Source organism: Acinonyx jubatus, chromosome A2 (assembly GCF_027475565.1).
Source record: "Acinonyx jubatus isolate Ajub_Pintada_27869175 chromosome A2, VMU_Ajub_asm_v1.0, whole genome shotgun sequence".
Classification (NCBI taxonomy): domain Eukaryota; kingdom Metazoa; phylum Chordata; class Mammalia; order Carnivora; family Felidae; genus Acinonyx; species Acinonyx jubatus.
Genome location: NC_069383.1, coordinates 97,627,724 through 97,916,081, shown reverse-complemented (window position 1 = coordinate 97,916,081; position 288,358 = coordinate 97,627,724). Strand labels below are relative to the sequence as shown.

At 43.3% G+C, this 288,358-nt stretch overlaps 1 protein-coding gene across 2 annotated transcripts; it reads left to right on the top strand.

Moving 5' to 3' along the window:
• The first annotated feature begins 71,287 nt into the window (after positions 1 to 71,287).
• Positions 71,288 to 281,115, top strand: EGFR (epidermal growth factor receptor). Of its 2 annotated transcripts, none has more exons than XM_027045965.2 (28): positions 71,288 to 71,644; positions 214,564 to 214,715; positions 215,833 to 216,016; positions 219,145 to 219,279; positions 222,730 to 222,798; positions 223,651 to 223,769; positions 225,364 to 225,505; positions 227,554 to 227,670; positions 231,236 to 231,362; positions 231,462 to 231,535; positions 232,377 to 232,467; positions 235,314 to 235,513; positions 236,443 to 236,575; positions 238,556 to 238,646; positions 240,293 to 240,450; positions 242,509 to 242,547; positions 245,538 to 245,679; positions 246,551 to 246,673; positions 247,344 to 247,442; positions 254,224 to 254,409; positions 265,412 to 265,567; positions 266,483 to 266,558; positions 269,789 to 269,935; positions 271,387 to 271,484; positions 272,867 to 273,034; positions 273,442 to 273,489; positions 274,205 to 274,307; positions 274,969 to 281,115. In XM_027045965.2, the coding sequence occupies exons 1-28, from the start codon at positions 71,557 to 71,559 to the stop codon at positions 275,325 to 275,327; spliced, it is 3,624 nt and encodes a 1,207-aa protein (XP_026901766.1). In that variant the 5' UTR covers positions 71,288 to 71,556; the 3' UTR covers positions 275,328 to 281,115. The 2 variants fall into 2 exon arrangements, with proteins under 2 accessions (XP_026901766.1, XP_053074665.1); XM_053218690.1 differs by lacking the exon at positions 71,288 to 71,644 and adding an exon at positions 141,416 to 145,175.
• The last annotated feature ends 7,243 nt before the right edge of the window (positions 281,116 to 288,358 follow it).

The following is a 288,358-nucleotide window of genomic DNA, read 5'->3' as shown; positions in this document are numbered from 1 at the left end:
ACATTTAAATAAGTAAGAGTTAATACCAATTCTCCAAAATCTCTTCCAACAAACAGAAGCAACCAGGATTATCCTTATACCAAAACCAGGGAAAGGCTTCACAGATAAAAACTCCAGAACAAGATCATTTATGAATATGGACACAACAGTTTTCAACAAAATAGCAAACCAAATGCAGCAATAAACATTATACTCCATACCCAAGTGTGATTTATCTCAGGTATGCAAAGCTGGTTTCATATCTGGAAATCACCTAATGCAATGCACCATATCAATATTTTTTTAATGACAAGATGATCTGAACAGATGCAGAAGTAATAGTTGACAAAAATCCAACATCCTTTCATAATAATGTTGTAGAAGGTAATCCAGAATGTGTGGCTGCTGGGTGACTCCTGAGTTGGACCCGGCAATCAGATGCTCCTCACCATTTTCACTGTCCGTGAAGAAATGTATGCTATGCCAACCATTTCCATGGTGGGAGCTGTTTTAAGGACATAGTCTTGAGAAAGTAAGGTGTTGTTAAGACCATCTGGATGGTATATGTGACTAAACCCACTCAAAGCCTCTCTAGAAACTTTGAGATTCTGGCAGGCTGGTGCAGAGAGGTACTAGTCTTGCAGCTGCCTAAGACAATTTTCATAACTAAGTTCCCTTGCTCACTAAAACTTCCATGGGCCAATCTGGAGTGGTCGCCCTCTTTGTTAGGTTTTCCCCTGCCATCTGTGTATGGGACCAGTTTGTGAATCAGCAAATAAAAACACTCAACAAATTAAGAAGAGAACATTCTCATCCTCATAAAGGGCATCTGCAAAAACCTACAGCTAATATCATACTTCATGGTAAAGGATTGGATTTTTTTTTTCTTAATATCAGGAACAAGACAAAGATGCTCATTCTGGCCATTCCTACTCAGTTTTATCCCAGAGGAATTATAGCTACTACAAGTAGGAAAGAAAAAGAAATAACTCTTGTATATAGAAAACCCTAAGGGATCCACTAAAAACAATTAGAACTAATAAATGAGTTCAACAAAGTTTCAGGATACAAAATATACAAAAATCAATTGAATTTCTTTATACTTGCAATGAAAAATCAAAATTAAATTAAGGAAGCAATTCTATTTATAATAACATCAAAAAGAGTAAAATATTTAGGAATACATTTAACAAAAGAAGTCCCAAATATAAAACTGAAAACTATAAAGCATTATTTTAAAAAAATTAAAGAATATATGGAAAAACATCACACATTCAGGGATCTGAAGACTTAATATCGTTAAGAGAGAAACACTCCACAAATTAATCTACAGACTCAGTGCAATCTCTTTCCAAATCCCAGTTGTCTTCTTTGCATTAATTGGCAAACAGATTCTAAAATTCATATGAAATTTCAAGTGATCCAGAATAGTCAGAACGATCTTGAAAAAGCAAAACAAAGAGGACTCGTATGATTTCCGAACTTACTGCAAAGCAATAGTAATCAAGATAGAGTGATGCTGGCACAAGAATTGACATATAGATCAATATGATAGAACTGAGAATCCACATATAAATTATATGTCTCATCAACAAATAGATATGCACATTCAAATGAAGAAGAAGGAGGAGAAGGAGATATTGGACTCATATCTCATACTATCCACAAAAATTAATGCAAAATTTGTAAAAGGTCTAAATGTAAGACCTAAACCGTAAAACCTCTTGGAAGAGAACATAGTGGTAAATTGCCACTGCCTCATATTTGGCAATGTTTTCTTAGACGTGATACAAAAAGCACAAGAAACAAAAGAAAAATAAATTCTAGGATTAAAATTTAGAACTTCTGTGCCTCAAATTTATGACCAAGAAAGTGAAAAGAGGGGTGCCTGGGTGGCTCAATCGGTTGAGCGGCCGACTTCAGCTCAGGTCACGATCTCGCGGTCCGTGAGTTCGAGCCCCGCCTTTGGGCTCTGTGCTGACAGCTCAGAGCCTGGAGCCAGCTTCAGATTCTGTGTCTCCCTCTCTCTGACCCTCCCCCGTTCATGCTCTGTTTCTCCCTGTCTCAAAAATAAATAAACGTTAAAAAAAATTGTTTTAAAAAAAGAAAGTGAAAAGAAACCCACAGACTAGGCAAAAAATATTTGCAAATTAATCAGATAAGAATCCAGTATCCAGAACATAGAAAGAATTCCTAGAATTCAGCAACAAAACATAAAGAACTCATTAAAAACTAGACCAAAGACTTAAATAGACAATTCTCCAAAGACAATACACAAATGGCCAACAAGCACACATAAAAAAAAAAAAAATGATCACCATCATTAGTCAGTAAGGAAATGCAAACCAAAACCACAGTGACATACCACTTCTCACCCACTAGGATGACTATAATAAAAAGAATAATGGAAAATAATAAGCGCTGGCAAGGATACGGAGAAATCAGACCCTCGCACATTGCTGATTGGAGTGTAAAGTGGTGCAATCTCTCTGAAAAACAGTTTGGCAAGCACTCAAAAGGTTACACAAATCATATGACTCAGCAACTCCACTTGTAAGTATATACCCAAAAGAATTGAAAACACATGTCTGCACAAAAATGTGTCCATAAACGTGCATAGCAGCATTGTTTGTAATAGCCTCAAATTGGAAACAACTTACTTCTCCACCAGTGGATGAATGGTATATCCATACAATGGATTATGATCAAGCCATTAAAAGGAATAAAGCCCCAATGCATGCAACAATATGGCTAAACTCAAAAAGCACTTTGTTACATGAAAGAAGCAAACACAAAATAATACATTCTGTGTAATTTCATTTGTATGAAATAACTTAGAAAACACTTTAATACATACATAATACATTTTGTGTAATTTCATTTGTATGATAAACTTAAAAAACACTTTGTTAAATGAAATAAGCAAACACAAAATAATACATTTTGTGTACTTTCATTTGTATGAAATAACCACAAGATAGAATCCATGCAGAAAGAATAAGATTAATGGTTGCTATAGGCTAAGAATGTGACCTTGTGGAATGTGGCTGCTAATAAATATTTGTTTGTTTGTTTGTTTGTTTGTTTGTTGTTGAGAGATATTGCTGGCAGTGGAGAAGCAAAGAGAGAAGGGAGAGAGAGATTCCCAAGCAGGCTCCATGCTGTCAGCACAGAGCCCAACACAAGGAAAGATCTCAGGAATGGTGAGATCATGACCTGAGCTGAAATCATGAGTTAAGCTTAACCAACTGAGCTACCCAGCCACCCTGGAATGCGCCTGCTAACAGATAATGGGTTTCTTTGGGGAATGATGAAAATATTCTGGAATTAGATGGTGGTGATGGTGCTCACCTTTGTTAACATACTAAGAAGCCCTGAATTATGCATTGCAAAGGGTTGAATTTTATTGTATGTGACTTATCTCTCAATTTAAAAAGGAGTTCAGATTCTGAAAAGTGTATCAAATTATGTGAAAAATATTTCCAAAACAGTGCTCTTTTGCTCTTTAAATTATAATCACCTTGTGCCAAAACCAATTCCTAGACAAAATCTTTATTCCTCAACAGGTAACTTCCTTTCACCACTCTTGGGGTCTCTGACTCTATTTTAATACTAAAATACAAACTTACCAGCTGGATATGTTAAAAAAAAAATTCTGTTTCCTAGCATTACCCCTCTTAAGATTTTGCTTTAATTTCTTGTGGTAAGTGACACTATGAGTTTTAACAATAACCTTATAGCATTGTTTCTTGATTCATCAATTTTTAAAAACTTTTAATATTGAGATCATCTATACTTTTCAGAAGAATTGCAAAACAAAATATCAAAAAAGGAGAGCCCTTATATTTCTTTTACTCAGCTTTCATTTTATGTTACTGTCTTACATAGAACATTATCAAACTAGAACAATTTTCAAAACCAAGAAATTAACATCAGTGCAATATTACTAACTAAACTACAGAAATTATTCAGATTTACTTGATTTTTCACTAATATTTTCTGCATCGAGATCTCATCCAAGATTTATTAATTTTTAACAAGATCAAATGATCCTTCTCAAAGAAAAAATGAGATTAAAACATTTAACACAACCTCCCATGTTCCTTCGCTTTTGGTCTCCCTATAATTATTATTTACATATTTTTCTCCTTTTGATGACGTGATTATAACTCCTATTTTTGGTTATCAACTTTTAAGAGTATCTAATCATTTCTCCCTTTGAAATATTAGGAAATTAACCTACTTACACTTCCTTTCACTTACATTTCTCTATCTGCTTCTTAATTTTTGTTGAATTATTATTTTCATACAACTTAGGTTTATCATATTTATTTTACACATTTATATTACACTACCTTAGTCTTAATTATCTGTGTATTAATTAATATCTGCCAAAATGATCTATTTAACACCTTGGCTTCTCAGTTCATTGAATTTTACTTCTCCAGTGAGGTTCTTCTCTGTCTTATGTTAGCCTCTCATTCTCTTGAGAATCCCCCAGAACCTATCACTACCAATATTCACAACTTCAGCAAAATCTCAAGCATTACTCTCTCTTCTTCCTACCTCCTGTCTTTCTGGCTCATCTCTTCCAATTCTTTAACTTTCAAAAGTTTCCTCATGCCTTTTGTAATTCTCTCTCTCTCTCTCTCTACCCACTACCCCATCCTTAAGTAATATGCTTGATATGCTTCCTATTCATTAGTTTATGTTTCCTAGAATTTTATATATATGAACTACTTTTCTGGCTTCTTTTACTCAGCAAAACGGTTTAACAATTCATCCATCTCTCATTTCTTTCTATTACTGAGTAACATTCCATTATACAGACATAATTATCCACCTATTGATGGACCTTTGGGTAGCTTTTTAATTTGGCACCACTACAAACAAAGCTGCCATTACAAATCTTTGTGTGGACCTACATTTCCTTTTCTCTTGAGCTATTCCTAGACATAGAAGAGCTCGATCACACAGCAGGCTCATGTTGAAAATTTTAAGCGACTACCAAAGCGTTACCAATGTGACTGCGCCATTTTAGCTCCCCTCCAGCAGTGTATGAGAATTTCCAGTTTCTTCACACCTTCACCACGACGTCATATGACCAGTATTTAAACTTCAGTCACTCAAACAAATGAGTATGTTGTGCCACCTTTTTGTGCTTTAAATTTGCATTGCCCTAATGATTAATGATGTTAAGCATTATGTAATTATTTGCCAACCATATGCTTTCTTTGGTGAAGTGTGCATTCAAGTATTTTGCCCATCTTTTTTAGTTGAGAGGTATTAAGTGGGTTGTTTTGAGATTTCGTCAATATTTTAGATACAAGTCCTTTATCAGATATCTAACTTGAAAATAATTTCTCTCATTATATACTTGTCTTTTTATTCTCTTAACAGTGTTTTTTGAAGAACAGAAAATTTTAAATTTGATGAAGACACATTGATCATTTTCTTTCATATGAAGGTGTTAAAAATATCCATTCAGAAACTGGATTAATACTTTTGCTTTAGGTGTAGCTACCTTTTCACAATGCTGTTCTCTCCCTTTTGGGAAAATGCCTCTGACTTTTATGGAAATCCAGAGATAACATTAGGCTCTGCTTTCTTCACTGGTCAGGCTTAACTCCATCTCTCGGACCCTCTCCCAAAGCAGAGCCCCACCTCATTATGGTATAATTAACATGCTTTAGGTTAATGACTATTAAAGGCCAAGACTGCTATGACTGATTTGCCTGCACACAAGAACTGGCCCATCTATTTTCAATGCAGTTTTGTGATGATCTCTGGATCACCCTGCTGTCTGCACTTGTTGTCTCTGGGTCTATACAGGGCTCTCGTGGAATGATCTGGAAAGCTTCTAGTATCTTAAGCAGTGACTCTACTCTGATTTCTTTACCATTTCTACACCATTTCTTTACTTTTTCTAAGACACATCAATATTTCTGGTGAGTTGATGTCATCTTTCATATTTTCCAGAATACTTCATTTAATTTAAATTTTTATTTCACTCATGGGAATTTGAGACACAGGTAAGGCAGCCACACGTGTCATGGCTTCTATGTTCAAGTAATGTGTTTCCAGCTTCTCATGTGGTTTTCTTCAGTTGAAAGTGACAAACATAAACCAGTTTTAGAGAAAAAGGCAGAGGTGGGGGCAGAAGATGTTTTACTGATGTGAATGAGAAATCAAAGCATAGTTGGGTCTGAGGGTTCCCACAATGCCTTCTACTTTCTGTCTTTCCTTTCTCCTCTCTGTTTGTCTTCATTCTCAGACTCTCTCCACATGCCAACAAGAGGGCTTCTGGCAGCTCCAAAGCTATACCATCCTGACAGCTGATGATCCCAAAGAGATACACCCTTAGTTAAGTGACTAATCCTGAATCACCATTGCCGAGGGGATGGATATCGTGTTTGTGCTTATAGCTATGTGAATTCTGGGGTTGGGGAAGTTGAAGAAAGGTCAATCCTATCCAAGTACACAGAATGGGTTCCTCTAGTGTAATATGGGTTCTGAATTGGGGGGGGGGGGGAAGGAGGAATAAGATGTAAGCAAACATCTACCTGGAGTTAACAAAGCCGTGAAATACATCATGACACCTAGGGTATAGTATAGACAGTCAATGAAATATATGATTCTAGAAATAAACCAGTTGCATATAAGAATTAACCATGTCCTAAAACCAGTATTCTTATAATTTTTTAATGCTTATTTATTTTTGAGAGACAGAGAGACACAGAGCATGAGCAGGAGAGGGGCAGAGAGGGAGACACAGAATCCAAAGCAGGCTCCAAGCTCTGAGCTGTCAGCACAGAGCCTGACGCGGGGCTCGAACTCCTGAGCTGTGAGATCATGACCTGAACTGAAGTTGGACGCTTAACAGACTGAGCCACCCAGGCACCCCTAAAACCAGTATTCTTAACAAATGGGGAATAGCTAGAATGTTAAATTAGTGGTCCTGGTACAAATGTACACCTGTCTAAACTTTTTAAAAGTTAGAAATTTTTCTTCACTCCTTAAACGAAGCATGCCTTATGAAACCAAAATTATAATGAAAAAGAAATGAGATTGTAGCCTCAGCATGGATGGTTTTCTAAGAATTTATGAAGCAAGTGCATATTTATTGAATATCTTCTCCATACCAGAACTTGTCTAGTTATTTGGGATACATCTGTAAAAAAACACACAAAAAAATTGTCCCTAAAGGAGCTTACATTCTAGCAGGGCAAACACATGATTAAAAGAACAGACAAAATAAATAAGTTATGCAATGAGTTAGAAGGTGAGATGAGATATAGAAAACCAGAACTGGAGCAGGACAAGAAGGTGATATTTAGGCAGAGTTGAGGGAGGTTAGGGTCAGGTATGAGGAAATGCAGGGGAAAGAGCATTCCCTGCAGTGGAAACCACCAGGGCAGAGTTCCTGAAGCAAGAATGTCTTTGGTATGTTGATAAGCAAAAAAGAGGCCAAGTGGCTGAGAGACCGAAGTAAGAGGAAGCACAGAAGTGGAGTCAGAGGTAAGGGAAGATACAGATCAGAGGCTCTCTAGGCCTCTCTGAGAACTTTGGCTTTTCCTCTGATGAAATGGGGTCTGCTCTAAGCAGAGGATCACTCTGGCTACTGTGTTGGATTGACCTTGAGAGGAAGGAGGGTAAAAGCGGGAGCAGGGAGCACAGTTAGCAGGTAAGCAGAACAGCATATACTGTTCTGAGTATATGGTGCTCAGAACAGGAGATGTGGGGCATGGTCAAACTTCAGGTGTAACTGAAGAGACCCAACAGATCTCCTGAGAGACTGGATCAGGAGTCTAAGAGAAAAAGATGAGGAAATGATGACTTAATTCTTCTGGCTTGAATGACTGAGGTGGGGGTTGAGGGGGGGCCAGGGAGCAGCAGGTGCAACTGGCTTAAGAGGGTAGCTCAGGCACTGGGTGTTGTATGGAAACCAATTTATCAATAAATTATATCTATATAGATATAGATAGTTTATTTATATAAAATATATTTATATTTTTATTAAAATATAAATATATTTTATTTATTACATAAAATATATTTATATAAAAAATATATTTTTTTATAGCCACCCAATTGGGTCTAGGCAGTAGCCTCACAGGATGTAATTAAAATGTATACATTTTATTTTTTTTTAATTTTTTTAATATGAAATTATTGTCAAATTGGTTTCCATACAACACCCAGTGCTCATCCCAACAAGTGCCCTCCTCAGTACCCATCAGCCACCCACCCAAATTATATTTTTTAAAAAAAGAAAAAAAAAAGAGGGTAGTTCAGGAGTTTTATGTATGCAGTATGAGGCGTTCTAAGTATAAAATGCTTGTTTTGCATCCAAGGGGTCTATCAAGTGAGCTATTAGGGAGCTGTGACCTACAAATGTGGTGAAAACCCTGAACCTGATTGAATGAATGAATAAATGAACAGATGAGAGCACTCAGAGAGTGAGTCTACACAGAGGAATGTAGATGAAGGATAGGACAAAAGCAAAATACATAAAGGAAAATTTAAGAATGTACCTGTTGAATAATGTAACTCTTCTTTGTGTTAAAAAAAAGGAAAATATAAAACAAAAATGCAAAATAAATTTGCATACAACACATACAACAGAGGATTACTTAGATTACTTACTTTAATATGTAAAGGCATCTTAAAAATCAGTAAAAGAAAGACAGCTACATCAATAGAAAATCGGGCCAAAGACACCAGGGGCAGGTGATTAATAACATTAAAGGAAAAGAAAAAATCAACAATAAGATTTGACATGGTTATACTAAATAATAAACAAACAAATGCAAGTAGGAATATGGGGCACCTGGGTGGCTCAGTCAGTTAAGTGACTGCCTCTCCATTTTGGCTCAGGTTGTGACCTCACAGTTCATGAGTTCTAGGCTTTGCTCTGACAGAGAGGAGCATGCTTGGGATTCTCTCCTCTCTCTCTGCCCCTCCCTTGCCCATGCATGCACTCTCTCTCTCTCAAAATAAATAAACTTAAAAAAAAAAAAAGAAATAGTAACAAATACCATGCTTTTATCAAATTAGAAAATAATTTTTAATAATAAAGCACTTGGGGAAGACAAGATGATCTCCACACTTTATAAAGCAAAAATGCCTGTTGCAAAACAATATGTACAGAATATCTCATTTTCATAAAAAAATAAATGTGATATATAATGTTAACCCATCATAGGATATGATGCTGCAGATATGGCATGATATAAATTGTAAAGGGGAAAGTGTGTACATTAACACAGAGACATTTTATACATGGAAGGGAATACATCAAAATATGAATGATAATTGGTCCTTGGTGATGAGATCATGAAGATTTTTTGTGGGTATCGTCACGCTATCTGTGTTTCTCAAAATGTCAACTATTAGCATGTATATTTTTGGTAATCAGGGAAACAGTTGTTTGATAAAAATCACTGAGAAAAAAATTCCAAGTAAATACACAGTTTACAAAGACCCTGGTAAAGTATCAGCTGAACATAAAACCAAACAGCAGTGAATAAGGCAACTACAGTTTACATTTTCTCCTCTAGGTGAAAATAAAGTACTTAACACAGATTTGCAAAAGCTTTGTTATTTGTGTGTTATTTTTATAATTATAAAGCTAAATTTGTTTAGTTTTATAATATTATAGGGACTGAATTCCGTAGAGAAAGACTAAAATAAATGAAGCAGACAATGATCTACCTGATGTAGTTTATAGAGCACCCCACCCCCCATGTCACTGGTTCAAATTATTTGCCTCCCTTTCCATTAAACTCCTATTATTTGGGTCACTTCTTTGTAATACACAAGCAGAAGCAGGTGCAACTTACATGAGGAGGAAGGGGTCCAGGATCTCTTTGTGCAAATGCACAGTCATGTGGACTAGTCCTTGAACTTGGGTAACTGAACCTACAGAAGGAGACAATCTGACCTGCCGATAAACTTGAACACATACACTCTGGTTAAACATGGCAGATTGAAACCATACATTTATCTTCAGGACTTTCTGAAGTTTCAAGGAATTTTTAAAGACATTGGAAAATGTATATCTTTATTTAAATGTTTCCAAAAGGAAAAAGAAAATGAGAACGGGAAGAAGTAGATGAGAGAGAACCAAAATCTGTTAGGAAGAGGAGGCATATGGACCATGGCATGGCCACTGGCTTAGGAGAATGGAAATGCATGGTGGTGGGTGGAAGGCACCAGAAAGGAACAAGCAGGTCTGGACCACAGAATCCTGAAAGGTTTAGCAACTGACAGCAGAGCTCCCTCTTAAGACCAGGTTGAGAATGTGGCTGAAAATAAGGGATTGATTAATGGTCCACCTAAAAAGCAGTCCAACTCTCAGATTTCCAGTCCCATCCCCAACAATGAAAAGCTCCTTCCTCTCTTTCCTTGGAAGTGGGCGTGCCCCGCTCTCCACCCTCCCCCCGCGCCCCCCCCGCATGCCTGAAGCAGCAGAGGACCAATTGACCAAGTGATCTTAACATAGTTTCTCTCTCACAAATCATAATGAGTCCAATGAATAAAGGCGCATAATTCTGGAACTGAAGATACTAAAGTATGTTAACATCTGAGTGGACACTCAGGATAGTGTGTCCTCAGAGCTGGTCTCATAGACATGGTAAGTTTGCCTGAAGGAAGCACACAGGTGAGAACACTGAGAACACTTCCTGGCTCATTTCATTCCAGGAAGTCTTTTATTTGAGACTTTGAGTTTACTGTTAGTCCACATTTTAGGGGCCACCGTTACATATTGGTTAACAGATCTCAAAGCTTTAATGTGTCAAAATGAAAGAACAGCCAAACGAAATGAACCATGAAGATACTTGTATAAAACAGAACATAGAATTGACTTACAATTTATTCAGATGCCCCTGAATTTATTACTTGTACTATGTAACAAAGGTTATCATGGACCAATATTGTTTTCATTTATTTCCTTAATACCAAATTAATATTAGCAAAGGGGAATGAAGTTCTCAGTAAGTATCTTGTACTTACTACATCTAAGCTGAGTTATTAAACCTCCCTGGACATATTGGATTCGTTTAATTTCTTCACCTGTGACTTATTACTCATAGCCTTAGTTTTTATTCATCTAACTAAACTAAAGGCACTGAAAATAACTCCAAATTCTGTGTAATATAATAATAAGGTGTATGTGTGTGTGTAATCTTGGTTTATACTGAGTACATAGAAATGGCAAAGAGAGAGACACACACAGACAGACAGATAGACAAGGAGAGAGAGATTCCATGAATATATTTTGGATTTTGTTTGGTATCTGCTTCTACAGTCATGTGCTACTACATCATTAGCACATAATATAAAGTGCTTTACTCCTGCCTTCCCAGTTACACTACTGAATTTAGCCCCTTGCGAGTAATATTTGTAATATTGGCTGATGTCTTTCAGCGTGGGTAGAAGAAAATGCGTATTTTATTTTATTTCCTGAGACTTGCAAGCAGTCACACCAGGCTCACCTTGCAAAAGCTAATTCTGGGGTTCGAAGGAAGCTGTATTCGCCATCGTGCAGAGAAACAAGAAGCAGCAGGGAAATAGCAAGTCTTGCCAATCGTGGGTTCTGCCATTCTGGGATGCAGAAATACAAAATTAAAAAGGCCAGTCCTGGCCCCTGTGATTTCTTTTTCTCTGGGTCCAACACTTTGGACTCCAGTCAACCCCAGCAGCTGGCATCCCAGACGAGTCTTAGTAGGTCAGGTTAGAATCCTGGCCATTCCCACTCAGCCCTTAATCTGTAACCACCACACACAAGGGGCCATTTGAATGAGACCTTCAGAACCAGAGCTCTGCCTATTCTTCATTTTGGGCAAGATTCATCTTTGTTCCTCAAAAGACAATGGCTGTGCTCCTTTTCCTCTCAGTTGAACTCTTGGCAACCCACAAAAAGCAGGGCATCTGTCTCTGTGGTCTTAATTTCCCACTGAACTCACTTTGTTCTTATTGCATACATCGGGTCTCCAAATACATTTGAAATATATCCGTAGCTCTCGAACGAATACTATGAGCTTCATAGCTGAAACACATGCCCCTCATCAGCTGAGTGAGCTTGGGAACTGGTGATAACGTGTCCAAGCAGTGAATGCAGACACTGGCAGGACCCGAAGCAGGAATTCCAAGCAGCCGTTGGGCCACATCCATCCATCCCTCCTCGGGTGATGTTCCTCTCCACTCAATCTGGATACTGTGAACATTTGATTATGGAGGAAATATTTGGTGAGCTCCTAATGTGAGTCAAGATGTTGGTGCAAGATGTTGGTGGTGTAACGTCAAGTAAGAAGCGATCCCAGCCCTCCAGTGTATTTTAACCGAGTGAAGAAGAATATATTCGAATGTGATATTCACTCACTGACCGAATGTATATTGTGCACTCTCCATGTGCCAGGCCTATGATACGGCTTCTTGCCCTTGACTTTTATTTTTCTCTCACACCCACATCCTGCCTGTTTTAAATCCTATCAGCTCTATTGTCAATATATACTCAAAATCCAGCGCTTCTCGGGTGACTGTCACTACCATCCCTCAAGCCATTGGTGTCTCCTGCATGAATTATTAGAGAATTCCCCCAATCGACCACCTTGCTTCTCCTGTACCTCTGTCTATGCTCCACACAGCAGCCCTGAGTGATTCTTACTATATGTGAGTCAGTGATGAGATGCCCTTGTCCAAAACACTTCAATGGCTCCCAAATAGAAGAGAAGTTAAAGCCAAATTTCCTCAATGGCCCACAGGCCTTACGGGACTGAAGTTATTGTCACCTCTCTAAGTTCATTCCCCACTGCTGTCACCTTACTCCCCTGCAGCCACTCTGCTTCCTGCCTGCTCTTCACCGTGCTCTTTGCCAGGCAAGCTCCCGGCTCAGGGCCTCTGAACTTGCCAACCCCCCCTGGAACTTTCTTACTGCAGATAGGCACGTGGGGCACCACATCAACTAGTTCAAGTTTGTGCTCACATACCACTTTCACAAGGAGGCTTTCTTTGACAGCTTAAAGCATTTTCATCTCATTGCCAATCTTGTTTTACGCATATCCCCACCAATGCCCCAGCCTGGATTATTTTGAACTAAATATCAGACATATCTTTTCACCTGTAAATGTTTCAAAAATAAAGATTTTTGGTAAAAAAAAAAACTATAATATCTCTATCACATCTAAAAAATTAACAACTTCCTCATGTTATCCAATATCCTGTAAGTATACACATTTCTCCCAATGACCAATATACGCTTGTAAGTTTTTTTGTGGGTTTTTTTTTATCTATTCTGTCTCACTGTCTTGCCCTCTCTTCCTCTCTCCTCCCTTCCTCTGTCTCATTTTTATCTTCTTCTCTCTCTTCTTCCCTGCCTCTTTCCCAATTTATTTGTTGAAGAAAGTGAATGATCTGTCCTATAGTATTTTATGTATTCTAAATTTTGCTGATTGTATACTATCCTCTATATTGCCTATAAACTGGTAATTAATTCTAGATATTTGATCAGATCCAAGTTAAAAATTTTAGCAAAAAATATATAGGTGATGTTATATATTTTAACCATGAGGCACATAATGTCTACTTGCCTCTCTTTTTTTAATATTAGCAGCCGTTAATAAATCCACCAGTTTCTGGATCTATTATTTCATTAGAGGTAAAAACATGTTGATATTCAGCTCTAACAATCCTTTCTCATGTTTTTTTTTTAATTTTTTTTTCAACGTTTATTTATTTTTGGGACAGAGAGAGACAGAGCATGAACGGGGGAGGGGCAGAGAGAGAGGGAGACACAGAATCTGAAACAGGCTCCAGGCTCTGAGCCATCAGCCCAGAGCCTGACGCGGGGCTCGAACTCACGGACTGCGAGATCGTGACCTGGCTGAAGTCGGACGCTTAACTGACTGCGCCACCCAGGCGCCCCTGTTTTCTTTTAACTGGAAGAAATAGTAATAAGTCTAGAAATAGTTGTGCCAGGTTTGGATGAGGTCATCCAAGAAGAGGACATAGACAGAGCCCTGAATATATACAAACATTTCAGGAGAAATTAGAAAAGAAACCTAAAAAATAAAAGGCCTGAAAGGAGGGAGAATGCCATCAAAGAAACCAATACAGAAGAAACTTCTCAAGAAATAGAGAGGAGTCAGATATCCCAAAGATATCAAGATAAAGAATAGGGAAAAAATCATTTAGAAACAACAGCATTAAATTATGCTCCCTACCACAATTTCCATTATTGTATTTGGACGAATGGAAGGAGATTTACATTACTTAGCACCTGATATGACACTTGGCACCTCAAAAACCTGATTTCCATGTGACTGTCTCTACCATGGGGGGAAGTTGACTCACCAGGCTAGTGGATAAGGCAGATGAATTCAGTCTAAGAGTGCTGACCTTGCTGAGTATAAATGTGCACAGGAAAATGGACTCTTGCTCTTCCGTGATGAATCAATGACTAGGACTATGTGTAACCAGTCTCAGGTGTGAACACAGGTGAACCACCTGAAAATCACCAAACAGAGAACACCATGGGGAAGGCAGTGGAATGACCCAAAATGACCTGGATGTTGAGTGATAAAATCCCAGATAAAGAAAATACCAACCAGGAAGGCAACAGCAAGTAGCCCAGTGGGAGGTGGAAAAAGTTGAGGTTGAGATAAGATGGCTATGGAGAAGGGGTTCTGGTGAGGGCCAAGCTGTATGTGTCCAGACACCAGCCACTTTGGCATGGGCTCCAGCATGAGCCGCAGGGGTAGTAGATGGATTGTGGGGCTATGCCAGCAGCTCAAAAACTATCTGTTGGCAAGTAGTTCTCTGGTAGAAAGGATCAAAGGTAATAACAAATATCCCTTTAACAATTCCAGTAAATTCAAAGCAACAGTAAATCTTTTCCCCACATAAAGCAACAACTGGACAAAGACGGATTCCAGCCCCAATTCTTCTTGACAAGAAGGATAACTACCGCAAGTTACATTAAGACCCTTAGTTTTTTTGTTATTTATTTGATCGGGTTTTGCTTAAGATCTGTAAAATAGTGATGGTATCTCCCATCTCTGAGTTTGTATTGGGAATAAATAGATATATATTTTTAAAACTATCAAAGAACCACTTCCAAAATAAAAACTCTAATCCTAGAGTTTTAAAAATTTAAACACCCAGCCCTCAAGTCATACAATCAGGTAATGCCTGGGTGGTAAGCAGATTTCACAGTCCTGGCCCTGGCACTGAGTTTCTTTGCCCCATCATGCTGCCTCCTTTTTCTGGGCTCAGTGTTAAGGGCAAAAATAACACACAGACAAACTGCCCAACTCCTGGCAAATACCTGTGGCCATGGCAATATCTTTGCCAGCTTGAAAGTGAGCTGCAAAAAATAGTGCTTACGAGACTCAAGCTCTAAGAAGAAAGTCACATTACAAAAGGATCAAAAGAAACAAAGGAAAATAATTTATTCTCCTCCCCCCAGTAGCCTACCCACTCCCTAATTAGCAACAGGGTCTTTTAGAAACCTCAAACTAGAGAGTGACCTTAAAAGACTTTGGGCAGCAGTTTGACCAGTGTTCATAGTGTTTTTGGAAGCCATGCACTAATCTGGAAATTATCTCCACAGTATTTACCAGGAAGTAGGTGAAGAGTAAGCCAAAAAAATTTTCAAAGTGGCAGGACCTGGTATGTCCAAAGAGGTAATAAATTTCTCCCAAAGATCTTGGACTTGGTCAGTATTCTTGGGGCAACAGGAACATCAGTAACTAACCTTTCAAGGATCAAGGTCATTCATGAGATTGCAGAAAAAAAAGTCAGTGAGAACTATCAGAATAATGGAGGATAATGAATGCTTTATTAATATTCTAACACTGGATTGTAAGGTTGGTTAAAATTTATTAAATTCATAAAGTTACATACTCACTATGGGTGAATTTTGGAATATGTAATTTATACCCCAATAAAGCTGTTTAAGGAAAGAAAAACAAAGCAAGCATTATATCCTTAAAAAGAGTAATTAAGTCAATAAACTTTAGCAAGACTTATCAAGGAAAAGGATAAAACATAAATTACCAATATAGGTAATGAAAAAGGAAACATCACTACATATCCTATAGATAGGAGAAAGATTTAAAAAGTAAATATAAATAACTTCACAACTCTAAATTTGACATTTTTTGTAAAACAGACAAATTCCTTGAAAAATATTACTTACCAAAAGTAACACAAAAAATAAAAAATTTGCACAACCACATTATGAATACATACATGCAAAAATATGAAATAACTGTTAGTGATCAAATATAGTAATAAATAAAAGAATAATATATTATTACCAAATACATTTATTCCAGGAAATTAAGGGTAGCTTAAAATTTGAAAGATATTCAACAGAGTTCACCACCTGTGGTAGTTTTAAAACATGCCCACAGATGGTTTAATACTTCTCCCCTCAATAGTAGAGTGTAATTTCCCTCCTCCTTAGTGTGAGCTAGCCTTAATGACTCCCTCTTAACTAATAGAATAAAACAAAGGAATGGCATCTAACTTTGGAGAATACATCATAAAAGGAACTGGGCAACAGCTTTGTAGTGATGATACTGAAGCAGCCGTGTGAAAATTCCCACTCCTTGAGAAACTGTAGCCCTTTGCCTGTAGCCGGAGTGGAAATGAGGCCTCCTGCCAACAGTCATGTGAGTCAACCATCTTGGAAGTGGGTCTTGCAGCCCCAGTCAAGACTAAAGATGACTGTAACACCGGCCGCCATCTTTTCTGCAGCCTCATTGGAGATCCTGAGCCAGAAGCTCAGCTGCTAAGCTCAGCTGCTAAGCTAAGCTGCTCCTGGATTTCTAACTTTCAGAAATTGTGTGAGAAAATAAATATGTGTTGTTTTACATTGCTAAGTTTTGAGGTAACTTGTTACATCAGAATAGATAAAACTTATATACCATAATAATTTACAAAGGAGAAAATATATATATACACATATATATGTATATATACACACGTGTATATATACGTGTGTATATATACATATATATGTGTATATGTATATATATATCACCATAAATTCAGAAAAAACATTTAATAAAATCAATACCATTAATGGTTTTTTAAAAATCTTAGAGACGCCTGGGTGGCTTGTTGGTTAAACATTTGACCTCACTTAAGGTCATGATCTCACAGTTGGTAAGTTCAAGCCCCGTATTGGGCTCTGCAGTGACAGCTCAGAGCCTGGAGCCTACTTTGAATTCTGTGCCTCTCTTTCTCTCTCTGCCTCTTTCCTGCTTGTGCTCTCTCTCTCAAAAATAAATAAATAAACTTAAATTTTTTTTTTTAAATAAAGTTAAGAAATCTTAGCAGACATGAAATAGAAGGGAACAAACATACTTTTTTTAGCTCGGGATGAATACTTTTTCTCAGCTGTACTGAGATACAATTGGCATATAACATCGCAGAAGTTTAAGGTGTATGACATGATGATTTAATACATGTATATGTTGTGAAATGATTACAACAATAAGGTTAGTTAACCCATCCATCACTTCATGTAGTTACCTTTTGTGTGTGTGTGTGTTGAGAACTTTTTTAAGATCTCTCTTGGTAACTTTCGAGTATACAATACAATATTGTTAACTATAAGCACCATTCTGTACATTAGATCCCCAGAACTTATTCATCTTACAACCGGAAGTTTGTACCCTTGACCACCTTCATCCATCTTAATAAGCAATTATTGAAAGCTTTCTCTTTGAAATCTTTCTCTTTGAAATAGACAGAGACGTCTATAATCATTCATTAAACACTGAGTTGGAGATTCTAGCCACACAAGGTAAAGAAAGAAAAGGTAAAGACATAATAAAAAAGAAATAAAATCCATTATTTAAAGACAGGCTACTCATGTACACAAAACCCCAGAATATTATATTTAATCAGTCATATTAGCCACCTCTCTGAATACAATGTCCATATGCAAAGATCACTTATACAGAGCAACCAAAACACATTCGTGGTTGGTAAGAATATAAAATGGTACAACCACTTTGGAAAAACTAGTGGAAGTTTTTATATAGCTAAGCCTACAACTACCTTTGAGTCAGTAATTCCAAATATTTATGCAAAACAAATGAAAATTAATGTTCACACAAAAACTTGTAAAACAATGTAACAGCCCCAAACTAGAAACAGATCATATGTCACTTTGCAGGAGTATCGATAAAGTAAACTGTGGCATATTTATAAATAGAATACAAGTCAGGAATAAAAAGGAACAAATTATTTATATACACAACAATTGTTTGACTTCATTTATATAAAGGTCTAACTGGTAAAAACTGAACTGTGCTGAAAAATTTAGGGCAGGGGTTGACTCTAGAAGTGTGGGCGTGGAAATTGGCTGGGATGAGGCATGAGGGAACATGGTGATGGTAATGCCCTGTATAATTATAGGGACTTGGGTTGCATGAGTGTATACATTTATCAACCTTCAATAATGTACTTCAGATTTATTCATTTTATTGTATGAAATTTTACCTCAAAAGAAACGAGGAAACCACAAATATATACTGAACTCTAGCTGATGATAATGCATATTGAAAGCAATTAGGGAGAAAGTACTCATGCCTGCACTTATTTCAGAATGCAGGAAAAAAATAAGATAAATTGATGGATGAATAAAGGATTGCATAGATGGATAAATGTGTGAAAAAGCATGATAACTAGAATCTAGTTAACAGTATATAAGTGTTCACTGTAAATTTGTTCAAATTCTCTATATATTTTCATAATAAAATACAAGGAAATATTGTCCTATGCAACAACAAAAAGATGAAAATTGTAATAAGATAGCTTATTAAAATAAGATAGCTTAATAAAATAAGATAGCTTGTGCAAAGGCATTGAAAAACATCAAACGCCTGGGAATGAATCTAACAAATTATGTACAGAAAAATAAATATAGGAAAAAAACCTAGAAAATATTATTGTTCTGAAGTAAAGAACACATTCATAAACAGAATAATTTATTATATTCATGGTCTAGAAGATTCAATATTGTAAATATGTCAGTATTCCTCCAATTTCTCTGTAAATTCAGCAAAATCCCATTCAGTACCCCAGTACTATTTTGTTGACAAGCTGATTCTAAAAATTACTCAGAAAGCGATGAATCATGAATTCTACTCCTGAAACCAATATTATTCTGTATATTAACTAACTAAAATTTAAATAAAAATTTAAAAAATAAATAAAGAAAATCAAATAAAAACTTACTTGGAACTACAAGAAGTTAGGAATAGATAAAGCTATTTTAAAAAATAAAAACAATGCTGGAAGACTTACACTGACAGTTGTCAAGACCTATCATAAAGCTATAGTAATTAAGATAAAATGCCTAGTGCATTTTTAAGATAAAAAACCTAGTGCAAAGATCAGACAAATTTTCCAATGGACTGAAGAGAGAATTCAGAAACAGACACAGCAATACATATAGCCACCAGGTTTATAACAGTACATGGGAGAGAGTCAACAGAAGATACGCTTATGAAAAAAATTAATCTTGGCTCCTACCTCACACCATACACACACAAAAAGATCAATGTAAGGCAAAGCACTTAATGTTTTAGAAGAAAATAAGGGAGAACATCTTCAAGAACTTACAGAAGGCAAATATTTCTTAATCAGAACACAAAAATCACTAACCATATAAAAAAGCAAGATAATAAATTGGACTACATTTATTCATACAAATAGAAAAAAAAGAAAAAAATTATCCTGTGATATCAGAACTCAGGATTTACTCTCTTCACCACTTGTCTACAGTGTACAGCAGTGTGAACTATAGTCATGTTGTATATTACATCCCTAATATTTATTTATCAGAGGAACTTCCTATATAGAACTGTAGAAATGATCCCCGAAAGTATAGCCTTTCCAGGGTTTCTTATACCCACTTACTTTTCTAGATTATTTGCAATTTTACTAGGAATCTATCTCAGATATTATTATTAAGGTTCTTTTCCATTAGTTTTGTTCAATGGAACCCTTCTGTTCAAAGATTCATCAATTAAGTTGTAACTTATTTTCTTGTTCATCTACTTGTATGGGTTTTCTCTTAGCCTGTATAGATCAGGCTTTTGGCATCTCTTGGATGCTGATAAACCAGAAAGCAGCTGGAAAACTTGGACCCTTCAGATAAAGTGAGGGGAGGGTTGAGGGTTGGAGGAATCTCTCTGTTCTCAGGCTCTCTGGGGACAAATAAGAGAGGCAGTCCTCTGATAATCACCTAATCAACTAGGAATTCAGCTCAGAGCTGTGGTTCCTTTTAGCCCACTGGTGTCGGCAGAATAAGGGGGCCACCATTCTTAAAAAATTCCACACACGAACCCTTTTCCCCAGCCAGTCGACTCTTTGGAATCTCTTGGGTAACCCTAAAATACTGTGCCTTCCCAGGGTCTCCGATTGAGAGATAAGACTTCTCCCTGATTCCTGGACCCAAATTCCTATCCTGTGACCACAGATCCACTGAAGTTCTTGGCCATGCGCCCTCCATGTGGCCCTCCAGGCCTGTTCTTTAGGAAAGCATAGAGTCTAGAAGAATATGATGTTATGCATGTGTGTTTAGGCTTCCGTCTTCCCATGTATCTTCCATATAAATGTTGACCTTTAAGTGCAGTCTGATGCTACCTAGTGCTACCCACTGATGCTGTTCACCAAACTAAAGCTTTTCTCTCAGTTCTCCCATAGGGGTCTCATCCATCCAATAAACTTTGTGCTGGTGTCCGTTTTGCCCTTTGGTGTCTGCTGGCTATGTCCTGAGCCTCACTCTGTTCAGACCCTTGATTAGTTAAATAATCCTGCCACATATACCTCCGCCTACTAGAATCTTGCCTCGACCCCAATTGACACTAAAGCCAAGATCTTGCTGCCTTCCCCCTGAATGAAGAGACCCTTTCCCTTTACACTGGTTTAAAGACTTAATGCAAACTGACCTTGAATGATTTGGACTGTTGGGTCCTCCTCTTGGGAGGACACTTGTACCTTACTACTCTGTCACTCAGTTTTTGAGATGTCCTTGAGCAGAGCCAAAGCACATTCTAATATCCCTCTCTTTTTGGTTTTAACTGAGAACCTGAGGAGGTCACTATAACTGATTTTTTGTTTTGTGGTAAAAACCCATATATCATAAAATTTACCATTTCAACTGTTTCTATGCGTATCATTCCGTGGCATTGATTACATTCAGTGTTGGGAAACCATCATCACTACCTAATTCCAAAACTTTCATTGCCCTGAACAGGAATTCTAGACTCATTAATTTACTATTAATTGGTAGTTTTAAATTTTTTTAACGTTTATTTATTTTTGAGACAGAGTGAGACAGAGCATGAACAGGGGAGGGGCAGAGAGAGAGGGAGACACAGAATCTGAAACAGGCTCCAGGCTCTGAGCTGTCAGCACAGAGCCCGACGCGGGGTTCGAACTCACGGACCGTGAGGTCATGACCTGAGCCGAAGTCGGACGCTTAACCGACCAAGCCACCCAGGCGCCCCATAATTGGTAGTTTTAAATGAAGAAAGTTTTCATTTCCTGGACTGCTGATTCAAGATAAGGTGGATTCAGCAGTTACTAAGTTAAAGCCTTTTCTTATACTTACAATTTCATTATAGGATACCTCTCTTGGGAAAGGAGAAATGACAATTCATTCTACACTTGGTCTAGTGATCTTAACTGTTCTGGAGCTAACTTTGTTATCTTTAGAAGGGTTAGATCTTTTCCAGAACCATGGTATTAACTTCATCCTCTATTTTGCGATCAGTTTTCTTAGACTGATCCCAGCCATTGGGACAGATACAAAACAGATTGAGATGTGTCCAGGAAAAATACCTTATGGCATTTTAGCAATGTTACAGAGTCACTGACACACACATACACCCTGTCCCTTTACTGATATCTTTACTACCAAAGTGATGGAGGTAGGTCAGAAGACAGAGTAGAATGCAGAAACCAGGATTATGCTCATGAGAAAAGGATATTACCTTCAGTGCTATGATGCCAGGACATTTGTTCTGACGTTTCAAAGTATTGTTTGTTTGTGTTTGTCATTCATCACAAGGCACAGTGGTTAAATACACAAGTGGACTCTGGAGTTAAGCTCTCTGGGTTCAAATTCGAGCTATGGACATTAGTAGACCTTCGTACTTCCTAAGCCTTTTATTTATTAAGGTGAGTTAACAAGCCTTTGTAAGTCTCAATTCTCCAAGCTGTATAATATACACAAAAAATTATAACTATGCCATAAGGCTGTCATGAGGATTAAATTAAGTAAACCTAAATTTGCTCATTGTCTGGCCCATACTTAGGGCAGTTATTATAGTATTAAATGTATAGATGAAACAGATCAATAAACAATTTTCCATAAGTGAAGTGTTTAGGTGCTATTTTTGAGATATAAAAGCATAACTGAAAAGATATAAGGGTTTTAATTAACAAAACTGTTCAAAATGTTAAGTTTACAGACTATAAAAACTGTTTCTTTAAATAGCACTCGGATGTCAAGTTTCTGCATGGAGCAAATTAAATAGTCTTTTCATCGTCTTTCCCTTCCAGTTCTAAGATGCCAAGTTTCAGACAAGCACCTGAATTCCAAGTGAGATTCTAACATAGCCCCAGTGTGAGACACTTTCATGATTACTAGTCTATTAGCTTGATTTAATCCATTTGTTTTCGGAGGGGGAACGGGATTTTGACGCTCAGTAGGTACACGGGGATTCCAGAGAAACTTCAATTTGTGAGAAGTTTGTACTTTGCAGTTTGAGATTGTTTTCACTCCAGCAGAACATCCCATTCGATGTATTGCAACAGCCTGGGCAATTACACACCTGAACGTGTCCTTGGAATGTGCCGAGCCACAAACAAATGCCAACTATTCCAGCTATGTCTCCATAGTTCACTGCATACCTTTATGCAAACAAGAACCGAAACAGCCCCTGGTCCCATTGCTTGAACACGTTCGGGAAACTCACGCTCTCAGGTCAAGCGATAAACATCGCAAATAAGGGTGAAGCCTAAAAAAACATACAAAAATAAAAAATAAGTGACCCAGGAGAGTCACGGTATCAAGTTTAGAGTTTTTAAGAGATTGTGGACAGAGCAGTAATTGGGTCTATTCATAACTAGGTCAATGATTTCCAAGGGCTGAAATACACCTAACAGATACAACAAACTCTAGACCTCTATAGTCCTGGTAGCCAAGAAATTTTATTACAAGTAGAAAAGAAGGGAGCAGTAGCAGTTGTTGATATCTGGGTAGCATGCACAGCCCAGAAAAGGGAGGTTCACCTGGACTTTCTGAGGAATAATACTTGATTCCAGACACAAGAAGAGTCTAGCAGAACTAATACAGGAAGAGGGCTGAATAAGCAAACAAACATAGTTCCAGCATGACCTACAGTGTAAACAAAGACCTAGTAATGGCAGATCAGTTGTACACCCGGTGGTGAGTGGAGACGAGGCTGACCCAGTGTGTCTATGGGCACTGCCCAACACAATTCCCAGGAATATGCCAGAAAACCATTTGCAGACCTCATTCTGTGCTTGAGGAGAAGCTGCCAATATACCCAGGTGTATACACCATAGGTTCAGAAGGGTTGAGGCTGCGGGTGGCAATTTGGAGTTGGAAGAGACAGGGATTGGCATTTGCAAAATCCTTTAATATCACCAATACCAATTACAAGGAATTAAAGTATTTTTAATGTTATATATGCAACTCTGAATAGCAGTATGTTTTTAATGTTTGCTCAGTTGTTAAATTAAAATTAAATTGGGCACCTGGGTGATTCAGTCTGTTAAGTGTCTGACTTCAGCTCAGGTCATGAATTCGCCATTCGTGAATTCGAGCCCCGTGTTGGGCTCTGTATTGACAGCTCGGAGCCTAGAGCCTGCATTGGATCTCTGTGTCTCCGACTCTCTCTGTCCCTCTCCTACTTGCACTCTGTCTCTCTGAATCTCAAAAGTAAATAAACATTAAAAAAATTGTTTTAATTAAATGGACACTGCTACCCAATATGCCAAAGTATTTCCATTTTTTGTCACAGAAAAAAAGAATATAACGTTCACACAGTCATATTCTTGACATAGAAATGAGTATACATGTTGTTTTTATGCCAACCGTTTTCATGTTGCATAAACTCTATAATTACCGTTTTAAGTTCTGCATCCTATAATTTACTTCAATTTTAAATTTTTTGTGAAGATTGAAGTTGATGCCAATATTTTGCTATTATATATAAATACTACAGTAATCATCCTTTTACTCTTAAATAAAATCCTTAATTTAAATTCTAAGAAGTAGGATTCTGATCAGAAGGTATCTTTGCTTGTGAGTAGATATGTTTGCTAGTTATCTTTCTCATGATAAAGGCCGCCAAATTAATTGCAACAAGCATCGCATTAATTTACATTACATGTAGTACGGATGACTGCCCCCCCTTCATCTCTAAGATACCAGTTATTGCTTTCCCACTAAGTATGAAAATATCTTTTAAATATAATTTCATTCATAAATAGCAATGTTGACCAGTGTTTAAAGTTTCCATATTTAAACTATCTCCTAGTAGGTATATTGTCTATACTCAGATTGGAAATCTCATTTGAAGCTCATTAGTTTGAATAGTAGACACATTTCTCACACATGCTGAGAATATTTTCCAACTGATTTGTTTTTACTTCTGATCAGTATTTTGCTTTGAGCAGTATTTTACATCTGATCAATTATTTTTCTTAATTTTTTTTATATTCTCTTATGAACAGAGATAAAATACCTAAATACCTAAAACTTATAAATCTTCGGTAAAATCACAACAAAAGTATTAGCAAGTAAAGCCAGTAATGGAGAACAAAGATAATGAATATATCATGCCCAAGTTGAAATAGCTAGAAATATGGGGCGCCTGGGTGGCTCAGTCGGTTAAGCGGCCGACTTCGGCTCAGGTCATGATTTCGCGGTCCGTGAGTTCAAGCTCCGCGTCGGGCTCTGTGCTGACATCTCAGAGCCTGGAGCCTGTTTCAGATTCTGTGTCTCCCTCTCTCTGACCCTCTCCGGTTCATTCTCTGTCTCTCTCTGTCTCAAAAATAAACGTTAAAAAAAATAATAAAAAAAAAAATAGCTAGAAATACAGAGTGAATAACTTTTTTTTCAAAATGTATAAATATCATTCAGCACATTAAATGCTTAAAGAGTAAAAATTACCTAATTACCAACAGATGCAGAACAAGTATTTGCTAATTTATCCAAAAGGTACATAAAAAGATGTCCCACATCATTAGGGAAATGCAAATCAAAACCAAAATGAGATATCATTTCACACCTGTCAGAATGTTGTTACCAAAGATAAGAAATAACAAGTGTTGGGGAGGATGTGGGAGAAAAGGGAACCCTTCTACACATGTGGGAATGTGAACGGGCACAGCCACTATAGGAAACAGTATGGAAGTTCCTCAGAAAATTAAAAATAGAACTGCCATAGGATTCAGCAAGTCCACTTCTGGGTATTTATCCAAAGAAAATGAAAATACTAACTCAAAATATATATGCATGCCCATGTTTCTTGTGGCATTATCTAAGGTAGCTAAGATATAGAAAAAAATCTAAGTGTTCATCAATGGATGATGAATAGATAAAGAAAATGTGGTGTGTATATATATATATATAGAGAGAGAGAGAGAGAGAGAGAGAGAGACATGGAATATTATTCAGGCATAAAAAGGATAAAATCTTGTCATGTGCAATACATGGGTGAACCTTGAAGTTAGGTTAAAGTGAAATTAATCAGACAAAAAGAAAAACCATATGATTTCACGTTTATGCAGAATCTATCTCAATGTATTCAAATATCAAACCATTATGTTGTACACCTGAAACTAATACAATGTCGTACGTCAATTATACCTCAATTTTTTTCATTATGTTACGTTAGTTTCATGTGTACAACATAGTAATTCAACCTCTCTATACCATATGCTATGCTCACCACGAATATAGCTACCATATGCCACCATACAACATTATTACGGTATCATTAACTATGTGCCTTTATGTTGTGCCTTTTGTTACCATGATTTATTCATTCCATAACAGGAAGCCTGTGTCTCCCATTCCCCTTCTCTCATTTTGTCAATCTCTCCCCCCGTCTCCCTCTGGCAACCATCAGTTTGTTTTCTGTATTTGTAAGTATGATTCTGCTTTTTGTTTGTTTATTCATTGTTGTTGGGTTGGGTGTTGTTGTTGTTGTTGTTATTGTTGTTTTAGATTTCACAGATGAGTGAAATTATATGGTATTTATCTTTCTCAGTCTGACTTATTTCACTTAGTGTAAAGCCTTCTAGGTCCACCCAAGTTATTGCAAATGGCACAATCTCATCCTTCTTTAAGGCTACATATTCCATGATGTGTGTGTAAATGTGTGGGTGCACACCACATCTTCCTTGGGCATTTGTCTGTCAGTGGACACTTGTGCTGCTTCCATATCATGGCTATTGTAAATAATGCTGCAATAAACATTGGGATGCATATATCTTTTAAAATTAATGGTTTTTTTTTTCTTTTCTTTGGGTAAATACCCAGTAGTGGAATTATTAAATTATATGGTATTTCTATTTTTAATTTTTTGAGCAAACTCCATGCTGTTTTCCACAGGGGCTATACAAATTTACATTCCCACCAACAGTGTAAGGGGATTCCTTTTTCTCCTTTTTCTGTATTTCAGCTGTTCTGACAAGTGTAAGGTGCTATCTCATTGTGCCTTTGATCTGCATTTCCCTGATGGTTAGTAACGTCAAGCATCTTTTCCTGTATGTGTTGTCTATCTGTATGTCTTCTTTGGAGAAATGTCTATTCAGTTCCTCTGCCCATTTTTTAATTAGATTGTCAGGGGTTTTTTTGTATAAGTTCTCTATATATTTTGGATACTAACCCTTTATCGGATATATCATTTGCAAATAGTTTTCTCCCATTCAGTAGGTTCCCTTGCATTTTTGTTTTGTCGATGGTTTCCTTACCTTTGCAAAAGTGTTTGTTTGTTTGTTTGTTTGTTTTTGTGTAGTCCCAATGCTTTTATTTTCCTTGCTTTAGCAGACATACAATAGAAAAAATGTTGCTATTGCTAATGTCAGAGAAATTACTTCCTGTGTTCTCTTTCAGTATTTTTATGATTTCAGGTCTCACATTTACATCTTCAATCCTTTTGAATTTATTTTTGGGTGTGGTATAAGAAAGTGGTCCAGTTTCATTCTTTTTACATGTAGCTGTCCAGTTTTCCCAGCACCATTTTTGACGAGACTATCTTTTCCCCATTGTAAATTCTTGCCTCATTTGGCATACATTAGTTGGCCGTATAAGTGTGGGTTTATTTCTGGGTTCTCTATTCTATTCCATTGATCTATGTGTCTCTTTTTGTGAAAGTACCATACTATTTTGGTTACTACAGCTTTGTAGTGTATCTTGATACCTGGAATTGTGATGCCTCTAGCTTTGTTTTTCTGCCTCAAGATTGCTTTGGCTATTTGAGGTCTTTTGCGGTCACATACAAATTTTAGGATTATTTGTTTGAGTTCTGTGAAAAATACTGTTGGTACTTTGATAGGGATTGCATTGAATATGTAGATTGTTTTGGGTAGTATGGACATGTTAACAATATTGGTTCTTCCTATCCAGGAACATGGAATCTTTTTCCATTTCTTTGTGTCTTCTTCAATTTCTTTTATCAACGTTTTATAGTTTTGAGAGTACAAATCTTTCACCTTCTTGGTTCAGTTTATTCCTAGGTATTTTATCCATTTGGGTGTAATTGTAAATGGAAGTTTTTAAAATTTCTCTTTCTGCTGCTTCACTATTAGTGTATAAAAACACCACCAATTTCTGGATGTTAATTTCGTATCCTGCAAATTTACTGAATTCATCTATTACTTTTAGTGGTTTTTTTGGTGGAGTCTTTAGGCTTTTCTATATATTGAAACATGACATCTGCAAAGAGTGACAGTTTAACTTCTTTACTGAATTATATGTCAATTACACCAATTACCAATTACACCTCATTAAACAATTATATCTCAATTAAAAATTTGATAATTCATCACCATCCACTATTTTTAAAAAAACCTCAGAAAATTCAGAATAGAAAGTTTGATTTTATTTTTTTTTTTGAGAGGGAGAGAGAAAGCACGCACATTGGAGGGGCAGAGGGAGATGGAGAGAGAGAATTCCAAGCAGGCTCCATGCCCAGTGCTGAGCCCAGCACAGGGCTCGATCCCTTGATGACGAGATCATGACCTGACCCAGAATCAAGAGTCAGTTGCTTAACCAACTGAGCCACCCAGGCGCCCCAGAATAGACAGGTTTGATTTAATCCTTTAAACTGAAGGATTATTTACAAAAATATTATATAGAGAACATCAGCTTTTGCTGGTAATATGTTTGAAACAGTGTCTTTAAAATCAGGAGTAAGAGTATCCATTATCACTGTCCCATTCCACAGTGCACTATAGATCTTATCTGGAAGAGCAATGCAAGATATAGAAATAAAGGCATAAATATTGGAAAGAAACAAGGCTGCCATTATTTGCAGATGATTTTCTATATATAAAACCCAAAAGGATACATGGAAAATACTTATAAGTAATAAGAGAATTTACTAAGTAGCTGGCCAGTAATTGCCTTATATGTGCCATTAATAAGCAATTTAAAAATATATTGCTTAAAAGATACAATGCTTAAAAATAATATATATAGCTATATAACATATGTATATTACCATATATTTGTGATACATATAATATACATTACTATGACATTATACATAAATTTCAAAATTTATAACCAAACTCACATTTCAAAATAGTTTAAAATGTTAAAGAAAACAAGTAATTACATTTGCAAATAGAAAAACTCAATATTTTAAACATTTTATCCTTCCCCAAATTGAAATACAGACTCAAAAGGATTACCCCTTAGGGTTTATTCTGGAAACTAACAAGTTGCTTTTAAATTTTATATCAGGGGCACCTGGGTGGCTGAGTCAGTTAAGCGACTGACTTCAATTAGGTCATGATCTCAGGGTCCGTGAGTTCCAGCCCCCGCATCCGGCTCTGTGCTGATGGCTGGGCAGCCTGGAGCCTGCTTCGAATTCTGTGTCTCCCTCTCTCTCTGCCCCTCTCCCATTCGCACTCTCTCTCTCTCAAAAATAAAATAAAAACATAAAAAAATTAATTTTATATCAGAAAAAAAAGCAAAGTAAAATTAGCCGCATACCCCTAAAGGACGAGGAGAAAGAGGAAAAGAAGAGGTGAGAAATGAGTTATTTGCTCCATTGGATTTCAAGGTTTTCTGTGATTCTCTGACAACTAAGGCAGGGAGATGTCAGTGCAGGAATAGAAAACTTCCTCAGCAGAGCAGAATACTGATCCCAGAAACAGGTCCACGAATATAGGGAACATTATGTATAAAAGATGTTGCACTACAGACAATTAAGAAAAAAGACTGTAGAATTAATAGGCCTGGGAAATTGGTCATCAATTTGGAAAAAAAAAAATTATCCCTGACATACTCAAAAAATGTTTTGATAAATTACGGATTAAAATGTGAAAGGCCAAATTTTACACTTTTAGAATATAAGCATTTTTATATTTTATTTCCTTATGAAATTGAAAGATATGCCACAATCTGGGAGAAGAGATTTATGATAACATATATTGCACAAAAGATTAACATATTAAATATATAAAAAATTTTATAAATCCATAGGAAAAAGACCAAAAAAGAAAATGAGCAAGAAACATAACTAGGTATTTCACAATACACGGTATATAACTGGGGGTGGGGGGGATAAAAGGGGAAAAAATGAAAGGAAGGAAGGAAGAAAAGAAGAAAGGAAAGAAAAAATAAAAGAGAAAATTTGCTCGGCCTCATTAGTAATGATGGAAAATTTATTTTATTGTCAAATTGAGGACACAATAAAACACTTTTATCCAAATAAGAAACTGATATCATTCTAGAACTACCCAAAACTGGCAAAAATTAAAAAGTTCAATATATCATGTGTTAGAAAAGATGTTGATCAATGAGAATTTCCATCTTCAGAATAGGCGTAGCCATTTTTGGAAAAAAAAATTGGCATTGTTTTGAACATACTCTGTAATCCATACCCAATAACCCCTATACCTATACCTTATAATCCAACAACCCTATAATTTAGCAACTCAATTACTAGTTACATACCTAAAGAAATTCTCGTACATGTTTCCCAGGAAACATGTACAAACATGTTAATATAGTACAATACAAATGTTGTTAGACAGAAAAATGGTTAAATAAATGTCCGTGTATTTGTACAAAGGAACATTATGTGCAATGAAAATGAATGAACTATAGACACAAGGAATAACATTGATTAATCTTAGAGTTAAGGGGAAAAAAGCAATTTGCAAAAGACTAGGTAAAGTATATAGTATGGGGCGCCTTACTGACTTAGTTGGAAAAGCACGTGACTCTTGATCTCAGGGTTGTGAGCTCGAGCCCCATGTTGGGCGTAAAGATTACTCTAAAATGTCATCTATAGCCATGTATCTATGTGTCTGTGTGTCATTTATCTATCAGTCATCTATCTATCATCTATCCCTAAATAGAACATCACTCCCTGTATATATTAAAAGGAATAAAACAACACAAAATTCAGTAGTCTTTACCTAAGGGCGGATGTGGGAAGTAGAGTCAAGTGGCCATCTATAATATGAAAGAATCACAGGTATTGGCAAAGAACTGGCTATGTTCTGGCACCTAAATAGGGAAAGGTAAAATTATATTTATTTTATTACTCTGCCTTTCCTTCTATTAATTTTACACGTATTGTTTTTGTTTATCATAGTGTGAATCAAAAAAAATATATATATCTGGTCTTTGCCCCCAGTTCCTGACACAGAGATCCTAAATCCTTTAGAATTTCTCAAGTGATAGGAAAATCTTTTGTTCTAGTAAGACAATTCTTGGTGGGCCTCTAGACAGCTTCAGGATAAGGGCTGGTCTCCAGAAAGACCAAGGCATGATTAGGGGGCTGGAACTTTTAGCCCTATCCCCCCCAACTTCCAGGAAGGCAAGAGGAGCTGGAGGCAGAGTTAATCACCATTGGTCAATGATTCGATCAACTATGCCCATGTAAACCTCCATAAAAATCCCCTAAAGGACAGGGTTAGAGGAGTTCCTGAGTGAGTGAACACATCCACATACTAGGAGCGTTGCACACCCCCGCTCCACAGAACAGAAGCTCCAGCATTAGGGACCCTCCCAGATCTCACTAGATATTTCCTCATCTGGCTGTTCATTTGTATGCTTTAAAATCAACTGTCAAATGTAAGTAAAAGTGTTCCTGAGTTCTGTGACCCATTCCAGCAAATTATCGCTAGATTAATTTGGAGGGGGTGGGAATCTCTTACTCTGTGGCTAAGTCAAGAAGTACCCTGAGTACCCAATGTTTGCAAATAGCATCTGAGGTGAGGGCAGTCCTGTGGGACTGAACCGGTAAACCTCCTAGAGTCTGATGGCAACTCCAGATAGTGTCAGAATTGGATTGAATTGTAGCATATCCAGGCGGTTTGGGGAAGTTGGAGAATCGGTTCTTAGTGTAGAAGTCTTGTGAGTAAAAACAGTGCAGACATACTGATTATACTTTAGAAGATTGTAAGTATAAATTTAAATAGACCATAAGACAATATGAGACAAGTAGAAAGTCGAATACAAATGAAAAATGACTCAAACTTGAAAAGGCAAAGAAGGTAGGGGCGCCTGGATGGCTCAGTCTGTTGAGCGTCTGACTTCAGCTAGGGTTTGTAGGTTCAAGCCCCACGTCAGGCTCTGTGCTGACAGCTCAGAGCCTGGAGCCTGCTTCAGATTCTGTGTCTCTCCGTCTCTCGGCCCCTCCGCTGCTCATGCTCTGTCTCTCTCTCTCAATAATAAATAAATGCTATAAATAAATAAATAAGTAAAGGCAAAGAGGATAGTGCACAATAGACTGGCTCCTGCAGAAAGCTGGATCCATGAGTACCTTAAAATTGAAGCTGACTTTTTATTACACCCACCTGGAAAAAAGCAACGTTGGATGAACCTGTTTTGTTTGAGTTTTTGTTCAGGCAACAGAGCATAAATACCCACAACGACACAGAGAGGCTCCCATATACAGGGAGCCCTCGACTACTCGTGTCTCACTTTCCTCCACTGTCTCATAACTGTGTCTCTCTAACCAAACTTCCAACTCTGCTCTTACTCCCAGTGCTTTCAACAAATCTTTTCACCTTTTACTTTAGAGAAAAAATTAAAGACATCAGATGTGATTCCTTTATCATACAGACAAGAAACTAACCTGTAGATTCATGCATCCTATTGCCTTTCTAGTGTAAAAGAAATTGCCTGTTGCCCAATCCATTCACCCAGGCTTTGGAGCTTCTCCATCAAAATGATTAGAAACCCTTGGGGGCGCCTGGGTGGCTCAGTCGGTTGAGCATCCGACTTCAGCTCAGGTCATGATCTCACAGCTCATGGGTTCGAGCCCCGTGTCAGGCTCTGTGCTGACAGCTCGGAGCCTGGAGCCTGCTTCGGATTCTGTGTCCCCTTCTCTCTCTGCACCTCCCCCACTCATGCCCCCCCTCTCTGTCAAAAATAAATAAACATTAAAAAAAAATTTTTAAAGAAACCCTTGTTGGTTTTGTACATTAAACTTTTCCCTATCAACAGAGCAACCTGGCTGTATAATTTGCTGGCCCCAGTGCAAAACGAAAATGTGGGACTCCGGGTTCAAAAATTAAGAATTTCAAGATGGTAAGAGCACATTATTAAACCAAGTGCAGAGTTTTCCTAAGTGCAGGACCCTGCAGACTACACAGCTTTCACATCTGCAAAGTTAGCCTTGCAGATAGGTATTTTCCCATCACCTCCTCTACACAGCATGCTCAAATAGGATCCATTTTAAAAAAACAGCAACAAATCCATCTCTATCAGGGACCTCTATTCCTGTCCTGCGGTGAAAGACCCTCTTCTCTTAAAACCTTATCCAGTGTTGTCTGTCTTGTCTCTCTACTTTCTTACCATGCCCTTCTGCCTCAACCTACTCCAAACTGGCTTCGGGCCAATGACTTCACAGCAAATGTTCTGCCAGAGGCCACCAGGGGCTGCTGAGTCCCTAAGTCCGTTGTTCTCCAGCCCTCGTCATCTCTAGCCTCTCCCTTCTTCTTGACACTTTAGCTTCCATAATAGCTCACCATCCTGTTCTTCCTACCTCTTCACTGGCTTTCTCTTGGATCTTTGCAAATTCCTCCTCCTCCCCCAGCGAGTCACCAAATAGCATGAACAACCAGCCCTCCTCTTCTCCACCTAAAATTTCCTCTTGAGTGATTTCAATGAGACCGACACCTTCAGTTTTAACTTCTTTACAGTGTTTCTCACAATATAATATTTATGTGTTTTTATGGAGCTAAAACAGACATTTTTTTTTCTTTTCTTCAGTAGATGTACTGGCCTATTTAGGAAGCCCTTCTACACCCAAATCATAGGAGCAAACTCTGATTTAATTTGTGCTACTTCTATGGATTTTTATTCTTCTTTGTTTTGTTTTTATTTAGCATTTTGAATATTATTTCAACAGAATTTATTTTATATATGACATGTAACATTTTAATAAATGATCCGTGGGTTCTAACATCATCTCTTCATCTCACTTTATCATCATTGTTTTACAATAAACATACATTATTTTTTCGATCGGAAAAAGTAACAAATTTTAAACAGGCAAATAATATTGTATCTAATCGAATCTAATTTTTCTTTATGATTTTTTTCTTTTAGAGTAAGAAAAGATAAAAAAACGATTAATTCTTAATCATAATTTCTTATAGGTTTTCAATCATTGTATTTTCTGTTCAAATCTTGAAGAAATTATAATTTTCCTACCTTTTCCTCCACTTCAGAATATAAGCTCTGGGAAAGCAGGGGTTTTCTATCTTTTGTTCAGTGCTGTATTCCTACTCTGAGTGCTTCGAGCAGACCAGCACAAAGAATTAAAATATAGTTGTTAAGTTAAAAATTAGGTAAGTGATTTAGTGAATTACCCATTTACTAATGAGTTTCTCCAAACCTGTATTTCTCTATTTTTTTTGAAGTGTTCTAAATTGCCTTCTAAAATTCAGTTATTAAATTTTGAAATCATTAATCTATAATTATAATTATAATCCCTATTGGTTCCACTAAATTAATTGCCTAGGAACATGCCAGTATGACTGCATTCTAATTATTATGCCCGTATATTATATTTTCATATGTTTGGGTTAAGATCTATTTAAAACTCTTTTTTTAATGTTTATTTTTATTTTGAGAGAGAGAGAGAGCAAGGGAGGGGCAGAGAGAGAGAGAGAGAGAGAGAGAGAGAGAGAGAATCCCAAGCAGACTCCGTGTCACCAGTGCAGAGCCTGAAGCAGGGCTTGAACTCACAAACTGTGAGATCATGACCCGAGTGGAAATCAAGAGTCAGGCACTTAACTAACTGAGCCACCCAGGTGCCCCTGGGCTAAAATCTATCTAAACTAATCTTTTTCAGAACAGTTTTTGATAGTTTTATAATCGGATAAATGTCATACTCATTAACCTGTGTTGGACAAAAGTTATTTTGTGACTTACATTTGACTTACATCTATTATTAATCCACTTGTGAGAATCAATTTTTTAGCCTAGCCATCCACACATTTATGTTCAGAGATTCCAGGAGCCCACAGTGTTACTGGTGTTGAAAAGGAAGTAATGACAGTGAAGAACTGACATCCAATCAGCCAGGTGGGCCTTCTAGAGTCCCTTGCAAACCACTGGTGCATTAGAAATAGAAATGATTGCTAAAAACAGACTTTCACCTGAGCCAGGAAGAGATAGTCAAAATGAATATCTAAAAGGCAAAGGGAGGACAGAAATACAAGGAGAGACAATGAATTCAAAAGGCTGAAAGCAAGAAATAATAAGCATCAAAATAAAGGATGAGAAAAGTCTTCAAAGAGATCTCAACCTTTCTATAAGATAGGAGGGAATATGAGAGGGAGGAAGGAAGAAGGACTTTATTTCCTTAGATTTTCTGATTAGAAATATCATGTTCCATATGGGAAAATTGGAAAACAAAAAAAAATATGAAAAGAAAATATAATTCATCCATAATATCACAAATGAGGAATAACAATTTCCACTTTCTAATACATTATTTTGTAGCCAAAAAAGTCAAGTCTATTAATGTTTATAGTTTCATTAATAGACTCTCCCCTTCCCCATTTATTTCCTGAATATAATACATTCATCTTTTTTTCCACCTTTCTTTCAAAGAGAACATAAATAGATTTCATGTTTTTTAATGCAACCTGATAGTTTTATGGGTGTCAAGTTCTTTTACACTTAGGTATTACATATCTGTCACTGTTCAACAAATTTTCTCAAAACATAGTGGCTTATTATCTCACGGTTTCCCTGAGGCAGGAATTTGGAAGCGGTTTGTCCGGATGCTTCTGACTAAGGGTCTTTGACAAGGTTCCAATCATGCTGTTGACCAGGGGTTTCACCATGTCTACACCCAAGTTGGAAAGACCCACAACCAAGACCCTTAACCAAGATCCCTGTTTTTTGGCAGGCCTTGGGTCTTTTGTGGCTCTTGGTGGTGAGTGATGGAATATAAAAATGAACAATTGCCAGACTACATATAAAAATAGAGCTCTAGGGGCGCCTGGGTGGCCCAGTCAGTTAGGCTTCCGACTTCAGCTCAGATCATGATCTCCGGGTCCGTGAGTTCAAGCCCCGCATTGGGCTCTGTGCTGACAGCTCAGAGCCTGGAGCCTGCTTCGGATTCTGTGTCTTATTTTCTCTCTGCCCCTCTCCCACTTGTGCTCTGTCTCTCTCTGTCTCTCAAAAATAAGTAAATGTAAAAAAGAAAAAAAAAGAATAGAGCTTTAATCCACAACCTACAGCAACCAGCCCAGGAAGCCAGCCTGCTATAAGTCAGACTTAAGGGAAGTCAGACTGCTATCTCTAATAACAATCCAGGAAGCCAAACAATAACTTCTGTAACTCTGAGCCCCAAATTGTGAGTATTTGATTAATATCTGACAGATTCCCAGATTTTGTTCCTGCTTTAAACGTGGCAATTCACCCCTAGCCAATGATCCAGGATTCCCCCCTCACTGTGAGTAGCCACTGCCAGCTTCCCCGTGCCACTAGCCTCCAATCAGGGCAAAACTAAAGCCTTCTCTCTATCGTGCAATATAACTTTCTCACTCCTTGACCTGCCTTTGAATCCCTGACAAAACTAAAGTGACAGTGTCTGACTCCCTTGTTTGCTGTAGCTTTGAATAAATAGCCTCTGTTCTCATGTAGTTAGTCTTCATTTATTCCCACAATTAATTGTGGAGGCCCCCCTGAAACCCAGTCTTCACTGCCCATTGCTGTGATTCTGACCTTCAACAAGGTATGGTACCCACAGATGCCTCTTTGCCCCCACTGCTCATGGCTTGTTCAGTCCATGAAGACATGGTAAGTCAGCACTGGTCTGAATCTGCTTTCTTTTCAATGAGTTGCTTGTTTGGTACCTGGGTTTTGTTATTGGTTCCCATTTGTTTGGGATTCTTGGTGGAATCAAGCCATTCCTTTCATCCCTTTTTGCTGTCTTCTGTGTTACTCTTTCATGTTGGGCTGTGATAAGAAGGAGAATCAGTACAAAACACAAGTATAGCTCCTAAAAGCCTCTTGCTTAAGTTGGTTTCACACACTGGTGAATTTTCAATGACTGGTATCCTCTTAGACAAACTTTGCTGTGAGTCACCAGTAAAGCTGGATGAGATTCTCCTTCCATCTTAATGTCATGTTCTGTGAGGTTGGCTTTGATCCAGAGACAGCAGACAGCCCCACCTGTGGGGGGCCCAGACTATCAACCCTTGGTTGGGGGTAGCCAGCTGTCAGGTTAAAGGCCCGAGACCAGGTGCCAGAACATTACATTTGTACCAACAATCACCAGGTTTCCTGGGTTGTGTAAGTAAGTCTAAATCCTCTCCTCTTCGAGGAAAAACTCCTGCTTCTTGTGTGAACTCTCATAATCCTAATTCTGTGTCTATTTTTCTAAGCAGCACAACTCTGCCAAGGATGATTTGGGCCATCGCTGGCCATTCTTGGGAACGTTTGACTTGAACAAAATCAGTCATTTGAGAGGTGCCTTTGGAAAGAAAGGAAATAGGTTCCCACAAGCCCAGTGAGCAGCATTTTTTGATTGGTATGTGAGGACTTCAAATGAAATTCTGAATCAAAAAGTGCTTCATTGTGGCACCTGGGTGGCTCAGTCGGTTAAGCGTCCCACTTCGGCTCAGGTCATGATCTCACGGTTTGTGAGTTCGAGCCCCGCGTCGGGCTCTGCACTGACAGCTCAGAGCCTGGAGCCTGTTTCAGGCCGTTTCAGATTCTGTGTCTCCCTCTCTCTCCCCTGCTCACACTCTGTCTTTCTCTCTGCCTCAAAAATAAATTAAAAAAACATTAAAAAAAAGTGCTTCATTGGGGTGCCTGGGTGGCTCACTTGGTTAAGTGTCTGACTCTTGATTTTGGCTCAGATCGTGATCTCATGGTTCCTGAGTTCGAGGCTCACATTGGGCTCTGCACTATCAGTGCAGAGCCTGCATGGGATTCTCTCTCTCTCTCTCTCTCTCCCCCCCCCTCTACTTCTCCCTCTCTTTCTCTCTCTCTCCCCAAAAAAATAAAAATAAAAGTGCCTCACTATAAGATTCTTTGGCCAAAGTTAGTAGGCCAATTCACAAGTTAAGCAAGAAGAAACAAACTCATTTCCCTAGTAAATGCTCCCCTTCTCGTCCTTCATTTGCATCCTCTATCCAGCTGTCTTTCTTCCCCCTTACAACCAGCTTGCTGGAAGTCAGACTTGGAGGAAATCTTGGTAAAAATCTGAGATTCCAAACAATAACCATCGTAACAATTGGCCTCAAATGGCCAGGACTTGATTAATTATTGACAGCTCCCTTAATTTTTTACCTCCCTTTCCAACTCAGGATCAATCAGGGAAAGCCAAATATGTACCCCTAACAAATCTCATCAGATGCCCCACTTCAAGCAGCTATCTACAGCTTGCACATGCCTACAGCCTCCCGTCATGGCACCTGAAGCCTTCCCTTTTCCCACTCTTTAAAAAGTTTTCCCACTCTTCTGTCTTTGAGTCTCTGATAATGGAAGACCCCCTTGCTATAGCAAACTCTGAAAAAATAGCCTTCACCTCTTTTCATTGGATTGGTCTTCATTTATTTCCACAGTTAAAAAAAAAGTCACAAATGGAATCTGGCTTCCCTCAGAGCAAGTGCCCAAGAGAACAAGAGAGGGCAGTCCGAGACTGAAACCACAGATCTTTTGTCACCTAATCTCAGAAGTGACATCCTGCCACTTTTGCTGTGTTCTATTCTTAGAAACAAGTCACTTAGTCCAGCCAACATTCAAGGGAGGATATTATACAAAATGCAAACATCAAGATGCAAGTATATATTGGGGTCCTCCTAAGACTGCCCACCACACGTAGTTTAGTCACTGATGTACTTAATACCCATTCAGTTCATTGTTTACATTGTTCTTTCCTCCCTTGATTTTTGTCATTGTTTTTTGATGTTTTTAATACCACTATCCATGATTGTTTTGAATTCCATTATACTTTTTTATTTCATTAATTGTATTTTTTTTCTCTGCTCTCAGAGACAGAGACCTATGATGCTACTATTTTTTGTTAAAAAAGGGACCATTTCCCCCATGAAACTCTATTTCATCATTATTTCATCATACAACAGAGCAATCCTTTAAAATAGATTTACTTCTCCACCCCTTAAGTCTCTCATCTCATTGACATTTTTAAAACACAGTCATATGCCTCTTTCTCTACCCCATGCCAGACAACTCCAATGTTTTTTTTTAATGTAAATTAGTACTTATTAGGATTTCCTTTAGAAATTGTCTCTTTGTTTAAAGAGTTGTCATTCATACTTATTTTCCTAGGATGTTTAGTGTTACTCCTTTACACACATGTGCATGCACACACACACACACACACACACACACATACTGTTGCCAGGTTTGTTTTCCACTATTTTCCTTCTTTTTCCAATCTCCCATCAGAAAGTCTCTGTTCTGTTGATTTGTACATATTTTTAGTTTTTGATTGAGGTATTATACACGTACAGCAAAACACATAAATCAAGAGTGAACAATTTGATGACCAATCACAAAGTTAAAACTCACATAACCTTCACCATGTCAGGAAATAAAATGTTGCCCACATACCAGAAGCTTCACCCATGCCCCTGCTAATCATTACCCCCTCCCGCTACCCAGAAGGAACCACCATGCTGACTTCTAAAACATGGTTTTACCTAGTTTGGGGTTTATATCAAAGGAATGGTGCAGTATTTATTCCTTAGAGCCTGGACTCTTTCACTCAACATTATGTTTGTGAGATTAATCTATGTAGCTCTAGTTCACTAATTTAAATTAATATATAGTATTTCCTCTTATGAATTACCATAATTTATTGTCCATTCTACTCTTCATAAACATTTTGGTTGTTTCTAACTTGGAGTTATTACAAACAACCCTGCTATAAATACTTTGTACATTTCTTTTGGTGCACATGAACATGAATTTTTTTGTCAGGTCTAATATCTAGAAGTTAAAATGCTGTTTGGCAGAGAATGCACTTTTCGCCCTTAATAGTTCCAATTTCCAATGGTTGTACCTCTTTGGTCCCCCCAACAATGTACAAAAGTTCCTTGGTTCATTTGTTTACTTTTTTTTTAATTTTTTTATTATTTATTTATTTTTGAGAGACAGTGAGTCAGAGTGTGAGTGGGGGAGGAGCAGAGAGAGAAGGAGACACAGAATCCGAAGCAGGATCCAAGCTCTGAGCTATCAGCACAGAGCCCGATGCGGGGCTCGAACTCAACAAACCACAAGATCATGACCTGAGCCGAAGTCAGACGCCACCCAGGCACCCCTTGTTTACTTATTTTTTTAGTTAATCTTTATTAAGTTTAATAAAGACTTACTGAAATATTTGCACCTAAGACACAAGGATTCAGAGTTCTAAAAACTTTGCAGTTATTCCCATGATTTTACAGTCACCTCAGAAAACCAGAGCTCTGATACCATACCTTGTGTGCCCAGACCTGTGTTGAACACAAAGAACAGGGTCAATCAGAAAACCCGAAGAACATGGCGCTATGGTGGCCAGGCTATTCTTGAACCTAGAAGTTCTTTTATTTCTCCTTTCCCATGAAATTTCAATACTAATTACAATAGTTAAAATCTGGCAGACCCTAGAAGCTTAATGAAGATGGCTATATTCTTACAACCAAAATTACTGGACTGTAATGATCCTTTTATTTCGGCAATTTTCACAGTGGGAACAGATTATTAGTGATTCACTTACTTGATTTGTATATGGGCAATTCAGGAAATGATGAAAAATATCAAATGAGTTCTTTAATGGGCCACTCAGTCATGGTTGTCAGAACCAGTCTTGGTTATTTCTTTTAGCTGATTACAGCCACTATCATTGTCTATGACTCTGCTGAGTACAGAACATAATCCATTTGTTAATTTACTCGTTTGTTCAGTCATTCAATGAGTATTATCCAACTCTGTGTCAACACTGCCTGGAGCAGGGGGAGAGCAAGGTGAAGATGAGGTCATGGACACTTCCTATTAAAGATAGATGGGCTGGGCATTTTGCTTTTTTCTCCTTCTTGAAATCCTTCAAAACAATCAAAACAAGATGAAAGGTAGATGGAAAAAAACACAGTTTTTATGAATCAAAGAAATCAAGAAACCTCATGTGACAAACAGTGAAGCATATCTGTCAACTGCTACACAAGTCTGGACTCACCTGTGGTCCAGCAAGACTGAGGATTCCTTCTAGAAGCTCCAATCAGGAGATGGATCAGTCATGTCACTGAGATCACAGCAGTAAGATGCAGACAGATGGTGGGGACAGCGGACTCTCCCCATAAAGACCTACTTCAACACCATGCATCAGCTGGCCATTTCCATTGCTTCCCAGTAGAGAGAGTCTACCAGAGGTAAAGTAAACTGTTGTTTTTTAAGAACAGAATAGGAAGAGGTAAAAAAAAGCATTCCAAAGTACACAAGAAAGCTTGTATGAAATAAAGAAATGCTTGACTCTGCAGATTATCCCAGAATAACTACATTGAGGAAAATTCAGTAAGATATAGCCAGTAGAACTACTGTATTTAAAGGATAAAAATCATTAAACCATCCAGGTAGAAAAAAAAACAAGTAACATTTTTGGGGGGCAGGGGGCGGAAGGGGGTGGAATTTACATTCTTTATTAATGACCAGAAATGCCAGAAGACAATGGAACAATGGCCATTAAAATTGTTTTACACTCAAGTTTTCCTTCAAGTAATAAAGGCCAAAAATATTCTCAACCATGTAACAATGTAGGAACAACCACACCAATAAGATTTTTTGAATAACATCTTAAAACACGGGGCACAACAATAAAAGTGCTTAATAAAATCCAGCCACCAATCCAAATACAGCATTCATTTGTGTTGACTTTTCAACCTGTTTAAGTATACAACTGTGGGGAGAAACAATTGTGGCAAGAAAGAATATATATTATTGCCATGGACATTTAAAAATAATATATGAGGGACACCTGGGTGGCTCAGTCGGTTGAGCATCTGGCTTCAGCTCAGGTGATGATCTTGCAGTTCGTGAGTTTGAGCCCCACATCGGGCTCACTGCTGTCGGCCTGTCAGTGCAGAGCCTGCTTTGGATCCTCTGTCCCCATCTCTCTGCCCCTTCCCCACTTGCACTCTCCTAAAAATAAATAAATATTATAAAAAATAAATAAGTAAAAATAATACATGATACTATCAAATGTTTACAAGGATACAAAAAAATTGAACCACTTATTCATCACGAGTGGGAATGTAAAATGGTAGAACCACTCTGAGTTTGGCAGTTTCTCACAAAACTTCGGTACATACTTACCATAAAATTCAGCATTCTCATTCCAGAGAAATGAAAGCTTATGTTCACTGAAACACCTGTACATAAATGTGCATAGAAATTTTATTTGTGATACCTTAAAACTAAAAACCCAAATATCCTTCCATGGGTTACCAGGTAAGCAACTGGGATAATCCATTCTGTGGACTATGACCCAGTGATAACAACACACTACGGACTCCTGCAGCAACTTGATGGATGTCAAGGGGATGCCACTAAGTGTAAAAAAATCAAATCAAATGCATGGAAATCCAGTAATATTCTTGGAATGACAAAATTATAGAGATGAAGAACAGATTCTTGGTGCAAAGGTTTGAAGGATACTTGTGATGGAACTATTTTGCATCTTGCCAAATTGGGTGTCACGCAAATCTACACATGTGATAAAATTGCACAGAACTACATACACACACACATGCATGTAACACTGGTGAAATCTAAATAAGAATGAGGGATTATGTTAATGTTGATTTCTTGGTTGTAATGTTGCACATATGCAAGATGTTATCTTTGAGGGAATCTGGGTGAAGGGTAGGAAGGATCTCTTTATATTATTTTTTACATTTGTAGATGTGAATCTATAATCATCTCAAGAGACATTTTTTAATGTATTTATATAATATAAATAAGAAAAAATTGGGGGTTATGGCAGAATAAATAACTGAAGCCTAACGTTGAAACATTTAGTTAACTCAAATAATTACTTTGGTCTTAATAGATCTTGTATGACTTTTTTTTTTTTAATGTAAAGAGAGTTTTTGGAATTGTGATGAGGGGTGCCTGGGTGGCTCTGTCGGTTAAGTTTCCGACTTCGGCTCAGGTCATGATCTCACAGCTTGTGGGTTCGAGCCCTGCATCAGGCTCTGTGCTGACAGCTCGGAGCCTGGAGCCTGCTTCAAATTCTGTGACTCCCTCTCTCTCTGCCCCTCCCCTGCTTGCTCTCTCTCTCTCTGTCTCTCTCAAATAAATAAACATTTAGAATTGTGATGAAAATAAATTCCAGTTGTTTTTTCAATTTAACTTAGTTTCTTTTAAGTTCAAATAAAATTAAACATAATTTTAAAATAGGTTACGTTTTAAAATAGCATAAGTAAAATGACTCTCTTTTTCTAAAACTATTCCTGTCTTTATATTTTCTCTCTCTTTATACCTGCAACCACACATTAAGAGATGTTTAGGAAAATATCACCCAGTACTACAAAAGGCTCCTTCTTATTAATGGCGTTTGAGATGGGTTTTTTCACTTTCTTTTTTGGATTTTTGTATGATTTTTAAGTTGTGGATATGTGCCATCTGTCACCCTACACAAATAACAAGCACAACATCACAATGACAGTCCTTGACCTTGAAGGGTTAAGCACAGAAGGAATAAACTGAAACTGCCCAAAGTCAGGGATGAGAGGAGCCTGCCCAGGTGTGAGGAAGCATTTTACAATATGGTTTTTTAAAACATTCATTTCTCGGTAATTTTACACGCTCTGTCTGGGAAAAGCACACTGCAGTAAAAACTGTGTCAGATTTTCCACTGTAAAACCCACTTTCGTTAGTTTTGATAACTTAACTGACATGACTTCGCAAAGGGGGAAATACTGTTGAGTGGAACAGCATGGACTTGGAGACCGAGATGCTGTTTATTTATCTTAATGAAAAATAGTTTTAACAAGCAGAACCTGACTTGAATAAGACGCTTTTCAAAAAATCGCTTTCATCATTTGCATAACCCATGTCTTTTTATCTTTGGCGGAGATGCTGCTAAAGGCAAACACTGCAGTGTGCCGGTCAGCCTACTTTTCTTGTTTATATATAAAGTTACAGGAGCATTCAGATGTTCAGTTTTCATAATCAGTTGGAAATGTCCCCAATCATTAAGGAGCAAGGATTAATTTGTCCCTTTTCTCAATCTCTGAACATACAATTTGTATATTTTTACTCCAGGCTTGGTGCCACACCCAAAACTCTGGTGCTAGCAGGAATGAATAATCTACATCTTGCATTGAATCTGTGTCTAATATTTGCACAGTTAACTGTGCATGTCACCATCTATTTACACGGTATAATTGTGTAATAACATAATTGGCCCCGATTAAATCATGGCGTTGGGCATTCATCGGTACCATCTTGCCCACGATCTTCACTATCCTGACATATGGTCCTTCAGCTCCTGGCTAAGTACCTCCAGTTTCAGGAAACTCACCACTCGCCAGCTGGTCAGTTTACATGGATGCAAGCTTCCACACAATCCAAACTGAGAGACATCCATGGGACCGATCTCATTACTCTACAGGCGTACCTCGTACATTCTACACCAGTCGCTGTTTGTGTTCAAGATAACTTTTCAGGTCGCCAATGACAAACTCCATCTCAATCACATGTAAGGAGTAGAAAAGGGGTGATGGGGGTCCTTGTTTGGAGGGATGCCGGGGTAAATGACACGATCCAGGAAATACCACTACCATCAACCGTAAAAGAGTTCTTGGGATTTTTGCTGCTGCAAGGACCTTGATGTGAGGAAATGTGGGGACGTCCCCGCTGCAGCACAGCCATCGACACTTGACTATACACCTGTCTCCCTGTTCTAGTTCAAATAAAACTGATCTAGGAGTTCGCCAGCCTCTAGGGAGCTATTGAGTGCACAGTGAATATCTAGTGAAGCGCGTGAGTTCTGAGGGAGGAGCGGTGGTAAGAATACGTCAGAGTATTTCAATTAGAGTGTCTACTGTGAAACCTTTAATCTGGCTAATTCGATTGATTGTCTTTCTTTCACTGATGCCTAGGGGGACGCTGGTACGCACAACTGTTGAAAACTGCTCACTGGCCACACCTGTGTTAGAGCCACAGTTCTTCCCCTGGGTCTGGAACAACACATCACACATGTGGGCACTTAATGCCATTTTTTATAACAATGAAAACATGGCTTGAACCACTTTCACAAGTTAATAACACTCAAGCGATATATAATTGGAAAACTGTCCACAGACCACATAAAAGAAATGTCATTTCTGAAGACCAGATGTGATGATGTTTGCGGAGTACTTAACTCAGAATCCATCTCACGTGGCGGGTAATGTCTATGAAAACCTCATGGTGTATTTCCTGATGTGTGTATGTAAAAGTGTCGGTGTTTTGGAACTTACAGCATATTCTTTCCTTTCTTTTATTGTTTTGAAAAATAAATAGGGTGGGGTGGAGACAGAAACAGGGACCTAACCTCACCCTGTACTGACTGGTTGCTGAAAACCACATTTTTATACAAATGTTATTATAGAAGCTTACTGTGCTTGTTCATTAAGGAACGATATGTGAATTGCATCATCACGAGTGACTACTGCGCTCCCAAGAAGAACTCAACCAATTCTCATCAAGGAGAGAAAATCAGGAATGAGGCCAAGTTCAGAGAGTCTCCCTTAGACAAGCAGCTAGGGTGCTACTCTGTGATGTTGGGCAAATTACTCAACCTCTCTTGAGTTTTACTTTCATTGTCAAGAAGAAACAAAATCTTGCCGTGGGGAGTTAAACACTCTGCTATGTGACAAACACTTCCCTTACACTTTGTCTAGCCCTCAGAAAAAAATTCAACTGTCCCCAAATGTTTACCAACCCATAGGTAGAATTTAAAATCCAAGTCTGACGGTTCAATATGTCTCATAGGATCTCAGCTATGACATGCTGCTCCTCACCTCTACCTAATTAATTCAGGGAAGCCCCCAGGGGCATCCAGATCATGCTCACGAGCAAACGCATGTCAGCCGGATGCCAACCTGTACATGTCCCGGGGAACCTGCCTGTTGCTTCCTGGGTGTTCACTTTCTTTCTTGCACTGACAGTGCTCATAGCATATGTACAGATTCCGTAGCAAAGGATCGGTAACGCCCATCAAGCCACGACCCTTTTCTTCCTTTCTAGCTCTATGTCCTGCCACATCCTTGCTCTTAGAAACTTTCATTCGATCGACACTGAAAACCTTGCAGGCTGTTCCATCATTGTGTGCCTTTGTGCATGCTCCTTCTCCAACCCTGTTCCAGGAGAAAGGCTTAAGCCTTCACGTCCTCCGTGATGACTGAGGGGATCTTGGAGGGTTCATCTTTACTTCCTCTCCCCTCCACGGTTCGTGCAAACACATTTCCGACGATGCCTACTCGAGTTCACTGTTTGTTTTGCTTTGTTTTTAATTTGGATCCTTCATACTGGTCTCAGAGGCTCAGCCAATTTTCAAATCCCTTTGGAAATCCCTACCACCCAGCAGAGCGTCTGGCACATACCTGGCATTCGATGAACAGTTGTTGATGAATGAGTGAATGAGCCAATGGTGTTCACTGAAAGAGCTTGGTACGGAGGCACCTCTCACTGCAGGCTGTGCGTGGCTGAGCTGAGTTTGCCCTCTGGAGAAGCGCCCAGCTCACTAGACAACGTGGATGCAACAAACGACTTAGAGGTGACAGTGCCTGCAGGAGCACAGAGAACACTATCCAGTTCCGCATGGTGATCGCTGCTGGACTTTCTCGTTAGAGCATTTGGAATAAGAGATGCTTTGGGGGGACTTCTTGCTGCTGGGAGCCAGTGGCAGCCACTGATGACAGAAGCATAAATGACAGTAGTTGGTGAACAGCTGCAACCTCAGGAGGAAGGGCCACGAGGCCCTGCAGGATGGAAGCTGATGACAGGCTTCCCGTGGCCTGCGCAGCTCCCAGAAGCTTCTGTGAGAAGCATCAAATAGAGGCCAGCTGGGCTGCCATCCGCGCTCAGAAAGCAAGGCCCCTTTCCTATCCCAAAGGCATCATGTCTGAGATCCCTGTGGGAAAAGTAAAGAAGGACTCCAATATATCCCCACTCAGAGAGAGAGAAAACACATTTCCCACCAGAAATCCAGGGAACAAGAAGATCTCAGGCAGGCTTTCAGCTAGCGATTGAAAACCTGAAATGAAATCCGATCTTCAAAGTTTGGTAGAGGGCAGGGGCAGCAAAAAAGAGTTGGCATTAACAGCTCCTAAAAATAGAGTAACAAGAACTGACTTTATTTGAAATCTAGAAAGAGAGAAGTGTTGAATAAGAACCAACATAAATAACGAAAAGTGAGGAATTCCAAACCAAGATGGGGTTTAATGGCCCTTGTATTGCTAGAAAGAAACGGAGTCCTTTTTTTCCGGCTTCTCATTCTCCAAGAGAAATTATATGTGGAATGTCTGATGCCAAAATTCCAGCAAATCGTTTGAGCTGCTGACTTTTCTAAGTATAGAGGATTTCTTTTCCACAAGGCTGATATTTCCCCAATTCTGCTAACTAGAAGAGTCTTCATATTTTCTCTCCCTGTTACCACTGTGGCCTGTGAAATTCATCTAAATTAAAATATTTTTAAGAAGACTGCAAAACTGAGTGCTGCCTTTACCTCTGATGTTTCTATTAAAAGTAAATTTTTGCGGGGCACCTGGATGGTTCAGTTGGTTAAGCTTCCGACTTCGGCTCAGGTCATGATCTCGTGGTTTGCAGGTTTAAGCCCCATGTTGGGCTCTGTGCTGATAGCTCAGAGCTTGGAGCCTGCTTCGGATTCTGTGTCTCCCTCTCTCTCTGCCCCTCCCCCCCCCAAAAATAAATAAACATTTAAAAAAATTTAACTAAGTTTTTGCACAGTAATTAAATATCTAATGCAAACTTTTAGGAATAAAGGTGAAGTATCTTTCCAGATTCATTAATTTGGCCGGGACGCTAAAATGATTTTGCTACTATTAATGTTGGCATAATATTAAGTACAAAAGATTTCAAAATGAAATAGTGTTTACTTTATTGATCACGAAATAGTCGATACTCAAAGAAAAACATAAAAATGTAGAAAAAGGAAAAAACCTTCTGAGTTCCACTATCCAAATATAACTATGTTTGAAAAGAGTGCATTTTATTTCTTTCTAGTCTTTTTCCTTACCGGTAAAGGGGTCTTGTTTTCACAGTTATCGTCAGCACCAGATACAATTTAGGTTATGATTTTAAATGAAATATTGCAATTTCAATCATAAAGATGACAATGGCAGTAACAATGACTACCAGTTGGGAAACATTTCCATGTAGGAGCCTCTTTGCACATACCACCTCTGATGCACCTAATCCTCTAATTTACTGAATGCTGTATTGACTTCGACATCCCCGTATAAAACGTCTAAATGGATTTTGACGACTTCCCTAAATTCACAGTAGATGTAGACTGTTCCTAAAAGTGCCTTATCTATCCACAAAGGCAGCATTTCCAAGCTGGGAGCGCCCATAACAATTATTAGAGTACAGTCTCATTGTTAAGAAGAGGAAATGAGGACCAAAATAAATTATGTAATTTGCTCCAAGTTAAACAGTGAATTAGTTTCAGGGTCAACCACCGCCACCAGGCCCCTTGATCGCTCTCTAGCGCTTTCCACAACACCCACTGCCTGTCAATCATTTGTTGCCAAAATTAGTATCGACTGGAGGAGGCTCTCTGGAGCTCTCCCAGCCCCTCATACCTCTTTCTTAGCTCTTGGGCTAGGCCAGCTTTTTGGAAAGCTACCACAGAAAGAGTATATAAATACTACATTTCTTTTTTTTTTTAATTTTTAGTGTTTATTTATTTTGAGAGAGAGCAAGCACAAGCAGGGGAAGAGCAGAGAGAGAGAAAATCCCAAGAAGTTTCCACACCTTGAACATAGAGTGATGTGGGGCTCGAACTCATGAACCGTGAGATCATGACCTGAGTGGAAATCAAGTCGAATGCTTAATGGACTGAGCCACCCAGGCTCCCCTGTAGTTATTACATTTCTATGGGGCGCCTGGGTGGCTCAGTCAGTCAGGCACCTGACTTCGGCTCAGGTCATGATCTCGCGGTTCATGAGTTCGAGCCCTGCGTCAGGCTCTGTGCTGGGCTCAGGTCATGATCTCACAGTTCAAGCCTCTCATCAGGCTCTGTGCTGACAGCTCAGAGCCTGGAGCCTGCTTCAGATCCTGTGTCTCCCTCTCTCTTTCTGCCCCTTCCCCTCTCATGCTCTCTCTCTCAAAAATAAATTTAAAAAACATTAAGAAATTACTACATTTCTGTCTTGAATTCATAGACAGTTCCTGCAAACTCGTAATTCTTGAGTCCTCTCAGGGGCTGAACTCTTCATTTACTGAGGAGGGAGATCTATTCTTCAATTCAACCACACAATTGAGAAAAGCATTTGAGTAGCAAGAATAAAATCTCAATATTGAATCTACCCTTTGTCCTCCTGTCTCTCCAGCTGGCTCTGACTTGGAGTTATCTAAAACAGGCCTGGTATTCTTGGAGGAAAGAAGATGATCTAGAAATAAGAAAAAATTATCCTGCAGGGAAGCTATGGTCGCAAAGAGAACACATTAATTTTTATTTCTTGCTAAGGATAGAAAGTCATTTTAGGATTTGCTTTCCTTTTCACTCACCTCCCCATCACCAAGCTTTCTTGTAGGAGGGGAAAGTTAATTTTGGATGAATTTGGAAAAGCAGTTGCTATAAAAACACTCCTTCTATTCTCTCTTCTATGTGCCTAGTCAAACTCAAGTTCAATATGTGGAGGGTATCTCTAGGCTTCTAAAACAACTCATCCATGAACTTGACTCAGGAGGTAAGGCACTCCAGCCTTCCTCTTAGAGTATTTCCTCTTACTCTAAACACAGTTCTCTTCGACAAAGTTGTCTGTCCCAGGAATGCAAACATAGAGATTCTGATGAGGGGACATGTTAGCATGTGACAAAGGTGACACTGTCAGTGGAGAGACAGAAAACCACAAAATCAGAGAGGGAGCTAGTCTGTTTGCCCAGGGCCGTCCCAGCTTTACAGTTAATCCTTTGCAAATCGGGACTCTGCACATATTCAACTGGTCACCTAATTTACAAAGAAGATGTGTTATAATTGCTTAGGATTACACAGCATCACCTCATTTGTGCAGAGATCAGTAACCCCAAACCCCGCTTGTCAGAACTCGGCCAAGAACACAGGAACAAAACGGTGCCCTGAAAAACGAGATGGACTGAAGCAAGGTTCAGGCTCTGAAGTTTAGGTACTTTACTCATGGCAGAGGCCTCATCCAAAGCCAATTTCATTTTTATCGTTACGTATTTCTAACCAGCACGATTACGAGACTCCTCAGCCCACAATTACGTTAGAAATAGCAACTATTTAAAAGGTAGCTGTCTTGCTCAACTGATGGATGGTTAAGGAGAGATACTGAAAGTTAATAAATGCATAGCCACCTAGATGTGGATTCAGGTTAGAGGCTAATATACCCCAAACCACCTTAGTGCCTAGGGGACCGCCATCTGATCGGCCAGCCTATCAGTGAGTGTCAAGAATGATGAATGTCCGTGGTTCCTTCATGCCCTTCAGATGGCAGCTTGCACATGAAATGCTTGGAGAAACCTCTCCCGTGATCCTACTGGAAGCAGCCCTAACCCATTATTGTTTCTCAGCACCCTTTATGTTTTCTTCCCAGCACCTATCAAAACTTGTAATCATGTTATTTATGACCTTACTTTTTTTTTTCTTTTGGTCTACCTACTGCATGAGATATGAGCTCCATGTGGCAAAGAGCCACGGTCTCCCTGATTCATCACTGACTGACCAATTCCTGGCTCGGTCCTTGTCAAATGTAAGGTGCTTGATAAATAAATATTGGGTGAATAAAGAAATGTTACCAGAGGGCGCCTGGGTGGCTCAATCCATTGGGCGTCCGACTCTTGGTTTCGGCTCAGGTCCATGATCTCATGGTTTCATGAGTTCATGCCCCACGTGGGGCAGCATGAAACCTGCTTTGGATTCTCTCTCTCCCTCTTTCTCTGCCCCCCCCCCCCCCTGCACCTCCACTTGGGCTGTCCATCTCTCTCAAAATAAATAAACTTAAAAAAAAAAGAAAGAAATGTTACCAGGGAAGCACCTACATTCCTTAATTACAATATATCACTTTAGAAACATTTTTTTAAGGGGTGCTTGGGTGGCTCAGTTGGTTGGGTGACTGACTTCAGCTCAGGTCATGATCTCACAGTTTGTAAGTTCGAGCCCAGTATTGGGCTCTGTGCTGACAGCTCAGAGACAGGAACCTGCTTCGGATTCTACCTCTCTACCCTTCCCCTGCTCACACTCTGTGTCTCTCAATAATAAATAAACGTTAAAAAAAATATTTTTTTAAAGAAACATTTAAAAAAATTTTTTTACATTTATTTATTTTTGAAAGACAGAGACAGAACACAAGTGGGGGAGGGGCAGAGGGAGAAGGAGACACAGAATCTGAAGCAGGCTCCAGGCTCTGAGCGTCAGCACAGAGCCGGACTCCGGACTTGAACCCACAAGCCGTGAGATCATGACCCGAGCTGTAGTCGTATGCTTAACAGACTGAGCCACCCAGGTGCCCCAGAAACATTTTTTTAAATTGAGGAACTCTCCTCAGAAAGGTGGTTAAAGGATGTTATTTCCTGGAAGGACAGGAAGGTTGGGAAAAGATAACCACCATTTATTGAGCAACTGTGACGTATCAGGAATGTCAATCCTCACAATGACGCAGTAGAATAGGTGTGATTAGTCCTCATTTCACTGATGAGGAAACAAGTTAAGCAACTTTCCAGTTTTGTGACTTAGCGGGAAAGCCTGCATTCAAGTCCATTACTTAGATGGGTAAATCTTCAATATTCTCATTTACGAGATAACTCTTTTATTGTCTGATATTCTGGATGGGTCCAAACCAAGAACTAGGGTCCAAAGAGACTAATTAGGAAGGGAGGAAGGGAGGAAGGGAGGGAGGAAGGGAGGAAGGGAGGAAGGGAGGAAGGGAGGAAGGGGAAAGTTCGTGTAGATTGTGGCTGAGTCAGGTCTGAGAGTCATGGCAGAGAGATGAAGCTCAAAGGCCAGACACAGAATTAGGAAAGGACAGAATCAAATGTCAGGGGTCCTGTGAAGACAGGATGAGTCACTCTTCAGCCCATTAAAATCTGGCTTCCTACCCCCAAACTTTCCCCAAACAGCTCTCATTAATGTCATCAATGACTTCGACATCAACAAATCCAATGGGTAATATTTATTCTCTATCCTGCATGGTGTCTCAGTACCATTTGGCATTCTGACCATTTCCTCCTTTGTGAATCATTGTTTACCCCTGGCTTCCCTGCACCCTCCCTTCTGGTCTTCCTCTTACCTATTTGCCTCTCCATCTCAGTCTGATTTGCCTCTTCACTCTGCACTACCTGGGCAATAAATATCAGAGCTTCAAGGTCAAGGTGAGACTTCTTTCTCTTCTGTCTCCCTGTCTGTACACCTCATGTCTATAGGTAAACTCATCCATTCTCATGAATATGAGCCGAAACCAAGAGTTGGACGCCCAATGGATTGAGCCACCCAGGCGCCCTCTGGTAACATTTCTTTATTCACCCAATATTTATTTATCAAGCACCTTACATTTGACAAGGACCGAGCCAGGAATTGGTCAGTCAGTGATGAATCAGGGAGACCGTGGCTCTTTGCCACATGGAGCTCATATCTCATGCAGTAGGTAGACCAAAAGAAAAAAAAAAGTAAGGTCATAAATAACATGATTACAAGTTTTGATAGGTGCTGGGAAGAAAACATAAAGGGTGCTGAGAAACAATAATGGGTTAGGGCTTTTTTTTTTTTTTTCTGGAAGCACACTTAATTGGTCTCTCCACCTCCACCCTTCGTCTCTTCTGATCCATTCTCTATGTTGTCACCAGAGATTTGGTTTTAAAACACAAATTTGACTATGTCATCCCACTATAACCATAGAATAAAACCCCAGTTTCTACATGGTCTATATATTCCTGAATGATCAGACTTCTGCCTTTATTTCTAGGCCCATCTCAATCTGTACTAATTCTCTACTTTTGGGTTCTTGCCACCAATGGCCTTCTTTCAGTTTGTAGAACATATCATGCTCCCTTTGGCCTTAAGGCTTTGGACATATTCTGTCCCTCTGCCTGAAACATGATCACTCCCTTCTATCACCCCGCATTTGGTCAATCCTTAGATCTCAACTCAAATGTTACTTTCTCAGGGTCCATGTACATTTTAGGCCCCATAACACACACACACACACACACACACACACACACAGGATTAAGTTCCCCTAATACCCAACATACTTGTTCATAGGTCCCTATACATTGTATAATTTGATTGTCTCTCTCACTGAACTATAATCTTGGAGAAGGGGGCATGGAGATTGCTCATCATTTTGTCCCAGAAAGAAACACAACATTTTGCACAAGGAGGATCTGTGAGTATTTGTCAAATGAAGGAAGGAAGGAAGGAAGGAAGGAAGGAAGGAAGGAAGGAAGGAAGGAAGGAAGAAGAAATATAGTCCTGAAGGGCCTTTCGGGTATCAACAGCTTATATGTATCAGGCAGTGAGTAGGCAGGGCCCAGGTATATCTGGCTTAAAGTGAGAGAGATGTAGTGTTATCAGTAGAGAATATGTACCATTTATTTATAAGGCAAGAAACATCTCACTTCATCTTTAGATTTCTTTGATTTTACAAAGCTGAGCTGTTGCTAACAATTTTTTGTTGTGATTGTTGCTGTTTTGGTAAATTATATTTCCCCATTAACTTTTAATTCACTAATTGAGACACATTTCCATTATAGAAATTTATTTTTTTTTTAATGTTTATTTATTTTTGAGAGAGAGACAGAGATTGGGCAGGGGAGGAGCAGAGAGAGGGAGACACAGAATCCAAAGCGGGCTCCAGGCTGCAAGCTGTCAGTGCGGAGCCCGATGCAGAGCTTGAAGTCACCACCTGTGAGATCATGACCTGAGCGAAAGTTGGATGCTTAACTGACTGAGCCACCCAGGTGGCCCATCCAACTTTTCTTTCAATGATAAAAGAGATTTCTTCAGGCCTGAAGACCATCCTCAGTGGATTCAGATTGCTTGGGTTGATACAGCATCTAGCACTCTTCTGATAAGAGCCCCTAAGTGCACTACCTTAGCAGACCACTTTGACGCAGTCTATGTGGTTGGGGTGGGACTGACCCATCCCTGGCCGCAGGGGAGGGCGAGTGATCCATGTCTGATCAGGGTACCACTTCCCCTGGCCAAAATGACTGGCACACAGAAGGACACAGTTGTGCCAATGGAATTCAATTCTGGTTCTCTGAACTGAGCGGAAAACAGAGAAACTCTCCTTCCTTCCTCTTTCCTTGGCTGAAAGAACAGAAGTTAGTGTGCTTTGCCTTTCTGCACTCTTGCCCCAACAAAGTGAAAAGGGAGGGTCACCCGGGTGGCTCAGTGGGTTAAGTGTCTGACTTTAGCTCAGGTCATGATCTCATGGTTCATGGGTTTGAGTCCCACATTGGGCTCTGTGCTGCCAGGGACGAGCCTGCTTGGGATTCTCGCTCTTTCCTCTCTCTGCCCCTTCCCCACTCACACTTTCTCTCTCTCTCTCTCTCTCTCAAAATAGATAAGTAAACTTTAAAAAAATACCCTCCTCTTATTAAAAAAAAAAAAAAGAAAAAAAGGAAAAGAAAATGGAGCTAATACACAGAAAAGCATAAGTGGGGGTTGGTAAGATAATGTCAATGGGCATAATTTGGTGGTCAGTGCATCAGAGGGGCTGGGGTGAAAACTTTTTCTGTAAAGGGTCAACCAGTAGATAAGCTAGGTTTTGTGGGCCAGTTGTGACTACTGCCCTCATAGCACAAAAACGGTGATAGGCGATATGTAAACTAATGAGCGAGGCTAATGTTCCAAAAATTTTATTTACGGATACTGAAATTTGAATTTCACATAATTTGTATGTGCCCTGAAATGTTATCCTTCTTTTGATTTTTTTCCAACCACGTAAAAAGTGTAAAAACCATTCGTTTTTACACTCATGGCTACTTACATGGCTCAATAACAGGCCATCAGCCAGATTGGCTTACAGACTACTTACCTTTTCAGCAGAGGGCCTGTAAATTCTCTTCCTTGCCTTAAATCAATCAGAGTGTGGGGGTTCTTTGTGTTTTGTTTTTTTGTTTTTTGTTTTTTGTTTTTTTGTTATTTGCAAATGGAAGAGTCCTGACCTTATCCCACACCTGGGATTTAGTTTCTCTTCCTTCTTAGCCTAAACAGCCAAGAGGTCTGGACAACTCATAGAAATGAATACATAAGACACTCTTTTCACACCTGCTAAGGTGGGCAAAAATGTTTGACAATATCTCAGCTGGTAAGCTGTAGGAAAGCTGGGACTTCCTGAGGCATCGCTTCAACATCCACAGGAAAAATTCATTAATAAAAATAACAATGCAGTTTGTTATACATTTACTAACCTAAAAAAAATTACTAACTTAAGAGCCTGAAATTTGATGACAAGAACTTATTCAGAATGGCGTATTTGTGTTTGAACCTTTCCAGATTGATCTCCCTTGACTCAAAAATACTGTATTAGATGTTAGTATTAATAGTTTTGCCATTGTCTCAGGTGGAATTTATCACCCAAACCAGAGTATACTGCTGACAGTGTTTTTAACAGTACCCTCAATCATTTATTCCTAATTAAAGTTGTCTCTGTCAATCTGCATATATTTTTCTTGCCGCCCATTACCTGTTTATTCGTCATTAAGTTGGTTCTTGGTATTTTAAAAACCTATTGTTTAATTTAAAGCAAAGTGCAACAAAGAGAAACGAACAAATAATTATAATAAATTGATCTCTATGCTAATAATTAACTCAATATACTCTACAAGCTTGAGATACAAGCTTAAAATTACTGTTTTTTTTCTTTTTTACCAAATATTTTTATCTATCTATTTATTTATTTATTTTTTAAAATATAATTTGTCAAGTTGGCTAAGAGGGAATTGATTTTCTTGCCCTAATGTGCATCCTAACATTGACCCTAATTACTCAGCCATGCAAACTAATGATGAAAGGAAATGCAAATCTGTATGGAAACGCTAACAGAGCCTTCACTTTCAAACAATATCCACTAATGACACGATGCCCTTTGTTCTTTCACCGTAACAAAATCACTACTTACATGTTTGCACGTTATCTCCCAGGAAGATAATTTTTACACTTCACATTGTTGTCACCATTGCATCCAAATTTCTGCATGTGTTTTTATTGTAACTTGCCATTGAAATTTGGCATTGCTTTGTGTTTCTACACCGTCTTCATAGTGACCATTTTATTGGCAACATGACATTATAAAATATTACGTTTCCTTTATATATATATAGTAAGCAGAAAGATTGTATTTCCCTGATGTTTTAGAAAATGCTTCTTGGGGTCTCTGAATCCATCTAGAGTCTCTGAGGACCATTAAAGAGTTCCTTTACCATTTCCTTCTTGGATATTAAGCAGCTCCTTCTTGATTTAGTAACTGTCTATTCTCTCCTGTCCAGATCATGCAGGTTGTACATCTACTTTATGGGTATACCAAAAACAAAAGTAGTAATTCCATTACAAGTCCTATAGACAACATAGATTTCTTACCTTTTTTACTTTTTTTTTTTTTTTTTTTTTTTTTTTTTTTTTTTTTTTTTAGAGAAAGAACATGCATGAATGGGGAAGGAGGGCAGAGGAAGGGAGAGAGAGAATCTTAAGCCTACTCTGGGCTCGATCCGACGACTCAGGTCATGACCTGAGCCAAAATCCAAAATCAGATTGTTCAACCATCTGAGCCACCCAGGCGCCCCAGATTTCCTGTTTCTAACTAAAATCATTTATTAGAGTCAGAGCAGCAAGTGCGTCCTCCATGAAGACAGTCTCCCGGGGGCCTGAGAGATTTCATGACTTTGGGGGCATCTCCCCTTCTCCCCTTCTTCCCTTTGCCCCTCCACCCTGAGGTGAAGAATGGTCAGACCTCCAGCCGGGAGGGCAGCCAGGGAAGCAGCAGGAGCCTCGGTGAGCTGATGTCTGGAGCCAGCATCCCTCTTCCCTCGTAAACACATTTTCTTTCGTTGGGTCACTTTTATCATCTCTGCAGAACTTGAGGTCTCTTCAAGGTCCTCGGGTCTCTAAGCAGTCAGAAAGGAGCTGTGAGAAAATTCTCAGCAGCAGGAAAGTGAGACTGAGGCCTCACCCACACTGGGAAGGCCAGGAGGGCAAGCAAGCCTCTCGGCACGTCTTGGACTGAGAGCTGGATCATTTCTCTACATAAAGGCTAGTTTAGCAGAGGTGCAGATGCAGATGGCAGGCTTTGGTGTGTTTGGCTATTTGTCCCCTGCCTTGAAAGGTGGCATTTGCATGAGTGCTACTATTGAATTGCTTTAAGAGTAAACTCAGTGGCTCCAAGAGTATAAACATTTTTAAAGATCCTGAAGTGTTGTTGTTTTTTTTCATATTCTCAAATTTTTGGAATCCTGCCAGCAAGGAGTAAATGTCTAGTTTCACCATGAACGCATCGGCTATATATATATATATATATATGTACATATATATATATATATATTCACTGAAAAGTGATTAAGTTTTCTCTGATTTCAAAGAAAAAAATATTTTTCATTTTTTTAAAAAAATTTTTAATGTTTATTCATTTTTGAGAGAAAGAGAGACAGAGCGGGGGTGGGGGAGGGAGGCGCAGGGAGAGAGGAAGACACAGAATCCGAAGCAGGCTCCAGACCCTGAGTTGTCAGCACAGAGCCCGACACAGGGCTTGAACTCACAAACTGTGAGATCTTGACCTGAGCCAAAGTCAGATGCCCAACCGACTGAGCCACCCAGGTGTCCCAAAAAAACATTTTTCATTTCCATTTGCTTTATTCTCACTTGAGTTATATGTTTATGTTTTACGTCCCCTTATTTGGATGAGTTTTGTATTGCCCTTCACTGTCATGTATAATTCTGTTTGACTCCTTCTCTGGTTATCTTTCTTTGCTGTCCTTCCCATTATAGGTTTTTATGTATGGATTGTGGTCCATTTCCTTTTACAGTTTTACCTTAGATAGATGGTACACATCTTAATATTTTAATGCCATGTGTATTTACTTTAAGCTCTTCCAAAAATATTACTTTATATATCCAATGAGTCAAAGAGAGATCCTAATTAGGCGGGCAATTAGTGTTGTATTTTGTGTGTACTTTTTCTCATCTTTATTAGTTTAGTTGGAAATTCTGTTATCTCCACGATTTTCATTTCAGCTATAAATATTTTTTAAAGTTATTTTACCAGTATTTTGTGAGAAATCAAGTGTGCAAGTTCATTAACATTTAGTATCTCCATGATTTCTCAAGAAGTCTGAAAAAAGTGCACCCCCTTGAAGAGAGATTGACCTCTGATTTTAATTTACTAATTCACACCCCATTTTTAATGCTGACATGGAAATGCCAGGTAACTGGTATTATATAGGAGTCAGATTTATTTGATTACAAAGAGACACCCACTAGGAACTCATGTTCTATTCTTTCCTTTGGGAAGGCTGAGTCGTGCCAAGGAGACAGCAAGATATGTAACCCTCCTGAGCTGTCTTACTCAAGCCAATGACCATTATCATGACGAAACTTACCTGTAGATTCCACCCAAGCAGAAATTATAGGAAGTCTGAAACATCAGTAAAGAGTATTGTTATGCTAAGCTTTTACAGTTTGCTAAAGGACAACAGTATTTAGAGAAATGTGTCACCCAACTTCTTCCCTTTTTGGCTCTAGGTACATTGTCCCTCGATGTAGAAAAGAGAGGTAGGTAACCATGACTGTCGTGTCTGCATGTTTCAAATGATCTCCAGGCAACCGTCTAAATAACATCTGATTTACCTTAAAACCCTTAGCTCTTCTTTGGCGATGATGGCAAACACGTTTTGGCAACCCTACCAAAATACAGCAGCTTGAAGGCCGACATGATACAGCAGCAGAAGAGGAACGAGCAGTGAAATAGTGTTTGCCCTGCAAGTCGGCAATTCTGCTCCTAGGTATTTGCCCAAGTGAAATCAAAACATACGTCAACACAGAGACTTGCACATGAACGTGCATAGCAATTTTATTGATATTGATAATAGCCAAGAATTGGAAACAACCCAACGTCCAACAACTGGTGAATGGATAAACAAAACATGGTGTACCCATACACGGGAGTACTAACTCAGCAAGAAAAGGAACAAACTACTGATTAACACAACCACATAGATGAATCTCACAATCAATAAACTGAGTGCAAAAGTCAGACACAACATACTTCATACTGTATAAGTCCTTTTGAAGTCTAGATTCCTTCTGAAATTCTAGAAAATGCCAACTAGTCTATAGTGATATAAGGTAGATCAGTAGTTGCCTAAAGCAAGGGGCAAAGGGAGGGTTCTGCAAAGGAGTATGAAAACCTTTTGGGGAAATGAAAATATCCCTCCTTTTTTTTAAAAGATTTTATTTTAGGGGCACCTGGGTGGCTCAGTCGGTTGAACGTTCGACTTCGGCTCAGGTCATGATCTCGCGGTTCATGAGTTCGAGCCCCTCATCAGGCTCTGTGCTGACAGCTCAGAGTCTGGAGCCTACTTCAGAGTCTGTGTCCCCCTCTCTCCACCCCACCCCTGCTTTCAAAAATGAATGAACATAAAAAAAAATTTTTTTAAGATTTTATTTTATTTTTTCTGTTTTTTATTATTCAAGTTAGTTAACCTGCAGTGTAGTCTTGGCTTCAGGAGTAGAATCCAGTGATTCATCTCTTACATATGACACCCAGTGCTCATTCCGAAAAGTGCCCTCCTTAATGCCCATCACCTATTTAACCCTCCCCCCTCCACCCACCTTCCCTCCCTTCTAGAAACCCTGTTTGGTCTCTATATTTAAGAGTCTCTTATGATTTGCCTCCCTCTTTGTTTTTATCTTATTTTTCCTTCCCTTCCCCTATGTTCATCTGTTTTGTTTCTCAAATTCCACACCGGAGTGAAATATTATGATGTCTTTCTCTGACTGACTTATTTTGCTTTGTGTTAACGCCCTCTAGTTTCATCCACGTTGTTGCAAATGGCAAAATTTCAGTCTTTCTCATCGCTGAGTAGTATTCCACTGTATATATGTACCACATCTTCTTTATCCATTTGTCAGCTGATGGACATTTGGGCTCTTTCCATAATTTGGCTATTGGTGATAGCGCTGCTATAAACATTGGGGTGCACGTTTTAAAGATTTTATTTTGAAGTAATTTCTACACCCACATCGGGCATGTGAACTGACAATTCCGAGATCAAGAGTGACATGCTCCACCTACTGGGTCACCCAGGCACCCTCACAATGTCCCCTATCTTAGTTGTGGTGGTGATTTCACAGGTGCACTCACTGAATTTTATACCTTTAGCAGATACAGTTCCTTATAAGTAAACTATACCTCGGTCAAGTTGATAATAACTTTTTTTAATAGGCAAAAGATTTAAAACAGACACTTCACAAATGGTCAATAAGTACATGAAAGATCTCAATACCATGAGACAATAGAGAAATGCAAATTTACACCATATAAAGCCATTTAATGCCTGCATTTTACTGCATGTAAATTATACCTTAATTTTTAAAGTGCAGCTCTTAAAAAGAGAATGAAAATAAATTTTCTTTTCAAATCAGAAACAAAACACTCAGAGATTTCACTTGCAAATGTGTGAAATCAGTACTCCAGGTTATTCCTTCAGCATTCTTTGGAAATACTCTAAATGTTCTTCAATAAGGAACAGGAAAATAATTTATAGTACATACAGCAAAGGAAGTACTCTACTATGGCAAAAAGAACGAGGAACTGTATTCCACTGATGCATCTGCAGGTTCTGATGGAGCTGATTAACTTTTCCCCTTTGAAACCTGTTCTCCACTTGCTTCCAAAACAGTAGATCAGGCCACTCCTCTCCCTGGTTTTTCCTCCTTAGGTCCAGGGTCTCTTTCACATTAGAGGCCCCGGGGCTCAGGACTCAGTCACCTGTCCTTGTCAGGAATATTCTCTTCTAATCCCTTTATGACCTCATTCAACCTCAAGACTTTGAGTAGTATCTGTATATTGATGGTCCCAATTTTTGTCTCTTGCCTGGACCTCTCTCCTAAAGCCCAAACTCGTAGCTCCAACTCTTACCCGATATCTCCATTTGAAAATCTAAAAGGATCTCACACATAGCAAGTTCAAAACCAGATTCTTAGATTTCGCCCTTCCAAACCCCTCCCCCCACTCTGTTTTCCATCTCAGTGAAGACCACCATCCTCCACTTGCTGACCAGGAACTTCAGGTCATGCTTGGCTCCTGTCTTCCCCTCCTGCCCCAGATTCAACTCATCAATAATTTGTATCAGCTCTTGTATCTACATACAACCAGAATCTAACCACATCTCATCACCTCCACAGCACCAAGCCAGGTCCACATCTCACCTGGATTATTACAAAAGCTTCTTCCCTGCCTTCATTCTATTCTGGACTCAGCCACAAAAGAGATCCAGTCAAGACCTAAGTCAATCATGTATCTCATTTCTCTGTTCAAAGGCTTCCAATTTTTTCCCTTTCTATTTTTTAGGAAAAGCTGAAAACGTTACTATGCCCTACCAAGGCCCTGTGGTCCCCCTGCCCCTCTGACCTTAGCCCGTCTCTCCCACTCCCTACCCCGAACTCCCCCCGAACTCCATTCCAGCCACGCGGGCCCGCTTGCTGTCCCCTGTATACCATGCTGGACTCACTGACTCTCCTCCATGAATTCACATGCTCCCCTTCTCACTGAGGCCCTCCACCTCATCTCATTTAAATTCATTGATCTTTATGCTGCTTCCTTACTTTGTTGTTCTGCACAGCCCTTATCCTATAATATTATGTGTACTGGCAGTCTTTTGCCGGTTAGAATATGTGCTGGGCACTGTTCTCACAATTTGGCAATGCAAGAGTAAGCACTGCTCGGTACACAGAAGTCTCTCAACCAAGTGCATGTGCGCAAGTGTGATGACTGAGGAGTTTACTACACATTTAAGTGGAACTTACGGAAGGCCATCTTCCACTCACTCTTCTCCTTAACCCCAAACAAGATGCGCAGAGGTCTGTTCTCCATAGCTCTGTGTGTCCCACAGTCGGTATAAGAGGTGATAAACCAAGGAGCTGTCTCAGGAGGCAACCAGAAGAACATCCCGCTGCTTCTGGAGAAAAAGAACTGGTGATTTCTGTGTATCAACCGCCTTGGAGAGGGCACAGCATCCTGGAGCTTGTCCTAGATTGTCTCGTCACAGTAGAACCCTAATTCCTTGGCCTTGGAGTCAGGTAACATTCGAGGCAGAATCCTGGAACCAGGGAAGGGGGCCCTGCATTTTCCAGAAGATGGTCTCTTTCTGTCTTCTGTACCCTAGAGGGCAGCCTTAGGTTCAGGGGAGGGTACATCACCATTGAAGATTGGTCCGTGAAGCTGTCTGATGCCACAGGATTTATCTTAATCTTTATCTAGAACGTGGGGTCATTAGATCTTCCAGGAATAGGTAAAGGTGTCACGCTCCAGTAGAAACACAGCCAGCCGACCTACCTAAGGGCTGGCGGTACAGGAACTATAGGGATCAGGTGACAGGGAGACATGAGAGCTTCTCCGCTCCCCAGTTGTCATCTTCTCTCCTCCAGAAGATGTGGCTACTCTTCTTTGAAGTTCTAGCCTGTCACATAAGTCAGTTTAGAGGGGCTGTAGAGTTGGGGTGCGCAGGTTACCCCCTGGCACTCCCCTGAAGACTTCCTGAGGACTCTCCAAAGGGTCGGGTGTGTTCAGTCACTTTCTGGGAGAGGAGTTAAAATTGGTGGCCAGGGAGGAAACTGGTGTCTCCCACCTAGCGCACTTACTCAGCACAGCTGGGTGAGGGGAGCAGGGCCAGGACTAAGGTGGGGGGAGGGGGCACTGGAGGAAAGGCTGGGCCCTATGCCAAGAGCAGGCTGACCAGGAGAACCCTGGCTCCGTCTAGGGTAAACTGAGAGCAAAACAACCCTGTAAGGGAGGAGAGGCATCTCAGGGCTTGTCTGAGGCACTACGCACAGTGGGATATGCCCTCCGTGGTGGAGGGCCAGGACCCCTAGGGTGGGGCTGGGAGCTCAAGCCACTGCTTTTTTCTCTGGTTCCCCGAGGCCCCAGGTGTCCCCTGGTCCACTCAATGCTGCCAGCTGAAAAAGAAACCGCCCCAGCCAGTTGCCCTGGAGACATCTGGGCCCTCCCTCTTCTGCAGGTGCCGGGCAAGAGGCACTGCAGGAAATCGAACTAACAATTCCAAAAAGAAATTTGAGAAACCTTCCAAATCTCAGAAGAGTTGGGGGTGTGGGGGAGGAACAGATATCCCCATTCTTCATCTTGCTGAAATCAAGCTATGACACGACCCCCATTCTCCCAGGCTGGTCCGGCTTCCAATCTCTTTTAAAAGTGAAAGATTTACAAAGAGACAAAAAGTTCCCCGGGGGGTGGGTGCGGGGGGGGGGGGGGGGCAAAAGTAGTAAAAGGAAGGAATTACAAAGTATCCCAAGGTGTGGCTGGGATGTGGGGCCTGCTGGCCACAGGTCTCGGGTGAAGCTCTACAGGGCCAAAAATCCCACGAAAATCCCGCCCGGGGGCAGGAGGCCCTGGGCTTTCCCAGGGGGACTGCCTCTAGTCTTTGTGGAAGCCCTCAGGGCACCGCCAGCCTCCTCCTACGCGCGCTGCACTTGGCCTCAAAATCCCTCCGGCTGGAACACAGCTAACTTCACCTTCACAGCTGCTCTGAGATCCCGATATCGGTCTGGAACCCGAGACTGCTCCCCACCCCCACCCCACAGGAAGGGAAGCGGGATTGAAAGCCACCTTTGAAGCCAGGCAATCGGGGAGCTTTTGTGCTGAGGCTCCAGCCGGGCTCCGAAAGTGCCAGTTGAAGGAGCCTGCGTGGTCCCCGTTAGCGCGTCCATCCGCAGGCGGCTGGAGCACCGACGGGGGGAGGGGGGGGGGGCGGCCCTTTTCGGGACATTCATTGCCCCTTTTTCCCTTGCAGCTGCTGCACCAAATAGCAGTTCTTTTGAAGGCCAGGAACAAGGCTGGTCCTCAAAGTTCATAATTAGAAATCTCAGGGAGAAATCACTGTTGCTAAGTTATGCCATGGGGAAGGGGGTTTCTTTTTTTGTAATCAAAAAAACAGAACAAAACGAAAAACAACACTGATTCTATGTTTAGATTGTTCATATGACCATAAAGACCAACTGACGGATAAATCTAATGGAGTGCACTTCACGGCAGGGGGCTCAGAGCAGAGCCAGTGAACTGTCTTTGTTTACTGCTGTCTGCAAATACAGAAAGCTTAGAAAATCTCCAGGGAAATGAAAGAATGTTATATATGCAAACCATAGTTCCAAGAACACATGTACATGGTAGGTTTTGTCAACTGCCCTGTGCTAGGTGCCTACATTATTTCAAGTCATAACAAACCTGTGGGGCAAATATTTATGACAATTTACAGAGAAAAAAAAAAAACTAAGGCTTTGGAGAGATTGAAAAAAATAAAGCATGCTCAAAGTCACATTTAGTTTATGGCAATTTTTACATCATATGGTTATTCCATATCCCTCCCAAGTTAAATATATATATATATTTTATATATATATAAATATTATATATATTTATATATTTAATATATATATTTGTGTGCATATAATATATACAGAATATTAATATGTATATATTATAGACATATATATGAATATAGCAAACAAAAATAATTTAATATAAAGTATACATAAAATCTACAAATATTTAATTAGGGGTTGAATACTTCTTTTATAAATTATGTTAGTGTATGAGGGAGTAAAAAACAACCTGAAAATTCTGATAGCCTGATAAAGGGATGATTGCCTGGCACGTTTCATGCCCATCACGTAGATGTGACCTATGTGTCCCCCGCAGAAGGATCTACTCTCTGCCATCAATTCCACTCCAGGCCCAGGTTGAGGAGGAAGCCACTCTCTGGAGCATTACCGGCCAACAAGATAGAGGGAGAGGTGTCACAGGAACACCTGTGACAGAAGGGGTGCCGGCTTCTGAGAGCTTCTGCCCAGAAGTGACATGTTTCCCTACATTACCATATCACACAGCTGACTTCCAGGGGACCAGAAAGTACCACTCTCCCTTGGGGGTTGGGGTAGCCAGATCCTGAGGGACACACTCTACATTTTTTCCCCATTGGCTACCATGGGTTGTTCTCAGGCGAGGTTACTTGCCCAAGAAGGAAAGGCAGCGGGCACTTGCCCAATTAGCTCACCAGGTAACAAAACTAAATGGCACATTGTCAGAACAACTCACTAATCTCCAATGACATAGTAATTTCCCTAAATTTCAATGCAAGCATTGAGAATTCATTTTTATAGTGGAATAGCAAAACATCCTATTTTTTTTTTTGTGGTGGTGTTTAGAAATCAGTGAAATTGATGATTAAGGTAGAAAGGTTCTTTTTCTTACATACACACACATCTGGTTCGTCTAGGTGACCATTTACAGGCTGCTTATAATTTCTATGAGAGCAGGAACTGGTACCCGACCTCTGAGTAGGGTACTTCAGACTCACTGAGCAGACAGTAAATGCCATTTTTTCCAACTGTGAATTTTAATAAAATAGCTAACAACCCTGAGAACTCCTTTGTGTTTTATTTTACTACTGAAATATTATTAGTCCTTCCCCTCCCTGAAACAATTCATTTGGACTAGGTGCTCACCCTGTCATCTGCAAAATGGCAGGGCCCTCTCTCTGATGTCCCTGCCCAAGCTGAGCCTTGACTCAGGCTTTTTTGTGGCTCAGTTCTACAGATTAACAACTGCAATAATTTCTAATTTTCCATTGAATTGCAGAAATAGAAAAGCAATTAACTTGGATTTCTCCAGCTCTGTTGATCATTTTTAATCTATAACATCCTACTCCTTACAGACCCTACAGACCCTGCCATCATCTAGAAATGCCACTTTGAGGGGTACCTGGCTGGCTCAGTGGGTACAGCACGTGACTCTTGATCTCGGGGTCATGAGTTCAAGCCTCATGCTGGGTGTAGAGATTACTTAAAAAAATAAAATCTTAAAGAAAAATTAAAATTCCACTTTGAATCTAACTTCTGGAGACCCCCTTAAAAGCGATTTTTTTTCCTTCTTTAGTACAGATCAATCCTTCATTCATTTCCTCTATATTCCGTATGAAGGAAAATAAAGTGACACAATTCTCTCACTTTGTGAAGTGCCCTGAATTCCTGTTTATAAGAAGCTAAGCTTGACAATAGGTCTTTGTCTCTTTCTTACAAGAGAAGAGACACAATTATATTAATTAAAATAAAAATTAAATATAAATAAATGAAAATAATAAATACAAATAAATTAAAATAATAATATTAACTTATAAATAGCTAAAATACCTCAAAATGTCTCCTTAGTTGTTTCCTTATGAAGCACATATTCTATCATGCATTACAGTTTATTATAGACAAATAAGCTGGGCAAAACTTGCTGATTTGCAATAATATTTTGTCCACACAGCCTTCTAAGCCCTTACCTCCTACCCCCGATTTTCTCCCACATTAGCACTTGGTCAGCTCACAGTACATGGTCATTGTACATACAACCATCCATTGAGAAGGTCCTTCTTTCTTTATCCTACAGTAGGACTCTATTTGTCTCCAATAATTTTTAATTGACATATATATTACATACATATATATGCCTATAGAACATCAACCATGATAATGGTATAAGCATGAGCTGCAATAAACATTTGTGTTTTTTGGAAAAAAAATAGAAATATGCTAATGTTTGAAACATGCTAATTTAAAGTGAGGTCTATCTTGATATGCTATGTATTATGACTCGGACCGAAATCTATCCACAAACGCATAGGCATACTCATGAGGTGAGCAAGGATGAGCTGGAGAGAGAAGGGAAGATAAGAAAAACCAGAGATGAGAACCATACCTAATGCATCATTGGCATTAGCATCCTTTAACTGGGAAGGACACAGCTGTAAACTTGAATGTCTGCAGTAGCCATGAAGATCCATGGACTGATGAATCCAGCTGGTGTCATTGTGAGCTAGAGACTTGATGTCCTTTCTGAAGGGGGCAGCTATGACCCAGCACATTGCCATCTCGCTTGAAAGAAGACACAGTTGGCCAGCACTTCCCGGTTTTCAGGAGGAACATAAAATCTGGGGCACCTGGGCAGCTCAGTCTATTAAACATCGGACTTTGGCTCAGGTCATGATCTCGAGGTTCCCAAGTTCGAGCCCCACGTCAGGCTCTGTGCTGATGGCTCAGAGCCTGAAGCCACTTCAGATTCTGTGTTTCTCTCTCTCTCTCTCTCTCTCTCTCTTGACCCTCCCCCACTCACTCTCTCTCTCAAAAATAAAAAAACATTAAAAAAAGAAACACAAAATCCATATTTTAAATATGAAATGTCCTGATTTTTAAATGTTGCTGTTAATTCGATTAAAATAACTATTGAATGGGCCACAGAAGCCACATCCTGAACTTGGTCTTCAGGCCACTAGCTACAACCCTGAGGCTAATGCTTTCACTTATAACTATCCCTGAGAGAAGCAGTAATACCTTGGACAAAATTATTTAATCTCACTTTGGAACCGTTAACATGGGCAAAACATTGTGCAGTGTCTAGAAGCTTCCTACAAGATCCTTTGCAAAGTAATTAACAAACATCTCAACAATGCTAGAAACTAGCATTCAGAAATGTGATCCTGCTTTTCAAGCATTACGTAACCCTCAACCCTAGAGATAATGAAGAATACTAATGACATATAATGCTAATAAGAATACTAATGACCAATGAATGCCTCAGCAGTTTTGTGCTAGCCATATTATCCCCAAAAAAGCAGCAGCTTCTTCCCTACTCTCTGCCAGAGATGGCTCTCAACTCAGAGTCAAATGCAAATAACTTGACTCAGAGGGAGAGAATAAATGGCTGAGGAAAGGAAGAATGTCTGTAACTAGGAACTACCCCCCCCACCCCCACCCCCTCAGCAGCAGGCCTACTGAGGTCACTGACCCTCACCTTACAGAAATAGGTACTGTTCACAGTACAAAATTGCAAAGGTATAAAAGGACAGTTGAAAAATAGGCCTCCTTCCAACCCCTGACCCCCAGCTAACAAATATTCCTCCCCAGAGGCAACCCTGTTACTGAATTCTTGCATCTTCTTAAAATAAATCTTCAGAAGAGCTGTTGAATGGATGAACACTGGAAACGTATTTTAGAAATACATGCTCTTTTGGAATTTTAGGATTGGAAGGGACCTGGTTCAGTCCTTAACTCACAGCCTCCCTTAGCACTGCTCATACATATCAAGCTTTCTAAGGATAAGAAACCATTCCATTCAGAGGCGGCTCATTCCACTTTTCAATTGCTCTAGTAGTTTATAAAGACTATCTTTAAAAATTTTGAAATCTGCCAATCAGGTGTTTTTCGTCACCAATCCTTGCTTTGCCTTAAAAGGCCAGAGAAAACAGGTGGTCAAAGACCTTTTGCCTCAGGTTTGCCTGAGAAGGAACTTAAAGTATTTGAGGCCCTCCTTTCTCTATTCTGTCAAATAATTTGTTTCTCTTCCCTTTCCACAGGGTGTGTGGTTGCAGAGGACCCACCACCACGTTCCTTCTAGAAAAGATTAAGCTCTTACTTAAAATACTCAGGAAGCTCTTCTAAGAGGAAGACTGCTCGTAAGAGGAAGAAAAGAGTTTCCAATCTGTAGCTGGCCAAGAGAACGGACAGCCTGTGTCGTGAAAATTGATAGACCATATGAGATTTAATGTGGGAAGTACTGGGGTCTCAGTACATACTTGCCAAGATGGTATGCACGGATGCTTTATCCAGAAATTTTTTGGTCAAGCAGCAATTTTGGTTGTAACTTCTCTAAACACTTGCCAAGATATCCTGAAACACAATTTAGAGTCCTGATGTCTCCATTTGAAATGTCGTAATTGAATGATGGAGGACACAGCCTGGATCTGGATTGAAGGCTGGCTTCATGACTAGCAAATCTTACTTTGGGACTTTTGGGGAAAATTATTTATTTAACTTCTCCAAGCCAGTGTCATCTTGCTGTAAAAGGCAAACACCGTATAACCTAACTAATGGGTAATCAGATGAGCTCATTTCTGATCAGTACTTAGCATGGAGTTGGGGTTGCCTCTGCTATTCGTATGGTGGTGGTGGTGGTGTGGGGCCCAAGACGTGCCCCGGGAGCACTCTCTGCAGAGACTGAGTGCCTGGGAACCCTTTACGCAAGGCCCAGTCTGGGCGAAGCTGTATTCTCTTGAGAGGATGTCATTTCTGCCAGCTTGGCCATATGGTTTTTCACTTCACAAATAACACATTATCAGGACACTCCACGTACCTGCCAAAGAGCACAAAATCATATGGAATTCCATCACAAACTCAGGGGAGAAACTGAAACTTGAGACAGGTGCCCCAGGAGGATGTGAAGATTACCCCTTCCTCCCCAGTCCTCTCCATTCCTTGGGATCAACCCAATATCAGATTGTGTGCCTGAAGTGTCCCACTGCCTCCTTGAGTAATTGTTTTCATAAAGCTTTGCTTCCTGAGATGCCATCATATCATATCAAAGGTCATTGGAACAAAATAGCTCTAGAAAGCTTAGTACTATTACAAAAAGGTGGCTACTAGGAATTCTGAAGTCTTTATACATTGTCTTCTTTTGAGGAGTCCCTGGAAGAAATTGCTATGCGGTCTTAAAAATTAGTTGTAGCTTCAATTGATTAGTGTTTTAACCTATGGACAATATGATTTGTGCCACCCATCATATTTCCTTGACAGACGCCTTAGAGTCAAATCCATGGCCTTGTTAAGTAAATGCACCGAACTTTGCTGTGTGCAAATCTTCTGTAAGACACCGTTCCAGCTTCATTCCAGGTTCCCCTGTGGTGTTTCCAGTTTGCTCTCCTCCAGTTTGGGATGCTTCTGTAGTTGTGTTTCTTTGCAAAGTGCTTTCAGTCCTTGTTTGGAACACGTGGAGGGAACTAAAACATGGCCTGCAGAATCTTCATAGCCTTCCCCAACCAGGGGCTGAGTGAGTTCAGAAGGCTCAGTGGTTGTCCTGATTTGTTAAAACAAAGAGAATGACTCTAAATTCAGGTGAAAAATATATATAGGTTCTATGGATGGTGAGGGGCCCTGTGCCCTGGACCCCTCCTCCAGCGACAGGAAGGTTCTGAGCTTTAACTCCACTTACTTTAGGTTAGTAATTCCTACTTACACAGTGGGGAGGCCAGAGCTGAATCAGATCCGAACGTCACTAGTGAATCTTGTGTGGAGAGGAGGGAATCCAGTTGTAGAATGGGGCCTGCAGGTATCTGTCAGGTCTAGGAAGGAGACTGTACTCTGCAAAAGAAATGTCGCTCAAGTTTCTGCTGCCAGAGAACGTCTGATTTCTTCTGGCCAAACCCTTAGTGAATTTCCCCATCGTTCCTCCTGTTTGAGAGGCCTGGTTGTGGCAGAGAGGTGTGTCTCCACTAGCGTTTGTGTTGTCTTCGTTAGAAGCCCTGTTGTTTGCGAAATAATTTACCAAGCACGTTTGTTTTTCAGGTCCCCGTGGCTGGTTGATACGAAATGCTGTGGACTCTGTCGGTACTCATGCATTCATTCAACTAATATCTTCCAAGGCCCGTCTCTGAGCCAGGAGTTGGGGACCCTCATTCCAGCCGATTTCTAGGTTGCTCGACGGGATGTGAAAGGTCCTCAGACTTGAGAGTTCCCATGTCAGCAGCCTGGCACTCCCGCCACGCAGGCGCAGCGTGGCCAGGCCAGCCTCTGACCCCCACTAGGGTCCCGGGGTGCTGTGGAGGAGTTGGGGGCCAGAATAAAGGGATGGTTTTCCATTCCTGCCGTTACCCGGTCTTGGGCCTAAGGCTCGGCCAGTTTGCCCCGGAGCTGGTACAAGTTTGCTCCGCAGGTTGGAGGGACGAAAGGCGGAAATGGGAACCCTGATACAAATTTGGCTCCACGGAGGCTGGGTCACTGAGTCACTGCTCGAGTCCGCGAGCTCCGGGTTCGGAGGGACAGCGCAGGGAACGTCCTGAGGGCACCCGCTCGGCTCCCGGACATCGCCTCCTGCCGCCACCCCAGCCCTGCCCCGAGCGCTTGGAGCCCACGCGGGCCACCGCTGTCCGCCACCTCTAGTCGCCGCCCGCCCGAGGTCCAAACTGCCGGTTCTTCCTCCCTTCTCCGCGCTTTCTGCTCCTCCTCTGCTCCTCCCGATCCCTCCTCCTCCGCCTGGTCCCTCCTCCTTCCAGCCCAGCCTCCCCGGCCCCCGCCCCCGCGAGCTAGACGTCTGGGCAGCCCCCGGCGCAGCGCCGCGGCAGCAGCCTCCGCCCCCGGCACGGTGTGCACGCCCGCGGCCAAGGCGGCCCGAGTCCGAGCGGGTGCCGAGCTGGTCCCGAGCGAGCCCCGGCGGCCACCGCCTCGCAGACCGGACGACAGGCCACCTCCGCGTCCACCCGAGTCTCGCCTCGCCACGCACGGCCGTCCGACTCGCTCGCGACTCACTGCGGAGACCCGGAGCCGGAGCAGGGGGGCAGCGATGCGACCCTCCGGGACCGCGGGAGCCGCGCTCCTGCTGCTGCTGGCTGCGCACTTCCAGGCGAGTCCGGCGCTGGAGGAGAAGAAAGGTAAGGGCGAGTCCCGCCGGCCCCGAGCCGCAGCCGGCCCGGCCCGCACCCGCCGCACCGGCTCGGCGTCCCGCGCCACCCGCCCCTCCTTTCCTGTTTCCTTGAGGATCAGCTGCGCTGCTGGCCGGGACCGTGGGAGGAACTGGACGTTTCGTTTCTGGGCTGGGCGAGGCAGAGGCGGCCCGGGACCCGAGGCTCCCTGCGCGGGGCAGCGGGGCTGCGGGCGGGGTGTGGGAGCCGCGGGCCGGAGCTCGGCGGCCCGGAGCGCTCGCAACTTTCTGTCCTCACTTCCTTGGCCTCCCGCGCGGGCTCCGCGTCCGAGCGCACACACTTGGCGCGAGGCGCCTCTGGTTCCCGCGGTGCCGGCTCGTGTTCCCGCACGTGCGCCCCGCGCTGTCCTCCGGGGGGGGCCGGGCCGGGGGGCGCGCGCCCGGGGTGGGGTGTTAGGGAAGCTAGGGAACAGCCCCCGGGAATCCATCGCACCCCTCTCGGACCTCCTAGGACGGGCGGTTTCCCGAGCAGACCCACCTCACATCTTGCCTACACCCGCGTCTCGCACTTAAGCCACCCCGCCGGCCCTGGCCCCGCCAGCGTTGCCAGGCCCACGTCGCAGGACCCTGCAAGCCCTTTTCCTAGGTGTGGTGCTGCAGCCCTGACCTGAGTGAGACGCCCGAGCGTCTCGTGTCTGCCTCAACCCGTGGCTACAGGGAACCGGGGGCTTCGTTTCCTCTTAGGCAAAAAGGGGGTGGGGTCGGACCCACCCCGTGGGCGCAGACCCCCGACGCTCGCCCCGCTGTGGGTCCTCCTATCGGTCAGGCTCCGCGACAGCACAGGGCTCCCTCCCAGGCATCCACGCCCCTCGGGTCCATGGGCTTTTGTGAACTCGTCGCTTCACGGGAACTCCTGAGATTTGTCCCCACCTGCAGCCCTTTGGTTGCAGGCTTTGCTGTGGAGCCGGACCCAGAGGTGGGGCCAGCAGCCACGGGACAGCTGGGTCCTGCTGCCGGGACTTCCTAGGGGCGGGACCCATCCTGGTCAGGTCCCCACGGTTTTTCAAAATAAGGCTCACAGCAAACTTTCCTAATCAAAATCCCGAGATTTTCTCTTTGGGATGTTTCCTTTAGCTTTTTGAAGAATTTGACATTGGGCCAACCAAAATATTAAACATAATTTAAAAAAGCGGGAGGGGGGTGGTGGTGGAATTGATGTCCGTGGTTCATGTGTGCCAAATGTCCAGACCAAACATGAGCGAGTCTGGCTTCGTGACTACCGACCATAAACCCACTTGACATGAGAAACATGCCTCAGAAGGTTTAATTACACAATTTCAAAATCAAGCAACCCGGGTTCCAAGAGTCAGGTCTGTACTTGCTGTTGATGTCATTGGCATAGGGAGTTGGGGCTGGAGCTGAGTGAGTTTGCTAGGGGAGCGGTAAGGCATAGACCAGTGGTTCCCCAAACTTTGTTGCACGTTAAAATCACCTGGGATTTTAACCAAACAAAACAAAACGAAAACTGATGTCTGGCTCCCACCTGCAGACGTTCTGATTTCATTGATCTGGGATGAAATCTGAGTGTTCAGGAGTTAGAAAAAGCACCTCTGGTGATTCTGTGGGGTGGCCAGGTTTGGAAATCATTGGCATAGAGGAGAAGCTGGTAAAGTGTATGGAAAGATTACCTGCCAATGTAAGGAACTCTTTTTGAATGTCTGGAGTTTTAACAGTCTTGCAGAATATAGGAAAAAGGAGGTGGGGGGCGGTGATTTCAGTAATCAGGGATTAGTCTTTTCACTGAGAGAGCTGGTGGCAAGCTTTCTGTCCTCTAAGGAGTCTGAAGGGCTCCCTCTCCAACTTTGCTATGAGCCCTGGGGGCTGTGGTCCTGCTCCTGAATCAGCTGGCAATTGGGTCCTCTTAGGCAGGTGGTATCTCTCCCTCTCTGTCACAGGAGACCCCTCCTTTTTTAAAATTTAAATGGACTCTTGGAAGGCCTCCAAAGCATCACTTTTTTTTTTTTTTTTTTTTTACTTGAAATGTTCACAGCGCTTTGCTGTTTGTTACCCCTTTGAACACTGCTATTAGCGCTTGGAGATTTGTTTCTGAGAAAAATATAAATACCACTTCATTTGACTGTCCCGTATCCACTTAAAACAGAATGCTCCTGAATAAAATTGCGAGAGTAGGCGGACAAATGTCATTCTGTTAAAGTAACATTAAAACACCCATTTCAAAGGGCAAATCATTAAAAATAAAAAATGAAACATTTTTACAAAAGGTGTTAAAGACCCTTATCAAATTCAGTCGGTGTTGTGCAGGAAAATTTGCTCATTTTAGAGAGACTTGTTCGGTCTAAGACGGTTATCTTCTGTTCTCACTGCACCTGCTACTGTCAAACACTGTTTTAAGTGTCCTTTTATTCCTTACATTAAGCATATGTGGCGGGTATTCTGTTTATAAAAGGGGAAACTGAGGTACAGAGAAATAAAGCGACTTCCACAGTTAGTAGGAATGAACCAGGATTCGAACTCGGGCCTTCTCACCCTCTTGCCCTCCCCCAACCACCTAACTGAGCTGCACTGCCTTGTGTGAAATCTGGGAGAGCCAGGTCAGGTGTGTGTGAACGTCTCATGTCAGATGCCGGGAGCAGGGAGGAAAAGCACAGGAACGGGCGCGTTTTAGGATTGGACTCTGTGTGAAACTTGGAACAAACATCGGCCTGTGCGGTGGTCTAGACTCTTGCTCATGTACTCAGTAGTCGCTCTGCTTGCCTGTTGTGGAGGCAGCTCAGGCACCAGAGCAGTGGTGAGGTTGGAGATCGCTTGGGGGATGGAACGGTAGAGGTGTCGCTCTGGAAGAGACGCTGGGTGTATTTTGAATTGTATCCCAAGTGAGGATCCGCTCCCTGCCTTTCTCTAAGGAGTTCAGATGTGAGGAAGTTCAGTTCAGTCCTGGCTTGAAGCCAGGACACCTGCCTTCTCCTTGCAGCTCTGAGTCAAGGTGGACATGTCACCGACCAGCTCCAGGCTCCTGAGTCCTCATTTCTGAATTCAAGAAGTGTTTATTGAGTGTATAGAGTGTACCAGACATTATGGGCTAAAAGAGGCAGGGGTGATTTTAATAGTTTCTACTGTTGCTTCCACAGTGTGATTCTTTAAGTCCCTAATTAAGTACAGATGGACCCAGATTTTCGATGGCTCGGCTCACAGTTTTTTTTGTTTTTGTTTTTGTTTTTGTTTTTGTTTTTATGAGGGTGTGAAATCGATGCATGTGAAGTAGAAACGGGACTTGGAATTTTAAACTTGGGTTTTTTCTTTTTCCCGGGCTAGTGATATGTGGTACAGTCCTGTCCCGTGATACATGAGACATTCAACACTTCATATAAAACAGGGGCTTTGTGTTCCAGGACTTTACCCACCCGTAGGCTAATGTAAGTGTCCTGAGCACGTTTAGGGTGGGTTAGGCTAAGCTACGATGTTAGGTACGATAAAAGCATTTCAACTAATGTTTCTAATTTATGGTGACATAACTCCATTATAAGTCAAGAAAAATCTGTATTTGGAAATTGCTTTTCAAATCCGAAAAGGAGACCAGGGGTCTGTGTGTCTATCATACATTCACAGCTGTGGGTAGCTCTGTCTAGCAGTAACTGGTTGAGCTCCAGTAGGTTTTTGACCATTATTTCTGGCTGTATCTATTTAGTTTCATAGTCTGTAATTTTTCAAAAATTCATTCTCAAGTTTGAAGAAACCGATGGCCAGAATCCAATGTGCTACATAATTAGACTTGGTCCACGTGACAGCACTAACATGTTTTGAAATGTTTTTAGAGGTAGTGTCAGTAAAAGATGAAGGATTCCGCCCTGTTTAAAAAGAAAGTACTTTTTTTTTTTTCTTTTTTCCCTTTGATCTAAGTTCCAGGGCCAGCAGCTAGTCTGAAACTTTACTGACAGGAGGTCCGAGCCAACTCTAATATTAAGTTGGTGATTATGGATGTTAAGAGAAGATAGCCCTACCCTGGTGCCCCAGGTCCCGAGATTAGGATGGGATCAGAATGTTGGGGACGTGTGGCTTGTTGAAGGACGCACCTGGGAAATCATTTGGCCCTTGCCATGTAGCTTGCTGTGAAAGTTGTGTGTTTATGTGTGTGTTTTGATTTGGACTTAGTACAGTTGAAACGGGCTTATTTAAAGTTAGGTTTTTAGTAATAGAGGTATGTTTTGAGAAAAGCTCCGAATTCTAGAATATGGTTCACCCATGCATCGTTTCCATGTACACAGTTTCAAAACTAGAGTCTGCTCCTCTGATCTGTACTGAACTACTTTCATTTTGTTACCTTCTGTCACTTTTGGACATTTGAAATTGTCACAAAAGACATTTTTGGCCTCAGTTATTACTGGTTTATTCTCACACCATCAACACACATGGAATAGAGTATCAATCTTGTTCTTGTGGGCCATTCCTATTCGACATCAGCACTTCTGCTCATTCCTTCCTTTTCATTTTCCTCCTAAAAGGTTGTCTTTTCTAAGACAATTCCCACAGTTGCTCTTTGCACAACATCTGAGTCTGCCATCCAGCTCATGGCCATGAGCAGGTTAGTTTGAATTTGGGCAAGGATCCAGTCTTACGTCAAATAACCGGTTTGACTGAGATTTTCACTTTTTCAGAGTCGTTAGGTACAGCCTCCTTCCTACACATGTAGATAGACACACTGAATTCAGTTGTCTAGAAAGTTCCCTGAGCCAGCTGGGAGCAGGAGGGATATCTAGGGCCAGTGAGCAGTGGTGGCTTGTTTACTTAGCCCTGTTAGAAGCTAAGTGCTGGATTTGACATTTTAATCTCTGAAGGCCCTGAAGTATAATATCAAATGCCTGACTGGCCCTGTTGACTAAGCATCTGTGAATTGCATACGCTTAAAATAAATTTTACTCCTACCAAATTTCAGCAGCTTGCTTCGGAAAGTAGTATGTGAAAGCTAACACAGGAGGATCGAATTTCCCACTTCGCTCCAAGTTCTAGCCCATGCTGGTGGGCCAGCACACCTGGCCCTGATTTAGTAGAAATAATTACCTAAGTTCACCACTATTGTTTGTCCTCTGAGTATAAGGGTGAGTATTGCTACCTATTACAACTTAGGATCTTATTTGCTTTATTTCCTCCCCCCACCCCCTTTGTGTTTGAGCTACAGTGAGCAGTTCACACTCTTCTACCCACACTTTGAGATTTAGGAATGAATCGGAGTTGGCACTTGCCCTTAAGTATCTGGAAGTCAGTTTGGGAAAGAGGAATCTATAGGTGACAAGTGTAGAACAGCATCAAAGAAGCAATGGTAGGATTCTGTACAAGATGATAAATTCTTCTGGTGTTAGTCTTTGCTTTTAATTCTACCTGCAGAGGGGAATATCCCCCAACGGAAGGGTGTACTCATCTGAGCCTGCAGAGAGCTGTAGGTATTTCCCTGGAGAATATAGTCGGAAGGCATCCCAAGAGTAGTGCCAGTAGTAGCAAAGGTCTGAGGAGCACTGGTTATTTAGTGCACTGGGAAGACAAGGGGGAGATGGGGAGGCTCCAGTTCATAAGGGCTTTGCCGTCCTCCCCTGTGAAGGGGAGCTCACTGGGGAGTTCTCAGCTGAGAACCCACATGATGGCTTTGAGGTTTAAGAACGAGGACTCTATCAGCAGCATGGGGAGCGGATTGCAGTGAAAAATGGGGAGATAGGTGATTCCTGTGGGCCAGGAGAGATACAGAAGAGGGAGTAGCGAGGATGCAGAAAAAATGACTCAGGCTGACCTGGAGGCAGTTAATGTATAACCAGTGCAAGGAACATGGAATCCCAGGTGACACACAGCAGTTCTCACTTGGAAGGCAGGGTAAACACTGTAGCCATTCACAGGTTGTGAATGCTCCCGGGGTGGGGGGGCGGGGAGTAGAGTCAGCCAGGGGGATGTGAAGGGCTCAGATGGAAAAATCCAGGGGGCAGTAGAGTATACAGGTCTGGAACCCAGGAGAGCAGCGTGGCCTTGAATTGTGTTTTATTTTATTAGATGTTTCAATTGCAGGCATTGTCTTTGGCCATAACACAACCCGCCTCCAGCCTGTCTCCATCTGTTTTGAGTCAGGCTGGGTTCTTCTGGATTACCAGCTTCTTTCTTCATTAGGCTGCTGTGGTTACCAGCCCAATTAGTTGCAGTTATCAGCAACTGACAAGTAATATATTATGCGTATAAGTACATTGGGATTCCTATTTGTGTGATACTGCATATCCTTAGATGGATATCCCCCAGTTCTATCTAAGGCAGCATCAGACTACTTGGTGTGTACGTTAGGGACTGAACTGAAAAGACTAGAGGTGACTTTTTTCCTTTTTTTTTTAAGCAGTAGCTTTTGAACCCTGAATGTACCTTAGAATCACAGGAGGAGGATGAAAAAGAGTGTGCCTCGTAGCACCCTAGACTTCCGGGGGAAGGAGTGCCAGCATACGTGTTTTTAAAAATTTGCTAGGTGATCCCGATGAGTGCAATAAGTAGTGTGTTTCACTTCTGGCAGAGAAGAAGTTTTGTCTTTGTTCTCAGACTCACTGCCTGAGCTTCCTCAAGATCCAGGAACAGTGTTAGATTTCTTTAGTAAATCATCTCGAAGTTGATTTTTTTTTTCTCACGAATTCTCGAAAAGTCTATTGCAGTGGCTCCCAGAGTGTGTTACCCAAGAAACTTTGAAAAAGCTGATAGAAACGCACATTCTTGGATCCTTTACCTGGACCTCTGAACAGGATACTAGAACACGAACCCTCCCAGAGACACTGACACATGCCAGTTCCAGAACCACAGACACTACATGCAGACCTCATGCTGGGTTCTGGAAGTTTAAAGGGAATAGGATAACGGCTTGTCTTTGAAGCACTCACATTTGGAAGGGCTGAACAGGGAGAACCTATTGTAATGCAACAACATCTCATAAGAAGTGTGATTTGGGATTTCAGTGCTAGCCCCCCAAATGGGGTTAATTCTATTTCTGTGAGGGGGGAGGTTTCTCAGAAAGAGAACATTTAGCTGGATGTCAACGATGAGATTTTGCCCGTCTCCAGGCAAAGGGAAAAGCAGACGGACAGCTTGTGCACTTGGCGATCCATCAGCAAGCCCATCACTGGTCATTTTCTAAACGTGAGTGTCTTATTAGAGCTCCGGCTAAAGTTTTAGAATTTCCTGCTTTATGTTTCTAAACGACCATGAGGAAACTTACAATGTCAAAAGTAAAGTGCCTGAGAGGTAGCACATTTTACATTTAAAAATGAAAATGGCAGTTTTTAAAAAACTTATGGCCGGATGTGAAGAATTGAACTAGAATCTGGATTATAGTTGATAGTTTTAACATTCTTCCCAGTAGCATGACTTGGCCCCTAAAACTTGTTATGAATAAGAAAAATGATTACTTTACATTCTTGATTTGACTCCTACCACAGAGAGCAAAGGGAGAAAGGAAACAAAAGTCTGGGTAATTCTAGACGTTTAGTAAATACCCATTGAATCACACTGAACCAGAAAACGTCTCTCAGATTAATTGAGCTCCTGCCACTTGTAAGTTTGAAGACATCTGTGTCCTGATTCATTGTTGATAATTGCACAAATTGACCTGTTTATTTGCAGAGATCATGTGGAAACAAAGGGTAACATGTGGCTGTTGATGCTACCTTGGGTACTCAGGCCTCTCTTTATGCAAGAGGAAATATCCAAGTGGTTCTAGACCGTTTTGCTGCACAGTTGTTTTAAGAGCATTTTTGAAGGATTTTATTTTAAAACCAGAAATACGCGGGTGCCTGGGTGGCTTAATCGGTTAAGGGTCCAACTTTGGCTCAGGTCATGACCTCGCGGTTCGTGGGTTCGAGCCCTGCGTGGGGCTCTGTGCTGAGCACTCAGAGCTCAGAGCCTGCTTAGGAGTCGGTGTCTCCTTCTCTCTCTGCCCCTCCCCCTCTCACACCCTGTCTCTCTCAAAAATAAATAAAACATTAAAAAAATTTTAAGATAATAATAAAAAAGAAACCCAGACAGGTGATACCTGAAGGTGTACCGCTCTGCACATGGAGGCCTGCACGTGCTAGGTGATGTCATGACTCCCTTAGCGGTTGTGTTTTCTTAACATGTGATTCCATTAGAACTGTTTGAAAGTCCTTTCACCCCAGGTTTCGTAGAAAATCAATGCAGTGCCTATCATCAGTCTCTCTGATATGACACACTGACATTTTTATGTGAAAAACTGTGCATGTTTTAGTTTCTTTGCCCATAGTCATAAATTTATTGCTATTTTAGAGTCTGGAATAAAAACCAATCATTTATTGAATCTGTGCTAATCCTCAAGGGCTGGCGTGTGCGCCTGGAAAAATTCTTACCATCGTGAATGAGATTTCAGAAAAGGTTTCAGGATTTTTTTGTAACATCAAAAACCTGGTTTTGCTTCTTTACCAGGAAACATTCAATACCTGACAACTGCAGGGGAATTTCATCACCATGGCTTCTCTGCATTTACAGCGTCTCTTGATTCATTCTTATATATTGCAAGCCATAGCGGATGGATACATTGTTTTGAGCAAGATAAATTAGACAAACTATTTTAGGTGTGTTCTAGTATTCACTTGCAAGGTCCTTTTTAAAAAATAGATTTTAATATAGCATTAGAAATTAAATTATCGTAACTTTTCCAGGAAAAGAAAAAAAAAACCCAGAACCCCCCGAATTTCATCGACTTTTGATTGCATCCAGATGAATGCCAGAAAAACAAAAGGTGGTTGTTGAAGAATTATCACTCCACCTGTTTGGTTTTTAAGATACTGATTTTAAGGGTCTTTTGACTATGATGAATTTCAGAACTTTTTCTTGGCTTTGATTTGCTGCAAAGTGAATGGAGAATCAGAAACCTTATCCTTACAGCACTTCTTGATTTCTTTAACTCTGCCTCCGTTTCCTGGTACTTTAATAGATTGTATGCATGGAGCATATTTATGAGTGAGAATAATGTATTGCCTTAATCTGTCCTCCCTCCCTTCCTTTCCTGCTTCCTTCCTCTCTTTCTTTTTTGCAAGCTGTTATGGATAAGTCTTCACAAAGAAAGACTTTGACGTGTGATTATAAATGAAAAACCCTGACAAACGGCTGGAAAAATATACTGTGTAATTTTTAAAAGTTAGGACGTCAAAGCCATTCGGTGTTTATGATGATTTTTAATACAAATATGAATATGCATGTATCATTCCTTCAAAAGTTGTATCGCTAAAGGAGTTTTTCTGAGGACATGGCTTCACGTGTTTTTCCCTGTAATCTGTTGTTAGTTATGATAGGAAGAGAACACAGGTTAGAACCTACCTTCCCGGTGTCATCTTCCATAAAATAACTAAACTAGATTGTTTGATGGAGCCTTCCAGCTGGAAACATCTATGAAATTAAAAGCAAATATAAATGCATGCAAGATATGTATTTAAACATTTAAATAATAAGTATGCTGTCCCTATAATTTAGATGCCAAAACACTGATGTCATAATAATCATAATAACACCTTGCATTTGTACAGCACTTTACAGTTTACCCAATGCCTTAACATCCATCTCTCCAAGCTTCCTAACAACCCCACAGGGTGGGAATAATTATCTACCTTTGAAGGTGAAGGACTCAAATTCTGCCATTTGCCGACGATCACCAGGATGGTCAACATTTAGGTGCGGGGACAAACACTGCCTCCTGACACCGGTACCAAATGTCTCCAAAAGTCTCCCTCTTCCTCCTTTAACACACCATTGCTTTTCTGTTTTTGATGTCTCCTCTCACTTTGAGTCTTATTTGTGAGTCAAAAGACTAACATAAAATATTCTCAAGTTTTTTGTTACACTTCTATTACACCCAGTGCCCCTTCCAATTTTGGTATATTCTGCTCCAGTGTTGTTCTTTCCTGCTTTTTTTCTTGTTGTGAAGCAGTTTTTCCTAGAGTTAAGTCTCACCTGTGTATTGTAGTTGCCCATTTCATAAGATACAGGGCAATACATTTGTGCACCTTGAAAACATCTACTTTAGAAACTAACACTGTGGCTTTTTGCAGTTATGTCATAAACTTCTGTAAGTTTGCCAGACCTATAAATACTTGAAGTAAAAAGGAGGAGAGAGAGGCGCCTGGGTGACTCCGTTGGTTGAGCATCTGACTTCAGCTCAGGTCATGATCTCACGTTTCGTGAGTTTGAGCCCCACATCAGGCTCTGTGTGGACAGTTCGGAGCCTGGAGCCCGCTTCGGATTCTGTGTCTCTCTCTCTCTGTGCCCCTCCCCCACTCACACTCTGTCTCTGTCTCTGTCTCTCTCTCAAAATGAATAAACATTAAAAACACATTTTAAAAAAAGGAGAGAAAGCAACTTGATGTAGCAGCTGAGTCAGTGAGCAGTGCCTATGGCAAGATGTGGTAATTCACTCACACAGATCTGTAGAGTCATTTATGTGATTTAAATGAAGCACACGCTTAAACTCATTAGGGTGTGTAAATAGCTCCTATGAAGAGAGACAAACTTAACAAGTTGTGTGTATTCCAGGATTGCTCATTTTCTGTATCAGACCCTTTATAAGAACGTTTTCTGCCCGAGATGATATGTGGAAGCATTGTCTTTAAGGAGAAATTACTACAGAAGTCATAATTCTCACTTTGAGGTGCTTCATTGTTTGAACGAATAGAATTTGGAATGTGACTTAGTGGGTCTCTCATTAATGGCAATATACCTTTTCCACAAAAAATTGCAAAATACAGTATGTGTTTTCCTCCATTAGGAAGGAAAGAACTTTTTGTGTTCTTGTTTATTTCTAACATCATGGAAACTTTTCAGCACTCTAGCAGATTTTCCCCTCAAACACGTTTCTTTTTCTTCCTTCCTTCCTTCCTTCCTTCCTTCCTTCCTTCCTTCCTTCCTTCCTTTCTTTCTTTCTTTTTCTTTCTTTCTTTCTTTCATTCATTTTGGGAGAGAGAGAGGAGCATGAACAGGTGAGGGGCAGAGAGAGAGGAAGAGAGAAAATCCTAAGCAGGCTCCACACTGTCAGCATAGAGCCCGACATGGGGCTCGATCCCATGAACTGTGAAATCGTGACCTGGGCCGAAATCAAGAATTGGATGCTTAACCGACTGAGCCACCCAGCCACCCCAACACATTTACATTTCTTAATTATAAAGCAGAATAGGAAAAAGTCTCATATGTAAACAATAGTTGATCCTTAGCTGTCATCCATGTAGTGTAGGTTTAGAGAACATCACGAAGGGAAGATGTTGATTTTTTTTAGAGCCAAAGATGATGTATCTCTTGTTGAAGAAGTAAATTCTTGCAGCAAACAGGCAGTTAGCGTATTGATTTCAGGGTGGCTTGCTTCGTAACTGGCCTCTATGCATTGCAAAAGTTATTTGGGCAAAAGCTATGCCATTTCACCTTCAATCAACAGAAATCTGCCCAGCCAAGGCAGAACGGAAAGTTGAGCAATTTGCTGAAATGGGACAACATAGAGTCAGACTAGTTGCTCGTTTTTCACTTCACTTTTGACTTCTCAGGACTCTCATTTACATGCAAATCTCAGCACTGTGCCTGGTTTGGAGGGGACGCATTGAATGGGAAAAGTCCCAGAAGGATCCAAGACCCGGGTAGTTATTGGAGTCCATCTTCCCTCATGACAGTCTGGTTCTTAAAGTCTTGGCTAGAAACGACCGGCTTTTAGAGTGTTGGGCAGTGGCTACTACAGATTCATAATGTTGCCCAGTTGCAAAAACAGAATGTTCAAACAATAGCCAGGAAAATAGGTAGTCAGGGCCTGAACCATGCTAATGAAGCCAGTGAAAATGGGGTGCCCGAGTGAGGAAAATTGCCGATAGTGTATACACTTCTTTTGCAACTGGGGAGATTTTTTTCTTTCCTCCTTGGACCTTGTTTTGGGAAGAGGTTGGACGTTATTTCCCCTCTGGGCTTGCATTCTCTCATCTAGGTGATAAGGGAAGAGGTAGGGGAGGTGCCAGCCACAGGTGAAGCACAGTGTTGGTCAGATAGGTAGCCGAAGCTGAACACGAGTTTGTCGTCTGGCATCATCTGGCAGAAGCTTTACGAGCTGGGTGACTTCTGAACACTATTTACAAGGTTGACTTTCAGTTAAAAGAGAACCCACTAGGTGCCACGTAGTATAATAACAGTAGTCCTGATCTTATGATCGTCACTTGTGCTGTTCACAAGATGTCCTGCTAAGCTGGAAAAAAAAAAAAAAGCCTAGGCTAAGTTTAAGAGTAGTTTTACAAGTAACAGAGGATAATGAATACCCACTGATGTTGAAATGAGCCATCACATGTGTCAACTCAGCAGGGTCCTCTTAGAGATGAAGTTGTGAACAGTGAAATTAGCAAGTCCGTGTCTGTTTCTGAGGAAGCCCCGTAGTGTGGCCGGGCAGAGAGTTCAGTGCACCTCTGGGGGAGGAAAGTATGTCTGCGGATGCATTTCCTTTCGAAGAGAGTTCGATCCAGTGAAGTTTCATTCTCCGAGGAGAGCTTCACCTGCACACACTTCCGTTGTGCCTTCAGAGGTTAGCTAGCAGAACCCTGGTATGATGAACATTGATTCCAATATTTTGGGGGGGGGTGTATCATAACATGGGTGACAAGGGTACATTTATGGTTAGCACATGCTGAGCCCAGAGATACGTGGCGGCTTGCTCTCCTGGCCGTGTGTACGGGTCGCTGTGTCTCCGTCTGGCACTCTGACCGCATGCTCTCCCTGTTGGTATTATTTTGCCAGCACATGCTTATGGTCGCTTATCAGCTAGATGTGCCCACTTGCTGGCATAGAATTGATTCTCCTGAAGAATCTCTGTCCATTTGCATTTTTTTGTTCTTGGTTGTAAACTGGAATGCATATGTCATTTACTTAAAATGGGAAAAATGTTCTGGGGTTTCTCAACTCAGAGAAGAAAAAGGGACACTTCCTCAGCCAGGAGTTGACTACAATTTTGGGGTGAAGGGGAGTGACCAAGCCAGAGGTCAAAATGTCACCTGTGGGGTACCTGGCTGGCTCAGTTGGTTAAGTGTCCAACTCTTGATGGCAGCTCGGGACATGATCTCATGGTTTGTGAGACGGAGCCCCGCATAGGGCTCTGTGCTGACAGCACTGAGCCTGCTTGGGATTCTCTCTCTCCCTCGCTCTCTCTGCCCCTCCCCTGCTCGTACATGCGCACACTCTCTCAAAATAAATAAATAAACATTAACAAAACCCCAGTCACCTGTGCCAGTTGTTCAGGGCTCTTGGAATAACTCTGCTCTTAAAACAAAGGCTACCCTAGGTGGGTGTTTGTGAAGTTCCACTCCAAGTGTATCCAATGATCGTGTATGTGAATAATTTCCCCAATCTGAACATCGTTATGATGGGCTAAAGAATGTAACTAATCATCATTAACATTTGATGGATGTTTTTGTTGGTGGCGTTCCAGAAAAGGCAATAATAACCCTTCTTAAATCTAGCATCTATTTGATGTTAAATTTTTTTATAAGGGGGAAAACCAAAATGTATACGTGGGACTAAAACATACGTATACAAAACAATATGCCAAAGAAAAAAAATGTCTAGACTTTCTATGTGGTGCTTTTCTTTGGACAAAGGTGATGCATTAAGACTTTGTCTCCTCCACACACATAGGACGGTGCAGGCTATGATAGATGGGGTACTGTCTCGGACCCAGGACCCCTTTGGTTTCAGGGTGCTGTTGGCCAAGTTGGGTAACTACCATGAGGCCTGGTTTCCTCATCTGGAGAATGGAGGTAATAATGGCCCTTATCTCACAGAGCTGGTGAGAGGATGAGATGAGATGATTCATATAGAGGAAGGAGCACAGGGCTCTGTCCCCGAGCACATTCCAGAAATGGTGGATATGATCACCGTTTGAAGTGCTGACTCTCACTGTGACCTCTAACCCTCACCGTGACCCTTATGATCCCTGTTGTAGGTGAGGAACCTGGGGTTTACAAAGGTTGTGTCACTCTCCCAAGGTCATCTGCCTAGGAAGGGGAGACCCTGGCCTCCGGCTTGGAGCCTGTGCCCTTAGTGGCTGCCTGCCCCTGCCCTAGATGTCTGCCCTGCCCTCAGGGCCCTCAAAAGGCCACAGGACCCAGGCAGGGGAAGGCTCAGCTCGCCCTGCCCCCCTCACCTCCTATCTCAGGACTCCCAGAGCCCAACCATCTTGACCCCTGTTTCCTTCCATGGTGGGCCTTCCTTTCCCTCAGAAGAGGATCATTGTTTCCTTGCAGGGCACCTTTAACATGCTCTTCATTACAATGTGCAGCCTAATGGTTTATTCCTGTGCTGTTTTTACTTTCAGACTTTTGTTATGGCTACCGTGAAGGCTAGTGTTTTGTCTGTTTTTTCCTGCCATCCTCTCTCCCCTTTCACGGCACTCGTGGCAGTCATGGCCACGCATACTTACCCAGTCTGGCCTTTATGTCTTCATGGTCCCCTGGATACCTGGACCACCTCCCAAGGAGGGAGGCAGGTGCCCCGGAGCCCCTGGCCCTTTCAGCAACACTTAAGCTTTCTAAAGAGAGAAAAGAATAGAATCTGTATTCTCTCTTTTATTATTTGACCTGAATTAACTATGCTGTCACAGGGAATGCTTTGTGCACTTGGCAGTGGGTTTTGAGCCACGCATGCCCTTACCCAAGATACCTTCATCTGGGACTCCACCCTCACAATGTCCTTTGCTGCTGTCCTGTAATGTCCATAATAGCAAGGCCTGCAGGTGTTTATATGGACCATGAAAACACATCAACTCATCTATCATCGTTTTCAAATTTTGCAAAGTGGCGGACTGGTCGTGCATTAATACATGCTAGAGACTTGCTGTTTCCTCCCAGCAGTATATTATTCAAGTTATTGTTAAAGTTGTTTTAAATCTGCGAGCAAAAATAAATTGCTTTTGCTGCAAGAAACACCAAAAATGGAAAAGCTAACAGTTCAAAGATGATCATTTATCTCAGAAGCCCTACTGGCAGCATCACAGTTTTAAACAGTGAGATGATTTATGAGATGATTTGATCTACAAATGGGTTGAAGGGAGGTCCAACCTTTGTGCCACTTTTCTCTGAGCTCCCTGGACCCATAACGTCATAGTCATGGAGATGTGATATGCTTGGAGCGGTCTATTTGAAAACATGACAGACGCAACGGGAAGATACGATCACTCCTAATACGTGAGGCTTGGGAGGCAAACTTTGTTTTCTTTGAACATTAACTTTATGGTTAGCATTTTTTTTTCTTTTTTTTTTTTTTTTTTTTTTAGTGTTAAAGCAGTTGACGGGGGAAGTGGGGTTAGGAAGGAAGGATTAAGGAAGTTAACTATCATGCACACCCTTGATGATGTTTTTGGGCATTAAATTCTTCACTTTCAAAACACATTTTAGAGTCAGTATTTGAACTTAATATTTTGATCTTATTTCTTCTCAGTACTTTTTTAGAAGTTAGTACAGAAGTTAAGAAAAGTTTTAAAATTTGCTGTCGTTGTTGGAAAAATCATACTGAAAACAAAGCACTGCCCACGTTATATAAATAAGAATAGTGGTTTGCTGCAAGACCAAAGCTTTTTGTTGCTAGCTTTTTATTTTGAAAGAATTACAGATTCACAGGAAGTTGCAAAATAGGCACAGGGAGGTCGGTGCACCCTCTCCCTAACCTCCCCCCAGTGGTAACATCTTCATACAAAGTTTTAAATATTTAGTTTGGCATCTTTATCTAGTATTGACCTAGGCTAAACGCTCACTGTTTTCGTTGACTAGTGAGAAGATATTCTAGAATTCAGAGCCTTCACAATACTGTTTAGAAGTTAATTTTTTAATGAAATTTTTTGGCCTTTAACATTTGGGGGCTCTGCAGGAATGAGGAGGAAAGGGGAAGGAGGGCTAGAAGGAGAGCCTAGGTAGGCAGACAGACGGGCAGACAAATAGAGAGACACAGAAATAGGAAAACAGTATGGAGTTTCTTCAGAAGGTGAAAAATAGAACGACCTTACAACCCAGCAATGGCACAACTGGGTATTTACCCAAAAAATACAATAATATTAATTTGAAGGGATACATGCACCCTGGTGTTTTTGGCAGCATTACCAACAATAACCAAATTATGGGAAAAAGTCCAAATGTCCATTAATTGATGAATGGATAAAGACGATGTGGTACACACACACACACACACACACACACACACACACACACACACTAGAATATTACTCAGCTGTGAAAAAGAATGAAATCTTGCCATTTGCAATGATGTGGATGGAATTAGAATGTATTATGCTAAGCAAAAGAATTCAGTCAAAGAAAGACAAATACTGTATGATTTCCTCCTATGTGGAATTTAAGAAACATAACAGATGGACATGGTGGGGGAGGGGGCGGAGAGAGAGAGGCAAACCATAAAACAGACTCTTAACTATAGAGAACAAACTGAGGGTTGCTGGAGAGGAGGTGGGCAGGGGGATGGGCTAGATGGGTGATGGGTATTAAGGAAGGCACTTTTTGTGATGAGCACTGGGTGTTGTAGGTAAGTGATGAACCACTAAATTCTACTCCTGAAACTACCAGAACACTATATGTTAACTAATTAGAATTTAAATAAAAACTTGAAACAACAAAAAAAGAAAAAGAGAGAGAAAAAGTGAGATAGAGAGATGGAGTCATTCATTGATTGGACCAACCAAACGCCCTCTTGTAGTTTTTGGACAATTTGCATAAGCTATGTTTCTATTCTATTCAAATCACAAATGGTTGGGTTTTTGTGTGTGCACCGAATACACATTCATTCTTGTTCATTCTTTATTTATTTTCATTTATTTGGCCTAACTTGCCGCCTTAATATTAAGTTTATAGGTGCCCTTGATGAGGGTCTTCTGGAATGCTGATAATGTCATGTTTTTGATATAGATACTGATTACACAGATGTATTCATTTGGTGAAGAATTCATAGATCTGCACAGTTTTGATTCGTACCCTTTTCTACATTTATGTTATACTGCAATGAAAGTTTTACATACCATACTCACAGTCACTTCCTAGAGAAGATAACTTACAGGAAAAGCTCATATTTTATGAGAAAATTCAGGATCCCAAAGAAGGTGTCAGATTTCAGTCAAGGCAATGCATTTCTTCGGTTTTGGTCTGTATGACAATAGTCTCTTTAAAAGTGACATGACTCTGGGGTGCCCGGGTGGCTCAGTCGGTTAAGCATCCGACGTCGGCTCCGGTCACGATCTCATGGTTCGTGAGTTCAAGCCCTGCATCAGGCTCTGATGGCTCGGAGTCTTGAGCCTGCTTCAGATTCTGTGTCCCCTCTCTCTTGGCCCCTCCCCCGCTCACACTCTGTCTCACTCTCTCTCTCTCAAAAATAAACATTAAACGAAATTTCAAAGTGAGATGACTCCTACTTCAGTTTGCTCTAAGGTATTAATTATTTTACAAATCCGGTTAAAAGAGAGTAGCAACAAAGTAGCATGCTTCCCCTCCTTTACATGCATCTCTAAATCCCTGTAGGGAAGGCCTCTGGTAACAGGTATTAACTAAGGGCAGAATCTTTGCGGAAAGACCATGTCTTTGAGGGTAACCACAGCTTCCATCCCTGTCTGTTACTTCCCGATGTCAGGCTCTTGTGGGGCTAGATTCAGACCAACCCTGGGAAAGAGAAAAGAAAGTCGATCCCATGCTACAGGAAAGCTCCCACCTTCACACACCACACTGCAGATCCTCTTGTGGAGTGTCCAGAACCTTCCAGCTCTCCGAGCATTCTGAGCCCTGATTCTTATACCTGTCCTATTGCACAGCCACAAACTAGGTTTGCAGTATGGCAGGGTGGTTTATTTTAGTAGATGGGTATAATTTGGCAGAATCTTCTGTGCATGTTTTGTTTTGAGTTTGCAGTTTGGTTCCACTCAGTACGCATGCATTAAATGTTTACTGCATCCCGTATACTAAAAAGCTGCTGGGTGCTGGGCTACATAGAAAATGTAGCCTTTGCCCGTAAGGAGCTGTAGTCCAGCACCCCGTTCATTCTGCCACATTCCCAGAAGTGAGAATTTAGTCTAGTGTGGTTTGTGAGTACTTCAAAACTGAATGATGGTCACAGAAACCACAGGGGGGTGTGTATGAATGTTAAGTGGAACATAATTTTGCAGAGCACTTTATAGCTTTCTCAGAGCCTTTGACACACTTGATCTCACTTGAATAATCATGTGATAATGACCTGAATTCGCTTTTTGATCTCTTGATCAGGGAGATGCAAGAGGTAACAAGCCTCCGGCTTCTGTGCTCATGGAAGAACTCAAGTAGTTCTGAAAATCTGTGTACACTCTTCACATTCCTTTTTCTTTTTAATTCTTTTTTTTTAATGTTTATTTATTTGGAGGAGAGATAGTGAGCCCGAGCATGGGAGGAGCAGAGAAAGAGGGAGAGAGAATCTCAGGCAGGCTCCGTGCTGTCAGCATAGAGCCCCATGAGGGGCTCGATCCCATGAATTGTGAGATCATGCATGACCTGAGCTGAAATCAGGCGTCGGCTGCGTAACTGATTGAGCCGTCCAGGGGCCCTCTCTTCACATTTCTAAGTTGACATCTGAATTGTTTGTGACAGGTTTAATAGTTGTAAGAGAGAGAATTTGAATCATTTGCTAAAGTAGGTAGTCAACTGCTTTTCTACCAAATTGATTCTGACTTAAAAAAAAAATTTTTTTTTTTATGTTTTATATTTGAGAGAGAGACAGACAGAGAGCAAGTAGGGGAGGGGCAGAGAGACAGAGACAGAATCCGAAGCAGGCTCCAGGCTCCGAACTGTCCGCACAGAGCCCAACGCGGGGCTCGAACTCACAAACTGTGAGATCATGACCTGAGCTGAAGTCGGACGCTTAACCGACTGAGCCACCCCAGCGCCCCTGATTCTGACTTTTTTAAAAGTGATTTTCTGCCAGAGAGATTCTGATTTGTTTTCCTGATCAAAAACAAAAAAAAAAAGTTTGTTGTCAAAAAAAGTTTTTGTTCATACTTTTCTCAAAAGATCTAAGTTCTGACTGCCCATTCTAGGATGGGTATTTGACCCCACGGATGGGAAGGTGAGGCAAAGTGACACATGGTGAGTTGGTCACCTTCGGCCTCAGTATTTCAGCGCTGAGTTAGCCTCTCTGCTGTCCCTCCGTGCGGCACCTGGAAGGGCTTGTCCTGGAGGCCTGAAGCACTTCCGGTGGGAGCAGGTGAGCAGGGGGACTGGGAAGGGGAGGAGAGCCCGAGCCCGTGGCGCACGCAGGCGGGTTGGCTTTAGGAAGGAGCACACATGGAAGGTGAGAGCCTGGACGTGGCTCTGTCGTGCCCCTACCCCCTGGGACGTCCCTGCACTGCAGGGAGACACCCCAGTTTGGGGACTGCCGCCTTGGGACCGAGGACAATCCACAAGGCCGTGGTGGGAATTGACACCCGATGAGACTGAAGGGAACACTTGACACTCTTGGCTGTCAGGAAGCTTCCCAAAGAGGAAGCGCCGGCCCCTGGGTACCGTGCGTGCTGTTGGGTCCCCTCGCACCGCAGGTGAGTCGGTTTATACGGCAGCCTTGCACTGAGCACCTGCTGCTATGTGTCATGACCCGCGTTTGCACCTGGGATGCACACACATGTGTATTTGTTATCCCCCCGTCAGGGAGGCTATAACGAAGCAGTGGCACAATGATGAACCTGCTCCAGGATCATTTTCTCAAATTGACGGCCACAAATGTACCCTTGGACAAGGGCCCTGGAATTTTATCCTCTTTTTTTATATTACTTTAACATTGTGTTTATTCATTTTCGAGGGCAATCTAAATTCTTGCAAACTTGGGTGCAGACTGCTTTATAGCAGTAAATCACGATCATCGCATATGTGCGTATATGGTAAACTCCACCTTGCAGTGATACTCTAAACAGTCACTTGTATCCTAAGGGAATCACGAGGGAGAAAATATGTATTGACTCACATATTTACATGTGTTTCCCTTCTCTTAGGTCATTCAGTCCTGCCCTGCCCCATTGTCTGTTGAAAACAGTTGCCCCAAATATTTTGCTCGGTTTTCTGGTTGTTTACAGCAGGAGGGTACATCTGGGAACAGTCGACTAGTTGCTAGAAGCAGAAGTGTATGGCTGAAATTTCATAACTGAAAAACTTAGTCCCACGGTCAGTGCTTCTCCAGTTGGGGTCTGTGGAAGTTGTTTTTCTGTAAAAAGGACCAGTACGTTATTAAATTTGAGAAGTATCACTAGAAGCTCATGTATAAGATGTCGTGGAGCTCAGAGGAGCAACGAGATGGGCCGTCTTGTTCCACATGATATGTTAGGGAGCTGATTATACACACACACACACACACACATATATGTATTTATTTATATATGTGTGTGTGTGTCTGTGTGTGTGTGTATACACACACATATATATCTTTCTTTTAAAGTTTAAGAGAGAGAATGCAAGCAGGGGAGGGGCAGAGAAAGAGAATGCAAGCAGGCTCCACACTGTCAGCACAGAGCCCGACGCAGGGCTCGAACTTGCGAACACTGAGATCGTGACCTGAGCCGAAATCAAGAGTTAGATGTTTACACAACTGAGCCACCCAGGTGCCCCTGGGAACATTTTTCCATTGGAGAGGAGCTTTGGTAAATACAAAATGGGTGGGTTAGGCTTTTGCAATTCATTTTACCCATTGCTATTTTTTTTCAGAACTGATTTGAAATATTACAAAATAAAATGTAAAAGTGCTTTCCTAAACCCTCCTTTACTCTGCATTTCATCATTGGATGAGTAAATAACTGGAGAGAGAACTTTCTTTGTTTTTGTTTTTTTGGTGTCTACTTAATAAAAATATGTTGTTGTTGTTTTTTAACTACCGTGTTTTGGGGACAGCATGCCTTTTCCCAGAAAAATCTCAGGTTAACATTAAATAGGCACTGGCTGTTTATCTGATCTTGTTTATAGCAGCATGAGAAATTCAGTAACCTTGTATATACTTTATGCTGTTAACTGGGTAAGAGGTCATTGGAACATTTAGAATTCCCTTATAAACTTCTAAGAATATCAGGTGAGGGCTGCTGTGTTGGTATCCGAAGATGTTTGTTATTCATCTAGGAATAAAATTAATGATGTGAGAAAAAATATATGTGGTTCTCTTTGGAAATCTCCATCCAGTGACAGAAACCCTGACCAAACTTCAAGTCTTTTCCAGAGTTAACAAGGGCCATCTGTCTGGACTGTTCACAAAGGTGTGCGACCTTAGTAAATTCAGTCTCAGCTTCTGTTGTGGTAAGTGTTGTAACTACACACGTGATATGAGAGTCACTGATTATGAGTCAAAGTTATATATGTATAAATAAACACGGGGTGAGCCTGAGGTACCCTGTACTTCTTTGCCGACATTCTCTACTGCATCATCATTGTTTATATTCTGGTGGTAAAGCTTTCTCACTAGATCGTAAACTCTACGCAAAAAGGAGCTGAATGGTTCATTCAGCCTCATAACTCACAGCATCATGCCATGTACACAGTGGGTACTAAATAAGTACTGAGTGCATACACTGAACGTATCTAAGGCATGACTGCATTTCAAATAAACCTCTGAAAACCTAACATATCTTCATTCACTGACAAGCATAAATGTAATTGTAAAAGGGGGGGGTGGTAGACTTTGTTTAAAGCAGCAGATTATTAGATTACAGTGATCTCAGTTCATGAATTTCCTCATTGGCCTTCTTTATACTTAATTTGCAGAATATAGAGAAACAAGTATGTCTAAAAGAGTATGGCAAGTGTTTTCTGACTTGTTTTACTTTTCAGACAATTCATCTGTAAAGTAAAGAACATGCATTGGTTTAAAAGTATTTTTAAGGAATTGGTAGTTGGATTAAAATTGATTTATCAAGGAAGAGTATCTTCACTTCATATAATCATGCTTAGATCTCTTCATAAAGAGGGGTCTAAGAGTTACCTGCAGTATTTGCCATCATCCAAACAACACAGAGGTATAGATTCCTTTTTTGTTTTTAATTCAAGTTAGTAGAAATTAGCAGGCAGTTCAGAGAAATATATGAACTTCAGAGTCCTCTCAGTAATGAAAGGAAAACTATTTTTACATCAATTATGACAAAATGAATTTAAGTGCATAATAAAGGTCATAACCATGATAACTCTTAAATATTACATCAAAGAAAAGTAAGTTTGACTTTCATTTACTTGGAATAATTAACTGTAACCTCAAGAAACACTATGAATGGTGAGCTCTGTCCCCATCGGAGCGTTGTAAAAGTCAAATGGCTGGTGGTTATTTACTAACAACGAGGCAGAAGTCATGCGCTGTGTGTCGTTGTGTGTCTGGAACTTCCCAGAGTTGGCACAGCGATGATAAGGCCACCATCACTAAATGACGAGTTATTAGTGAAATAAAATTGAATTTCAAGGACAGGGAAAGCAAAGTTTATTTAATTCTGTGATTCATGTCCTAAGTGTCATATGCTTTTACACATTCAGTGCAAGATATCACATTTTCTATTTTTAATTGAATTTTATTTTTCGAGCTAGAGTGCCAGTGGGGAAGGGGCAGACAGAAAGGGGGACAGAGGTTCTGAGATCTGAGGTGGGCTTTGCACGGACAGCAGTGAGCCCAGTGTGGGGCTTGAACTCATGAACTGTGACATCACGACCTGAGCCGAAGTCTGACGCTCAACTGACTGAACCACCCAGGCACCCCAAGATACCCCATTTTTAATTGTATTTCCATGTGGCATGGATGTGGGTGGGAGTCTCATTTAGAAAAAGAGTTAATGCAGTGTATTCCGTGTAAGCATATGAGAAAGTAGTAAGAAAATTTTGAATGATCAGATTTTGAATGATCAGATGATATTTTGAATTTTCGAAGCAAAAGACATAAAATTGAGAGAATCAAAAGAAATATTTAAACAAAATAATAATAGTGGGTCAAACTTTGCTGCCACACGTGAGTCTGGAGAGGAGTATTGGCTTGATCTTGTGCGTACAAGCTTAAAAAAATGGTTAGTTTTCATTTTACCTCTGGAAATGTAAATTGGCACTGTGAATGCCTTTATTGGGATGGGGAAGCTGTCTGTAAACTTCCTTTGTTATTTTTAAAAAATGGACTGCTCCATTTCAAATGTGAAAAATTAGGATAAATTGTCATCCTTTTGAAACATAAAGCACAGCCCTCTGGTGTGCATTCCACCTCTTTCAAATGGTAGAGCATCTGTCCTTCAAGCTGCCATTTAGTGTCTGTGTGCTACCTGCAAGGTGTTACCCTCAAAGTTAGGACTTAAAAGGTGGCCAGGACTTGCGTCACCAGTCAAGCTAATAGATTTCAGGCATATGGAGGTTGAGACCAGTGGTTCGTAACTGGGGACAGTTTTGCCCATCCTGCCCCCCTCCGCCCCTCCAAGTGGTGTTTGGTTTTCACCCTGGGTTGTGTTACTGGCATCTGGTGGGTAGAGGCCAGGATGCTGCATAGGACAGCCCCCACCACAAAGAATGGTCCCCAGCCCATGATGTTAACAGTGCCGACAGTGAGGAACCTTGGGCTAGGCCGGGCCAACCATACTCAGCTCTTAGCCATTTCTTTAATATAACAGCAGAATCCATTTGTATTCTTTATGCCTGTTGCTGTGGGGTTAATTGTGCCTTTGCCTGGGTTTTGTATGCGCCCAGAAGTGCAGCAGCCAGCGTGAAGGTTGGCATTCCAGACAAGTCACTTTGCCAGCATTCCAGCCTCACCTGCACCGTCTTGTCCAGCCTGAAAACTCACCAAGTGAAAGCAAGAGTCATGTGAAGACGCCTTAATTATACCCACTTGTAAACTTGCTTAAAAAGAAATCGGCAAGGCCCTGGGAGTTGGAAATTGGCCCCTTCGCTGTTGTCGAATCAACGGAAATTTAACATAAAGCACGTGCTTTTCTTTTTCCTTCTTTATTCCCCCTCCCAGGCGATGTAAGAGCGCCATTGGGTAAAGAAGTCTTTCACCACGCTGCTCTCTCAGAACCCAAAGAAAAACCAGCTTGTTCTAGCACAGCTTTGTCATGGACAGACGGCAGCTGCCCTATTCTGAAGTCTCCTTTCTCTGGGTAGCAGCCTGCCCGAGGCTGAAAACGTGTTGAATAGTGTGAGTTGCACAAGGGAACCGTAAATGTATGCCTGCTCCTGCTCTGTGGTATGCTGTTCGGGCTAAGGTTTTATTTACTTATTTTTTTTAAGTTTATTTATAGATTTTGAGAGAGAGAGAGAGAGAGAGAGACAGTGAGTGTGAGCCGGGGGAGGAGCGGAGAGAGAGAGGGTGAGAGAGAGAATCCCAATCCGCGCTGTCAGCACAGAGCCCGACATGGGGCTCAAACCCACGAACCGTGAGATGGTGACCTGTGCCGAAATCAGGAGTCAGGTGCTTAACTGACTGAGCCACCCAGTCACCCCCTTAAGTTTTAGATTACTACACCTAATGGCTTAGCAGAGGGACAGGCAGCCTCCTCCAGGCAGAGGTCACCAGGTCAGAGTTGGGCCTTGACCCACCAGTTTCTTGAAATCCCCCCAAGGGCTGAGAAGTCCCATGCCTTTTGCCATACCTGAAGGGAGTTACCATAGTCTCGCAACAGAGCCACACACCTGTGGGGTGTTCCCTGGACATTTGCACAGGACAGATGACCATTGGTCCTGTTGGAATTTAGAGGCCAACTTGAAAACCAAATCGGGTTGTGAGCTTGAGTTGAGTAACACCGGTCTTTCCCTTGTAATTCACATGTACCATAAAACACAACAATTTCTTTAATTTTACAGCCGCATCCTATAATAATGCCTAGCATACACCAGGTGCTCAATAAATATTTGTTGGGTGAATGAATGAGCTCAGAACTGGATGGGATCTTGGTCCAAGTCTCTCATTTAACACGGAAAGAAACTCAAGGTCCACAGAGGTTCTGTAATTACAAAGGAAAAAGGGTGCTTTCATGGCCTGTGGTTTGTGTGGCCCTGTGAATCATGTGCTCGTACACCCAGAAAAACACGCGACAAGCCACCCTGCTGGCATGGGTACCCTCCTGGTCCTCTTCCCAGCTTTCTATAAAAGGGCCTCCAAAATTGCTTCAGCTTTAAGTTCCCCCAAATCTGCATCACACCCAGTTGAGAAAATCAAAAGAATGAATAGTCAGGGGGTTGAAGACCTCAGTATAATTATTAGTTTCAAAACAATGAAATAGATATTTTCTTTTCCTTCTCTTAAACGTTTATTTATTTATTTTGAGAGAGAGCGACCAAGCAGGGGCGGAGCAGAGAGAGAGAGAGAGAGAGAGAGAATGAATCCCAAGAAGGTTCTATGCCATCAGCACAGAGCCCGATGCAGGGCTCAAACTCACGAACCATAAGACCATGACCTGAACTGAAACCAAGAGTTGGGCACTTAAGCAACTGAGCCATCCAGGAGCCCCTGAAATAGATATTTTCAAATGTTTGACTCCATTAAGTAAGATTTTTTTTAAAGTTTACTTCAGCATATGTTAGTAATTGCTGTGTGTAAATGCTATGCAAGTATCCTGTATAAATTAATAAGTTTTAGAGAATCAAACATAATTTTCCAAATACATTGGACACATTCTAATCAAACTTAGTGTGACTACACCCAGCTATATAACTGATTGAACTTAATTTGAATTTGTATATGATGTTTTTTCCAACAAAAGACTCGAGTTTTCCCATCTGTAAAAAGAAGGGGTTAGATTGCATGGTGGCTAAGGTCTTCCAAGTCTAAGAAAAGTAGCCTAAAGGGAGGATTCTGGACAGTGTTCACGGCAGGGGGTGGGGGAGGGGTCCCAGAGCCCCAGAGATAGTACCATCACTTGGTGGCTGTGTGGTCCAGTGGAGACACCTCAGTATGCCTTAGTTCCACACCTGCCAAACACCCAATACGATGGGATCTAAGGCTGAAGGCTGTCATGGGGATTCAGAGAGGTAGAATATGAAAAGTACAAGATGTATAGAAGGTGCTCAATAGATCTTAATCCTTTAATGCTGCTGCAATTATTGCTGTTGTAGTTTCTAGATGACTGCCATCCAATATGGTAACCGTGAGCCCCATTTGGTTGCTGCTGAGCACTTGAGATGTGGTTCATCCAAGCTAAGATGTGCTGATAGTATAAGAGACACGCTGGATTTTGAAGACTCAGTATGAGAGGAAGGATGTAAAAAATCTCATTTAAAGCTTTTTTGAATTAATGACATTGAAATAAAAATATTTGGAGCGTATTGCAGTAAGTGAAATAATATTGTTAAAATTCATTTTGGTGGTTCCATTTTTGTTGTTTTTAATGTGGCTACTAGAAAAATTTCGATGATGTATGTGGTTCTCACTGCATTAGAAATGGTATAGTGAGTAATCTATATGGTTATGGTCTGCAAAATGTGCTGCTCGTTTTGTTATAACCTTAAAGTATCTCCTAGTCTCTGCCTCCAGCCCTTGCATCTTCATTGGACCTGAAATCTTTTATTTTTTTAGCTTTATTTCTCTGAAGGGTTGGCATAGATTGAAAAACAAAAACAAAAACAAAAACAAACCTAAACATCTAGGCAAACATGAATTTAATTTGTTTTCTGACCATTCTATTCTGGCCGAGAGGAAATATGATCTAGGCGTGAATCTGCCTCCAGTAATTAAAGTGAGGCGCAATCCCTTCCTCTTCAGGGTGCCCACTGAGAAAATGTCACTGAACTTGCTGGGGTATCCTTAATGGGATTGGGTGTCATTATCAAGGGCAGCACTTTGCTTGGTACTCCTTCAATCAGTGGCTCCCAGCTGTATTCCTTAGACACATGTTAGTCTTAATAGATGTTCTTGAAAAAAAAGTATTCTGCAGTCAAGTTAGCTTGGAAAGCACTGTGTCTACAAGACAACTCCTTGTGTATGTTTTATATTAAAGATTCTGAGAAGTCCTGCAATAAAGAGGCCGGTCTAACATGTTACAACCCACAATTACTTACATTTATTTGACTACAGATCAGTTTTTCAAAGAACGCCTGTTAAGACACACCCCACTGCTTCAGAAACACTGTTTCAGAAACACTCTCTCATATAATGAAAAGGTCCACTCACCTGAGCAGTGTTTTTAGGGAAGGGTAGGTGGAAACAGTTCCTCTGAAAATGTTTGCGAGGTCACTGTTTGCAGGAAGAAATCGCTGATAAGTATGTGTCTCCGGAAGGTGAGAAAACAGGGGGATTGCTGTTTTGTAAATACGTCCCCTTTTCATAAAAGAATGCCTTGTTGACATAAGTAAGGAAAAAATTACAAAAGTTCTGCCTTAAATTTGTATTTATTTATAGTCTATTTTCTGAAAAGAGTTGACACATCTTATAAGTGTTACAAATATGACAGGGCACCATTCCAGCAAAATAGTTAGGTAAGGAGAATGCAGTCCTAAAGGAGCAGAGATGGCACTATTAGAAACTAGAGGCTAAAGCAGCTGAGCAGGAAAGTGAGTTCTGAGCCTCCCCGCTGCAGGGAAGCCTCTGCAGATTCCTGACCCCCACTCCAGACCTGACCTGATTGCTGCCTAAGTTATAGTGTGCAAGGTCAGCTCTGGGAGTATCTCCTCGAACATGTAGTTACTGCAGATTTCAGTTTATAGGACTTTGCATTATTGGAGAAATTGTAATGCAGAAATTCTTTAAGATAGAATAAACCTAATGCCTATAAAGAAACCTAATGCTTTCAATGAAAATGTTTTTTGGTTTTTTTTTTTTTTAATGTCTATTTATTTTTGAGAGAGAGAGACACAGAATGTGAACAGGGGAGGAGCAGAGAGAGAGGGAGGCACAGAATCCGAAGCAGGCTCCAGGCTCTGAGCTGTCAGCACAGAGCCCGACACGGGGCTTGAACTCACAGACCTTGAAATCATGACCTGAGCCAAAGTCAACTGAGCCCAACCGACTGAGCCACCCAGTCGCCCCATCATTTCTTATTTGTTAATGTGCAACATACATTAGTACACTATATAAGTGCATTATAATTAAATAACATTTAGTAGAGGGATGTTCTCAGAATGTTTTTTGCAAGCAAGGAATGATGATTAAGAATATTTAGACCTTCCTGCTCTATTTGATCCACTGACTTATCAGTAATGAGGGATATTTATAAGAAGTTTTTAAAATGGCATATGCCTTATTATGGGATGACAGGTCATAGGTGACAGTCGTGTGTCGTGGAAAGCTGTGTAAGCTGGTATCTGGGTCCTGCTAGGAATGTGTCTTACAAGCAATAACGAAGTTGGCGAAGTTTAGGGAAACACAGCTGGGACTGCCCTGATAGCCTTTGGGTGACCTTGGACATCGCTGTGATTTACCTTTGGAGATGCACACGCACATCTTTTCAGCATGATAGGACCTTCCATGATGCTTTTCAAGCGGTTTTGATTGTTTGTTTGTTTTGCTCAACAGACTTTTCGTGGAGCCAATAGAATACGGTGGTTAGAGGCATCTCTTTGTAGACAGACTGGGTTCAAACTGGGGTTGCATCTCACTGGCCCTGAGACCTTGGATGTGGTCCAGTGTCAGATTCCTCAGCTTAGGAGGGAGGGTTGAGCCTTTGCCTTCTGTTGGAGGCACTGAATGGGGTAGCTTAGTACAAAGGTCCATGGTGATTATATGGCACTAGCTGTGGCCCAGCTCGGTAAAATACAGTAGCAGCCGATTCAGAATTCAAACAAGGAGAAAGTCCCTTACCTAAAACAGGTTTCCTTCTTTTGAATGACTTTCAGAATTAAAATAGCCTAAGATGCTGGTGGCTCTAGGAAGGAGCTGTGCATCAAACATGGCCTGTCCCTTAATTAAAGGAAATGCAGCCTATTAACACAACTGGTGTGAACATGAACAAGCCATGTATATACACCTTGAACCAAGGCTCACCAAGATCTCCTTTTTCTTTTAATAAATACTTCCCAAACTGTGCACTCTGATTTTTGGTGCAGACACCAAGTTGTGTGTCCTGCTCTCAAGAATACCTGCTAAGGATCCAGAGGGGATCGTTAGTTTTAGGGGCTGGGTGTTTGAATTCTTGTATAAAGTGGCAATAAAATCACCCAACTGTTGTTGCCTGAACTTGGAGACACTACAGTTATTTAAAAAAAAAATTCTTTTTTAACATTTGTTTATGAAAAAAAAATTTTTTTAATGTTTCTTTATTTTTGAGAGAGAGAGGGAGACAGAGTGTGAGCGGGGGAGGGGCAGAGAGAGAGGGAGACACAGAATCTGAAACAGGCTCCAGGTTCTGAGCTGTCAACACAGAGCCCGACGCAGGGCTCGAACCCACGAACCGTGAGATCCTGACCTGAGCTGAAGTCGGACGCTTAACGGACTGAGCCCCCAGGCGCCCCAGGAGCCACTGCAGTTAAATCTTGTCCACAAGTATATTGTGATGCTGGTGACAACCTGGCTGCCGATACAGTGTCTCTGAAACATACAAAGGGTGACCACGTGTGTAAAATCAACTCCAAACAAGTTCTTGTTCTTTTTGCCTTTTAAAGCGCTTAATTCTCTGCACACTGTGTTACAGACAGGCAAGGGTCTATTGTCTTGGCTGTGCTTTAACTGAGCCGATGCTTAAAATGTTCTCTGAGTTTAAATTGTACAGAAGCCATATTTCACTTTTCCAAATGTTTATTACTAGGTCACTTTTAACCAGCCTTCATTGAAAATTGAATCTATATTTAACTTTTAAAAAAGAAGAAAAAAACTTTGTTATGAGTGTCTGTTATGTCTAACACCCACCTCCCTCTGCACAATTAAAATTAAGCGTGTGTGGTTAGATTTGCCGTACGAGACACATTCGTCCAGTCTCAACTATTACATGCACACACGCTCTCTCGCAATTTGAAAAGAAAAATAAATCTGAAAAGCAGGTTGAAATTCTTTTATTAGTCAGAAAAAGGTGCTGCGCCAATATTTTTATTAGCTGTGAAAGATCGGTGAAAATGTAACCAGAATTGGTTCGTGCGTTCACCAGCTTTTATAGAATTGGGTGCTGTCTCAGGCACTGGTATCTCTAAGGTAATAGGGTCAGGAGATCACGTGACTAGTTAGCGAACACGTACGACCAAAGCCTAGATCTTTAGACCTTTGTTGCTTCTGTAACATCAGAAAGAAGAAAGTCATTTAGGAAAAAAACCCAGGCTGTGAGGATAACAGAATCTCACTAGCTTATTTCTTGCTAAGAAGACATTCCTGTAGCATAGACTCATGGAGAGGCTGTGTTTTAATAATTGGAAGCCCAAATGCCCCGCGGTTACATCCAAGATAGAAGTGGAAACTCAAAATGCTATTTTAAAATAATATATATATATATGTTTTATTTGAGTGTTGTTGACACACAGTGTTTTAGTTTCAGGCGTACAACATAGTGATTCAGGTTCTCTAGACATCGTGCTGTGCTCACCATGAGTGTAGCTCCATCGGTCACCATACGACACCTTTACAGTATCCTTGACTCGATTCCCTCTCCCGTACCTTTTAGCCCTGTGACTTATTCATTCCATAACTAGAAGCCTGGCCCTGTCATTCCTCCTCACCTATCTTGCCCATTCCATGTCCCCTCCCCTCTGGCAACCATTGTTTGTTCCCTGTATTTATAGGTCTGATTCTGCTTTTTGTCTGTTGGCTTATTCATTTTGTTTCTTTGTTTTAGATTCCGCATAGGAGTAAGATCATATGGTATTTGTTTTCTCAGTCCGACTTTTCACTCAGCATAATCTGCTCTGTGCCCATCCACGTTGTCACCAGTGGCACAATCTTATCCCTTTTGATGGCTGAATAATACTCCAGTGGATTTTTAAGTAATATTTTCAGCTCTTTAAAATAAACAGAAGTGTTATTTACTTCTAGTATGCATGCTTTAGCAATATGAAGTACTTTGATCTTGCTAACGCAATTACGTGTATTCGTGGCTTTTTATGCTCAACCTAGTAAAAGTATGGATTCCACCCACATTATAAATCCTAATATGATCTTTTATAGACTGACCATAGGAATAACGATCTTTGATATCTGCATAGAAAGCTCTACTCCATGTTTGTAACCTTCAGTAGGAGGCACAGAGAAAATAGAATTTTAATATGTCTTCCATACGGGGAAAACTTGAAACTCTTGCACGTTTCTGCCCCAGGGGATTTCATAATTTCATCTTCAGCACGAATCCTTGGAGAACTCGGCCGACTGGGCTTTCCCCACAGAACCCTGCACGCGGGCTTGGACCTGGGCCTGTACACACCTCCAGAGAAGGAAATTTGATACTTCTTTCCTAGTTTGTTTCTGACGATTGGGGATTAGGCGTTCCTTCACATCAGGCCCTCGCTTTCTCCTTCACTTTGCCCTCCGCCCCTTCCCTTGTCAGCAACTAGCTGAGGCCACTTACCGGTCCGGTCCGTGCCACTGCCAGCCCTGGCCATCCATCATGGCCGTTCCAGGCCTTTGAGATGCATGGAACCAACAGAACAGGGCCCAACAGGGGGCCGGCAGGGTTCTTTGATTTATAAATGCATAAATTCAAACAAAATATGGACTGTGTGTCCACTCGATCAGAGGAGCCTAAGTCCCTTACATGTGGCATCGAGGACAATTTTTTTAAAATTTTTTTTTAACATTTATTTTTGAGAGACAGAGAGAGACAGAGCATGAGCGGGGGAGGGGCAGAGAGAGAGAGGGAGACGCAGAATCTGAAGCAGGCTCCGGGCTCCGAGCTGTCAGCACAGAGCCTGACGTGGGGCTTGAACCCACAAACCGTGAGATCATGACCTGTGCAGAAGTTGGCCTCTTAACAGACTGAGCCACCCAGGCGCCCCAAGAGGGCAACTTTTAAAATTAGCCTGGACCTGGAATCTGGGCATCATCTTGACTGCAGAATCCCCATGTGTGCCCTCACCTCCACAGGCTCCCACGTTGTCTCCGGAAATGCTGCTTGACTCTGTCCCTTCACGCCCCCCACCTTCCACCACCCTGGTCTCGCTGTGTCACTGTGAGCAGAGCATTGTGACAGTCTCCTGCTCCTCTGCCAAGCCTCCTTTGATCAGCCTCACCCTCTGTCTGCCTGTCTGTCTCAAACTGGTTTTGGTTGTGTTAAAATACATACAAGACAGCATTTGCCATGTTGACCATGTTAAGTGAGCCCAGTGTCCATGGCTGGGTGGACCTTGCATTTCCGTCACCCTCTGCCTGTGTCCATGCTCTGTTCTCCATCTGGAAGCTGATTCCTAGATCTCTGCATGGTGAGATCTTATTTCTTCTTAAAACACGACAACACAACACCTAGAGAGCTCAAGCGTCCTGGCCTGAGGTACAGCATTCAGCAGGGTGCCTGTTCCCTGTCCCTCCCTCCACAGTCGCACCTTGTTATGTGCGTCTGTGTCTGTGTCACCTCTGGGACCTGGGCTCCTGGATGGTGGGCGTAGCATCTGCTAAATCCTGGAAATCCTCCTCTCAGATCAAGTGACCAGCTTCCTGGAACTCACTTACTTCAGGGGCGTGACAGCTCCTGGCCCACATGAGAGCCCTTCTGAAGTTGTTATTCTATAGATTCCACTTGCTGCCAAGGTCTTTGCAAGAGTTTATCTGGTCACTGGAGAAATGGCCCGTGTGGCAGGTGTGACTCTCGGAACCTTCTGTGCAAGACCGGCTTTCGGCCTTTTTGGGTCAAGTTAGGGTCATGAACCTCTCACATCTGCTTGTCCAACATTAAAGGGAACTTTTCAGGGGGCACCCTGCTCAGTCGGTTGAGCATCCCACCCGACTTTGGCTCAGGTCGTGATCTCGCAGTTCGTGAGTTCGAGTCCCGCATCAGGCTCTGTGCCGACAGCTCGGAGCCTGGAGCCTGCTTCGGATTCTGCATCTCCCTCTCTCTCTGCCCCTCCTCCGCTTATGCTCTCTGTCTCAAAAATAAGTAAACATTAAAAGGAACTCTTCAAGAGCTGCACTCAGGCTGTGGCCCCACCAGCTCTCGAGCGCATGCTGTCCGACCCGCTGTCCCCTGGCTCACTTGGCTCTGGCCACAGTGGCCTCTGCTTAGTTTGTCACACCCAAGTTCTTCCCTCAGGGCCTTTGCACAAGCTGTTCCCTCTGCCTGGAAAACTTGTTGTAGGGTCTCCCTTACCTTGCAAGAGTTGTTGTTTGCTCTTTATTTATTTTATTTAAAAACAAATTTTTTTTTAACGTCTATTTATTTTTGAGACAAAGAGAGACAGACAGAGCATGAACGGGGGAGGGTCAGAGAGAGGGAGACACAGAATCCAAAACAGGCTCCAGGCTCCGAGCTGGAGCCCGACGCGGGGCTCAAACTCACGGACCACGAGATCGTGACCTAAGCCGAAGTCGGATGCTTAACTGACTGAGCCACCCAGGCGCCCCTGTTGTTTGCTCTTTAAATGTCTCTCTAGCTAGACTGTCAACACCAGCAGGGCGGAGCTCCTATCTGCTTCTCTGACCTGTGTACCCACAGAGTCCAGCACTGTGTGGCAGCTGGATGGACATGAGATGTGCTGGGTTGAAGGTGAAAGAACCCGGATCCTGGCTCTGTGGCACCTTTGGTACCTGTGTGAGTTTGGTCAAGTCCCTTATTCTCCCTGGGACTTAGTTTCCTTTTGTGTCAAGTATGACCAGTTCCCCTCCCTGGGCTGTCTTGGAGGACTCATGTGCAAGGATACAGAGCCAGTGCCTGCACACTTAGGTCAAGGAACACTCAGTTCCAAGCCTTGCAAGAGAAGCGGCCGCAACACGCCTTCCTTGTGCACAGCTTAGCTCTTTAATTAGATACGTACGGTGAGATGATTTCTCAGGAAGTGATACATGCCCAGCCCTGATGGCGAGTCTTAGTCTTTGATGTCCTTGCCTGAGCCCTCCACGCTGCAACTTTTGTTGTTATTTTTTAAAAATCAGACTTTTCTTTCAAGACTTTCAGTAATCTATCAATTCTTCATAGCAGTAATCATAATGAGAGTAATCCTGCCCTGCGCTGGCTGTGTTGTATGAAAAGCAAACTACAGGGGCGCCTGGGTTGCTTGGTCGGTTGAGCTTCCGACTTCGGCTCAGGTTATGATCTCACAGTTCACGCCCTGCATCGGGTTCTGTGCTGACAGTGCAGAGCCTGCTTGGGATTCTCTCTCTCTCTCTCTCTCTCTCTCTCTCTCTCTCTCTCTCTCCCCCCCCCCCCCCCCCCCGTCCCTCCCAAACTTGCACTGTCTTTGTCTCTCTCAAAATAAACTTAAAAAATAAAAACAAACAACAAAAAAAAACCAGGGGCACCTGGGTGGTTCAGTCAGTTAGGCGTCCGACTTCCACCCAGGTCATGATCTCATGGTTCGTGAGTTCGAGCCCCACGTTGGGCTCTGTGCTGACAGCTCAGAGCCTGGAGCCTGCTTCTGATTCTGTCTCCCTCTCTCTCTCTCTGCCTCTCTTCCCCCACCCCCCAAATAAGTAAACATTAAAAAAAAGCAAGTTACATGCTGCTCTCCCCAGAAACCTCAGGGAGATTGCCCCGCTCAGGTGTGTGGGTCCCTGATGGCTGAGGAAAGGTGCAGGCAGGTGGAGAAGTACTCCTGGCCTCCCCCTGCATTTGCCAGGCTTTTGCACAGGGAAGTTGAACCAAGGGGCCAGGGAGCAAATTCTCGGCAGGGCTGTGAGGTAAGGAGAGGCTCCCAGTGGGATTGGGGTGGAGCCGGCTGCCACGTTATAATGTGGCTGTTCTGGAAAAACAGCAGGTAAGCTCTCTAGTCTCCACTCCTTGTTCCTGCTTCCCTGGGGTGGGTCAGCTCCCCAGAGATCCTGAAGACTGTGAAGTTATCAGGAGAGGACCCACGCAAGGATAACTGGACTTCCCCCATTGGACGATCCCCTTACCCCCTGTCTGAAAACAGTGCCCTTTAGACATTTGGGGGATACGATTTTGAGGAGCAAGATGTTATCATAGCTTTCTGATTCTTAGAGAATCTTTGCCTTTCCTGGGTCAGGGAGAAAATGCAACCCATTGCACATTCTTCAGGGCAGACTATTTTAATTATTACCAGTTTAATGTGTGCTTTGCTTATTTAAGGAAAATCCCTGTGGTTCCCTGACATGCTTCAATGTCCTAACTCCGTGTTTGGGTAAATAAGGCTTCACAGCCTGCCTCCTGCAGGAACTAATCCTTCGCGTTGAGGCCGGGGAACCTCCATGACCACTGGGTGGGAAGGCCGTGCCTCTAGAAAGGAGGCCAGCCACGCAGCCGAGGTCACCTTTGGCAAGAAACGAGCGTGTTCTCTGCTCCAAAGGATGATGCCTTGTCTGCAAGTGTGTGTATTCCAGAGCATTCCGTTTGCCTGTGGCAACTTTGCGAGACCATTCTGCAAGTTGGGTGTCTTTTGGCCTTGTCCAGAATGTTCCAGTTTTGATAGTCCTTAGAGCTCCCTCCGCCCCACCCCCACCCCCCGTGCCTCATTTCTGTTCCCAGGAGGTTCACCAAGGGATCACAGAACGAGGCATTTCATTAGAGAGCTCCGTTTACACCGCTTTCCGTGTAGAAACAACGCAGTCAACCTGGGCTGACAGGTTGAAGGGACAAAAGCCAGGCAGCAGCTGCCTGCTGGGAGGCCTGTGTGCCAGGAGCTCTAATAGCCATCCTCAGCCTGTTCCTGTCCCCTCCCTGGTAGACCTGGGAGAAATGTGGATTATGTAATTATTTGCTGGTTTCCCAGGGCCAAAAAGGAGAGGTTACAATTGAAATGCCAGGGTTGGTGAACCCTCGGATTCCTACCTCTCCTGCTCAGGCCGGCCCTGCCCTGTCTTCTCCCCAGCCCTGCCGCCCCTGTGTCCCAGGTAACCTCAGTGGGGTGGCACATTTCCTAGGAGGATATTTGATTCCTGGCCATTCCCTTGAGGTGATTCACATGAGCTCACAGTGTTTTTTTCTTTTCTTTTCTTTTCTTTTCTTTTCTTTTCTTTTCTTTTCTTTTCTTTTCTTTTCTTTTCTCTTTTCTTTTCTTTTCTTTTCTTTTCTTTCTTTCTTTTTCTTTCCTTCCTTCCTTCCTTCCTTCCTTCCTTCCTTCCTTCCTTCCTTCTTTTAGCTCTTAACCGATCTGCTTTACACTGAACTGGTTTTGTTTGAAGCAGACAAACCCAATCCCCTAAGGACAGTGATGATTTCTTCAGTCTCTAAGGAAGAGTTTTCATTTTCCCCAACATGCAAGAAAGACACGGGCTCTCCCTGCCCCTCAGGGGAAAATCTCCCATTTATAATGACAATTGCTGAGTGCAGTACAGGTCAGAAACTTCGGTGAAGCCTGGAAGAGGAAAATGTTGCCTACCAGGCTGCCTGTTATTCAGTCTCTGCCTCGGAGTCCCCATCTTCCCCCTTTTCTGGAAGGTCAAAGCAAACCCGCTTACAGCTGGCATTTCCTCTTTACTCTTTTAGACCACCTCACCTGTGTCTCTCAGATCCCCCAGGGCTCCAGCCTGCAGCTAGAACCTAGGAGTTCTGGTCTGACACCCTACTTGACCTTGGATGACCTGGAGCAAGTTTCTGGGAATTTCATCCCCAGGTTGTCCTCACTTTGGTATGTAGGACTTTAGTTAACACCGCATGGAAAATACCACCTGAGGACTGAAACCCATTTTGAAGACAGTAGGAAAGGCCACGCTTGTCCAGATAGGCATGGCATGGGTCTGGGCAGACACGGCTTTAAGGTCACCCTGCCAGGAGTCCCCCGTTATTTCTGGTTCATCTGTGGGGGCTGGGGCTGCGTCTCTCAAGTCTCTCAACAGTCGCTCTAGATGGTCAGCAACTATGGTGGTGCTCCAGGCACTGCTGGTGTCTTTAGTTCCAAAATTGGGATACTTAATCTGAAGTAGAGCTTGGCAACAAGCTCGGACGTGTGAAAAATGTTTGGGAAAGTCTGGAACACCTGGAGGCCAAAACCCTGAACACAGACCAAGGGGCAGCGGATAATCCAGTGCATCTGTGTTCGCCTTCCTCATGTGGTTGTACGTAGGTCCTCGCTGTCCCTCATGGCATTACCGCTCTTATTTTCATGTCAGGATCCCCCCACCCCCATCCTTGACCTTCCCACCTTGTTCTGAATTCTCCTCTCCATGCTCATGTTTGGAGGCGGCCTCTGACTCACAGATGGAGAGCATCCTGTCTGCATTGTTGTTTTGGAGCCCCTGGGAGGATATGCTGGCAGACCCCCGTACCCACTTCCAATGGACCTCCTCCTGCAGTACAGTGGGGCTGTCACTCCTATTCACTTACACACCTGAGTCACCGGAGCCACTCTAGACGTCCCCAGTTTCCCCACTTCACCCATCTTGTCCTCTGGGTCCCCGTGATGATGGTCTTGGGTCAGCCCTCACCATCTCTAATTGTGTCCTCCCCGTCTCCCCTGCTCTGTCTCAGTGCTTCCCTGTTTTGCTGCCAGAACCATTTCTAGAACAGGGGTTCACAACCTTGGCTGCACATTGGGATCCCCGGGGGGAGTCGTGACGACTCCTAATGCCAGCCCCCACTCCTGATATTCTGCTATAGTGGGTCTTAAAGGAGCCTTATAGGTATCTTTTGAAAGTTTTCCAGGTGGCCATGTGTAGCTAGGATTGTTCTAAAATGCCAGTCTGATCATGTTACTAACTCTGTCACTCTTTTAGGTAGCTCCCTTTATCTAAAGTTCAAAATGGAACATATCTGGAATTAGGATACACATTTACACTTGTGCATTAAGTCATTCAGCCCACGGGCATTATTTAGGAACTCTTTACTGTAGTTGTAGATAAGATGTGATATGCTTAATAGTACACATGGTTATTTTCCTCATAAATACAGGACAGATGGGTCTGTCCTTGCACTGATCCACATCTGGTCATCCACTTTCCCCTCTCCCCTTGTCCTCTCCTCCTTCTCTGGTCCCCCCAACACACACACACACACACACACACACACACACACACACACACACACAAGGATCCACGTTAGCTACATTGAACTTTATCTTGAACTCCTTTAAGTCTGCGCGATTTACTCTATTGTTCACCCGCATTTTCTCTTCCTAATTATATTTCCACTTATTTGAGCTTCAGGCATTCACATGCTTAGAAAAGAGCTCAACAAATCTGAAGGAAGGAAAGGCAACTTCTGGGAGCCTCAGTATCCTCATTTGTATAATAAAGCATTGGGTTGGCTGATCCACTGGGTTCCTCCAGTTTGCTCTGAATAAAGTGATTCTGCAACAGTTTATCTGTTGAAAAGAGAATACAAAAGGTGAGTTATCTCTTTGGCTTGGAGCAAATGATTCACAAAACATGGAAAACCAAATAGGTGAGGGCAGGTTGAATGGAAGGCATCTTATAATTCTGTAGCAATATTGTTAGTTTAAGAGTTTTATGGAAAACTTGTGGAGTATTTTCAATATATAAGTAAAAGGGTAGTCATCCTGGGTTATGTGTAGTTCATACCTGGAAAACTAAGGAACTTGTCTGACGTGTCCTAGTCAATAAAGTAGTTACCAGTGCTACTTACATCATTTCTATGAATAATCTTTTTGACCGAAAGGTTCAATTTCCACTGATTTTCAAACCGATTTTCAAATCTGACTCTTAGAAATATTCTTTGTGCCCCTCTGAACAAACTCATTTGAACATAAAGTGAAACGTTTGACCTCATTTGTCTCGTGCGATCCACATTTCACAGACCACTGGATTTCGGTGAGGTTGTTTTGCCTTTGACAACTAGCCGATAAATGACACAGCTAACTGTTAAATTAACGTGAACACATTTAATTTCAGGTTCACTTGCAGGTCAAACGTTCTTGTGTTTCCTTAATCTGTTTGTCGCCCCATCATCTTATGGAAAATTGTCAGCTTTCTGTGTGGAAATAATTTTCTTGAAGGCAATATTTGTTGAATGGCTGACGGAATGAAAAACACCGGTTGCGTAAGTGTGAAAAAGATCTGGGTGTTTTAGTTGGCTGCGAGTTCAATATGAGCCAACAACAGTCTGACGTTGATGTTGGAGTATGTTAATAAAAGTACAGTGTCCTGAATTCAGGAGGTAATCATCTGGCTAATGCCGTGTGCTGGTCAGCATGTGTGTGGAGGTTACTAGGTGATTCAGGGCCCGTTTTAAAGGGACCTCGGCAAGTGGAGTTTGTGAAGCGGGCGTGGCCAAGGGGGTAGAGGGTTAGAGTCTGTGCAAAGAGGGACGCTCGGCACGGCCGACAGACTTCTGGGTGCTGTGACAGCCGTCCTCAAGCATTTGAGATGCTGTGATGTGGCCAGGGCAGCCGGCTTATTCTGGCTGCAGAGCACGGAACAGAGACAAATGGTATGAAGTTGGAGGGCGGCAGATTTTGGATCAACATAAGAAAGAATTTCATAAACAGCTACGGCGATCCTAAAATGGAATTTGCGGTTCATAAATTTGTAAATGCCGCGCCCTGGAAGTGTTTAAGCAAAGTTGGGATGGGCAGTTAGTAATCTCCTCTCCCGAGAGGAGATGCCAGCATTCGCTAGGAATTTGGGCTTCGCTGGCCTTAAGTATCTCTTTGCACAAGCATCTCCGTCAGTTAACAAACTCAGGATGGAAAAGAAGCCGTTTTATTTACGTTAAGTTCCACAGCCTGGGTTTCTCAGGAACGCCGTTGAGTAAAACATACCTACTTTTCTGCAGACACTACAGAAAAATTGAAGATTTTTGGTTAGGGTAAAACTGGAATTTGAGAGAAAGGTGGTGGGTGTGGCTTTATTTTCAACTGACACTTTTGTGCAAAAGACAGTTTCACCAGGCCTTCTTCTGTGTTTGGGTCAAGTCATGTAATGTGACACCCCAGGGGTTTGGTTTTCTTACATAAAATAAGGGCGATGCTGGAACATTTCAAGTTCTCGTGGGCTGTACCCTACATTCTGCTAGGTCAGTACCCGAGAGATATGGCTGCATTTCGGAAAGCCAGGGGGGGATGCATTCTTGCCTTAGGATAGTCACAGAACCTCTGTTTTGCGGGAAACACTACCTGACAAAGAAGGCACAAAGATCGATGACATTGAAACACTAAAGCCCATTTCACTAAAGAAATGAATTCTTGGGGCACCTGGGTGGCTCATTTGGTTGAGTGTGTAACTCTTGATTTTGACTCAGGTCATGATTCCAGGGGTATAGGGGTCCCCACTGAGCATGGAGCCTGCCTAAGATTCTCTCTCTCTTTCTCTCTCTCTTCCCCCCTCCCCCACTGGCACTCTGTCTCTAAAATAAAATAAAATTAAAAAGAATTATTTTAAAATAGCTGATTGGGGGCACCTGACTGGCTCAGTCAGTGGAGGATGTGGCTGTTGATCTTGAGGTTGTGAGTTCAAGCCCCGTGTTAGGTGTAGCATACTTAAAAAATGAAATCTTAAAAAAATAAATAATACGCAGAGTTTTGTAAGACTTCTCCATTACGTCATCATTATGAGAAAACAGCGTTGTCCCAGAGATGTGCGGAGGGGACACTGGCTGTGTTCTTGGCTCAGGTAACTAGCTGGTTGTGGAGGAAAGTTGAGTGGGAGACACACAAAGCCAGTTCTTAGTTCCTGGCCCTGCTCGGCCTCAGGGGAGCATATGTTGAGTTACCTGCTGGCAGCGTTGGGGGATTACAGGCTACTCTGTGTTAAAAAACACCTCTACCCCCAAAAGAACAACATAATTCTTTTCTTTTTTTAAGATTTTATTTTTAAGTAATCTCTACACCTAACGTGTAGCTCCAACTTACATAACTCAGACGTCAAGACTCAAGGCTCTACCGACTGAGCCAGCCAGGTACTCCCCAAAGAGCAGCTTAATTCTAATTTATTTCTGTCACTTTCAGTTTTCTTAACTTTTTCAATGCACAGGTTTATGAATGTTTAATCATGGAATTCACATTTATAGTCGTATGATTTTGTTTCATTTTGTTAACGTGTTCTGGTTTGTTCAACCATATTTTCATTGGGCCAATTTCTGTGGTTGTGCGATACTTGTGTTTCCAATGGTGCATCAGTAGTTTTACACAAAATTAGTTTTCTCTTGTGGGTTATTTCCATACAGTATAGTTCAAGAAGTGAAATTAATGCAGTCTTGTGGTAAATTTTGGAATTTTACAACGTAATGCTGATTTTTTTTTCATGTTTATTTATTTTTGAGAGAGAGAGAGAGAGAGAGAGCGAGCGCATGAACAGGAGAGGGGCAGAGAAAGAGAGAGAGACGGAGACATAGAACCCAAAGCAGCCTCCAGGCTCTGAGCTGTCAGCACAGAGCCTGACATGGGGCTTGAACCCATGAACCGCAAGATCATGACTTGAGCCAAAGTCAGACACTTAACCTACTGAGCCACCTAGGCGCCCCTACAATGTAATGTTGATTTTTAAAGTTCCACATTCTATAAGGAAAGTGTACTGAGGCACAAAAAAAGCTTTAAAACTTGACCTTTTAAAAGTATCTTTTCCATTTATGTTTGTATTCAGAATACCTGACTACTTCAGGAGCCCAAGATCTAATAAATATCCCTGAATAAGTTTGGCCACTGTGGGTTTCTTGATATTTAACCTCCATTTCTGGAAAACATTTTATAGCTTTTCACCTTCTTTCACTTTTGGGAGCCATAGATAGTTATGGGCAGGAGGCTGGCTGTATAATAGATGCCATAGTTTTAGATGATTATTTGAGATGGATCCCAGTGTAATAATGCAGTTTCCTCTGAAAATTCGATGAGTAGACTTTTGGAGCTCTGGATGCTGCATAGCCTGGAGAAAGAGTATAGGCTTTGGAGCCCTAGAGACCTGGGCTAAATCCCAGTTCTGCCCATTACCAACTGTGTAACCATGTGATCCTTAAAAATTACATGCACGCTTTGGTTGGCATAGGGTAGGAGCTCAGTAAATTATTTTTATTTTCAATTGTTCACATGGACCTGGTCAAATCCACTGTATTTTATCTTCTGCCACATAACAGTCTTTTTTAAAAGTTTACTTATTTTGAGAGGGACTGCATGCACGAGCAAGTGCACATGCATGGCAGGAGGGGCAGAGAGAGAGAGGGAGAGAGAATCCCAGGCAGGCTCCGCACTGTCAGTGCAGAGGCAGACATGGGGCTTGATCTCACTAACTGTGAGATCATGACCTGAGCTGAAATCGAGAGTTGAACGCTTAACCGACTGAGCCACCCAGGCGCCCCCTGGCCCATATCAGTCTTTTAAAGTGACTCTAAGCAAGGTAGACTATATGTTGGGAATTACTCCTTGTACTGTTTGAGCAGGGTGGTGCAGACCACAGCCAAAGCCCCCACGCAGGCTGCTCTTTACCATATTTCCACCAGCAACATTTGTGTTGAAAACCAGTTTTCCACTGTGAATCATTTTCAATGAATCCAGTGGATTTTGCTCGTTATATTTAACACGCCACTTCGTAATGGACGTTGGGTCTCTTGTGTGGATGGGGATTCTGCCTTTTATGTAAGATATGTGCTGCAATTCAGCCGTTGGGTCCCAGGCCTGGGAAGGCTACAGGGCCTTTATAAACTGGCCCACCCACGGGAAGGAAAGCGATTGTCCAAATGTGGATGGCTTTGCCTCCCACTGTTCTCAGCTGTTTCCAATTAGCCCCGATATACATAACCCCGGGTTGTATCTTTATCAGTGCAATTCTCCCATGTCGATGCAAATTTTAAACCACAGAGGAAAAGGAGACAACAATGAACATGCTTTTATAACACAGCTCTCTCTTTCATTGCAGCTCTTGCACGGCATAAATTTCCCTTCTCTGATTGAACTGCTTCATAGGCCAGATTGGTTGTTTGTGAGGCAAGCTTTTCCCTACCACGGATGAGGGTCCCAAAGGATGTCACAGATACAAATCACCATATAAATATAAACATACCTCTGTGTGAAACTTCATTTTCCATATGCAAATTTTTGGAACCAAGACAAGTGGAACTTAGCCACAAGACTGAAACCCGTAGACTAACTATAATCTAATCTCCTTGACCTACTAGGCAGTTTATTATAACTCGATTGGCATGATTTATGTGCCATCCAAGAAATGAGTCTATTTATGTATTGCAAGCAGCAAAGTCACTAATGGGTATAGTTTTTGGAGATGAGTGGTTTGCTCTAACCATTCCTCAAAAGATCCAGTGTTTGGTGATCACTTTTAGTTGTAGGTTGGAATGGGGGAGCAGGGCCCTATTTGCCCAGGGCGATGGAACTTTAATTTCTAATTTGGGAAAATTTAGGACCCTGGAGGAGGGACTGAAAGACCCCAGTGAGCCAGGCGAGGAACTCAGTGCTGGGGAGATAAATGAAAAATAATAGCTCCAGCTTTAGGAGCAAGAGAACCCAAAAGCTAGAAGCTAGAGGTAGAATGAAGAAGGAGGTGAGGAGGAACTGTTCTAGAACTAAGTCTCAGCCCGAGCACCAGCCGCATCCAAGACTTTGTAGAGAAGGAAACTTCATTTCTGAACCCTGATTAGTCTTCAGAGTCACGGGAGAGGATTAAGGTACTTATCTCTTGCCTTCATGGTCCACCATGTAATAACAAGGAGTTTTGGCTTTGGATGTGTCTGAATCAACATCGGCATAGTCCGTGAACATGGAAGGGTTAAACAGTAGAGAAATGAAGGATTTCACATCCCAGATACCCTTTATTAACTCTATTTAATTAAGATCATAGCCCTACTCGCTCACAGCAATGGATAGATCATCCAGACAGAAAATCAATAAGGCCACTTAATGGCCTTAAGTGGCACATTAGACCAGATGGACTTAACAGATATTTAAAGAACATCCCGTCCAAAATCAACAGAATACACATTTTTCTCAGGCACGCATGGAACAATTCCAGGATAGATCATATGTTAGGCCACAAAGCAAGTCTCAATACATTTCCGAGGATTGAAATCATCTCAAACTTTTTTTCTGATCACAGTGGTATGAAACTAGAAATTAATTACATAAAGAAAAATGGAAAAATTACAAATAAGTGGATATTAAATAGCATGCTGCTGAACAACCAGTAGGTCAAAGAAGATATCAAAAGAGAAATAAAAAAAAAAAAAAAATACCGCCTGAGTGGCTCAGTCAGGTGAGTGTCTGACTCTTGATTTTGGCTCAGGTCACAATCTCATGGTCGTGGGATTGAGCCTCATATTGGGCGAGGAGCCTGCTTGGGATTCTCTCTCTCCCTTTCCTTCTGCATGCCCCTAAATTACCTTGAGAACAATGAGAATGGAAATGTAACATAGCAAAATTTATCGCATGCAACAAAAGCAATTCAGAGAAGGAGGTTGATAGTGATCATAGGCCTACCTCAAAAATCGAGGAGAGTCTCAAATAAGCAACTGAACTTTACCCCAACTGAACTTTAAAGAAACTAGAAAAAGAAGAACAAACAAAGCCCAAAGTTAGGTGGAAGGAAGAAAATAACAGACTAGAGGAGAAATAAATAGGGACTAAGAAGGCAATAGAAAAGAGCGAAGAAACTAAGAGCTGGTTCTTTGAAAAGATAGACTAAATTGACAGACCTTTAGGTGGACTCCTCAGGAAAAAGGAGAGGACTCAAACAAATAGAATCCAAATGAAAGAGGATTTGTTACAACTGACACCACGGAAATATAAAGGATCATGAGAGACTGCTGTGAACAAGTACGCACTAACATTTGGACAACCTAGAAGAAATGGATAACTTCCTAGAAACACACAACCTGAATTCATACCAAGACCGAATTATGATGAAATAGAAAATCTGAACAGACTGATTGCTAGTAAGGACTGAATCAGTAATCAGAAACCTGCCAACAAACAGCAGTTCAGGACCAGACAACCTTGCCGGCAAATCTGTCAAACATTGAAAGAATAGCAATCCTTCTCAGACTCTTTAAAAAAATGGAAGAGGAAGGTATTCCCCTAAACTCATTTTGCCTGTCGTATCCTGATACCCTGATCATAATAAAGACCCCATGTGATAAACCCACAGCTAACTTCATACTTAACAATGAAAAGCTGAAAGCTTTTTCTCTAAGAACAAGAATAAGACAAAGATGCCCACTCACTACTTTTACCTAACATAGTATTGGAAGTCTCGGCCAGATTTAGGCAAGAACAAGAAATAAAAGACATCCAAATTAGAGAGGAAGAAGTAAAATGGTCACTACTTACAGATGACATAATATTATATATAGATCATTGTTAAGACTCCATCAAAAAAGCTGTTGGAACTAATAAACAAATTCAGTAAGGTTGCAGGATACAAAATCAATATGCAAAAAATCTGTTGTTTTTATACACTAATAATGAATTACCAGAGAATTTAAGAAAAAAAATCCAATTTACAATTGCATCAAAAAGAATAAAATGGCTAGGAATAAATTTAACCAGGAGGTGAAAGACTTGTGTATTGAAAATTATAAGACATTAATGAAAAAAAAATGGAAAACGATACAAATAAATGGATAGATATTTTATGCTCATGGATTGGAAAAATTAATATCATTAAAATATCAACACTACCCAAAGCCATCTACAGATTAAATGCAATCCCTATCAAAATTTTAATAGTTTTCACAGAAATACAACCCACGATCCTAAAATTTGCATGGAGTCATAAAAAACTCCAAATAGTGAAAGTGGTCTTGAGAAAGAAGAACAAAGCTGGAGGCACCATGCTCCATGATTTTAAACTATATTACAAAGCTATGATAATTAAAACAGTATGGTAGTGGCGTTAGAAAAGCAGACACATGGGTCAGTGGAGCAGAATAAAGGGCCCAGAAATAAACTCACATGTATACAGTCAATTAATTTATGACAACGAAGCCAAGAATATATGGCAAGGAAAGGACAGATGTCAGTAAATGGTGTCTGGAACGTGAACAGCCACATGCCGAAGAATGAAACCGGAGCCTTACCTCACAACAGGAATTACACACAGGAATTAGTTGAAAATGGATAAAGACTTGAATGTAAGATCTGAAACCATAAAACCCCCAGGAGGAAACAAAGGCGGTAAGCTCCTTGACATTGGTCATGGCTATGATATTTTGAATCTGACACCAAATCAAAAGCAATAAAAACAAACATAAATGAGTGGGACTCCTTTAAACTAAAAAGCTTCTGCACAGCCATCGAGGCCTGCACAGATCCCAGCCTGCTTGTGGTGTGGGGTTGCTACCTGGATTTGGCATCTTCTGGAAATAGGGAGGCAGGGCTTGAGGCCTCATGAGTCTGGGTTTTCAGCTGAGGGAAAGAGAAGACAGTGCTTATAACCAGAAAGTCTAAAGCCAGGTGCAGTGCCCTCCAGGACTCATTACTGTTAACCCAGTCTGGGCTTCATGACCATCATAGAAGTGGATTCCTTAACAATAAAATAATGCAGTTAAAAAATAAATAAATAGAAGCCTCCTACACAGCAAAAGAACCCTTCAATGAAATAAAAAGGCAACCTACTGAATGGGAGAAAATATTTGCAAATCATATCTCTGATAAGGGGCTAATGCCCACAATAAATAAAGGACTTGTACAATTAAAATACGGGAAGAAGATCTAAATGGACTTTTTTTTCCAAAGAAGATATACACATGGCCAGCAGGTACATGAAAAGATGCTCTACATTACTAATCATTAGAGGAATGCAAATCAAAACTGAAATGAGATGTCACCTCACACACACTTCTGGGTAGTTATAGGAGGAAAATGAGTTCACTAACTCAAAAATGTCTGTACTGTCATGTTCATCACAACATTATTTATAATAGCTAAGGTATGGGAACAATCCAGTGTCCATCCATGGATGGATGGATAAAAGAGGTGTGAGATATATATAGATCTATATCTATATCTATATCTATATCTATAGATAGGTAGATACACATACACACAAAGTAGATATATATAGACACACACACACACACACACACACACGCACACTGGGATATTATTCAGCCATAAAAAACATGCCATTTGCAACAACATGGATAGACCTCAAGGGCATTATGAAATATGAGAAAGAGAAATACTATATGGTCTCTCTTACTAGTGGAATAATAAAATATATACACACACACACTATATTAGACATATAACATATTCCATACACTATATAAAAGATATATAACACATTCTATACACACTGTATATAAGATATATAACATATCCTATATAACATATAGGATATGTTATATATGTTATATGTATAGAATATATTATATATGTATGAAACAAGTTCATAGATACAAAAACCATTAATAGTTGCCAGAGGTGAAATGGGGGGGTGCGGCGGTGGTGACAAGTTAGAGAAATGGGCAACACTGTTTTTGCTTTTGTTTTTAGTTTAAATAAATTGAATTTAAGAAAACAACAAAAGAACATAGCCCTGAACCTATTTGATAAATAATCCACTGTCGACCATGTATATCTTATGTTTTCTCTTTCTTTTATCACTGCTCATTTGCATGGAAAAGGGTGCATGGGCTTCTAAATATAACTTTATGCTTCTTTCCATTATATTTGTGCCACGGATCATATTTGATATGCAGGCAAACGGCCATGTATTACTGCACATTGTTAAAGAACAAAAATCGACCCGAGTAAATGGAGTAAATGTAAAGACCTAATTGGCATTATTTAGTGATTCGTGAAGCGGAGCTGTATTCTATCGAACAAAGAGATGGGGGCTCTGACGAGTTGTGTAAAATGGAAGCTCTTATAAGCAGAAATGGGGCAAGACAAGAGAGAAAAGAAAGGATTGTTTCAGGCAAGGTCACCTTCCTTTAGGGCCGGGGATCTTATTATGCAGATTACTTCAGTGGTGCGGATCAGGAAATTCCAAAGTGATTGGCTGAAGCTTCCGTTAGGTTAGGTATTAAGTCTGGTGGGGCTTAACGTCAGCAACTCCATTTTCAGCTGTTTCTTTTTAACAAGGTTCGCATTGTTATTTTACACGGAGATGGTGGGGCCGGGGGATGCTTTGGATTACCAGCTACCTTCTTTTCTTCTCCATTCTTTGAAAACATCAGAAACTGACTTTTGGCCTCTTTGCAAAGCTACTTCAAGTGAAATGCTAGGCCCTGTGCTAGAAAATGTGCTCTTCATACAGAATTTATGGAGCCCTTGCTTGTATGAGATGAATCTTACCATGTTGTGGATGCTTGTCTCATGTGCTTTAAACCCAGCATTTCTTCATGTTAGTGCTTAAAATTAGCCTGCGAGAGAGACACCATGGTTCCTTTTCATGGAGGATCAGAGAGGTAGAGTGATTTCTCCAAACTCACAGAGCTAAAACCGGAGCCCAGGGTTGTGAGCTGCGAAGCGTGTTTACCCCTCTACACAACGCTGCAGCTTCAATCTCATCATCTAGGGTCAGATGGAAAGAACAGATGGGGTCAAGTTTCAAACAATAAGAGAAATTAAGAAACCTGTGCCCGGAAGAAAGAATGTCTGCCCTCATTAAAACTGGCTCCATCCACCTCCTCTCATCCCCATTCTTTTCTGCCTTTTGGCACTCTTTCTCTTCCCCCGTGTTTCCTCCTTGATCTTGTTTGAAACCCCTTCCCTGGTGAAGTCATTAGGCCCAAGCTTTTATATTACTTTGGCCCACAATTTAGATGGAACCACATGTGCTGATGTGATTATGGAAATCTCTGGACAGCAGTAGAATTGTGGAGGGGTCGAGCGCGTGTGTTCGAGAGTAAAAGACCAGGTGTAGGAGAGGAAATACAATAAACAAAAAGTAGGGTTTTAAAAAATGAATACTAAACCCGCACTTACGGAAAAGACTCCCTTCCCAGGAGATCCTCTCAAAGTATCTTACCAATGGCACACGCAGAGGTTACCCTCAGTCTCCTGAGTGGGGGCCATCTTGAAATCAACTGGAGGACAGATAGCGCCAGCCAGGCCAACCAAAGTTACGTCATGAGCGCAGAAGCAGGTACAGATTTCAGCGCCAGATCTGTGTAGTGAGAGGAGCAAACCACGTGGATGGAGTGACTTACGAAGCTATGCTATTCATGAGGGAGATGAAACAGTGAGGCAGACCAGGGGCGCCTCGAGATTGGAGGCAATTCCTAACTTGTCCTGGATTGTGAATTCCAACCGTTCTCTTCTTAAACTAAACAATGCCGCTAAATTGGCACGGCCATTCTTGGCGATGATCTGCTGGGTGCTACACATTTTGTCTAGTCTTCAATGGCTTCTCACCTCCACATGCAGACCTCAGAGAGTAAAAACCTTCATACGAAACATTGATTGCCACTGGTTTTCGTTGCTGATGGGAAGGTAATTCCTTTCAGTATTCTTATTTCAGCCTCCCCATGTGTGATGAGCAAGTGGCAGGAAAAAATGTATCAAGTATTTTAGGTTTGTTTGCCTGAACATAATAGGAAATTTATTTATTTTTTTAAGGTATGCTGTAGACCCATAAGTATGGAGAACAAACTGGTGGTTGCCAAAGGAGAGGATGGACAAAATGGGTGAAGGGGAGTGGGAGGGAGAGGTTTTCAGTTGTGCAATGAATAAGTCACAGAGCTGAAAAGTATAGTCTAGGGAATACAGTCAGAGACCTTGTGATAGCATTTTATAGTGACTGTTGATGGCTGCACTTGTGGTGAGCATAGCATAAACCGTGGCCGTGTGGAGTTACTGTGTTGTACGGTTGAAACTGATGTAACATCGTGTGTCAGCTCTACATCAAAAATAAATGTTGTGTCTTTCACCGACCACAGAAACTTCCAGGACCAGCTGGACATCAGTTTTTGATGTACTTTTTTTTTTTTTAACATTTATTTATTTTTAAGAGACACAGAGAGACAGAGTGCGAGTGGGGGAGGGACCGAGAGAGAGGGAGACACAGAATCGGAAACAGGCTCCAGGCTCCAAGCTGTGGGCACAGAGCCCGACGCGGGGCTTGAACCCACCAACAGTGAGATCATGACCTGAGCTGAAGTCGGATGCTTAACCGACTGAGCCACTCAGGCACCCCTGTACAGTTTTTGATGTACAGCAGGATATAGTTCTTTAAACTGTGTCCTTGATATTCACAGTTTAATTTAAAAATGCATGCAAGTTCTGGGGGCGCCTGGGTCGCTCGATCGGTTAAGTCTCTGACTTTGGCTCAGGTCATGGTCCCACGGTTCATGAGTTCAAGCCCCGTGTTGGGCTCTGTGCTGACAGCTCGGAGCCTGGAGCCTGCTTCGGATTCCGTGTCTCTTGTTGAATTCTAGAAGTTCCCAGGTCGAATTTTGAAACAAGGGAACGGTCAGGGGATAAAGGACATGATGACAAGTGGATACAACCTGGTAGTCTAGGTCATTCGTGTAATGGCAAATAGCAGAAGCCCAGGAGACCTGTTTGTCCTAGCATCGCCCGGGTAATGTAACCAACCTGTACTGCCATGGAAAAGTTCAACTACACGCCATAGCACAAACCCAACATAGTAACATTGGAAGGCATATAGCAAGTGTTTTAGGGATGTGAGTATCCAGAAGCATTAAGCAAGATTCTCAAGTCTTACAGAAGTCAACCTAAGTTATCTAGAAGGTGACTTTTTTTTTGATGATGGCTTGATCCCCAAGAAGTGGGAAGAACAGAGGGAGGGGATTTCCTCTCTGCCTTCTCAGAAGTGTAAAGTGTAATTCTGGAATTCCTTTAGTCTTCCTGGAGATCCTTGCTGCATTCTGGGGTTTTCATGTGTAAACACTTGGATGTTCGAAGCAAGTAACTCCCTAGAGAGGAGAGGGTGGAAAAGGAGTAACCTTTCCTTGGTGACTCATGAGCTGGGTGGAAATTCCCTCCCTGTGCAAGAGTGCTGCCTGAGTCTAAAGAGTTAACGACTTGCAAAAGCCTCTAATTTACTCTTCCCGCAGAGTAATTGACTCACCAGAAGTATCTGGGTGCCTATTAACACATTTGCAGCCTTAAGATCGGTTCTATTTTAAGATTAAAAGTACAAAGCAAGAGCTGGAAAGTCATTAAAAACTGACGGCTGGTTTCCCCGTTTTTTGCGAGTAGTCATTAAAAGGTTCCTGTTGCAAAAGGAGCAAGAAATTGCTTGGGATCATGGCACCGTGAATTATATTGTAAACATGTGAACTCTGGCTGGGGAAAGGTCTGTGAATAAAACCAAAGGTAAGAGGAAGCATCACTGGAAGGTGTTGGATGAGGCAGGAGACAGGGACCCAATATCCCTTCTTCTCTCCACTAACAGCCTTTAGATCTACATGGCAGGGCTGAAAGGCACTGGGGGACAACAGTGTAAGTGAGATAATTTTTCTACCAGATGAAGTTGAGTCATATAGGCTCTGCCATTCTAAAACTATCCTCTGTTACTATGTGCCTCTCACTGCTGCCTCCCTTTGTAATTTGAGAGGGGTTCCTGACGTGTGTCCCCCTTACGTATTCTGAAAAAAAGTAAACGATTCCAAATAGTTTCACATTGTTTCCTAGCAGTGACTGCATGATGAAAATACAGTGCAGATGTGACACCTGTATACAGTGCTAAAAATGTCTCCAGCAGCATTTGGAGAAGTCCCCCTGTGCATTCCTTTCTAGCTTCCCTTTTTTGCAAGTTAACATCTTCCCGCTGTTTAGAAAGACTCTCTTACCTTTCAGCAGGTGATGCTCTCATCTTCGGAAATATAAAGTAACATTTGCAAATCACTATGATCGAGATTCATTTCAGAGACTTACAGACCAGGTTAAAAAGCAACAACATAGAATTGGTGCCTAAAGAATCAATGCTGTGGTCCTAATATAGAAATGGCGTTTGATAGAAAATGAGTCATTGCCATGATTTCTATTGTTTTCAGACTTTGGCTGTACTTAAAAAAAAAATACAAACAAATGCCTTGGGTGAAATGTGCCGCGGATGGGGGCAGGACTAGTGTGCTCAGGTCATAATCTCAGATGCACCACAGCCGAGGAGTGTCATGAGCCTGTACCAGACAGAATTCGGTTCCAGTATGAAGCCAAGATTTCTGGATGCAGTTTAGTTCAGAACTCACTGTAACAGATTCTCTTGTCCTTCAGAGGCGGCTCTTTTCACTGTCAAGCTTGGTTTGCTGGGTTACGGAAAAGGGCAATTCAAAAACTTTGATTCTTAGATTGATATGAGGAAAATAAGGTAAACTTTTCCTGCCTGCTCGGGTAGGAGGCCACACTCGAGCTGAGTGTCTTTCACTGCACTGTGTTGTGGATTTGCAAAGCCCTTTTGCACCTGAAGGTCAAGTTCTCTGGCGGCCCCTGAGGTTGGCTGCACAGTCCTCTTCTCTGAAATACACTGCAGCCTAAGCTAATGATGGGTGTGATTCTTTTTTTTTTCTTAAAATTTTATTTTTAAGCCCTCTCTACACCCCATGTGGGGCCCGAACTCACAACCCTCAGATCGAGAGTCGCGTGCTCCACCGACTGAGCCAGCCGGGTGCCCTGATGTGTGTAATTCTTAAGCTTGAAAATGATACAGCAAGCAAAAATACATCATTTCGCATTCACAGGACATCCCAAAGCTTGAAAGTAATTAATGTACTCGTGTAGAGTGGACATTATAGAACTTGGGGTTGAGGTTGGTAATTGCCAGGAGGCAGGTGGTGAGACACAGGTGGTAGCAATCCAACAGGTTCCTGTGGATGCCTGAGTTCCATCACCCATGGCTGACTAGGTGATATGAAGCCACTTCCATATCCTCAGGCATCTCTTTTGCTCCACTACCCCTGGGATGGTCGGAGGGGAGAGCGCGTCAGAATGAGTACCATTCTGCTGTTTCAGAGCAAATGACGAAGGTCAGGGAAAAAACCCAAGATGGAAAAGGCTGTTGTGCCCTCAAATGCTTTCAAGATTAATTAGGGACGCCATATGAGGGGGGAGATGGAACCCATGAGAATATTATTAAAAAGTATTCCACTTATTAGACAAAGTCATCAGTCTGGAAATGTCCAGTAAACGAATGAACGGCCGAACAGACAGAATCGTGGTAAAAGCCCCCGGAATGCTAGCCACTGGGTGATGGTGTTCAAAACCTGCGGTGAGAACGCTCCAGAACAGTCATTGCTTTGGTTTGGCTTCTTGTTTTGGAATCTCAGAACAATGATAATTTTCCATTGACAACATTCCTCAGTTAACACTCTCGTTCTGTTTCAGATATTCCTCGTAGACTTCGGGCTCGATAGTGAAATTCTTTTCTGAAAGTAGAGAAGGATACAAAGACGGGATTCAGAAATATCGACGGCGGCCCCACTCTCTTCATCTCTCACTTTCTGCTATCTTGGGTTTCCTCGGGTTAGTGTGCTCACTGGCGTCGGTAATCCTGGCAGTAGCTGCATCAGATAGACAGTGGTTTTCCTAAGAGACAGCCTAGAATGAACGAGCCACCCAACAAGGTCAAAGCAAGGATTGTTGGTGTCTGCCTGTGCAGGGCACAGTGACCGTCAGCCAGCCAGCTGGACGCGCCCTGAGGTCTTGGCCTTGGTGGTTGCTGTCCTGTCCTCAGACCAGTCCTTCAGAAGCTCCACCACTGTGCTGGGGGTGGGGGGAGGCATCATGTCAGTGCCTCCAAGGACTGAAGTATGGAAATGCCCCATCGGCCAGGAGGCAATATTCTGTCAACATCTGAGAACAAACTTGGATAAAGCTGAAAGGAGAGAGAGAGGAACCCATGAAAGGCTGCCTCCACGCTTACTGGAAATGTATAAAAATGAGCTTGGAGAGTAGGGATGGGATGGGGAGCATGGGGGGAAGTATCCAGCCATGTATTTCGAGTAAAGAAGTCTGGCTTTGTTATTGAATTTCTAGGACGCTTTGGGAACAGTATTTGTTTCTTTTTGATACTATTTATTTAAAAAGTCATGAGACTCAGGTCTTCTTATAAAGCAGCTTGAGACATTCAGTTTCAGATTGAATACAGAGGAGTGTGAAACTATTGTTTTTACTGTATTTTTTTTTAATGAAATTCTCATTTCAGGAAAGGCAAAGAAACCTTGTGGAAGCTCTACAGTCCATTTTTCTAAAATTCAGATAATTAAGGCCACTGATTCTCCTGAAATTGTTGTGCTTATAAAAGAAAAACATTTTACACAGGTGTCTCTTGAGTTCCATGAGCTCAGCTGCAGAACAAAGTCATTCGTGACTACCCAGCAGGAGACGACTTTTAGCTCTTGCAGGGGTTCTGCTACACATATATGTCCAAAAATAATTTGTTGATTGAATAATAAACAGCCTCAGGAAAAGAGGCAGTAAGTGTTTGCCTGTGTATGGTGCCGTGCCTAGAACCCTCATCTGGCCCCATGGGGCCCCGGGGCCCTGGTGAGCAGGGAACATCACACCGGGGTCTTGCTCAGTCCTGGAGGCCACAGAACCCACAGCTGTTTTACCTGCTAAGACCCAACTCCCTGTCCCCCCTTAACCTTGTCTTCCTTTCAAGGACTGGAGACCTCCTAGGTCATGATACCGTGATGGGCAGGGATCTGCCCTTTCCCTCCTCACCGGTCCAGCTCCCTGAGACACAGTCAGTGGGAATTTAAATAATACACCACCGACAGCAGAATTGGGTAGATGTGGTGAACCCAGGGAGATGCCTGCATAGATTTCCGATGTTTTCAAGGAGAAAATCGTTACAGGGCACCCCAAAAAGTTACCTGCCTGAAACTTCCACCAACCCCAGAGATTTGATTACATACAACCACGTATTCTCCCCTTTCCTCCCTCCCTCCCTCCCTCCCTCTCTCTCCCCCTCTCCTTCTCCCCCTCTCCCTCCCTCCCTCCCTCTCTCTCTCACACAGACACACACACACACACACACACACACACACACACACACACAATCTTGTTGCTTAGCTTTAAGATTCTTCTTTCAGAAGTTTCCAGGGATACATCCTGTACCAAACTGAGATATTACCGAAAGCTTCTTTAGATCAACACATGATCCAGGCTGTGTTATTTTTCACACATCACACTTGAGAACACATGACCACACACGTACGTAGAAAAACAGGTTTGTTTTTTTTTTAAGTTTATTCACTTTGGGAGAGACAGAGACAGCTCTAGTGGGGGAGAGGCAGAAAGAGACAGCGAGAGAGAATCCCAAGCGAATCCCAAGCAGGCTCCGCATTTTCTGTGCAAAGCCCGACGCAGGCCTCGAATTCACGAAACAGTGAGATCATGACCTGAGCTGAAACCACGAGTCAGACGCTTAACCTACTGAGCCACCCAGGCACCCCAGAAAAACAGGTTTTAAACTATTTATTTAAAGATTTTTTATTTTTAAGTCATCTCGATACCCAACATAGGGCTTGAACTTACAATCCTGAGACCACGAGTCTCATGCTCTACTGCCTGAGCTAGCCAAATGCCTCTCAAAGTTCTTAAAATGGAGAATAATGCTACATGGCTCATCCCACCTTTCTCTGAAGGTTCTGTTTCTTTCTCATCCCAGGCTGCATGCATGCAGAAAAGGAATGTGCTCTGTTTTGAATAATGAAGCCATGCGCTGCAACCCCCCACCCCCCGCCAGTCACCTTTCAATGCTTAGTACTGTCCTTTATTTCTGGTTAGACAGGCACAGGTGTTGATAACTAAAATTATATGCTTCTGACTCTGCTAATATCATTGATTTTTTATTCTCTTTTAGGCATCGTAAGAATTGCTAACTTTCCTGCCTCAGCAAAACTTCCACTGCCTAAAGTATAGTAAAGGGATTCATTCTTTAAAGGGTTGCCACAACTAGAATGGGAACAGAACCAGCACGTGGAATTTCTTATCTAATTTCCACATAGAGTTCTGGAATTTAAGTACATGTGTACACACGTACATAAATGCGTACAGAAGAGAGAGTAGCACTAGCCTTTATTTATTTATGTATTTATTTATTTAATTTAAATTTAAATCCAAGTTAGTTAACATATAATGTAATAATAATTTTAGGGGCGCCTGGGTGGCGCAGTCGGTTGGGCGTCCGACTTCAGCTCAGGTCACGATCTCGCGGTCCGTGAGTTCGAGCCCCGCATCAGGCTCTGGGCTGATGGCTCAGAGCCTGGAGCCTGTTTCCGATTCTGTGTCTCCCTCTCTCTCTGCCCCTCCCCCGTTGAAGCTCTGTCTCTCTCTGTCCCAAAAATAAATAAACGTTGAAAAAAAAATAATAATTTCAGGAGTAGAATTTACTGATTCATCACTTACATATAACACCCAGTGCTCATCCCACTAAGTGCCCTCCTTCATGCCCATCACCTCTTTAGCCCTTCCCCCCACCTACCCCACTCCAGCAACCTTCAGTTTGTTCTCTGTATTTAAGTCTCCTACGGTTTGCCCCCCTCTCTGTTTTTATATTATTTTTGCTTCCTATCTCTTATGTTCATCGGTGTTGTATCTTAAACTCCACATCTGAGTGAAATCATATAGTTTTTGTCTTTCTCTAACTTACTTCGCTTAGCATAATGCACTCTAGTTCCATCCACATAGTTGCAAATGGCACAATTTCATTCTTTTTCATAGCCAAGTAGTATTCCATTACATGCCGTATCTTCTTTATCCATTCATCGTCGATGGACATTTGGGCTCTTTCCATACTTTGGCTATTGTCGATAGTGCTGCTATAAACGTTGGGGTGCATGTGCCCCTTTGAAACAGCGCTCCTGTATCCCATAAGAAAATTGGATAAATACCTAACAGTGCAATTGCTGGGTCGTAGGGTGGTTCTATTTTTAATTTTTTGAGGCACCTCCATACTGTTTTCCATAGCGGCTGCACCAGTTTGCATTCCCACCAGTAGTGAAAAAGGGTTCCTCTTTCTCCGCATCCTCGCCAACATCTGTTGGTGCCTGAGCTATTAACGTTAGCCATGCTGACAGGTGTGAGGCGGTATCTCATTGTGGATTTGATTTGTATTTCCCTGCTAATGAGTGATGTTGAACATTTTTTCATGTAAACTAGCAGTAGACCTTAAGGTGACGGCAAGACGCTGGAGTTGGGATGGGACTTTGCTCCAGCTCAGTGGTCACCTTTTATAGACGGGAGACAAATGTGGATGGTTCAGTGTATGTCATTATTCATGGCTAGTGCTTATTAGCAAGCAAACCCGTGCAAAAAGAAATCCCTCAAGCTAGGGCTTGCATTTCCTCCTTTCTTGCTGTTTCTGTCCATACACAGACTATCTGATCCAAGGCTCCATTTCTCTTATCCCCCCGTATCCTGTCTTGTAGACAGGAAAGGAGGTGGAAGAAAGAAAAAGAAATGGACAAAGTGTGGGCTCTCTTCCCAGAAGAATCTTATTTAATCCCAGCTTTCTAAAGTGTTGCTTCATTCCATGGCAACGTGGGTATATACACATCCCGCTGGACACTTCAGTGGTTTGGAGCAGGTGAGGTCTGTGCCAGATTCTCGGAACTGGAGCCAATGAAGGTGAGCCCCAGAGTTAAAATGCCGGCTCTTTTCTTATCCCCTCCGTGTCTCAGCCTAAAGATCTCCCTACTACCAACCACTGAAGCAGAGCAAACAGTCTGGGCAGTTTGCAACACTGTTAGGAAGAAGTGACAAGGAACTGGGAGGATTTGTGTTACTGTTCAAATGCAGGAAGAGCTTGTGAGTAAAAGGGGGCTGGCACTCCCATTCCATTAATTATATGTGACAGTGGAAAACTCATAAAAGATACAAATACATATGCTTGTTTCCGAAATTAACTTTGTGTGTTTTTGTGTGAAGGCTTTTAGGGGCAAGAGGAAAGAAGCAATCATTTTGAATGTATCCTTCAGTTTGCCTTCTGTTACCTATAATTCTGTTTCACCTGTTCTTTTTCTTTTTTAAAATTTGGAATCTTTTAGAAATCAATGGAAAGTTCTCTCACAATTTTTTTTTTGAAAAGAAAATTGAAAACCGGTAGTCTGAGTATATTAAAACACAGGGCCCAGGTTCTTCTGTTCCTTACAACCTTTCTGTCTAAGTCAGTCAGTGGTTATTAACTTGCTCCCCTCAATATTATTGTCTCTTTCCAAGTGTAAATGTTCTTCCTTTCTAAACAGTCTACCAATGTGCCTGTGTGTGTGTGTGTGTGTGTATGTGTGTCTGTGTGTGTGTGTGTCTGTGTGTGTGTCTGTCTGTGAATGCACTGGGTAGCTCACAAGGACACTAAACAGATGTATTTCTGCTAAAATACTAATATGTTTGCAATCTTTATTTCAAATATTTATTTTTTGGGAGAGTGCAAGTGGGTGAAGGGCATAGAGGGGGACAGAGCATCTAAAGCAGGCTCTGTGCTGACAGGTTGACATCAGCGAGCCTGATGCTCAAGCTCACAAACCGCGAGATCGTGACCTGAGCCAAAGTCGGATACTCAACCGACTGAGCCAGCCAGGTGCCCCTGGAATCATTATTTCTAATCAGTGCAGAATCACATGATTCTCTACAAATTGTGTAAGAGAAAAAAATAACCAACATTTATTTTACAAAAATACTCTCAGCACATTTAGGTCACATATACAAAGATGTTCCAGAATGCAGCTTATCTCTTTAAAGACAACACTGTTTTCTGGGCAAGTCAAGGCAAAATATTCAGTAACTTAGCAACATAAACAGAATAAAGGTTGATATTGCAGGGACATTTTTCTCTTGGATTGGACTGGAAAGCACACAGAGGAAACCGTGAAGAAAAACCTGACCTACATCAGTGCAGTTCCCAGTAGGTATACTGTAGGAATACGAACGGGCATGCTCCCCAAAGGTCCTTGACCAGGACTTGGAGAGCAGCGTTCATTTGGTGTGGAACCTACAGGAAAGGGGAATGTGTATACTTTATAAATTTCAAGTGCAAACTTCATTTTAAATTTACATAACATTAAGCGTCACAGCTGTGACTCTAGTGCAAAGTAATTTGAAACTTTCTTCTTCGAGGCACTTTGCTCAGACGTAGACGCATATACCTTCCTGAACGTGTTTGGACATTTGTGCTTTATTTGTAGTGGAATTTGTAGTGGAAAAGCATGTACCTCGGGGTCAGACGAATGAGGTACAAATCCTGGCTCTCCCACTCAGCAGCCGTGGGATTTTAGTAAATGCCGTAAGTTGTCTGGTGCCTGTTTTCCCATGGGGCCATGGGTGTGATCATTGCACTTCCCCTGAGAGGGCTGTGGCAGGGTGAGTTTGCTAGCGTGTGTAAGTAGAGAGGTGCCTGGTACATGGAGTGTTGGCTGCTGTGGTTAATGATGCCGCCGATGGCCTCCCTTTCAAGGAAGTGACTTGTCCTTGCAAAGGCATAAGGATAGTTTCGTGTCAACTCATTTATCCATTCTTTGTTTCCACGAATAGGGCCGGAGTCAACTGCTTGGTTATGTCCCCATAAATACTGACACATGTTTTTAAAAATCTGATGTTTTGTGTCCTCTTGTGGTGCTTAAAGAGATCCCTGAAAGATGACAGCACAGATAAAGAGATGTCAGGAGTCCCTTGACGTGTCCAAGTGAAATTTGCCAGTTTCTAAAATGTCATCTACGACGGACATCCACCAATTTATTTTAGGCACATGGCTGCAGTTCAGTTCAGTCCGTCGTCTGGAAAGTTCCCTAAAAATCAGACTAAAATTTCTCATGTTAACATCTCATTTACTTTCAGGTCAGAAATATTCAGGCTTTGCTGTGTCTGATCACCCTTGCAAGCCAGGCTTTCGGCTAACTAGCTGACCTTTTTTCTGTTTAACAATTTAATTACGATTTTCCCAAATACTCAACTCAGATACGTCCAGGATCCAAGCAGGGGTGGTCAGATATCGGGGAACAGCATCACGCGATGGCTGAGTGCCGTCGTCCACGTCATGCTAGTGGGTTCTGTGTGGCCTGGAATAGCGTCTCACCTGTCAGCCTGTTTGCTCATCTGTGAGGCTGGTGTGAGTATGGTGCCTCCCTGCTAGGATTTTTTGTGAGAGTAAAGACTTTAGCACAGTATGTGGACAAGGCACGTGCCGTAACAATTCTGCCGTCACTGGGATTGATGCCATGCCTTGTGTAGACACCGCAAGGATATATGCATATTACCCCAAACTCCCTGACCGTGACCTCGCAGGCAGCTCACGGTCTGTGTGTGGCCCACAGGGAAGTGAAATGTGTGATATTTTATAAAGCTCAAGTGTGAACTCAGTTTTGAATTTACAGAACATTACTGGCTCTTGGCTGCTGTCAAGAACATTTATGTCTATGTATGCTGTCCCATTTTTCCCTGAGGGCACCAAGGAACAAAAATTAAAGTAGTTTCTAGAGTCATCTGAATCCCATTCCTGTTCTTTTCCACACTGTTAATTATACAGAGACATCCACCTCTACATCAGATTTGGTTTTCCCTACCTCTGAAGATGTTATCGGCTTCGTATTAAAAGAAAGAATAATAAAAAGCAAACGTGCTGCTTACTCTGTGCCCTCAGTCGAGCAATTATAACAATTATAACATTTTTCTTTCAAGACGTTGCATGGTGACAGAGATGTGTGTCCTCTACAAGGATTACGTTTTAGGCAAATTATGATTACAATACTGTTTACATCTCTTTCCCTTTAGAATCGAAATAATGATTTCTTGGATTGGGTTAAAACAGGCCTGGGGCCTCTGTCAGCCTGGTTCTGATGCACATGAGGCAGTGGCCCAGGGGTCACCAGTGGCTCTCCTGTTCACGATTTGTGGTCCTTTGGTAGTGTACAGCCACACTGTGTCATTCCCACAGCACCGTGGCTCGCTCCAAGGTACACACTATTAACCCCAAGAGAAAACAAAGAGCCTGGCTCCCCGCCCTTTTTTCTGACTCTGAGTCATGCTGAAAATGTTTCAGGATATCTGTGTGGACAATAAGTGCTCATCTGGAACTGCGAAAACCTTCTAGAGGACCATTTGTTTACTATGACATCTCGTTTTGATCCCACCCCCTCTGCCCCAGCTGATCGATTACTTCATGACTTTTACGCCCTTGCTATGTTCGCATGCTAGCCCTCTCCAGGTTAGAGTTGAAAATATAAAGATGTCATCGAAACAGAGCCCTGGGTGACAGCTGGTTCCCTGGTTGGGGTTGTGTATATAAAACAGAAACAGAAAGTTTAAGTAGTGACATCGTATTATTTCACTCATTGTGAAAACCACTGGAAGTTTTTTCAGAATGATTTTTGACACAGATTTTTATTATTTTTTTTTTTTAATGTTTATTCAGTTTTGAGAGACAGAGAGAGACAGAGTGCAAGTCGAGGAGGAACAGAGAGAGGGAGACACAGAATCCAAAGCAGGCTCCAGGCTCTGAGCTGTCAGCACAGAGCCCGACACGGGGCTTGAACTCATGGACCAGACTGCGAGATTGTGACCTGAGCCGAAGGCAGACGTTTAACCGACTGAGCCACCCAGGTTGCCTGACACTAACAGATTTTTAAAAAAATAATTATTTTAAACATCTTCTTACCAGTTCCCCATACACTTGATGTGTTTGCCTAAGATATATAGTGTTATTAAAGAATATATACTATTTAGGGATGCTTTTTTAAAATTATAGACTACTACTACAAAATGATCCATTCACTGAAGTCAAAAGAAATTTGTAATTAAGTAGCAAGCTGATTAGCTGGCAAAATCAAGATTATTTTTGCTTAAGGCAGCTGAAGAATAATGGCTAACCTAACATTCTAATTACTAAATAAAGAGTTCTCTTTGGAAGGCTATTTCAACAAAACGTTTTCATCCAGAATTTGAACCTTAGGATTGTACGGTATTTTAGAAAACTATTTTTATATCTTCAGTGAAAGTTCTTACTGAAAATGTCACATGAATGGAAAATGGGTATAAAAAAAAAACCTCAGGAAGACACCTCACGATACCAGCATCATCATTTGTAACCCTCTTAAAACTTTTACAGAACACTTGTAAGTAACTAAATAGAAGGTCAAGGGTGTATAGGTAACTAAAACCTCAACTAGCCGCTAGCACAGGATCCAGCTGTTCTGGTCTTCATTCTCTAAAGGGAGGACCGATTTGACACAGCAGAAGGCAAAGCTAAAAGAAACAAATGTTTTGAATAATCCCACCAACCAGAGGGCACCACCTGAGACAATCTGGGCCTCACTAGTTTCCGTCCTTGTTTTAGGATGATCAGAGCCTCCGGCTTCCTCAGTACCTCTGTAGCCACGTCTGCGTGTGTCTTAGCCCTTCGGATGGAGGCCATTTTATCAGTTGAGCTGTAGACACAATGACAGAAGTTCCCGTCTTAGGGCTTTTATAATAGAAAAATTATATTGAATTTCAGAATATGCTCACTGGGGAGTGGACATAGCAACAACAAGGACACAAACAAAAAAGAAACCCAGTGCCTTTTGGAACAAATTTGTCCATCTGATTGTTTCCCCAGATTCAGTCACACATCACAGCTGATACAGAGCTGTGCCCCTCCCGAATCTTGGGAACACATCTTCTTGCACTGCATGACCACAGGGTACCTGAAGCTCCGGTTCCTCTGACAGGGACACCTCAGGGGGCAGAGCCGGCCACAGTGGTGAGGACGATGCTTAGGGGCTACCACAAGCGCCCCACAGCTGCCTTCCCTGGCAAGCTCCAAGCTACACAGTGTCCTCTGGAGTTGGAATGCTTTATGTTTTTCAGTTGGTTTGTAAATAGCATTGCACAAAAAATCCATGCAAATCAACTCTCCAAATCAGAATTTGCTCAGCTGAGAAGACCATTAAATTAGATGGACTGGCTTTCAGTTGGTGGGGGTACAATAATATAACTCTGCATAACAGTCCTTTAAAAAAGACAGGCAAGCACATTACATGATAATTTCCATGAAACTGGAAATGTCCAAGCCTGTTTCCCTCAATTAATTGTCCTTGTCTACTTCTCCAGCCTAGCAATTATCCATTAGTAATTAGTTACAAATAGGGCATTGGAAATGAAAACATTTGAGGTACTGCTACTGCTTATTAGCACATTCTATTACCATTTTTTAAATCAGCATGAAGTGTATTAAGATCCAAAGTATATACGAGCTTTATTAGTTTTTCAGGTGGCATACCTAACTGAAATTCTGAACTGAAATACGATTCTCATCATAATAAGGGGCACTACAAGACAGTTTTTTTTTTAATTTTAAGTTTTAAATGTTTTATTTATTTTTGAGAGAGAGAGACAGAGTGCAGGCAGGGGAGGGGCAGAGAGAGAGAGGGAGACACAGAATCCGAAGCAGGGTCCAGGTTCCGAGCTGTCAGCACAGAGCCCGACGTGGGGCTCCAACCTGCAAACCGTGAGATCATGACCTGAGCCGAAGTCAGACGCTCAACCCACTGAGCCATCCAGGCGAGCCACAAGACAGTTTTGTCGTCAAGATTCAGGGATCCCAGTAAAAGTTGGTCATGTTGATTAGAGAGAATCCCAATAACCACTGCATTTATTCATTTTTATGATTAAAATTTTCAGTATACTGTGTGGATTGTATTTAGGAATGCAGTGTCGACAGTCAATCCTTTTATTTCTATCATCTGGAATACCTATTTTCACACGCACTTCACACATACACACCAGCCAAAAACAACCAGGCAAACACACACACACACACACACACACACACACACACACACACACTCTCTCTCTCTCTCTCTCTCTCTCTCTCTCTCTCCTGCCTTCAACTATTTCGTTTATAGGAAATATACTCACCTGAATATGACCTACTTAATACTTGATCCCTGCTTCTTACAACAGTCTTTTTCCTGCAATGAATACTTTTCCTTTGAATTTCATTTGTAGAGTATAGGGCCCATTCTCTTTTCAAGGAGTTATTTGTATATATGTCGTCCCTCCTCTCCTAGAATATAATGTCCATAGAACTCTGAACACCCCTTTATTTATTTGGACCTATGTAATGCCTGCCATCCTGTCATCGACATTGTCCTGTTGGCTGTCTATAAATATATGATAAGTAAAACAGAGAGAATGAGGGAAATTGACAAGCCACCAAGGGTCTGAAACTTCTCTGTTCTGGTGTTTGAAAACTGAGTTCACTTACCATTATAGTACATGAAAGGCAGAATGAAAATTGTACAAAAATCCACATTCATATCAATATGTCAGTACAGTTGAACAAACAGCCATGTAGTGAGGTGTTGATAAACCTTATTTGATGTCTTGATGAGCTCAATTACAGATAATTATTTAGGTGAAAAAATTCCAACAAAAAGAATATTTAGGTCAGATCTTCAGCCTTTGTAAATATAAGTGAAAATTGGCAGTTTAGTATTCTGCACTAGATGTGGCATTTTTTAAAAGACACATCTGTGTGCCTAGCATCGGACCTCGGGCACACGGAAATTCTTTGATAATTATAGAATAAAATTTCAAGGTGAAAGCATATTAAGACTGTGAAATTATTTTCCTGGGTGGTGAAAAGAGTAAATAGATATTTTGCACAAAATAAGTTGTACAATTTTATTGCTAAATTTTCTGATCTTGGTCTTGTCAAAAATCTGTCTTCTGTATTTTCTTCTCTGATTGTGAAAAATATGTGAGTGTTGTGTGCCATTTCACATGCCCTACCATACAATCCCTGAGCTAATCCCTAGATTGACTGTGCATGATTATAATGTAATCAAATGACAGAAACATTGACCTCTGAGTGGAACTAACCCAGTCTTCAGACTAAATGGCCGAGGTCTGGCAGAGAGCTGGAAAGCAGGCAAGAGTAGAAATATCAGGTCCCTCCAGAAAAGTTCTGGAAGGCCACGGAGACGCTTCAGTGCCAGAGTTGGTTAAATGCTCATAAAAAGAGGCCTTGTGGAGGTACTTTTCTGAAGGTAGCCTTGGTTTTTCTTTTAAACTAAGGCAGCAGCAGACAGCTGGACATTGTCCCCTGGGCTGGGCCTGGAGAGTAAGCTCTGACGCCATTGAGTTTTGTTTTGTTTGGGTAGCAAGGCTTCACACAATTGTAATGTTTCACCAGCTAAACACCATGGTAGTGAGCCAGCAGCTCTGTGGGTGTGGAGGGGGAGGAGGAAGGGAGGCACTTTAGCTGGCTCTCTTGGGGTAAAGTACACAGTGGGCCTGGCTTCCCACTCTGAGCGGAGAAATAGTCTAGAATAGGCTGCGTATGCCCCTCCTGGCTTTCTAGAGACTTTGGAGTTTTTATCCCTTCCCCCTTGGTGATACGTTCCAGTTCCTGAGGCTTCTGTTGCCTTTGGGCGTGTGGGGAGGGGAAGGTAAGGGAACAGGGGAACAGCTGTTGTGGCCAATGGTGGGAGGGCCTGCCCTCCAGGCCCCCCATACCTTCCCTCAAACCCACAGCAGTGCCAAAAAGCTTTCCCCTTACAGCCATACCTTTAGGTACCACACTGTCTCTAGAGGTACCATATACATTTAAAAAATATACATATATTTTTTACTTTATTTCCCTTAATTCTTAGGGTGTATGCTGAATGTACTATTTCAGATAATACTTAAGTATACAAAGAGTTTACAAACTTTGTCCTTTCCTCTGATCCCAGCACCCTGCCCACAACATGGGGCTCTGCTGAGGACAGAAGTTTGGGCTGCCTGTGGACAGCCCTAGGTTTCTGGGTCCCAGAGCATCACCTTCGCCCTCTCCACACAGAAATGGGGTAAGAAAGACAAGAAAGAGTTTCAAGAACTCCACTGTTTTGTGGAGCCCCCACGTCTTCCGGTAGCATGGCGTATCTTTCACACGTCTTTCCCCACCTCCAGGTACCAGGCAGGGAGCTTACGTTCAGAGAAAACGAGTTCACCGCTCAGGAGTCCTTCACTCTTTTCTGCTCTGAGCCACAGGCATTCTGGACGCAGTGGCTCCTAAGCCTGGCCAGCAGGAGGGAGCAGGGAGTAAATTAGCCCACCGGGGAGACTGAGGCAGGAATAGATGGGCCAACGTCCGGGGCTGGGTGGAGAAGAAACACCCACAGAGGGGCTTGGAATGGAGCACCCGGAGAGGGGAGAAGACAGAGCAGGGATCCCTGGGTCGGAAGGGGGCAGACAGGGGAGCAAGCCGACGCTTTGTGGGGGCTCAGTGCCGCAGGGCAGAAGAGGGGCCTGGAGTGGCTGCCATCAGACACAGGAGGAGCGCGAATGGTCCTCAGTACGTGCTGAAAATCACCTGAGAAAATAAACTGAAACACCCACCCCGAAAGCTGTGTTCTTTCCATTGTTTTTCCTTCTGTGGCCAGAATTAGGTAACGAATGAGGTGGGCATTGAATCCTGTGTGCATTACGTTTTGATACTTGGTCCATCATGGATTTTATGACATTAATTCAGGTTATTAAAAATATTGCAAGGGGGCGCCTGGGTGGCTCAGCCGGTTAAGCATCCGACTTTGGCTGAGGTCATGATCTCACGGTCTGTGGGATCAAGCCCCGTGTCAGGCTCTGTGCTGACAGCTCAGACCCTGAAGCCTGCTTTTGATTCTGTGTCTTCTTCTCTCTGCCCCTCCCCTGCTCAAACTCTCTCTCTCTCTCTCTCTCTCTCTCTCTCTCTCAAAAGTAGATAAACATTAAAAAAAATTTTTTTAATATTGCAATAAATATTATTTGTCCTGATTATAGTCTTTTGGTGCCCCCTTAAATTTCACACCTGAGACGTGGGTCCTGTTTTCTTCTTCCCTTCCATCAGTGGTGAAGGATCTGAAATACCTGAGGAGAGAAAAGGAAGAGGCCAATCATTTGTGAGAAACTAGCCCTTTCTCCCCTGGCCCGGGCATCTTCCAGAGCTGGAAACATTTAGGCTGTTGCCAGAAGTGAGCATTTGTATATTTTGGGAGCTTCTTGTGTATTCTATATATGAGTCTTTGAGCAGACACGTGGTTTTCAAATATTTACTCTCAGTCTGTAGCTTTTCAACCCCTTTATGGGTTTTTTGCTGAATAAAAGTTTTTAATTGTGAAGTCTGATTTCTCCATTTTTTTTTTCTTTCATGGCTCATGCTTTTTATGTCACATCTAAGAACCTTGTACCAAAATCCAAATCTTGAAGGTTTTCTCTTATGATATCTTCCAAAAGTTTCATAGCTTTGCATCTGAGACTTAAATCTGGGATCCGTTTGGAGTTAATATTTGTACAGTGTGTGAGGGTTAGTTAGAAGGTCATTCTTTCGCCTCTGATGTCCAACTGCTCTAGCACCATTTGGAGAAAAGACTACCTGATTTCAAGAGTTATTATATAGCTCTAATCATCAGAAGCTCTTGTTTATATTTGTTGTGTTTTTAACAAATATCAGTCACTGCAACCTGGGTGTGGTAGGAACGAATGGGGAAGATTCCTCTATGTTGAGCTACAATCTAAGGTGACCCAGTGACATTAATCATTATCAGGAGGTGGGGGTGCTGGTGATGGTAAGCTCCCCCCGCCCCCACATACCAACCCATGTCACTGCACATTAGGAAAATGCCCCGCAAAAGGTGTACATCAAAGAATGAAAGCTCAGTCCTGTATTTTGAATGCTTGGAAGGTACTCCTGATTGCCACGTTTATATCAAAGAGTTTTCCAGGTAGGACTTTTTTTTTTCTTTACAGGTAGAATTTTCCTCATGGAAAAAGCAATAGCCGTTTAAACAGAAAGCATTTTGAAATGTGCCTTGCTTGGCAAGGCTCCTTGCAGATAGGGAGTGGAAATGATTAACAGGGCAGTTATCAATTGTGGGCTTTTGGGAGCAAAAGGAACATTATCTTCTGATGTAGTGTCGGCCTGGGACATGTACCCTAGATATTGGCGATTGCCAGATTACCCTGGAACAGGAGTGACCATTTCTGCACAGCTCCTGGGTGCCTGCTGGCAGCAGAGTGGGTGACGTTTGTTTGTTTTTAATTTGCAAGCTGTTTTCCTCTCTCCAGAACATGCTGTTAAGTGTTTTCTTGCTTATTCTGTAAGGAGTTTTGAAGCCACGTGTAGACTCACGAAAAGTTGGCACCAGAAAGGCTGCCAAATAGAAATGTTCAGTGGCTTTTGAGCATTTTTAACCAAACCAAAGTACAAAATGCATTTTGAAATCATGACATATACATATAGCTGTAGGTAAAGTTGCATGACATAATTACTGTGTTCACAGGACCTGGTTGAGTAGAGGGGTAGCCTTGAACCTCATGCATCTACAGGAGATGCATCAACCTCACCTTATTCACCTTCTCTTCTTTTCCCTTTTGCCCCCCTACCCTACACTTTCTTCCTAAGCATCTTTGTTTTCCTTTCATTTCCTTTGTCTCCTACCTATGACTCGCAAAGAAACAGCGTATTTAAACTCAGCTGGTGGCAGATTCCTCAGACACAAAACCACCGAGGGGAGCAAAGCATCTTCATATGGTTATTTTCCAGAACCTCAAACAAGGATTTGTTTCATGAAGCATTACTGTCCAAGGTCTGCATTTTCAGGCCCCTTATAGACTGTCAGTCCCTCTGTCTACATATGCAGTAGGCCACTCCTTCACGCATTTCTGGAAGTCACCTCTGTCTGAGACCCTCACTTGGAGGTATGGTGGGAGTGGCTGGTTCCAGGCAATCATAGTGTATTAGTTCCCTAATAACTAACAGCAAATACAACCAACCATAGCAGATTACAACCAACTGGGTGGCTTAAAACAATAGGAATTTATTCTCTCCCAGGTTTGGAGACCAGAAGTCCAAAACCAAGGCAGAGGCTGGCTCCTACAGAGCCTGTAGGCGAGAATCCTCCCTTGCGTCGTCTTAGCTTCTGGTGTTGCCAGAAATCCTTGGTGTTCCTTGCCTTGTGGACGAGCCACTCCCATCTTCGCCTCCATCATCACACGTCATTCTCCTCTCTGTATACGTGTTGAAACTTCCCTCTTCCCGAAAGAACACGAGTCGTTGGATTAGGGGCCCACCCTAATCTAGTGTGACCTCACTTTAACTTACTTACATCTTCAAAGTACCAGTCTCCAAATAAGGTCACATTCACAGGTACCAGACAGAGATTAGGACTTGAACATGTCTTACTGAACAATTCAACTCCCAACAGTCATTTACACACTCCTCCTTGGGGACTTTGATTTTGGTGGTCTCAACCACTGCAGTATCAACAGGGCCACAGACAGATGAAGTGTGGGCCCTCTAAAGTGAAGGACTTCCTTTGGATGTTCTTCATGACTCACTCCACTGAGCCCACGCCATAGTCCCGGAAGGACTGTAGCAGATGCCTGTGCCAAAGGTCTAGAGCTGTCTGTAGAATACTGCCTTTGATGAGCGCATTATGAGAATGACAACCATTAGTTCATACAGGGGCAGGAAAACCTATCTGCATTGTAACAGAAGTGATCCCGTGAGGCATCATACGTATCCAGAGCTTGCTTCTAGGCCAAGTGGAGACCTATGGTGGGTCTACCGATGATTATTGGAAACTGAGGAAAGAGAATTCTCTTTTCCCTGAAAATAAATTGCTACTCATTAGCCAAAATTGTGTTTTAGAAATATGTGCACTAGGGACACCCATGTGGCACAGTCGGTTAAACATCCTACTCTTGCTTTCGGCTCAGGTCGTGATCTCGCGGTTGGTGGATTCAAGCCCTGCATCGGGCTCTGTGCTGATGACACAGAGCCTGCTTGGGATTCTCTCCCTCCCTCCCTCCCTCCCTCTCTCAAAAATAAATAAATAAACTTCTAAAAAGTAAAAAAAATATATATATATGTATATATATATATACACACATATATATATGTATATATATATACACACATATATATATGTATATATATATACACACACATATATATATATGTGTGTGTGTGTTCACTAATACAACGCAACCAACCATTAACATTTAAATATACTGAGGAGTCTTTGGTGAAATGAAATCCCCTGTGTCTGTATGTTATTATGTACATGGGTCAGTGGCAGCATGCTAGGAATGACTGTCCAGGTTCAGTGAGTACCCAGGTTTTCTGAATACAAGAAATGAGGAGAGATGATAACACACAGGTTGGCTAGATGAGGATCCTAAAACATAGCCCATGATAAACGGACAGAATTAGGGACTTTATCCGTGACAAGGTCAGGCCAAAGCCAGCTGCCGAGACACAGGGTAGAGGAAAGCTGGCTAACAAATAAACGCACCTATGAAAAACAGTTGGGGTAGTTTTTACCATAATGAAATAAAAGCCCAGACCGTGATGTTGTCACAAGTTACCACAAATGTCGTGGCTTCGAACAACACACACATATCATCGCACTGTTTCCATGCCTGTGTTCCTGGGGACTCCCAAGGCTGTGATCGGGCCGGGTTCTCATCTGGAGCTCACTGTTCTCCAGGCTCATCCGGGTTGTTGGCAGAATCCAGCTCCTGGAGGCGGCAGGACTGAGGCCCGTGCTCCTAGAGGCTGCCCCTTTCTGGGGCCTGTTCACGGAAGAACTGTTTGCTTCGAGTATCTCCTGCCAGGAAGGGCGCAGACATTTATTAAAAGCTTTCACCTGATTGAGTCAGGCCCACCCAGGCTAGCTCCACTTCGCTTTGGGACTTTAATGACTTCTGCAAAGTGCCTTCCCTGCTGCCATTTGCCTGATTGCCAGAGTATTATCCATCTCTCATTTGGGTTGAATTGCAGTAAGGGATAAGAAGGAAATGGGAAGCTGGACAAGCTTCTGTCGGTTAGAAGTGCTCAGTTCCAGAGCTGCACGGGGGAGGGGTGTTTGCAAACCGGATCAGGCCCAGAGGTGGGGAAGGCACTGGGAAAAAGTCACAGCAACAGATAGAGGTGGAGCGGGATGTTTTTCTGAGGGAAAACAAAGGGAGGATATAATGTCTTCAGGTTGCTGGAGGGCAGTTATGGGGAGGAGGAATTTGGCATGCTGGTGTTCTGGCCTCCGATGGGAGTGAGGAGGTGTCCTGGGGCACTCATTCCAGCCCGGTGCTCGCCTGCATTCCTTCGTGGCCCCCTCAGTTCAGTGACTTGTCTGAATTCCAGAGGAGTACGGCGGGTCCATAATCTTTAGCAAACAGAAAAACAGCAGAAACGTGGCAGTGGCACGTTTTCATTGGAATGAAGGGCATGCTCAGATCCAAGGAAGGTACTTCCTTGCCTTCTCTGGGTCTCTAGAACCTGAGATGATCCTTGTAGCAACAGAAAATCAGGACACCAGCAGCCTTCGAAAGTGGACAGCAGTCAGCCTGCCTTGAATAAAAACATTCGCACAGGTAGTTCGTATTTAATCATGTAAGGGACTCATACCAGGTTGAAAAAAAAAAATACTAACAGCCACATTATGAGTTGGATCTTGCCGGAGGCATGGGAGTTGACACGTAGTCACCCTCTTTGCACTGCATTCCTACAAATCCTCTCAATATTACAAAAACCCAAGTCATTCCTGTATTCTTGAGGTCTCCAGCGTGCATTTGTTTTTCCACGGGTTTCTGTTTGGTGGCATGGAAAATGCATGGGCTCCGGGGTCAGGTAGGCTCTGTGCTCTTTGAACCCCAGACATGGCTGCATCTTACTGGGCCCATTTGATTCTCTATAAAATGAGGATGATTCTCTTCTCCAACGGAACAAAAGAGTCAGTACTTGGTTGGTGCTTCAAAACTAATATTTCTCCTACTTTCTGAAAATACATCTGACGTAACTGGACAAGAATCCCTGAACATTTAGAAATTTAGTTTTAGCCATACCATAAAGTGAGTGGTGTGAAAGTCTGCTAAATAAGATTTGCTAAGTATCAGGACAGAGGAGAGAATTGGCATTTGAGGTTTCTGTCTCCTGGCAACACTAGGTTCTTTATACATCATACCTCTTTTTCTTTTAATTTTTTAAAATTTTCTTTATTTTGAGAGAGAGCACAAGTGGGGGAGGGGCAGAGAGAGAGAGAGGAGAGAGAGAGAATCCCAAGTAGGCTGTCAGCACAGAGCCCTGTGTGCGGCTTAAACTCATCACCGACTGAACGCCTACATTGTATCTCCTAATTTTCACAAACTCACTTTTTACTGTGAAGATAAGGAAATGGGGGTTCATCCCGGCCCCACGAGACACAGCGGGGATGCAGAATTCAAGCTCATGTGTATTTAGCCCCATGTTTCATGGGACCCTGAGTTGGACAATACTCATGATTTGAACATCACTCTGCCCCAGGAACACATGACCTTCTTCCACTAACGACTTCCTTTATGCCTTGGACCTCGTTTAAAACCATTATTAATAGTATTTTAAAAGCTGCTGTTGGGGTGCCTGTGTGGCTCAGTTAAGCATCCAACTTCGGCTCAGGTCATGATCTCACGGTCTGTGAGTTCAAGCCCCGTGTCAGGCTGTGTGCTGACTGCTCAGAGCCTGGAGCCTGCTTTGGATTCTGTGTCCTTCTCTCTCTGCCCGTCCCCACTTGTGCGCTCACTGTCTCTCAAAAATAAATAAATGTAAGAAAAAGAAAAAAAAAAAAAGCTGCTGTTTGTCAAACACTTACATATACCAGGCCCTGTGCTAAGTAATTTTCATGAATTGTGTAATTTCTATATTGGTTCACAATTTCCCTGCTTAATATCTCCAGTGTCCAGTGGAGGAAAGTGAATCTCAGAGGGTGATTTGCTCAGGTTCACGCAGCTGGTCAGTACAGAATCAGGGGCTTCTGAGCCGGGGACACTCTTAATGCCTTAAAACCATAATGACAGCTTGTAAGATTTATAAAAAAAAAAGAAAGAAAAAAAAAAAAGCCTGTGGTAATCCAAAAAAGTGAGATGATTTTGCTCCCTTGGAGGAAAAGAGAGCATGAAAAGACATATCACTAGAGTCTGGGAAAAAATGAAGCTGTGGCTTTTCTGTCGGCCACGTCTTTTCTTTCCTGGCAGTCTCTTGGAATGAAACCATCTATTCCAGAGTTTTCTGCTTTAATAGGAGCTGCAGGGTGACTCTTTTCTGTCCTGCTTTTATCGCTCTCCCCTTCCTTTTGTCTGCCCGCCCTGCTGCTCAGGGTACCGGGGTGAGACCCCCAGCCTGGGCAACCTTGACTCCCCTGCCCAGGCGGGGGGGGTGGGGGGGGGCAAGGATGGAGGGTGGCCACCCAGCTGTGGACAAACAGCAGCTGGCAGGCCGAGCCAGAGGGACGTGTGAGATGTGGGGCTTTGACGGCCCATGAGAGAACAGCATTTTTATTTTCCCTTTGTGTTTTCCCTTCTAAGCCATGAATCGGTCTCTCCCTCTCCCTCTCTCCCCCACCCCGTGCCCCTCTCCCGTGCTCTGTCCACCTCCTGTTGCAGGCTTGCACGCTTGCATTTTTTTGGTACACAATCCTATCCTAATATTTCTCTTTCCTGCAGGCAGGAAATGAGAAACCCATTTTTTTAGAGCCATTCAGGAAGTCGTCCAGAGTTATAATGGCCCATTATCTAATGGTCAGAGTTTACTTAGGCTTTCACTGCTCCCACTGCCCACTTGAAACAAGGGAAAATATTTCCCCCACCGCCACGAGGGTGCTATTCACATCTGACCACAAATGCTCAGAGGCTGCGCGTTTTCCATCGAGAACTCGAAGTCGGCAAAACCGTGTCGTGGTGCCCAGCACAGCAGTTCACGTGAGCACTATTTTATATTCATTTCGAGACGCTTCTCAATTACGTGTGTATAAGTCTGTGTTCTGAGCATGATTCACAATCCCTTTAATCCCAACGTTTCTTAGCGTTAACGCCAGCAATGGCACTTATTAAAAATGTATAATCTGGGGTGCCTGGGTGGCTCACTCGGTTAAGCTTCTCAGTCGGATCTCGCGGTTCGTGAGTTCATGTCCCGCTTCAGGCTCTGTGCTGACAGCTCAGAGCCTGGAGCCTGCTTCGGATTCTGTATCTCTCTCTCTCTCTCTCTCTCTCTCTCTCTGCCCCTCCCCCACTCACTCTCTCTCTCTCTCTCTCTGTCTCAAAAATAAATAGACATTTAAAAAATGTTTTTAAATGCATATTCTTAGACTCTGCCTGGTGCCTACTGAGTGAAATTGTTGCAGGGTGGGGATCTCAGGGATGTTCACTCTAGGAGTCTGAGTCTATGTGACCACAATAGGAAGGGCCATCGCTTTAACAAAAGGCAGTTTGCACCGGAAGCATGGAAAGCATTTAAAAGGTATGGCAAAACGTGTTTTACGAACACCAAGGATTTATGATTTTTATTAGGAGTGTTCAGAACAAGATCAAACTTTGAAGGAGGAATCAGAGAGTGGCATTTTTCTCATACGATTTTTGTGATGTTGTGACGAGTTAGAAGGTTCCCCATGAGGTTTATCAGTGCGTGAACACCAGTGTCCCCAGGTTAGCCCCAGCCCTGCCCTGCTCTCGTCAGGATGCAGAAAGGGCTGACTGACTCACAGCTTACAGGAACTTGTGCAGGTGAGCGGGAGACATCCTAACACCCGACGTGCATCGGTCTCTCCTCCTCCTCCTCCTCAGCTCCTCCCTCCCGTGTGGCGGGCCATGGAAGAAAGGAACTGGTTGTGGTAGCTTCTCTTCTTAATCGTGTAATCAGAGGGGGGAAGGGAATGTGTGTTGGCAGCTGATTGAGGTGGCCCACAGGGAGGGAGATAAATGTAAATCGTGATCTTCTTCCTCAAACCTTGATATAAGGGAGGAGAGTAAAAAGCTCATTCTTCCCCACATCTGTGGCACCTGTGCTACGTGCCCATTCCTCTCTCATCTGCATAAACAGCCCATGAAGCCTGAAGTACCGAGTCAGGAACACGATGGTCACCTCCAAGAAGAAAGCCTGTTTTCAGACTCTGTACTCTGGGTCCCCATGTGCCTCTACTCTGAAGATGGGATCAATTCAGGGGAGGCCCTCTGGGTCTCAGGGACCCCAGGAAGACCCCAAAATCTAATCTGTGAAGCTGCAAAACATTTCCTAGGAAATGTTCTAGGACTTCTTCATGAGTCAGAACACAGGTGCACCTAACACCTTTGCTGGAAATGTCACCCCACAGCCTGCAATTTCCCATGTGCAACTCTCCCTGAGGAACCTTGGTCACACTTCTGGCTGTTCAGATTACACAGGGGTAATTTCAGAGTAATTTTCACGTCAACTGCCAGGCATCTGCACTTGCAAATTAAATGCCTGGCCCATGATTTTGCTAAGGTAATAGTTCATTATGATACAAATTACAGGGTGCACCTGGGGCATGTGGCCTCCACAGTCATCTGACTTTCCCTGTGATTACCCGGGGTGGTCATCCTTGCCCGTCAATCCTGATGAAAGCCTCCTTCATTCTGCTAATGGGGACCTAGCTCCATTATGAACCCCATTTCTTTAATGCTGACATTGTTTTCTTTTTGGAACAAAAGGCCTTTGCCACTTGAACTAGAATGTCCCCTGTCTTACCCCTGGCCCTTTGCATATGAAAACATCAAGCTCTGGAATTCACCAGCTTGCCTTGCTGTCCTGCATTCCTTTAGTCTTCCCTTTGTCTTTCACTCCCTCCCTTTTTTTTTGTCTCTGTTTTTTTTATTTATTTGGCTGTATTTAAATTTTTTTTAAGTTTTTTTTTTAATGTTTATTTGTTTTTGAGAGAAAGAGAGCAGAGGAGGCGCAGAGAGAGAGGGAGACAGAGGATCCAAAGTGGGCTCCATGCTCCACACTGGCAGCAGAGAGCCCGACGTGGGGCTTGAACCCGAAAACCGTGACATTATGACCTGAGCTGAAGTCAGATACTTAATCGACTGAGCCACCCAGGGGCTCCTGCTCCTTATTTATTTATTTATTTATATTTTTTTTTAACATTCATTTTTGAGAGAGAGAGAGAGAGAGACAGAACCCGAGCAGGGGAGGGGCAGAGAGAGAGGGAGACACAGAATCCAAAGCAGGCTTCAGGCTCGGAGCTGTCAGCACAGAGCCTGATGCGGGGCTCGAACCCACAAACAGTGAGATCATGACCTGAGCTGAAGTCGGACGCTTAACTAATCCACCCAGGTTCCCCAATTTATTTATTTATTTTGAGAGATAGAAAGAGAGAGCAGGTGGGGTAGGTGCAGAGAGAAAGAGAGAGAGAAAGAGAGAGAATGTCAAGCAGGCTCGATACTGTCAGTGCAGAGCCCGATTTGGCTGTATTTTCATGACACGATACAAAAACACATCCTCTTGGGGAAAAGTTCAGTGGTTACAGGAAGTTGGACGTTAGTAAGAAGCAAGAACCATGCTTTCAGATGCCCTCAGATCCTACTCACACTATCAAGCATGTGGGAGGTGTCCTTCCAGAAGTTTTTCTCTGTATTTTACATGCAAATGCATGTTCACATAAAAATAGGTTTTCTTCCTACTTTTGTACAGATGGGTTCATATACTTTACTTGTTGTGCCATCGTTTTCTTTTTAACTCAATTTCACTTTACTTGAGAGCTTTCCAAATTGCAGTAGGTATGAAACAGCCGCCTTTGGGGGCGCCTGGGTGGTTCAGTCAGGCATCCAACTCTTGGTTTTGGCTCAGGTCGCGATCTCATGGTTTGTGGGTTCAAGCCCCACATCGGGCTCCGTGCTGGCAGTGCAGAGCCTGCTTGAGATTCTCTCTCTCCTTCCCTGCCTCTCCCCCACTCGCACATGCACTCTCTCTCCCTCTCTTTCTCTCTCAAAATAAACAAAACAAACAGCCTCACTTGTGTGATTACTGATGGATACTTAGATTGCTTTGGATTTGTTCGCTGATAGACTGAGCACTGCCATCAGCATGTTTAAATAAGCCGCTCTGGTGCACGTCGGAAGTGGTTTTCCGGGAGAGATCTGGAAGGGGAGGTGCCACCAATGGACTTTTTAATACTTTTTATTTTTTATTTCGCTTAACACTCAGAAGTCAAAACACACACCCAGAGCCCCTGACTGTCAAGCTTATTTTTCCTTTCATCATCCACCCTTCCGTGTCTGAAATATTTTAAAACCAGTCATGTCTCAGCTGAGGAATCATGTCATGCAGCACTCCAGCCTTCACCCTGAGCATCTTCAAACACACAAGACTTAACCACCACTCTTTTATGTCATGTACCAATCAGTGCATTGGCGTTTCTCAAAATGCCTTTTTACTGGTAGATGGCTGGAACCGTGATCCCCAAATTGGGCCCACGCCTCACCTTTCCTCGTGCTCTCTAGCCCCTCGAGGGGACAGCCCCTTTCCGTGGTGTGTGGGCAACTGTGGGAACCGGCGTTCCCTGCATCAGTGCTGGGGAATGCCCCACCTGCCAGATTTGCTTCCCATGCTTCCCTCCAACTTGCTGGGCTGTTTTCTCTACTTCCTGTCACCACAAGCTGCCCAAAGCATTGATGAGATGCAAATTCAGCTTTCCAGCCTGACTTCTTGCTAGGTAATGCTCTGTACTTCATAATGCATCAAGGGTGACATGTGTATTTTTAGTTTGATCGTAATGTCTGTTTTTTAAGAAAAGACTTCAGATGGTCTGTAAGGTGCACACCCTTGTTTGCTGATAGAAAAGCTTCCAGTACAAAGGTGTGAGGTGGCAGGCTAAGGACACACAGGCAAGAAGCCTTGTCCCTAGGCCTCTCCTCTGTCTGCCGTCCCAGAGGGAGTGCTTTCTTTAATACCACTTTTCCAGCTTCCCATGGAATTGGGATTCATGAAATGGCCGTGAAATTGAGGATTCAGAGACAATGACCAAATAGTAGAGAAAACATAACATAGAAGCCTTGAAAAGAGTAGAAAACATATGATTTACAAAAACACCAAGTTTACAGCTTGAAAGATTCACTAGACTTTTGAAAAGTGCGCACGTTAAGCCCTAATTAAAAGTCAAAGCTTAACTTAGATGTATGGCTGGAGATACCAAGGAATGACAAGCCATGTGTGTTGAAGGAGTAATCTGTTACTATTTGGACTTCTAAAATACTGTATATATCTTCTCTTTCTACATCTTTCTTTTAAAGACAACCATCTCATGGGGCACCTGAGTGGCTCAGTCGGTTAAGTGTCCAACTTCGGCTCAAGTCATGATCTCGCGGTCCGTGAGTTCGAGCCCCGCATCGGGCTCTGTGCTGACAGCTCCGAGCCTGGAGCCTACTTGGGATTCTGTGTCTCCCTCTCTCTCTTTCTGCCCCTCCCTCACTCGCACTCTGTCTCCCTGTCTGTCTCTCTCTCAAAAACAAATAGACATTAAAAAGAATTTAAAGACAACCATCTTGACTTCAAGGTGCGTGGCCACTGAAAGGTAAAATTTTATCTGCAGGCAGCAATACCCCTTAGTTGTAGAAGAAAATCTCGTTTTAACTCTGAAAACCCAAACAGCATTCTGGTTTTCAAGGACCTAACCTATAGCTGTGCATTTTATAAAAGACAAACTATACTTTCATATGTGAGGTTTTTGGGTGTGTGGATTTTGATTTTTCCAGATATGGGATATTCTTCTAGATGTCAGGCGCCGTGCCTGACACCTCTCCTTTGATCATGATCTCATCTGAGCTTCTCAGCAGCACAGCTAGAGAGGCACCACTCTGGGCTAGGAGAGCACCATCCCTGTTGCCCAAGATCACCAGGTTGCCAAATAATAAAGCCAATATTTTCAGCCCAATTTCTAATGTAAAGATTAGTATCATTTTCACAGTATCATGCTTTATTTTTTTAATATTTTAAAATGTTTATATTTATTTTTGAGACAGAGACAGAGCGTGAGCGGGGGAGGAGCAGAGAGAGAGAGAGAGAGAGAGAGAGAGAGAGAGAAAGAGAGGAGGACACAGAATCCAAAGCAGGCTCCAGGCTCTGAGCTGTCAGCACAGAGCCCAACGCAGGGCTCGAACTCACGGACCGTGAGATCATGACCTGAGCCGAAGTCGGACGCCTAACCGACTGAGCCACCCAGGCGCCCCTATGGGATTGTGCTTTAAATGTAAAGGAGGATGCCCTCAACTTTGCAAAATGGGCCCTTCGAATGAAAAGGATCAGCAATATCTAAAAAAGAGCTATGGTAATAGAATATCATCAATGAGTCTTTTACCAATAATTGTGGGGTAAAAAGTGATGGAAGCTGTTGTCTTGAAAGATTCTGCTGATAGCAGTTCCTAATGCAGAGAGGTACGTGGGTTGAAAAACTAGCAGCAGTTCGGGGAAAATGAGATGACGTACCGGCTGGAGGGAACACATGGTCGGCTGTCATCCCCTCCGACCTGCTCTCGTGTGCATGCCTCTGATGGTCACCTGCCAGAGAGCAGGGCTGAGGAGAGGGGGATATTTCAAGAAATGCCAAAGCCGTCGGTCGAAAAAGCCTGGACTGTGTTCTAAACTCTGGCCCTGACGAGTTGCAAGCAGGCGTCCTTGAGGAGCACTTGAACTTGCCTCAGAGAAGGCCCATCATTCTTCGGAAGAGCTGCACACTGGTGCCACCAGGTCCAACGCTAATTTGTTGTGAGCACCCACGGGAGAAGGGTGTACTGGCACGAAGCTGCCTCTGTCCTCCCCTTGGGCCTGAGAGCCCTGCTGTGCTGAGAGCAGAATGGCCTGTAACGCAATACTGTGGGTGAGATTTTGTACACTTGTCCCTCGCTTCTTTTGCATTTGGCCCGACAATTCAATTAGATGCTGAGTCCTGCAGATGTATTTGAGGAGTACAGGAAATGCCCCAGAGGGTGAGATTAGGTGGCTCCCTGTCAGGCTGAGTGTTCACCTTAATTACTGTGGCAAGATCTACATCAGTAGCATTAGCTCCAGCCTCGTTTGGAGTCCTGCGGTGAAGCCACGTTCAGTGGGAAGTGTGCTCCCGTTTCCCTGTTATTCCATAGTGCAGGGCCCATGCAAATACTAGACCTACAGTCCACTGCTCTTAAATTTTACGCAGCCCCACAAATGCAGCAAATAAGATGAAACTGGTTTTTATTCCCCAGAACTGCCTTTTCTTTTCTTTTTTAAAAAAACATGTATTTTTGGTGGGGGGGCACCTGGGTGGCTCAGTCAGTTAAGCGTCCGGCTTTGGCTCAGGTCACGATGAATCTCATGGTTTGTGAGTCTGAGCCCCGTGTCGGGCTCTGTGCTGACAGCTCGGAGCCTGGAGCCTGCCTCGGGCTCTGTGTCTCCCTCTCTCTCTGCCCCTTCCCCCACTTGCACTCTATCTCTCTCTCTCAAAAATAAATGAATATAAAAAAAATTGCTTAGAAAGAAACATTTTTAATGTTTTTATTTTTGAGAGAGAGAGAGTGCACGCGTGCGCAAGGTGGGGAGGGCCAGAGAGAGAGGGAGACACAGAATCCGAAGCAGGCTCCAGGCTCCAAGCTGTCAACACGGAGCCCGACTCGGGGCTCCAATCCACAAACCGTGAGATCATGACCTGAGCTGGAGTTGGATGCCCCACCGACTGAGCTACCCAGGGGCTCCTGCCTTTTGTATATCTATTATAGAAGCATTGGTTTTGAAGAAAGTGTTTGAATTTTCTATCACCCGAGTTACCTCTATGGAATCAAGTTTAGATACTTTTTCAACAGTTCAAAACACGCTGTCCTATCAAATGTCACCGAGCACAGTGGCGAGCAGATGAATGTCATTTCTGTGTAGGGCTAATGACAGCCGCCTGCCCTTGGCGTCAGCCACTGGTGGGGCCAGCTGGTGCTGCATCTCGAGCAATTTGCAGATAATGAATGTGATTCTGATGATGTTGCTAAAGGTCTGTTCATTCTGAAATTGGATTGGGTGTCAGGGATTCAGAGGGCTTCTCTCGCTGGCAGTTATATGGTTAATGAGAGTGTTGTGGGTTCTAGCCCCAAAACCTATATGGAAACCCATATAGGACAAAAGTTTACTCAGTTGGTCACCTTTATGTGTCCCACCTTTCTAACTCGCCCAACATTTTCAGGTGGTACATTTAATTTAATCAAAAGAATCCAAACTTAAATGGTACTTTGAGAAACCATTTAGGCTGTGTCTTGATTTCCTCAACTGACATCTAGAGAGAAGATGAAGTCACTGGTCTAATGGGTCCCTTCCAAATGTACGTGCCTGTGAACTGCTCACAAGGGGGTCAGGCCTGTAAAGCCCCTTTGTCCGTTGTGGCTGATTTACCTTCTATTCTTTTAGTTCTACGTTCCATATTTGAAATTATAGAGGTCACATTTCTGTGCTTTTTAAATGGAATTGCTCTTGTGTTGGTGGTTGTGTTTGTCATGTAGCCCGGAGAATCGATGACCAAAATTGGTAACACACGGTTAGTAATAAATCACATAGGTGGGGCGCCTGAGTGGCTCAGTTGGTTAAGGGGCCGGCTCTTGGTTTCGGCTCAGGTGGTGATCTCACAGTTCGTGAGTTACAGCCCCACGTCAGGCTCCACAATGACAGTGTAGAGCCTGCTTGGGATTCTCTCTCTCTCTCTCTCTCTCTCTCTCTCTCTCTCTCTGCCCCGTCCCTGAGCTTTCTCTCTCTCTCTCTCTCTCTGAAAATAAATAAACCTTAAACATCAATCACTCAGTCAATCAATCAATCACATAGGTGCCCAAATCCATGTACTCATTTCACTACTTTTTTGCAGGTTTGAGTCCTAGTTAATGATACACAAAGCAAGAACGTCTCTCACCTGATTGTGAGGCACCTCTCACTACGTTTCCTTGTGCTTTCACAATGTGACCCAAGTTTCTGTTCCTGGAAACAGTAATTTCTACTCATGTCTGCACACAATCAATCATGAAGACGTGATTTTTGGACAAGGACACTGCATTTATGCCCATTCTAATTCTGACAGGAGACTTTCTGCCGGATACCGGGGTTTTGTTTGTGTTAGGGTTTTTGTTTGCTTTTCATTTGCCTTGTCTTAGCATCTGAGAGTTCTCTTCATTTAGGGGCATGAGGAAATTTGTGTCTGTTATCTCAGCACGAACGTCTCTGAGTTTCTCTTGGGCGGTGTGGGTTAAGGCCTCATGCTTGAGTTCAGTCTATTCGTGGCAGCAGCATTTTCCTGCGGGTGTCGTAACTGTTCCTGGAAGCCCAGGGGTTTGCTGAGGAAGCATGGGAGTGTGGAGGTGCCGACGGACATGGAGCAGTTGGCTCCATAAAATATCAGTTACATCGCGGATGATGGCAAAACCATACGTGGGACAGGAAGCGTGTCCACCAAGAACTAATAATACAGCCAACGTGAGGCATGTGAAACTTTCATACAGAACTGTGCACAGGCTCACCAAAGTTACATTTTCTCCAAGGCTGAGGAAAAGTTTGTTTTCAAGAAGGGCTGCTTGACAGGATGACATCTGGTGATAACATTGATTCATTTGGAAATCGGGCTTCGAGTGAGTTTCCATTGACTGGCGAGGAGGAAAATGAATTGACCTAACTAGCAAGCAGCTCCTTACTCTCAGGAGAGCCTGTGGCCAGTCAGCAGAGGCAGCTGCCCGATCGGAGCGCCAACTCCAGAAGCTTTGCACAGTGCTCTTCCTGAGCACTGCAGTGGCGCCTCACAGGCGTGGGCCCTCCTCTCGAGGTGGTCATTTGGGGACAGACTGGCCTGTTGAGTAGGAAGTCTGGTCATAGATGGGTTTCCAAGGAGTTAGGTTTGGAGCAGCCGAAGACCAGTGCTCGGAGAATCCTAGTTGGAGGCCAATATCTAGGTCATAGTTTTCTGTTAAGAGTCCATAGGAAATAGGGAAAGGAATGTGCTACAGAGCATTCCAAAAATTCCCTTGGAACTTCATCTTTCACAGGGCTAGATCCCCTAAGGCCGCTTATCTATGCTGTTATCTCAGGTCTGTGTGGAAACAGGGTGAAGAGAAGTGAGTGCACAGTACCGTAGGTGTATTTTTGGCCTCAGAATTGCTCTGGCATTACATTTTCACGTGTGTTTATCTTACGGGCTCTAGACAGACCCTGCTCTTTGGCAAATGAGGCAGATATCTTTGGGATATGAGAAAGGCCCCAGATGGATTCTGCAGAAGTGTTTTGGACCGTTCAAAACCAGGACTGGTCGTAACGCAAATTCATTGACTCTAACTTTAGTTAAACAAAAAGAAACAGTTTGGGGGGGGGGGTGCAGTGCAGACTTGAGTTACTGCTCTGTAGACTTTGGAAGACGTGGCGGAGGGGGCTCCCTCCTGAGTGGTATGCCTCTTCTCCTTTCTCAAGTGAGGACTCCAATAATTTGGAACTGCCCCCTTCCAGCTGAAATGCCGTGCAAGTATGAAGGAAAAGATAGTAGTGATTTCCTTGAGGATACCAACTTGGTCTTACTCGTTTGTAACTGACCCGGTGCCCAGACTCAGGGCATTGATGGCATGATCTCTTGAGACCATCTCTGGACCCCATAATGCTCACCGCAATTCATGGGTACATACACTTGGGAACTGTTGGGAGAATGAATTTGTGACCTTGGAAACAGCACTGTCTCCGGTAAACAGGAAAATCAGGGATGAAGGCAGGTTGACGCTGGAGCTTTATTCACTCTCAATACTGATCAGGGAAGCCTTTCTGGAAGATTTGGTTGGAAATGAGAAATGAGAAAATTGTATTTTATAACTAAAGTCTGTGTTTTATTTACTTTTGACTCAGTAAGCACTACGGAATGCCCTTGCTAGAAGCCATCCTGTGAGAACTGAATGTTTTAATTTTCAGTTCCTAGTGGCACTTACAGAGCCAACCACAACTTTGGGAAAAGGGGCTTGTACAGCCCCCTACGCGGGCCCGTCTTGCACTCTGCTCCTGGTTACCAGCTTCCGGGAGTTGCCTTCTCTTTCTCCACCCGAAATCAGTGACATTCCAGTTGTCTCCACAAACACAGGGCAGGTCTCCTGACAGAGGAATCCACCTCAAAGAACTCTCTGGGTCCCACTCAGATGCATCCCGCACACCAGAGAGTCAGCATTTCAAGTGTCAGGCGCTCCAGGTGGACTAGCAGAGCGAGGTAGACGAGCAGGCCGAGCAGGCCGGGGCTGGCCTTAGATCCAGCAGGGAGGCAGCACCGGGAAATCCCTCCCCACAGCTAAGCCCAGGGTGCGGCCTAGCGCCAGCAGTCTTATCTCCTGGCTCTCTTATCTCTGGCTTTTATTTCTCCTCATAAAAGAGAAAAAAAGACTTGTGTCTTAAAGAAAGCCAAGACTCGGAGGTAGGCTCACTGAGAAACTAATGGCACTCAGGCTTCGGGGCGGCTCTTGCACGGGCCCGCCCCTTGGTCCGGCTCCTACTCTCCTTACACATTCATAACTGGGCATTGCTTTCTTCAGCCCCCAGCCCACACTTACCAGCTCCAGGACCCACCCTTACAGGCACGTCTTCTCCTCTGTCACAGCCCTGTAACTCAGTTGTCCCTGCGCCATGCAAAATCCAAAAGGTCAAATCACTTAACCTTTCTAAAACTCCATTTCCTTTTCCCTAAAGTACGGAAATCAGGAGACGGTTGTAGGGATTCAACGACTGGAGCTTCCACGTGATATGAGCCCGATAAGATTAGCAGCTGTTCTTATTGTCATTAGCGTCCTCTCTGTTTTTAAGCAGGCACACCACAGAGTACTCACTTCCCTGAGCTGTTGCAGGGGCGCTGCTGTTAGCTGCTGTGTTAGGCCCTGTCGTCCAGGACAGGCAGCCCTGCTTCCAGTGACTGTGGCCCTGCTCTGTGCAGCTGTGGGAGTTCAGGCCGGCTTAGCCGAGGCGCCTCAGTTTCCTGATTTGTGCAATGTCAAAGGATCACATACAGGGACACACAAACAAACATATATACGTACATGCACATTCAGACTCACATACACACAGACACAGACACGCACATACTACACACACACTTAGACACTCATACATGTACACACATACAGACACATGCAAAGAGACACACAGAGACACTCACAGAGGTGAAGTAATATTTACGAGTCAAGAGGGAGAAAGTGGATCTCGTTCCTCTCCACTTTTTACACAAGGAAACATGGAGACTCAGTGCAAGGCGAGTAAAGTACAACACAGAAGTGTATCCCAGGCCCCCCGTGAGCCCCGTCTCTGTGATATTTTCTCTCTCTCACACGGACACACATGCTCAGATATTTTTCAATGTCTTTTTTTGTTTTTTTTTCGAACTTGTAGTCTTAGCACGATCTGATAGCAAGAAATGGTAATAATTATGCAGGTTACATCAAAGGGACCGAGGATAAATGTGATAAAAACACATCCATGCCTGAGAAGCAGAATCTCCAAGTTAGGAAAACCAAGTCACAGGCACAGGGGAAAGAGCAGAGAGGCTCGTGCACAGTAAGGCACTGTGAACCCCAAACAATTCCTTATGTGTGCATCTGTCTTCATAATTAAAACACACAGGCACACACAAAGTCTTATTTAGATCAGAGCCTATATTAATACCCAGCAGATGGGAGCATACAGCATCCTGACGGAAGCCAGGTAGAACACAGAAGTCAGGTGACCGCTTCCTTCTGCCAGAAAGCGCTCTTCCCTTCGCCAACCCTTAATTCAATGGTTCTCAGCTCCCACTGGTCAATGGAATCATCTGAAGAGGTTTTACACATCAGTGCCTACCCTACAGTGATTAATTCAGACTCTGCAAGTAATATTTTTTAAAAGCCCTCCAGTGGCTTACCATGACTTACTGAATATCTGACTCAATTAAGCCGTCGACAAGTTTTTTCCCTTTAATTTTCTTATTTGTCCATGGGAGCTCCCTACCTGGTGCCTCCCAGGCCTGGTACTTCTTGATTCTATTTCATAGCAGCATTGGCTCCGCCAGTCAGAATTCAACTTACGACACGTTTCTAGAAAAGTGTAGGGGGATTTGTCTCCTTGGCACATAAAAAGGGCTGAATTTGTACATTGATAAGTTTCTTCTTCCGGATGGCAGTTCTCCGATTATTGTGCAGTAATTCTGTTTCTAGTCAGCTGACAATTACATTGGATTTTAAAAAAAAATGTGTCGACAAACCCTGAGTTATCGTCAGTGGTGGCTAGTTACTAATGGATGCATTCGCTCCTTTAGTTCAACAAAGGAACTTTAGTAGAGCAAACATTTGTTCAACACCATCTATCAGGTATCTACTGAGTGTTTATTGATCATCAGGCACCTGTGGGCACGAAGATGTGGAGGAGGCCCCGTCCTACCTTCTCATTTCCCCCGTTGAGACAGTCCTAGTTGGGCCGACTCAGTCGCTAGTGTTAAGTGGATTGAATCCCCCTCTTGGTGTCGTGACAAACCCTGTTCTCAGCTCCCTTGTCTGTTGTTGACTTGAATCGTATCTTTTGGATTCACTTTCCTCGTATGTGAAAATTAAATATTACTGTGGTGCTGCTGGCCGGGTCCTTAACCTGTTCTGCAACAAATCACTTACCTTCAGCTCATTTGTGGCTCCCCGCCTTTCTCTAGTCTCACCCCCCTGCTCTGTGTTTCCTTCCGCACTTGTGACTCCTAGAGGGATAGATGGCCCTTCATGGCTCTCCTGTGCTCTCTCCAGACAGTTAGGTCCCCACCTCCTCATCCTCCAGGCTTATCACTCAGTACTCAGTACTCGGGAGGATGACTCATTCAGAACTCCAAGGATCTTCCACTCCAGATGGCATTTTCTCCCCGCTCCCAGGGCATTGGAGCTGTTTCACAGAAATCTTGAAGTTTAATATCCCCAACCCAAACTTAAACACTATGGTTAAGAAAAAATGCTAGGGTTGCACCAACACCTATTTCATTTTTTCATAGTGAAACTCTCGTCCCTTTAAGGATGTGACCCCTTTTCCCTCCTGGTTAAATTCTAGTCTTCAGGTCTTCAATCTGTCTTCATCATGTCTTCAGACATCTTCCAGTTCAGCCCCTCTGTCTTGCTTTGGTGGGGAGGGGGGGGTGGGAGGGGACCAACTGGTGTGTGTGCAACTCACCATCACGATGGTTTCGAAATCAGCTATCAGAAGATCAGTGCCTCTTGGTATTCTCCGGACACTGTTTCCTTTTCTATAGATGTGCGGTGTGTGGGCTGTGAAAAGTGCTGCAGGCGGCTTCCCTGGCTGAGGGTTGCCCGTGGCCTTAGGCTAAAAGCGATTTGGACGAGCTGATGAGGCACGTTCATTTCTTCTGTGTCCAGCTTTCCAAGCATCCTGATAATTTGTCATTCCTCCTGCAATTAGAAGCCCTTTTTCTTTCTGCTCATTTACATAAAATTCACTTTGCAGATTCTTGACCGAAGGAAGACTTTAAACTCTTAGTTGAGATGGTTTTCCATTTATTTTTTTTAATTTTTTTTTTAACATTTATTTATTTTTGAGACAGAGAGAGACAGAGCATGAATGGGGGAGGGTCAGAGACAGGGAGACACAGAATCTGAAACAGGCTCTAGGCTCCGAGCTGTCAGCACAGAGCCTGACACGGGGCTCGAACTCACGGACCGCGAGATCGTGACCTGAGCCGAAGTCGGCCGCTTAACCGACTGAGCCACCCAGGCGCCCCGATGGTTTTCCATTTATATCGACCGAAGTACTTGGTAACAAGTGAGAATCCTCTGAAACATGCCCATGCGTATTGAAATTTGTTTTAGGGTTAACTCCGGGGCACCGGTAGATTAAAGTGTGAATGCGTATAATGGAGATAAGATGTCTTCCCAAACCATGCTTACTTTTTCTGCTCCTTCGTAAACATTGTATCAAGCGATGGGATTAGATAGCGGAGATCACCTGTTGTTTAAAAACAGCAGATTCTATGTATGGCCATTTGACGTCCAGGAAGAGATGGAAGCATTATGATCTCAGACAGAGACCAGGAACCCAAAATGTTTTTTCTGCCCTGACATAAATTTCTGTTCCGGTGGGAATTCGAGGCCAAGCTGCTCCCGATTAAACTTCCACGGTCACATTGGTAAAGCAGAAATGTATTGGTTCCCTTTCAAAAAGACAGCGCTCCTCTCCCTTACACAGGTGACAGTCTGCACCATTTTAGAATCCTGTCAGCTCCCGTGTGGCTCAGGGGGCAAGCAGAGCTTTGGGGTGGCTGTATTTCTGGAGCGCCCCCTTCCTGAAGGTACTGGAAGGTCCTGCCTGGATTAGATACTAATTAAAATCTTCATGCACCAGGCTTGTGTAATGGACCTGATGGAATGGAATGACTGTAATGAAATCCATTACCCCAGCTCCTCACCGATCCTCAGGCACGTGTTATTAGCTTCTTGTGACTGCTAAGGGAAATTGTGACTTACCCAAGGCCACATGACCTCTGCTCTTTCTGAAACCTGAATTACTGGTTCTAGAACTTTAGCATACAAAGAAGGTTCTGAGGATGTTTTTTTCAAAATGCAGATTTCTGTGCCCTACCCCTCAACATACAGAATCGGAGTCTGTGGAGTGAATCCGATGATCCTTTGAAAATCACTTGCCTAAGGTGCTACCACCTAGAATGCCGAGCTCCAGCCTCCTTGCTCCTGGCCCGTGGCCCCAGTGTTGTCAGATCCACAGAAGAAGGGGGAACAGCAAAATCAGTGTGGGGATGGCTTCAGCGGATAAAGCCTCCCCCTCAAACATTTACCCAGTATTGTTTTCGTAAAGCAACAACACAAAAACTGTAACCAACCCAAATAGCCTTCGGAGCCAATGGGCCAGTGTGTCACCCCACAGTCACTTAGAGGGGATTTACTCGAAAGCGAATGAAATGTATGCCCCTTCTGAGGCCCTGGGTGGTCCCAGCAGTGTGCTGGCAAGGTCCTATATGTTACGAAATTTGCAAAAGGAAACATTTTGTCACATTTGGGGGACTTCTTGTTCTAGTACTCACTTTCCCTTTGTCCCTAATTTCGTATGCAGCAGCCTAGGACCCACAAACCCCGCGTCTACCTTTGCAGTCACCCAGGGGACACTGCACAGCAGCAAACAGATTGACAAAGACGACAGTGTGCCCAGTGAGCAGCGTCCAAGGTGGATTTTGCACTTTGCCCCACAGTCTCCACAGGACGATTCTGTTTGTGAAAAAAATATGTATTTGTGTCTCTAAAACTATGTATTTTTTTGCCCCATACCTGTCTGTACTCTTGAGATCCCCAAACATGTAAAAAATGACATTCATTCTATTATTTTTTGCCAATTAGAAAAGGATAGATTCTTTTTCGTAGGACGTTTGAAAAGTAATTAAAAATAGAATGAGGAAAATTCTTAAGTCAGTAGCAGTAACTACCGCTAACATATATGCAGTTGGTGTTTCTTCCAACGTCAATCCCAGAGTTGCCCTTTGCATTGGTGATATAGCCGCTGGAGAAAAAGCCTCCTAACTGTAGGTTCTGTTTGGTTTCAGACCCCGAAGAGAGGACAAAAATAAGGGTGTTGGTAGCCTTATCAGAAGCTGACAGCTCATTGATTTTCAACATATAAAGAGCTCGGGTTTCTCTGAATAACCAATTTGTGGACTGGTGGGAAGGGGGTGTGGCACTCCTACTCACCTACTGGTGGTGCACCGGCTTGACTGGAAACACGCGTGACCTTCCAATAACCAGGGAGGGATGGGTTAAGTACCTAAGGGTTAAGTATATAACTACATATGCTAGACAGTAAAAACTATTGTGTAGATAAATATTAAAATGAAAACTTTTGCAATATAGTGAATGAAAAAGGGCAAGTGTCAATGAGTGTATGTAGTAAAATCCCATTTTTTATAAATAAATTCACCTACCTGCCATGTACATATAGAAGAAAAATTCTGAAAATATAATTACCATATGAATATTGTTGTTCATTTTGTCTTTTTCTCTGTTTGCTTATCTGTAATACCAATTTGCTTCAAAGAACATGTTCCTCCATCAATCTAAAAGAAAATAATTAAGGGTGCCTGGGTGGCTCAGTCGGTTAAGCGTCTGACTCGATTTCAGCTCAAGTCATGATCTCATGGTTCATGAGTTTGGGCCCCACATCGGGCTCCGTGCTGACAGTGCAGAGCCTGCTTGGGATCTTTTGTCTCCCTTTCTCTCTGACCCTCCCCTGCTCTCTCTTTCTCTCTCTCAAAGACACAAAAAATTAATTAATTAATTAAAATAATTAAATTATATTCAGAAAGAACAGGCAAACCTGGTCCTCCAAGCTGTCATCCTTGGTGATGTGAAACTTGTTTTCTTACTTGTTGGAAAGGTTCAACAATGCACGGAGATAGTATTTGACAAAGTGCAACATCCATTCGTGATATAAACTCTCAACAAAGTAGATTTAGAGGGAACATGCCTCAACATAATAAAGGCCATACACAAAAACTCGCAGCTAACATCATTCTTAATGGGGAAAAACTGAGAGCTTTTCCCCCATGATCAGGAACAAGGCAAGGATGTCCACTCTTACCACCATTGTTCAGCATAATACTGGAAGTCCTAGACTCAGCAATTAAACAACATAAAGAAGAAAAAGGCATCCAAATCAGCAAGGAAGAAGTCAGACATTTGTTATTCACAAACGACATGATACTCTACATAGAAAACCTGAAAGACTCCACCAAAACACTGTTAGAACTTACACACAAATTCAGTAAAGTTGCAGGATACAAATCAATGTACAGAAATCTGTTGCGTTTCTATACACCAGTAACGCAGCAGAAAGAGAAGTTAAGAAACCCGTTTGCAGTTGCCTCGGAACTAGTGAGATAGCTGTGAACAAACCTAATCAAAGAGGTGAAAGGTCTGTACTCTGAAAACTATAAAATGCTGATGAAAGAAATTGAAGATGACACAAAGAAATAGAAAGACATTCCATGCTCATGGACTGGAAGAACAAATATTGTTAAAACGTCTATACTACCCAAAGCAATCTATGCATTTAATGCAATCCCTATCAAAATACCAACAGTGTTTTTCACAGAGCTACAACAATCAGGAGCGCCTGGGTGGCTTAGTCTGTTAAGCGTCCGATTTTGGCTCAGGTCATGATCTCGCGGTTCATGAGTTCTAGCCCCACATTGGGCTCTGTGCTGACAGCTCAGAGCCTGGAGCCTGCTTCGGATTCTGTCTCTCTCTCTCTCTCTCTCTCTCTCTCTCTGCTGCTCCCTCACTCGTGATCTCTCTCTCTGTCTCTCAAAAATAAAATTAACATTAAAAAAATTTTAACAAATCAACCCTAAAATGTGTGTGGACCCACAAAAGACTCCAAATAGCCAAAGCAATCCTGAAAAAGAAAAAAGAAAAGCTGGAGGCATCAAATTCTGGACTTCAACTTCTATCATAAAGCTGTAGTAATCAAAACAGTATGGCACTGACACAAAAATAGATGCATACATCAGTGGAACAGAATAGAAAATCTAGAAATGGACCCACAACCATATGGCCAACTTCTCTTTGACAAAGCAGGAAGGAGTATCCAACAGCATAAAGATAGTCTCTTCAACAAACTGGACAACAACATGCAAAAGAATGAAACTGGATTGCTTTCTTACACCATACAGAAAAATAAATTCAAAATGGATGAAAGACCTAAATATGAGACCTGAAACAGTAAACATCCCTGAAGAGAACATAGGCAGTAACTTCTTTCTTTGACATTAGCCATAGCAACTTCTTTCTGGATATGTCTCCTGAGGCAAGCTAAACAAAAGCAGAAATAAACTATTGGGACATCATCAAAATAAAAAGCTTCTCTACAGCGAACGATAGAATCAACAAAACTATTGCAACCTATGGAATGGGAGAAATCATTTGCAAATGACATATCCAATAAAGGCTTAGTATCCAAAACATAAAGAACTTATAAAACTCAACACCACAAAAAAATAATCCAATTAAAAATGGGCAGAAGCCATGAACAGACATTTCTGTAAAGGTATCCAGATGGCCAAGAGTCACATGAAAAGATGCTCAACATCACTCCCGCAGGGAAATGCAGATCAAAACTATAATGAGATATCCCCTCACGCCTGTCAGAATGGCTAAAATCACCAACACAAGAAAAAGGGAACACTTGTGCACTGTTGGTAGGAATGCAAACTGGTGTAGCTACTGTGGAAACCAGTATGGAGGTTCCTCAAAAAGTTAAGAATAGAATTACCCTATGATACAGCAATTGCACTACTAGGTATTTGCCCAAAGAATACAAAAACACTAATTCAAAGGAATACATGTACCACTATGTTTATAGCAGCGTTACTTACAGTAGCCAGGATATGGAAGCAGCCCAAGTGTCCACTGATTAATGAATGGATAAAGATTGTGTGTGTGTGTGTGTGTGTGTGTGTGTGTGTGTGTGTGTGTGATGGAATATTATTCAGCCATAAAAAATTATGAAGTCTTGCCATTTGCAGCAACCTGGATGGAACTAAAGAGTATGATTCTAAGTGAAGTAAGTCAGAGAAAGACAAATACCATATGATTTCACTCATATGTGGAACTTAAGCAAAACAAACAAGCAGAGATGGAAAAAGTAAGAGAGACAAAGCTAGAAACGTGCTTGACTATAGAGAACAAGCTGATGGTTACCAGAGGGGTGGTGGGGGGGGGATGGGTTAAATAAGTGAGGAGGATTAAGGAGTTCGTTTGTTGTGATGAGCACAGGGGGATGTATGGGAGGGTTGAATCACTAAATTATAGACCTGAAACTAATATTACACTATAAACTATAAATGGAATTAAAATAAACATTAGAAAAAAATAATAAAGATATTAAAAAAAGAAAATGTTCAACACGGTAATGAAATGATATGTGAGTAACCACACCTTGAATGGTGTTCAAGTGTTTGTCCATGAGTCCATCTATTAAGTAATTCGACTCCTGACTCCCAAAGTCTTCTGATTCCCAGGCAGCAGTGGGCACAGGAGAGTCTTCTTTTGACTCACTGTCAAGAATAGAACCTTGAAGGTGCCTTCACAGCATTCAGCCCTTAGCTGGCTCTTAATAGATGTGTTTTCTCCCCTCTTTCATTCTTCCTTCTCATGGACTTAAGAAGGAAATCAATTTCTAAATATTCCTGTTTTCTTTCTTACCTGTTTTTTGTGCCTGTAATTGTGGTGCTTCGTTTTCTTTCTATTCCTCTCTTGACCCATTCTCTGGAATTAATTTTTTTTTAATTTTTAATGTTTATTTATTTTTGAGAGACAGAGAGTGAGCAGGGGAGGGGCCGAGAGAGAGGGAGACACAGAATCTGAAGCAGGCTCCGGGCTCTGAGCTGCCAGCACAGAGCCCGATGTGGGGCTCGAACCCACGAACCGTGAGATCATGACCTGAGCTGAAGTCAGATGCTTAACCGACTGAGCCACCCAGGCGCCCCATTCTCTGGAATTAATTGAGTCATGATTCCATGCCCAGGATGCTGTGAATATAGTGGTTGATCACCCCCACCCCCACCATCTCTTTCAATTGCACAGACATTTCAGATGATATCACAGGTGCTTTTTCTGGGTGGTGGGCGGCTTCCTTTGACTCCTTGTGTTTTGGGGGCAGTCATGGGCTGGGTGATTTTTTTAATGCTACATTCTTTTAAGAATTAAAAGCCACCATTTGGCTGTCAGAGTTTGAAGTCAGTGTGACAGTACAAGCCATGAGAGTGAGGGCAACATTCCTTTTTATGAAGAGGTGAAATGATTGCTTGAAATTGCTGAGCAGGACATGGTCCCAGAGGCTTTGGAGGAACTCTGCATTAGCCAGGAAGAGAGCACTTTGCACGTCGTAACCTTGAGAGCTACAGTCAGCCGCTGCAGGACTCACTGCTGCCAAAGCCACCTTGTTGAGGGCTGCCCGGCTGTCACCAGCTGTGGCTCCTCTTTGAGAGCAGCCTCACCAGGCTGTGGTGGGGTGGGAGGCATCCTCCTCAATCTGATCCGTGAGAAAGCGCGAATGGGTTTCACAATCGTTCCCAGTACCTTCTGCCAACTTCTATGAACAGATGTGGAATTGTGGAATTTAAAAAAAAAAAAAAAAAGGCTAAGGACCTTCATTCTCAATGTTATAACCGGAACATTTTTGATAGAAGAGCACAAGCTAATCAATTGCTTAAATACATCAATACGGATGTATTACATGCACTGGTGTTTACAGAAATTACAAGGTGGGCTGCATTTTATGGTTTCTCTCTGTAATAATTTTTTTTAAGACATTGTGTCTAGGAGCACTCCATGCAATCCACCAAGCTGTTTTGTCAAAAGGAGGTCAGTTTTCATCATGGACTTCGTGGCCGATCTGAATGGCGAGCTCATCTCCGAGAGTGCCCCAAGAGTGGCCTGCCTCTTCAGTGGAGCGAGCCTCCTCTGGACTCCTGCCCATGCTCATGGAGAAGAGAAAGCACTAGAAAATCACAAAGCTTTCCGCCCAAGCTGTGCTGGGCCACCTGACCTCGTTTTTTTTGTGGTTTTTTTTTTTTCTAATTTTAATTATGTCAAGTGCTTCACAAAGACGGTAGCTCCCTTGGGTCCCTCATATGAGCTCACGGTCATGAGATTGCTCCCATCACAGCTGTGTTGTGCACACAACGATCCTCTATGACCCAGCAGATGTTCTGTGTAAACAGTTGTATTAATTGCATCTTGAAAACATCGTCCTCCTCAGATTCTCCAGGGTTGGGTGAAGTCTGAGGTGGGCGGGAGGGCCCTCGAGAGAGACATGTCTGTAGGAAATTCTCTCCTTCCCATTGCTGTTCTCTAAATTGTCTTCGAGCCACCACAGCTGTTTACTGCACAGGGACCCTGCTCACAGTTGTGGTTACGCGGGGCTTTGAAAGGGGATCTCAGCTCCCACCCTCTTTGAGCGCGGTGCAGGGGACTTCATTGTCAATCTGCATGTGTCCTTGAAGTCCTGCGCTCACTGGGACGCATGAAAAGGAGCCTGCCACCTGAGCCATCGAGCCACCACAGATGCTCTGTGCTATGTGGGAGTCAGCCATGAGCCTTACAGAGCACCCCTGAGGGCTGCTGGGGCCCTCAAGTCCATTTGAACACTTAGAATGACAGGGAACTTAACCACCACAAGAGACAGTCTGGGGGAGAGGGTTATGTTTTTGTGGGGTTTTTGTTCGTTTGTTTTTTGACAGCTGTAATGCTTTAAAAAAAAAAAAAACTTGTTAACATGAGTCCCTGCCTCACCTTTATTCTTGCCCTCTAACACCACATACTAAGATTTTTTCCGTCATGCCAGCCCCTCAATTTAAAGACAGCTGATTCTCCTCTTCCAGGGGCTGAGCAGCCCCCTCCCTGCAAGCAGCTGACAGTTGGCGTCACTTTGACAAGCTCTGTGAGTGCTGCCCGGAAAGGGCCCCGGTGCTTTCTGAGCAGCCCAGGGTGGAAGGCATCCATAGGGACCTGTTACCTTTACCACTGCTGCCCTCCCCCATCCGCTGCACTCTACCTGGGTCTAATCGAGGCTCGGGGCCTACGGAAATTTTGAAACTTAAAAATCCTTTTTAAAAATTACTACTGTTGTCAACACCTCTAAATTCCAGCTCCTCGGGGTCACCTCAGACCCAGTTCTGCCGCCCGGCATACAGAGTTCTGCTTGACATTGCTTCATTGTGCTTCCTAGGGCTTTATGTACTGCATCGGATTGAAAATGTGGAACGAGGCTCAATTTTCCGTTATTAACTGTAGTACCCCTCATCTGTTTAGAAATCAATCCACCATCAATGGGCTTTGTTGACACTACAGGAATCCGTGAAATCCTATCAGCCAGCACATCTTTGCTTTGAGGCAGACTTGCCAAGTACATCATTATCTGTGTAGCTTGCTGACCTCAGCTACTGCCTGAGGTCTGTCAACTTTGTGGTGCTGCCCCCAAGGTGAAACAAGTTAACCACATATGATCTGTGTTACTGGACTCCCTCGATGTACCCGCCACCAATCCTTTGTCTTTAAAGGCACATACACCAGATTTTAATAGCTGTATTTTTCCTGAGGTAGGTGTTTATCCTCGTCTTCCTTCCCTTCTTGAAAATGAGAGCATTTGCCTGTCAACAGTTTTCAATCTTTTGAAACATTCCCTAAGGTTGAACAATGGTGGTTCAGCTATTTTGATCCATGTTCTTCCCATCAGGTTCCCATTTCATTTATATGTCTTGAATTAAGATTTAAAAAATTATTCAAGAATTTTCTTCATGTTCATTAGTCTCTACCCAAAGGAGTTGAAAATGTATGTCTATACAAAAACCTGCATAAAGATGTTTATAACAGCTTTATTCATAATTGCAAACCTTCGGAGACACCAAGATGTGCTTGAGTAGGTGAATGGATAAATAAACTGGTGTATCCAGACAATGGAATTCAATTCAGCATTAAAATGAACTCTCAAGCCATGAAAGGGCATGGAAAAACCTTAAATGCATCTTAGTAAGTGAAAGAAGGCAATCTGAAAAGGCTACATACTGTATGATTCCAACTGGATGACATTCTGGAAAAGCAAAAATGGAGTCAGTAAAAAGATCAGTGGTTGCCAAGGGTTGCATCAAGGGATGAATAGGCAGGGCACAGAGGATTTTTAGGGCAGGGAAACTACTCAGTATGATACCACAATGGCTGGTGTTTGTCATCGTACATTTTCCCAAACCCATAGAATGTATAACACTCAGAGAGGAGCCTCATGTAAACTATGGACTTTGGGTGAGAAGTCCGTATCGCTGTAGGTTCATCAGTTGTAACAAATACACTACTCTGGCAGCGATGTTGATAATGGGAGAGGCTCTGCATGTGTAGGGCTGGAGGTAAATGGGAACGATCTCCCTGTACCTTCCCCTCAATTTTGTTGTGACCCTTAAACTAATTTTTTATAGTAAGAATAGCCTTGATGAAAATATAAGACACATTACGTAGCTGTCAGTTGACGTACTTAGCTAAAATCGCATACTTCGCGTGGAGGATGGAAAATCAGTCCCTGCAGATTTTGAAGTCCTTATATTTGAGAGGGAAATTTCAGATGGTGTAGTAAAAGGCCACATGATTTGGCTCTGGATTTTAAATACCTCCCTGTGGTTTTCTCTTTCCTTTGAAGAAACTGGGACGTTTGGGAAGGTGGAGAAAAATGTAAGGAAAAGAATTCCCAAGTGGGCCACAAAGGCTCTTTTGCATTGATGTTCTTAGGTTTGGTCTCAGTATTGGTTCGTGGAGGTGGCGAGCTGCTTCAAAACTCAAATCTCGCACTTCTTTGAGGCCTCCTCTGTTGGTAGACATGCAGCACATTCCTGGACAACAAGGCAGACAGATACTTCTCACTAAGGGATTCTCTCCACATCCGGTATCTTCAAAGACTGAATTGCTAACTACGAATCCCAAAGAAATTCCCGAGACTTTGATTCCTTTTGAACCGTTCTATAGGAGAGGCGGAACGTTTTATTAAGTTGGTAATCATTGCCAAGTCCGGACAAGTCTTTAAAAAGTGTCCTCTCTGAGCATTATCCGAATCATGTGTTTCATGTATGGGAAGGGATGTTTTATTTTGGCGTCATTCTTTAAAAAACGAATTTACGGATTAATATTATGGTTTAGCTAACTAGATGGCCTCATTGAAGAAGTTCCTAATTGTAATATGTCTTAAAATATCTCTACCTTTTTCCCCCCTCTAACACTGTCTAATGCCATGTGAATGTAAAAGATCCCCTTACAGAATTAATCAAACCTTCATGAATGTGTAGTGTCGCATTAAGAGAATGAGTCGAAGGCTTACATATTTCATTTGAAGCTTAATCTAACGACGGAAGTTTGAATAGACAGAGCCGTGCAGATAGAGCTCTTTGGGAAGTAACGAGGTGGTGGTTGGTGGTGGTGTCCACACCTGAACAAGGAACATGACCAAGGAAATTTAGACATCAGACTATGTTCTTCTGAATACGAGAGTCTATACAATAATACTCTATAGAAAAACCCTCAATATTCTGGAAACTGCCTATTCCTTTTTTATATCTTTGCGTATCATTGAACCTAAACAGGATTTGGGAATATTCACACAGGTCTTGTCATTTCTGTTTGCAAGAATGAACAGTGCTGTAGGGGAAGGTCACATCTTTTAATTCACGAGAATTCTTTTTTCTTGAATGATGTGGTTTCTAAAAACTCATTATTTGAATTACATTTTCATTTTTCCATGCCAGACCGTAGACGTGCCCGTGCTCATATTAAAAAACAGCCACGTAGGGGCACCTGGGTGGCTCAGTCGGTTGAGCGTCCGACTTCGGCTCGAGTCATGATCTCACGGTTTTGTGAGTTCGAGCCCTGGGTCAGGTTCTGTGCTGACAGCTCGGAGCCTGGAGCCTGCTTCACATTCTGTGTCTCCTCCCTGTTCCTTCCCCACTCACAGTCTGTCTCTCTCTCTCTCTCTCTCAAAAATAAATCAACATTAAAAAAAATAAAAAACAGCAGTGTAAATCCATGCCTAAATCTGAACCCAGCTTAGAGGAAATATAATGCACCTAGAAGTACCCACACTCACTGAGTATATAAGCACATCTGTTGCTACTAATAATAGGAAATATTTATTGAACGCTTACCGTGTGGTGGGCACTGTCCTGTGGGCTTTAGATTCTCAGTAACAACCCTGTGTGGCAAGAAGCATTTTAAGCAGTTCAACATGAGGAAACCGAGGCATAGAAACCAAGTAAATTTCTGAAAGTCACGCAGCCAACAACTTGCCAGGCTGGGTTGAAGCCCTAGGATGTTAGTTCCAGAGCCCCCATGAGCTCCATCTAGATGGAGATAGATAGATGGAGAGTTGAAGTCCCAGCGGATGGTGAGACAGGCGGGGTTTAAAGCCTCCCTCAGTTCTCTATAGGCTGTGTGACCTTGGCAAAGTCATTTTCCTGAGCTTCGTTTATCATCTATAAATTAAGATAAAAGATGACACTCCCTTTAGGGTGTCATCTTAAGGATTCCAAAGCTGTGCTCAGTACTATCCTCAGTAGAAAGAGGCCAGAAATGCCAAATCACACGGCCACCTGTGCCTGGCCTCGCTGTGCTGGGTGATTAGCCCACCTTCCCACTTTACCAGCTCCTCACACCCCATAGTAAGGAAGGGTTCAGGTCAGTAACTTGGGGGAAGACTGGCTCCTTTCATTCAAATGTATTTTTCTTGTTTTCTGTTGCTTTCCCATGAAGCAGGAAGTGGGCAGCCTGGCAGGGAAAGTGATTTAGAATCACTTCCTGTTTATACTTTGGCATCATTTGATCTAACGCAGATCAGCTGCTCTCAGAAAGTTAAATGAAGAAAAGGTTTGGGGGGAGTGGATTTGGGTTAGCCATCTTTTCGGTGAGAGAAATGTTATTAAGAATTAATAACAACCTTTTTTGGTCAACATGGTCAACTTATACCACAGAGTCCCCCTTACACATTAATTGCATAGTGGATATTTGCTTTTGATTTTAGGATTTGGAGTATAATCTGTGTTTTAAAGTATTATGGTGTGGGATTATGGTTGTTGTCTGTTTGTCTTTGTTGCTTATTTTCAGCTATCTGCCCTGATGTCAAATACTTAGGCAGGAGTAATATGTTCAGTTGTAATGTAGCTTCTTCAGAACAATTCCATGTACTTTTTTGGTGTGGTTTATGGCTGAGAAGAATAGAGACTGTGCATGTGGGAAACAGCAGAAAGGCTGTGCCTTAATTGCTTCAAGTACTTGAGATGAAACCAGTTCATTTGCTCTTACTTTTTTTTTAATCTCGTTCCAAGTGGTTTTGTAAGTCCTCCTAAGTTTTAAAAATGGTTTTCTATTGCTAGGAGAGAGGGATTTACCTTATAACCTTATAAAACAGAGGGTTAGTGGTATCTTCTGTGATCAGACAGAAGTTGGGTCTGGGGGGGAGGGAAAACGGGGAGTTGTAGGTCCAGTTTTAAGACGCATGAGTTCTGAGGATCTAATGTACAGCACGGTGTTTATAGTTAATAATAAGGTGTTGTGGATTTGAAATTTGGGGCACCTGGGTGACTCAGTAGGTTGAGCGTCTGACTCTTGATTTTCGCTCAGTAATGATCCCAAGGTCATGGGATCGAGCCCTGCATCGGGCTCTGAGTTGAGCGTGGAACCTGCTCTCTCTCTCTCTGTCTCTCTTTCTCTCTCTCTTCCCCTCTCCCCACCCCCTGTTCTCTCTCTCTTTCTGTCTAAAATTAACAAAAAAAGGAAAAAAAAAGAAATTTGCTGAGAATAGATCTTGTGTTCTCCCCCCCGCCCACAGCCACACACACACACACACAAAAGAATTAACTATGTGAGGTGATGGATGTGTTCATTGTCTTGATCTTGGTGATCATTCCACAATGTATACGGATATCAAAGCATGACGTTGTGCACTTTAAAAACATACAATTAGGTTTTTCGATTATTCCTCAGTAAGGCTCGCAGAAAAAAAAAAAAAGAACCTGTATCTAGCAGTTTCATGCCCTACATGTAGACACTCCTTTTCATCGTGAAAATAAGGCCTGCATAAATGATGCACAGAAATGCATGAACCATGAGCGCACCTTAAGGGGCATGTAGGGAGCTCTGGTGCAAACCTAGCCCACCTCAGTCTACCTCTACGGGATTTATCCGTATCCGGGGCGAATCACAGAACTTATTCTAACCAGAGGCTGTGAATAAAAAGAGTGAAAGAATCCTGATTGTATGCTAAAGTTCTTTTATAGTCAGCATTATTCCAAATGTATAAACTATTTTAATGTAGCTGTTTTGTGAGATAGATCTATTTGATAGATGGGACATCGTTTAAAATAAATTTTTTTTAATACTAGATATCTTTATTCTTCCCTTTGACAGAAGTAGGATGATGAGAGTAGGTAATAAAGACCTGCAGGCTGGACCACTTCAGACAAGATCGGGTGCGTTCAGGGTGGTATGGCCTTGCATGAGGCTGGACCACTTCAGTAGGAAGCCACCACCACGGCCATTGTAAAGAGCAGATGGAAACCTTGTGTCAGGATGCAGAACTCAAAGCCTAGGTAATCCTGATAACACATAGCTGGATATTAAAGAAAAACGTAAATGCTTAGTCTTCCCCTCCCAAACACCATGGGGAATAATTCGAGCCCAAGTGTCTCACTGTTGGCTCGTGCCCTCTCTTGGCTCAGGAGTGAAAGCTGTGTACCTCTCACCCCAGATCACGAATTCATTCTGGGTCAGAATTGATGGACAGTGTCAGGAAGGCTCTCCAGTGGGCCATACCCGTCCATTCCTTTTGTACTTGTAGCAGTTGATCTGTATTTCATAATGAGTTTTGCCCTGCTCCTAACATGACATTGATGTCGTTTCTCTGGGCACGAAATCGTCCAGTGGTTGTTCGTCAACACTCAGTCATTTCCCTTCACACATCAGCCCCTGTGTCTGGAATGCTGTGTGTGCTGCACAGTCCACAGGTCTGAGAGAATGTACCTTTGATGTCACCCTTAATGTTTGTTTATTTTTGAGACAGAGACAGAGCACGAGCCAGGGGGTGGGGCAGAGAGAGAGAGGGAGACACAGAATCCGAAACAGGCCCCAGGCTCCGAGCTGTCAGCACAGAGCCCGATGCAGGGCTCCAGCCCACAAACCATGAGATCATGACCTGAGCCGAAGTAGGACGCTCAACAGACTGAGCCACCCAGGCGCCCCAATGTCAGACTTAAAGTAAAAGCTTTCAAACTGTTTCATGTGGAAGTCTAGACCTGATTCATACAAAATGACTTTTTGGACTTTAATTCTAAGACATTGTCCCCCCAACTTTGGAATTTTGTTGCACCCTATCAACACGTATCCTTAATGCAGTAGTTTTACCCCCCCCAAACCTACATTTTACAATGTATAGTTTAAAATCAGGGTTTTTTTAATGGTATTTGGAGATGTTAAAAACCGAGGAGTCAAGACATCACCCTATTAACCACAAATTGTCTTCAGTTGTTGTAACTCAAATATTCCTGAACTCGTTTTCATGATAAATGCATTAAATATATATCTGTAAATAGAGGCTTATGTATAATGCTTCCAACTTTGTACCTTTCCAAGAAAATTATAATACAGGAAAAGTCAGTCTGTCTTGTCAGAAAAAATCTATTAAGAGGCATAATTAAGAAGCATCTGGTTTATTAAAACTCAGACATTCTTGGGGCACCTGGGTGGCTCAGTCGGTTAAGTGTCCAACTTCGGCTCAAGTCATGATCTCGCGGTATGTAAGTTCGAGCCCCACGTTGGGCTCTGTACTGACAGCTCAGCCAGAACCTGGAGCCTGCTTTGGATTCTGTGTCTCCCTCTCTCTCTGCTCATCTCCTGCTCTCTCTCTCTCTCTCTCTTTCTCTCTCTGTCTCTTAAAAATAAATAAACACATTGGGGCGGTCTGGGTGGCTCAGTCGGTTGAGCATCCAATTTCAGCTCAGGTCATGATCTCACGGTCTGTGAGTTCGAGCCCTGCACCGGGCTCTGTGCCGACAGCTCAGAGCCTGGAGCCTGCTTCAGATTCTGTGTCTCCCTCTCTCTCTGACCCTCCCCCGTTCATGCTCTGTCTCTCTCTGTCTCAAGAAAATAAATAAACGTTAAAAAAAATTTTTTTAAATAAACATTAAAAAAATGTTAATAAGAAAAACTCAAACATTCTCATCATTTACACAAAATAGTTAATGTTGTAACAGTTGTTTCCTTCCCTGTCCGTGCGTCCTCTTCCTCTCCATTTTTTTCTTTCTGATGCTAGGTATTTATTTTTTTTCCATTTCCACTGACAAGCCACGGGATAAGCAAATGATCACTAGAAGAGTTTTATTCTCTCAGTAAAGAAAACTCCATAACTCCTATGGAGTTAAGTGCTATAAAGCCTCTATTATTTCAGGTGTTTAATGATTTCACATGAAATATTGGCAATTTAACACAAGCAAAGGAAATATGTGAGGAGGAGACGCCATAGGGAGTGAGGAATGAGTACGGGACTCCTGACTGCCTGGCTCTTGTATTGTCCTTGCAGTGTCCTGCGGACAGAGCATATTGTGAAGTGCAAGGGTCTGGACTACATTTGACTTCCAAATTCCTGAGGTCACAGATTGGGAGACAGAGCAATGTTTGCATAGGAAATCGGAAGATGATTTTTGCACAAGTGTCTATCTGTGATCTACAGTTTGCCTGTCCAGTCTGTCCCTCCCTGCCTGTTATCTGAAACAATCTACTGACGAGACAGGCCTACTTGTAAGATAAGTGATCTGCAAACTAAGAAAAATGTTTAAAATCCATATAAATAGTTATACTATCTTACATTATGCGTAAAAATGCCAATAAATAAGGAACAGGTCCTAAACAATTTCACTGCTGTGTAAATGAATCATCTTTTTACTGGATCCCACTGGATCTCTTACAAAGATATGTGGTTCCCCTTCAGTTGTCCTTGAAAGATGAAATTGCAACAAAAGTTCTATTCTTTTTAAGTTGGCAGAACTTCTGAAAGGTGATTCTTTGCTGTGTACCATGACTCATCCCAAATGTAAAATTCTCTGACCCAGAGCTAGCTCTGTGTTTTATGTAGGAGCCTAGAAAAAGCCATGAGTGATGGGACATGGCCATGTGTAGGCTCCTTGGCAAAGTGTGGGCCAGGTGACGGGGACAGCCCAGCAGTGGGGTTGACTGCAGGCTTCATGGGAGGCCACATGTGGCTGCTCCCGTCCCCACCCTGAAAACTAGTGCACACTCATGGCGTTCCTAAACAGTCCTCTTGAGACCCTCTTAGGAGTTAGCGGGAGGATGCCTGGTCTTCAGAGCAAAGGACAGAGTAATCCTGATCTGTGTTTCCCAGCCAGACCACTTCTGGAATAACATTTTGCTTCTCCGATAGTCAAAGTGACGTTAGACTTATATATATATTTGTAAAAACCTTCAAAAATTACAGAAATACGTAACGTGAGGTAAAATATCTCCATAAACACATCCCTCCCCAATTGAGGAATAACAAGTTTATAGCTTTCCCCCCAATTTTGCCTTTCATAAGCACATGTGTGTGTGCATGAATATATATACATATATATATATATATATAATGAATTTTTAACAAAACTAGAATCATATTTATGTTTGAAACCATTATTTAGAGCTTATGACTCATGTTCATAACCATGTTCTAAAAGTTCCTTTTTGCTTTAACTTCATACCACAACTTGAAAAGATTTCCGTGTTGATCCATCAAGACCCATCTCGTTCTTTTATTAGCTGCCGTGTATTGCAGTGTGTGGGTGATCCCCAATTCATCAAGTCCTCTGTTGTCGGATATTTGGGTTATTTCTTTTTTTTTTATTGTTTATTTACTTTTGAGAGACAGAGAGAGAGAGAGTTGAGGGACGGGCAAAGAGAGAGGGAGACACAGAATCTGAAACAGGCTCCAGGCTCCAAGCTGTCAGCACAGAGCCTGACGTAGGGCTCCAGCTCACTAACCGTGAGATCGTGACCTGAGCCGAAGTCGGATGCTTAGCTGACTGAGCCACGCAGGCACCCCTGCTATTTGGGTTATTTCTATAAAAGGTTACAATGAGCATCCTTGTTCATACATTATTATGTACTGGAGCAAGTCTCCTTTGGACAAGTGCTAGAACTGAAATCTCCAGTCAGAATGTGTGTGACAGGGGTGCCTGGGGGGCTCAGTCAGTTGAGCGTCTGACTTCGGCTCAAGTCACGATCTCACGGTTGGTGAGTTCGAGCCCCACGTCGGGCTCTGTGCTGACAGCTCAGAGCCTAGAGCCTGCTTCAGATTCTGTCTCCTCTCTGCCCCTCCCCTGCTCACGCTCTGTCTCTCAAAAATAAACATTAAAAACAAAAAACGAAAAAAAACTCAAGGTGTTGTGTGATAGTTTTAAGCGCTACCCTTGAAGAAAGTAAGAAAGTTCAGTAAGACTGAAGAAAAGTAGCCAGCCTGGGACTCGCGTATAGTAGTCTCAGGGCTGAGCGTATTTATCTTTAAAGCAGAGAGGGGGAGGGAGTTGCAGGTATGACAGCCACCCTCAAATTTTCAAAGAACTGTCATTCAAAAGCAGAATATGATTCTCTGCTGACCCTTGAACATCGTGGGGATTGGGTTGGGGGTGGGGGGGGGAACCGACCCTCTACACAGTTGAAAATCCAAGTATAACTTTTGATTCTCCCCAAACTTAACTACTCATAGCCTACTGTGGACCTCACTGATAATGTGAGCAGTAATGCAAGTAACATAATTTTATGTTACATGTATTATATACTGTCCTCTAACGACAAAGTAAGTTAGAGAAAAGAAAATGTTATTAAGAAAATCATAAGGAAGAGAAAACATGTTTATGGTGCTGGACTGTAATTATTGGGGAAAAAAAAATCTGCGTCTAAGTGGACCTGTGCAGTTCAAACCAATGTTGTCCAAGGGTCATCTTTAATCTGTTAGGACCTCAGGTGGCAGAATATGAGTAGTGAATGGTACCAAAGTTTGACTTGATACGCAACTCCCTTAGGCTTGGAATTATCTGAACTCACCAGTGTCCCCAGTGCCTGGCGTGCGCTAGGACTTGGCAGCGGGAACACAGGCCGGGCAAGCTGCCTGCTCTCAGAGAGCTTACACTTCAGTGGGGAAGATGCAAAATGAAGAAGTAAACTTATAAAAAAGAAAAAAAAAACAAACAAGGAAATTTCCCATAATGGTCAATGCTCATTGAATAAAAAAAAAGAAAAGAAAAAAATAGGGTAACATGATAGAGCGTAAGGAGAAGGGAGGGAGGACAGGGACATTTCATAGGACACACAGCAGAAGCTCCAGTGAGGAGCACACTGCCTTGTTGGACAGTCAGTTCTGCATTCTTGGAAGTTACAAAGGGGATATGTTAATATGCATGGAGGATTAAATCACGGGATCTGCAAAGTTGCTTAAAGTCTCTTTCCACATAAGATATATTGATGTCATCCAAACACAAGTTATCGACAAGGGCTCCTATTCTTCCCAAGTATCAAGTGTTATTGTAGTTAAACTGGGATGCTGACATTCTTGTGGGGGAAAATTGTGAGGAATATCCACAGGAACAAAAGATCTTCGGGCATTGGGATGTGTTCCCAGGCGATGGTGACTTCAGGCTGATTTTGCCCTTAAGTTGCGGCCTCGTGGCTGTCTTCAAAACAACCAGGGGCCTGCACAAGGCTGTTCCCTGATCTGAGCGCTCCCACTGCCAGAGACCAGGCAGAAAGCAAGATAAGACAGGTCCTGAAGCAGTAATTCAAAGCCTTCCTCTCTTTTCCCATGTGAGTCATTGTTAGTGAGAATATTACCTTTGCAGAGAGGCTTAATTCCTTTCAGACTTCAAAGCCATACTTCCTCTTGGCTTAGGTGTAAGCTTTTGTCTCAAAGGACATACCCTATCAATTCTTTGAGCTTGGGATTGTGGGCATTTGTTTATTTGCATGGCAAAGACGTCTGTTTGGCATTTCAACAAATAAAAACAGACATATAACACCATTCTTTTTTTTGAATGAGTACCAGAATAGTTCTCATGTGAACTTGAGAAGGAAGTGGAAACCCTGGGGTCCTACTCTGGGATTGGCTATGCATCTGTTATGTGTGACCTCTGACGGGTTTCCTCTCTGTACTGAACAAGGTTATCTAGATAAGCAAATGTGAAAGTACATTGGGAGGCTTAACAAGATAGAAAAATATGGGATATGATTATATAAACCTATGTTGTTGAGAAGTGTAATGCTATAAGATTCTGTTGGGGAAGAAGGGAGTAGAGAGGATCCATATGAATGTTGTGAGAAATTTCAAAGAGAGAAAGGAGAGGGAAGTGTTTTGTGTTTTTTTTAAGTTTATTTATTTTTGAGGGAGAGAGAGAGACAGAGAGAGTGGGGGAGGGGCAGAGAAAGAGAGAGAATCCCAAGCACTCTCTATGCTGTCAGCACAGAGCCCGATGCGGGGACTTGAACTCTCGAGTTGTGAGATCATGACCTGATCCGAAAACAAGAGTTGGATGCTTAACCGACTGAGCCACCCAGGTGGCCCTGAAATTTTAAATTTTCATAGGAATGTAGCCAAAGTGAGAGAAAAAGGATCTCTATAGAGATAGATGCCTCTGTGACTTGATCATCACTAATCCCAGTAGATAACAAAACAAAAGTGTGTGTCTGGGTCCATGCAGCCAAGCCCACCTGACCTTCTGGGGACAACCCTTCAGCATGGTACAGCCCTTCCCTGCCGTCGGCCACCAGGAAAGACTGGCAGAGGTTGGGCACAGCCCAAGGTTTCCACTGGCACCAACCAATGATTTGCAGGCCTTTGTTTTACATCTTACATGTCTTAAGATTACTAAATTACTTATAACTCAACGAACATCTATCTATAACCAAGAAATTCGTAAGAGACTATTTCATCAGGAACAGAATGAAGGACCCAGGCAACTCTCTATCTTGTAATTACCGGGTTTCCATGCTGCTTCCTGTTCCTATCCGGAAGTTGAATTTCAAATACTGCTTTTCAGACTTTATTTGGGACCAATTTTAGCTCCGCTTTCCTTTCTCCTGCGTCTCTCTGCTGGCCATCGGCCACCAAACTGCACAATGACCAGCTGGCCCCTGGCAGATCTTGGGCCCAGGTGTGAAGTGGCTGGAGAAGCGTTTCAAAGCCAAGAAGGGAGTGATTTCATTTTCCATTGACACTATGCAGAAATGAAGGGGATTCAAGTGCCTTCAGAAAAGCTTCCTTCCAGTGAGCGGAGTTTTGGGGGGTTTCCAGACTTCCACCGCTTTTATTCTTGGAAGCATCATTGTTGCTTTCCCCCTTCCATTTATATCCCAGGAACTGATTCAGAAACCATAGAAATTGGATTTGGAATCGCTGAATGCTAGCAGACAGCTGACTGCACTCTTCCCAAGAAATCCTGCCAGCTGGGTTAGGCTATCAAGTGGTGCATGCCCTCCTGGACTGGTCCTGCCAGGGCCTCTAACGCCGCGGACTGCCGTCGTACAGCAAAGTGCGCTCCAACTCAAGTGTTTTGCCTCATTCTTTAGACATTTTGTGGTTTGGGGCTCAATCAACCGGGGTATGATTTGCAATCCACAGTAACCGGTTTCGGAACAGCTGCCCAACTAGGCGGGTTTCATCTTGCTTGCTTGAGGATTTTTTTTTTTTTTTTTTTACCCTCACACCTTTTTTTTTTTTAATTAGACTTGGATTTCAGTTTCCTGAGCTTTTCAGTGACCGTGGAATCAGCCTTCGAGCAGGACCTGCCGGCCTTCCTGAATACAGTGCGGCAGTGAATGTATTTGTAGGTTTCAATTTGCCCAAAATGTGCTCTAAGAATCACTAAAAATATTGTTGCCATCTAGATCGGATAAAATCCTATAGAAAGGAATTTCTGGACTTGTGTAAGAGAGCTGGCTTTACCTCAGGAGTAAATGAGTTCAGTTGAATAAGTTAAATTCAGATAAGATCACAATGGACGAGTGTTCACCAGAGAAGCATTTTGGAGTCCTTTCTATTAGAGAACCCCTGTGTGAAAAGCCCGGGGCTTTTGTGTTAGCAGCCCACCAGGTAAATACTGTATAAACACTACATTTAGGAGGGCTTGGGATGGTGCCAATAAAAGGAAACGGTTTTAAAAACAGGAAGGAGGTGAAATGTATGCCCCTTGATTACATGTTACTCCGTGCCAGGCATTGTGCTAAATGCTTTTGTTCACATTATCTTGCTCAACCTGAGAGCCCAGGGTTGGTGTTAGGGTGGGGATACAGGAGCTGGGAGAGGCTGAGGGATGGGCTTAAGATCTCATGCTAATGCCTGACCGAGCTAGAACTGGAACTCGAGGTGACTGACGCCAACTCCTGGGCTCTCCAGCCTCACCTAACCGCCATCCCCACCCCCACCCCGATCAGTCACCGAGATTCATAGGCAGTGGGGCAACCAGGCCATTCCACCTGATGCACAGAAGCTTCCTTTTACCTACTCCTTCTCAGGCTGGAAAAACCCCCACGCAGTAGAAACAAGAATTCAGTCTGTGCTCCACAGCTGACCCCCGCCGCGATATGAAAACACCTTCACAGAGTGGTGCCTTTCCGTCCTTCCATGTTGTGTGGATGCCCATGTTGGTGTCAACACTGTTTTAAGGGTGGTTTAGTCATGATGTTTTGACTGCCACATCTCAGTGTCCTTCCCGCGCGTCCCAGCACTGCTGTGCTCCAAGTGCAGCCAAGACGTCAGTGCCCTGCATGGCGGGGGACAGAATCTCGGGCCAACCGTGAGAGCACAACAACCAGACACTGAGGCAGCTGGTGGGAGGGGGTCTATCCTCAAACCCGTAATTTGGGGTCAAAACAAACAGATGATTAGCTGGAGGTTGTCACTTTCAATCAAGGGCTTTAGCGTCGTCTAGACATGGCCTCAGAACCTGTTGGGCCCCCTGGCAGGCTCCACGGCAGACGGGGAAGCAGGGAGGAAAGGCTACAGCAGGTCCGAGTCAGAAAGCTGGGCCGCCCTGTCTATGCCTCAGTAGTTTTCACAGAAAAAGGGAGAGGGGTTTTCCAACACGTGTCTCAGGCTTGCTATTAGAATTGAAAACTAAGAAACGATGAGTATGGTTACTGTTTGGAATATGGTATCTTGACGATCCTTGTATAAGCTATGAAACTGCAGCCCACAGGGCTTTTGAAACTGGCCAGGGTCACACAGGCACTGGAATTGTCTCCTGACCTTCACTATTCACTCCGTCCCTGGGCACTTTTCATTTTGCCCCAGAGCCTTCCAGTCAGAGTTCTTGGACTCCAGCCTTGGTCTTCTATGATAGGCATCGATTATATCATGGAGATCTTGAGATAGTCATCAAAGGAAGATAAAATGCCATACAGACTCAAGGTGTCCATATTATTTTTCCCTCCAAACCAGGGCACTTTTGAGAGTGAAAAGAGAGAAAATGACCAGACCCTGGAAACACAGCGCGTCCCATACACTTCAGAAAGTTTTTCCAAAGTCAAGATGGAAAGAGGCTTCATTACTCAGCTTCTAGTTAAATAGAAAGTGCAGTGAATTAGAGCAACTCATGGCATACACATGCTGACTAATCATGAGACAGTGCTGATAACACTGCTATCTCGGTCCCATGGTTGACTAAAGAAGATAATGTGCTTGCTTAGTGTATGGTGAGCAGTCAGGAAACATGTTTATCCCATAAAAATATTTCCTAGTCAGATCACTAGTGTCCAGGCCATTTCCTTATTTATTTCCCCAAGTGAAATAGATAGTTGAAAACACCTTGATAGCTCTCACTTTCCCCATGTGTTTACAGGACGGTGAGTTTAGTTTCATGTTACCCCTAAAATAGTGGGAAGAGTCTTTGGTGTATATAAACATTATGTTTTTGTCCTGTAGGTAGGTAAGTAAATCACCTTCTCCCCATATTCCCAATATTTTTTCAATGGACCTCCTCCAATAAGTAATCAATGAGGGGAAATTCATTGAAAGCTTCAGTTAGATTCACTCTTGACCCGAAAACCTAGCTCAGAAATCCAACCTTTTTTTTTTTAAGTTTATTTTTTTGAGAGACAGAGAGAAAGAATGAGAATCTCAAGCAAGCTCTGTGCTCAAACCCACGAACCGTGAGATCATGACCTGAGCTGAGATCAAGAGTCAGATGCTTAACCAACTGAGCCCCCGGGGCACCCTAAAATCCAACTTTTATTCAACATTCTTGCCCTGTAAGTTCACAGAACTTCACTTCTATAGAAACATCCCTGAATATTTAGTTTTGACAAGGACACCAAGGTGATTTGATAAGAAGCAGGGCTGTTTGGACTCTGTAATTTTTTGATGTAAGTTCAAGTCCTGTCCAACCTCTAGAAAGCAGAAGACATGCTTTACTGCAGTGACCCTGGGCCTACCTAGGGAGCTTGGAACAAAGACTGCCCAAGCCCCACCCTGACATTCTGATGTCCTTTGTCTCTGCTCTGGTGGCAGACGGCTTTAACAGCTTCCAGGGACTCTGTGGATCCAGGGCAGGAAACTCTGCTCCAGAAAGATGCTACTGATGCCTTCTTTCCTTTCTGTCTGCACTCCGTACCTTCTCCTTGACTTAAAAAGTAAGACATGGCCATTCAGGAATATTAGAAAAATATAGAAAAGCATGATGTAATAAATAATAACCACACAAAATATTGTTATCCAGACACCATTATTAACACATTTGTATGTATATGGTTTTTACTCATTAACAAGAACACTGAGATTTTTCTGTGCCATTTAATAATTTTAAAAGATGTGTCCAATAGACTGGAAGTATTAATATATGTGGTTTTTTTCCTGGAATTACCAAAAAAATGAAATATATTGTTACAACCTATGTAAATGCCCACTTTTTTTTTATAATTTTAAATTTTTTTAACATTTATTTATTTTTGAGACAGAGAGAGACAGAGCATGAATGGGGGAGGGGCAGAGAGAGAGGGAGACACAGACAGAATCTGAAACAGGCTCCAGGCTCTGAGCCATCAGCCCAGAACCCGATGCAGGGCTTGAACTCATGGACCGCGAGATCGTGACCTGAGCTGTAGTCAGACGCTTAACCGACTGAGCCACCCAGGCACCCCATAAATGTCCACTTTTGAGAGGAGACTGCATAGAAATAATGAAACATTGCTGCCTTTTATTTATTGTTCTTTAAGTTCATGTGAAAAGTTAAAGATGATTTCAAAAAAATGCCTTAAGTTAAAATATCACCAAGACTCTACTTAGGCAAATGTACAATAAAAGTGTGTCAGCTACTTTAAAGGCATGATCTTTTTTAACCCCATGATAGGTTGGCAACAAAAGGATTTTACCTGCTAGGATTACTGTGAAAACATCATGCATACTGCCAGCATAAAGTAAATATTCAGCCAATGGTTGCTATTTTTATGAATTCTGTTTGACAAGTATACATTGTCCTGTATCACATTTAAGAAGTTGTATTATCAGGGCGCCTGGGTGGCTCAGTCGATTAAGTGACCAATTCTTGCTTTTGGCTCAGGTCGTGACTTCGAGGTTCATGAGTTTGAGCCCCACATTGGTCTGTGTGCTGACAGCGTGGAGCATGTTTGGGATTCTCTCTTCCTTTCTCTCTGCCCTTCCCCTACTTGCACTGTCTCTTTCTCTCTCAAAATAAATAAATAAACTTAAAAAAACCCAGAAATATTATCATTACCTAAGATTTTAGATATTCTATCTTTTAGAAATAGATTGATTCTTTTTTTTTTTTTAATTTTTAACGTTTATTTATTTTTGAGCAAGAAAGAAAGAACATGAGGGGGGGAGGTGGAGAGAGCGATGGAGACAGAATCTGAAGCAGGCTCCATCCAGTCTCCTAGCTGTCAGCACAGAGCCCCACACGGGGCTCAAACTCACGAACCCTGAGATCATGACCTGAGCTGAAATCAGATGCTTAACCGACTGAGCCACCCAGGCACCCCAGAAATCAGTTGATTCTATAATCAATCACAGGATGGGAGAGTGACTCACAGATCTCCAATGTCCAGGGTTTCCTGGAAGCCTTCTCGAAGGTGGAGACTGTTGGGAATCGATCAGCACCTGGCATAGGGACCAGCAGGAACACAGGCTGCAGGTTTTGCTTCCACCCACAAGTTTTCTCCAGAAGAGCAGGCTGCTGCTACGCAGCTTTGAACAAATACTGACCTGGTTATTTATTTACATTGGTCCTGTCAGTTACGTGGAGAACTTCCTGTGTGCCCATCCCTCTGCCATCTGAGTCCACTCACAACAATATGCCTGTGTCTGCTGTGAGGCTGGACTGGTCGGCCCCTGATTGCAGAGCTGGAGAGGAGAATGACTTCAGTAACCTTTATAATCCCCAGGGCAATCGTGTATTGTTATAACTTTACGTTTTAAAGGACAACAGGTGATGTATAGGAAGATGGGTGTGCACGCACACACACATATGCACACTTTCCAAGTAATGTGGATAAGCATCTCAGGTTGGAAACAGAAGTATTCCTAAGTGAAGGTTTATTGTTTTTTTATTAGTTTACTCAGTTTGGAATAGGGAGCAGGCATGTGGGTTCATAGTTACTGTTAAAACCTTGTTTGACACCTGAACATATATCTTAATCATGCTGGAAAAGAAAGATTACCATACGAAAAGCATGGTCGATCCCCTGATACCAAGTTCTGGGAGCGTTCAGGTCTTTAGCCCTGTTTGTGCTCAAGGGCAGGTGATTGAGATTTCTGAGCCTGTAGTGTGCTCAAAATTCTACCCATGGCAGCATTCCAGAAGGAGTCTGGTTGTACCAAGCTTCTCATCTTCTGTGGGTAACTTAGTGAGAGGCCCTGAGCTGGATCCCATCATTCTGGCCTTTCTCTGCTCCCCTATTCGTGTCCCAGGCCAGCCACATATACAACCCCATTCTGAAACCCTGAATGCCTGATGAGGGATTCCATCCCACCAGATAGCTTTTCTCAGAGGAAGCAGCATTCCTAGAATTTTTTTCAAGTACACTTTCAATTCAAGTATAACGTAAAATGAGAAAAGTCCACAGACCAAAGGTGTACCATTCAACGAATTTCACAAACCAAACCCCCTTTGGAACCAGCACCCAGATAAGGTCTTTTGTGCCTCCTTCTGGGATACAGTAATCACTATTCTGATGCCACATCTGTGGATTAGCTTTGCTTATTATATATATATATTTTTAATTTTTAAATGTTTATTTTTGAGAGAGAGAGACAGACAAAGCATGAGCAAGGAAGGGGCAGAGAGCGAGGGAGACACAGAATCTGAAGCAGGCTCCAGGCTCCAAGCTGTCAGCACAGAGCCCGATGCAGGGCTCGAACTCACGGACCAGAAGATCATGGCCTGAGCCAAAGTCAAACGCTCAAGATACTGAGCCACCCAGGCGCCCCTAGCTTTGACTGTTCTTGAACTTCGTATATATGGAAATCATCCAGTATGTACCCTTACGTGTCTGATTTCTTTCACTCAACATCGTGTGTTCAACTCTGTCCATGTTGTTCTGTGTAGTTGTTTCAGGCATTCTCAGCTGTATAGTTCGTTGTAAAAGAATACCACAGCGTCCATTCTCCCATGTTTGGGTTGTTTCTCTTCTTTTGCGATTATGGGACTGTGAAATCATCATACGTGTTTCTTGGTGCACTTGTGTATGCCACAGTGAGTGAGGTACCTACGAGTGGAATTGCCAGGTGGTAGGGTATGAATTTGCTCAGCTTTAGTCGATACTGCCATAAGGTTTTCCAAAGTGGTTTTAGCAAACTACAGTCTACCTGCAAGTGCTTGAAAGTTTCAGTGTCTCTGGATCTTCCCCAATGCTTGTATTGTCTGGCTTTTTCATTTTAGCTGTTCTGATGAGTGTGCTCCCTAGAAATGTTATGATGAAAATTGATATTAATCAACTTTTTAAAAAATTTATTAACTTCCTTAAATTCATAAATATAGACTTCTTTGCCAAGGAGGCAACATGGGACCTTGCACAGTGTATGAGTGTGTATGGAGTCAGGCAGAAATGGGCTTGAATACTGCTTCTGCCTTTTGTCAGCTGAGTAACTTACCTCTAAACCTAGGTTTTTCCTTTGGAAAAATTAGAATAAAGGACAGGACTGAATGAAGATTAAATGACAGTGTGTAAAACCAGTAATGCCCTGAGCCACATGGTTTCTTGTTTATACCCCACTCCCAACAGATTCTCTCTCTCTCTCTTTTTTTACGTTTATTTATTTATTTTGAGAGAGAGTTTGATCAGGGGAAGGGCAGAGAGAGAGAGAGAGGGAGAGAGAGAATCCCTAATAAGCTCCGTGCTGTCAGTGCAGAGCCTGACGTGGGGTTCTATTTCCTGAACTGTGAGATCACGACCTAAGCTTAAATCAGGAGTCGGACACTTAACTGACTGAGCCACCTAGATGCCCCAGATTTTCTTTTTTTTTTTTTTTTAACACAAATTTATACTTGTTACAGAAAAGCTTGCTTTCCTTAGCAGAGTATGAGGGTTGTGTATGGCCATGAGCCACTATTAACCATGACCAAGAATGGTGAACTGACATACAGTCTCTGCTTTGTTCTCTTCCTAGATAATATGAATTTTCATAGTTTTCCCACAGCCATTTCTAAAATTATAGAGGATGACACTTAAAAGAGAGATTGGAAGCCATCCAGCCCAACAATTCACTCCCCTAAACCGGAACTGAGCCTCAGCGTGGTTGAATGACTTTTCTAAGACCCCACAGGTAGCTGTGGTCTAGAAGCAAACGGAACTCAAACTCTCTGATTCTAGTCTAGTGCCAGTTTCACAGTGTTTGGTGACTCCAGTAATTCGGCCTATACCTGTTCTTAAGTGATAATGAAAATTAAAATAACTTCTGACAAAGGCAGTTACTGTAATTAACAAATTGTTCCCAATAAACCCTAAAAGACTGCTGTGTACATCTGCCACACCAATGACTTCATTATTCAGCAAATCAAATTCAAAGGGAAATTACTTGCTCTTTTGATTCAAATGGTTTATAAAGTGGGATCGGGACATGATTAAAGCTACCTTCTTAGATCGGTAGATGGTGATTGAATGAATGTGAGCGATCGAGTTACCATCGTCCAAGGAAAGATGTAACAATCTAGAACAGAGAAGCATTTCCTCTGGGAAAACCCATGCTTTCTAACTCCCACATTTAGGAAGCATGTTACAGTTAAGCTGCAAAAAACAAACAAGGCAACTCGTCAAAACGGAAGGACTTTTGGCCCTAGCTGCAGCAGCAGTGGGGGAGGGGGGCGGGGGACATTTGATCCCAGGAAAGCTATGGCAGGCCTGGAGAAAAGGCTCTGAATGAGCAGTGAAAGCCCTCCGGGAACAGGGCCCTGCCCTAACTGAAAGAACTCTGTAAAATACCCAGAGAAGCCACAGCAGGCATCTTGCTGAGAGCAATTTGCAGACTGTTTTCTCAGACTTTTGCAGACAGCGTTCTGCAGAATGCCCTCAGCAGAGTGTGAAGGAAAACCTTGTCTCTTAAGGTTCACGTTTGTGCGTATTTGTGCCATGGGGCTGGAGAGTGATACAGTGGCTGCTGAAAACCACCAATAAGGTACAGTTGAGGTCTTGGAAATTGCAAAAGATTGGATTTTGCAGACAGAAAAACGGAGCAGGTATCATAGTTAGGACCCTCCGTGCTCATGCCAGGGAGACTGGCGTTAGGGCCCATGCAGAACTGGGACCTGGAGAAAGGAGGAGAAGAAGAGGACCTAAATATGGACTGTCCACCCAGACTCAGTATTTGTAAGTTGCTGTTAGAACGGTATTATAACTATACCTTCTTACACTGTGGGTGGGTATGCAAACTGGTGCAGTCATTCTGGAAAACATGCGAAGATTCCTCAAAATGTTAACAATAGAACTATCCTACAATCCAGCAATTGCATCACTAGGTACTTACCCAAAAGATGCAAAAACACTGATTCGGAGGGACACATGCACCCCCGTGTTTATAGCAGCACGATCGACAGTAGCCAAATTATGGGAAGAACCCAAATGCCCATCGAGTGATGAATGGATAAAGAGGATGTGGTATGTGTATACAATTGAATATTACTTAGCCTTCAAAAAGAATGAAATTTTGCCATTGGCAGTGAGGTAGCTCGAACTAGAGAGCATTATGCTAAGCAAACATAAGTCAGTCAGAGAAAGACAAACACCATGTGATTTCACTCGTGTGTGGAATTTAAGAAACATAACGGATCAACACGGGGGGAAAAGGAAGAGAGGGCAACCAGAAAACAGACTCTTCGCTGTAGAGAATAAACCGAGGGTTACTGGAGGGGAGGTGGGCAGAGGGATGGGCTGTATGGGTGATGGAGACTAAGGAGGGCATTTGTGATGAGCACTGGGTGTTGTATAAAGTGGTGAATCACCAAATTCTACAGCTGAAACTAATGTGCTGTATGTTAACTAACTGGAATTTGAATGAAAACTCAGAAGCAAAAAAAAAATAGTCGGACCCTTACATTACTGGTCGCTTTAAAAGTCTCTAACACAAGTTAAATGTTTATTAATTAATGAGTCCTCCATGTGCCTTCATACAATGCTTAGCAGGAAGCCAGTTACCCCTTCGGGTTGTAAGCAGAAATGCTAGAGTGTAGGGCCAGTAAGGAGCCAAGGATGCCATTCAAACCCCAGAGGAGGAAGATCCCTTCCACCACACCAACATGCCCGCTCCCTGCTGCTTAAAAAGCTTATCACCTTTGGCTTGGTCATTCAGCAAACACATATCAATCAGCAACCTCCCTCCATGTGTCAGCGACCGGCAAGGCACTGGCCATAGCAAATCCGATAAGACACTCTGCCTGCCTTCTAGACATCTCACATCCCCCGGACACATGGACCAGTAAATCCGTCATTCACAGCCATAGCATAAGTCAGGGGGCTGCAACCAGGATGGGAGACTGGCTGATCCCTCGGGAAGGCTCCCAGGGAAGACTGAATATCGAAGTGACAGATGAGAAGGCCCACATGTTGCCCGTGAATGTTTTCTCAGTACCAGACTGTCAGGAAAATTGGTCAGGTTATTTCGCTTAAAAAAACTCCAACTGGAAAGCTAGAGTTTAACTTTAAAAATACATTTCAAAGACATTTTTAATTTTTTTTTACCTTTATTTATTTGTGAGAGACAGAGCACTAGTGTGTGGGGGGGGGGGGCAGAGAGAGAGAGAGAGAGAGAGAGAGAGAGACAGAATCCAAAGCAGGCTCCAGGCTCCAAGCTGTCAGCACAGAGCCCAACGTGGGGCTCGAACTCACAAACCGTGAGATCATGACCTGAGCCGAAGTCGGACGCTCAACCGACTGAGCCACCCAGGCGCCCTAAAGACATTTTTATTTTTAACAAAGCCTCCCTTTCCTCCAAAGTCAAGGACTAAAGAATAAGGCTCCATGGAGGGGGGGGGGGATCAAGCAAACCTGAAAAGACGGCCCTTCCCACCCCTTCCCCTACTGCTCATTTTACACCTCAGGTGTTACTGTGATATACTGAGTACTCTTTTTTCTCCGCATGCAGTGTGTACAACTGTTGCCACATCTCTCTCCCAGGAGCTGTAATATAGTGACAATACAGCCTCAGAAGGGAAGTCAGACTCTGCTGTGCTTTGATGCAGTAGAGATATGACATAAGTGCCTGATACCAACACAGCCTTTGGAGTGTTTAAAAAATATATGGTGACTATAATTAATAATACTGTAGTGTATACTTGAAATTTGCCAGCAGAGTAGATCTTAAGTGTTCACACTCCCCCCCCCCCCCCCCCCCCGCACAACAAAAGCTAACTATGTGAGGTGATGGATGTGTTAATTAGCTTGATTGTGGTAATCCTTTAACACCATGTACGTATATTAAATCATCACGTTGGAAGCCCTAAACATAGAGCTTCTACTTGTCAATTAGACCTCAGTAAAGGTAGGGAAAAATACGGGGGAATAACGTTGGCTCTGGAGTTGCACATCTCCGGCAGATGTTTAGTGCTCGGAAACTAGAATTTCAGTGTCATCAGAGATGATCTTATCCCAGTAGATGTTGTGAGAAGAGAATTTCACTGTGCATTTGCCCCGCCTATTCAATGCCTGAATTTTTGCGGGTTACAATCTCTGTTCTAGCCACTCCACTGAACCTTACCCGGAAAGGTTCAAAGAATTTACCACCACAGTTGCTCTGTAGCTGGATCCGGCACATGCCTTTGCCTCTTTATCTGCTAGATCCTTTTGCAGGATTTGACAACATGGTATCTGCTTTTGTCTTTTGCCTTGGGGACAGGCCCCTCCCTGTCCAGGTTCTCCTGTCTCCTTGAGGTCTCTCCTTATGTCTTTAGCGGCCTCTTCTGTTAGGAGGACACTGTTGCAATCCGTGAGCGGTCAATCTCCCTAATGCCTCCTGTGATGAGCTTCCCCTGGAGCTTGTTAGAAATGCAGAATCTCAGGTTCCCTGGAAACCTCTGAATCAATGTTTGGACAACATCCTGGCATTTTGTGTGTTCCTTAGGCTTTGAAAAGGGGTCTAATGAGCTCCTGGAGTACAAATATTGCTGAGGTCAGTGTTCTAATTGGGCGGCTACATATAAGTGTGGAATCTTTGTGTTTCTTGCCAGCCTGAATGGACCCAAGGCCATCCACCTGGGCCAGAACAGGCTGTTCCTTCTTGATTTCTCTCTCACATTGCTGTGTCTCTCTGTAAGCTCAGGTGCTGTCCTTCCTGGCAGGAGGGCCATGGACAGGATGAGCTCCCGGCATTTCTGATAACACAGCACACATGCCTGTTCCCCAAGACTGGGGTCCCCGCCCGCCTGCTTGGCTTGTCTGTCTACACCTAGCTGGCCAAAGAGGGCTTGTGGCTCGTGTCTACTTCCTGGTGTTCTGTGTGGAAAACTGAGCTCACTCCATGGATGTTGAGCAACGTGATTAACGGCCAAGGGAAGTACTTTCTGGGTTTGACACATAATCGCTCCCATCCTTTCGCTTGAATAATTTCTACTAGATTCTTCACTTTGGTAGAAAAAAGAATGTATGACAACAGTGAGGACATTCACGTGTAAATGACCTGCCTGAAAAGGCAAGTACTCATTTTTCCCTGTTAATCAGCAAGTAAGTGGTGCTGTGAGACGTACTGCAGTATTGAGTGTCTGTCTCCCTTCCTAGACTCTCAGCTCCATGAGGGCAAAGATCCTCTGTATCTCCAGCAACAAGCACAGGACTTGGCACATGTTCAGGGCCCAGTGAACATTTGATAAGTGGCGCATGGACCCATTCGTTCTCCTCGGAGCACTGTTGACACATCTTCACTCATCAGGCTGTGTGTTATTATTGTCTTATTTTCCACTGGTTACAGTGCCTTCAGACTTAAAAGGCATCATTAATATTGTTCTTCAGAAGAAATGTTGATGGAAATGAGTCAAATGGCATGATGGTTAGAAACTTGCCAGGTGTCATTTTTGGGAGATTAGATAACCTGTGTTTTCTGGTGGAGTGAATTGCCTGTTTGTTGCAAGTGAAGACTTTGCTGGACTGGTTTACAGGGCCAGGGGGAAAGAGATAAGTGAGTCTTCTAGTGAGAGGTCATCTGTTTTGAAAGCGGGGAAGATTCCATGAACCAGATCCAAGGGTTACAACACAGGGAAATGTCTCAGACTTCAGGGCAGTGCAGCCCCCGACTGAACATTAAACATAAAAATTCTTCACGCTGTCGTCTTTGGAGAGCCCACAGAACTGTGAGCGCTTGGATGTTTACGGCCGTGAGTAGATTTGGGATAAAACGCTGATACCAAAGGAAACGTGAATCTTTAGCAGGTATTCATGGGAAAAGGCTGTTCCCTCTCCTTTCCTTGCCTCTGCCCTTTCGGAAGCCATTCCAACCGAGGCGATGCAAACAGACATTCCTACTCCTCTGCCAGAACAGGAACAAAACCGAGCTGTCATCTCAATGGCATCATGTGCTTCCCTGCCTCTCAGGTAATGGCTTGACCATGACAGGAATGTCTCAGGCATCTTTGTGTTTGCCTTCACGGGAAGAACACAAAGGTCCAGACCTTCTAGAGATTTCATTTGTCCTAAAAAGCCGCCAGCCGGAGCTGTACTTTCTGCTGCTCTGTCCCCCTCCCCACTCCCCTGCCCAACCAAACCACTTTTACTTTCTTTCTTTCCATAGAACCCCTGGTTCAGAGACTTGCCATTAAAAACAGACCAGAAATACAACCCTCTGCAGCATAATGGGTGGTTTTTGTCTTTTGTTTTAGGTTAACAGGCTCTCCTGGATACGTTTGATTCATGGAACCTAGTATGAGGAGAACCTTCCCTTACCACAGTGAAAAGACATTTCAGTGATGCAGTCAAGTGTGTGCTGTAATTAATTCAGTCATCTAACAAGTACATTTGTCATCCTGATGTGACTGGTGACCTTGACTGGGAACGGAGAGCCTCCTGTTAAGGTCTCTTCAGTCCAGGGGGCTCCTGGCTGTCCGATTCCATCAAGTCATATCAGATTGTGCACTTCAGACTTGTTATGAGGATCAATCTCACGTTAAGTGTCTTACCACAATGAAGTGTTTAAAAATTAAGTAGGCACACTGTTTGATTTTTTGAAAAGTCAGTTCAGACCATTTGTGTCTCTTTAATCCACACTAGGGGTTCTTTAATATCCAGAAGGATTGAGAAGGTGGATCTGAGCCCACTTTCTGGAAGAAATGGTAACAATTTACTTGGGTAATCTTCACGAATCAGGCATATAACTCACCAGAGGACTCTCTTCCCAAAGAGCCCTCTGAGACCTTCCCACACCCAGAAGTCTCGCTCCACCTCTGCGACCTCAAACAGCCACGTTTCCCTCCCTGCCCCTTCCTCCCTGCTCTCAGCCTTGCCCCTGGCTCTCCAGACCACAGTCGCCCTGTCCTTTGATAGCGTGGAATTTCCATCTAGCAGCTCCCGTGTAGACTTACTGCCATTTTTAAGTAGACTACATTGCTCAGCGTTCTTGCCCATCGGGGGCGGCTCCCCCTCTCCTCTCACTGCCCCAGCCCCTGCAAAATCTCTGGCCCTGCTGCCTTCTGGGCACACCCTCCCTTCCAGTCAGTGTCAGGCTCACTTAGCGGCTATTCTGACCAGCATCCCCTTCCCACTCTTCAGTAGGCGTGCTTGTGTGTCTTCTCATGCTCCATTCCTTTGCTTTCTCTTTTCCTCTGTGCACCTGCAAGCTATTATTCACAATACAGCTCCAGCATCCCCTCCTTTAGGAAGCTTTGTCTGTAAGTGCCTTCCATCCTCTCCTAGCTGAGAACCAGCAGTGTGAGTGCTTGTTTTAACGTCTTTCCCAGCATGTCGCCTTCTGTCTCTGTCATTGGCTGAGTTCCTTTGGGGCAGGGGCCAGTGTAGCGTCTTGCCTTCAATAAATGGTGACGGAGGGGGGGGCACGTGGGTGGCTCAGTCGGTTAAGCGTCCGACTTCGGCTCAGGTCATGATCTCGCGGTCCATGAGTTCGAGCCCCACGTCAGGCTCTGTCTGTGCTGACAGCTCAGAGCCTGGAGCCTGTTTCAGAATCTGTGTCTGCCTCTCTCTTAACCTTCCCCTGTTCATGCTCTGTCTCTCTCTGTCTCAAAAATAAATAAACATTAAAAAATAAAATAAATAAAATAAATAGTGATGGAGGATTTAATTGACTAGTTAATTAATTAATAGTTTACGGGGCGCCTGGGTGGCTCAGTCGGTTAAGCATCCGACTTCAGCTAAGGTCACGATCTCACGGTCCGTGAGTTTGAGCCCCGCGTTGGGCTCTGGGCTGATGGCTCAGAGCCTGGAGCCTGCTTCCGATTCTGTGTCTCCCTCTCTCTCTGCCCCTCCCCCGTTCATGCTCTGTCTCTCTCTGTCTCAAAAATAAAATAAACGTTAAAAAAAATTTAAAAAAAAATTAATAGTTTACAAGTAGCATACCTTGGGTGCAAAGATCACTTTAAAATAATCCACATGCTGGGTTATTTTCCAATGACGACTAGGCTAATCTATGATCAGCAAAAAGTCATTAGACTAGGTCACAAATTCCTTTTTCGTCTACTGGCTTGCTGTAGGAGATATTGGTGCCTCCATTTTACCAGTTTCATCTTAAATTTCTTGTCTAGAAAAAAATGGCATGACCTAGTAACACTAGATAAATTAATGAAATAACAGGGACATTGTGGGGAAACCAAGGAATCAAAGAGTCATTCTTTGGCACATAAATATCTGTTCAACCAAGTAAGAATTTAATGTTCAAAATTTACTGATAATAATTAGCATCATCATTTCTTTTATAAACCTATATAAAGAAATTTAACTAAAAGTATTTTACATTTCTGCTTCAGATTTTATGCCCCAGAACGGATGTATTCTTACAAGCTTTTAGGTCCCCCATTCCACTTTAGTATAGAGTCTGGGGAAATGCATTTCTTCACATTTGAAGTGTACCTACTTGTAAGATGTCTTCAGAGTTTCCTTGTAGGCAAACAATTGCAGGCAACATCCTGGGGAGTCTTATCTTGTATTTATCACATGCTTCATTTTATGAAGAGAGGAGCTGCGACGTCTGATTGATCTAAATGTCAGTGCAAATCCAAGAAAAGGAAGGCCTGCAGGAGAAGACACAGACAGGGATCAAAATGTGGGGGGAATGTAATAAAATATTAGAGCAGCTGACTTGTCCCAGCTCAAACACAGAATCAAAGCTGTGTATGTGTTTGTGTGGAGGGCAGTGTGTGTGTGTGTGTGTGTGTGTGTGTGTGTGTGTGTGTGTATGTGTGTGTGTGTGTGTGTGTAGTTCCAAAGTCTAATTAGGGACCGTACATGAAGGAACAAGGATACGAGCAAGAAAACTATAGCTTAAGTTATAGGAAAAAACTTTGCTCTAGATCGGTCATGTTTTTCAGATGCCCGGGCTTGTTGGTATTTTCCCCTTGTGCTATTGGCACAAAATGTTCTTGTGACATCCCATGGTACTTCAGTCAACTCTAAAAGCTTTGTTTCAGCATGTTTTATGGATATCAATATGTTTCCAATCTCTGCCAGGTTTTTTAAGGCACATTAGGCATGAAATTGACTAAATCATTCAAACCAGAGGCCACAGACTACATCTATGGACCGAGCAAGGCTCCAGAGACTTACTGGACTGTGTTGTGAAGTTTTCAGATTTCCAAAATCTCCAACTTAAGCCCAAAGTTATCATAGTTTGTATAATCTTCTTCGGTTGTAAAGTATGGTTGGAAAATGATAGGGGACCCTGTGTGAATCCTATGGATCTTGGGATCCTGATGAAATGTGTGTTGTCATATGTGGGTTTGGACAGGGTATAACTTAAGCAGAGGGTAAAGCCATCACGGGCAGTGCACTTTGCTGACTCGAGCCCAACAGAACAGTGAAGAGCCATCACCACCTGGTTGTCCCGTAAGGGCTCTGCTATTCTCCACAGCCCTAGCAGGGACACATTGCCCAAGGATGTCTGCCCTTCTTTCCCTGGCCAGATTGAACTAAAGTCTTCCCCTGTGATCTAGGCCTTTGAACTATGATCTAGTCCCCTGCTGCTTGAATATTCCAGATTTTTACCTGGAAAGATCCATGGCCTCTGACAGTCTCTTGTAGTTCTAGAACTAAGCCATCCCCAGTTCTGTTGATTCAGACTCCTTAATATTTGTCAGGGTTGTCTGTGACCCTTTCACCATTCTGGCGCACTGTGTGGAAATCTCGGTGCAGAGGCATCTCCTGGAAAGCTTGTGAAGATTCGGATTCTGATCCTGAGAGTCTGTGGGGAGGACTCCCCATCTCTAACAGGCTTCCAGGCAAGGCTGATGTCGCTGGCCCACACACTGCACCCAGAGTCATGAGGTTCTAGATTTCAGCTGCAGTCACCTAACTGGTCTGTCCACACTCCCTCTGGAGGCCACACTCCCTTCTCCACATGGTGACAAGGACTTTCTTTTTTTAAGTTAGAAGAGGGAGATTATTTAATTTTACCAAGATGCAGCATGGCACGGAGAAAAATAATTCTTAGTCATAAACCAAGTATGCACCATTGAAAAACCACATGCTTTAAAAAATAATGGCTTCTTCAAAAATAAAGAAATACTGACAAAAGGGGGGGCACCTGGGTAGCTCAGTTGGTTAAGTGTCCGACTTCGGCTCAGGTCATGATCTCGTGGTTTGTGAGTTCGAGCCCCACACTGGGCTTGTGTTGACAGCTCGGAGCCTGGAGCCTGCTTCGAACTCTGTGTCTCCCTCTCTCTCTGCACCTCCCCCCATCTCAAAAATGAATAAACATTAAAAAAATAATGGCTTCTGGGGGCTCCTGAGTGGCTCAGTCGGTTAAGCATCAACTCTCAATTTTGGCTCAGGTCATGATCTTACAGGTTTGTGAGATCGAGCCCCGAATCGGGCTCTGTGCTTGGGATTTTCTCTCCCTCTCTCTGCCCCTCCCCCACTTGCTCTCTCTCAAAATAAATAAGCTTAAAAAATAAAATGAAAAATAAAAAATGATGACTTCTATCTCTATAAGAAAAAAAGTCACCGTGTTTAAAAAGTATAAGCTATTATGCGTTACTCTATCCATCCCACTTAGAGGATGAGTCACCTGTCACCAAGGCATTGCCAAAACCCAAGCTCATTTCATTACCAGTAGCACCGTGGTCCTCCAGCATTAGGGTGCTGGCTCTTCCTGCAAAGCTAACACATACTTAGGGATGACTGTTTTTTGTAAGACCTCACAGTTTGTGAGTTTGAGCCCCACATCGGGCTCTCTGCTGTCAACTGAAAACCTGGAACCTGCTTCAGATTCTGTGTCTCCCTCTCTCTCTCTGCCCCTCCTCTGTTTGTGCTCTGTCTCTGTCTTTCTCAAAAATAAAATAAACATTAAAAAAATTTTTTTAACTTTTTGTTTTGAGGGAAGTATAGATTCACATGTTGGTGTAGGAAATAAAACAGAAAAGTCCCATGTATCTTTTACCCAGTTTTCCCCAGCGGGAACATGTGATATCACAAGCAGGATATGAATGGCAACACAGATTTCTTTCACCACAAGGACCCCTCCTCTTATAGACATGCCCACTTCTGGGCACCATCTAGATCCTTCTTTAAAAAGCAGCAGGTATTTTAAAAACACAAATCTGAGCAAGTTCCTCCTTGTTTAAAACCTGTCAGTGGCTTCTTATTGCCCTTAAAATGGAATCAAAATCCTTCTTAACAAGCTCCTCGGCTGGCCATCCTCTGCCTCCCAATTTCCGGTACTTTTCCAGTTTCCTCTGTACTAGATTTCTGCTCAGTCACAGAACCTTTCACTATGGCCACTCCTTCCACAAGGAAGCCCCGAGACTTCTCCACACACTTTTCCAAGCTCCTCTTGTCCTTAAGAGCTCAGCTGAATGGCCATTCCTCAAGGAATCCTGCCACAACCTGCCAGACCAGGTCGAGTTTCTACATTCTAGAAGCATCCACACAGCCATGATCACAACTGCAGTTTGAACTGCAATTGTTCAACAGTTTGGTGCAAGTCTGTCTTCCCCACGAGATTGTTAAGTTTCATGAGGCAGGAACAGTGTCATTGCTATCTGTGCATGTCCCTGGACCCCGAGTGTTGTGTGGCACACAGCAACACCACAGAGATGATGACGACAATGACGATGGTTCACAGGAGCCCAACACTCTTATAGATGTTAACAACTGCACCTCCCATGAGGGAGGCACTTCTTATCCTCATTTCACAGATGAACAAAGTGAGGCTCAGCAAGAAGTAATTTGCCCAAGGTGACACCACTAGCTTGTTCACAGGCAGGCATCCAGAGCTGGAGCCCACATGCTTCAGCAGGACAGCCTTCGGCCCCGATGGCTGACCTTTGTGCACTTGGCCACCATGCTGGATGAATGGTGAAGGGAAATATTTTCTGAGCTGGATCTGATTAACCACTTGCATGGAAGTCACAAGTGGACAAAGATTACAAGGAGCATTTTATTCTGGTGGACCTGATTCTCAGTGGTTTCCTTATTAGTTTTATTTTTTTAATAGCTTACGTGTTAGACATGAATTACAAAGTCTAGATGATTTGCAAGTATAAAATATAAGGCATTTTGTAAATGTGATTTTATTTGTGAGTGGATGAGTGTATACTGAGTATAGCATTCATTATATGACAAGTATTGTGGGATTTAGGAATTGTTTTATGAAATAACACCAACATCCAGCAAAACACAGACACCCCTATTTAACCTCAAATCAACACTCAGTAATAAATGAATAGACTTCAGAGGAAAAAAGCAAGTGTATTTCTAATGGTAAAAACCATTCCCAGTGAAAATTAATTAAGTTAATAAGAGCTCCTCTCTCGCTTGGCACATTAGTACTTACTCCTAATTGTTATTTGATATTTTCGGTTTTGTATTTCTTTTGCAAATTGAGGCAAGCATTTGATGAATGACCGGGTTCTGCTACCCAACTTTTGGACTGTTTCCAAGCATGAAATTACAATTCCAGATAATCCTGTCACAAAGATCTGGGTTTCATTAGGAGGGAGGGGAGCTGGGAGATGGCCCAGTCTGGCCTCCCCCAAACCAAACATCCCTGGCTTTCTCTAATTCTACAAACGATTTAAATTTTTTAGTAATCCTAAAAATTGATGTGCTTTTTCCATGAGAGGAAGTGTGGCCACATTTTCCAGAAGGGGCGGCCATATTCCCTCATGCTCTCATCCCCAGCCCCTCACCCTGGCCACCACCCACATAACATCTGTAGTTCTTCAACTAAAAGCACAAATTATTGTAAAAGTTAATTGAGCTTACAAAGAAATGCTTGTGTAGAAAACTTTCTCGGCTTCAGGGAAAACAATCTGATTTGAGTGGCCATTCAGCAGAGAAGAAATTAGTTCACTGGAAGGCACTCCTACAGCCCCCTTCTGCGGCCACCATTCCCCGCCCCGCCCGCCCCCCCCTTCTCAAGATTTGACAACTTGCCAGAATAAACAGCTTAAGGATGAGTTCGGTTAAGGCATAAAGCACATCCTTACAGTTTTTTACTTCTCTGGTTACTGGCCTCAATAACCAGAGAGTCAGCTGGAAAAGCAAAAACAAACAAACAAACAAAAAAACACAAAAAAGTGGTTTAGATTACAGATTACTGAGTTATTGAAATATGTCCAGTATACGGGGCCTAGGCCTCCAGCCATTTCAAAGGCCGTCGGATGCCACCCTCACGCAGCACTGGCCTTGCAGGGACATGCAGAGCCCCGGGTTGCCAAGAATGACTTTATCTTCATCAACATGTTCTGTCAGATTGAATGGGACAGCCAGAGAAGCCAGGGCTGGCACGAGAACAAATAGAAAGGTTTCCGATCTCCTGGAGTGAATTGTTGAGCCAGGATTTGGTCCTTAGATCACAGGGGTAAGGAGCTTTCATTCTTAGTGCTTTTCGCAGCCCGGTGACTTGGCCGCAGGTTCCTTTCACCACAGAGCATCCTGGTGGACTTCTTATCGCTTCACCTAATAGCACCTGCATTTTGAGAGACACTTTTGGCCCAAAGCAGCATATGTGCCTCCTGGAGATTAGTCTTTAATTGTCCCTGCAGGGAAAAAAATCAAATAGTTTCTTACTAAGAGGTAAGGAAGTCCACTCTAGTATTCTTTGGCCTGGACTTTTTTTTAATCGTGGTGGAACAGTTCACCTTAGTCATTGTATTTAAATGTGAAGGCTGTTTAAGAAAGCTTAGGGAAGAAGAGAATCACAAAATGTTTTCTGTTAGCAAGATAAAAACGTAAGAGAAAAGTGGACGGTAGAAATTTCTTCAAAGGAAGATATGAAATACGTTTTGTAAGTCACCTGGATGAGTTGTTTTTATGTATTCTGTTGGATAATAATAATGGAGCAAGGATGGCAATGATATGTTTTCTTATTATTCTAACAGACTCATGTTTGGGGAAGACATTGATTGCGCTGGTTAATCTCAGATGTATTCAGTCAGAAGATGGGCTTTCAACCCATCAGAATTCTATATCTGCAGTCACTAGCCAGTCTAATTATCTTAGGCTACTGGGATATGATAGAAACGAACATGTAAGAGAGACCCAAGCAAGGAAAAATACTTCCTCGTCCAAGTTGGAGAGGAATTTACCGTCAGCCCTACTATTAATAGATGCAGCAGAGAGATTCCATTTTCATTGCTCAACTGCCTTATTAGTTATTAAACTTAAAAGAAGTGAATCAAGTCTGAGAACTCACATGTGACGTTAATGCAGAAATTTGAGTAATTCAGCAGTATTTATTCGTCTTTCATTCCTTGCTGAATTTCTCAGTATAATGAACCAAATGGGAGCCAAGGGAGACAGAATGTTTGCTGTTGTTCTCAGATGACACATTATTCTTTAAGAGAGACAAAATGTGCTGTGAAACAACAGAATGCTCTCACCGCCCAAGTATGAGCAAGTGCAAGTCCGTAAGAGTCAGCCACAGGACTGAGGACCTGGGAAGAGAAGCTAGCTGGATGGGGTAGTCTTTCGGGAGGATGTCGCTGTGAAGGGAGGCCACACAGGGTGAGAGCAGTGAGAAGCAATCATTCATTGTCTTCCCATATCTGCAGGGCTGTAAGGTAGAGGAGAAATAAATTGCAACTGTGTTAAGCCAGAAATTATCAGGGGCCCAGCTTCAGATCACTGTAGGGAATGATTATGTGATAGAGTTAGAAATACAAGTATATTGCTTCACAAACTCGTAGCAGGATTGAAATTCAGGACAGACTAGCAGGACTTGATAAACATTTGCCATGAACATGGAAGACCAGGATTCTCAGGTGGGGAGGTGTAGAGTTGGACATTCACTTCTAGAAGTAAACGATGCCTAGCGTAGAACTGCAACACCGCCTACACAAACACACGTCAGTGGCGATTCCCAGCCCCTGCGCTTCCCTATCAGTTTTTAGTACCTTGTTATCTTCAATTCCTCTATTTAGCTATGAAATAGGAAGATCTTAACCCTAAGAAAATTCTTTTTTTTATATATGAAATTTATTGTCAAATTGGTTTCCATACAACACCCAGTCTCATCAAAACAGGTTCCCTCCTCAATGCCCATCACCCACCCTCCCCTCCCTCCCACCCCCCATCAACCCTCAGTTTGTTCTCAGTTTTTAAGAGTCTCTTATGTTTTGGCTCCCTCCCTCTCTAACCTTTTTTTTTTTTCCTTCCCCTCCCCCATGGTCTTCTGTTAAGTTTCTCAGGATCCACATGGGAGTGGAAACATACAGTATCTGTCTTTCTCTGTGTGACTTATTTCACTTAGCATAACACTCTCCAGTTCCATCCATGTTGCTACAAAAAGCCATATTTCATTCTTTCTCATTGCAACGTAGTATTCCATTGTGTATATAAACCACAATTTCTTTATTCATTCATCAGTTGATGGACATTTAGGTTCTTTCCATAATTTGGCTATTGTTGAGAGTGCTGCTATAAACATTGGGGTACAAGTGCCCCTCTGCATCAGCACTCCTGTATCCCTTGGGTAAAACCCTAAGAAAATTCTTTAGGAGTTTGGCCTTGGAGGAGAATGATTCTTTTTAACCACATGTACCTTCTAGAAAGTATACGGAAAAGGGAAATCTAATCGTATACTTCCTGACCTCCTCGTAGGCTTTCCTCTAATACAGACGTTGGTGAAGCACAGCCCATGGTTCAAATCCAGCTACTGGCTGTTTTTGTAAACAAAGCTTATTGGCACAGAATGCCACACGCCTGCTCATTTGCTTAAATGAATTCCAGCTACTGGCTGTTTTTGCCTGCCAACAGCAGAGCTGAGAGGTTGAGACGGACACTTTATGATCTGCAAACCTGAAAATATTTACTCTCTGGCTATTCTCAGAAAATGTTTGCCAGTCCCTGCTTTGGAAACCATAAAGGGTGTTTCAGGTTCTCTCTTTTCTAGACTTAGACCTGCTATTTCCTCCTTTTTTCAGGCAGGTGATGCATCTAATAGCAAATGGTTGCATAGGAGAATGGCTAATGTTGATTGACAGCTCTCTTCATGGAGGGGAGAATATGGTCTAGAAACAATAGTATATGAGCGAAAATGAAAATTCTCCTGTGGCAGAAACTTGGCTTGGGCTTCTCCTGACTTAACTTAGTGTCAGTGATTTTCAGGTCTGTTTTCATCTTTGTCCATGAACCCGGGAAGTGGGCTTGGGCACACGGAGCTAGCTAGGGAAAGAGGCTTTGGACCTCCCCCACTGGGACCAGGTCTGTCCTCCTAAATCTGCTCTCTGCACTGCTATATCCTCTTCTCATTTGAAAGTGAAACTTAAAAGGAATATTTAGATTAAGTAGGAGTAAATGAAAAAAATGCCCATTTTAAAGCAAGCATTAAATAAAAACATGTGCATGCACACAGCACAAAAATCCAACTACTCTTACGAAACCACCACAAAGGGTCAGACGAGGCTTTTTCTAAGTGAAAAATAACAGTAGAGAATGTTCTGAGCAGCAAGTTGGGAGTTCTCTTAAGGGAATTCTAAAAGGCATGTAATAGGTGTGGCTTCCTCAGCTTTAAGTGCCCAGCACGGACTCCCTGGGCAGGTATGGGTCCAGACACCTTCCTTTCACGCCATGGGCTTGTCTCTGGACCTAGGCAGACTGGGTAGCTCAGTGGCGAGAGCTCACATCTGCTGGCCAGGCCACACACAGCTTGCGAGCAGAAGGCAGAAGGGTCCACCACTGAGAGCGCTCGGAGGAAGGAAGCGATTCATTCTACTCGGGTCCAGTCTAGATGTAATTCAGATTCAAGCCATAGTCCTATTTGTTAAGGGTCTGCCACATGTCAGGTGCTTTGCCCAGGGGTTCTGCAGTCTCATTGAATCCTCCTGAGTCACATGTCCCTGTTTCATAGATGAAGAAAAAGAGACCAAACGTGATCAAGAAGTTGCCTCTGTAATGGTGGAACCAGAGTTCTAATCCAGACCTTGTGACTCCAGGGTCACTGATCATTGACAGATGCCAGTGAAAGTTTCCTTATTGTTCTGTAGCCGGAATGGCTAGGGGATGGTTTTCCACGTTTTCCTTTTTTAAATTTCTTTCTTTCTTTCTTTCTTTCTTTCTTTCTTTCTTTCTTTCTTTCTTTCCTTAACTTTGCTTTATTTTCTTTTTTTACATTTATTTATTTATTTATTTATTTATTTATTTATTTATTTATTTTACTTTTCAAATCCTTTATGGCATAAAAGTGAAATATTGGTTCATACAGTTCTGCTGAGGTCCTGGTATGTTTCAGTATCTTGAAAAAAAAGGCAAGCGGGAGACTCTCCTCATTAGTGAAATCAAGCCACTAATCTTTGTAAGCAGATTATTTTTCTTCCGTTCCCTGCTTCTCATTTGTTCCCAGCAGCAAAAGGGAGGAGATGATGACACAGAGAACAATTCCACCCCAAAGTAGCACAGTGCTAGCTCAGACGGAGAAGCAGCTTGGAAACCTCAGTTGTGTCCGCTTTGTACCCCCCACCCCAACGAGCTCCCTGTACTCTGACCCCATCTCCCAAATCCATCTGTCTCCCAAGAACCCCCTATAAAATGGTTCTGCTTCCTTTTGCCTCCAACATCTATGCTTCCTTTCCCCCTGCTCCTTTGGGCACTGATTGTTCTATGTCGATGCTCAGGGCGGATTCCAGATCCACCCTTGCTCCTGGAGGTTCCCGGGTAGAAGTGCCCTTTGATCTCCATGCACTTCATTTCCAGGCTTGCCTGTGGTTCTGCAAGAGCCACCTTTGGGATCGCAGGCTAGCTAAGGAGCTAGTCACACCTTCCCATGGCAGGTGCTGCCTAGGGGAGGGGACGGAGGAGAGCTGGGACTGTTTTAAGGAGGAAACGTGGGCGTAATGGCCTTTTCCTGGTGTCTTAGTGATTGCTCCCTTGTTTCAATTTTTATTGTCATTTACTTTGTTTTTTGTTTTTTTGTGTTTTTTTGTAGGGGTGGTGGTGGCTATTTCTGTGTTGTATTTTTTTTCTAGTGCTTATTGGTAAACCAACTTAAATGTATGTGTATTTATTTTTTTTAAACTTCTCAAATTATGTTTTTAAGTTTTTATTTATTTTGAGAGAGAGGGAGAGCACGAGCAGAGAGGTGGCAAAGAGAGAGAGGGAGAGAGAGAATCCCAAGCAGGCCTCCGCATTGTCAGTGTGGGGCTCGAATTCACAAACTGTGAGATCACGACCTGAGCTGAAATCAAGGGTCAGGCGCTCAACCGACTGAGCCACCTAGGCACTCCAAATGTGTGTGTATTTAGAGACAGACTTAAAAACAATTGTGCATTGCAGACTGATTTTTTAAAAACATGGATAATAATAGAGGAAAAAGTTTAAAAGAACATTTAAGCCATCTTGAGGTAGGGGTAGACATGAATTGCCTCATAGAGTTGCAGAGAAACTCTTGCAAAAAAGATCTGTGTCCCCTGTTTTGGATTGGAAACCTTTTATTTCTTGCAAATTACGAATCTTTTTCAGAATTTTGTTCAGTAAGAATGGATGGAGACATGACGCTTACAGATGACTATAAACAAACTCAGGAAGGGTCACTTGTACCCCCAAATTAGAATACGGGCAATGACCCCGAGGAGGACAATGCAGAAAAACAGATAGGAATGGAAGAAACCCGATTTTCTAGGTGTGGTATGTTGTGGGACTGTGTATGGTAGTCACCAGGCTCATCACCTGGCACCTGTGAGCAACTTTTTCTTTTACTCCGAATGTAAGTAAAAGAGTATCATGTTTCCATTTGCTTGGTAGTAAAGGATACTGGAATCCCTTCCCCAGATGACTCCAGATTGGCGATTTCTCTGCTTTTTGACTTGTGTTCCTTTAGTATGTCTCTACCTCGAGTATCTTTGGGATATCCTGTGATTATTTCATGTGTCATCTCCCCAAAGAGCGAATATATTCCCTCAGGGTGGTGAGTACTTCTGAGCCATTCTTGGCCACTGTGCTTATACTATTTTATGAAACATGCTTTAGTTCACTAAGTGAATGAACAAAAGAACACCCAGGCCCTCGTGGCCCAGGTGAAGATCACAGAGCACTGGGGACTGAACCCTTACTGAGAGGCTGTAGCAACACCTAAGGGTGAGGACTCTACCTTGCCATGATGCTTCTCAGCCATGCATGGCATTCAGATGAATTCTGGAGGGACAACTCAACCAGCCACTAAATAGCCCAATGTGAGGAATGTTACTCACCCTTTGTCATTAGGGGGTGAGTCATGCGGACCTGGGCAGAATATAAAACAGAAGGTATGTGAGTCGGGTGAGGACTGTGCCCAGAGGAGTGAAATCTTGTCAGCCCGGCTTCACTTCACCTCCCTGTCACCTTGCTGAGAAGGACATAGATTGTGAGGCTGTATCTACGGAGAGAAAAGCTGCACCCTGAGATGTGACACTAGACTCTACTATGAGAAGCTGTTGAAGGTGTAGTAAGTCGCCAACCAAGCACACCGAGGGCTCTGGCATGCTCTCACCCAGCCTTCGCCTTTCAGACTGTGTTCTGCTTACCAGTTCTCTACTGAACAGAGTCCAGCTAAGTCAGAATTGAAAGGCGGTGCTAAAACGAGGGCAGTCTTGAGGTAGACTTTCTCACAGGTTTGAAACTCAGTTTTCAAGCAGTGTCCTTGACACCAACCCCATCTTGGAATTTTCTATTTTCCACTTTCTTCCACCAGCCCTTCTCTGGGCTTACCGTCGGTGGCAATCATTTGTGTAACCTTTACCGCCCATCCCACCCCCTACTGCCCCATCCCTTCAAGTCCCCTCATCGTCTGTGTGGCAGACAACGAGTTAGATGGGCAAGCCCATCCTTTCAGTGGGTTCTTCTATGGTTGGTAATGGCTTTGCCACAGCTCTTCCTCATCCAGGAAACAGGCAGGTTTTAGGGCAGCCTTCATGAGAATGAGCTTTAAAAACTGAAGGACTGTGCAGATGTCACACGCTAATGTTATTCTTGACTCTGCACTGCCCTGCACTGGTAGGTCTGAGAAGGCAACAGAACTCTGAAGAAATAGGTCAGAAGTATGAAATTGCAGTGGAGGCAAAGGATATAAGCAAGCAGCAGCTTGGCCACCAGACTTTTGGAAGGGAAGTGGTATTAGTCACTTCAGAAGTATTCTTATATGTGAAGAGAGAGCCCCTGAATATGAGTCAGCAATAATCCCCAGCTAGGAGATTAGAAAAACAGAGCTCGGGCCAGAGAGGAGGAACTTACTCATGATATCTCTAGAAAGGAAAAACCAGACACACTAAATTCACTATTGTTTATATTTTCACATGGAGAGGTTTTAAACCAAATCCAGTGCTCTTTTCTTCAGGGTGCCCTGCTCAGCATCCAGCATTCAGTGAAGGTATATGTTAGCCACCTACAACCCTAGTTCTATATAACCTGATGTAGATGCTGATAGAGAATCTGATACACGTAATTCCTCCATCCGTGGATTTGTGTTCAGTACGTGTCACCATGTTTAAAATACAGAGACACTGGCCACCAAGACAGAGTGCTGCCAGACACATAGTAGGTGTTCAAAAGAGATTTATTGGATTGAATGAATAAAAGATGGATGAGTATTGCCTTATGAAATCATTTTTAATCCAAATCAGTTTCTCATAGTCCAACAATGTAGGTCAAATTCATCTCTGACTAGCCATTCAACTACCTATTAAAAAATGGAACGGATTGCCAAGCCCTGTGGTTTAAGATACTTAGTTTCCATTGTTAGGGCCAACCTTTGGATAGTATCCTGTAACAATGAGAAGTGATGACTTTTATTTCAGGATTTTACCTTAGGATTTTATTTTATTTTTGAAGTAGGCTTCACGCCCAGTGAGGAGCCCAACGCAGGCCTTGAACTCATGACGCTGAGAACAAGAACTGAGCTCAGATCAAGAGTCAGATGCTTAACCGACTGAGCCACCCAGGCGCCCCTATTCCAGAATTTTAAAGCATCCCAGATTTCAACTCCTCAATTCTGCTGAGTCTATTTAAAAAAAAATTTTTTTTTAAGGCCCTGGGGGAAAAATAGTTTGTTGGTATCATTGAAAACATAGGCAGAAATAGATTGCAAAGGTTTGGTTGCTGTGGATACTGCTAGGGTGAAGCTTCAGTGTCAGACATAATTTATGTTTTGAGAGAGTTGTGATTTATGAAGTACTTCTGGGTCTGTGATCTCATTACTGCTCACCCTACCCTGTCAACTATGCTGAGTTGGTCCCATTTAACCAGTCAGGACACTGAGACCCAGAGAGTTAACTGGCGGGAGACCATCCCATAAGGATACTATCGTCATCGTCACTCTGATAGATGTTTGATGTCACTGGAAGCATATTCCACGGTCTGTCATAGAACTGGACTTCCTGAGGTTCGGACACATTAGTTAATTCCCAGGAGACTGAACACACTATACAAAGGTATCCCAACTCCACATATTGTTTAAAGATCATAAACGTGGCTTGGGATTATGTTAATGGCTAGGAGGAGGGTCATGGGAATGGAAAACAACCAGTTTTGGTGTTCTCTTCCCTAACTCAAAAATAAAAGAGATGTTATTTTAAAATCCTCTGCTTGATAACTTAATTGGAGTGACTGTAGTTTGCCGTTGTATTGGATATGCCAGAGCTTGGTAGATCATCCAATATTCAGGAGGACTTTTTGACTATTACATATGCATTTCCAGATTGCAACATAGATTCAAATTCAGCTTGATGACTATCTTTGGATGCCTGCAAGCTGAGAACTGCTGGTTAGTTAAAAATCAAATATGACGAACTACTGATAAAATATAAAGTTTTGGAAAATAAGGAAAAATCTTCATAATAAATTAGAGACTTTTCCCCTTCTACAAAACCTACAAAACCTTTGGTTAAACCCCCAATGAAAATTTATTTATTTATTTATTTATTTATACATTTATTTCTTGTTGAGAGACAGGCGAACGGGGGAAGGGCACATAGAGGGAGACACAGAATCGAAAACAGGCTCCAGGCTCCAAGCTGTCAACACAGAGCCTGATTCGGGGCTCAAACTCACGAACCATGAGATCATGACCTGAGCCGAAGTCAGATGCTCAACCAACCGAGCCACCCGGGCGCCCCACCTCCAATGAAAATTTAAATGCTACTTTGTATTTACTTTTATTGTTTTCCCAATTATTTTATTATGGCTCAACCATAGATTTTCTGTATTCCCATTACAAGCTGTTGTGTGAGTTAAATCAGTTTCATAGGGTAGTGTGGTACTGTAATCACAATTTATAATATTTTTCCATGGGAGAAATTTACCCTATGCTCCCCAAAACCAATGTAAAAAATAAATTTATAGATCAGGGAAAAAATGAAATTTGAGAAGCCCATCACTGTTTGGAACAGAACTATCTCTGCGTAATGCATGGTGTTTTCCAAGGGCTCCAGTATGCAGCTATTCAGAACAATGAGGTGAATAATCTACAGCTTACTCTCTCTTCTAGCATTTTCTCTGTCTAGCACTTCACCATTCATCAATTATTTCTAATTTTTAAAACACTTTTATAAAGCTGTTTAACATGGATAATGCAAAACTTTGAGGATCTTCGTAGCTGTACTCAATCATTGCTCCTCTAAAAATGTATTTTATTAAAATGTCTTTCTTTTGGCTTTATTCAACATGGATTTTTGCAAATTTTCCCCTTGGTATTTTTTTTAGTATAAAGGAATGTATGATCACTACAGAAAACTTGAAAAAATATAAGGAAGAAATAAAACACTCAGAATCCCACTGTTCATAAAAGACCATCATTAACAACTTGGTGTGTTTTCTGGGCATTTTTAGCATAGTTGAGATGTACATATGTACACGTTTTAAAATTACCACCACAATACAGTTTCAGTAAGGCAAAAGAAATGAGCAGTTCTGATATGATAAAACCTCTGGCAAGTTCTCTGATGATCTTTTTCTTCTGTATTTTTTTTAAATTTTTTTTTTAACATTTACTTATTTTTGGAGAGACAGAGTCAGAGCTTGAGCGGGGGAGGGACAGAGAGAGAGGGAGACACAGAATCCGAAGCAGGCTCCAGGCTCCAAGCTGTCAGCACAGAGCCTGACACGGGGCTCGAACCCACGAACCACGAGATCATGACCCGAACCGAAGTTGGGCGCTTAACCGACCAAGCCACCTAGACGCCCCTTTTTCTTCTGTATTTTAAAATCCAGTGTATAAATGTCATCTTATTTGGGATTTCCTTAAACCTCTTCAGCATGAAAGTGGAAAAAAGTCCTTTGGCTTTTAAGGCTTAATCAAATATGTTACTTAGACTAGAAAGATTTTGCGGTGACCAACTAGAAGGTTGTGAGGACAAACCCTCTCGTAAGACATCCTGCCTCCACCTCCTCTATCAGACATTTGGAAACAATAAAGGCAAAGAGACCCATGTCGAGTCATGTAAGACTTTCACGGTCACATCTCTGTCATCCATGATCACACAGCCACCCGTTGCTTTCCCACCGAAAATAAACATGCAGGCACACACGTGCACGTCTCGCAGTAGTCAGGGCAACGAGATACCCATATATCTATACAAAGTCCACCTCTCTTCACCATCTAGATAAATGAATAAATATATATATTTGCAGAAACAATAATTTTAAGTGGTGATAAGTTTACTAAGAAGTAAAGAAAGCAGGGTGACGTGATAGAATGTAATGGTAGATACTTAAGCTGATCTGGTTCTAGGATAGGCTTTTCTGAAAGGATGGCCATTGAGTTGGAATACCAATGATAAAAGGGAGGCCAAGATGCACACATCTGGAGGGCAATGGAAGAACATTCCGGGCAGATGGGACAGCCCTGAAGTGGGCCAGAACTGGGCCAGCTGGAGAGAACTAGGGGAGTGAGCAGTGAGAGGCTGAGAGAAGGCGGGCTGATGAGAAAGGAGCTTGTACTGTGTTCCAATTACACTGGGAAGCTTTTGGTTCGAGCCAAGGAATAGTGTGATGTGATTTCTGCTTCAAAACAAGGTGTTCTGTGGAAAATGGGGCACGGATGAAAGCAGAGATAATTTAGGAGGCCAAGGGGAGAGATTTACAAAAGCCCAACTGCTTTGGCAAACATTAATATGTAGTTGAGAAAACAACGAATTAAGACAATTATAAATTTTCTTAGGCAATTTCAGAAGTGTCTAAGTGGGTTTGGGAAAATCTGGAGAAACTTGTTTTAATGTTGTGTCTTAATCAGCAGGACATATTTGCCCAGGCTTGTGGGGAAAGAGAGGTGTCCACCCCCATAATGACACGGGAAAGCCACAGGCCCTAACCCATAAAGTCAGGGGGATCCAAGACTTCAAGCAGGCGTATTGTTTTTATTTTCAGTTAAGATAAACTGGGGGGTTCTTAAGAAAAAGAACGACCAGACTGTGGATCAGCCTTAGATGCCCAAGGGTAATACACAGATAACTTCCCATAAAACACTTGTCTCGGGGCGCCTGGCTGGCTCTGTCGGTTAAGTGTCCATTCGGCTCAGGTCATGATCTCACATTTCATGAGTTCGAGCCCTGTGTTGGGCTCTGTGCCGACAGCTCAAAGCCTGGAGACTGCTTCGGATTCCGTGTCTCCCTCTCTCTCTGCCCCTCCCCCACTCGCTGGTGCTCTCTCTCTCTCTCTCTCTCTCTCTGTCTCAAAAATAAACATTAAGAAAATTTTTTTAAATAGTAGACTATGAAATAAGCCTTACACAAAAGGGCAAGACTGTGTAATTCCATTAATATGAAATTTTACAATAGGCAGGACTGTTCTTAGTGAAAACAAATCACCGTGTGGTTTATGGTATACAGGGGCCAGGATTGCCTGGGAAGAGGCATGAGGGGCCCCGTATGGATGATGTTCTATGCGGCGGTAGGAATGCAGGTTACGTGGGTGTGTGCATTTGTTGAAACTCTCAAATGCTATACTTACGGTTGATTACCTCACAGTTTGTGGATGTTGCACAGTTGTGGATGATGTCAACAACAACAACAGCAGTGGTATGCCAGGGTGAAATGTACTGACATTTATACCTTACTTTAAAATGCATCAAAAAAAAAAGTAAGATGGATAGATATGTGACAAAATGAACACAAGGCTAATCTAAGGATATTCACACTATATCTTTCTTTCAGCTTGTCTGCCCGTTTATGAATCTTCATAATAACACTGGAGGATGAAAAGCCAAGTGCTTTGTAGGGCCTGTGTCCCGGGGACTGCTGCTCTTGATTCAGTAGAACTTGTCTTCAGATTTGTAAGAGGTAGAGCAAATCAATAGCATTTTGTATGGAGCTGGATACACTTTTAATTGTCTTGGCTTCAAATGTATAGCCCTAAAGTGATACCAAACAGACACAGAGAGACAGAGTGCGAGCAGGGGAGGTGCAGAGAGAGCGAGGGAGACACAGAATCCGAAGCAGGTTCCAGGCTCTGAGCTGTCAGCACAGAGCCTGATGTGGGGCTTGAACGCACAAACCACGAGATCATGACCTGAGCCAAAGTCGGATGCTTAACTGACAGAGCCACCCAGGCGCCCCTCAATGTGTATTTTAATGAAATCATTAAACGCGTTCCTTTTCTTTCCCTTCCTTTTCTGATACATATTCTACAGGCAGAGTAATCTAATGCCCAATATTTGAGTCAGGTTATCTGCAGATACAAATATTCCCAGTTCAGGCAATACCTTCGGGCAAGTTTATGTCCACAGAGGTCCACTAACATCTGTGCGGTTGCATCTTGTATCACAGTCACAGTTCTCAGTAGTTAACTTTAACAAAAGAAAGCTGAAGGCTTTTGTGTTCATTCAGCCTTTGAAACAGTTCTGAAGGTCAGTATTAGTTTCACCACGTTTGCTACTTGAGGAAAGCCTGCCGCAGAGAGCTTAGAGAAGTCATCCAGGGTCACATCTTGAGGAAGTGGCTAAACAAAAACTTTCTCCTGGATGAATTTAAAAGCCCTTGCTCTTGGCAGTTTTGTCTTAAATCTGCCTGCTTTGCGATTTAAAACATAATAATTTTACTAATTCAGTGGTCTCGCATTTAAATCTTTCCATTGCTTTATAGTCATAATGTGAGACATTTGGTATAAATAGAGAGCAAAGATTAGGCTTTGTTGAATCAGGAAACCTGGTCAAATCATTCTGATTGTCACTCTGGATTTCACTTGGACACTGTCATCCCCTTTGGGGCACATGGCAGGAGAAAGCCCCTGAAGAAACACCTTTGTAATGATTTCTCTTGATCCTTTAGTAATTAATCCTGGAATAGAATTCAAGACGGACTTGTCTTACGCTGAATCACGCAGCGTATCAGCTGCCTTCTTGTTCTCAAGAATACACGTGACAGGCAACTGAACATTTAGGGCTTTTTGCGTTTTTTTTGTTGTTGTTGTTGTTTTGCCATCATTTAAAAAAAAAACATTTTGCATGAAGCTTTTTTGAAGCATATTTATTTCTTTACACAAGTTGTCTAGTTGCTTCCCAAAATGTTTTATGAATAAAGGTTCATATCAATATTGTGCAATGCTGCTATTGCTTCCAAATATAGCAGCATCTGGTTTTCTGAATATAGAAGTAGTTCATGCTAATTGTAAACAATGACGGATGATGGTAGAGATTCATCAAACAAATATTTTAGGAGCTCATTTGGCACTTTTTTTGAATGACTGAATGAAAGCACAAATACAGCATTTTTGAAATTATTTTTGCTATGATGTAACAGGCTAAACTTAAAGGGCATGTTTTCTTTTTTTACTGACAAAAGTTACTTTGTCATTGATTTAGTAATGAAAAGTCCGGGGAGCCCCCTGAGAGAAATTTACAAGCTGAAATCCTTTATCATTTAAAATGAGAGCAATCGTTACTGTTTTTCATTTCTCTGTGAACTGAAGAAACTCTTCTGAAACGCACTCCAACCCTGAGTTCTAGGTTGCTGTTCACCTGGCTGGGATGAAGGCGTGACCAATACTGAGCTACTTCAAGGATAGCCAGTCAGTTAGGATGAAATTTAGGGACCGTAGTCTCCCAGCAGGGAAAGCAGCTTTTGTTTACCCGTGTGTCGACTGAAAGGTCATGGGTTATTGTCACAACCCCATACCTACATTGGTGGTGGCATCTTTAAGGACCTTGGAATTGGGAAAGCAGTCTGGCCCCATCTATGTGGTTAGTCTGGCCCCAACTGTGTACAGCTGTCCCAAAGTGAGGTTGCAATCAGAGCGGCCCATACTCCTGAGTGAAAGCAGCCCCGAGATGTTGGGTCCATCCAGTGTTATAGTTGGAAGAAATATGGAATCATTCTGCCCCTGGAGCCAGTAGATAGGGGTTTAGTCTTGTCGACTGTCGAAGTTCCCATGCGAGCATTCTCTCTACCACCAGGTTTGAATGAGACCACAGAAGAGCAGAGGAGGGAAATCCCCACGGAGTTGCAGAGGATGTGGCGATTGCTTCATTTTTAATGTTGGTGTAAATGCGTTGGGTTGAGAATGTGGTGTCTCAACATGTGCTCACGGCCGCGGCACCAAAATGTGAGGGCAGACGGTCAGATGGTGCCCTTCGGAGCAGTTCCCATGGGGAGGGAACAAAGACGTCTATAAAATGGAAATGTAAATTTAGAAAGAGTTTCCGAGGAAAGTACCTGCATATTGACTTTGGCCTTGGTTTCGCGTTCAGCCACCTGGTTACGGATTGCAGCCATGCCTTCGCACATGTAGAAGAACCTGGCTAGTTCTGAATCTAACCTCCAAAGCCAGAGGCCATATTTCTTCACTCTTATGATAATTTTGGTTCAAAGTATAGTCGCTTAACAAGCTCCCTGCTTCAAAAGCCCCAAACCTCTTTGTTTTGTTATGCTTGCTCAAACATGCCTTTCAAAGAGCTATGACTATTATAATCTCCTTTGCTTTTAAATATAGACTGTCAAGTGTATTTCCATAGTCTAACTTTGTCCCCCATTTTACTTCTTGTATTAAGTTAAAACATGAGGGAGGTGAGCATGCCAAGACTGTGTACAATTGTGTCTCCACCGTGGATTCACATAGAGTTTGGACAAATAGAAGGACGTATTGGTTTCTCAGTACCTGAGTGTGTTTTTGCCATTTCATTATTTTCTAGATGTATAAGTAGACCTTTGATTTATTCTTTGATGCATTAGTTTAGAAGAATATTTTTAATCTCTGGCCAGTTGGATTTTAATTTACACTCTTGTCACTGATTTTAAGTTGTACAACACCACGGTCAGAAAATATCGGCTAGCATATGTTATGTTTGTAAATATCCTTTGGGCTCACAGTAATGTGATAGTCTGTCTTTTTCGTAATGTAAAACATTCATTATATAGTTATTAATTCAACATTGTAATTATCTTATTATCTAATGATACATATGTTTTTGTCTACCGAAGCTCTAAAAGACTATTGTGTCTTAAAGATTTTCATAGAATTTTCCCGTTTCCCCTTGAATTTTTAACATTTTATAAAGATTCCATGCGTTATAGGGATGAGCTGTCTCTTGTTATGAACTGTATACCTTAGATAAACATTTTTGGCCATATTTGTCTTGAGTGACCCTTTACCAGAATTAATATTGTAAGTCACTGAGACTCTCAAAGTTTGTTGAAATTTGTGAACATTTTATGTTATTTCTGCTACTCTACTTGGCATTTCATGTGATATCTTTTTCCCTTTTGTTCTTTTGCAGTTTGCCAAGGCACAAGTAACCGGCTCACCCAGTTGGGCACTTTTGAGGACCACTTTCTCAGCCTGCAGAGGATGTTTAATAACTGTGAGGTGGTCCTTGGGAATTTGGAAATCACCTACATGCAAAGGAATTATGACCTTTCCTTCTTAAAAGTTAGTTCGATGAATTTGACTGTCTTACCCACATATGATGGAAGGAAATAGAAGTAGACAAAGACCTTGACAGAATTTAACTGGAAGTCTATATGCTTTTGCCATGGCAATTACGGGCCAATTACAGGTTTTATCAGAAAGCCACTTCACCAGCTGGTGTGAAGTCAGAGCTACGAAATAATGTCAAAGAGAAGGAGGCTAGCCTGATGCTCCTCTATCATCATAGACACTGATATTAAATGTTTAACCAGTGCTTTAGCTGGGGTATCCTGATATATTGGCTCTTAAAAAAAAAAAAAGTCCTGTTTTGTACCATTTGCCTATTTCCTTTGTGTAAATACTTCCACTCTGGTTGGTTTCAGTGACACCAATTCACAAATCTCCCAGCTATTTCACAGTAGCCTCTTGTCAGCCAATAGGAGCCAGCTGGGAAGGCTTCAGATGTTGGTGATAGTTGAACTTTGGATTTGATTGGCCTCCTTCTGGGCTTCTCTTTCTTTTCTTTCTTCCTTTCTTTCTTCTTTTCTTTCTTTCTTCCTTTTTCTTTCTTTCTTTCTTTCTTTCTTTCTTTCTTTCTTTCTTTCTTCCTTCCTTCCTTCCTTCCTTCCTTCCTTCCTTCCTTCCTTCCTTCCTTCCTTCCTTCCTCTCTCCCTCCCTCCCTTTCTTTCTTTCTTTCTTCCTTTCTTCCTTCCTCCCTCCCTCCCTCCCTCTCTCTCTTTCTCTTTCTTTCTTTCTTTCTTCCTCCCTCCCTTCCTTTCTTCCTTCCTTCTTTCCTTTCTTTTTCTTTTTTCCTAATAAGAAAGCATGCAAGAAAGACACAAAATGAATTAATAAAACATTTTCATTCTCTTCTGAGTATATTGAACACCAAGTAAAATGAGTCACAGCATTCGTGAATAATGTACATTGCCCTTTGGCTCAAGAGGTGAAAGTACAGGAATCATCGTAAATTCTGTCACCTCCCATGTCTCCACTGTAGTTATCTACATGCTTTATGTTTGTCAGCACTCACGTGCATAGCTCATGTAGGTGCCCTGGGCTTTCTTGACCCATTTTAGATCTTGCATTCTTGACTTCTGCACAAGAGAAATAACGTGTTCATGTTTTCTCTCCTTAGACCATCCAAGAGGTTGCCGGCTATGTACTCATTGCCCTCAACACAGTGGAGAAGATTCCTTTGGAAAACCTGCAGATCATCCGAGGAAATGTGCTCTATGAAAACACCCATGCCTTATCCGTCTTATCCAACTATGGCACAAATAAAACCGGACTGCGGGAGCTGCCCATGAGAAACTTACATGGTGAGGGTACAGGGAGGCTGTGGGTGCAGAGAGCCACTCAGGTGGTACTCAGCGAAACTGTCACTTTTCTTTTCTTTTGTTTTTTAAGCTTATTTATTTTGAGAGAGAGAGAGTGAGAGCGTGCATGAGCAGGGGAGGGGCAGAGAGAGAGAGGGAGAAAGAGAGAATCCCAAACAGGCCCCGCACTGTCAGCACAGAGCCCCACACGGGGCTCAAGTTCACAAACCATGAGATCATGACCTGAGCCGAAATCAAGAGTTGGATGCTTAACAAAGTGAGCCACCCAGGCATCCCCTCAGTGAACCTGTCACTTTTCTTAATGCCACTCGAGAAGACTTTTATTCATCAAATACAAAGGTATTGAGTGCCAACTGTGTGCAAGATACAGTAGATGGAAGTTTTTAAGATGGTAGCTGATGAATGTTAAGAGAAGATTTAAGCCAGGTACCACTTCCTTTATATTCATGGAAAAATATCCAGACGACCTTGGCTGGAATGCAGGCTTTCTGTGCCTAGGGAGTGAGTAAACTGCCTGTCTTACTACCTGGACCTCGGGTATAAGGGATACACATTAAAAACCAACCCCTGTTTGAGACCGTGTTTGGCATAATGCTGTTATACAGAAATTCATCTGTAAGTTAAGGGCAGGGAATGACGTGATTACAGAAGAAGTTTGAATTCCTCTGAGTAGGACACTTGTGAAGATCCTCTGAGTGGGAACTAAGGAAGATCACAGAAGAGACAGGAAGTGGATTTAAACAAAACTGAAGATAATGACGACCATGCCCTCGCTATGTGGCAGGCACAGTGCCGCTCATGTTAAATCAGGAACTCCGTGCTCACCACCTCCCCTCAGGGCAGGCGTTTAAACTCCCACCAGTTTATACATAAAGATATGGTGGCAAAGTAACTCTCTTAAGGTCCCAAGTTAGTGAAAAAATGGCCAGGAATGGCCACCAAATGTCTGCCCCCAGAGTCCTTACCCTTCCCACATGCCGTGCAGTTCTGATGGGAAGGGGGCTCACCAGGAAAGTGAGGGGAGTGGGGGTGACAGCAGAGGATGCAAGACAGAGACCTGGGGACGGTGGAGGCCTGACAGGCGACAGTGCTGGAATGTGCCAACACATCCAAACCCGGGCGTGCGGGCGGCTGGCACACCACACGAGCGGGGCTCCTGGTTTGGCCATTCTATAAAACCGCCCTAAGACTTTCCACCCACCGCTTTAGCTGCTCAGAGCGCCCACGCACACGGTCTGTGTTTACGCTAATACTAATTTGTGCTATTTACACATTTTGCGAAAGAGTATGTGCATTTAGCGTGTCTCAATCTGCCTGTCTGGCCTCATGCTATCTCATGGTGACAGGCAGATGTGGTTAAGAGCGTGGACCCTGGAGCCAGACTGTCTGGGTTCCAGCCCCTGCCTCCATCACTCACCAGCCAGATGCCCCTGGAGCAGATTCTCTCTGTGTCTCAGTTTCCTCCTCTTTAAAAATGTGGGTAGCAATGGTAGCACACATCCTAGGGGTGTTGAGAAAATTAAGTGGATTGCCATAGAAAAAGCACTTAGAAGTTACTCCCATTGTTGGTATTATTTCTGGTGCTGGCATGGGGTTGTAGAAATGCGGATTCGTTAATGTTATTAAGTAATTGTGAATTTTTTAATATTAAGTACTGTTGTTAATAATTAACTCAGGGCCCAGCACCAGGTATATAATCATGAAATACCGAAAGTTAAAAGAATGACAAAGATGGATCACCTCTTTCTCTTCTAGGTGCTCTCTGCCTAGGCAGGGGCACCTGAATTGCCCGGCACCTTTGCTGCCTTTCTTTTCCTTGTCGTGATTGGAGATCGTAGGTACTCTGTACGGCCCCACCGTGACCTTCCATCGCGCACTCTTTCTTGCCACCGTGGTCTGTTGTCCTGATTGTCGCAGCAGCTCTGATGCCCCTAGTGTGCGTATCCAGTGCTGACCTCTCATCAGAGATTCGTCCTCTCCACTCTGGCTGCCTCCTGGCCAGATGTTCTCTCTTGATGGTCCTGCTGTCATCTCTGACTTTATACCCAAAGCTCCACAACTTGGCCCTTTGGACCTCCCAGCCTTCCTTCCGTGATTCCTTTGTTCCCCACCACCCGCCGAGGAAAATGCCCGCCTGTCTCACCGACACACGTTGGCTGCGGTCTCCTGGCGAGAGAAAGCCGACTGTGCCCTCCCTCTGTGCTCCTTCAGAGTGCACTCCTGTCTGTGTTCTGCGAAATTCCATTCTTTCCAGCAACCTCAGACCCCTTCTTCGGGAGACCCCTTCCTTTTCCATGATGGTACTTCGTGCACAGAGAGTCCTGGGACCATTCTGAAGATTAATTAACATAATGTGTTTGAATCAACTAGCAGAGTACCTGGCCCTGTCGCATGGCATGCACGGTCTTCTGTGGCATGACCTCATCATGTGACCTGCCCTGCTCCCCTTGCCTGTCGGCAGCTAGATGTGCTTCACCCTCGCAGGGTCCACAGCTCTTGCTGCAGTGTTTCGTGCCACTGTTTCTGTCTAATGTCATCGACGCAACGCTCTCCCTTTGCTCTCGCTCGAATCTCTTCTCAATCTGCCCTGATTTTTCCTGTCCTATCAGTTCTTCCTTTGAAACAATCATATGTTTTTTTGTTTCATGCCATTTGCATTCCCAGTGTCTGCCATCTCTTCATCATGCATGTAGATTCTTCTCAGACCCCTTCACTGCCCGCGCCACCCCCACCCCGCTTTCTCCAGTGAGGAGCTCAGAGGCAGCTCACAGCATCACCCCCTCTCCTGGCCTCCCCGGCCCACAGTGAGTGACTGCCGTGGCCCTGCCTTCCTGGTTGCCCCTTCACATCATCGTACAGCTTCCTTCCTCCTCACATTTCTGAATTCTGATAGTTTGCTGATCAAAGGCCCATTTCGGGGTGGGGGGAACCTAACTCCTCCAAGGCACGATCATCAACTCATTTTTCAGCTGCCCCCACTAAAGCTCTATGGGGAGTCTCGTTTGCACACTGGCATTTTAGCAGGACTCAAAATGTAAAGAAATGCGTATGTACTTTGTGGGAGTATAAAGACGTGGCAGATGGCTGACTGAGGTTCTTTGCACGTGCAGAAATCCTGCAAGGCGCTGTGCGGTTCAGCAACAACCCTGTCCTCTGCAACGTGGAAACCATCCAGTGGCGGGATATCGTTGACAACGATTTCATAAGCAACATGTCGATGGACTTCCAGAACCACATGGGCAACTGTAAGTGTTCTACAGACGTCCCCTCTGCCTGTAGCTCCTGTGGTGGGACAGAGCCGTGGCGCTTTAGGGTCGGGAGGGGGTGGGGGTGGCGGAAAGCTGAGCCATTGTTTAAGTCACATTAATCTAAACCCAAGATATCTAGCGACAGTTGATCTGCCCACGAGAAGAGCACCTATTTAAGACAGAGGGAAAGTCTGTTTTGGCAGATCACCCCTGAGACAGTTGAGCCCTCGTGTGGCCGTTGAGTCCTGGCACGGGGGGTTCTCCCGTCCTGGCTGGAGGAGGCAGACCAAACTTTTGCGTGCTTCTGACTTGCTGCTGAGCCTCAGAGTGATGCCAGGTCCCTCCGGAAGCACTAAGCTGACCTCCGCCCTCCTACACGGAGCCTCAGGCAAGGTTGGGCACAGCACACAGGGCGGGAGTCTGTCCGTATTCCCCCTAATGCCCATGACCTAGTCACTGCCATTCATCAGTAAAGCGGCCCGTGCCAGGGAGAGGCTGGCAGGGGGCCAGGCTGTAGGTCAAGGCTGTACCCCTTGGCTCCCTGGCAGTGCTGTGTGGGAATCTGCAGACACTTGCCTACAGTTACCAGGCTCCGCTAAGCATCCCCCTTCCTGATCTCCCTCGTCTTTCAATCCTTTAAAATAAGAAGCCATCCCCATTTCCTGCTTCTCTGTTTCCCTAAACTATGCCATGGATGCATGTTTTTGTTTGGGGTTTTTTCTGGTTGTTGTTGTTGTTGTTGTTGTTGTTGTTTTCTTTGGTCTCAAAGAATTTGAAGCGCACACGGCTCTTCAAAATTGACTGGAGCCCCTTTGTGGGGATTTCACTTAATCTTACTGATTTGTTTGTTTGTTTGTTCGTTGTGGTGAAATACCTCTAACGTAAAATTTACCATCTTAACCATTTTTAAGTATACAGTTCACTGGTATTAAGTACATTCACACCGTGGTGCAATCATCACCACCCTCCATTCTTTAAAACTCTTTCATCTCACGAAACTGAAACCGTGTCCCCATCAAACATTAACTCCCCGTCCCTGCCCCAGCCCATGGCAGCCACTGTGCTACTTTTTGTCGGTGTGAGTGTGGCTATTCTAGGGAGCGCGTACAGGTCGGGTCACATAGTTTTTGTCTTTTTGTGGCTGGCTTTGATCACTTATAATGTCCACAAGTTTCATCCATGTTGTAGCATACATCAGAATTTCTCACCTTGATGTGGATGAACAGTATTTTGTTGCATGTGTATATGTACCCACATCCCACATGCTTTGTTTCTCCGTTCATTAGTTGATGCGCTTTTGCGTTGCTTCCATCTGTTAACAGTTACGAACAACGCTGCTACGAACATGGGTTTTGAGCCCCTTGGTTTGATAAGTAGATTATTCCCACACATACTCAGCAGGGCACCTACTGTGTTTGCAAGAAACTGAAACCTGTATTTTACGACACAAGATTTTGTGTTATCCATCACATCAAGGTTAACCTTTCCCTAGCTATCTGATGGACAATGAGGAAGTTAAATCGTGCACATTTATGACGACAACAACAAAAACAAAAACTGACACAGGAAGGCTGTGAGGCTTATATGGGTTTCCTGTACATGAGGTCAGACAGCCTGAATGGCACACGTGCCCCCATCACACCAAGACCATGGGAAAGACCCAGAAGAAAGTGTTGGGAAGGAAGAATGACAGGTGCACGCAATAGCAAGATTCAAACACAACAAAGCCACAAATTGCAATCTGATAGGATACTGGATCAAGAATAGATATGTAACAATAAGCCACCAATATGTAAGAGAAAGACAGTAAGAATAAACCTTGCTAAATTAAATGTCCATGAAGAAATGACATTTCAAGCAAATAAGGGAAGAATTCATTATCCAGTAAATTCCTCCAGAATTATTTAACTGTTAAGGAGAAAATGTCAAAGTGACAGAACTGTAATGATTGTTTTAAAAAGGAACACCATTCCCCAGCCATCCTTATTAATCCCCTGACCGGCGACAAGTGCAGGAGTCTGCTGCTGTCCTTGTAGAAAGGGAAACCCTTCCCTTTCCAGCCCTTTTCAGGCCACACATACCTTCTGAGAACTTGTCTTCTTAAATTTTTAGCCAAAAAATCTGATAAGGTGATTTAAGTATTTCATGGACAATGGATTTGAGATTCAGAAAGGTTACCCAGGGTGCCCCTACACTATGTTATTGTTGATTTGTTTGGCAATCAAAGGTATATCAGGTGGGTTTACTTAAGAGGAAACTAAAATAAATCAATCATCCACTTTGTACATCCATATCAATCCCAAATCATATTATATGTAATAAATCACTGAATATATATGTAAGTGCTAGAAGGAAACTTAAAGGTGAATGTGTGTCGTATCAAGTTGGAGAAAAGCCAGTCAGATACCATAAACCGTGTTAACGACAAACAGAAAATATTGTGCGTCATCTGCTTGCCTTGGAAAGGGCTAATATTCTTGATGATAAGAATGTATAAAGTAGTCTTAGGAATCCCAAGAAAAAGGTGAACCTCCCAATAAAAAAAGAAAAATGGACCAAAGACATGAACAGTTTGTATCTCCCCACATACAAGATGGCCAAGAAATAAAGTAAGAAGTTATTTCTTACTGTAATTTTAAAAGGGTCAAGATAAAACAAAGAAGTATCTCATTTTTGTCTTTGCTAAATATTTGGATTCCTTTTGATTTTTAGATACTCAGATCAGGAAGGGTATGGAGAAGCAGAAATTCTCATATTATTCTTGTGGGCCTATAAATTAATAAAACATGGTCAGGGATAGAATTTTGGCAATATGTATTGAAGCTTTAAAGTATGCCCCACCCCCCTGACCTATGAACTTCATGTCTAGGAATAATAAGAAAAAATAATAAGGAGAATGAAAATTATAGGATATAAAAAAATTATTTTTGTACAAAAATATTCCTTGCAGCCTTATTTATAATGGATTTTGGAAGGAACTTATATATCTAAAAATAAGAGATTGGTTAAAGAAATTATGATACAACCATGCTAGTAAAAATACTGAGAATGTAGTGGGTGCATAACAGCCCCACCAGATTAGACACACTTAATGTCATGGGAGAAGCTGAAAACTTCTCCCAAGCTTAAACAAATATGGGAAACTAGACCATTGAGTTCATTTGAATTCCAGTCTTCATAGCCTGTGACAAGTCCATAATTACTCTCTGCCTCAGTTTCTACAGCTGAAATGTAAATAAAAGCAGAACGTGGTTCATCTTTTTTTTTTCTTACCAAAGTCTTTTGAATCATCTTACAAGTCAACCAGCAAATAAACAGAGAATAAGAAATGTGAAAGCTGTTCCTTGTTTCTAGAACATCATGTTGCTCAGGGGTTTGGGCAGTCCCTGCCATCAGCCTGCTTGCTTCCTCTGAGATACGAATTCAACTATTACCTTTACATTTTAGGCCAAAAGTGTGATCCAGGATGTCCCAATGGAAGCTGCTGGGGTCTGGGAAAGGAGAATTGCCAGAAATGTAAGTCAGCAAACAAAATTTCGGATAAATGTGTGCCCACCTTCTTCCCCTTATGCTTAGCGAACTGTATGTGTTTTCCCTTTGAAGATTCCTAAACGCGGTCTTGTTTTAAGGCCAGATGTGAGCAGTTATGTGAATGACATTCTTGCAGATCTCCCCGCATGCGGTTAATCCAGAGTGGGCTCTTTGGGGCACTCCAGCCTGTCATAAGTGAGTGAAAGCCAGCCACACGCATACAGCCACTCTCTCTGAGCAGTATGTTTGGCAGATCTTCCTGGGAACAGAAGACTCGGCCATGTTACCTGAGCGTCACAACACTTCTTATTTTCTCTCTCTTGGGAGCCCGCCTATACAGAAGCAGGAGGAATGCTTCTCAGGAGGGTTTTTCTGCAGGAATCCTAGTTTACGAGCATGGGTGGCCTAGGGATCTGGGGAGCTGTCACCTTAAAAGTTCATTATCTGTCCTTCAGTTTAATTGTGATGTGAGGGTTTCGCCCTTTTAAACACTCCTTTCTGGCAGCATTTCTGTTATTTGATGTGCTTTCCATATCATCCAGAATCTCAGTTCTAACTAACATGTAATTATCGAGCAGGTCCAGAAGTCTAGACTTGATCTGGTTAGTTCTCCTAAGTGATTAAAAATAAGTAGAAAACAGAGGCACAATAAAGAAATGTCATGATTCAGTGTTATTAGGCAGAGCGTGAATGTTTGGGAACATTTTAACGAGCCAGGAATCACTAAATTCATCACCTGGTTCACGTTTTCATCTGTTTCCAAGTGCTCTGCAAGGTTCCTGAGGAATGACCCTTCCCTGGCTCTTCAGCTTACAGGTGACTTTTGCTCCTTTTCAGTGACCAAAATCATCTGCGCCCAGCAGTGTTCCGGGCGCTGCCGCGGCAGGTCCCCCAGCGACTGCTGCCATAACCAGTGTGCTGCCGGCTGCACGGGGCCCCGAGAGAGCGACTGCCTGGTAAGGCTCACCCCTCCCCCAGCCCGACCACAGCATCTGGTATCGTCCCGCCTTCGCCACTCACCTTGTGACTTCAGGCAAATCATATGACCCCTCTGTGCCCCGGTTTCCTCCCCTGACAACGATGGATAGCAAATACCCACCTGTTAGGTTATTTAAGTGACACAGCGCATGTGGCATCCATAACCGGGACCTGGGCATCGAATGAGCATCAGAATAAATACGAGCTCTCTGGGGTTAATGTGTATTGCGGCCAGTAGCACTGTTCTCACACTCTTTATTGTTCCATGTCAGTCTCAGTATAAACCTATGGAGTTGATTTCGTAAGGCCCCCAACCTGGATACAGAGATGTTACGCGACACATCCAGAGCCACACGGATCTCAGCACGGCTTGGAGCTATGTTTGGATCTTCTGACCGAGTCCCTCTGCTCCTTCCACCACAGCTCAGAGCCTCTGCCCACACCCCCGACACAAGGTCTTGAAGCAGTCGCTTTTGTCCCTGGCAAAAGCCTAGTGTCCCAGGGGCTGTGGGCACCACATGTAGGTGGTACCTCAATTGTGGGCACCATGGGAATCCTGGAGACACCAGGGCTGGCAGATGTGTGTCTGGAGGCAGCACCAAGTGCTATGACGCCCTTGTGGGCTCCGGGCGAGGAGGCCCACCTAAGGTGGAATCCAGAAGACTCCCAATTTGAGGGAAGGGAGGATTTTTGAAGTCCAGAGGCTGGACCTGGCCAGGATTTTGACTTGGTTCGTCTGGCTGATTGTAATGTGCCCCTGGAAGGGAGACGGCATGTAGGTCTCAGGGCCATGACCGTATATGGTCTGGTCCCCTCTGCATGGTACCCTTCCTCATCAAGGTTATCTGTAATTTGGCAGTAAGTGCTAAAATATATCCTCCAGGCTCTGCGCTGGGTGTGAAGCCTGCTGAGATCCTCTCTCTCCCTCTGCCTCTGTCTCTCTCTCTTAATCTCTGTCTCAAAAAAATAAAAGTAAAAATAAAATGCTTTTTAAAAAATGGGGCACCTTGATGGCTCAATCCGGTAAGTGTCAGACCTTTGATTTCGGCTCAGGTCATGATCTCACAGTCACGAGATCGAGCCCTGCGTCAGGCTCCATGCTGGGCCTGGAACCTGCTTGAGATTCTTTGTCTCCCTTTGCCTCTGCCCTGCCCCAAAATAAAAATAAAAAATAAATGTTTAACATATATCCTCAAGTGTTCCTTATAAGGAAACCCAATGTAAATTGAGTTTAAATATAATTTCACTCTATAGTTCTCACTCTAGTATGTGAACTCCTGCATCCTTTCGTAGTTAATAAAGATGTATTTTTTTCCATCATAAACCATAAATTATCACAGCTAAGACAGTGTAAAGAAAAATCATACTTTTAAGAAAAAGGTCTTTCTGACTCTACTGAAAGTACTTGGCCAGTTTTTTTTTTTTTTTTTTTTTGCTTGTTTTTGTCTTCTTTTTTTTGCTTGAATCAAATTCCTGGACATTGGGAACTATAACCTGAGCTTTCTGCACAGAATTGACACAGTGCTGAGCGTCCTTGCCAGTTTGACCAGTGCATGTCCCTCCTGTGAACAGGTCTGCCGCAAGTTCCGGGATGAAGCCACGTGCAAGGACACCTGCCCGCCACTCATGCTCTACAACCCCACCACCTACCAGATGGACGTCAACCCAGAGGGAAAATACAGCTTTGGTGCCACCTGTGTGAAGAAATGCCCCCGTGAGTTCATCACATGCAAAACCCTTTCAGTTATCAGGCATCCATTTCCTGTTTTATCTCCTAATCCTTGAGTCCCTCTGTCTTGGGTAATCTTTTTGTCCGTATGTTTGCCTCACTGTCAGACAGGTGACTGTAGGCCTGTCCAATGGTATAGGGGACGGGTTAAGACACTGCCGCAGGTGACAGGCGATGGCTGGTGCCCTGTTCACCACTGTCAGTTTTCACATCCATGGTGGCCAGGACAAGAAACACACCCTGGGACCGAGGTCCAGCTGTACTGGTCCAGAATATCAATTGTCTGACTGGCACAAACCCGTGGCCACTGGGTCATTTCACTGTTTAGCTCTTGCCCCAGTAGACCTAAGTTAAAGAGTGTGTCACAAGACCCGCCCTCTTTAGTGGTTAAAATCCTGGTCAAAATTGTGCCTTCTAGAGGTTCTAACACTGCACAGGAGGGGTTTTGTGTATTGGTTTGTTTTGTTTTAATTGTTTTGAATTGGGTTTTGCTTATTTGTATTTGCCCTCTACAGATGGCTATAGTATTCAGGTAAATGGTGATAGGAATTATGTCCTAAAAGAGAAAGTGTAGAGTTGTCTCATTAAAAAGCTTTATAAACCATTCCTAATTTCTAGGAGTGAAAATTAACCAAGAGAAAAAAACAATTGTAGATACCATTATGAGAGGGAGCATTGCCCTACCAGATTTGTGGACATGCAAACCTTTAAATTCTATACAGAAAAAATAATTTACAAATTGAACAGTACACCATGGTAATGGGACTAACTGAATAAAATTTCTAAAAATTGCCACAATTATGACACAGGTATCATTTTTGATGGAGGGCTTACTAGGTAGAGTTTAAAAATCCACAGGAGGGGCGCCTGGGTGGCTCAGTCAGCTAAGCATCCAACCTTGGCTCAGGTCATGATCTCACAGTCCATGAGTTCAAGCCCCACGTCAGGCCCTGTGCTAACAGCTCGGAGCCTGGAGCCTGCTTCTGATTCTGTGTCTCCCTCTCTCTCTGCCCCTCCCCCGCTCATGCTCTGTCTCTCTCACTCTCAAAAATGAATAAATGTTAAAAAATTTAAAAAAATAAAAAATAAAAATCCACAGGAAAACAGCGCGCCTGGGTGGCTCAATCAGTTAAGCGCCCAACTTCGGCTCAGGTCTTGATCTCATGGTTGGTGAGTGTGAGCCCTGCGTCAGGCTCTGTGCTGATGCCTCGGAGCCTGGAGCCTGCTTTGGATTCTGTGTCTCCCTCTCTCTCTGCCCCTCCCCTGCTCACGCTCTGTCTCTCTCTCTCAAAAATAAATAAACATTAAAAAAAGGAAAAAAAATAAATCCACAGGAAAACAGAACCTGGGAGAAAAGCAGACAATTTACAGAAAGAAAAATTACAAATGTCCAAGAAATATGTGTGAGGACATACTGGGGGAAGTCAAAACAGGAACACTTAGAGCTCCAGAAACATTGATATTTATGTTAAATTAAGTCAGCATGAGGGGAGGCTTGCAAGATGACTCATGTGCCTGGCTTCATGCAGCACCAGCTGGTGGTCCCAGCCCCCAGCAAAGGGAAGGTTGTCAGGCTGGACAGAACCACAGAGGGCAGCAGGTCTGCCACACGAATTATGCGTATCCCCAGATGAGGCAGCTTCGCTGGAAGAGTGGGCTTCGTTCGGGGTCACTTAGTTTTAATAAGTATTCAGGCTTTAACCAGAGGTCCTGAAGTTAGAACGTCCAGAAAAATGAGCTGTGAGGAGATGTTTCCAAACTTGTGAGCAGACACCACGTTCTACCTGACACGTCCATCTCCTACGTGCTGAAATCTATTTCTCCATGTCATGGCTGTGTAAGCTGTTAAAAACTCTTGAACTAGATACCTTGTCTGTTTGCAACCTTTCGTTCTTTGTCCTTAAAGTAAATAAAAGCAGAGGATGATAGGCCCCTTTCATCCGCCCCTTTGTAGGAGAACAGGTGACAACTGTGTGAGACCCAGAAACACCTGTTGCTGCTTTCACCACCTTCCTTTCCTTGTCTCTCCCCAGGTAACTATGTGGTGACAGACCACGGTTCGTGTGTCCGTGCCTGCAGTTCTGACAGCTACGAAGTGGAGGAAGATGGCGTCCGCAAGTGTAAAAAGTGTGAGGGGCCTTGCCGTAAAGGTAGGAGGCCTGTACGGGGTGGGGATGAGGCTTTATCTCTGGTCACGAAGCTGGGGGTTTTCTGCCCTACCTCCGCCGGACCCTCCTCGGCATCAGACTCGGGAAGAGATTTGAGCAACTCTTTTTCTTCAGGCTCGCAAATTTGTTCCTTCATCCCGTGCCCTGTTCTTGGAGTATCCTCAATGCTAGCGTGCTCCTACTTGGGCTTTTACTTTATCATTTTTGTAAAAATTTTTGAACCCCCAGAAACATCGCAGGTATGGTGCAGTGAACACCATATGCCTCTCATATATGAATTTGCCACTGGTTGGCATTTTGCCACATTGCGTTCACTGTCTCCATATTTGTGTGTATGTGTATGTGCGTATGTGTTATGTGCGCATGCATGGGTGAAATTGTTCTCTGATCTATAGGACAGTTACTGATATTGTAACACTTCACCCCTACGTCTGTCAGCCTATTTTCTTACAAAGGGGGCCTTTCTCCTAAGTAAAGAAAGACCACGTTCACACTCAGGATTGTTGAACATCGACTCAATACTCTTTCCTAGTATTCTACGTAGTTCAGACTTCCTCTTTCTGTCCCCATTATGTCATATTTAGCTGCTTTTCAATCCAGACCCCAATCAACAATCATGGGTTTCAGGTAGATGTCTTGCCCCCATTTTCTTCATTACTTGACATTTGTGGCTCAGCTCCCCTCCCCCCACTTGCTTTCCTTCTGTCTTCCGTGACCTGATGTGAAGAGTCTAAGCCAGGTATTTTGCAGTAGGTCCCTCAGTTTGGCTTCACTGGCTGTTTTTCCTCATGGTCACATTCACGTTGAGCTTTTTTGGGCAGGAGCATTATACGTCATGTTGATTTCCTCTCATCGTCTCACAGCAAGGGACATAGGATACCATGTTAGTTCATTACTAATGATGACAAATCAGAAAAGATTTTTGGGTGGTTATAAAAGAGTGACTTCCTATTTCTGTCATTTCTTCTACATTTATTAGTTGGCATTCTTTAAAAATTTTTTTTTTTTACCTCCTACATGAGATCATGGAATCCTTCTTTATTCAAGTTCTTGTAATTCATTCCTGTCATTCCTTTGGGTGCTCAAATTAGCTCAACATGTGGCCAGTGGGAACCCCTACAGCTGGCTCCTGTGTCCCAGTCGTGTCTTCTGCTCAAAAGCCACTGTCCACGCTCTTTGTACTTTGCTTCTTAAACTTCATATATCCTAGAAATCACTCCGGATGAGTCCATGTAAATCTTCTTCATTCTCCGGTACAGCCGCATAGGCTCCCCTCTGTGGCTGCACCAGAATTTTTTCAACCCATCTCGCTTTGTGTGCTCATTTTGATTGTTCCACTATTTCGGTGTTATAAACAGCACCTCAGTGCCCAGCTGCTTATCTTGATATCCACGGGTGCCACCTTCCCTGTGAAGCTATCCGTCTTTTCAGTTGAAACTGATTGCTCCCCTTTTTACTCCCATAGACATTTGACACGCATTCTCCACGGGGCCAGCTTAGCCTCCATGTCATTGAACCCTCCCAACACCTCTGTGTTATCATGATCCCATTCTACAGATGAGGACACTGAGTACCAGGGAGTCTAAATGACTTGCCCAAGTTTCAACAGCTAAGAATAACAGCCAAGATTTGAAGTTCATGCAAGCTTGGTCCTAGGCCAGACCCATGAGCTCGTCGGCCCGGTCCACCTCTTCCCGGTCTTATAACCCCTGGGGGGCAGGCGGGTCAGTGCCCTGATGGATGAGTGTCCTTTGGCTTCAGGAAACTGTCTGGCAGAGGAGACATGGAAGGAGGAAAATAAGAATGTGGGGCGGCACCTGGCACAGAGGGAGTAAGAGAGAAGAGTCCGCTGAGGAAAGAGAGGGTTACTGTCAGCGCCCTCGCACGACTGACATAATCAGAGATGGTCTGGGTTTGGTTTTGTCCATTTTGTGTTCAAACACATTATGTGTTCAAACACGTAAACAGTTTGATTCTCCTATAGTGATTCTGACCTATTTTTCTGCGTATCCCAAATTCAGAGCCCTTCAGGTATACGGCAATACCACTGGGTAAGGATGACGGTGCAGGAATCTCTAGGGGTGAATACATAATTTATCTCTGAATTTAGGAATTAAAGTAACCCTGCCCCCACTATCACACACAAGCAGAGAGAGAGAGAGAGAAAGAGAGAGAGAATGAATATTCTCTCAAACACATGGAATTCTCTGCCAGACCTGTAATTAAATGGCAAGTCCTTATATGGCCACCTCATTCTCCATTGTCAGCCAGACCCTATGAATCCTAAAGAAGGTTTGAGTGAGCCAGTCGACACAGGAGTCCTTAGAAGAGCCCCCTCCACCCCCAGACCAGAGAGGAGGCTGGCACACAGAGTGAGCCCAGAGACCCAGCAGGACAGTCATGGCTGCCAGAGTGGAAGGTTCTTTGCGACAAGGGACTCCCAATGGAGCAGAGCACAGAGGCCGGCGGTGGGACAGCGGGGCTTGACTGTACCCCCTAGAAGTCCAGGGGGAGGACAGGATAGGACCTTATCCTGAGCAATGAGATTTTCAGTGACTGTACTTCAAAGTCAAGATAGGTCTGGAAGATAGGTACCAAAATTTATCTGCAAATTCTAGAGGGAGAATTACAGCAGATAAATATGGGCTTTAGGGCAGAGATGGCATTTGAGATGGAAATTTAGGAGTGGATATAAATTAATAAATGGGCTCAGGGTGTGGAAACGGGCATCTGAGACTGATGTAGCAATAGGACGCAGATCAAAGCATTTGGCTCAAGTAAACACAGGGGAAGAACAGCAGTTAATCTGATAAAAGTTATTACAGTATTCCCTATGATGTAATATAAGACAGCCATTAACAATCACCTTCAACGAATAGTTTATATGATATGAGGAATGTTCACGGCAGAAAAAGCGAAAAAAAAAATACATATCTGGCGTGTCATCACCACGGAGGATAGCTGGAAGGAACACTTTTCAAAATATCCTAGAGTGGAATTTCTGGTCATTTTGGTCCCTTTATTCTATTTCTCAACATCCTCAGAGGAATGCACCTTACTCTTACTAATTAAAAAAAAAATCTGTGCCCATTGTTTCTGTAAGACGGATGACAAAGACGTAACCAGGTTAGAACAATGGAAAGGTGTTGAGTTTTAGGGGAATGCCCTGACGAGAGCCGGACAGAAGTGGTGCTGGTGGCAGCCCGTGGATTGCACTGCCAAGGACACAAACCAGAGGAAGCAAGAATAGTTAAGAGCAATTAGACTAAGTCTAGGAGGGAGATCGTGAGGAAGAGAACCCAGGTTGAGGGCAGCAATGGCAATCAACGAGGACAGCATCACCTTCTCCAACCACTTAACTCCAAGCCCTGCCACAGTTATGGTGCCCAGTTGGCCTCCGTGAATGTTTGTTGAATGAATGAATGATGGCATGGCAGTGATAGTCTCATGGCTACAGTTCCCTTCCCGCTTCCCTCTGCCTGTAGATCCCTAGCTACTCTTAATCCAACATATGTGAGTGGAATAAACATCTCCCTTCTCTTTATAGTTTGTAATGGAATAGGAATTGGTGAATTTAAAGACACACTTTCCATCAATGCTACAAATATAAAACACTTCAAAAATTGCACCTCGATCAGTGGAGATCTTCATATCCTGCCAGTAGCATTTAGAGGGTAAGTAACAGATTAAGGCACTGGTAGGGAGAAACACAAAATCCACTTTGTTCACTGGACGAGATTGTTAATCAATAATCATTCTGTTGCTTGTTTCAGTGACTCCTTCACGCATACTCCACCTCTAGATCCAAAGGAACTGGATATTCTAAAAACTGTAAAGGAAATTACAGGTGTGTGCTGCTAACATATCCATCAACATAAATGGAAAATGGGTGTTGTACAGAGACAACTTGTGGATGTAATCTCTTCTCTCTTGGCATAAAGACATTTCTTCTCAACGTCTACCACTAATGACTAATGGGTTCTTTGATCATTTTCACAAATGCGCTTTCCCCTGCACATGAAGGGTAAACACTTTAATCAAAGACGAGTCATTCCCGATTTTGTGTCCTTGTCTTCTCGGCCCCGGCCAGCCGTCCTGATGGCCCAGTGACTTTCATGGGTAGAGGGAGAGGAAAGGCAAAGTGCTGAAGGAACAGCACAGGCTCTCGAGCCTCACAGACTGGACTTCACGTCCCTGCTCGGCCACCGGCCAACCTTTGGTCCATGACTGCCATCAGAGCTCCGCTGCCTTCATCCATAAAAAGGGAATAATTGGACCCAAATAACAAGATTGTTTGGAATATTGGAATTAAGTCGGGAAAATCTGTGAATCTCATTCTGTGACAGCTTAAGACATGGCACTTGTCATTAAGAAGCCAGTCTGGGTCATCAGATACGGAGCCCAGCAAGGCTGTCAGGGCTACGGCACCACGGGACAGCCTGTGGGGGTGTTGGGTGGTGGGAGAGATGCAGGGAGGGACGGGGGATCCTACGTCAGAGGCAGGATGTCCGCTGTATAATTGTGCCTTGGCTTGTATCAACACGTGGGTAAGGTAAAGATTAGAAAAAGAATCCAATCAGATGTTCACCTTTCTTTGTCCTGTTACAGTCTCTCGAGAATCCTAAAATGTCTCATAAAAAAGAAACGTATAAGCGGTGCGTGTCTGAGCCTTCCTTCTGCCTTTGTAGGGTTTTTGCTGATTCAGGCCTGGCCTGAAAACAGGACGGACCTCCATGCTTTCGAGAACCTAGAAATCATACGTGGAAGAACAAAGCAACAGTAAGTTGACCCGAGCCAAAGCCTGGTAGATTAAAAAGCAATTTTTTTTTTTTTTAAATAAGACCTACAGAAGAGTTTGAAATTAGACTTCTACAGCTGTTACAAAGATCCTGCAGAGAGCTGCCACCAGTTCTCCAGCCAGCTTCTCACCGAAGCATGGCACGAGAGGCAGAGGAAGAAATTAACATCGGCACATTGCTGTGACCTCCACCACCAGACGTCACTCCGATGTCACCAGTTTGCTCGTGAATGCCACGTGTCAGTGTGCAGTCCAGTACCCCGCACTGCACTTGGTGGCTGTGTCTCCTTAGTCCCTTCCAATCTGTAACAGTCCCTGTGTCTTTTCCTCCCATTTATGGCCTTGACACTTTTAAAAAGTACTGGCCAAGCATTTTGTGGAAGGGCTGATGTTTTCTCACGATTCGATGGAGGTTGTATGTGTTTTGGTAAGAGGAGTCCTGAAATGACATGTCCTTATGAGCACACCGCGTCAGAGGGGGCTGACAGACTTTTTAATACACGACTGGTTCAGCGGTTCCACTTTTCCAACTCCGACAGTGGCATACTCACGTAGAAGCATCTTGAACATAGTTCAGAGTAATAATGGTTTGAGAATTTCTTTGTCAGACCTGCCTTGGAAACAGTCTGATGCTGAGAATTATTACTCATTAATTGTCCTTTAAAACGACTACATAATATCACTCAATATTAAAGAAAATCATGGGGCGCCTGGGTGGCTCAGTCAGTTAAGCGTCCTACTCTTGATTTCGGCTCAGGGCCACGATCTCACAGTTTGTGAGTTCGAGCCCCGCGTCAGGCTCTGCACTGACAGATTCTCTCTCTGCCCCTCCCCTGCTCATGTGCACTCTCTCTTTCTCTCTCTCAAAATAAATGAACATTTTAAAATTATATTAAAGAAAATTAGAGTATAGTACACATAAAATATATACTGCTTTTTAAAAACATTCTTGGCTGTGCATCTCTGATAATAACCATTGCTTCCCAGAAAGACCCCTTTGTTCTGAGTTCTCAAGACCACTTCTTTTGAACCACTTCTTTCATAGAGACAAGAGATTTAGATCCATTTTCTTAAGTGACTGGCAGGTGCCAGTTGGCTTACGTTTTGGAATTTAAACAAAATTAGAATTACTTTACTTTTTTTTTTTTCCTTTTCACATTTATGAGAAGTCCAGAAATACACAGTCCCTCCTGGAGCAAGGTGATCGCTGGCTCCAGGTACAGCTCATCAGAGCCAGGTCTGGCCTGCACGGAAGACACCAGCTTTGTCCCAGTGCCTAGGCTTCTGTGGGCACATGTTGAGAGAGAATTCCTAAACAGTAGAGTTACAGGTCTTCAACACAGGACTCCTTGCTTTCCACAGGAGCCGGGTTGTGGGAAGGGAGAAGGAGGAAAGGGTCAGGAGAGAAAGAGAAACAAGGAGAGGAGGGGTCTCCAAATTCAACTTTTGTCATCTCCTGTCTGATGACTCCTCATTGAGTGCTGCCTCAGCTGGTCTGTTCCCTGTCCTGGTGTCCAATGAGCTTCCTAAAAATGCAAGTCTCTTTCCTGTAGTTCCGCATCATTTGCACACAACAACCAAGCTCAAGGTGTGCAAGGTCTTCTGTCACCCTCCCTAGATCCCTTGCCCAAGCCTCCTCACCTCCAGGTTTCTGCTCCAGCAGGAGCTCCTGGTTCTCAGCACCCCATCAGATGCTTTCTTGCCTTCCTGTTCCTCCTGGTGGTTCAGGATTTCCCTCCTTTTAGTCTGAATTACTTTTATCTAGTCTCTTGATGAAAACATATGGATAGTCTTATAGAGTTCTAGCACAGACAGAGTTGGATGGTTCAGATGTTTGTTCAATATATGGATGGATGGGTTAATGGATGGATTGATGGGTCAGTGGATCAATGGATGGATGGATAGATAGCTGAGTGGATGGATGGTTGAATGAATCCATGGATGAATGGATAGATGAGTGGGTAGATGGATGCATAGATGAGAGGATGGAAGGGTGGGTGGATGGATGGATGGATGGATGGATGGATGGATGGATGGATAGATGGATGAATGGATGGATGGATAGATTAGATAGATAGATAGATAGATAGATAGATAGATGGAAAAATGGATGGATGAAAGCATGCCTGCCTAGATAAGTAGATGGACAGATGGATCAATAGATGGGTGAGTGGATGGAAAGATAAATTAATGGGTAGGTGGGTGGATGGAAAAAATGAACCTATGATTTTTGAAGTGTATTTGGATATTTGAGGGATTAGAACATGCTCTCGGGGCACCTGGATGGCTCTGTCAGTTAAGTGTCCAACTCTCAATAGGCTCAGGTCATGATCTTCAGATTTGTGAGTTCAAGCCCTGCATCGGGCTCTGTGCTGACAGTGTGGAGCCTGCTTGGGATTCTCTCCCTCTCTCTCTGCCCCTTCCCATGCATTCCTTCCCCCTCCCCCATCTCTGTTATGCTCTTGCTCTGTGTCTCAAAATAAATAAATAAACATTAAAAAAGAAGAAGATGCTGTTCAATTCCCAGGCAAAAAAAAAAAACATGCAGTAAATATAATAATGACATTAATATTTATTCACCTTCAGTATTCCACTGGGGTTAAAGATAGTAAATGGACAAGGAACTAGCTTTTCCCTGGAGGAGCTAAAAAAATCTGTTGTCGTTTTCAAAAGTTGCAATACAGACTTCCTGCAATATGACTTACAGTCACCGGGAGGGGGATTGTAGTACATATAAGGTGGTCCAGAAGAAAATTAAAATAAAGTTTTTAGTGATAGAATTTTTTGGTCATTTTTCACAATGTTATTTTTCTTCCCTCCACTGTAGTGGTCAGTTTTCTCTTGCGGTTGTCGGCCTGGACATAACGTCCTTGGGATTACGCTCCCTCAAGGAGATAAGTGATGGAGATGTGATCGTTTCAGGAAACCAAAAATTGTGCTATGCAAATACAATAAACTGGAAAAAACTGTTTGGGACTTCAAGTCAGAAAACCAAAATTATAAACAACAAAGATGAAAAAGGCTGCAGTAAGTAATCACTTTGGTTGATCATGGAGATGGTTCACGTGGGTCATGTATGTTGATTTAGAAGATTCCCAAACATTTAAATTATATTTTTCATTCCTAAAGAAGCAGATTAAAAGAAATCTGTACAGTCCTACATGTGAAGTTATCATGGGAAGTTCACTGGAATTGTTTCCAGATCATTCACATTTTGTAGGATGAATTTGCCTGGAGGTTTAAGCTGTCAGTTATTTGTAACGTACAGAACTAAATTCAGCATTAATTATTTTACCTTTCAGCCGTTCTCCCTGCTCATTTCAGCCTCTAATGACTCTAGCTGGCAACACATAGAGGCATACACACATGCATGCAGATAGAATGAGCATTTTACAGTGACATTTCCTCATCTGAGTTTAGAGCCACAGGCTTCTCTTGAAGCCAGGCCATGCACATTTCTTTTTACCGAGACCCTGGTAAAGAAGCAGATCTGAGTTCAAATTCTGCCTCTAGCCCTTCCTAGCTTCCAGATCTTGGTCAATGTACTTAATACCTTTAGGCTTTGGCTTCCTCATCCATGAAATGGAGACCGCAGTGATGCCCACTGCTAGTGAGAGAATGAAGTGAAATTTTGTATATAAAACTCTTGACATGGTGCCCAGCACACGGCAAGGAACCACAAACCTTCCCTTGTGTCTCCATCAGCTATGACACTCATCAGCAAAGTGCTACCCAGGTCCGGACCGGGAGCCCTTGACTCCCAGTCTGGAAAAGGGAACTTGAAGTTGGCCTCTAGAAGCCCATTTTGTGTCACTGCTTCTTCCAGGGACCCCCAGCATGTCTGTGCAGCTCAGGGTCACAGAGAACCCAGCGCCTCATTTACAGATGTTGTCTCAACCGGCCCCTCTAGTCGCTGTCCCCTAGCTGACTCCTTGTGGCTCCCTGTGTCTTCTCAGAGGCCGTAGGCCATGTCTGTCATCCGTTATGCTCATCAGAGGGATGCTGGGGCCCGGAGCCGAAAGACTGCGTGTCCTGCCAAAACGTCACCCGTGGCAAGGAATGTGTGGAGAAGTGCAATGTTCTGGAAGGGTAAGGTTATTTTGTAACCCTTTGTCCTGATAAAAACTAAGGCGATTGTTTTTATAAGTTTACTGTGGTTCACTTTGATACTTCTCCTTTTTTTCTTTTTCCTTTGTTTTTGCTTACTTGTTGACAGCTGTTAATCACCAAAGGAAATGAACAAACTTTTTGCATTACTTAATCCAATCCACTAATTTATAGAGTCTCTTTCGAAGCCACACAAAGTTCCCAAGAGAAATGGAAAAGCCATAAATGGTTCATGTGGCCAAGACCGCAGTCACTTAGACTTTTCTTTGCAGTACATTTTTCCTGGTGTGTCCGAATGTAGTAATACAAATTATATTTCCTGGTTAATTTTTGTTTTCTGTTCAAGCAATATCGAACAGTGCGAATAACTTGAAACATAACCATGGACAAAGAAATAATCATATAAACTTTGTTGGATTTTTTTTGCTATCGGTTAAAAGTACAGTTGCTTGATTCTGTGGGAATCTTGATATTGATGTAAAGCTCTGACCACAAATGACCACAAGTAATGACTAAAAATAAATTAATAGGAAAGTAAAATATAAGGATAGAGAGAAGCAGAGGCTTTTTCCTTTTTAATTCAAAGGAAAGGGGACATTTTGTGAGAGAGGAGAGCCATAGGAATTACAAATGGCTACGGGAAATCTTTCTTCTTATTTTGCTATCAGGGCTTGGGCCACAGCGCGGATTCAGAAATATTCAGGGGGCTCCTGGGTGCCCAGTCGGTTAAGCGTCTGTCTTCGGCTCTGGTCATGATCTCACGGTTTGTGAGTTCGAGCCCCGTGTCGGGCTCACTGCTGTGAGCGTAGGACCCACTTCAGATCCTCTGCCCCCCTCTCTCTGTGCCCCTCCCCAACTAGTGCTTGCTCTCTCTCTCTCTCTCTCTCTCTCTCTCAAAATAAAGACACATTAAAAAAAAAAAAAAGAAATATTCAGGATCAGAATGAGAGGACCAAGTCTAATTCTGTAGGAATCCTTTAGCAGAGACGCCGAGTAACCTAACAGAGTCCTCTGTGTAATTCAACAATATTAATGCAATCCTTACTGCTATGAGTAGACGCGAATGTCGTGTTTTCTACATCTTTTTAAGGGGAGAGGGAATTAAAACCACCATGTTGTTGGTGCCCATGCCTTTCGGCAGCACTTGCTCGGTTTGCAAGATGGGCTCCTCCGGCCGGCATCATGACCCAGAGAAGGAGGGAAGGAAAAACTGGGCACATTTGGTTTAATTGATGACATAAGGGAAGACTTAGGGAACATGTTGCGGGGTGTAAACATTCCTTGTGTTTCCTTGTTCACTGGCGTGAAAGCCTGCAGTTAATTACCAGGCGGCATTCAGTCTTAATAGCTGTCACAACTGTTTTGTCTTTTCAATCAAACATCATCTTCTTGCTTAATGTTGACCCATACGTCTTTGAGGAACAGGGAAACTAGTTCAAGCAAAAGTGTTCACACCTGTGTTCCATGCTTCCTATTTTTATTAATAATCATTGAGTACGTTTTAATATCTCTCCTTCCCTTTCCTGTGAGTCAATCTACAGTTACCATTTCCTTCTAGCTTAATTTAAATATCCATGAATCTGATATTGTGGGGGGTGAGGGAGGTGGTCACCTCTTCCGGACTATTACTTTTTTCATTTGTTGACCTGTTTGCCTAATAGACAAAAACTGTGCCTTATAGAAAAATATAGGGAAGATATTTTGATTATAAATGAAGCTTGTGCATTTATTCGGAGAGGAGATGACCATGGATTCAGTTAACACAATCAGTTTATCATATTGCAATATAATCCTAGATTCCCTACCGTTAAATGTTTACCTAAATTTTTCTCGCATTTCTGAGAAAGGTGTTCTGTGTCACCTGAAATTTCAGACAATTGCAACTCAGACAGTGGTAACCTGCCGGCATTTTGAATCAGGATCTCTAGAAATAGCACTGATTGGTTTTCTTTCTTCTCTCAGGGAGCCAAGGGAGTTTGTGGAGAATTCCGAGTGCATACAGTGCCATCCAGAATGCCTGCCCCAGGCCATGAATATCACCTGCACAGGACGAGTAAGGAGCACGTTTGATGTTATTCACTCATACGTCCAAGGCAAAAGCCTTCCCAAGCAGCAGAACCACAGCAATGAGCCAGCATCACTCTGCGGCTACCAAAGAGGCAGCCATGCCCATACAGGGGGCCTTGTGACCTCCCAGCTGGGTCACAGAGGCTGTGGTTGAGTTGACGTCATCACGCAACCCACCTTGTAGGAGCATTCACCCTTTCTGTCCAACACCCTCCAACAAATCTAATAACATCTACTCTTTTACCAAAAACCAGGGATGCCTGTGGGAGGCTGGGGACATCGATAGCCAGTGTTCACTGTTTCTGACATCTGTCATCATTGCTTTGTCATCTTAATCAAACATCATCAGATTCTTATTTAACATTCGTTCATAATTATTTGAAGAGTTCTTAAAGAAGCACCTAGCGGAGCACCTGGGTGGCTCAGTCGGTTAAGTCTCTGACTTTGGGCTCACGTCATGATCTCACGGTTCGTGGGTTCGAGTCCCGCACTGGGCTCTGTGCTGATGTCTCAGAGCCTGGAGCCTGCTTCGGATTCTGTGTCTCCCTCTCTCTCTCTCTGCCCCTCCCCCACTCACGCTCTGTCTCTGTGTCTCTCAAGAATGAATGAACGTTAAAAAAAAATTTTTAAAGAAACACCTAGCAAAACTTTTCAAAATTCAGGTTTCTATTTACATAAAGAGTATACGTGAGAATTCAGGTCCTCTTCACATCAATGTCCCAATGTTGTTCATTCTCAATATTATTTATAAGGAGTTCTGTTTGTATTTGAGCTTCAACAGCCATATCTAAACCTTCTAATTGAACACATTTTTCAAAAGCTGTCTCTAAATCGGGCTGAAGGCTGTGTTTTGAGGTGTAGGCTGCTAACAGGGCAGTTTACAAAGTAAACCATTGGTTTATAAGTTTACATGGTGTTAGGTTAAATTTTCATCATTGAAATAAGTCTGTTGGTGATTCTGACTTAGTCATCTGACCGTTCTGGTTCTGGGAACGCTCAGTCTTTGGACAAAACGGAGACATCAGAGAACTTCACCAGTGAGCACATCCTTCCCTACCAGCTTTATTTCACTCCCTTGATGTAGGGCACAACCCAAACAGTCAAGTTTCACTTCTGTGAGTTTTTCGGAGTTTAGCAAACGGAATCAAATAAACACGGTATACAGTTAATTATGCCCCCACCGCTTACTTCCACTTACTGCCTTCTTGTCCCTGGAGAAACATAGACGTGGGCTTTCTTCAGTTCGCCTCAGCAAGTCTGGCTTCCCACATAGCTGCTCTTTAAGTTCAGATATGATATGCAAACAATGCCATCTGAGCGATAGAGATGTAAACGTACACGTAGACTCATCAAGATTGTTTTGACAAAGAAACTTGCCCACAGTCTGTTAAGTAAACTGTCACGAAGCGTACAGTATAGTTTCTTTTCCGTTGTTATATCGTCAATGCATTCGAAGACTTCTCAGTAGGCTGTGAACAGTGGTTCGCAGTCACAGACAAGCTTGTTGTGTTTCTGCTTTAAGAACGTCTGTTGTTTGACTTCTTTTTCACACAAAGTATTATAAGTAAAAAGTTACTTCAGTTTCGAAAGAGAAGGAAGCCTATATACATGTCTCTGTCCGTCTTGGTGTAGGGACCGGACAGCTGCGTGCAGTGTGCACACTACATTGACGGCCCTCACTGCGTCAAGACCTGCCCGGCTGGCATCATGGGAGAAAACAACACCCTGGTCTGGAAGTTTGCAGACGCCAATCGCATGTGTCACCTGTGCCATTCAAACTGTACCTACGGGTGAGTGACAGCCTGACTGTGGTGCAGACGATGCCGGGCAGAATGTTTCCTGTTTTCATTGTACGTAACCAAAAAAGAAGAAGTCAAGTAGAGGACAGAGAATCAGTTTTCTGACGACGTTAAATGATAGCGTGATATGGGCTCTTTTACTTCATATTCAACAATTGTTTCTGCAAAATTATGCAAAGATGTTCTCAGCTTTCCCACGGGGCTCGAGCTGGGTACTCAAATCAAGACCTTCTAGCGCCTGTCCTGTCACTGTCCTTGTCAAGTCACCTCTTCAGATGTAAACTGGCTTTTCTTCCCTCCTGAGCTACTTCTGCATCAGTAGCTTCTCCCTAGTAACCCCTGCTGTTTCCCCCGCAGCACGTTCAGAGGCTGCCAAAAAAAACCAAAAAAACAAAAACCAAAAAAACAACAAAAAAAACCCCGCGTGTGGTCCCCAAATGGACAATTTCAATTTGCACTCACTTTGTGTAGTATTCCCTCTTGGAGACTGCGGGGCATCGGGGCATCGTGGGGGAGAAAAAGCTAGTGAGCGGGGAGTTTATCAGTGGTCACTCATTAGTGATGCCTTTTGTCTTTGAGTTTTGGTTTCCCTAGGAGATAATAGAGTGTGAAATAGGGAGGCCTCCCATGCATCCACTTCCTGAAAAAGCCTGTGTGTGTGTGTGTGTGTGTGTGTGTGTGTGTGAGATGTAGGAAGGAAGGCCCAAAGGCACTGGGGAGAAAGGAGCAGGGCTGCTTGAAAATGGGGGAGGGAACAGACCCTACCCTCCGGGAGGAGTGTACAAATCCCAGCCCTTGACTGAGGTAGGAAATGGGGTGTTTGACAGGCACCTCTGGCCTGGTCACATACTTGAAATGTAGTCCTTCATCCTTCCCCAGGCCATGACATGGTAGTGTCCCCCATCTCCTTTTTTAAATTGATATAGAGCTTACACACAATGTTCTATTCGTTTCAGGTGTACAACGTAACAGTTTGACAATTCTATACATTATGCAGTGCTCCTCACAATATGTATAGTCACCATCTGTCCCCAGACAAAATTATTACATTATGGACTGTATTTTCTGTTCTGCACTTCTCATCCCCATGTCTTATTTATTTTATAACTAGAAGCTCATACCCCTTAACCCCTTCACCCATTTTAGTCATCCCCCCTGTTTCTCTGTGGCAACCACCGGTTTGTTCTCTGTATTTATGAGTCTGTTGCTGTTGTTTGTTTGTTCGTTTGTTTTATTTTTTTAGGCTCCATTATATAGATGAAATCTTACGGGATTTGTCTTCTTCCGTCTGACTTGTTTCAGTTAGCATAATTCTCTCTAGGTCCATCCATGTGCAACAGCATGAGTTGTCTTTTAATTGGAATTAATTTTAATTGCATTTAATTGGAATATTCTGTTTTCCTACTGATGTTTGTCTTGGCAAGTGTTGCCATACTTCAAAGCCAATGTATTCTGCCTTTTTATATCATTCTGTAATCAAAATAAGGGACGGTGGCCTCCCTCACTAGAACGGGGACCCAGCTTCTCAAGAGTCATTTAAGACCAATGCCGTCTCTGCTGTATGTAAGACGTTTCAGTCCTGTGGGAGGAGAGGAAACCAGCTCCCGTACTGCCCCTGGATTCCAGGGTCTGAAGTCATCACTGCCGTTGCCCTGCCCCTGAGACTCATCCTCACACATCGGTTCCTCTCCTCCTTCCCCTTAATCAGTATGGCTCTAGTCTTGGCCGCCTCTCCTCCCCTGCCTGTACTGACATCCTAGAGCCAGATATGAGACAGCTATACCTATATCATAAAGTACGCATGAACGCATTTCAGTAACAGAGGCCAGAAAATGTCCACTCTGCTAAATGCTAGAACAATCCGTGTCACAGAGTGCAACATTCAAAAATACATGCCGAGTGAATGAACGAATGAATAAATGCAAAATAAATAAATAATTAACTGCTGCCCCCCCAAATTGAGATTCATGGTGATTTTAATGATTTGAGAGTAATTTAAAGCACGTTGACTTATGATCAAAATGTGTATTTCTCCCTCAATACCCACAGCTGTTCTGGGCCAGGTCTTGAAGGCTGTGCAACAGATGGGTAAGTGTTCTACTTGAGTCTAGTGGACCTTCTCAGAAATGACCAAACACTCTATCTGCACAGATAATGCTTTCCTGCATTTCTGATTCCCCTCTGCCTTCACAGGTTCTTTTTTTTGCAGATTTTTAAAAATGTTTTACCTTATTTTTTGAGACACAGAGAGAGACAGAGCACGAGCAGGGGAGGGGCAGAGAGAGGGCGAGACACAGAATCCAAAACAGGTTCCAGGTTCTGAGCCCAACGTGGGGCTCGAACCCACAAATGTGAGATCGTGACCTAAGCCCAAGTCAGAGGTCTGCTCAACCGACTGAGCCACCCAGACGCCCCTTTTACAGATTTTTTTTTTTTAAGTTTATTTTTTTTATGTTGACAGAGAGCACTCGCAGGGGAGGGTCAGAGAGAGAGAGAGGGAGAGAGAGGAAATCCCAAGCAGGCTTCGCACTGTCAGCGCAGAGCCTGAGGTGGGGCTCAGTCCCATGAACTGTGAGACCATGACCTGAGCCGAAATCAAGAGTCAGACGCTTCACCGACTGAGCCACCCGGGTGCCCCTACCTTCACAGTTCTTATTTCTTCTCTGGGCTGGCACAGCATCCCTGGCAGAGACCATCCTGCTGGTTGCACCCACGTCTCCCGTGCCTACTTTGTCGTGTGCTTTGGCGGGAGGGATGCAGGATGTGAGCCCTGGGGCCAGTTCCACGCCCAGCTCGTACTTGGTACACAGTGCTCCTCTTTATGTGGAGTCTATTTATGACTTCTTGGTCACACCAGTTCTGCTAGAGCCTCCTTCTAGCTTCTCTTCTTTTCCTGCTTGATGATCCATTTGACTGTATCACAAACCTTCCTGTGTGATGACAGCTCCAGCTTGGGGGGACTTTCTCCCCTTTTCTAAACAATGACTTCCACTAGCATTTCAGTTCTGATTCATTTGCTATCATTGCTTGAAATGCTGCACTAGGAAAGGCAGAATCGGGAATGGCTGTTCAGACTCCTCAGGACAGAGTGGTGTTATCGACCAACACTGTCTAGCGAGGATTCAGAATGATGTACAAGGCTCCTCTCTGTCATTCCTGACGTCCCCAATGCTAACCAAACCTCCATCTCTTCCATTTCTCATCATGTCTACAAAATCCCTTCAATAACCTGCCTTCCCTGTCAGCTGACTCTTCTGCCCCAGAATTAACCCTACTCTCAAGTGAAACCTTAAAGACAAGTAAGGCAGTCTCTCGCTTCCTCTTTGCTGAGCCTACCGGGATGTCAGCAAAATTTGTCCTATCTTCATGCTACACTCGGTACCTTTGTAATGAGGTTTTCCGTCAAAGCCCCACCTGGAAACTAGCCAATGGCCATTCTTTGTGATATTTACTCTTTTTATGTTTTTCTTCCTTTTTTATTCACTCACCCTTACTACAGCTCCCCATGGAACAGATAGTCTGTAACCAATTATTCTTTATATGTTTCTGGTGTTCTTTTCAATATAATAAAAACTCATTAATCCAAAGTGCATTCACTGGGGAGATGGGATAATGCAGGAGATGACTTTTTCACTCACTGAGAAGAAAGTGTTGTAAATATCATTGTCATGAAGTACCTTTGACCCACTTACAAGCAATTTATAAGGATCTTGGGATACTTATGTGCTAATGATACTAATTAATCTTGATGTTCTTTAACATTTCTTCCTAAAAATACAAAGTTTGCCAGAAATTCAAATAGAATAGATACTTGAGAACAATAATTTTAAGATGATTTTTATAGAATTTTAATATGTAAAATTAAGTTATTTTATATTAAATTGATACAGGTTATATTTATAGGACTTGAAGATTGTATTATAGTATTTCTAGAATCTATAAATACAGATTATATTTATGGAATTTGAAGATTCTAAATTCAGAACCCACGAATTCAGATGGTTGTTTCCTCAGTGAGCTCTAGAACCTGAGTTTTGAGTTTTTGCTGTCCCTGAATCAAACACCACCTTTGTGGGAAGAAGAATGTGGCAGAGTGGTTTGATGTTGCATGGTGACATCACTCATTTATGACAATGATCTTTTTTATGTTGAAATCCTATCACATGATAACCTCCCCCAAGCTTATTCATAAAGCATTCCACATGGCTGTCATCCCATCCTGAAAGCCAAGAACACTTTGAAGAATCTCAACATTATGGAAAGAGTCCCTTCACCTAGGCAAACCAGTAGACAATGCATGTCTTAATACATGTGATGTGATGTTCTAGGCTTCGTATGTATGGAGATACTCTGGGGATACATGGAAATTCATATAAAAAGCATTACTGAAGTCTGAGTTACTTTTTGAATTATGTGGTTTCTTAAAAGATTAAAATATAATTGTCGGGGCACCAGGTGGCTTAGTTGGTTAAGCGTCCAACTCTTGATTTTGGTTCAGGTCATGCATGATCTCATGGATCAAGCCCATCTAGGTGTGGAGCCTGCTTGGGATTCTCTCTTTCCGTCTCCTTCTGCCCCTGCCCCATGTGTGTGTGTGCATGTTCTCTCTCAATAGATAGATAGGTAGATAGATAGATAGATAGATAGATAGATAGATAATAAGAAGAAGAAGAAGGAAGGAAGGAAGGAAGGAAGGAAGGAAGGAAGGAAGGAAGGAAAAAAGAAAAGGAAAGGAAAATAAGGGAAAGAAAAGAAAAGAACAGAAAAGAAAAAAGAAAAGAAAAGGAGTCATATGGAGATGTCCAGATGATAGGTCAATTTAAAAAATGCAAAAAAAAAAAAACAAAAAAACAAAAAAAAAAAACCTGGGGGCAAAGCCTCTTATGCTCAAGAAGGTGGAAACACTACCCTAGAAACTCTTTGCTTTCTTTCCTCTCTGTAGAAGCCACATGGTATCTATTTTCTGAGATGATGTTAAATGATGTCAATGTACCAAAACATGCAGGAAATACATACAATGCCAATGTAATAGAGTCTGTCACCAAACCTCACTTTTCCACGTCTCCCTCTTGTTCCAGGCCCAAGATCCCATCCATCGCCACTGGGATTGTTGGGGGCCTCCTCTTGGTGGTGGTGGTGGCCCTTGGGGTGGGCCTCTTTCTGCGCCGACGCCACATCGTCCGCAAGCGCACACTTCGCAGACTGCTGCAGGAAAGAGAGGTGAGTAGGTGCCCAGGCCCCGCACGCCCACCAGTGCCCCTCTTCCCAGCACCCCAGACAGGAACGAAGGCTCTCCTGCCAAGTGTTGCCAACTATTTTAAATATGTAATTGTATTATTATGCCTTATTGCTTACTATGGAAAAACCAGAAAGAATCTCTGAATGTCCAGGTATAAACAATTAATGATGTTTTGGTACCTCTCTGGAGTGAGATGCCAATGTTCCTATTATAAGTCTCCCGACACAGATACAAAAGCCATAGGAGTCCTGTTTAACATACAGCACTCAGGTACATGCACAGGAGAAGGGCTTGCAAACAGGTTGTCTGGTGATTCCTGTGAAGGCACATGTTGAGATGTTACTTTGGCAAATCCCTTGTCTTCAATAGTGCCGTTCCATTTTGAGCTCTGTTTGTGACTCACTCTACTGGTGGGTCTTTGGCCGGCATCTTTGTGTCCGGCAGTGTGTCAGAAGCCAGAGTCCCTGGGAGGAGGGACCCGTAGCAGCTCATAGCACAATGGCACTTGTGTGCATTAGGAGGCCCGACAGGCTACCAAAATGACCAACCATATCAAAACTTCCCTCACCAGAATTCTCTCAGTCCGGCTTATTGGCTGGAAACAGAAATCGAAATTGCATTTGTTGAAATGGAGCTCTTCTGTGCGAGGACACCTGTATCAGGGAGTCCCTGTCCCAACATATCTTTTCTGAAGTCCTAAAGAGAACATGTGCGTTCCTCCTTCCGAGTGAGCATGGCGGGTTCTTGGTGCTGACGCCCATCCACACATGGCTGTGTCTGGGCCTGGCTCACACCTCCTCCCATGTGGGCCTGAGCATTGAGGCCGCGACCCTCCTTCCTTGTCTCTCACAGCTTGTTGAGCCTCTTACGCCCAGCGGAGAAGCTCCCAACCAAGCTCTCTTGAGGATCTTAAAGGAAACAGAATTCAAAAAGATCAAGGTGCTGGGCTCTGGAGCATTTGGCACAGTGTACAAGGTGAGGCCACCAGGGCACCGAGACTTCTGGGGATGCAGGTTGGTGGGCATATTCAAAGTCCTGGGCTGTCTACTGTCTATCAAGCTTGTCTACTCTATGTGTAGCTCAGGATTTGGGAAATTCTGATGTTTTCCCCAAGTTGTCGAGAGGGAATCTTTTATACTGGTGACGTATAAGTGGTCCTGTGAGACCTGTACACAGACAACAAAGTTATCGCGGAGGACAGCATTGACTTTGTAAAGGGGTGAGTGGCAGGGATGGAGTCTGAAAGGGGACTGCCTCTCACTGCATGACAGCATCCAAATAATGCCCAGGTCAAAACAGCTCTTAATTTATTTTTCCTGGATCCTGTTATATCAAGTCTGATTTCCATTAGACCCAGAGCCAGTATCTCAGAATTCTGGACAAAATGATCCACACTGGTTTTATAACTCACACAAGCTTAGGGTTTTTTGTAATCTAACTACTCTGATTCATGGAACACGATATAGCCAAAGAGCTGCTGAGATATCATGGCTCCTAGCACTTGTGACCTTGGAGCACAGAGCTGTGCTCAAGGTCCCTCACCCTTTCGGATGGTGTCACTGGTAAAGTCCGTGCATCTTGTGAGTCAGCATATTGCATAGTGTGACAGTCGCCAGTTAATGTCTTCTCTCCCTCCTTGTCACAGGGACTCTGGATCCCAGAAGGTGAGAAGGTTAAAATTCCCGTGGCCATCAAGGAGTTACGAGAAGCCACATCTCCAAAAGCCAACAAGGAAATCCTTGATGTGAGTTTCTCCTTCGTTTCCTAGTTATCCACAGGCGTGGACATCAGAAGCCACATTTTAGAAGCCACACCCTGCCCTGTTTTAGACTTTCTCCATCACCACATTCTAAATGTTCACTTTCATGTCTTTTTTTTCCCTTCAGGCTGTAGTTGGTATAATTCCCTCTCAGGGCTTCTCCGATAGAGAAGACTTGGGTCCTCCATTCTGCTATGTCTCCCAAAAGGATAGAAACTCACAATCGCTGGCTGTCCACCAAGGGCCAGGCTCAGGACTAGTTGCTTTGCACATGAGGAACTCTTCCCATGAGTCTGTGGTGCAGGGGTTAACACTCAGTATGCTTTGCAGGCATAAAGAAGCTTGCTCACGTTCACGCGATTGGCACAGGATTCCAGCCTATCGTTATTTCTGCCCCTGAAGCACGTGTCCATTTTGCTCTACCAAGTTATCTTTGAAGTGGCTTTTTTAAAGGTGCCTGGGATTATAGTATGGATGCTCTCTAGAAGCTCTGTAAAGTGTTGCCCCTCTTTGGTACTTTCCCCCAAATAGCTTAAATGTTATTTCCAGTGTTCTCCGTTAGTTTATGGGGCAAGACTTTGAAATGTGCCACAAGATTATTTGCACGTCTTTACTTTCGGTACCACTGAACTTTCGTCATCTTCTCTGGATCCTCACCAGTCGGCGAGGGCACTGCATCCCTTTAAACAGCAGTTGGCTGAAAGAGGGGCCACCATGGAATGTGGCCGAGCCCACTTCAAAGGATGCCCAGGAGGATCCAGCGGACAATCCTATTGGGGTGTCCTTGTGAACACCATTGGCCTCTGTTTGCTGTGGGTTGATGCAAACTTTTGCTCCTGTCCCAGGGCAGAGCCAGAGAAAGAGAAGCTGGAGAGGCTTAGCAGGAGGTTAGGGGAACAAAGTCAAAGCAAAAGAAAACCGACTGCCTCAAAAATCTAGAGAATTCAGTTATCCTACGGTGGGGAGGGACAGGAGGCAAATTAATACTCCCCCATCTTACATCTAACCCACAGGATATATACCAAACAAAGCAAACATGGGCCTTTTAAAAAATGTGTTTAGACACAATGAGCTTCCCAGTGGCATAACACTGTATACACTTCAATTACCCCCAGCTGACTTCCCTCCTTTATAATAGGAGATTCCCACTCTGGCACACCCTAAATGAGAGATGATGTATTAATAAATAAAGTGCAGTAGCAAATCGCACACATTGAAGATATACGTATCGAGCAAAATTACTTCTCATTTTCAATGGCTTACAAATTAACGTGAAGTCTAATTAACATATACCGTCAACTCTCATTGGCATAACCGCAAGAAATATGTCTGCGAAGGCTCTTGACTTAGAACCTCCAGCTCCCTCACGTATTGCGTTGAAAAGAAAATCTTTTTTGCGGAGTCTGCTTCCTTAATTCGTGTTTTACTCATTCAGGGCATTCCAATAAATCTCACAAAACAATGCTGAAATGTGAATTTCAGCAATGTTTACAACCCAGAGTAAGGGGGATTTTGAAGACAATAGGTGTGCTTTGGGGGAGAAGTCGTTTTCACTGAAAAGGACCTCCAGGTCCCCTGAAACCGGAGGAAATCTGCTGTGGTGGGGTAGAGGAGGGGTGGACAATAAAGTAAACCCTGAAAAGTTTACAAAACACGAGCCTCTGTTTACCTCTTGCTCTGCTTCTCTCCTGCTCTCTTCTCCCTCCATTTTGGGGGACGTTTTGTTTGTTTTGTTTTGTTTTTTGCGTTTTTTTCTCCAGGGTTACTGAGATATAATTGGCGTAAAGCATGGTGGCCTGACTTGCATATACTGTAACGTGATACCGCAGTAAGGTTCACTAGCGTCTTCGCCTCATATAGATACAATAAGAAAAGCAAAAAAAGAAAAGTTGCTCCCTGCCTAAGAACTCTTAGGATCTACTCTCTTAACTTTCTTGTATACCGTACCACAGTGTCAACTCCTTTTCTCTACCCCCCTGCCCCCCATTATTTTGTTCCTGCCTTTGATTCTTGTTTCTACTGGACTCTTATCTTTTCTGATAGCAGACATCACAGCTGTCACAGTTCATGGGTGACACACTTGAGAACTTGTCATTTGCTTTTCCTGAAGCCCAGTCTGCCCAGAATTCGCAGGCAATCCCATCAGGGCAGGGTGATTCCTGGGTGATGGAGAGCCCCTGAAGGAAAGGAGGAGCCAGTAAGGGAAGTGATTATAAGGCCAGTTTCAACAGTGAGCTAAGGGCAAGTCAGTTCTGTGACAGGACAGCCCGATGGGGCTGAACGTGTCCTTTGAAGTGTTCATACTCACTTGTAAATGGTCCCACGCACCCAATACTGGCTACCCTTCTTCCCCTACTGAGATCAGGCACTGAGATCCAGAACATACACGAGGCAGCCTCTGGTTTAAGCTGCTGCTGGTGGCTTAGTTAACTGGTACAGTTTCAAAAATGTAGGGGCACCTACTTTCATTCTTAAGGTTCAGTGTATGCCTTCCTGAAGGAGTTTAAAATGTAGTGGAATCCTTTTCCCCAATTCTTTTTTTTTTTAATGTTTATGTATTTTGAGAGAGAGCGAGAGCCTGCAAGAGTTCATGCCAGCAAGGGAGAGGCAGAGAGAGAGAGAGAGAGAGAGAGGGAGAGAGAGAATCCCAAGCAGGCTCCATGCTGTCAGCACAGGGCCTGATGCGGGACTCAATCCCATGAACCGTGAGATCATGACCTGAGCCGAAATCAAGAGTCAGATGCTTAACCGACTGAGCCACCCAGGTGCCCTCTTTTCCCCAATTCTTTTTTTTTTTAATTTTTTTTTAATGTTTATTCATTTTTGAAAGACAGAGACAGAGCACAAGCAGGGGTGGGGCAGAGAGAGAGGGGGACACAGAATCTGAAGCAGGCTCCAGGCTCCAAGCTGTCAGCACAGAGCCCAACACGGAGCTCAAACTCATGGACTGTGAGATACTGAGCTGAAGTTGGACACTCAACCAACTGAGTCACCCAGGTGCCCTCTTTTCCCCAATTCTTTTTGTGTTTTTTTTTTATTTTTTTAATGTTTATTCATTTTTGAAAGACAGAGAGAGACAGAGCACAAGCAGGGGTGGGGCAGAGAGAGAGGGGGACACAGAATCTGAAGCAGGCTCCAGGCTCTGAGCTGTCAGCACAGAGCCGGACGCGGGGCTCGAACTCACGAACTGCGAGATCATGACCTGAGCCGAAGTCGGATGCTCAACCGACTGAGCCACCCAGGCGCCCCTCTTTGCCCCAATTCTTAACCTAAAATAGTTCACAGCTGAAGGAGAAAAGTGAAAAGGAAGGCATCAAACATCATTTTGGCAACCGGGACAAAATAATAGACTTTCAAGGTCCCAAAGCCTCAGAGGCACCCTGCCATGTGACTCAGCCTTGGGGTCTCTGAACTGAACGTGGGCTCTGCCTGCCAGTCTGTGCGCGTGGCTGGCGTGTCCAGTCCAGACACTGTTGTGGACTACCACGCATTCTTTCTGCAAGTCACAGTGCACCTTTGAGATTCCAAGATAAACAGCTCAGAACAAAGCTCGCTTCAACTTCTGTGCACACCAAACAGGACACACGACCAAACAGCGTGTCCATTGTATTTGGGGGCGGGGCGGAAGCGATGACCTAGTTCTGTTGCACTATCGGATTTTAATAGGATCGGGGACCTGGCAGGGCTCCAGGCTCTGTGTGGCCCGACACCCACGCCCCGTGCTCCGTTCCCCGATCCCCCGGTCCAGGTCAGCTCCTCGTGGCCCCACAACAGATGGGCAGCTCAAACTGCTCTGCTCTGCAGATTTTTCTCCCCTCGAAAATGAATACAACATGTTTCCAAATCTCAACCAGATCTTGAGAAAATAGGAACGGCCAGAGGACTTCTTTGGAGTTACGGTTGTACAGTTTCCCAGACTTGGGGGAGAGACGTGATTTGTGCTTTTCTGGCAATCGCGTGGCCTCTTAATTTTTCCATAGACTTCCCAGTTTAAGTTTAGGGAAGGCAATGGAAAAAGAATGCAAACATTTATATATGTGCTGTGTGTGTCACGAGGTCTCCGAGCTTTCTGGTAGCCTGTTAACCAGAGCGCTCAACAAGGCATCACAGGAGACCACGGGGTGCAGCGTGTGGGGTGAGGAGGGGGCTCGTGGAGGGTGCCTCCCTTGTGAGGAGACCCTTCTGTGGGCCCAGCTCTGACACAAGGCATCTCCATTCGCCTCCCTGGGCCTCAGTTTCCCTTTCAGGCAAGTAACGGCCTCAGAAGAAATGGGACTTGCAGGACCCTCCAGTTCTAAGTTTTATAAACAGCCCTTCTCCAAGATTAAACGATGTTTGAATGTGCATAAGTGTCAAATGTCTACCCTGCCCTTAAATGTGGTGATACGATGTTTATAATACAGAAGAAATACCAGCTCTCCCAGCTCTCCCTGCAAGGAGAGGGCCTAGGCCTGCAGGAAAGCATCCACACAGACGTTGGCAGCGAATGTTAAAAGCTAAGGGAATTTTTGTTGCTGTTGTTAATGGGAGTGGCACGGTCTCTGATTTGCTTTGAATTTCTGCCTTTGTATGATTTCAGTGTAGTTCAGTCCTGACCATTTTGAGGCACTTACGTGCCTAGACAGATGTTTGGTACCACTGGAAGGACAAAAGAGGAATAAATGTCCACCCTCGCACCAAGGCATTAACCCCACTTGCTGAGGCCTCAGGTACATGCAGGGGATATTGAGGCGACAAATGAACAGCGTTTGCCAACAAAATATGGCGCTAAATAGGCAAATGACAGGAGCTGAGAATGTAGTCCTTTCCTCAAAGAGCTTGATGGGGAGGGAGGACATTTTCAGAATCACACAAGTATTTAAGAGCAGATTATGATTAGTGCTCCTGAGCACTCAGAATCCCCTGGGGGGTTTGTTCAAACAGATTGCTGGGCGCACCTCCCGGCATCTCACACGGTAGGGTAGGCCTGGGTGGGGCCCAGGAATTTGTATCTCCAGCAAGTTCCCAGGCAGTAAAGAGCCTGCTCCCCCAAGGAAAAACTGCGAGATGCCAAGAGAGTTTGAGACTGGGGAGTCGGGAAGGCCCCTCGGAGGAGGAGTCAGAGAAGGAAAGAGGAGGTGGAAAGACATTCCAGGCAGAGGCCCTCTTGTGGGCGAGGGCCTGAGGGAGGTTGAGAGAGCCCAGAGCAGGAAGAAGGGGAAGGAGGGGGGGGTGGGGGGTTCCGGAGGAGGGGCTGACGTTCAAGGCCTGGGGCTGCCCAGGAACTGTGAGGCCGGAGAAAGGCTGAAGGCAAGAAACATGATGTGATCAGGTTTGAGTTTGGGAGTATGTGTATTGCCCTCCACCCCCAGCCCAGCGACCTGTGTCCTGGGTCTCCTCTGTCACCCCTGGCTCCTGTGATGTTCTCACCCAAGCATCCCCCTTCTCCTGGGGGCCAAGTCCACATTCCGCCCTCAGGAGTGGTGGGAATATATGAAAGAACTTCTGAGCTCTTTCTTGCAGGCCATGTGGTTCCTGTCACATCTGAATTAAAGGTGTTCGAAGGGAGGACAGAATTTATGGGTGCTGTGAGACAGAAGAGAGGGTCCCATTGTGTGCGCAGTTGGAAATAAAACCTGCTTCTTGCACCCAAGAACAGAAGGGTTACAATAAAGTTTGTAGTCACAGTTCTGTGTCCCAAAAGGCCTCTGCCGTGACAGCCAGTTAAATGAGGGAGGGGGCACTTTGCAGAACATCAGTTTCCCATCTTGAGACTGAGGCACGGCGGCAGCATCGACCCCCCTCTCTTGAGAAATGAATCCTGGGCAGGGGCGCCTGGGTGGCTCAATCGGTTAAGTGTCTGGCTCTCAGTTTCAGCTCAGGTTATGATCTCACAGTTCGTGGGTTCGAGCCCCACATCAGGCTCTGCGCTGACGGTGTGGAGGCTGCTTGGGATTCAGTCTCTCCCCCTGTCTCTCTCTGCCCCTCCCCCACATGCTCGCATGTGGGCGCGCGTTCCCCTCTCTCTCTCTCTCTCTCACACACACACACAAAAATACATAAAAACTTAAAACAACAACAACATCAACAAAAAACAAATGAATCCCGGGCAGCCAACAGAGTCTGCAGTCACTGTAACGTAATGCCCTCTGTCTGGTTCAAAGCCACCCAGAAGGGCCTCTCTGGCTCTACTCCCAGGACCATAGTGGTGCGGTGGACCATTGCCTGCTGAGACCCGGCCTTGTTGAGAAGTGAGGTCTCTCTCCAGGGCCACTTGCGGGCTTGTGTGACCTCTGCTGGGAACTTTCACCATCATACCTCTGCACGCGTGTCTCCATTCGCGAGAAAGGCATTACCAAGGCGTAGGGGCCCAGACACGGATTTCTGCAGCCCTGACAACATTTCAGGGTGCAGCAGCTTTGGCCTTCGGACAGAGGTCTTAAGAACAGAGACGTCAGCGGGTTCCGTTTTCATTCAGTGTGCTGTTGCCAAATGCTGCTTGGGTCTCTCTGTAGACGGAAAGCCTTGCTTCACACTCACAGGGTCCCGTCTTCCACTCACGGGTCCTTTCACAGCCTAATATGTATGCAGTAGACCTCGCATGAATGTAAATGTCCGTTGCACTGAATCTTTCATGGGCTGCCCCGTCCTCCTCAAGTACACACTTTGGAACTCAAAATCACGTTTGCGCTTTGCTTCTTTTTACCAGAAAAGGCTCTGCCTGCCTCTCCCGTCAGCCACCATAGGGGGACCTTTCTAATGCTTTCCTCTCCTCTCCTTCATGCAGGAAGCTTACGTGATGGCCAGTGTGGACAATCCCCACGTGTGCCGCCTCCTGGGCATCTGCCTGACGTCCACGGTCCAGCTCATCACACAGCTCATGCCCTTCGGCTGCCTCCTGGACTATGTCCGAGAGCACAAGGACAACATTGGCTCCCAGTACCTGCTCAACTGGTGTGTGCAGATTGCGAAGGTAAGTCGATGTGGAAGCCCACCCAGAGGGGTTGTGCACAGAGCAGGGCCCGGCTCCGAAAGTAGGGCAGAGATGCCCACTAAACAGGAGGTGCGGCTGCCTTAGCTCGAGGTGCCTGTCCCTCATGGCCTGGGATGATGCGGTCATTCATGGGAGCCCCGAAGAAAAACAGCAAGGGGAAAAAAATAAAGACAGCTGGAAAATCGACAATTGGGTTCTCCATCCTGGGACAACTAAGTTTGCCGCGAGGGTACACGCGTGAGTGCGCATGTGTACCCAGACACACAGCATACGCTCTCCTTTATTTTGGTTTCAGTTGAATTGATTCCTTTTGGCATCAAATCAGTGCCTGTCCCACTGCACGTTGAAAATCTAATGATATGACTACATTTAAACAATTTTCTCTTTATTAGGTGTTAGTATGATTTGATGGCCAGTGCTCTTATTTCTCTGGCGTCCTTTGTGTTGACTATTACGGTCAAGATGTGGCTTCTGCCCAGTCGGGACTTGATAACAAGGCAAGCAGGGAGGCTGAGGCCGAGACTGGGACTCAGATGGCAGTGTGGCTGTGACAACAAGGGCAGGTGCTGGGTGCGAGACCCGGCAGGTGAACAGGTGCTTCTGCTGCTTCACTGGGACTCCTCATGTGCCCACCCCTCCTCTGTTAACAGGCCTGATCCAGAGCGAGGGAGGGCAGATAACGCTGACAGTGGCCAGGTGGCCCTACCTGTGTGCTGAGGACAGAAGCAGAGCCATGTGCTGGGTATTTAACTACCCATCTGGCCTCCAAAGGACTTGTACTTTAATCTCAAAACTCCCCCCCCTTTTTGCTAATGTTTATTTATTTTTGAGAGAGTGCGAAGTGGGGAGGGGCAGAGAGAAGGGGACAGAGGATCTGAAGCGCGCTCTGTGCTGACAGGCCGACAGCAGCGAGCTCGTTGCGGGGCTCGAACTCACAAACCACGAGATCATGACCCGAGCCGAAGTCGGTTACTGAACTGATGGAGTGGCCCAGGCTCCCCTCAGACCTCTCTCTCTTGACCCCAGCACTGCATCAGTTATTTGCAACCCAACTGGCCAAATTCTGTTTTTTCCTGGCAATGTTTTACTGGGTTGAATTTGGGGAGTTTGTGGGCAGGCCCCTTTCTGAGCGTGTATGTCATTGACATTGTCTGTCTCCCCAGTGCAGCAGGGTGTGGAGGGGTGTGCTGGGGCCACAGAGTCAGAAAACCTGTCTTCCACCGGGTGTTGTTTGGTTCCTGCCTGCTCACATCACCCCGCATCGTGGTGGTAGTCAGTCCTGTGGAATTACTCTGGCAGTGTTCTGACCTTAATTCCTAGCAGGTGTGTGAGGTGACTGATAGGACAAATAAAACATGTCTGGGGCACTGGCCAGCCAGTGGATGCCCATAATACCACAGGACAGACTCTTGCTGAGAGCACCGGCACCAAGGGAAGGCAGGCTCCTTTCCTGAATCCAGGGTTCTGCGCCATTTTGGCCAAGTGGGAGGCCACCTCCCAGGATGACCAGAGAGCAGCACGTTGCTGTTTATTCCGGTGCCATCTACAGCTGCTGGAGGCTCCCAGTACCCTGGGAAGTGGGAGGGCTCTCCTCCTCTCACCATCTCTAGTCGCCTGGTGTTCCTGTCATTCTCCCAGCCGTACCCTGGCCACAGAGCAGAGGGGTTATTTGTGTTATTAGAGAACAGCCCTGGAAGTGGGGAGCCATGCCTCCGATGCTGTGGTTTCATGAAAATGCTCATTATTTCTGTGACTGGTTTAGTTTCCTGAGGCTGCCACAAATTGTCACAGACTGGTGGCTTACCACAACGGTAACCCACCCTGTCACAACTCTGCAGCTCAGCAGTCCAAAATCAAGGTGCCAGCTGGGCCATGCCCTGTCCGAAGTCTCTAGGGAAGAATCTGTCCTTGCCTTTCCTTTTTTGGTAGCTCTAGACATCCCCAGGCTCCTGGCTGTGTCCCTCCAACCTCTGCCTGAGTCTTCACATAGCCTCCTTCTCTGTGTCTCAGTCAAAATTGCCTTTTCCATTCTCTTAAAAGACACCTGTCACCCCTAAATCCAGGGTGATTTCATCCAAGACCTTTACCTGGTTACATCTCCAACACCCTGTATCCAAACAAACCAGGTCACTTTCTGAGGTTCCTGGTCAGCATGAAACTCAGGGACCCTATTCAGTCCGGAACAGTGGCTGATCTGGGGAAGGAGGTGGTTAGCCCCAAGTAGGTTTTACTGAATATAGAATTATTTCTAGAGGTCTGCTCATACGCTGACTCCTGAACCCAGAAATTCTCACTTAGCTTTCTTCCTCGATTATCTAAGGCAACAAACTGGGAGTATGGCCCTCCGTACCTTGCTTTATTTGCTTTATTTTCTTTTAAGCACATCTTGCTACCTGGGAAGATGTGGCTTATGTACTTGTTCACTCGAGTGTGTGCCCACCTGCCCCATCTGGAAGGTGAGCCCTGGAAGAGTGGGTGTCCTGGCCGCATCGCCACCCGGGGCAGAGCGTCCAGATCTCTGTATATCTGCGGCCGGCTTCTCCTCCCAGATTCATGAGGCCGACTTCACCAGAGGGTGCCAAGAGACTGAGCATTTCTTCTCTAATTATCTCATGGCAACCACCAGCTCCACGAAAGTGACATTTCTTGTGATGGGGCACATAGCCTCTGCAAGTTTTGTCCAATACAGAACTGTGTTTACGAGTCAGCGGAGTGTAGATTCAAATCTCAGTGGTGGCATTTATTAGCCATGTGACCTCCGGCAAGTTGCTTGTCTTTTTGTGCCTAGCCTCTTTGGCTGTAAACGAGATTCTGCCATCGGTCCTCCTGGGTGGTGAGGACAACCCCATTTAGCCTCTGTGACGCATCTATCATGGTTCCCGCATGCATGTGGTGCTCACTGAATGCTCCCTCTCTCCGTTTCTTGCCCCATATTTTGGCTAAGTTTTGTTGCATCAACAACTGAAATCTAAGCTGAAATGCTGTCTTCCTCGAGTTGTACATCCGCTTTCATTTAGTAGAGCATCTCCTGTTTCCGGATCTTCTCGCAGTCATGAGTTGTTTTTTTTTTTTTTCCTCTCTCTCCTTTGCACCCTTACGTTTCAATCTGCCTGACCCCTGGTGTCTACAAAGTTGGAAGTGTATTTTACCCTAAACACCAGCTTCTCCGACCAAAATGGAAAAAAAACACACAAACATAAATATGCTGGTAGCCACAGCAAGGAGGAATTCAGCTTTGCCTGGGCTCTGTCATAGGAGTTACCAGAGTCCCCGCGTTGAGTTTCCAGGGCCTGAGAGTTTTGCAAGATCGTTCTCCATATAACGTTACTCACAATTTCAGCCCGTTAATTGAAATCCACTATTCTGTCTATTGTACTTTGTTTAGCTCTACTTCACATTGATGTTCTTCCAGGTGGTGGCTGTTAGCGGTCTGGGATAGATTTGCTCTCTAATTCAGAAGAGAAATCTTTTCCCACTCTATTTGAATAGCTGTAGTGATGGAGTGCCTGTCCCGGAGGGAAAGGAAAATAATGGTTTCCTCAGTCGTGAAGAGAGAAATTTGCTCTTGGGTTAGTGACTTTTTATCTAAGTATGAAATGCTGTTTTTGAAACCACCCAGAAACACTTAGTGGCTGACCAGAAACTAAACTCGTGGCATTTTTAAAGTGGGATGCATTGACTTATAAACGTCCTGCATTGATTTACAAAGGCATGGGCTCTCTTGGGAAGTTTTCTCAATATTGATGGAGAGCTGGCCACTGTTAGGCAAGTTTATTTTCCTGGCTGAACTGCTGAGAGGACAAATTATATCACCTGGGCAAAAGGAAAAGAAAAGAGAAGAAGGAAGGGACTCGGTCAGGATGGGACTAGGAGAGCAGAAGAGAGCCACAGCCCCTCACCATACACGGTGAAAATGGATTCAATTCTCCGGTCTCAGGACCGCCACCTGCCCCCAGTCAGAAAGATCTTTGTTTCCTAAGCTCCTGGCTCATGAGGCCGGGTAGCTCCCACTTGCTGGGACTTAGCTGCTTCAGAAAGTGTATCCACTCTTTCTGGCTACATAAGGCAGCTAGTAAGTCCGAAAATATATCAGATGGCACAATAATGTTATAGTATGCTCTAATCTGAAAGATCCTATTATCCTATCATCCATCTCTTGGAAAATACCCCTCAGAGTATCCGTTGTCCCGCACATTATTGCAAAGTCCCGCAGGAAAGCAAGCTCTCCAGACTGTGCTTAATCCGTCATTTTCCCAAACCTTTGGGACAAAAGAACTTTCTCATCACCTAACCCTGATTAAGATCTCACGGAGTTGAGTTTTCAGGGAATTGGCATACATCACGGATCCTCGGGATCAGGCCCAGTGGGGTTTGAAGACAGAAGGCAGGAGGCAGCAGAGGCTCTTGGGAAGACATGGGCTGCAGGGCCATTCTCTGACCACAGCTCGATGGGCACCAAACCATGCTTAGGTCAGGCTGTGAGATACAGTTTAATAAGGATAAACTTAAAAAGTTAGTTCAAAGCTTTCATTTTGGAAGTACACGGGATTACTTGGTGTGGTGTAAGTTTATCTGAAGAAGCCCCAGGTGTTTTCACGGGCCACACATTTGTCAGAACCGTCACTGCCTGGGACCCGCTAAAAGGGGGAGGAGACAAGATGGGCAGAGCCATTCGCAGGTTATCAGGTCCAGGTGAGGAGAAAGAAGTGCTCGTTCTACCCTGATGTAGCCGGAACATTCCAGGCCACGTATGTTCGGTTCTGGGTGCCCCGTCATGAAACCCACGTTGACAAACTCTACTGTGGTCATAATAGATGAGCAGGGGTGTGAGAGAATGAAAATCATGCTGGCTGAAGAACTAGGAAAAGAACTACAGTCTGTTAGTCTAACCAGGGTGTCGTGGCAAAGAGACACTCCATTCTCTGGAACTTCAGATGCACAGACTCCTGGTCCTGCCTGGGCTCTGGCCTTCCCACTCAGGTCAGCTCCCTCTACACTCCAGGTCAGGATTCATCAAGGTGAGGTTCAAGGTGCAGCCCAAGGGTGCTGATTCACCACTGACCTCTGCTCCGTCCTCAGAAAGGACGACTTCCAGGAGCTGATTCCCCTGCAAAGCACCCTCCTCTGTAAACACCTAGGCAACAAGACAGATCAGCAACAGAGCCAAACAGTAGATCCAGTTACCAGACATTTCAGTTATTTGGATTATTTTTTACTTACTCTCGAATGTTCCACAAAAAGTTACAGTTGCATTTAATCAACCTAAATGATCGCTTTGCAGGAAGTCATTAAAAAGCCAAAAGTTACTGTGCTGTTAAAATAACAAAGCATCAAAATACCAACGTTTAGATATTTCACTTCGTCATTTCTTGGGCGTGTATGTGCCAGTATTAGGAATCGTGTGAAATAGATGTATAAATAAGATGAAATTTCTTATCTCCCCAGTTTATAAACCAGTGAGGGAACCGGAGCCACACAGCTAGCAGTGTTGCAGGGAGTGAATGGTCAGAGCAGGAGAGCTGGGTGCACGGAGGACAGACTCGCACAGGCTGCTATGAAGAACACACGGGGTCCGGCAAGGTGGGCTCAGTCTGTCAGCCAGGCACCAGGTGCTGTGAGGACAGTGGGGAGGGGACGGGGGGGATGGGCAGGGGATGGGCACACCAGCCTGTGCCTTAGCCTCGAGAGTTCTGTGCTGGAGACGTGAGTGAGAGGCCTGACCCGCCTGTTGGCAGTGAGCACACAGTGAGAGGTGGCCATCCCACAGTGTCAGGAATGCAGAGCAGCTCAGGGGCTGAGAGCTGGGCTGCTGCGGGAAGGGAAGGGCAGGGTGCGGAGCTAGAGAGGAGGAGGGGAGGCCCCGGCAGGGCCAAGAAGACAGCTTCGGATGAAGAAAGCAAAGGGCGCCTCTCGGGAATTTGTTCACGATCAGAATTTTTGGGAAAGTGGAGGAGTCGCGGCCTAATTCAAGCTCATGGCAAAAAGGAGGGAGAAGTGTGGGTGGATTTGGCAGTTCGGGGGAGATGATGAAGGGCTTTCACTGGGCACCATCCTGAGTGTTCTACATGGATTAACTTATTTAACCATCTGAGGAGCCCAGTTTACATATGGGGAAACTGAGGCACAGGCATGTGTAAGTCACTTGCCGAGGTCTTGAGCTAGTAAGTAGCAAAATCAGGATTGGGCCCCAGACAGCCAGTCTCCCAAGTCCATACTGTTTTGTATTCTTTTCTTTTTTTTTTTTTTTAAATATATTTATTTAAAGTCAAGTTAGTTAACATAAAGTTTCAGGAGTAGAACCCAGTGATTCATCACTTACATATAACACCCAGTACTCATCCTTAACAGGTGCCCTCCTTAACGCTCATCATCCATTTAGCCCATCCCCCACCGACCTCCCTTCCAGCAACCCTCAGTTTGTTCTCTATAGTTAAGAGTCTTTTATGGTCTTCCTCCTTCTCTGTTTTTATTTTTCCTTCCCTTCCCCTATGTTCATCTGTTTTGTTTCTTAAATTTCACACATGAGTGAAATCATATATTTGTCTGACTTACTTCGCTTAGCATAATACACTCTAGTTCCATCCACGTTGTTGCAAATGGCAAGATTTCACTCCTTTTGATGTCCGAGTAAAACTCCATTGTATATATAAACCACATCTTCTTTATCCATTCATCAGCTGTTGGATGTTTGGGCTCTTTCCATACTTTGGCTGTTGTTGATAGTGCTGCTATAAACATCGGGATGCGTGTGCTCCTTCAAATCAGCATTTTTGTAGCCTTTGGATAAATACCTAGTAGTGCAACTGCTGGGTTGTAGACTAGTTCCATTTTTAATTTTTTGAGGAATTTCTGTTCTATTTTCCACAGTGGTTACACCAGTTTGCATTCCCACCAACAGTGCAAAGGGGTTCTTCTTTCTCTGCATCCTCGCCAACATCTGTTGTTGCCTGAGTTGTTAATTTTGGCCATTCTGACAGGTGTGAGGTGATATCTCATCGTGGTTTTCATTTTCCGTACTCTTGCACTTGCTGTCATGGCTCAGGGCAGAACCCACAGACCAGTGAGCCTGGCTGGTCTGCTGTCCCCTCACAGTAGGATGTTGGTGCCAAACGAGCCCTGTCTGGGATTGGAAATTCTGATACTTTCTACCTCTTCTGGGTAGGGGCTCAGTGGTAAGTGAAACATACTATTGAGTTTACTCTGCCAAAACCATCTGCCAGCCTCTCTACTTCCTACTTTGTGCCATTTCCGTACTCACGAAGTCAGGGGTCAATGGACTCCCCATAGCTGTTTATGAAATAGAACAGAAATGGATCCCAGCCTCTCACTCTGGACTCCTCCCAAGAGTTGTAGGATGCTGCAGCCCTCAGGGAAAAGAGTCTGTAAATGTCAAACTCAACCACCCCCAGTCCTTTCTTCTTCCGTAGGTGGTATGCCAGAAAAATCCTTAATATCCGTGTGAAGCATATCCCTGGGCTTCTCTTGTGTGCATACAGGTTCCAAGCTGGCTCTTCAAATTCCCGTATAACCTTCATATTTCAAAATTCATCCTAGCTGTCCTGTAGTAATTAACAAAAATAAATATGTTGATTTAAATTAAAGAGAGGATCTCTTCAGGAAATGAGCTCCCCAAAGAGGCCCTACTGAGCCCGTGATGATACAGCTTCCTGTGGTTCTCTGTGTAGATGGGCTCTTATCACGTCTCTTATCTTTGCTGACTGGTTAAGATAGAACTTTGCTGGGCACTGAGATGGTCTTTGAAACTGCCTCTATAAGTGTGGGACAGAGACTTGATGAATAGAGTTTTATCTAAGTTCAAATGAGCCTAATCTTGCCGCCCCCAAATCATCTCTGATTTAAACCCCTCTGGCTGATTAGCTGGTGCTCCAGAGGATGTAAACGGCTCTTTCCTCCCCATTCCCAAGGCTTCTCTAAAGACCGATGTTCTGAGAAAACGTCACAATTTATTAAAGTGGTTCTGGTCTTTTAAAGACCGGAGGGTCTTTTTGTTTGTTTATTTGGAGTTTCTTCGACATCTGAGGCAGCCTTTGGGCCAGCATGCGAGTATCAGTAGGAAATTAGGTCTGGGTCCCAATGGTGGTCTTAAGGACCCAGAGCACTTGGTCCAACCGGCCTCTAGACCCTCTGGGGCGGCTCTCAAGGTGGTCATGTGGGTGCCGGGACCCCAGCACCAGAGTGGCTTTCTTTGGAGGTGTATTTGAAATGTCTGGCACATCATCAGTGCTCACAACTGTCCACTGCTCTGATCATTCATTCATTCATTCATTTTTCAACAACTTTTGTGCAAATGTGTCCAGTGCACAGATTGTTAGGCATTCCAATAGGCAGAATGAAAGGTTTGAGATGGTAGTTAGATGAAGCTGGAAATACCCTCTAACATCCCCCCTTGGGGGTCTTGTGAACTCAGAGCACAAATTTGAAATAAAGTCAGAGGGATAGGGCAAGGTTGACGGGCTCCCGTGTGTCAGGACTTAATGTGTGATCATTACTATATGAATGTGCAACAGCTACGTGATCCCTACCACTGAGGCAATCTTCGGGAAAGGTCTGATGAGCACGCAAGCCATGCAGGGTGGAAGGAAAAAGAGAAAACAAGGGCAAGAGAGAAAAGGAAGGAGGGAGAACAAGTGAGCTAATACAGCCTGGAATGCACATGTTGTGCTAACCAGGCGAGAGGCCAAGCTCAGTTAACCCTTTTGGAATGGGTAAGAGTACACCATGTTTAATAGAGGACTTACTCTTGTATAAGAGACAGGAGGACCAAGCAGGAACCAAAGGAGAAAAGGAAGCTGATGAATGGAGCCCCCTGTGAAGGGGTCGTGGGGAGAGGTGACAGGGCGTAGTAAGTCAGCCTTCTGTTTGGAAGTGTTTTCTCAGTTTCTGTTCCTTCCCTCTCACTCTCCACATGCCATTCCTAAATAATAATCCCTAATTTGGAAACGCTGTCCCCTGGAGAGCCTGCTGGTTTCCTCTTGAGTAGACGTGAGCCCTATTAACCTTATTATGCAGCACCTGAGAAATCTTAGAACGGGGGCACTTAAGTCAAACAGTATCTTAAACATTCAGGAACTTTCTAGATAGTACCACAGAGAAGGGAGACATGGGAATTAATCATTTTTTTCCCAAGGAAAGAAAAACATTGAAGCCCTCAAAAATAGCCCGCAAAGACTAATTACTGGTAGCATCTTCCTAAGATCCTACTTTCCTATGAGGGTTAGTTTTGCTCTAGAAAGAAAAAAATTGGGGGCGCCTGGGTGGCTCAGTCGGTTAAGCATCTGACTTCAGCTCAGGTCATGATCTCACAGTTCATGGGTTCGAGCCCCGCGTCGGGCTCTGTGCTGACAGCTCAGAGCCTGGAACCTGCTTCGGATTCTCTCTGTCTGTCCCTCCTCTGCTTATGCTCTGTCTCTCTCTCAAAAATAAATAAACATTAAAAAAAATAAGAAGAAAAAAATTTTAATGTCACTTCACTAATAATGTTTACCTAACATCCGTGCAAAAGGAAGCAAAGAATTTGCCAGAAAATCTGGGAATCCATATCTACCTACAGGTACTCCCTTCCATTGCCCCGACATGGAAGTCCTGCCATAGCTACAAAAAAGCTAGAGAGTAATGCAGGGTCAGTGAAGCCCATTTGGCTCCATTTCATGCATTTCAATAAGCATTTCTGTGCCTGTCTTTACTGGGGACCTCATGAGTGTTGTCTGTAAAGAAGGTTGGAAACCTGGCCCATTCTCCCGGCTGGAGAGAGAGAAGCACATTTGTGAGTAAGTGGGAGAGAATGTGGGACAAACAACATAAGATGTCTGCAGAACTTAATGGCTTCTCCCACCTGCCAGACTGGCCCTGCACAGAGGTGAGAGCTGCCACACTCATGTCAACAGGTTGGAGCTTGGGAAGGTCTCAGGGAGCTTGGCTGAGCCAGGCAGGCATGGAGCAAGGAGGAGTAGCGGCCGGAAGTGACCTCACTTGCCAGCAGGAAGTGAGTGCGACAGACCCCAAGAAAGCTGTGGGCAAGGACAGGAGTTGAGGGGTAACACTTCTGGGAATTCAGGTGTCAGGCCATGTGCTGGGTGCTTCTCAAGTATTCTTTCTTTCTTTTGCTTTAGCAGTGACTCTGGTTACAACAGAATTAGGGTGGCAACCCAAAGAGGGGGTGGGAAGGGCCACCTTGTAAAAGCAGATGCGGTATCCATGTGATTGCAATGAAAAAAAAAATCAAACTGGAAAAAGAAACAATCTTCTCCATTGGTAGCGAATCCCGTCAGGTCGTCCAGGGAAGCAGGAGGGGAGTGTGGCTTCACATCACCCAGAAGCAGGGCTCTGCCCCAGCCTGGTGAGCACCCTTACCTTCCCTGCTTCGTAGATCAACTAAGCACAGGGAAGGGGACACCAGGCAGGGGGCACGGTTGCCCGAGTCCAGACAGTCGTCCAGCCAAGTTTCAGCCCTACAGCAGACTTCTGGCTCTGTCACTATTTAGTAGGTAGTTACTGGGGCGCATGGGTGGCTCAGTCGGTTGGGCGTCCGACTTCGGCTCAGTTTGTGGGTTCGAGCCCCATGCCGGGCTCTGTGTGACAGCTCAGAGCCCGGAGCCTGCTTCGGATTCTGTGTCACCCTCACTCGCTGCCCCTCCCCTGCTTGCACTCTGTCTCTCTCTCTCTCTCTCTCTCTCTCTCTCAAAAATGAATTACCGTTAAAAAAAAAAAATTTAGTAGGTGGTTACTAGTGTTGAAGGTGCAAGTAACTGTGTCCTGCAGGGGAAGCACACAGATGGGTGCAAACACAAGTCCCTGATGCAGAAAGCTCAGAGCCTATGGGAAGATGGCCTCAAATCCCTGTGCGCAGGCACCAGCTCTCCCGAGGGGAGCGCCTTGCCATCTTTGTATGAACCCAGGTCCGCGCTCTCCAGGGGAGTCGGCTAACCAGTGCGTTCCCTCACCGCACGGCCCCATGTTTCAGGGCATGAACTACCTGGAAGACCGGCGCTTGGTGCACCGTGACCTGGCAGCCAGGAATGTCCTGGTGAAGACGCCACAGCATGTCAAGATCACAGATTTTGGGCTGGCCAAACTGCTTGGCGCCGAGGAGAAAGAATACCATGCGGAAGGAGGCAAAGTAAGAAGCTGGCTGGTAGACCAGCAAGCATTTTCTTGCCAGCAAACTGACCCATGTAGGGGACCTTCTCAGAAGTTCTGGGTGAGGTCACAGCAGCTGCCCTGACACCTGGATCGAGCCAGGGTCATCTTCTGGCCACGCAGGCTGGAGTCGCTGCTTTGAGAACAGGATTTGCTGGGAGAGTGGGTATAGATGGTTCTATCACGTTCAGAGGCCAAAGCCACAACTGCGAGCCAGCTCTGTCTTCAGGTGACCGTTGGCCTGGGTTAGGTTTCAGTCTCCTCCTCCAGGATATAGCACCCTTCAGAGGAGCATCTGGGAAGTGTTACAGCCAATTTGGTGGCACACAGCTCTTGAGGACATCTTAGAAATATGGAAAATTCCCCATGCTGTTCTAGAGCTCCTGAGGGTCTCCATGACTCTTGTAGAGTTGGCTCCCTCCTCCCAGACAGGCTTAAGGATCCTCCGGGGGACTGTCTCCCAGCACTGAGGGGTGCAGGTCCCCCAGGATTTCCAAAGCAGCTGTACCCCTCTTAAGCTTCATTCTGGCCTCTATGGCTCCAAGCAGCTTCAAACACCCCTAAACGTGAGGTGGCTAGGACCACAGTGCACGACCAGGGCCCCCAGCCCCCATCAGGTGCACCCAGTTCACCAGAAGAGCCCACAGACCAAAGGTCCTCAGCTGAGGCATTTATGAAACTGCATGTGGGGACCAACAGAATAGCCCTGTTTTCTACCAGGTATTAAACTTGCTCCTCCCGCTGGCGGGGGGAGCACTGCTCCTGGGGTACTGGGGTACAGTGGCCTGGCTCTCCCACATTTGTCACTTGTAATTTGTTCCAATGTGATCTAGTTTTTTTTCAACAGAGGGAAGCTAACAGTTTACCTTATTACTTTTTCTCTCATCCTTTCAAGGTGCCTATCAAGTGGATGGCTTTGGAATCAATTTTACACCGAATTTACACCCACCAAAGTGACGTCTGGAGCTATGGTGAGTCAAAATCTTGATGCTAATGAATGCGTACTGAGACTAAGCCGGCTTGTATCGTTTGTTGATTTACATTATATGCTCTGTCATCCAAATATTGTCTTTTGAGACCATGGCTGATAATAGTGTCCTCGTTGCTGTCTATTATACTAAGGACATGACAAAGGAAATTGAGTCTAACTACCACACTGCCTGTCACTGGAGATATCAGTGAACTAGTCAAGAGGGGGGAAAGGGAGGGAGAGAGAGAGCTTGGACTTAGGAAATGCCTGTACCTGCGACATCAAACCAAACTTGACCTCTTGCCATGGATTTGAAGTGAACCAAAAGCAGATGACAAATGAGGTTTCATGGGGAAGAGTTTCCGGGTAGAGAAATGAGGTCTTGTGACAGACTAACTCAGTGGCTGTTGTTTCCTGCAGTGAATGGTGGTCTGTGTGTATCAGAGAGAATGACTTGACAAGAGTGCACTGTGAGGATGTGTCTGTGGGGAAAAAAATAATAATAGTAGGCAAGGGAAATAGTTACTGCTTGTGGCTCTAGTGAGGACATCTCATCGGGACTGACTCTCTGTTTCCCCCTCCAAATCTCCCCATGGCCCTGCACAGGCCTGTGCCTCTCCTCTCAAACACTCCTTTCCCATTCTTGCCTCATTGCCTTTGTACAAAGGACATCCTGAGCCTACAAGGGCCTCACCATTTAAGAAAGTGTCACTAGCACATTTTCACTGACTGCTGTGCTAGGCACCCACACCTGTTCACAGTCAGCCCTCACAAGTCCAGCAATCTGCTGGAAGGCTGCCAAACAGCTCATCTAATATATTTATCCATGAATTATCCGTCTATTTCCACTATTAAAGCAATGGGGGTGAAGGGGAGGGGCCACCCCCTCCGTAGAAATGGGTACTTGGGGAGAGAAATATTGAAACAAATTTCCAAGAGTAATTTAGTTATTATCACAAAACCAAATCATTAAGGATATCATCTGTTTAGTGGTTTTTTTTTCATAATACTATTGACTTCCTAATATTCTAAATGTGCTTTAATTTTATGGATCTTTGTCTTCTGCTGAGAATGCAAGCTTTACAAAGACAGAGATCTTTGTGGGTGAACAAGTGAATTTTTACACGTGCCTGTGAGCGGGGCTGCCTGCCATGAATGAACCAGATGAGGAAATAAAGCTCTTCTCATGCCTTGTTAGTTTAGTCATTTCCAAGATATGTCTACTCCCCAAGAGGGATAGGAGGAAATGCTTCTTTTCCTGATCCTGAATCCCGGCCAGAGGCATCCGCATTGTCACCTCCCTCCCTCAGTGACACCATAGCAAGAGTTGCCATGGGTCTTTTCTCTTCCTGTTCTACACACATTCATCTATTCTCCAGACAACAGGCAAAAACTATTTTTAAACTAAAGCAGGCTTTTACTTCTCTGAGTATCATCCTTCTTTGGTTTTCCATGTATGTTCCAAATAAGACCTGAGCCCCTAACCACGGTGGGTGAGATCACAATTACGACAGGTCTGGCTTGTCCAGGATCATGTGGCCGAGTTTCCATCCTTGCCACTGGCGTGAGCCAACTCACAGTCCGTGAGTTGATCCACATTTGTTGAATCGATGAACACTCTCTACAGTTCTGTGACTTAATACCTTTGAATGATTACCAGTATCAGAGACTCAGCATCACTATGGCGGTCATGTGGTTTTCATTTCGGCGGAAGATGTGCTGTCAGCCATTAGGATCGATCTGTTGTCCCTGGCAGTACGCTGGAATTGTTAAACCGTAAGCCTGAAGTTTTAGTTTAGAAAACATATCCTGTTACCCCACTCTCTAGTCCCCATTCAAGACAAACTATTTTAATAAATTAGGAATGTATGTGTTATGCGTAGGAGTTGAAAAGAGAATTTGTGCCATGTTTCAGGCCCACTCAAACCTTGACTTCCCAGAGGAATTGTGCACATTTAAATTTTAATGTTGCTTTATTTTTGAGAGAGAGTAAGGCAGAGGGACAGAGCACGAGTGGGGGAGGAGCAGCGAGAGAGGGAGACACAGAATCCGAAGCCGGCTCCAGGCTCCGAGCTGTCAGCACAGAGCCCGACGCGGGGCTCAAACTCACAAACCGTGAGATCATGACCTGAGCCGAAGTCGGACACTTGGCCGACTGAGCCACCCAGGCACCCCTCGATGTGCATATTTAAACACAATGTCTAAACCTAGTTATAGGAGAATTCATTGACTTCATGGATCTGGAGATGAGATATTTTTTCATCCAGTCCATATTGACACTGGTGAGGAAGGACAGGAGAATCTACTTTCTTACCCCTGAACCATTACTTTACTCCATTTTTCACTCCTGCATGTTGCATATTCAGGTCATTCAGTTTGGTGGTGGCCTCTGGATGATCCAAGCAGACCTGCGGTAATAGGTATCTAGAGGCCAGCTCTAAAGAAAGTCTGTCATCAGACCAATTGGATTATCAGGAAACTGCCAGGATCCTGTGTCTGTCCCTCTCCGTGCAGTCGGGGACCTGGGCTCAGTCCCACCGGACTCCTCTCTTAGTCTCCCCAGTGCTCCTTCGCTGTCCAGGTTTCTAGAGCAGAGAATCCCGTCAAGGGAGGAGGCACAGAGATGGAAGGATCGTCAGAACTCAGGGAGGGCCTGGAAAAACACCAATTCTAAAACTGCTTTGCTTTTTTTTTTTTTTTTTTTAATCATGATGCTTGATTATTTTTTTGAAATAAACGGTATGGTGTTTTTAGGTTTGTTAAAAAGATTATGGGGTTCTCTGTTTCCAGTTTTTATTATCATTTTAAAACGTGCAGTGTATATAACCCTGTCTGTAGGTCTCCATCTTCCGTAGATCCAAGTCGTTTAGGGGAGATGTCTGAGTGTGTGACTCCTGCTTCCTTGCATAATAACATGTATGTCATTACGGTGCTTGTGTTGTCATTGTTGCTGTTACTGAAGTTTACCATTTATTGGCCACTTACTATTCGCCTGGCCTTGTCTGAACATTTCCGTTGTGTTATCTCATTTGATCTGCACAACTGTCTTCTAAGACAGATGCTGTTATTATCCCACTTTACCCAAAGGTAAAATGAGTTTTCCACCACTCAAGCTAATGGCCCAAAGCCACAGGAACATGGGTTTTTAAATGTTAGAAACATGTAAATGATGACTAAAGGCAAGGCCGTGTGATTATTATCGACTCGTAAAGCAACTCTTCATCCTCTCAGGAGTCACCGTTTGGGAGTTGATGACCTTTGGGTCTAAACCTTACGACGGAATCCCCGCAAGTGAGATCTCGACCATCCTGGAGAAAGGAGAGCGCCTCCCGCAGCCACCCATATGCACCATCGATGTCTACATGATCATGGTCAAGTGTGAGTGACTGCTGTGGCCATCCACTCTTGCCTAGCTGGACCTTGGCACTCAGAGCCCCTTGTTGTGCCTGGAAAGGCATCACTGCCCTTAGCCAAAAAAATTGAGGCCTCTGATTCCCTGAGGAAATATTGTCACATCTTTACAGCAGGCACTCGAGTCCAGGAACATCTGTAAACACCCTCTTCCAACATTCTTCAGGAAGCACTTGCTTGACCCTTTGAGCACTGTGACCTGGCATGTGCCCATGTTTGGAAGCAAATAAATAAAATCAAATTCCTCCATAAGCCATTACACCGAAATATTCTAGTCTCTGAGTTGCTCAATGAAAAAGGCACTCTGCGTTTTGAGGCCCGTTACCAGAGAGACAGAATGTTTTTAAATGCCTGACAATGAGTAAGCACATGAGGCTAACAGAGTCAACATTTGTGTCTTGACTTCAGCCTTTCAAATAATAGATCAACGTGAGGTCTTGTGCAGTGTAGCAAGTACGCATTTTAATCTAAATAAGAGTGTGTAACTTGATTGATGCTGTTATTCCACGCGTTCAGCAGGCTCTGAAGGTAACGTTATACTGATGAAACAAGGGAGCACAGGGGGTATGACAGGGCCAAGTTGATGTAAATATTACTGCCTTTCTGAACTTCAGACCACAGAGGTAAGCTACTCTCACTTCCTCGCTTTGGGCCGGGGAAGCTGGGGCCCAGAGAGGTTACATGATTCCTCTAAGGTCACATAAGCAGTCTGTCCAAAAATAGCTTGACATCCTGCTGATAGAAAGTAAATGTGAACCCTCAAGAGACGCGAGGATTTCCAGCTGAGAACCGTTCTTCCAGCTTGTTTGATCCAGACTTAGATCGTTGTGTAATCAAATGTGCCAGTGAGGTTAACATGTGTCTTAAGGAAGACTCGGGAACACCCCCCTCGCTTGCGTGCTTGGTTACTGAATATGTAAGACAATGAAAGCACCAGGATGGGAAGTTCCCAAACCCTGAGGCTATTAAAGAAAGTCCCTAACTTTCTCTAAATTGAATCTAGTGTCCAGCTTGCAAGACTGCCAAGTGAATATAGATGAGCGTGGACGTCCCGGGAGGACTTTGCCGGAGAGCCTGCACGCCGGGGGCTGCCTACAGTCAGAGCAGTTCACAAATAGTGCGGCCCCCGATGCTGGGTCACTTGCGGTGAAAATGCCGGCACTCTGGCTCTAGGAAGAGTAGGCATAGAAAATTAGAGGATGCTCCTGTCATTCTGATTCAAGTGTACTGTGTCATCACGGTCTATAAACTGTGACCAACGCTCGTCTGCCAAGACAGAAACGTCTATCACAGAGATTAGGTTTCTGCATCACTTATTTGCCTACAAAGAGGTCACCATAAATGCCCCCGTGAAGCAGTGCCATCTCTACCATTTCTTTCAGGGCCTGACTGTACTGTTTTCCTCATTCCTTCCCCAGGCTGGATGATAGATGCAGACAGTCGCCCGAAATTCCGTGAGTTGATCATTGAATTCTCCAAAATGGCCCGAGACCCCCAGCGCTACCTTGTCATCCAGGTACCGGATCACAGTCTGAACTTCCACTGGGAGAGGTCCCTCTGATGGGCGTCAAATGTCACCGTGTTGCATCGTGGGCCAGCTCGGCCTCCCTGTCTCCCAGGTCCCGTCCTTAAATCCTCAATGCATTTGCAGCAAGCCTTGAACTAAGAGGAGGGCATGTGTGGTGCCTCCAAGTTCACTTGCCATTCCCTTCTAAAGTCTAGTGCCCAGACACGCCCCCTCCCGTATGTCACCTTTACATTTCAGTTAGCCAGAGCCTTCGCGCGGTCTGATGGAGAAGCGGGGCTTGGTGTCAACCAATCTGGCTTCAGATCTCTGGCTCTCCACTTCCCACTTTAGGTTAAAACCAAACTCACGGGGCTGTTTTAATTGACTCAGTGAAATAATGAATGCAGAACATATCGCATAGCACCCAAAGGTGCTGCTTAGCATTCCGGTGTGTGTTGGGGGGTGGGGGAGAGGGGGTCTCCACGCACCTCCAAGCAAGCAGTTCTCTGACACTAGCTGGGTGTCTCTCCCCAAATCTCCATGTGTGCACTGGCCTCGAAGCTCTCTGACCCTGGTCCCTGTGGGTTTATATGGAGTCTTCATTAAATAGGCATTATTGATTAAATTGCTGACCATGGGGACTGATGCAACCTCCAGCGCCTCCCCCATTCCAAGACATCAGGGGTGAGACGGATAGTTCCAGTCCTTGGGTGTGGTCCTAAAGCCACTCATTAATGTAGCAAAAGACACCTTTGCAGCTCTCATCACTTCGGAAATTCCTGGGGTCTGAGAGTTCTGTGTCCTGAGTAGGGATAAATTTCTTATTACAAATGACCACAGCACCTAACAGCATAGTAACACTCAATAAATGCTGCTGCTTCGCCCCTGTCTTCTTCCTCTTATGCTGTTTCTATTTTATTCAGGGTCTTTTATTTTATTTTATGTTTATTTATTTATTTTTGAGAGAGAGACAGAGAGAGACAGAGAGAGCGTGAGCATGCTTAAGCAGGGGAGGAGCAGAGAGAGGGAGAGAGAGAGAATCTCAAGCTGGCTCTGTGCCGACAGAGCAGAGCCCAATGCAAGGCTCGATCTCATGAACCGTGAGAGCATGACCTGAGCCAAAATCAAGAGTCAGACGCTTCACCAACTGGGACACCCACCCAGGCGCCCCTCGTCCAGGGCCTTTAAAACATCAAAGAACTTTTAGTGTCTTAATGTCAGTAGGGGAGGGAAGGAAGCGGCTAGACTTCAGAGAACCAGGGTGATTTTGTTATAACTAAATTGGCGAACAAATAGGCCTCCCTGTTTGTGACCACAGATCCCTCCTCTAGGCAGGAAGTGGACTAGCATCTCTCTGGGCCTCACTAACTGTCTCACAATCTCTGCACCAGGGAGATGAGAGAATGCATCTGCCAAGCCCTACAGACTCCAATTTTTACCGCGCCCTGATGGACGAAGAAGACATGGAAGACGTCGTAGATGCCGATGAGTACCTCATCCCCCAGCAAGGCTTCTTCCACAGCCCCTCCACATCCCGGACCCCCCTCCTGAGTTCTCTGGTAGGAAATGTCATTCACTCTCAAGCTGTATCCACTGGTTTGAATGACATGTTGAGAGAAAGTGAGAGAAAATGAGACCCATCTAGTGGAACATACATAGAGTCAAAGAAGTAAATTTCAACCCAATGGTCAAGCCAATGTCAGAATGAACCAGTTAAGTGTATGAATTCTCTTATTGCATTGCCTCTACTGGATCATAACCTTTTTAGGTCTACTAAGGATTAGAATTAAATCAGAATGAAGCCTAGTTTTCTAAAGCTAATGGGTCAAGACGAAATTAAGCACCTTTAGTTATATCCCCTCCATGAGACCCACCAGTCGGTGGAAATGGGAGAGAAGATGCAAGTGTACGATCAGCAATTTTTTGTTTACCTTTTGTTTGTTGTTTGTTTGTTTACCTCTTTCAGAGTGCCACCAGCAACAATTCCACCATGACTTGCATCGATAGAAATGGGGTATGTGTGAACACCTAATAAACCAGGATTAAACAACAGCTCTGGATCATGGCTCTCTTGGACATAGAAAATGCCTGTCTTAACCCAACTAATCTTGATTTTCCTTCCTGTATCTCCTTCCTTTCTTCCCTGGTTGGTTTCCCTGACCCCTACTCTGAGGCCAGTAATAGCTATCACTTATCACAGTGCTGTTCGGTATGTGGTTTGTGGACTTGGGGTAGCAGCATTACCTGGCAGTTTGTGAGAAATGAAAACTGTCGAGCCACCGGCCCAGACCTACTTACGTAGGAATGCTGGAGGCAGAGCCGAGCCATCTGTGCTTGAGCCGGCCTTCCAAGGGGTGCTCATGCTTGATCACATGAAGCCTTGATCCAGACCCATACTTACCAAGAGAGAAGCCGCCAGCCACACGTGTCTGCTTCAATTTCAGTCGGCAACCACTGAAGAGCACAGATTATGGAACATTTCTGTTGTTGCCGAAATCCCTGCTTCACAGCACTGACCAGGTCCCTGCCACATGCTCTGTGGTCTGTGAGCCAGCAGCACTGGCATCATCCGGGGGGTGGGGGGAGGCTTGCTGGAAATGCAGAATCTCAGGCCCTCTCTAGGGCCTGCTGAATCAGAATCTGCATTTTACAAAATCTCAGGTGATTTTTATACACATCGAAGTCTGAGCAGCACCGACTAATAACCTTGCCTTCTTCCCTCCCCTCAGAGCTGCCCCCTCAAGGAAGACAGCTTCTTGCAGCGGTACAGCTCAGACCCCACTGGCACCTTGACTGAGGACAACATGGATGACACTTTCCTCCCGGCACCTGGTGAGTGGCTAACGCTGAACACGGTCATAGGCTTCCCCAGGCAGCAGGGCCAGCCTCCGTCCCCTGGTGCCCAGAGGACATGCTTCCTTCAGGCTAATCCAGAGGTGGTGACTCTGGCAAATTCACAGACACAATGTAGACAGTGAAGGCAGAGAAATACAAACCGACCGAGCACACGTGAGGGTCTTTGTATTGAGCTCAAGTCACGTCCAGGTTGGAGGTGTGCTTTTAGAATCAATCAGAAGACGTTCTAGAATTTGAAGCAGGCATTAAAGGCGTGTGTGTGCGTGTGTATGATTGTGTGTGTGTGCCAGTGTGTGAACAAGTGTGACAGATTCGATCCTGGCTCCATTCTTGGCCCATGAAACATGTATTTTCCTAATCCGAGCTTTATCCCCAGACGTACCGTACATGTGTGCACACATGCGCCTCAAGGCGGGCCATCTTTTTCCAAACTTTAAATTGGCAAGAGACAGATGTGCCAATTGCTTTGAGAAATACAGAAAGGAACGTAATTTACTTTGCAGCAACAGCCAGAGAATCATCCTCCCAGCTGTCCCTACACTTTGTTGCCTCAGGGAAGAGTATTGATAGGGTTCAGATGGTACACAGGAATCCTGCTTAGGATGATGCTTCACCTGCGATTTCTTTTCCATTTCAGAATACATAAACCAGGCTGTTCCCAAAAGGCCTGCGGGTTCCGTCCAGAACCCCGTCTATCACAATCAGCCTCTAAATCCAGCTCCTGGCAGAGACCCTCACTACCAAAATCCCCACAGCAATGCAGTGGACAACCCTGAGTATCTCAACACCCACCCCACTTGCGTCAACAGTGTGCTCGATGGCCCTACCCTCTGGGCCCAGAAAGGCAACCACCAGATTAGCCTGGACAACCCTGACTACCAGCAGGACTTCTTTCCCAAGGAAGCCAAGTCAAATGGCATCTTTAAGGGTCCTGCAGCTGAAAATGCAGACTACCTAAGGGTAGCACCACCCAGCAGTGAATTTATTGGAGCATGACCACGGAGGATAGTGTTGGCCGTCACAATCTCCAATGTTTCAGTCCCTGGGTCAAGCCACGGCAGCTACTCAGTGCTGATAGTCATGCCCACGTTAACTCTTGGACCCGTGGACTGGTTCAGCCATATTTGCTCCGATGGGACCCATCTTTCGTGCAGGAAGTTCCCCCTACTTGGATGCACTTTGGGGAAGTTTCTGGGACATTCCTTTATCTTCGAACTGTGAGGCCTCCACAAAAAAGGCATCCAGCAAGAATATTGTCTGTTTGGGCAGAAGTTCACCTTGCCATGAGGTATATCTGATGAAACAAACTGTGTAAGGAGTTTTATTGCTTGGGGGCCCTTGGGGTTTTTAGTTGTCATTGTTGATTTTGTTTATAATGGGCTTTTCCAATGAGGAAGAAGCTTGCTTGTAGCACTTGCTGCAGTGAGTTGATCCAGGCCCAACTGTGACCAAGAAGCAAGGGTCAGCGTCTTCCAGCTAACATTTGATTCCACTGACTCTGCTTCATGATTCTTCCATTGCAAGACAAAACTAGAAGTGCTCTATGTCCTGAGCGGGACTTATTGGTACTGTATCAAGTCATACCAGGTACGAGAGGATAAAGCCACTTTGAACCCTTCCTGACTGAAGAAGAAACGGAGGGGGTGGGAAACTCTTCTTCAGACTTCTTTTTATACAGGTTTCCTCATGGTACTTACTCTCCATTGGTTGTCCAGTGTTTTCTAGTTATAAGTATTAGACTTACTTGTTTATTTTCCATTCCATTGAAACTCAGTATGCTTTCCCTGTCAGTAGGAGGAGACGGTACATCAAACCATAACCAGCATCGGCTCGTATTTAGACCAATAGCCTTTAATCAAGATGGAACAATAATGCAAAAGTTCACACAAGAACATGGCTCTCAAATTTGAGTCTCAAAGGAAATACATCAAGTCCCTTAGGGGTCAAGGAGTGGCCATATATCGGGACACTGCTGAGGTACAGCCGCTCCTAAAACACTTTCAGCCTCCCACCACCAAATTAGGCTACTTATGGGAGATAATTTTCTTTTTATGTCACTTTAGAAGATTTTTACTCAAAGGGTACTTTTTTCCTTTCTGATGAGCTGCCCCAAAGCGCCCGCCTCGCTCTTCGGGAATGAAGGGATCCAGGCTCTGAGGCCCCTGTGCGGGAACGCATAGCCCTCGCCGCTGGGGGGCGCATTTTACAGGTGGAAATAAAGACAACATTATATATAGGGGAAGAAAGTGGTAAATATGAAATCAGAGTTTGAAATTGATGACAATGCCTTAACGACATCTACGGGTATTTTAGAAAAAAAAAATTCCCTCTTAAAACAATTTCCCAGTTATTGGAAAATCCAGATAATTTAGGACGTTAAGTGTTTTTCCAACCTGTGTTTCCCTGTAACCCGATCGGTTCACGGCAGTGCTTTGTATACAGTGTTTTAAACACTCTTAGTCAACATCCAGCTTATCAAGGGAAGAATGTTGCAGACAGTATCTCCAGCCTACGGATGTGTTCAGCCACACACACACGCACACACACACAATTGTCCTTTTGCTATTAAATTATTGACTGTCAGGTCAGGGCCGCACAGCTTTGTCCCAATGGTATTCAATACTCTTAAGCAACTATTCCAGCCCAGCATAAGCACTAACGATAGAAAAATAAATAAAACATAATCCCGATTCCAAGAAATTCACAATTTGGCCGAGGGAATTGACTCATAAAGGCCAACCTTAAAGCAACATGATGGGATGGTAGGCAAGACAGGTCTGCCGAGCACGGACAGCACAGAACAGGGAATAGTGGATGGGCCCTGCCTGGGGGGACCTGGAAGGCTCTTCCGGGAGGGAGTGGTGGAGTTGGGTCAAAACAGGACCAGGGTCTTAGCCACAAGGGAAATGGGACGTGTGTTCCAAGCAGAGGAAAACTTGACCAAGAAAGCATCTGCCAGAGGAACCACCAATGAAAGTGGGAGAAAAGCCTGCCTTAGGTGGTCTTTACAAACTGTTCCTTTAAGCCTGGGAACTAGCCTGTAACATTTCCCAAGTGCCCTACATGTGGGTCCTTATGGGGATTTGAAAATGATGAGCAAAAAGATTAAACATCGTTCTAAGAATCTAACACTTTATGCCATTGTCAGTAAAGCACTTCTGTTATTTATTCACCTCAGAACATAAATATTTTGATAAGTTTCTCCAGCCCCAGGAAACAGAATGATGCACATTTTTGTCACCACTTATTTTTCAAGAAGCAAGGGACTAGTGAGGGAGAGCAACTGAATGTGAGTTCAACTGTAGCAGTTAAATCCTAGTATTTTTGTAATTTGCAATATTTTACTATAACATAATAAAACGGCAAAAACTATTCAAGCTTTTTCTTTTTTGTATTTCAGCTTTCCTGCATAAAATCTGGTTGCTAAATTCTCTTAATTGTAGGACTGTGTTTCCCAAAATGTCCTCACAATGGCTATCCAGGGAGGTGCAGAGGGGGCTTGTAGATGCTTCAGAACCTGAGAATGCAGAGCCCGAGTCAAGAGCCCCAGCCGTCACTGTGGGCAGATGAGGAGAGGGCTCCCCACAGCACCAGTATTTCCATTTCATGGCCCTGATTGGCCAGGGTTCAAAGCTTCTACTCTGTCTCTTCAGTTCCTCCTTGTTGACACTGGGTTCAAAGACCCTGGAAAGAGCCTGTTCCTTCTCAGTCAGTTCCTGGAAACGTTCTCCTTGACCCCACCTTAGATTTGGTCTTTGGAAACAGTTCAGGGAAAAGTAGTTGTAAGTGAACGCTTACAATGGGCCAGCGTCCTCACACGTCTCATATAAACTTTAAGGAGTCCCTGCCGTCATACTCTATGAAACACACTTTTGTCACCTCACAAAGTAAAAAAGATGAATCTTCCAAATTCTAGATTTGCTGAGTGCCAGTTGTCACTGGTTTTATAACCAGGAGCATTGTGGAGGCACCATATTGCGTTCCAGTTGATAACAAGGCTTAGGTATTTGTTGAAAGTGCTTAATCTGAAGGATTCTGACTTAGTTTGGCTCAGGTGCAGCCTGGGCCCATGGGCTTTTCAGAGCTTCCCCAGCTTATTCTGATGAGCACCAAAGTTTGGGGAAACACTGGTATAAAGGAAAGGCCTATGGGGAGGCCCGTCCCTCAGCTGGAGGCATCCCGCTGGCCTGTTGCACACTCTCCAGGCCTCAGGTTACACAAGCAGGGGTCAAGTTGCTGAGTTATGGTGACCCACAGATCTCACCCTTGCTGCCAAACAGAATCACCTGGTGAGCTTAAAAAGCAGGGGCAGGGTCCCTGCAGACCAATGAAGGGGACTCTCAGGGCTCCCCACGTGATCCTAATGGGCAGAGTTAAACCCTCACCTCTAAGGTGACCTGTAAGGTCGTCTATACCATGCCCCCAAGTCAGGGCCGAATAGAAAAGCCTGAGTCAGGTAAAGGAAGGTGGTGGAGTCCTTAATATTCCTGAGACTTGCCCACTCGTGACCGTTCCAAAGCCTCTAATTCTTCGTCACTGGCAGCTTACCCTGAAAGTGGCAAATACCCAAACCTGAGCCTCCGGAAAGCCCCGGAACAGTTTGCATTTTCTAAGAAGTTAGAAAAATTGTCTCTCTCACAGTGAGGCGCTCACCGCGTGACAGCTGGTGGAATTGCCCTCAACGTCTACTTTGCATTTCTCTTTTGATAAGTGAACGTTTTTATTACAACGTAACAATCTGTTTATATTTCCTTGCCCACGGGCTGTAAAACCTTACTGAAAAGAAATCCCTGCCTCTATTACCAGCCACACCTGCCATCAGGGGCATACATTTTTGTACTATGAAAGACACACTCACATAGGGTTTGTAAATGTTAATCTATTTTTGTAACTTTTTTTTGAGGAATAGTAGCCTCTCTTGTAGCACTGAACTTTGTAAGGTATGTTTTTAGAAAAACTCATTTTTCTACTAAAAGTTAGACTGAAATAGAATCAAAAGTCGAAACTGAAATCTTTGAAGGGATTTAAAGCAATGGAACGCTCCTCTTTCTCATAAAAAGGCACAGCCTCGTCGCAGAGCTAAGCTAGGTCATTGTCCTGATAAAGAGGAATCATGCCTTTTATATTTATAAAATGAGAAAAGGTAAAAAGCACATATGGTTTAGTCTTCCACTAAAGCAGGCTCTCTCCATGTTAGAGAAAAAGAATGACTTTGTTATTGCTAACACGGATCCAACTGCATGCTATGCTGTACTCAACTGCCAGCATGATCCTGTCGATGTAAAAAAAAAAAAGCAATAATATAGCACTTTGTTGGTTTATATACACTAATCTGACTTTGATACAAATTATTTTTATTTTTATATTTATAGCTGATATGCATTTACCAATAGACTAAACAGATCTGCAGAACCCTAATAATGTTCAGCATGTTTTGGTTACTCAGTACACTGATGAAGTCCATGTTTCCCAAGCCGCCTCATGACCTCACCTTCCCATTCCCGAAAAAGTGTTCTCAGCCCCTGGCTGCACAGTGAAATCCCTTGGGGAGCTTTTGAAACTAGTGAGGTCCAGCTGCACCCCAGACCAATTCAATACAAATCTTTATGGGTGAAATCCAGGCATCCGTGCCTTTGAAAGCTCCTAATGGTCATTCTGATGGACAGCCAAGGTTGAGAACCACCAACCTAGGTGCCTGGACAACTTAACACTTCAAGGACCTCAGTGCCAGTTGCTTCGGGGGAGGACAGGTTCCATGACAAGCTGCCCAAGCACTAGAAGGGAGAGGTTTAACCAGCTGATTGAAAAGGGAAGGAAATGTGGAACAGATAGGTTTTTCCATTCCCCCTATTAAAGGTGGACTGGTGGTATAATAAAGGCAGAGAGCATTCTCACTACTGGTCCAACCAACATGGCACCCATCATAAGCAGGTAACTTTTGTTTGCCCGGCTAAAATAAAACATTGACATATATGTTACATTATAAAGGGGAGACATTAAGAAGATTGTGTAAGTAGCTGGGTGGCTTTTACAAAACAATAGTCCAAGAAAAGGATTCTTGCTTTAAGAAACACTTTTATATATTTTCCATAAATTGCATCTGGGGAAAAAAAAACCTAAAGCAATTAGGATTTTCTCTTCCATGGTTAAAACTTTACAGCCACGTTACGCCCTCCGAGGTCACAGGTCTGTCCTGTCTAAATTGCCCACAAAAGTTCTTACTATGCATCCCCACCCTATCACCTAGCAGACGAAACTTCAAGGAAAAGCATACTTTTTTTTTCCTTAGGTGCATTTGTTATTTTTAAACCCTTTGACCTGATTTGGTTACAAAACAATCTTATACTGTAACACCATGTCTTAGAAATGAAGAGATCCTATAGATCTGATGCCTGATAATCAGGGTGACCATGTCCAGTTAACAACAGACAGCAATACCTTCATTTCTAAAACAAGCAAGCAATAGCTTTATAGCTTCTATATATGGTACGTCTTAACAATGTAAAATTTTGCTGTGATGAAAGCAATATGTGTACAAATGAAAAGCAAGATTCTCTTTTATATGGTTTACACTGTTGATCAGAACATGTTGATTGTATATTGCGTATTAAAAAATTAGATGTATATTATTCATTGGTCTTTTCTTATAAGTACCTTATAAATAATAATATTGTATCCTTTGTTAGTGATGCAGTGTTGACAGTAGTTATTAATCACATCTAACCTACTGTAGATGTTCTTTCCCGATAACTTTTTTAAATTAATAAACTTTATTTTTAGAGCAGTCTTAACTTCAAACACTGAACAACTGAGCGGAAAGTACAGAGGGTTCCCATGTCGTCCCTGCCCCCCACTCCTGCCTCCACTGTATCGTGTCCACACCCAAGTGGCCTGGGAACTTTTTAATGTTTGGAGGTTTCCTGTGTGAGACTGGGACTCCTCAATGCCGTGCTGTGTGGCAGCAGCGTGCGGTCTGACCGGGGTCTGCAGCCTCTTCGCACCTGTTCCTAGGACCTCCCCTCCCCTGATTTCCTTCATGGTGGAGAAACACAGAGCCAAGGGGAAATTCCTTTTTTTTTTTAATTTTAATTTTGTTTATTTTTATTTTTTTATGAGTATGACTTGTCAAATTGGCTTCTGTACAACACCCAGTGCTCATCCCAACAAGTGCCCTCCTCAATGCCCATCACCCATTTTCCCAAGAGGGAATTCCTCGGTGGACGGGATTTTCCTATGGCAGGCACCAAAGCAAACAGAAGTTTTGTTGCGATTCTGCTAAATCACAAATGCTAGAAGCCTGAGGAATGAACGAGGCACACCCTTGTGTGAGGGTCCCGCCCCCCCACTCTGGGCTGCACGGCTTACACCTTACCACCCACCTCCCTTACATCTGAGGGCTTTCCCAGTCCATGAGGACTCCATGTGGCGGAAACACTTATATCCTATGCTTCCTGTGAGCCAGGAAAGTAACCACCAGCATGGAGGGAAATTGTTCTGCCAAAGTCAAGGTAAAAGTTCTGTAAGAACCCGGTTCTCCAGCTAAGTACTTGAACACGTAAGGGAATAAGCAGTTTTCTCATCTGTAGTAACCACAGAGTGCGAGTCAAAGGGTGTAAACCCATCTCAACAGCTGAGGAAAAGCCAACTTGGTGATGAAGCAGGTGCCAGCACTGGAGAGGAAACTGGAAACGGGACCAGCAGCTGACCAGCTGGGAGGTGGGAGGGCACAGGGCAGGAAGAGGTGGGCGTGCGGTTTTAAGTTGGCTTTAGATTGTGGAACTAGCACCTGGAATCCCCTGGCCCTGGTCTGGAATCGTCCACAGGGCTTCAGATTTCTTTGACTTTCAGTGCTCTGACCCCAGAGAATAAAGCCCCAACTCCCTCTGCCACTGCTTTCTCCTGGACCAGCTGGTCGCCACACAATGCTCTACCTTGTTCCTGTTACACAGGAGGACAGAGAGCAGGAAGTGGGGCTCGGCTGGCTCACGACCACCACTGATCCCTGCAGGGTTGACTCTCATCATTTCCAGGAAAATTGTAGCTTTGTTTTTGTGTTGTTCATTCAGAAGATCATTGGTCGCCTACATACAAACGGAGGGCTGAGAGTAAATTGTAATTCATGTGGAAGCAAGACTTCAGGATAACCGGGTCCCTGAAGAATAAGCAAATCGGGAACTTTCCAGTTCCCCATTGTGGCCCCAGGCTCCCCTGGCTTCCTGGCCTCCTGACCTTCCACACGCTGGTATTGTCAGGCACCTTGGGAAGGAGTAAACCTCTTAGAGCTCAAAGCCTTCGATTAGGGGGTTTAGCCCCACATAGAGAAAGGCAAATGTCAGCAAATGAGGTAGACTTGGAGAGCATTATGGGGCACTGGCCCCCTCAATTCTCCAATGTCATGCCCAAGGGAAGGCCATGGCTTATGATCCCAGAGGAGTGCCCTTACCTCAGGGCAAACTCCCTAACACCATAATCTCCACCACCGCCCCACCATCCTGCTCCCCATAATTCCAAGCTGAAGCTCAGGACAAATGGAGTTTCAGCTTGAAGAGATTTTGCTCTGGGCCAATAATCTTGTGAAAGTAATTATAACTACCTGGGTAGAGAAAAGTTTTCCCAAGAACTGGAGGGTCTGAAAAGGAGGACAGAATTCTTTTTCTTTGGGTTTCCCTTTGCTCGGGGCTTGGGCAAGTCCTCCAGACCTTGCTCCTCTCAAGGTTTTTCCTCTATACCCAGAAAGGACATCTAAAAACTTGGGTAGACCGGGCGCCTGGGTGGCTCAGTAAATTGAGCGTCCGACTTCGGCTCAGGTCATGATCTTGTGGTCCGTGAGTTCGAGCCCCGTGTCGGGCTCTGTGCTGACAGCTCGGAGCCTGGAGCCTGCTTTGGATTCTGTGTCTCCCTCTCTCTCTGCCCTTCCCCCACTCATGCTCTGTCTCTCTCTCTCTGTCAAAAATAAATAAACATTAAAAAAAAATTAAAAACTTGGGTAGAAAAGCCCTAAGAACAGATCTGATGTCCACCCTACTTTCAAAAATAGTAAACAAAATATGAGAAAGAGCCTATGGGCATATTTGTAATTAGTCCCTTGAAGGAGCCTCCCATTCTGCTCCCCATTAGTCACACTGAGAACCCTGAGAGATACAGATCATGGGAAGAACAGCCAAGTCCACACTCTGAAATGCTTCTACAGATTCTACCTTGAATCTCTCTCCTTGCCCGGGACACTGAGCTAGAAAAGCTGGATGCTAGGGTCTAAAGGAAATAAAAATATATCCTTTACCCCATTCTTGAAAGCAACCCTTCTGAGCCCAAGCAAAGCACGTCCCTAGTCCTAAATCCAACACGTGTACACCTGGAGCAAGAGAACAGGTGGACCCGTGGTGCCTCCCACTGTGTTCTCACCTGTGGCTCAGTCCCCCACCGTGTAGGCCACCCCTGGGCCACTCTTTGGCATGAGATCAGCGCAGGTGAAGATGCTGAACAAGCCTCCAGCCTGGGACCACTTGGCAAGAAATCCCCAGGATCCCGGACCTGAGCATGGGGCAGGAGAGGGAGGGCAGGCTCCAGGTAGGTGCTCCCTTGCCTGAGAAAGGGTACAGTCCATGGAATGGGAGGGGGAGGCGAGAGAACAGACTGGGGAGACTGGGGAGGTCTACAACCCAGGGTCCCCAACACCTGGGACCAGATGTGGTCCCATTTGCTCAAGCAAATGAGACCTGATAACTTAATAGAAACTGGGTTTCTTTGATTCCACTTTCCAGGAGCCTAAAGGCCAATTCAGTTTCTAAAATGCACCATCCTTTCTTTTCTTTAAATAGTGATGTAGGGGCGCCTGGGTGGCTCAGTCGGTTAAGCGTCCGACTTCAGCTCAGGTCACAATCTCGCGGTCCGTGAGTTCGAGCCCTGTGTCGGGCTCTGAGCTGATGGCTCAGAGCCTGGAGCCTGCTTCCGATTCTGTGTCTCCCTCTCTCTCTGCCCCTCCCCCGTTCATGCTCTGTCTCTCTCTGTCTCAAAAATAAACATTAAAAAAAAAATTTAAATAGTGATGTAAAAAACAAAAACAAAAACAAAACAGTGATGCTCCATCTAGGTGAAAGCAAAGGTTGGAAAAAGAATAGCATCCTCCCTTCTACTTCAGATAGAGCCTAGTGCCACACCTTACCAACTGTTTTTATTTCTAAATGGCTTGCTTTTCCCTTTGCTATGTTTCCAGAGCCTTCTTCTTTTATCTTTTTCTACTGTTGACCACAAACAGAAATGGGCAGATAAACCAACAAGGATATTTTAACCTACAACAACTTTCCCTCAGCTCTTACACTTGGCTGATCAATTTCCACAAGGGCAAGTCTAAGTGAAATTGACCTAATACAGCACACAACCAGGCTTCCAAGGGAGAACACTGTTTTTCACATAGAACAATAACATAAAAGAAATTGAAATGACAAAGGTTCATCACTAAACACTTCACTAGACTCAAAGAGTTTTGGGGCGTTCTGGGCAACGTGCGAAGAACAGTTATTTTTTATGTCATTTAAAATATTTCAGAACAGGGGCAACTGGGTGGCTCAGACAGTTGAGTACCCGACTCTTGATTTTGGTTCAGGTCATGATCCCAGGGTCATGAGATAGAGCCCCACATCGGGCTCCACACTTAGCATAGACATTCTCTCTCTCTCTCTCTCTCCCTCTGTCCCTCTCCCCTGCTCACACTCTCTATAAAATAAAAAAATCAATCAATTAATAAATTTAAAAACTAAAGTATTTCAGAACATAGAAAAAGATGGAAAGTCGCCCAATTCATTCCACAATGTTGGAATAGTACTAAAAATCAAATAAATACACAAAAAGGAAATCATGGCTTCATTTATGAATGTAGGTGTAGAAATCTTAAATAAAGGAAATGGAGCCATTTATTCCAGGAATTCAAAGATAATTCAACATAAGATATTTTTTTTATATGCATGAAAAACAAAATAGAGAAAATGTTAAGATTAAGAGATGCTCACAAAGCTCTTGATAAAATTCTTTCATATTGCTGTTAAAATCTCTTAGTAACCTACAAATAAATAACATCTTTAACTGGGTAAAAATATCTATCAAAAATTTAATAAGAAACATTGAATTAGGGGTGTCTGGCTGGTTCAGTTGGTTAAGCGTCTGACTTCGGCTCAGGTCCTGATCTCACGGTTCGTGAGTTTGAGCCCCGCATCAGGCTCTGTGCTGACGGCTCAGAGCCTGGAGCCTGTTTCAGATTCTGTGTCTCCCTCTCTCTCTGCCCCTCCCCTGCTCACACTCTGTCTCTCTCTCTCCAAAATAAATAAACATTAAAAAAATTTTTTAAGGAAACATTGAATTTAATGAAATACCAGCACCTTAAATAAGAACAAGAACACTTCTATTTTTCAACACTGTCCTGAAGTTCACTGTTTTAGAAACAAGGAAAAACATATTATTTATGTATGATATACTTGCATCTTTAAAATATAGTCAGCAAGACTTGTCCCATACCCAAGGACTAAATCCAGCCAGCAGGCTGTTTTTTGTAAATAAAGCTTTATTGGAACACAATTGAACCCATTCCTTTCCATATTGCCTATTACTGCTTACACACTATAATGGCAGAGTTGAGTACTTCCAACAGGGATCCTAAGATCTGCAAAGCCAAAACTATTTCCCATCTGGCCCTTTACAGGAGTTTGCTGACCCCAAAACAACTGGCTGGAAAAAAATTATTAAAACAAACCCTGAGAGACTCTTAAAGACAGAGAACAAACTGAGGGTTGATGACTAAGGAGGCACTTGTTATGATGAGCACTGGGTGTTGTATATAAGTGATGAATCACTGAATTCTACTCCCAAAACCAATATTACACTGTATGTTAACTAACTAGAATTTATATAAAAATTTGAAGAAAAAAAAAACAAGAAAATTCAATAGGGTGGCCATGTGTAAATATAATCAATAGTTTTTGCATTTACCACCAATCATTAACTGGACAATATAATGGAACGAATCTTATTTAAAATAGCAACTAAAACTACAAAATACCTAGGCACACACTTAAATGTGCAAGAGGAGCATGAAAACAAAAACCACAAAATTTTGCTAAGGCATAAAAAAGAACACTTAAAAATATATTACAGTTGTGGATGTGAGGACTTAACCTTGTAAACATACCAATTCTCTCTATTATATAAATTCAATGCAATTCAAATGAAAATTCCAATTATTGTTTCAGAAAGTAGAAGTATTAGAACTTGGAATCTAAAAAAGAAAATACACAACAACAGCCAAGACCAGGTGAAAAACAATTGAGTTTTCAATTGATATCAATGATAAAAAAACACACTATGTAAAACTTTAATAATTGAAGCTGCATAGTTTACCAATGCTGTCCAGGACACAAATTAATGGAAATACTTCAGAAGTTTGGAAATAGACACGTACTACGTGTGTAAATGCAACATATGACAATGATAACTTTCCGGAGAGTGGACGAATGGAGGACTGTCCAGTAAATGGTTTTAGAAAAAACATCTATGCATTTAAAAATTAATTAGAGCTCTATTTCACACCTTACCCAAAACAAATTGCAGATGAACTAAAGATCTAAGCATAAAAACCAAAACAATCCAAGGATTGGGCAAAATGTATGTGAGTATTTTTGAATCTCATGATGAGAAGCTGCTAACCCATAACAACAAAATCCCAAAGCCATAGAAAAAGATTGGCAATGTGGCCACCTAAAATTCCTTTTGTTTTTCTTTTTTCTTTTTTCTTTTTTTTTAGTTTTTAAAGAAAAAAAATAACTAACCTCCATTCAAAAAAGTCAAAAGTCATATGAAGAAAAAAATTTAAGATACAGCAAGGATTAATATCTTAAAATAGGAAGAATTCCAATGAGCCCATAAAAAGTTAAACACCCACCAAAACTCTGACAGTGCATAAATGGACAATTCGTGGAAAAATTACAAATGACTAAAACATTTATGAAAGTGTGTGTTCAGCCCCTCTAACAATTAAGAAAATGCCAGTAAAAATGAAATGATAATGTCATCTCAAGACACATTTTGGTGGGAACAGGAAGTGTCACAATCTTTTTGGAAGACAATCAAAATAGTAAATATGTGTATCCTTTGATACGCAGTTTCACTTGCAGAAATAAAAACTTTACTAAAATATTGTTATTGACTGAATGTGGGTCCCCTAAAATTTCTATAGTGAAGCCCTAACCCCAGGAGGGTCTTTGGGAGGTGATTAGGGTTCGATGAGGTTGTGAAGCTGGGATCCCATGTGGGACTAGTGTCCTTATAAGAAAATAAGGTCCTCATTTTACGCCTGATGAGGACACCGCAAGAAAGCAGCCACCTGTAAGTCAGGAAGAGTGTTCTCACCAGAACCAGACCATGCTGGTACCCTGATCTCAGTCCCCAGTCTCCACAATAAATGTCTGTTGTTTAAGCCACCCAGTCTATGGTATTTTGTGTTTTGGCAGCCTGAGCTAAGACGATATTCAAACAACTATGCAAAGATATATGAATAAGAATGTTGACTAAAACATTATTTGTAATAGGGAAAAAGTTTTCAATGTCCATCAAAAGGGAAATTATTAAATGAGTCATGGAGCATGGTAGTATGGAATTCTGTGCAGTTGTTAGAACAGGATAAATCCATATGCAGTGGGATGGAGGTATATTCCCTCCTTATAATACATGATATATGATATACAATATGTGATATACAATATATGATATACGATATATAAGATTGTATGATATGGTTTTAAGTGAAATGAAGCAAGATGCTGAATAATATTTTTGGTTTTCTAAGAAAGCTTATATTTGTGTATATACCTACTGCGTGAGCGTGCCCCTACGTATACAATCTGGAAACCATCTGGAAACATTAATGTCAACCCATTAATGGAGGAGACCTGTGGCGAGTAGGGAGCAAAATGTGAATAATAAAGTAGCAAGGAGGGAATTTTACCTTTTATGTTCTATACTTCTCTGTTGTTTGGATTTTT

What these genes read in the sequence shown, in the direction of transcription:
- EGFR (XM_027045965.2), top strand. Translation starts at nt 71,557, where the DNA reads ATGCGACCCTCCGGGACCGCGGGAGCCGCGCTCCTGCTGCTGCTGGCT. An exon ending in AACTGTAAAGGAAATTACAG is followed by an intron (nt 231,536 to 232,376) that starts GTGTGTGCTGCT and finishes CTGCCTTTGTAG; the next exon opens with GGTTTTTGCTGATTCAGGCC. An exon ending in CCAACAAGGAAATCCTTGAT is followed by an intron (nt 247,443 to 254,223) that starts GTGAGTTTCTCC and finishes TCCTTCATGCAG; the next exon opens with GAAGCTTACGTGATGGCCAG.